General features: G+C 46.3%; 10 protein-coding genes and 3 long non-coding RNA genes across 18 annotated transcripts; 8 read left to right on the top strand and 5 right to left on the bottom strand.

Moving 5' to 3' along the window:
- Positions 1-28,760: 28,760 nt before the first annotated feature.
- LOC144729715 (REST corepressor 3-like) lies at positions 28,761-48,585 on the top strand. Its single transcript, XM_078610154.1, is given in 14 exon segments — positions 28,761-29,174; positions 29,341-29,397; positions 36,164-36,259; positions 36,685-36,737; positions 37,354-37,515; positions 37,847-37,971; positions 38,138-38,215; positions 38,896-38,938; positions 39,299-39,517; positions 39,663-39,740; positions 41,028-41,085; positions 42,201-42,478; positions 44,158-44,274; positions 44,276-48,585. Coding segments are annotated over 14 exon segments (1,761 nt in total). The 5' UTR covers positions 28,761-29,014; the 3' UTR covers positions 44,513-48,585.
- A 2,112-nt stretch (positions 48,586-50,697) lies between these two features.
- Positions 50,698-52,737, bottom strand: LOC144729718 (uncharacterized). Its single transcript, XR_013587746.1, has 2 exons — positions 52,516-52,737; positions 50,698-51,248 (listed from the first exon to the last, which is right to left on the bottom strand). It is a non-coding gene; the product is annotated as an uncharacterized LOC144729718 (long non-coding RNA).
- Positions 52,738-52,773: 36 nt separating this feature from the next.
- LOC144729714 (TNF receptor-associated factor 3-like) lies at positions 52,774-71,344 on the top strand. Of its 2 annotated transcripts, XM_078610153.1 has the most exons (11): positions 52,774-53,130; positions 60,939-61,212; positions 62,422-62,473; positions 64,552-64,656; positions 65,544-65,705; positions 66,139-66,219; positions 66,914-66,988; positions 67,116-67,208; positions 67,575-67,715; positions 68,674-68,910; positions 69,906-71,344. In XM_078610153.1, the coding sequence occupies exons 2-11, from the start codon at positions 60,968-60,970 to the stop codon at positions 70,389-70,391; spliced, it is 1,677 nt and encodes a 558-aa protein (XP_078466279.1). In that variant the 5' UTR covers positions 52,774-53,130; positions 60,939-60,967; the 3' UTR covers positions 70,392-71,344. The 2 variants fall into 2 exon arrangements, with proteins under 2 accessions (XP_078466279.1, XP_078466278.1); XM_078610152.1 differs by lacking the exons at positions 52,774-53,130; positions 60,939-61,212; positions 62,422-62,473 and having other exon boundaries at positions 62,482-64,656.
- LOC144729719 (uncharacterized) lies at positions 70,925-74,518 on the bottom strand. Its single transcript, XR_013587747.1, has 2 exons — positions 73,569-74,518; positions 70,925-71,926 (listed from the first exon to the last, which is right to left on the bottom strand). It is a non-coding gene; the product is annotated as an uncharacterized LOC144729719 (long non-coding RNA).
- B4GAT1 (beta-1,4-glucuronyltransferase 1) lies at positions 74,318-80,081 on the top strand. Of its 4 annotated transcripts, none has more exons than XM_078610157.1 (3): positions 74,318-74,960; positions 76,352-77,616; positions 78,006-80,081. In XM_078610157.1, the coding sequence occupies exons 2-3, from the start codon at positions 76,420-76,422 to the stop codon at positions 78,195-78,197; spliced, it is 1,389 nt and encodes a 462-aa protein (XP_078466283.1). In that variant the 5' UTR covers positions 74,318-74,960; positions 76,352-76,419; the 3' UTR covers positions 78,198-80,081. The 4 variants fall into 4 exon arrangements, with proteins under 4 accessions (XP_078466283.1, XP_078466284.1, XP_078466282.1 ...); XM_078610158.1 differs by lacking the exon at positions 74,318-74,960 and adding an exon at positions 74,967-75,250; XM_078610156.1 differs by lacking the exon at positions 74,318-74,960 and adding an exon at positions 74,967-75,250 and having other exon boundaries at positions 75,898-77,616.
- Positions 80,082-82,377: 2,296 nt separating this feature from the next.
- Positions 82,378-90,078, top strand: CCDC177 (coiled-coil domain containing 177). The gene has a single exon (XM_078610354.1). The coding sequence runs from the start codon at positions 83,187-83,189 to the stop codon at positions 85,269-85,271; it is 2,085 nt and encodes a 694-aa protein (XP_078466480.1). The 5' UTR covers positions 82,378-83,186; the 3' UTR covers positions 85,272-90,078.
- Positions 90,079-99,459: 9,381 nt separating this feature from the next.
- On the bottom strand, positions 99,460-112,730 carry DNAL1 (dynein axonemal light chain 1). Its single transcript, XM_078610151.1, has 8 exons — positions 112,674-112,730; positions 108,664-108,702; positions 106,036-106,145; positions 104,151-104,206; positions 103,707-103,762; positions 101,521-101,647; positions 100,626-100,766; positions 99,460-99,738 (listed from the first exon to the last, which is right to left on the bottom strand). The coding sequence occupies exons 1-8, from the start codon at positions 112,674-112,676 to the stop codon at positions 99,689-99,691; spliced, it is 582 nt and encodes a 193-aa protein (XP_078466277.1). The 5' UTR covers positions 112,677-112,730; the 3' UTR covers positions 99,460-99,688.
- Positions 112,731-116,101: 3,371 nt separating this feature from the next.
- Positions 116,102-121,837, top strand: SAMD15 (sterile alpha motif domain containing 15). Its single transcript, XM_078610150.1, has 3 exons — positions 116,102-117,510; positions 118,467-118,565; positions 119,544-121,837. The coding sequence occupies exons 1-3, from the start codon at positions 116,275-116,277 to the stop codon at positions 119,727-119,729; spliced, it is 1,521 nt and encodes a 506-aa protein (XP_078466276.1). The 5' UTR covers positions 116,102-116,274; the 3' UTR covers positions 119,730-121,837.
- A 5,184-nt stretch (positions 121,838-127,021) lies between these two features.
- LOC144729837 (uncharacterized) lies at positions 127,022-128,024 on the top strand (the record flags this gene model as incomplete). The annotated part of the gene is made up of 2 exons (XM_078610353.1): positions 127,022-127,069; positions 127,355-128,024. Coding segments are annotated over 2 exons (474 nt in total), but the record flags the coding sequence as incomplete, so codon positions are not given.
- A 129-nt stretch (positions 128,025-128,153) lies between these two features.
- Positions 128,154-142,334, top strand: TMED8 (transmembrane p24 trafficking protein family member 8). Its single transcript, XM_078610149.1, has 7 exons — positions 128,154-128,383; positions 133,875-134,118; positions 136,469-136,514; positions 137,178-137,232; positions 137,780-137,957; positions 138,999-139,150; positions 139,545-142,334. The coding sequence occupies exons 1-7, from the start codon at positions 128,176-128,178 to the stop codon at positions 139,769-139,771; spliced, it is 1,110 nt and encodes a 369-aa protein (XP_078466275.1). The 5' UTR covers positions 128,154-128,175; the 3' UTR covers positions 139,772-142,334.
- A 3,066-nt stretch (positions 142,335-145,400) lies between these two features.
- VPS39 (VPS39 subunit of HOPS complex) lies at positions 145,401-170,890 on the bottom strand. Its single transcript, XM_078610147.1, has 25 exons — positions 170,638-170,890; positions 169,140-169,205; positions 168,138-168,202; positions 167,969-168,011; positions 167,020-167,114; positions 166,336-166,425; positions 165,577-165,669; positions 163,954-164,134; positions 163,609-163,729; positions 162,272-162,392; positions 160,997-161,126; positions 160,275-160,417; positions 158,675-158,815; positions 158,170-158,311; positions 157,088-157,174; positions 155,856-155,929; positions 154,265-154,363; positions 153,282-153,399; positions 152,630-152,761; positions 152,018-152,120; positions 150,598-150,643; positions 149,999-150,148; positions 149,121-149,255; positions 147,917-148,008; positions 145,401-147,041 (listed from the first exon to the last, which is right to left on the bottom strand). Exons 1-25 carry the CDS (start codon positions 170,708-170,710, stop codon positions 146,960-146,962), a joined length of 2,622 nt encoding a protein of 873 aa, XP_078466273.1. The 5' UTR covers positions 170,711-170,890; the 3' UTR covers positions 145,401-146,959.
- A 2,183-nt stretch (positions 170,891-173,073) lies between these two features.
- Positions 173,074-192,145, bottom strand: DISC1 (DISC1 scaffold protein). Of its 2 annotated transcripts, XM_078610146.1 has the most exons (12): positions 191,887-192,145; positions 187,628-188,805; positions 184,053-184,122; positions 183,307-183,445; positions 182,596-182,659; positions 181,596-181,822; positions 181,436-181,490; positions 181,023-181,125; positions 180,670-180,885; positions 179,553-179,613; positions 178,206-178,467; positions 173,074-177,533 (listed from the first exon to the last, which is right to left on the bottom strand). In XM_078610146.1, the coding sequence occupies exons 2-12, from the start codon at positions 188,741-188,743 to the stop codon at positions 177,324-177,326; spliced, it is 2,523 nt and encodes an 840-aa protein (XP_078466272.1). In that variant the 5' UTR covers positions 188,744-188,805; positions 191,887-192,145; the 3' UTR covers positions 173,074-177,323. The 2 variants fall into 2 exon arrangements, with proteins under 2 accessions (XP_078466272.1, XP_078466271.1); XM_078610145.1 differs by lacking the exon at positions 191,887-192,145 and having other exon boundaries at positions 187,628-188,983.
- LOC144729709 (uncharacterized) lies at positions 176,632-190,345 on the top strand. The gene is made up of 3 exons (XR_013587745.1): positions 176,632-176,917; positions 177,417-180,937; positions 187,634-190,345. It is a non-coding gene; the product is annotated as an uncharacterized LOC144729709 (long non-coding RNA).
- Positions 192,146-201,995: the final 9,850 nt, after the last annotated feature.

Below are 201,995 nucleotides of genomic sequence, written 5' to 3'. Positions count from 1 at the left end.
ACGGCCTACCCGTACCCGGCCGCACCAGGATCGCAAACGGGTACCCGTACCCGGCCGGGTATCGGGTAGGGTACGGGTATCGGGTACCCGGTTGCGACCTCTGGTACGTGCGTAGCCGGGACAGGACACTTGTGGACGCAGTCACACAGCTGGGTTTACCGTTGCCGACATGCGCCCAGGGCCAGATTAACACGGAGGCCACAGAGGCTGCAGCCCGAGGCTCTGGATTTTGAGCCCCCTGCCCTGAAAAAAACATGCGGGCTTCATATTGCTTGAAACAATACTGGAGCACAGTGGTACATCATATAGGTGCAGTAATTTAGTTATTAAAGACACAGCATTTCCTTGTGTGTTACTGCCAGTTTTGAAATTTGGATATCAAATTAAAAATTACAATGGAGTGTTTTGGGTGGTGATAAAACAGTAAAAGGGAAGGCATTTAATATACAGAGCCCCCCAAACTGAAACAACCCCAGACTCCCATACAACTCAAACCGAGCCCTGAAACAAGTATACTTTACTGGGTTTAGACTTGTTCGACTGTTGTGAAAAGAGTGTGGAACCTTTCTCTTACTGAGGGCTAAAATGGACTTTGAAATACTTTTGGTGGGTAACCACATTAACAGGGACCTCTATAATTTACGTCGCCCTTGCAGTGATAGAAGTGATTGGGCACACTGAATTTATAAACAGTTTTTGGCATTTTGGAAAAGATTTCCCTTCTCGTAACCGATTAGTGTGGCTAAAATGCTTGCAGTAGTGATGGATGAATATGATTTATATTGTTTAAATATTGTTTGCTGGCCGTTTTAAAGGGGTAGGTCTCATGCAGCCACGGGATGTGTGAAACAAAGTCGTGGGCCTCATCGGATGTAAGTTCCCTATTCCTGGATATGATTTGTTGTCAGGCGGTAGTGGGTAGTGCTTAGAGGTGGGATACAATGATAGTTTTGAGACTTTGTTCATGCTTTCTTAGGTAAATAAAGCATTGCAGGATGTTACTACGGTACTTTTTCTTATTCCGTACGGCTGATGTAGATGCAGAGCAACAAGTACAATTTCACATGTAGGTGGTCAAGCCACATAACTACAGCACTAATAATATAATTCACTGTGTAAGAAAAAAAATTGTTCCTGGAGAGTAAGTGTTATATTCAAATTGCTTATGCTTCAAAGTACAGATAATGGCTATTATTATTCCCCACGAACTTTTCTTTTGTGACCAGGACACAAAAGCAAAGTTAATAATCCACTCCAGTAATAACACTGTGTAACAAATGTATTTATTTTTTGTTCCTTGGTAGTAAGTGTTATTTCCTAATTGCTTATGCCTCAAAAGTACAGATATTCCCCACAAACTTTGCTTTTGTGACAGAGGTCGCAACCGGGTACCCGATACCCGTACCCGTACCCAGCCGGGTACGGGTACGGGTACCCGTTTGCGACCCTGGTGCGGCCGGGTACGGGTACGGGTAGGCCGTGAGTCACTGGTGAGTCACCGTTTGTCACTCATTTCCCAACGTCTTGCCTCTTCTCACAATTGAAGTTCCTAGAATCAACCCACCCGCGCCTGCAGCATGGCTTCATCCCAGAGGTCGGGTACGGGTAGGGTATGTGTACGGCTGGGTACGGGTACAGGTACCCGTTTGCGACCCTGGTGCGGCCGGGTACGGGTACGGGTAAGGAATCAAAACCCGTTTGCGACCTCTGTTTTGTGACCAGGACAGTGATATTTTGAAATTTACCATTTTCAATGAGAAAACGTGGTGTGCATTTGTGTCATTCCTTCACATAAAGTCCTGGTCACAAAAGCAAAGTTTGTGGGGAATAATAGCCATTTTCTATACTTTTGAGGCATAAGCAATTAGAAAATAACACTTACTACCCAGGAACAAAAATCGTGTTACATCGTGTATTGATCCGGTTGTGGGTTGACTAAAAGGGCTGTGTATGTAGTCATCATGTCTATATATACCAATGAACATCACTAGTGAGTGGTGGTGGCTCCATACATGGGCGTTCTTGAATGGCAGAGGAGCATTTGATCCACCGCTTTTGCTCCACTGCTGGCTGAGTCTCGGGGAAGGGTTCCTCTTCAGCCTCCTCCTCTTCCCCCTCCTCATCCTCAACCTCCTCCTCGTCATCTTCAGCAGAGAGTACCTCCTCAGGAGGCCAACGCAGCTCCCCGCTTTCGACCTGCTCCCCGGCAAATGGTGGGAGAGAATCGGATGGAGTCAACTCTGGATTATCCGGGGAGGGAATGTGGGGAGGGGTAGCGCGGATAAAACCTGAACATGGAATATTGAAAAACATCTGCAAAAAAGTGCTTCATAGCTCATCAGATTCCTCCAGTATGAAGATATTCTGATTCTGAAGTCTAGATTATAGGCAATGAATCCGTTTTTGTAGTTTAGCTACATACGATGGAAGTGGACATGTAAATGTTGTCGTCTGTTTCTTTAAGTAATAATTTTCCACGTTGGATCCTGAGTCGGTGACCCTTGGCGAGTGAGTAGAAGCAGATGGTAAACCAGCATGCGTAAAGGGTATTAGACCCACAATGCACAGTGAGGAAGTAATACATTCTGTACAATTTTTACATTTGGCTGGGGCTGGCCTCGGGAGAAGTCTTTTCTTGGATTTTCTGTTTGCACTTAGTCACATAGTCACTTTAAGATGTTTTTTGTTCATGTTTTTGTTTTTTGTTTGTTGCGGTTGCACCCGATTCAAGAGCCGAATGGCTCACAGGGCTATACCTAATAAATTAACTTGAACTTGAACAAGGCCCCAGCCCATATTTTTAGTCGCGGCCCGGCTCAGCTCAGTCTTGAGCAGCGTGAGTTGCTACTTAGGGGCCGTCCATAAATGACGTCACGCGATTTGACGATTTTTTACCTCCCCCCCCCCCTCTCGTCACACGGCGTCACAAAAAGTAAGACCTCAAATATGACGTCACAAAGCTCTGCCACCCCCCCCCCCAAACCATATTTCCATTTTGAAAATAAAACATGCTTAAAATCGCTTTAAACTATTGTCATTGTAGTGCGTATTTAATGTGGCGCTGCACTCTGATGTTGTAGGCGAAAACATGTATTAAAAAGTCTATTTAATTAAGTAGAACGTGTTGTCTATATTTATTTAAATTTGCGCATTTTGATGTGACGTCACATTTCTCAAACCCCCTCCCCCTCGTCACAAATGTCTGACCCCCCCCCCCCCAGGTGCGTGACGTCATTTATGGACGGCCCCTTAGCTCACCTCTCGGACACGAGTTCATGGAAATCCCGAGCGTGGCTGGGTCCACGCTCAGAGCCGGCTTACTTGAGCCGGATTCAACTCTGTGACTTCAGAATGCAGGCCGAGCTAGGGGGTTCTCACACCTCATTCCCGTCCGTGGGTTCCACCACGATGGACGGGAGCCGCTGCTTATTCGCCCTGAAAGCGGCAGCCGCACTTGCAGAGCCACTGCTGCTGATGATGTTGCTGCTGCTGCTGATGGTGCTGCTGCTGCTGCTGATGTTGCTGCTGCTGATGCTGCTGAAGCCACCGGCTTGCACGCTGTCGCGCGGGTCTGGAAAAATCTGCGAGCACACGTTGAGTCGACCACACACCTGTCAACCCCTTTTCAGTGCCCTACCTTATTACAGTCCAATTCAGACATTTTTGGTGCCCTTATACATTTCAACGTTCATCCTATAAAGTCCCATCACAAGGGAGAAACAAAACGACAAAAAAACTAAAATATTGCCCGTATTGAAACGTCTGTACGCCGTATGGAGCTGACAACTCAATTTCCCAGTACAAGAATACGGGGTAAACCGTATGGGTTGACAGGTATAAAACCACGTGGGTGTACAGGTATGCGGTCACGTGAGTGGCGCTGTGAACGACAGAACTGAAACGGCGAACAAAAAGTGACGGTGGGCGATGGCGCAGTGCAGAGGTGGGGTCAACAGGCAGGGCTGGTACTAGTGGCTGGTTGGTAGGGGATGGAGGTAGGGCTGGTACTAGTGGCTGGTTGGTAAAGGGCCGTCCATAAATGACGTCACGCACCTGGGGGGGGGCGGTCAGATATTTGTGACGATGTGTGACGAGGGGGGATTTGAGAAATGTGACATCACATCAAAATGCGCAACTTCAAATAAATATAGACAACACGTTCTACTTAATTAAATAGACTTTTTAATACATGTTTTTTCCTACAACATCAGAGTGCAACGGCATATTAAATACGCACTACAATGACAATAGTTTAAAGCGATTTGAAACATGTTTTATTTTTTTTGGGGGGGAGGCAGAGCTTTATGACGTCATATTTGAGGGGGGGGGTCTGACTTTTTGTGACGTCGTGTGACGATGGGGGGGGGGGGGTAAAAAATAGTCCAAAATCGCGTGACGTCATTTATGGACGGCCCCTAAGGATTAGAGGCAGGGCGAGTACTGGTGGCAGGTCGGCGAATTGATTAGGGCAAACCCACTCAGACACCTACCACCCAACACACACAGGCAGAGATCCCAAGCCAAGCTTCAACAGACTTCTGGGGGCCAGTGCTAGTAGCGAACACCTATTAACGCTTGCCACAGAACACACACGACAAAGACGCCCCGTATAGCCTTCACAGACTTGTTGGGGCAGGTGCTACACACCGCGTGTTGGTGGGTGGGAGTTCTCACCTGGAAGGCGCCGCTCTCCCGCGTGGCTGCGTGAGCCGGCCCCGCGTTCTCCATAGCCCAGTGGGGTCTGCGAAGCGGTGGGTCTCACCCGGAGTCGTTTGCTCGGGATCCTCCCCAGCTCTGCGGCAACAGTGGCAACAGCAACAACAACAGCAGCAGCAGTGCAAGGGAGACCTGAGTCTGGAACTAACATTCAGTGGGTGGGGTGGACGTGCAGTGGTGTCAACGTGGAGTGTGCAGGCGGTGCAATTGCGTCGGGGAGCCAGGAATTCGTGATGTCAAATCCCTGGCAATATTCAAGTCCAGGCTCAGTCAGTTGTCCTTACCCCCCGCACCTCCGATAAGAAACGATTGGCTTCGTACGGTGCGAAAGATGTTCGACGTACATATGTAATGTAGCTCTCAGAGACACCGTCTTGTCTTCCTGTATATTTATGTGGAATAAAGTCCACCGACAACAACCTCAACGAGTAACCGCGAGTGGCAATGTACACTTGGGTAGTTAGACGACTCTATTCTGAGACAACGTATAGCTTCTAGTCTCAAGACATCTCGAAGACGACCCGTTCCAAAGCGACGATGACAGGTGGTTTAATATAGGCGTAGAGGGCAGTCCAGAAAATCACATTGTTGTATTCTACTATGCTCCCCGCATTTAGAAACAAGGAATGACCAGATAATCCCCCACGAACCCGCACTGCATGGGGAGGCCTTCATCCAGCAGTGGATTGACAAAAGAGCTGTACATGTGCACATACGCATGTGCACTGTACTGTAGCACTATTACTGTACTGTATGATACATGCTTAGCTGAAATTATCATATGTCTGTGACAGGAATCCAACCATCACACCCATTTAAAACATTTGCTGAGTGACTAACAACACCCCAGGTCATGTTGTGTCATCATGTCTTAATAACTTCTCACTCAAACGAGTGTGGAGCAGTGATCATCTCCCGTTTACACCCCTGAGTCAGTGGTGGAAATTCCACGTTACTATGCCGGAGGGGATGTCCAACTATAGAAAAACGGAATGTTATTACATTCAGAATGACATTGAATCGCATTGAGAGCCAGAAAGGGGAACACACGGATTCTAGAAGACGAACACATGTTAGAGAGTCGTAATTTTGACTTCTGTATGACGACAAGCGTGGCTTGGGCAGGACACACGTCGCTTGAAGGGAGGGATGACGGGCGGCCGGGCGGGTGAGGCTAACGACGCAGCCAAAGGAGGCAAGCGAGCCCAAGAGGACGTCCGCCGTGGAGATGAAGCGGTGAGCTCAGCTCGTGTGCCAGGTGCTCGGTGGACCTACTGGGGACATCCGTGACCCACTGGACATCTGTGGGACTGGATCTTTATAGCTCATCGGATTCACCCAGGAAAAAAAATCCATATTCTGATTCCGATTGTTGCATCGCGAGACTGCGCGCGAGTGATGGCGACGACTTTTGGTGTGTCCTTCATCCAGCGGTGGATTTGATCATGGCTGTCTTATGATGATGATGATGACTTTGATTGCAGGAAGGAACCTGCAATGTCTACGTGCGAATTATCATTTTAATAAATGTTACATTAAGTAATGGAATTAAATGCTTAGTGTCCTCTGCTTCGTTCGGTCGGGTCGCTAATGGCCGGGGATGGGTTTCGTTGGACTCGAATATAAATTAAGGGCGCTCCTAATGGGTGCAGAGAGGTTTTGCCATTATGATGCCATTATTCCGGGCGTGCGCGTCCCTCCCATCAAGACGAGATCCCTGTCCCAACACAACCCCGCCGCCCACGCCAATACTACCCCACGGGAGGCAGCACAGCACGTATGATGCTCACGATCGATCTGCACGTATCTAACGCACGGTCATGTCTGGATTCAAATTAACGACGGCCGTTTCGCCGCGTTGACAGTCTTCAGGTAACGTGAAAATGAGGGACCGTATAATGAAAGTGGATTTTTGTAGTGTGCTTACGTTAAATCTGGTTTTCATAGGTGTATGTATGTATGTTGAACTTCTTTCGCACAGTACGTAGCCAACCGTGCTAATCGGAGGTGCGGGGGAAGGATAACAAACACTCAACGCAAAAATAAGTTCTCAAGAAATTAGTTTTCAATCTCGATTTAAAAGTGCATACGCTCCAGTGGCGTCCTAATATCGAAAGTAGTCACCGACACGCTCCAGACACAGACATTGGAAGAGCATTCCAGTGCCCAGAACTCGGGGGACTTGGCTAATGCATCATATTTTCATTTGAGAACTGCATGAATAACCACTGTATTCTGCGCGCCTTCAATGGGTCGAGGTGTGACAAAACTACACTGACTCTCTCTCTCTCTCTCTTCCTGAAGCCGTCTTGTCGTGGCTAGCAGACCTCTATTTTGGCATCTGGCTCCTGAGCGTATCGCTGCCATACGCAAGAAGAAGACTATCTGTAGCAGTGGTTCTTAATCTGGGGTGCACGCATCCCCTGGAGGTGCGAGATGCCCTTTCTGGGGGTACGAGCAGGGGTGGTTTCTTCATTAGGGCGATTGGGCGACGCACCACCAATGTCATTCAACCACAGAGTCACGCTAGCCGTCACTGTCAGCCTCTGGATATAGTCCAATCAGCGTCATGTCACGTTCTGTGGAGTACCGCCTCTTTTTGGGCGATTTCACTCCGGCTGAGAATCGCCCCGAGTGGCCCCATAGACTTACATTCAAAGATGCTTTTTTTCGAACGGGGGCGCTGCAATGCATTCTCTATGGCTTCCGGGAGGGCTCGCACTAACGTGCTTACGTCATCATACGTGCTAACGTCATCATACGTAAGCACGTTTCATCCAACAATATAATTTGTCGCCACCTAGTGGAATCTTTAATAAAAGAAACTTGAGTGGTTTGTTTTAATAGTGAGTATATAAACAAACAAGATGTATTGTAAGAGTCACTTTATTTTTCATTAATATTAAAGAAGTGAAGTTGCCTTTACATGCTTAAGCTGTTAATTTATTCATTGCATGGGTGGACCTTATCCTTATCAATCATCCAGACATTTGCCCCCCCTGAGAGATTTTGCAGGAGCCGCCACTGGGTACGAGACATACCAGATTTTTTTAGAAACACAAATTAAGCACGAGCACGTGAGTACAGCTACTTTGTTTCATCAAACATATGTGCTTATTAACATTACAATTTAGTTTTTTTAAATTGCAGTAAAGGTTAAGAACTACTGATTTATAGCATGGATACCAAACAAACACAACACATTCGTCAGTAACACTTCTTTAAAAGGGAAACTATATATGAGGTGACGTTTCGGGCGATGACCCTTTTTCACAGCACACATAAATGATGTGGAAAAAATTAACCCGTAAAAACAAAGTTTTTCACTATAAATCCTTTATATGCGTGGCGGCTAGAGTCCTCTCGTCCTCTGGCTTGAGATGGCTGCCACCTATGGGTCAGATGATTGCCTGCCACCATTAAGCAATTGGTAATTAAATATATATTTTTTTTTTTCCTAAAAAGTGTAACATTTTGGGAAAAATTTTTCTCGAAAATAAATTGTCACGCACAACGAGTCTGTGTGCAAAATGTCAGCTAGATTGGATCACGGGAAGTGGGTTAAAAAACGACCGAAAGATTTGCACAGTCGTAAGCGCTCAAGCAAGCAAGCAAGTGAACTTAATATAAAGGATTTAAAAAGGGCCATTGCCCTGAAATGTCCGCTATTATATCTGTTTTACTTTCAAGGCAACACACATTGCTATTGACAAATGTGTTGCGTGTTGTTATGTCTGCTGCTGCTGTTGTTATTTGTACGCTGTGCATCACTGCCGGCGCAGCAGCAGCAGCAGCAGCACCACCACCCGACAATAATTATAATCAATCGCATTGGGGAATTTACACTTGAGTAATTTTTATTTCATTCTGTTTCTCAAATATCTGATGTTTATTCGAGTGAAATGGTTTTGAGGGGAAGATATTGATTGGATGGTTAAAATACAAACGCCTTCTTTAAACGTTTAACCCACTCTAAACCAGTAGTAGCAGGCTGCATGATAGAAGTTAAAGTAAACGCCATATAAACCTCAAATGCACACCGATTTTAGCTGTAAGCAGGAATCCAACTGTGGTCGCCAATTTTATAGCTAATTTAACACGTAGGCTTTCGCGACCAATATTATCCATAATATAGATTTGTTTTTGGGTTCGATCGCGTATATATAAATGAGTCGTTAAACCCACCACTGCCAATTAGTATGATTTGTCACTACTAGTTCAGCACACCGGTGTGTTGGAGAGTAAACCCACAACATGTACACAATGTGGAGCCTACGCTCCACAATTAACATATTCTCCTGCACAGTTGTTATAATTCCCTTTATAGAGGGCCTCTCCACGCCACGTCGGCCATGAAGGGTTGTTTGACCATACTTCACCACGCTGGTCATTGCGGTCTGATGAATGGTGTGTGGGCCAGAATCTGTTGAGATGCTACTCGCCTGCCACGTTAGCCATGGCCAGAAATCAAACTCAGGAGGCGGGTATTTGAAAGCGCCAGTGCGTTAACTGACGTGCCAATAAATAACACTGCTGAATAGTGATCCAAGAAAGCCTTACTACGGAGTCTCAAGCATCGTTTAAAGCGCGGCCTTGCTACCGTTTGGATGTTTGACTAATTCCACGATTGGGTGTTTGGGCGAATACCAAGGATGGCTGCTTGTTGGTGACACTCGGAGCTCGACACAGATAAGTAACAATATCGATAAGCGGACAATATCTCCCTTGTATATCTGTCCCTCCATTTAACACAAGTAGATTTGACACTGCCCATCAACCAACAAGGCCTCCTGGGAGTGCATAATTCCACACAGATGCAAAGAGTAGTGGCGCAGTAGGTTATCGCACTGAGCAAAGAGCTCGATTCCAAGCCACGGCTAACATCAGTGGCGAGCGAAATCTGAACCGGTACTGCGCAACCATCCATCCCTTCACTCGCACTGACCCGGCGTGGTGAAGTATAATCATCGATTCAATATAACCGACAGGACGTGGGGAACGACTGACCCAAGGCCTGCACAATTTATATACACTCTTCACATTTATAATAATCAACGTGCGTTTAGAGTATTTAGCTGCTATTAATTCCCACACGATGCCACTTCGTTGAGCTATTATTCGTGTAGCCAGGTAGCTTCTGAAAAATGAGCTGTATAGCTCAGTGGGCTTTACCTGCTAAAATAAATAGTTTGACATTTTTTTTTGGTGGATGGACAGATATTGGAAGAATGCGAATTGCCTGCTTATTGTCACCCACCCCAGTTCAGCTTTCCAAGTTTGTCGATTTACTTGAAGAACTATATTAAGCTGCTCACAGACCGTGGAGCGACATGTCGGGACATCGCTCCGAACGGAGCGACGACGCGACACCGGAGGAGGCACACAGCACAACCGCAAAAAACCAAACGTTGCAAATAAATAAAAGCGCAGCCCTGTAATGACTCGCTCACGCCACTGCTGACAGAAAGGGACCTCCGATATAGGGAGCAATTACTCTCCTTCCACCCGCTAGTCATACGCCCCTCTGATTAGCACGGGTGGGCTACGTACGGTGCGAAAGAAGTTCAACATACATACCAAAAAAAATATGAAAATCCCCCGTGTAGCCTGAACAGACTGTTGGGAGTAAGTGCTGTTAGCGAGCACCTATGAAGGCCGGCACGGTACACGAGAGGGTGGGTGGCCAGCACCACGCCCGACCGCCTTTGTCTTCCCAGTGGCGATGTTTTTACACACCGCACCAGGTACTCATTTGAAGCTGAGTCGACCGAGGGGGGAAGCCCAGGATCGGTTCAGATAATCGCCACTGGTGTTGGCCATGATCAGGAATCGAACTCGAGTTACCAGGTTCGTAGCCCAGCGCGCTAACCGCTACACTACCGCTCCCCACAACATTCATACACATACAGGGTGCTGCAAAAATGTTTGAACACTTATATGGGACTATCGTTTTTAATGGATAAATAACGGATAATACACTGCAACATGATAACAAATGTATGTTAATAGCTTAAAAAAGTCAAAGAGGCTCTACTTGTTCGCCATCATTGTCAACACATGCCTGGAATCTTCTCCAGGTGGTCTCCAGAGCCCGGAGGCACATTTCTCGTGGTATTGTTACAAATTCTCAGAAATTTCGATTTAAAGCTTTCGTGACTGCAGGTTTCATATTCTTGGTTCTTTCGGTAAAGTCCGGTAGAAGGGAAATAATAAAATAATATAAATAAAACTATTAAATTCTCACGACGTTTCGATTTCAACACAAGCCATCATCATCAGGTGTGAAAAACCACAGCAAGAAATTTTTGAAAAAAGTGGCGTTTTTTTCTCAGAAGTGTTAACATTTTTTTTTGTAAGCACCCCCGTACATACGCACGTCTTGGAAGAGCGCCCCAAATCGCAACGTCAACAAATGCACGGAGATTGCGGCAAGCAAGGAGTGCCCTTACCATGTGCAGCGTTGTCACGGCGCCGTGTTGCTCGCGTGACCAGCTCAGTCAACCCGGACCGTCAGCACGTGGGGAAGGTCATGAGGAACCACCACGGCGTCCGTGACGGAGAGAGGAGCTGAGAGGGGGTGCACGAAACAAGGGGGACGATGAGGTGGAGGGAAGCCCAGTGGCTGACGATGGTGCTGATGATGATGACGGTGTCGGTGTCGCTGGCTGATAATTGTGCTGATGGTGCTGATGGTGCCGCAGATGCTTGTTGGTGTTGATGGTAATGCCGTAGTTGCCACTGATGATGATGACACCACCACTTGCTGCTGCTGAAGATGATACAACTCCTTGAGGACACTGCCGCTTCTGCTGATGATGCTGTTGCTGCCAATAACGTTTATGGCACTATTGCTTGCTGCTGATGATGATTGCTGTTTGCTGCAACTGATGATGATAATGATTTTGCTGCTGATGGGACTGCTACTTGCTGCTTGCAGCTGATGATGAAATTGATTCCTGCTGCTCGCTGATGATAATGATGATTATGTTAATGATGATATCACCCTACCGCTGCTGCTGCGTGAATGTTCGCACCGATCCAACGAGCGCTCTCTGGAATAAATCCCGACGGGTACCGTGTAACAGAATGACCTCTCTCCTCCTGTCCCCTCCCCTCCTCCCCTACCCTCTCCGCTCTCCTCTCCGCTCCCCTCCTCTCTCCTCCTCTGCGTGTCTCGGGACACCCTGTCCTCCTCCTCCTCTCTTTGTTCGCTCTTGAGATCAGTGGGGACAATTAGAGAGGTGAATCCAAGATAGCCGGCAGCAAAGAGGGACGAACGCAAAGGCAAATATCCCCCGTGTGCTCCGATATATTCTACCGGGCCCCGGTTGTGCTGTCAGAAAGCGCCGATTACGTTCGAAGCGACACAACGAGGTGCCGGTGTGATCAACAGCGCAGCCGGCAAGAGTGTTTCCCCGGTGCTGATCTTTAGCACACCGCGCCAAAGGAACGCATTTAAGGCTGAGTCGATCTATACGAGGGGGTGGGCAGGACAAGTTGTAACGGCACATCGACAGTGATGTTAGCCGTGGCCGGGTATCGAATTGGGGTTGCAGTTAATTGGCTCCTCTTTCGACTCCTGAAGTCTGCTCGATAGGGTGACGCCGTTAAGGACTCCCAACTCATCAGCCACACGCACCCCAACCAACACCGGGCCACTCCTGTCACCACTGCGCTCCGCACATCACGATTATAGACTGTCAGCGAAAAAAACCGATCATAAGCACAACTGTGGACAACCTATTGAATATATGTTTTATTATGTTTGTTGAATAATTAAGTAATCACTAATATTACAGTCCGTGCCTTTACAATCGCACGGGGCTGAATTTTTTTCTTTCAAATTTTAATGATTTTAGAAAAATGTGTGCCTGCCTGCCTGCCTCTCTTACCCCTCTCCCTCTGTGTGTGTCTGTCTCTCTTCTCTGTAGCTCTCCCTAGCTCTCGCCAGCTCTCTCTGCCGCCACTGATCTATATAAGATGCTGTGGTCGCTTGGATACGGGTGACGCAAAAAAAATTCGACATTGGTGGGGTGGTTATAGGTGGATGAGAGGGAGAGGCAGGAGGGATGAGACGAAGGGGTGAGGCGTGAGATGAGACGCGGAGGTCGCTGGGTTATTGAGAGGGCGGCGGTGGTGGTGGTGGTAGCAGTGCTGAGTCGGTTGTGGTTGAAGTGTTGAGAGTGGGTGGTGGTGGTGGTGCACTTGTAGAGAGTGAGTGATGGTATTGGTGGTGATTGTAGTGGTGAGTGGGTGGTGGGAGCGGTGGTGGTCGACGTGCTGGGAGTGGGTGGTGGTAGTGTTGATTGTGGGTGGTGATGGTGATTGCAATGTTGAGAGTGAGTGGTGGTGGTGGTTTAAGTGTTTGGAGTGCGTGGTGGTGTGTTAAGTGTTGATTGGGCGGTGGTGGCGAGTGACTTATCGAGTGGGTAGTGGTAGTATTGAGAGTGGGTTGTGGTTATGGTGTTTAAAGTGTTTGATGTGCCTGATTAAGTTGGTGATGTCAGCATTAGCATTTGGCCATTAGAAGTGGTGCTGCTGATGCCGCTAATGATGTAATTGCAATGGTACCGCTGCTGATCGTGATAATGACCGCTGCTGATGATTATGATCCATTGTTGGCACTCGACATTGAGTGGTGCTGCTACTGTTGTTCACAATAATTGGACAGCTGATTCTGCTGACGCTGATGGCTATGATGCAAATGTTCCTGCTCGCTAGTGCTGATCATGCTGGTTGCACTGCTGCTGATGATAATAACGATAACGATGGGCCAATATAACGCTGCGTGTGGTATTTATATATTTCTGCTTCATTCTCTCTCTCTCTGCCTGCCCCTCTCCTCTCTGTATCTTCTATCTCTCTCTCTCTCTGCCTCATGCTCTCTCACGGCTGATGGGATTTGAAAATCCGCGTGAACAGTGTGGATGCCACGGGGAGTCCGTGCAGCGTCAGGCGCAGGGGAGGTTCTTAATGTATCTCGAGTACAATGGGGGGCACAGGTTCGCCCTATTAAAATACTGGCAGCGTTTCTCTTTTTGTTCGTCAAATGTACAGTTCCCCTCGCCGGCCATCCGTGCTATCGTCTCCTCGCCCCTGTTCAAATCCAAAGGGGGTGCCACCGTGAGAGCAGAAGGGAAACATTTTCCGTAGCTCAGCCCCGAAGAGCTCCGGCTGAAATGGAGTCCTGCTGTCTACATCATTATCTCTGCCCTAGAATATACACGGTATAAGCACAGTGTATATATGTATATCTTACCGTCAATATCGGGGGTTGGGTGTGGCCAGAACCACGCCCGGTCGCCTTTGTCTTTCCGGTGCGGATGTTTCCACACCGCATCAGTTAACACGGTTGGCTACGTACGGTGCGAAAGAAGTTCAACATACATTTTAAGGCTGAGTCGACCCAGAGGAGTTCCGGGATCGGTTCAGATATGACGTCCAACCCCATTGATGTTGGACGTCGTGGTCGACTGTCCCCTCGGGAGCATTGCAGCAGACTTTGTTGAATTCCATGGTGATATTCTGGTGATTGACTCTACTCAACAGCTCCTAATAGCTAACTATTCATTTGGGAATTTTAAAAAAACAGTTCACCAAAAAACATGTTTGAATAATTAATTCTTATCCGCCCCATGGGGTAAAGTGAAGTATCCAATTCTCATCCACTTTATCTCTTTACGTAGTGATATGAAAAAGAGCCAGCGTCTGACACGTCATCTATTATACGTATTGTTTTTTTTCATTTGAAGGTAGTGTTAATTGACATCATGATGTTCATTTTAAAGGAGGAATGGTTTTACCATGCAAGCGCATCCCCCGTTAGCCACCTCGGTGATGTGCGCACGCCATGAGGGTAGCCAGCTGAATGGGTGGCATCAGCACCTTCCTCAGTGACATTACCTGCATCAGCACAGTGGCTAACGGGGGCGCTACACAAGGAGATGCGGCTTGTTTTGACATAATTTACCATCTGAGTATTACACACAGCTAAAGCAAACAATGATAGTTTTTATTTTATCAGGTAAGGCCCACTGAGCTACATATATTTTTTGTTTCAGAAGCGACCTGGCCACAAATGATAGCTCAAGGCAGTGACATTTATAGCAGCCAGATACTCTAAACGCACGCTTTTCGACGTGGAGGTAAACACCGGAGGACCCGGAGAAAAATCGACGCGACCACGGAGAGAACATGAAAACTGCAAATATACAGCAGCAGGCGTCAAGGTCGGGATCGAACCCACGACCTCCTGTATGCCAGGCGAGTTATTTAACATCTCACCACCGTGTCTACCTATGGTCAACATGTCTTGTGACCCACATTTAATTCTCTAAAACGTATGGTTTTTCAAGTCAGGTTCATTTAAAATTGAAATTAATATTCAAAGGAACAAATATTTAGTGGACAATTAATTGGGGGTCACATGACATCTGTACCACCCTGTACACACGCACACGTGTACAGACGTAAGTGCACATACACACACGTGTAGACACGTGCACACATGCACTACACACACACGTACACACACACACGTGTACCGTGAAAAAGGACGGACCCAGGGGAGTTCGCGCTCTTCAGAGTAAATAATTCACTTGGCTGGCCTGGCGATGGAGAGGAGGCAGACATTTCAGAGTTACCAATTAGGGGACTGTGTCTCCCTCCGGCTAATTAGCGAGAGACCCAGGTGCGCGCGTGTGTTTGTGTGTTCTCGTGTTTGTTGTGCTCTGCGTGTGCATATATATGCACGTGTGTGAGTGAGTGCCTTTGTGTGTCTATGCGTGCCGGGCGTGGTGTTGTTCCACCCACCCGCTCGTGTGCCGCCGTGTCGGCTTTCATAGGTGCTCGCTAACATCACTTGCCCCAACAGTCTGTTAAGGTTATACGGGGGACATTTGTCTTTGTGTCTATGTGTACACATGTAAGTGTCCACCTGTGCATGTATTTGTGTAGTGTGGTGGTGAGCGCGCTGCGTTACCGAACTCGGTCATCCGAGTTCGATTCCCGCTCTAAGGCCAACACCAGTGACGATTATCTGAACCGGTGCTGGTCCTCCCCTAGGTCGACTCGGCCTCAAATGAGTACCTGGTGGAGCGTGTAATCATTGTAACTGGGGAGACAAAGGCGGCCGGGCGTGGTGCTGGCCACCCACCCTCTCGTGTGCCGTGGCCGGCCTTCATAGGTGCTACTTGTTAACAGCAGTGCCCCAAACAGCCTCTTACAAGCTATACGGGAGATCTTTGTCTTTGTTTGTATGTATCCCTGTGTATTTTTGTGTGTGTATATGTTTGTGTACGTGTCGGTTTGTGTACGTTTTTGTGTCTGTATGGGATGGAAGGTTTGTGTAGCACGGTTTAATGATCACTGTTTCATTGCTTTCATGGCTTTATTTTGGTGATTTCGAAAAGTTTTTTGGTTTGGCCATGTTTGTTGTAGTACGGAATAAGACTGATGGCCTTAATCTAAGTTGTCTTGTGGTTGTTGTTGTTGTTTGACTTGCATCCCACTGGGATTTTTGCACACAGCGTTGGTGTACGGTGCTTTTTTGCAATATTTTGCTGTCTTTTCTTGGATTTTTTGTTTGCACTTATAGTCACATATTCACTTTAATGTTTTCTTGTTCATGTTTTTGTTTTTTGTTTGTTGCGGTTGCACCCGAATCAAGAGCCGAATGGCTCACAGGGCTATACCTAATAAATGAACTTGAACTAATACAAGACAGCATTTGATACATTTCACGTTGTGAGAATGATCCATCTTGATTTGAAGCTTTCGTGACTGCAGGAATCCATCCTCTTTGATTCTTTCGGTAAAGTCACGATTTAATTTAATTAAAATTTTCTACCTACGTGACTTTACCCAAAAAACCAAAGAGTAAGAATGATCCATATTCACTGCCAATGTTTATGTTATTCATTATGGATACGATTTGTGGTGATTGAAGATAGCCGATGATGATGACAGTGGATTTATGACGGACATTAATAGTGTTATACAGTTTTAATGAGGGTAATCAGTAACTCGGGTGTGAGCGGTGGCGCAGTGGTTAGCACACTGCGCTGCTAACCCGGCAACCCGAGTTCTACTTACGGCCAACATTAAGTGGTGAATTATATTATAAATAACCGGTCCTGGGCCTCCCCTAAGTCGGCTCAGCCATAAATAAGTACCCAGTACAGCGTGGAAACGTCAGAACAGTGGAGACAAAAGCGGACCACGCGTGGTTTGGCGGTCTTCATAGGTGCTCTTTAACAGCACTTGCTCCAACAGCCTATGTAGGCTATGTGTGTCTATATATATCTCTGGGCAGATTATTTCATGATGTTGCAGGAGATCTCTGCAGATTTGCCCCCCTCTCCGTGACGGAGAAGCGAGTTCTGAGTAAATTGAGTGTCTTTTGGACGCGCTCTGCAATCGAGTAGAAATCTGCGGAAGCCCCACGACTGACTAAAAATCTGCGGAAGCTCCAGACACGTTTTCAACATTGTGCGCGTGGCACGCCGTATGGATTGTTTGCAAGGCAGACACCTGATAGAGATCTGTGGCAGCTCCACAACGGGTCTTCTTCATCCCCCTTCATCTGCATGGCATATCAAATGCATTGTATCAGGTCTGATAGAAATCTGCGGAAGTTTCAGACAAGTGTGTGTGTGTGGCCCACTGTCAAATGTATTTAAAATCACGGCTCTCACTTAGGAAAAGGTTCCACACCCCCATGTTATCATGTCTTTTGGTCTGGGACGTTCAATTAACAATGTGAGCAAACGTTATTATATGCATTCATGCCGCTTCATCTGCATGGCATATCAAATGCATTGTTTCAATGTGCAGGTCTGATAGAAATCTGCGGAAGTTCCAGAGAGGCTCTATCCTACTTAGTCTCATTGTTACACCGCGTGCAAGTCTAACATAAATCTGCAAGAATTACGTAGATCTATCTGCATGATGTATTACCTACTATAATCACCCAGGGAATGTCTGTCCGTCCCGCGCGTGACGTCACTCCACATGCGCCCCACCCCCGCGTGACGTCACTCCACATGAGGCCCACCCCCCCCCCCCTCATTAATATTCATGAGTGGGTGTATTTTTACGCTAACGCAGAGGAAGGTCGAGCTGAATTAAATAATTTATTATGGAAAGTTGCTTCAAATATGGCGTTTCTTTACAGAAAATGACGGCAAAAAATGAATCTAAGCAGCACAGTGCTACATCCGTGCGTGACGTCACTGCCAAAGAGGCCACCCCCCCTTCATTAATATTCATGCCCGCGTGGAAATTTACACTAACGCACAAGAAGGTCGCGCACTCCACATGCCGCACCCCTCCCCTCATTAATAATCATGAGCGGGTGACGTCACTCCACATGCCGCACCCCTCCCCAATAACCATGAGGGGTGACGTCATTCCATATGCCGCACCCCTCCCCTCAATAATAATCATGAGCAGGTGACGTCACTCCACATGCCGCACCCCTCTCCAATAACCATTAACGGGTGACGTGACTCCACATGCCGCACCCCTCCCCAATAACTATGAGCGGGTGACGTCACTCCACATGAGCTGAACAATTTTTTTATTGAATATTTCGGATTTACTGCAATATACACCCGTCCTTGGACGGGAAAACAATCTGGTTATATATATTTTTTATGACAGTGGGCGTTGGAGTAGAAATCCGAGGACTGATATCATTGCCATTGCTACAGCCGGGGCAGGGAACTTGCGGCACACGGTCCGTGTACCAACCAGCACGCAACTTCATCTCATACGGTTCCGCGGCAATATGAGACCGAACCACTTGGAAAAGATCCACAAACAATGACCGTCACTGCACGCAACGTAGCCGCACTAATCGGATACGTGAGGGTATTTGCGATGTGTCAACGCTTGTTTCTCATTTTATTACGCCCAATAATTTGTCAGTTGAAAGGGCCTCTTGTAATAGCACGAGACTAAGGTGCGTGTGTGTGTGTGGCCCATCGTCAGATGTATTTAAAATCACGGCCCTCACTTAGGACAAGGTTCCACACCCCCATGTGATCATGTCTTTTGATCTGGGCCATTCAATGAACAATGTGAGCAAACATTATTATATGCATGTATTCGTGTTGAATTATCATAATAATTATTATAATACTGTAGACGTAATTTGCAACGTCAAATGGGTATCTTCGAAATTGTGTTTTTTATATTGAAATTCGCAAATGACGTCACAACTACCGTGTCATTCACATTGTATTACGCACGCCAAACACATGGGCCAGGTCTCGAGTCCATAAGGCTACACAAATCTGGTCCCACGTGTACCAAATTACAAGATGCACCACTCAACTCTTGGTCTAAAATACAGGGGGAAATAAATGTCTTATAATTCAGGGAATACGGTGAATCTAAATTAACTTTCAGTGGTTTCCGTATCCAAATTAAGGGCACGTGTCTAGAACTCTATATGCAGTACATTGGAAGGAGTGTTCGTTGAATGTCAATCAAGCCAATAAGTGTAATTCAAAGACGTGACATTTTTTGGCAAATGTAGCGAAAATCTTATTTTTTTAAATCTGGAGTACTGTAATTGGTGACCGACTGAGACATTCAACTCATTACATTGTCATTATGGGGGGAACGGGGGAGGATGGCTGAAACTTTGATTTAAGCCAAGATTCTCAGAGGTGCCCGGTGCAGGTTTATTGACATGGCCATTATAATCCTCCATGAGCCAAACCACATTGACTCTTCTAGTAGAAATCTGCGGAAGCGTTTAAATGCCACACCTCCTAACCCGCACCTAACGCCTTGTACCTGCACAAGATTATTACTGTAATTATGCACGACAAATCAGTGATATGTTCTCTGCTAATTACAGGCAAATTTTTTTTTAAAGTGGCAGGTCGGACTTTGAATGTGGGTGGAACGTACTTCACAGAAATAGATAAGTATCTGATGGGCACATTCACTCGCGTGTATAGTTACGTATTATTAAAACCAGGCCACAGTGTTCCCTTGTTACTATACACACTCCGTTATTAGATGGCGCAACCGTAGAAACGAATGTAAAACGGATTCATCCGATGAAGATTCCAGTGTTAACGTGTCTACATCATTTGTCAGCTCGTTTTATTTTGTCCGATCCATATGCACGTCGTAATGGGGTTTGTTTACAGTGAAGGAAAACTTTATTGCGTCCAATGCTCTCCGAGCCGAATTGCCCGGTTGCACGCACAATACCTCGCTGATCTCCTCCAGAAGCATAAATCATGAAGCGAACTCCGGTCATCCTCGCAGGTGGTTTTTTTGCAAGCCATCGAGCAAAGACGGTCTCACTGCATCGAGCCCTTTCAGATGCGTTTCTGCGGCCGTCTGGAACGCTCTTCCTTCCGATAATAGGAAGCCACTGGAGCTATGCACTTTTAAATCTATGTTGAAAAATGAAAACTAATTTCCTTGTCACGGTTGGCTACGTACTTTGCGAAAGAAATTAAACATACATACAAACATGATAGAGACAACACGGTATGGACGTGTGTGTATGTCGTGCAAATAAGCGTGGATAGGTGCGTGCTGAGAATCACACTGAGAAGGATTAGAGCGCGTGGAGCAGAGCACAAATGCAGATTTAGAGACATATCAACCGGTAAGGCAAATAGACTTCGGCAGGACACATCTCTAGAAGCGATGATGATGATGGCCCACCGAGATAGGGCTGGTGACAGATTGGCAGCCAAAGGAGAAAATACGCCTGAATGGACAACACCGCAGAAAATGGAGCAATGAGATAATCTCATGTGCAAGAGTGAGATGGATTGTGGCATCACAGAATCATGATGGCAACCGTGTGGGGAGGCCTTCATCCAGACACACACAGAGAAACACAAAACATAGACACAGAGACCCAATGCTTCTGTGTCGAGGCCTTAAATAGAGAGAGAGGTGGGGGGGGCAGAGAGAGGCGGGGGGGGGCACATAAAGCAAATCATTGAGAAAAAAAAACCCAAAACGAAATGATGAACGAAGCAAAGTGCCGACTACACCGAGCATCCTCTTGTTTCCTCTGATCGCAAGAAAAAAGAGAGCGGTGGGTCTGCTGCAGCAGCTACTGGAGCAGATAAATTAGCATGTCAATGAGAGAGCAGTGTGGAAATCTACCCCGAAGCGACTGAGGGAGAGAAAGAGCGAATGGACCTATGGGAGCCTGGTACATTTTAGAGAGATAAAAAGGCAGTTTGAGAGAACAAACTTAGCATTTTTTTTGGAAATGTAATGCAATGCAACACAGAGAGTCGGCTAACACAGTTAACTGATAGCTTGATTGATTACGTTCTCCAAAGATTGCTAAATTAGAAGGTAAGTGTGAAATTTGACAAACAGAGACACAGAGCGAGAGAGAAAACAAACTTACATCCTACTCTCTGTGTGTCTATGGTTTGTGTCTCTCTGTGTGTGTCTCTGTGTTGTCTCTCTCTGCTTGTGTGTCTGTCTGTGTGTCTCCGTGTCTGTATTTTGTCTCTCTCTCAAATTTAGTTCTACCTGATGACGATTGCTTGTGTTGCAATCGAAACGTCGTATTCTATTATGTAATTTATTTTCTTTCTACGTGACTTTACCGAAAGAACCAAGAGTACTATCTTTAACGGTATCTTGACAGTTACACTCAAACGTGATATTTATCCAAATTGTATTGTTTTTCATCATCATCATTAGCAGCCTTGATCCACTCCTGGAAGGCCAGGAAGTGGATCAAGGGCTCTTGTCAAACAAACACAAATAAATAATACCAGCGTCAAATATAACTACTGTATTAATATATCATTCAATTATCAACAATCAATTCACACATGTTTAAAATCTAACAGTCATTTAACGAACTTAATTAGTACAGTATTAACTTTATACAGCTAGGGTCTGTCCTTTCAGATTTTGTAACTTTTAATTTGCATATGGACATTTGCCATCTTTTTCATTCATTTTCCTGGAGGTAATTTCAACTGGTTGTTATAACAATGACAGTCAATCAGTCAATCTGCGATGGTTCATGTTTTTTTGCTTTACTTGCGCAATCCAATTTTAGGAAAACATCTTCCAATGTAGCGGTGAATCACTTTAGCAGCACTCGCTAGCGTCTCTCGGACGCTGCGAGCGGCTGGGCGTCGGACCGGGCGGCTGAACGGCTGGAGGAGAACTCCTTAATACTCCTTAAGGTTTTTTCGGCAAAGTCACGTAGGTAAAAAATTAATAAAAGTAAAGTAAAAAGTAAAGTATCAAATTAATAAAAGTAAAATACTTTACACTTGATGCAGCTAATTCGGCTGTGACGGTCCCACCTGATGACGGAGACTTGTGTTGCCTCCGAAACGTCGTGATTTTTGTTTTTATTTTATTTTCATTAATTTTGATGTTTTACCTACGTGACTTTACCGAAAAAACCTAAGAATATGATTCCTTGCAGTCACGAAAGCTTCAAATCTAGAACTCCCTAATGTTAAACCGCTCCCTCCTTTTATGCCCTCCGAATCCAAAGATCCAGGGTCACGTGGTGTTATCCTGCACGGCCAATCGGGCGCCTACCTTTCGATTTTAAACCGATGCTCCGCCCCTACCTGGAGCGTTGCTTCCCATTACGCCTCGATCCATTGTCTACGCACCCGTCCTCCCCACCTCGGACTCAACCGGTTTGATCTGGGTGGCCGTCCCGCGGAATACACATCTGCAGTGGGTCCAGGAATTTCCCTCCCACCTCCTCATCTGCCCTTCCCCGTGCTGTGAGTGTCTCATTGTGGTTAGCCCGGTGAGCTTCGTCGCGCCCATACAATTTTAAGCCAATCCACGGGGGCCGCAATGCAATTTGGCCTGGGGGGTCGGCCAATCTCCTGGCACTGGGAAACCTTGGGACATCCCCACTAGGGGCCCCTCGGGTAAAAACCCATGGTACCAGGTGACCCCCCCACGAGACCCTACGTGGGTGCGTGTGTGTGTTCAGTGGGGATGTGTGTGTGTGTTTAGTGTGTGTGTCTGTTTAGTGGGGGTGTGCGTGCGTTCGTGTGGAGGGGTGCGAGGGGATGGCGGCGCCGGCGGAGTTGCTCAGTTGCTGTGGCACCACACTTCTACTCCCCCAGGGGTTTCGGAACCTACAGCCCACCACTTATTTTCATCCGAACCACAATCCACATGAGGCCGACCACGTCAGAACGGGCAACAAACGATATTCATCCATCACTGCAATCGTCTTAGCCGCACTAATCGGGTACTGGAGGGGAATATTTTTGACGTGGCAACACTGTGTTTCTAATTTTGTGGCGTTCAGTCACTTGTCACTGACAGAACCGACTTAAGTCTGTGCTAATGTGTGGCCTGACAAAGGTATTTAAAAGTTATGTGCGGCCCTCGGGAAGAGATTCTGCACACCTGCTCTCCTCAGATAAATTACAGAAGATTGACAGTCTCTTTGGAGCCAGAAAGACCGTCGCAATATAGGTTGTTATTGTGAAGTCGACCATAGACTTGCCAGTGCCGAGTATGTTTGTAAAGTTTGTATTGTATGAGAAAGAATGTCTTGTACAGTACCAACATTTCTTTGACACTAAGGGGATGCCACCTACACGCAGTGCTTAATTTAGTTCGGAACAGTCTATAAATGCTGCTCCGGGAAATTATTTTGACACGCCGCATCCATCTCACATTATTTCCCTCAAATTTGTATAAACCCATTCATGGGATTATAGGAATACATATATGGTAAAATAATATAGGATTGTTATGGATAGTCGTACCTACTACTCTCGCGGTAGTGCCTTACGTTGATAATCAATACTCCAAACCAGCCTACCAGTGTATCGCAAAATACTGGTCAACAAAAAAAAAACATTTTTTTCTGGCCTGGACTTTTGCAGCTGTTTTAGACTAATTTCAGGGTGCTGATTCCAAATCTGATCTCAGATTTGCTCACATCTCATTTTATGCTATCGGCATGCCCCATTTTCATTGATTTTACCCAAAATTAACTCTGTCACTTATGATTGCAAATTGTTGCGAGTCAGTGACTGCTTTAGTGTTAAAATATGGTGCTGTATTTTTAGAATAGTGTGTTTATAATATAATTTTATGTAGATATCCACATTTATTTAATATTTTTCTTCTGCAGTTTTTATTGAAAATGCAATATTTGATATCTCAAAAACCTGATGTGATAGACAAAAACTGATACCAGATTTGGAATCAGCACCCCAAAATTACCTTAAACCCGTTGGAATACCTTATGCCAGAAAAAGTGTGTTGACCAGTGATATCGAGTGAGAAATCCTTTTTCTATGGCTGATGTACATGCAGAGCAACAACTACAATTTCACATTCAGGCAGTCAAACCAGACAACCACGTCAGGAGCAGCGGAGGGTTATCGCTGTGATGTCTCCTTCGTATTTGTGGATCGGGGCATTGCGTCGTTACACGTTGTACGGTCTGTTCTGGGTGACCACAGTCGCACACTACTGGAGAGTTTTTTTTTTATTTTTCCATCTGTGCATCGGGTATTCGCATCTGCCATGGTTTGTGAGGATGCGGTTTAGGGTGGACCACGAGCTTCGTGGAAGGTCAAACCCAGGGATTTTGTGCGTTGGGTCTTTCACGAGGTGTTTGTGAGTTTTTTTTGAACTCCATGCAGCTCTCCAAGCTTCATCAGGGTTGATCTCGCATTGTTCAATAAAGCCCTCTTTGGTGTAACCCAAGGCCGTAATTATAATAAATATGCTCAAAATGCCCCCCCCCCCCCCAATATATTGCTATAAAAAAGATTTCTGTTTATATGATTGTCGTTATGGTTGTACGTCATTAATCCCTAATCTCTGCCATTACATACAATGAAACAAGAAAAGGTAAAAAAGAAAAAACAGAGCAATGTAATACAATACACTATTTGACATTATTGTAAAAGATAAATGAAAAGTCCATCCTATGTGTTAGTGATTTTTTTTTATATTTTAGCCTGGAAGATTTGGTCCCCCCCAATGTTGACGCCCTGGCTACGGCCTTGGTGTAACCAAACAACTTGCCTGGGAGGGATCCATGTCTCGTGTCTGTCTAGCAGAGGTCGCAACCGGGTACCCGATACCCTTACCCTACCCGATACCCGGCTACCTGTACCCGGCCAGGTACGGGTACGGGTACCCGTTTACGACCCTGGTGCGGCCGGGTACGGGTAGGCCGTGAGTCACTGGTGAGTCACCGTTTGTCACTCATTTCGGGTAGGGTACGGGTAGGGAACGGGTACCCGTACCCGCTACCCGTACCCGGCCAGGTACGGGTACCCATTTGCGACCCTGGTGCGGCCGGATACGGGTAAGGAATCAAAACCCGTTTGCGACCTCTGCTGTCTGGCGCGTGCACTCGGCGCAACCACGTGGGCGCAATGGGAACTGCACGTGGGAGAGGAGATGGAGAGGCAGGGGGATGAAACAGCTTAGGGAGAGGATCAGCTTGATGGTTATTGAGTGTTCGCGACCTTGGCACACGAGTTCAAATCCCGGTCAGGACATAATCGTGAACTTTCGTTATTTAATTTCATTGATGCACTCATCCGTCACCCGTCATGCTAATTTGTACTGCCACTTTTTTTTACCCAGGACGGGCTCGCTGAGTCTGAAGGCTCCTTTTAAAGAGAGTCCTGCTACACTGGGATGTTTGGGTCAATGCCATTAGTGAGTATGTCGCTTCGTTGGGGAGAGAAACCCGAGTACACGGAGAAAACCCCCCACGCACACGAGGAGTTTGCATTCAAAAACAACAACGTCCAGATGGATTCAAGATTCCAATCCTGTACTGCCACTTCATGACCACCTCGCATAATTCACAAATCACTACGTGATCCACCAACCCTTACCTCCACAGCGCTAGATCACAGATGCACCACCACCCTCGGGAAATCATCATTATGCAGCCCAGTGTATTCAACACGTATCTGGTCTCAATGCAAAATTATAGTTTGTGAACATCGTCGTCAATTCATCTTCATAATGATCACTTTTACATCACGCCACAACCCTTTTGTCCATCCACTGCCGGATAAGGGCCGCGGCACGGCATGCGGGGTCAAGGGGGTAATTTGACCATACTTCACCACGCAGGTCAAGTTCAGGTTGGTGAAGGATAGGAGAGCAGAGAGACACAGAGAACGAACTCCGGTGGAGATTTACCGACACTGCCCTCTGCTGATCATCACACGGTCCAGCTACAACCTGGTGTACCGTGGTGGTGGTGATCGCCAACGCGATCTTATCCAGGCTCGAACCTGCTTGGCTTCTGAGATTGGACCAAATCTGTCCCCATTCATGGTACTTTGCTCATAGGCCCTTTGATGACGATAACCATAGAATGACGATGATTTAAGGCCTCGACACAGAAGCGTTGTTTCTCTGTGTGTCTATGTGTGTGTCTCTCTCTGTGTCTCTGTGTGTGTCTCTCTCTCTGCTTGTGTGTCTGTCTGTGTGTCTCCGTGTCTGTGTCTTGTCTTTCTCTCAAATTTAGAAATCTTTGGAAGAATGTAATCAACCAGGTAGGGTGTTCATGGTTGTGTTAGCCGACTTTCTGTGTTGTATCGCATTATATGTCTAAGCTTACTAGGTTTGTTTTCTCATTCATTCTTACCTGATGACGGTTGCTTGTGTTGCAATCGAAACGTCGTATTATATTATTATTGAATTTATTTTCTTTCCACGTGACTTTACCGAAATTATCAAAGAGTAATTATTGCAGTGACGAAAGCTTCAAATCTAGTTTGTTATACATCCCATTGTCAATCCATGCCCGGATTAAAGGCCCCCCAACCTACCCCCGTGTCGACGTTTGACCATACTTCACCACCAGGACGCAGCCCGGGTCCGTGAGCCCAGTGGCCCTAACCACAGCGCCACCAATCCACCACCTCTGGTCACTAGCGCAGCTGTTTCCATCAATGAAGAGTGGTATACAGCGCTATAATTCCAGCCATCAATCAATTTCCATCATCATCACGACCACCATCAGCCCTCCCGCAAATCATAGATCATATATCACACCGGTCGTCATCACCATCACTGTCATTGAGGAATGCATCCATAATATATACCGTACTGTATCACCAATTAGCATCAAATATTGATCAATTACTGCGCGAGGAACGTGTTACTTGTCCTATCCGTATTAAAGTGCAACACAAACCTCCAAATATATGTTTCATAGATTGTCACGTGAGTTGTAACGCAAGTGGTAAGTCAGGTAGTACAGCGACAGCCCTTCGTCAATCCAATGCTGGATAAACGCTTCGCTGAGGCTTATCGGTAATTTTTTTTTTGGGGGGGGGGGTATGTTTGACCATACTTCACCATGCTGGTTGGCATTTCGGGGGTCTGTGAAACGAGCTGGGAGGTTGGGGAGGTCATCACTTAGAGCCAGGGATGTGATAGCCGTGGCCGGGAATCCAACTCGTGTGGCCGAGTGCTTAGCGCAGGCACTCTCTCACCACTTTGCCATGTCAATGTATAACACGTCTAGTGTCGGCGTGTTGTGATATCAACAACAACAACTGAGTTGCTGGGGGTGGTTGGGGGGGGGTCTGTGATCATGGGAGCGGTGGCGCAGCGGTTAGCGCACTGCGCTCGGGAACCCCGGCGACCCGAGTTCGATTTCCGCTCACGGCCAACGTCAGAGAGGAGATATTTAAAACCAGACCTGGGCCTCCTCTAGGTCTACTCGGCCTCAAACGAGTACCTGGTGCGGTGTGTATACATTAGCACTAGGGAGACAAAGACGGCCGGGCGTGGTGCTGGATCCCCTCCCCCCCCTCCCTCCCTCGTGTGCCATCCCGGGCTTCATAGGTGCTCGCAAACAGCACTTGCCCCGACAGTCCGTGGAAGGCTACACGGGGGACCTTGATCTTTGTCTTTGTGTTCACGGCCGGGGGAGTGATACGGCAAAATGGAGGCGGGGTTGGTGGATCAGGATGGGATTAGCGCCACCATTTGACCAATGCACTCTCTTGCAGCGGTGCTTGTACTGTAACACGAGACAGTACAGCAAGCAGGCTGCATGGCAGGCTCGTGTATGCGACCGTGTCTTCTTGTTTCTCTCTTGCCCTCGTTGGTATCGCTTTTTTGTAAGTGAATCAAGAGGAGTTTTAAAATACCATTGGGACAAATCATTGTAAATTAGTGTACTCAGCCAAGGCTTTTGCGGGGCAAGATAGATCCCAATTGAACACATCTTAACTAGTACTGACCAAGCCTTGGTGGTGTTTAGTAATTTACGTAGTTCAAATTACACAATGCGCCAGTCTCGTCATCATATACAGGGAAAGCTAAGCAGCTTTGTGTCTGGTTATTGCACGGATGGGAAACTGCCCAAGGTTAGCCAAGTGTCGCGTAGGCTTTCGGCTGCGATGTGACCAAGACACGGGTTTATTGTATCCATCTGTGTGGGGCTTTAATGAGCATTATACCCCCTCGTGTGAGTGTGGTAGAGGGCATCTCTAGGGGGGGGGGGGTGGGCACCCCCACATTAAACTCTCAATCACCACCGTCGCCGGCGCGATACGAGCCAATTCTTAAAGGCAGCGGCAGGGGCTTTTTCCTCCCCCCCCAACCCCCCAACGTTATTATTATTATTATCGTACGATAATACTCGACGTCAATGAATTTATTGTGCTCGTCAACTAAAAATTAATTGCCGCTAACTCATTAACGATATACCACGCAGTGCCCACTGACCACGCTACCGTAATGACGCGACACGACGCGCACTCGTGACAGACGACGGTAACCGCTTCACCGCGCGGCCGCATGTTGGGCAACGTCCGCGCGCATCAAATAGTGCGCGACGGCCCGTCTCCAATCTAAAATCTAAAATAAACCCGTCACCTCCCTCGAACCTTAACATTCGCCTCCACCACCACTTCAGCCCTCGTTAACAGACGGCGATTTGTTAATTCCTCCTTGGTGAACTTTAAGGGAGGCTACGGACAACACCCCCACCTGCCCCCACCGCAAGCGAGACTTGGAAGTCGGCAGTTATTTATTTATTTCACACTTGCGGCGGAGGGATCTCGCGCGAGTCGTTGTGTGGCCGCGCGGTGAGAAGCAGCAGCAGCAGGAGGCGGCGGCGGCGTTGGAGTGCGAGAGGCGAGCGAGGCTTGGTGGTAGTAGTAGTAGGGGGGGTGGTTTGGCTTTACCTTTGGCTTAGAGCTTTAAAAGACTTTGAGCTTTTTCTAAAATTATTATAAGAAATTTCAACGTTAATATTCTCCAACGACGATTAATCCCGACGCTTCTTGGGATGCCCATCATGATGGAGCGAGGCTCCGAGAGCGCTCGGGGAGGGGGTCGTGCGAGTGGCACCAAGAGCCCGTCCGGTGCGGCGGCGGCGGCGGCAGCGGCGGCGGCTGCGAACGGCCACCACTCGGAAGAGAGCAGCTCCAGTGAGGACGAACGCGCGGGTGTGTAGCCTCGAACACCACCGAAAGGCTACTACTCTTCATTAACAGTTCATCTTTACGTTTTAAAAAAAATCATTGCTGGTGGTTGTTGGAGGTGGTGTTGTGATTTGGGGCGCACGTGTTTAATGGGGTTTTTTGTGTTTTTAAACGAAAAAATGTTTTTCAGGAGGTGGCATTCGGGTGGGTTCGAGCTACCAGGTCGTCATTCCTCCATTCAACCCGGGTAAGGCGCGTGGCAGCCCGCAGAGCAGGGAGGGCTGGCCGGTGGTGTAGCCTCGGTTTACTTGACATCCATAACCCACCACACACACACTATGATAAACCCATGTTTTACATATTTTTTTTATTAATTGTGTTCATTCAATATCGTTATATTTTCGTCTTTGGAAGTTTTTAGATTCGTGTGTTATCTACTTTGGCGTTATTTATGCCTTTGTAATTGTGTTTTACAGTCCTATGATACCATCGACTTTGTGTCGTTTGGAGTGTACTTGGTTACTTTAGTCAGATTCAAACGCTTGTTAAATTAGTTAATTTATGCTACGATCTCTATATATTTTACCGAACGTTTGTATTATAAACTTGTACGTTTATTTAAATAGTAATATAGTTTTTTTTAACAAGGAAAAGAAAATGTAATCTGATCACAACCATCCCTCCTAACGTGGCACGGCCTTTGTTCCTGGTGACTTAGGAACATTTGGTCGAGAGTTGTCTAATACTGTAACATTGTTTATATATAATGTACTGCTTAGTCCATTGTCAATCCACTGCTGGATGAAGGCCTCGCCGACCCTTGTCGGTCATGGGGGGGGGGGGGGTTGTGTGGCCATACTTCACCACGCTGGTTAATCCGAGTTTTAAGCGAATTAACGATGGTCCTGAAATCGCCACGATGGCAACAAAAGACGTTTACATATTTACAGCGGTTTTTGTTGTTGTTCACGCAAATTATAACTTTAGTCGCGTGACGTGGCAGTGAAGGTAACTTGCCTTTTAAAAAATATATAATGCAGGATTGTAGGGCTGAAGTTATTTAAAAGTAACAACGTTCAATATCTTTGTAGGTCATTTACATTGGTCTTGAACGTCAATGTGTTGGGGATGTGATATTATTATTCTTGTGTTGAGGTTTTTATTTGGCTTTCCTGTTTACTCGTGTTGATGATTCGCCAACGAGAGTCGATTATTTCTCGTCACTTTTCACGTTCAAGAGTCAGAAGATGCTCTCTAAAAACACATTTGGTTCATTTAGCGGCCTCTAGCGGCTGCATGGGTCTCATTAATCATTAATATCAACGTATACAACATGTACGAATCTGGGGTAACAAGACTTGATTTAACACGCGATTATTTGCATGTATCGTGAGCACCCACTGCTGGATCAGGGCCCCACGCGATGTGGTCGTGAAGGTTGTTTGATCACACTGGTCAGTGCGGTTTGGCGAAGATGATACAGTGGTCATTCATGAATCGCCGCTGCGTCGTTACGCCCCTCCTGTTCTCTACCTTTCCACACTCACCCCCCCCCCAGCCATGAGTATGGTAAGTGGCGTCGGCCATGATGAGCCTGGCTGGCAGTGCTCGACCCATCATCATCATCCCAGTGATCCTGTCGCACAGAGACAAATGTCGTCGTCCCCCCAGTGCAGCCTTTATAATAAACTCTTGGAGGAGGTGGTGTTAGCGAGCACCTATTAAGGCCAACACGGCACACTAGGGGGTGGTGTGGTCAACAACACGCTCGGCCACCTTTGTCTCTCCAGTGATAGTGTTTACATAATTTAAGGCTGAGTCGACCAAGGAGATGCAAAGGTCCCTCCGTCCAACCTTTAGAAACTCTTGGAGGAGGTGGGATTAGCGAGCACCTATTAAGACCGACACGGCACACTATGGGAGGGATGTGGTCAACAACACGTTCGGCCATCTTTGTCTCCCCAGTGATGCAGAATTTACATAATTTAAGGCTGAGTCGACCAAGGGGATGTCCAGTACCGGTTCAGATATATGTGTTAGCCGTGGTTATCGGACCAAGCTGCGAATCGAACCGAGGTTGCTGGGTTAGAACCACTATACCACCACCGTGCATCCACACAAGCCGGCCTCGTAGCGGGTATTGGCAGCACATCAAGTAAGTGCAGGACGCCTTGCACTTCCCATATCCCTGAGGGATAGAGAGGGAGGAAGCAGGAAGATGATGGGCGAGTGAACGAATGAGTGAGCGACCCCGTCTGTTAAGGTAAACAACGAGTTGATTGAAAATAATAACTGGGTTTTTTGTTTTTTTTTCACTGGGTTTTCATTAAGAAGTAGAGGAAGTAACTCCTACTTGAATCGTGTCTACCGTGCAGTGACTGGGATAAGGGAGAGAGTGGCTAGATAGCATTGGCCAGGCGTGGTGGCATTAATAGCTTGGGGCCATGGTGACATCTTTACTTTAGTCAAAACGTGTTTTTGTGTACGTTGTTGACAAGCATGCTATTTTGAATTGATTCTCTTTAATGGCCAACACTGAATGTTGTGGTTTATGCGTTGTTTTTAATAGATATCCATGTCAATTAAACAATAATAAAACATTACCAGAGTACACTCTTATTCAAATTAGTTGTGCGAGTGAAAAAATATATTCTAAAAGTCGGTGGAATGGATACATACTTACATTTTGCCCATGGCACACCATGGGAAGCGGAGTAGAGCCAAGCATATAATTGTAATGTATGAAAAAAGACAAAGGAACGCAAAAGGAAGAGGAAGAATGGAAAGTAAGAGGAAAAGAATAGAAAAAGAACATGAAAACGGGACCAAAGGGTCAGAAAAGTTGAGGATAGGGAGGAAGAGGCGCTACATAAGGTCACATCGAAGTAACATTATTTATGGGAGGCTGGAGCTGATTTAGATGTGTTATCGCCTTTCAATATGTTACTTATTGTTACTTATTAAATACAAATTCTGATTCTTTCACTCGTGACGAGGATGTAACTTTTTCACTTTTAATATATTTCTGCGTGGAGGGCAAATTATAAAGGATGTGGATGTAAATCTATACTTCATAAACAATTTCATGTGGGACAACGTGAATGAGAAAAGAGGATAAAGCTATCCATGGTGACTGTCGTGCAATCACAGCTCTACTCATGTCTACTCTGAAAATGACACACATCACAGAACACCAATGCTCGGAGGTAGATAATGGAAAAAAATGGCTTTTGTGAAACTGAAACTGGAAGTTGGTAATGAAAATTAAAAATTATATTTGATTCGATTAGGTTGAGTTATTTTTCATGAGAATGAATGGAAACCCATTTCACAAAAAGGAAGATCTCGGCATTTTAGCTGTGACATACCTTCAGGAAATATTACATGGGTATGATCAGCGTCATTGCCCATGTCCATCCCACCTTCTTTCCAGTAATTTACCCTAGCCGTAAACCCTAATATATCCAGAAGAAGCTTCATCAGCAAAAACGTAGAGATTTTTTTCAGTGACTGTAAAAATACCCTGATCTTTTTATGTATCCCTTGAATTAAAGTGGAGGTGCAGTGTGTTCATTGAACACACCTTGCTTTAGATCCTGGCGACCTGAGTGTGATCCCAGGTTCCTGGAATGATAGCCTAGTTTTGTGCTAATGTAAGTGTTGACACCCAAGCTTGCAGATTTACAAGATGACAAAGAGTTGGCAATATAGCAGGAAGGCTATTTACCCATCCATATAGCATGATTAATTTTAGTTTCCCTAAAATTCGTCTGGTTTATTCTGGCATTCTGAATTCCACACTAAATAATAATTAATTGATCAAACATCACAATGCAAGACTGTCCTGAATAATATAGTAGTCCCGATACTCATAAGGCTTTTCCAGATAAATAAAGGACATTCATCAGCGGTGGGGAGGTAAAGGCAGCCGGGCGTGTATCTTGCTGACTGCCTGTTTAGCACGCCATACTGTCCTTAATAGGTGCTGCTTAGCACTACTTCACGTATATGTATATAATATACCTAATAACATACAGCTTTTAGTCAATCCACTGCTAGATTAAAGGTTCCCCATGCCGTGTAGGTCATTGGGGTTGTTTGACCGTACTTTACATCAGTCATTGCACATTATTGAAGGGGAGGTCTAGGACCAGTTCAGATATAATTCACCACAAACTCCAGTCACCTGGTTCATGGTGCAGTGTGCTAACCATTGTATCACCGCCCCCCACCTTATTGAGACAAAAATCTGTTTTTCAAAGCAAACTTTGACCACAAATGAAGAATTGTACAGTACAACAATATTGTTTTTCCATAAAATTATAAACAGAATCACAAAAATTAACACTAGATGAGTAATATATGAAACAACCATCAATTTATATTATTTGGGTCTTTCGGTAAAGTCATGTAGATAGGTTCAAATTAATAAAAATAAACATAAAACTACGACGTTTCGATCACAACACAAGCGTTCGTCATCAGGAGGAAAACAGGGGAAAAGCTGCTTAAAGCAGACTGTTTTAAAGGTGTAAAATGGGTGTAGCCCAAGGGTCATAAACGAAGTGGGCGGGGCTAATGATGTTAATGTGAGAGATTAGCATGTTACTGTAAGAGCGGAGAGCGGCCTCCACAGCGAGCGCACTGAGGTGGCTATGTTAATGTGAAAGATTAGCATGTTACTGTAAGAGTGGAGAGCCGCCGTCGCGTCGAGGTCGGAGTGCGGAGGTGGCTGTGTTTGTGTGAGAAATTTTACCTGTTAATGTAAAATCGGAAAATAACAACTAATATCGGAAGGTGGCAGGATGGGAACATCACAGCCAGTTATGACTTAAACTGGTTGATAAAGTCCTTCCAATGATTGCTAAGTTTGTGCCCATCTTCTCGGTTGAAATTGTGTCTGTATATATGTGTAAGGACAGTACGGGGTGATGTAGGGACAGTACGGGGAGGTCATGCGAGGGGAAGCAGGGGACCTAATGGTTGTAAATGCGGTGAGAGAGGGTTCGGGAATAGGGGTGTGGCCGGGTCGTGAGGGGGATAAGAGCTGGCACGAACCTGGCCGGCTGGGCTGCTGTTGTGGGGGAATTGCTGTCGCCGTCGTCACCTCGGAGCGGGTCGTCTTCATCATCCTGGAGTGGGCACCTTGCAGTCTTGGAAGGCTAGAGTTATGTTGTCTCAGAATAGAGCTATCTAAGTTACCCAAGTGTATAGAGTCACTTGCGGTTACTCGTTAAGTTATCAGAGAGTCGGCGGACTTTATTCATAATAAATATACATATAACCAGACAAGACGGTGTCTCTGAGAGCTACATTACATATGGATGGCTTCATGAACGAATCTTTGTTGAGCCAACTGCATTAAAACAATGATCAGCCACGGCCGACGTGTTGGTCCTACCGTGTTTCAAATCTGCCTTGTGCTCACGAACATGAAACGAGACATGTCGCTTACTTTCCCCAATGTAACTACTGCTGCATATATACATCTTAGTTTGTAGACACCAGGGTATGGCATATCGGGGATCCTATCTTTCACAGATGGGATCAGATCACACATTTTATGTGCTGTGTTAAATCGAACCTGGATCTTGTGTTTGTTCATGATTTTGGAAATCTTTTTGGTGACCAACTGCTATGTATGGCAAGGTGATGGTTTTGATTGGGGCCTCAGATGGTTCTTTCCCAACGGTTGGGGGTGATAGCTTTATGGATTGTGTGGTCCGAATATCCATTCATCTTAGAGCTTTGTGCACGCGTTTCAGTTCACTGGCTAGGTGATGGTTGGAGATACATCGAGCTCTATGGTGTAGAGTTTTGATGAGGGAATTCTTCTGGGATGGATGGTGGTGGGAGTCAGGTTTTAGGTAGGCATCTGTAAAGAGTTGCTTTCCTGTAGACAGTGTCCCATTGAGCCATCTGGTCTCTTTTCGATTAGAACAACCAAAAATGTTAGCTTGCCATCCTTTTCCACCTTCATGGTGAATTTGATGGCTGGGTGTATGGCATTAATGTGGTTGAGGAATTGGTTCAGAGCTGGTCGGCCATGTGGCCAGATGACGAACGAGGACGGACGTAGAGTGGATGCCTGGATGGCGTCTGTCTCAAAATTTTCCATGAAAACATTGGCTACAACCGGAGATAAGGGAGAAACCCATTGGGGTGCCTTCAACTTGTTTGTAAAATGTTCCATTCCAGGTGAAGTATGTATTTGGTGAGGCAGTGTCTAACCAGGGCCGGTACATCAGCATTCAATCCTTGGACTAAATCTTCAATGGTGTCGGGCACAGGAACTTTGGTGAACAAAGAAACTACATCGAAACTAACACTAGCCCTGCCCACTTCGTTTATGACACTTGGGCTACACCCATTTTAACCTTTAAAACAGTCTGCTTTTAGCAGCTTTCCCCCTCTGTTTTCCTCCTGACGACGATCACTTGTGTTGTGATCGAAACGTCGTAGTTTTTTGTTTATTTTATTTTTATTAATTTAAACCTAAGTGACTTTACCAAAAGACCCAAAGAATATGAATTCCTGCAGTCTCAAAACCTTTAAGTCAACAATCGATAAGTAAAACAATACCAAAGCTAAAAATGTTACAGATAATATAATTGGTAAAGTTAATTATATTGATACACCGTTAGCACCCAGATCCATCTGACCACCTTCAACAATAAGTCAGCATTTACTCAGGCTGAAATAGAAATCTGGGATGCAGTTGTGCAGCAGTTCACACACTATGGGGTGATCCGGATGACCTGGGTTTGATTCTTGGCCATTATGGCATGTGGTGTGTGTGTGAACCTTTCCTTGGCTTTTAGTACCTTATCATTTGTGGACATAAACAATGGGTGACCCAAATGCTGCTGTGTGTGGAGATGGTCACACCACACCTTTGTGTTCTCTGCTGGCTTTAATACAGTTTTGCTCGCAACATATGCTCCTGTAAACCACTGTAAGGCTTAATTGGGCGATTGTTGTGTTTGGGTGTGCGTCGTGTGGTGGTGGTGCAGGTGCAATGCAATGCGAGGCGGCGGAGCGCGAGAGGGAGCGAGAGCACGCCGGGATGCTTGTGTGGTCGCCCAACCATAACATCCCTGAGCCAAGACGTGAGGCAATGCAAAAAAACACTGGGATATGGGTCGGGGACCGAATTATAGTCAGGGTTGTGGTGTAATGGAAAGTTTTGGGGTCAGGATTATGTTTGGTATCTGGGTTAGGGTCAAGGCTAAGTAAGGTGGTTTAGGATCAGGACTGGGAATGGTTATGTTATGGTCAGGGTTGAGGCCAGGGTTAAGGTCGGTGCTACGTGCAGAATCTCAGTCTGGGTCAGAGTTTTATTTTGAGGTATTTTGGTTAGAATTAAGTTTAAGGTTCGACTTTTAGTCTGGGTTAAGGTCAGTGTTAGGTTGTCAGGGGTTGATTAGGGTTATGGTCAGATGATCAGGTTTGCCAGGCATTCCCTTGCAGCTGAATGGTTTAAAAAAAATGGAAACAATAATTTAAATTTTAACTAATCTTGCTGTCTTTTTAGTGGATGAATACATCGCCATTGCCAAGGAGAAGTATGGATACAACATGGAGCAGGTGAGTTACTAGATGTTTTTTTCAGTTTATGAATATTAAAGTAATTTATTCCATTCACCCAGTTAATGTGGAGCTTTTCTCCTGTGTTTGACCAATAAAGACTTAAGTGCTGGTTCTACACAGCCAAACAAGACTAATCTTGGTTCTCATCGTAACCAATCACTATTGAGCTTTGCTTTTTTCCATTAGCACAGTTCCGCACCTCTGATTAACACGGTTGGCTACACACTTTGCAAAGAAGTTTGACATGCATACAGCCAACCATGGCAAGGGGTGATCATAATGTCACTTATTCATGAATGCTTATCTGATTGAAGACACTTTCTCATTTGAATGTCTGCTGTGAAACTTGTGTATTCAATTTATTTGGGGGTTTATTAATTGGTTGGATGAGCATTTGGGCACTTGTTTGGAATATTGATATTCTCCACAATCTGTAGCCATTTCTGTTCATGTGCTAAAGTTTGAAATTGAGGGCTCTGGCTTTGCTGAACAGTGATTTGCTTGATTTTAGACAATGGCTCAGTAGCTTTGTGGTGATTGAAACACATGGTCGGTGCCAGCTGTTGTTGTGCAAGCTGACATTTGGTTACGTTGTGCGTGTTTCGTGCGGCAGGCTCTGGGGATGCTGTTCTGGCACAAGCACAACATCGAGAAGTCGCTCGCGGACCTGCCCAACTTCACGCCCTTCCCGGACGAGTGGACGGTGGAGGACAAGGTGCTGTTTGAGCAGGCGTTCAGTTTCCACGGGAAGAGCTTCCACCGCATCCAGCAGATGGTAGGAGCAAGAGTGAGCGAACAGTCGTGCGAGTGTGTGGGCATGCGCAGCACTATCGTTGTTTGCAACACACTCATGTTCAGGCTGTTTATTAATAGGGTCGCATTCCTTACCCCAGGGACACCCCAGAAGCAGTCTTCTTTGAAGGAACAAAGTATTTACACCGCTGAAAACTCAAAGCATGACTTTCCCAACTCACTGCAGCTGATTGCAATACGATTTCTGCAGAAGTTTTAGGAGTGGTGATGATACAAATACGAATCTCTTTCCACGCTCTCTGCCCCTTACGACGCCTGCCTTTTCGGCTCTCCCCTGTTACTTTACATCTCAGCTGCCTGATAAGTCGATCGGCAGCCTGGTGCGGTACTACTACGCGTGGAAAAAGACGCGCACGCGCACCAGTGTAATGGACCGCCAGGCACGCAAGCTGGCCGGCAAGCGTGAGCACGACGAGAGGTGAGTGGAGTAATTTTACTGTACTTCACCATGTTGGTCATTGCCGGTTGGGGAAGGTGGAGAAATAGCGGACGTCCCCGTGGTTTGATGAGGCGGCACCGCATGGGATTGGAACGCCCGGGGTCGTGACGTATGACATGTAACCTGCAACGTTGTCTTCACGCAGTGACGAGTCCGATGATGGGAATCGTGCCGAGGGGCGCGAGGGAGACGCGGAGGCGAAGAAAGAGCCTAAGAAGGAGGTAATGAGGGGGAGCTGTAAAACATGTTTTACCTGCAGTGCTCGATAATTGTAAAAGACTACAGTTTTGTGTGAGTGGTTGGCTGCAATTCACTGCTTGCTGGATGAGAGTTTCCCATGGCATGCGGATCGTGGGGATTGTTGGACACAGAGACCACGGTGGTCTGTGTGTTTTTGAGACTGGGAAGCCCATTGGCCTTTGCTGTCCACAACTCCCGATGAACACCTGTTTTATGCATAGTCATAGCTCATCCGAGCACTCTTCAGGTTCAGCCAGTCTGGGGTGATTTGGTTGTAAAGGATAGTCATGATTGCAATGATGACATGTATATACATTGTCCTTTTATATGAACAAGCAGTTTACATTTGAGGTAATCATTAAAAAATTCTGGGTATTTGCAGTTACGCATGGACACGTGTTTCATTTATTTAGTTTTGTTATTTTTCAACTTTTTTTCAAGTCCTGATATTAATGCTGACAGACCACAAAGTAAAAATAACAATGCTCCCAGCTCGGTGCAAGTGGTGTGCAGGAATTGACAGTTCGAATTTATCAACAGGTTTTGTATTATAAACGCTTTCGGCTAATGTGTTGGAAAATCAGTGTTGTGTGTATTTTAACACTGTGTGTGTGTGCGCATGGTTTTTTGCCACCCCCCCCCCTTCTGTTCTCTGGCGCTGGTTGTACAGGTGGACGGGCGAGTTGTCGGTCAGCCGCCCCCCAAGGTACGTGATCTCACGTTGCCACCATGGGGCCACTTGCGCTCGTATAATTCTGTGATGGTTGTGACTGTTGATAATGATGCATTTTATGGAGAGGGTGTTGACGTTGGCAAAAATATTTTATAAAATTGTAGTGATTTGATGACAATGATGGTGACTGTGGTGATGGTGAGGACAATGAGTGGTGTCGGTGATTATAATCACAATGGTGAAGGTGGTGGCGGTGATGACAATGATGGCAATAGTCCCAATGGCAGTGATGTGGAAGAAAACTGTGGTGATGAATTGCCATGATGGTGATAACAATGATGCCGGTGACCTCGATGATGAAGGTTTTGGTAACAAATGTGCTCGCGCGTGCAGCCGATGGAGCCTCCGGTGCAGCAACCGAGCCGGGCGGGCCCCATCCGCCGTGAGGGTCAGGGCCCTCAGCACCGGCACCACATGCTGCGCAACAAACGCCGGCCCCCTCGCGGGATGTTCCTCAGCTGGGACGACCTGGTGGTGGTATCGGCCTGCCCAACGGCCGCCAGCACTGTCCTGCGGCAGCTTGATATGGAGATTGTCTCCCTCAAGAGACAGGTGACGCGCAATCACCTGCACAGCTGTTTACTCGCCTGCTCGCGCGTCTGCCTGTTCGCCCCCTCTGCCTGTTCGCCCTCCTGCTTCTCAGTGTGCAAGCACCTGTTGGTCTTGATGACGGTAGTTGTGGCGTCTTGTCCTGCAGGTGCAGAGCGCGAAGCAGCAGAGTGGATCTCTGAAGCAGATGCTGGATGGGGGGATCTCAGCTTTTCGACCGACTGAGGTGAGCCTCAACATAGCATTTAACCCCCTGACAAACCAAACCCCTAACCCACAGAGGTGAGGTTTGTTTCTCTTGCTTTAATCCACAGAGATGAGCACTGACCCGAACCTATAGGGGTAAGCCTCGACCCTTACCATTGTTACACAAAGGTTAGCCTCCATGTAACAATAACCCACAAACCGAGAATTGAAGCAATCCCTAATGCAGCAAGAAACCTCAACCCCAGCTCAAGCCCAACTCAAACCACTATCGTGAGCCATGTTTGTGACCCTGTCTCCCAGGGCATAGTTCCACGTTTACAGTCACCTGTGTGGCAGGAGGCTTCAAGCTGGAGGAGGGGAGTTTGTGAACTCCTCCCTCAACTTATTAGGGTTGTATTGTTGGGTGAGCCCATTCCCAGTGTTAAACATTACAAATAGAAACGTTTTAAGTGTGTCAAAAAAACTTCGTAAACTATGTCCATCAATTCTAGATTTGAAGCTTTCGTGACTGCAAGGAATCATCTTCTTAGGTTTTTTCGGTAAAGTCACGTAGAAAGTAAAATAAAATAAAAAAAACAAAAATCACGACGTTTCGGAGGCAACACAAGTCTCCGTCATCAGGTGGGACCGTCACAGCCAGATTGATACAGCTAATCTGGCTGTGACGGTCCCACCTGATGACGGAGACTTGTGTTGCCTCCGAAACGTCGTGATTTTTGTTTTTATTTTATTTTACTTTCTATGTCCATCAACTTGACAAAAGTCATGATGGCTAAAAGTTCAACATTAATTTATTAGGTATAGCCCTGTGAGCCATTCGGCTCTTGAATCGGGTGCAACCGCAACAAACAAAAAACATGAACAAGAAAACATTTTAAAGTGACTATGTGCAAACAGAAAATCCAAGAAAAGACAGCAAAATATTGCAGAAAAAATCACCGTACACCAACCCTGTGGAAATATCCCAGTGGGATGCAAGTCAAACAACAACAACCACAAGACAACTTAGATTAAGGCCATCAGTCTAACTCTGTATTACAACAAACAAACATGGCCAAACCAAAAAACTTTTCGAAAATCACCAAAATAAAGCCATAAAAGCAATGAAATAGTGGTCATAGGAACTAACAGTGGTCATAGAAAAGAAGTGTCTTAAAAAAATATGCGATCCCAGCAGCAATGCACATTGGTAGCACGCCATGTTTTAAGTGCCTTGTGCTTAGCTCTGCGTTGGTAATCGTTGCTGTACTGTCACGTGATGCGCAGTGCTTTGACATCACAAGTGTTGCTGTGCTGTTTTGCGCAGAGTAATCCACGAGTGAGCGTCCGTTGGTCAACTGAGGAGCAGCTCCTGGCTGTGCAGGGTGAGTAACTGGACAAATAAACAAGGGGGAGCCTTAATGGATGGCTTGGGACACTTTTCAAACTGATCATAGGAATCTTTGGTATCTTAGTTGTTTTTGCTTGGATGTTCAGGGTCTTTAACATTTGAACAGGTTCTTGGTAAAATGTGCATTTCCATTTGCGCATCTTTGGAACTTGCATTTAAAAAAATAAATCTTATAATTGTAGATAATGTGTGGATGAAGTGTGTGACAAGAACCTTTAAACCATTGAAATCGTTAAGGAGCAAACATCTGCCTCTTACAGTTAGACAGGGGTGGGGATCCTATTGGGCCGTAGGCAATATTTAGCCCAGGCCATCATTACTGCATGCATCTTAGCCACATTAATTGTGTACTAGAGGGGATTTTTTCTACCTGGCCACACTATTTCGAATTTTAGCTGTTGCTTTTGACAATTTTTGGCACTCTTAATGACATTTGAAAGTCCTATTCAACCCTCCGTAAGGAAACTGTCCCCCGCCCCTGCCCTTGAAGGAACTGCATTTCTTTGCTTACATTTCTTTTGGAGTTGGTTACATGTTTTATTTCGGAGAGAACAAGGTTAATTTCAGGACTTGCATATATTTTGCCACCAATTGACATCACGATTCAATTGATAATTACTGGGATTGTAGTCCAGTGGGCTTATTTGAACCACATGGATTTTACATTAATGACTGCATTATCATGATCATCATTTTCTATCCATTGCGAGCTGAAGGACTCCGCTAAGCTATCGCCATTTCACATGGTCCTGCGATGCCACAATTCATCTCACTTCATGTGTGATGATCTCATCACTCCCATATTAAACATGGACTACCTCCTTTGGCAGATATTACCATACCAGTAGGATCGATCAGCCATCTTACCCAAGCCCACCTTATGCCAATATGGTGTATTTGATTTGCAAATGTTCCATGATTTAACTGTTCCTTTTTCAGTCATTCCATTTAGTTCTGGGTTTGTGTCTTTCCCAGCTTCTTTGCGCCCATGTATATGTTTGCATATGTAGCTGGCAGTATGCACTCGCTAAATGTTTCACTTTTAACATGTGAAAACTACACACTCCCACAACAAAACAACCTCCGTAGGCATTCGCCGCTACGGCCGGGATTTCCAAGCGATTGCGGACGTGCTGGGCACCAAGACCGTGGCACAGATCCGCAACTTCTTCGTCAGCTACCGTCGCCGCTTTAACCTGGAGGAGGTGCTGCAGGAGTGGGAGGCAGAGCAGGGAGTCACGGGCGGGGGAGCGGGTGTTGGCGGGACCAGCGGTGGCGGTGTAGCCTCGGGCGATGGCGACAGCAGCTGCAAGAGCTCCTCCAACGCATCGTCCGGCAAAAACTCTGATGATGAGGAGAATGACGAGGTGAGGCCTGGTGATAGTAGACCCGTAGTAACCCACGCTGACGTTGCTGTGCATGCTATTTACACTACACATTGCTACACTGTTAACATTGCTATCAACCTTGCCATTAATACTTCATACCCGAGGCGACACCGAAGGACTAGCGTACCTGTGGCCCATCGATGGCCTACCTCTCCTATTAACAACATTCCAGTCTTAACATTACTACAATGAACATTACTATTAATAATACGATTAATGTATATATATCTCTAAGTGTACTGCTCTTTTTATCATTCTGCTGCTGGATGAGGATCTCCTCAAGCCGTGTCGGCCTCGGTGATTATTTGACCGTACTTCACCGTGCGGTCCGTGCGAGTTGTTGAAGGTGGACACCATTATTTAGGAACATAGAAGGACTGTACAGCAATGGATTTAACTGCACTACCTTCAGGTGTGCACCAAGTAGGCCTGCACCCTATGACAATTTGTTTGTGCATGGTGGTCACCCACTTCAGTTGGGCGCGTTCTGGGTGATTTGGTTGTAGGCACTTCTTCATACTATTGCACTGTTAACGGTACTATGCTGTAAACAATAACATTCTTGTATTGTTAACGTATTACTCAATTGGCAAACAGCATTGCCCCCTTATATTAAATTTAGCAGGAACCTCCTTGAAAATGAGTTTAGAAACTGAAATGAAACGAAGCTGTTCCAAGTAGGGTTTGTCAAGTAAATAACCAACAAATCTTATCCTCTGTCCCCATATGTAAAACAAAAGTTTAAAACTTCGTTCATGGGAAAAAATACTTAAACAAATCGCAAGTGTAAGGAATATTGACGTCACTCCCATATGTTTTAATACAACATCATTGGAGTAGGCTATGATAGGAAGATCTATTATGAGATTGTCTTTATTTTTTCTCATTAACAAAGCTTTCTTTTTTTCGGGTAGTCCAGAATACACAGCCTCGGCAAATAATGACAAGAAAAGTATTTTTTTTATTGCGTATTTGAGTACTTCAGAATATGAGAATAGGTTTTCCCCTTTTTTCTGGCAACAAAACAGGTGTTAAGATGTTAATACACCAAACTGAAATCTTTTACAAGGAATCATGTCTGAATTAACCACAATACTTGTGGTCAGAATGCAAACAAAAACCCACTGATAATATATGCATTGTCTTTGAAACTGATTGGTCCACACCAGAGACAACTTTCTTTTTAGCCTAGTCTTAAAACGGTGTTAGACCAGAAGACGCCAAAAGGCGTACACCAATCCGTACCCCAATCCGTTTCAAAGACAATGCATATATTATCAGAGTATGTTTTTTGTTTGCATTCTGACCACAAGTATTGTGGTTAATTCAGACATGATTCATTGTAAAAGGTTTCAGTTTGGTGTATTAACATCTTAACACCTGTTTTGTTGCCAGAAACAAGGGGAAAACCTTTTCTCATATTTTGGTACTGGCAAAGGAGATCCCATGATGTACTTAAGAACACTTAAGAATCTGGTTTCACCTTGTGTGGGTGACGATCTGGATTTCGAACCCAGAGATTCAATATTGCTCTGAGGACCTCGATACTCAGCCTTTTGTAAGCTCTCCAAGCCACACACCCCAGTAAAGAAGAGTTTGTAGTGCACAGAGGAGAGAGCAGTGGTGAATGGATGCCCATGCCGTTGTCTCGCGCACAGGTGCAGCCCATGGACGTGAGCCACGCAGCTGCGGCGGTGACGACAGAGCACCCGGGCTCGGGCTCCCTGTTGCACCCGCCACCCCCACTCCTGCGGCCACCGCTGCCCTCTTCCGCGCCCCCCGCTGCACCGCCAGCCGCCCCCGCTGCAGCCCCAGCGCCCCGGCCCCGGCGCCGTGCTGGCACGTCCGGCCACGCAACCGCCCCCGTTGATCCGGCCCGCGCCAGGTGCTCCCCCGCGTCTCAACCCACGACCACCGGGCTCGGCGCTTGCGCAGCTCCCGTCGCTCGTGCAGGGCGGTGGCGGTGTTGGTGGCGGCAGCACCAGCGACGCAGGGACCCCATCCTCGCATTGAAGAATGGCGCTTACTACCCCCCCCCCCCCCCGTCTTCCTACTCGCCAACTCTTTCCTGTTGTCCACCACTTTTTATTTTTCTAACGCCACCACAAGTACTCGCCCGCTTCCTGATACGGGTGCACCACAGGGAAACAAACGGCAGTGGGTTAATCGCTGCGTTTCGCTTGGCCAGGTTTTTCTCAATAAGATGACGCTAAAGATGCGTGACCACCTGCTTTAGACGGTGGCACTCATCCGCAGTCGGCATGCGCTAGTTTACATCTTGTTGGTCATTGGCAGTCGAGCTTGCAGCTGTGCTGTAATCTGCCCGCATGTGCGTGCGCGTTAAGATCGGAGAAGAGCCCTTTGCGTTTATTTCAAAGAATGGGAAAACAAATGGCAGTGCAGTAAATGCGAGCGTCGGTACGTGATAATTGTACCATCCTCACCCCTTTGATCCGGCCACCACCCCACAGCCATGTCAAACAAGAGCCAAAAAGTTCCAACCGTTTCCAAAGAAATAGCCAATCGTGTAACCTTTGATCCGAGGTGTTGCCCTGCGACTCGTTGCGCCTTGACTTTGTGACGAGACGAGTGTCAGTCGGCAGATACCGTGTCCTCCCCCTTGCTTCCAACATTTGTGGTGTCGCTCGGTGCATTTGCTGTGCTTGCTTACGGTCTGGTGCTACTCTTGAAAATAGAAAAAAAAATTCGAACAAAGAGATTATTATAGACACACTAAAACGTGCGTGTGGTATCTATGGTCATAATGCATTATGACTCCCCCATTTGCATGTGCACTGGACCTGCGCACATTGTTTCCTTTAATTCTCAATGATAGCATGTGCAGTGAAGAAGAGTTGACACTTTTTTTTCTCCATGTATAGTGATGGAATGGCATTAACAGAGTTTTGCTGGAGCTGGTTTTTAGTTGTACAGGATACAAAAAGCTTGTTTTTAGGCTCCGAAAGACTGAACTGGGCCGAAGTTTGGGTTTTCCTTGGGTGACGTCCGCTAACCCTGAGCCTGGCAGTCCATGGGCCAGTTGCAGAAATTAGTGGCACTTGAAGTGGGGAAACCCTTAATCTATTCTAAACTTGGGGCAGAGCATTACAAACTGTTGTATGATACGTTGAACTTCTTTTGCACCGTACGTAGCCAACCGTGCTGATCGGAGGTTGTAGAGTTTGACCCACGGAGAGAATTTCTTTTGAGAATCCTTCAGCAAACGTTTTTGTTTATCCACGAGAGTGTGCACGTTAAAATGCTCGATTGCAGAGAAATGTTCAGTCATGTGGCAGTCGAAATAAGCTCAGTTGAAACCACTTCACTACCTTGGTCCCAATATATTTTTATGGCTGTAAAAAAAAAAGATTTTAAATTTTCACGGATTTTAAAAAAATCTTTAGTACTAAATGCTGGTACTGACAAGTCAAATACTTGGTCTGGGCCCTTGAACACCAGACCAGGATTGGCTGCCCAAAACAGGATTGAGGACAAATGTAGAATGAGGTGGTCCTGTGAATACCAAACCAAGCGTCACTGAGTCATGGTCAATTGGAGGAAAGCTTCAGTGGCAACATCATGCACTCTGCCTGCAACGTGTTGGAACATAATTTTTTTTGCCCATGCTAAAGTTTATGAACTGGTGAAATGAAGTCTGGAAGCGAGACACATTTAAAATCATTAATGAAATATTGGGAAGTTAACGCAGGTTAACAATTGGAATGAAATCAATGATCGTGCATTTAAATTGGTCATTGGAGACGGTGTTGTCTGCTATGTGTTCAGTATGAGCATGTTTACATGCACAAAGTTTATCTGACCTCATTGGTTTTGGTGTGGGTAACACGTAAAACACAGAGCAGACTGCCTGCATTATCTTTTGGCAAGAGTGGATGGTTAGTGGCAGGTAGGTGGTCTTATGTAAATACAGTAAGAATAATGTTAAAATAGTTTAATGGACTATAACACGAGAACAGATATTTGGATGAAGTTCCTACAACGTTTACATTGCGTAGTGACCATTTAATTTGGATTTGACTTGTTCTATAGGCTTCCAATGTTCTTTTTCTGTATTTGACGAAACATGTATGCATATGACTTGTAGTTATGTTTCCAGTGTGGGCTGTTAAGGTCGTGATTTTTTTAAAGTTTATATCTGTGTACAGTACTGAGGGGTTGTCGAATGATTTAAGCAGACACTATCCATTTATTGAGCCCCCACGTGGTTCGATAATTTGTCATAAAATCAGCGTCGCTTTTGGCTCCCAACATTTTTTTACATTTTTATAATTGTAGTGCCTCTAGTGTCTGTGGCGGTCATGAAATTATTACAGCATCCATAATACAGTTTTTTTTAGGTTAGAGCGCTTAAATATAAATGTATCGTTAAACCGGCCACCACCCGACACAGCCAATTAGTAAGGTTTGTCACGCCAACAGAACATGCCATTTCGTTACGAGTACATTTGTAACGAATTGGCATGTTTTGTTGGCGTGACAAACCTTACTAAATGGTTGTCGGGTGGTGGCCGGTTTAACGACATTTATATTTACGCGATCTAACCCAAGAAAACCCTGAAATGGATATTGGTCGCGAAAGCCGATGTGTTAAACTTATTACAGCATAAATAAAATGACGGGATTTTCACATGCACAATTTTTTTTCTTGAGCATAATCTACAATTAAACATCTTGAAGCCAGCAGAGGCTTTCTGGTAGTTGTGGTGATAGATGTGGCATAGTGCAAATGAAAAAGTACCAATTTGCTGGTATTTACGTAATTAACACCCACATTGAATTAAAACAGCATTACTTGGAACTAATCACGAAACCGTTTTAAATTTTAAGATTTTACAGTTTGAAGCAAGAGCTAGAAGTCTAAAGGGTTGTAAATGTAAACCCTCTTGCAATATGTACTGTCCAGTATATAGAAAGTCTCTACATTTACAATAATGTTCTAATATTCACAGTACATTCATTAGTCAAATAAATACCCAGAAAATATATTTAACAATGTATACAGTCTTATAGCAAACAGTACTGTAATTGCCATAATTAACTAAATATATGCTGGCTTATCCTAAATTATTGCCTATTCCCGTCTGGGTTTGAGAGGTTTTTCTCTACAGTACTTTAATGTGTCGTTACATGCCTAATGTTAAAGTTACACATGACCAAATCTTTGGCATTTTCATAGTTTTAAGCAAAACCAATGTCCAAATAAAAATATCCCCATAAAAAATGATGAACCATTATTGATCTCCATTGGTGATCCTGGGCCAGTGTTGGAAATTCACCGTTCTTATGACAGGGGCCATGTCACGGTATGGGAGAATCCCTTTTATTTCCACGCGTTCAGTGGTGGAGCTTCACAGAAAAGGTGGTACTACGTCTCTGGAAGAAAAGCGACAACTATGATGGTAGTTGAGCCGAGTAGTTGACTCAAGCCAGGATTTGAAATCGTGCGGTAATGTTTGAGTGACTTGAGTGCATCAGTTGAGTTGTAGCCAGGCCTTTTGACTTTACCATTTAAGTATACCTTAATATCTCGGCAACTGTGAAGTGACTTGAAAACAAATGAAGCTAGATCTGTCTATCCTTTGCTGTTTACAACACGTACGTCATTGACAGCCCTCAATAGTATTGTTTGACATCCGCTATATATATACACCCACATACATTAATTTTAAATCTTATGTAATGTTTGATATCTTGAGGTTTTGTGTAACTGTTTTGTGCATGCTGGCGGTGTGTTAACACCATATTACCACGCTCGTTATTTAGACTATAATTGGAATAACTGTGTAGGGAGCACACACTATTGTGATATTAAATTAGCGCAGTGTGGAGTGGCTTTAGTTGAAGGGGTTATAATTAGCATTAGATTTATAACAAATATATATTAGGATTTTATGTCACCCATTGAGCCGTGGCCTATAAGTTGGGATGTTTTGACTTATATCAATGCTGGTAGGAAGAATATACTTAACAGGTAGCAATGATGTGATGCTAATGTAGACAATGATTTACACTGGGGTGTCTTTTATATGGAATTGCATAATCTTAATTAAACGCCCTTTTTTGAATTTTGTGTGCTTTGGTTGCGTGTGTTCGCTGTACTGAGAAGCTGTTTCCCCAGTCATCAATCAACACGTGGCGAGTGTTGAGACCACAACGTGTTTCAAGGGAGCCGTGGATTAAAACAACGGTGCACAAAGGCATAGAACAGCGATCCGGTAATGTTGAGGGTCTTCACGATTCACCTTCTCCAGCGATGCAATCAAACTCGATTCAGTGTCGCTTATTGACATCAGGATTTTATTTTCGTAGCGGTGAATAGTAGCGCCTCTACTGGCTGCAGGGATCCTGTGAACCAGTTTACAACAAATCTAACAACACTTGTTTCGTACGCAAAACTGAGCACATTCGTCATTAACACTGGTCAACAAAAAAAACGTTTTTTTCTGGCCTGGACTTTTGCAGCTGTTTTAGACTAATTTCAGGGTGCTGATTCCAAATCTGATCTCAGATTTGCACTTATCACATCTCATTTTTATGCTATCGGCATAGCCCATTTTCCTTGATTTTACCCGAAATTAACTCCGTCACTTATGATTGCAAGTTGTTGCGAGTCAGTGACTGCTTTAGTGTTAAAATATGGTGCTGTATTTTCAGGATAGTGGGTTTATAATATAATTTTATGTAGATATCCACATTTATTTAATATTTTTCTTCTGCAGTTTTTATTGAAAAGGCAATATTTGATATCTCAAAAACCTGATGTGATAGACAAAAACTGATGCCAGATTTGGAATCAGCACCCCAAAATTACCTTTACCTTATGCCAGTAAAAGTGTGTTGACCAGTGTAATTATATCAGGTGGCGCTTTAGGCAATGGTTCTTCATAGCAACACACGAACTGCTGGCCCATGCTATCAAGGACCGTTGCTGGAGTCGCCTATATTTTTCCTTTCAAGGCAGTGTTATTGACGAAACGATTTGGGGTTCGATATGTGCTCGTGCAACCACTGTCTGGGCATTATCACCAAACGGATTCTTAAATAAGTGATTGGATGCACGTGTCTTTAGGAATTGATGCATTCGTCCACCCCTATACTATATACCACGCTTACCAAATCTCCATAGGCTGTCGTCGTAGGGATAACATCAGCAGCAGCAGCTTGGTTACAGTGTTGGGGTTACACGTGGGGGCATTTCGGGTTATGCCGTACTGAGAAAAGTTGGTGGCCTTGGGGGCAAGCTCGACATTTGAGATGCTTCCGTTGCTGTCAAAACCACGTTGCCTTGTGGGAGGTGTGGGGGGGGTCTAAAGAAGCAGACAAACGAGTCGTTTCGTCTTCATTGTCACCGAGAGTCATGCTCAGTCCACTGCCGGATGAAGACCTGCCTCTGTCATTGCCAATCACGGGTGTCAATGCATCTCGCTTCTGCGTGCAAGCTCATCTCATCGTTCATAATATAGGTTTTTGGGTCAGATCGCGTTATTTATAAATGTGTCGTAACCCTCCACCACCTGACACGGCCAAACAGTAAAACGTGTTACGTTTTTCAAAGGACAAAATAATTCACTTCTTTAGCCCACCGGTGTGTTGTCGAGAGAATCAACAGAATTTTAAAATTTGAGTACGACGTTTCGCTGATAATTACAATCGGCTTCATCGGGCAAGAATGGTGAAGCTCTCCTGTTGCTTCCGGTCTTAAATCATCGTTCCATCTCCGCGGCGGTCGTCCTCTTGGTTTTTTTTATTCTTCTTTTGTTTGCCATTCCGTCACCAGTCACATCCGTGGGTCATCATCCCTTTTAGGAACACGCCTTGCCCAAGCCTACATTTCTGAAGTCAATACGATGTATCATTTGTGTATTTTCAGTGATACTTGTGCTCATCTCTCTCAATCTGATTTTCTGTACGCACCTGCAGGTTTCCCGGTGCGTGTTGAAGATTTTGCGCCATTTGCCTTCGCAGTTTCCATGTTGCCTCTCCACATTTCACAGCAGGAAACATGCACTGATCGAAAACACCATAGCAAGGCACACCGGTGTGTTGCATTTGATCAAATAACATTTTCCAAAAAGCACTTCCATGTAGTCTGGCTGTCCTACGCATGGTGTACGTACGCACGTGTTTCCCAGCGGCGACCTCGAAACACACCGTCAAATGTTCAGCAAACTTGAACGTTCGTTTTTACCACATTTATCTTGATATACTGGAAATTTAAAACACGATTGCTCAGCACACACCCAAGACGCCAAGGGGCCAGAAACAAACTGCACAAATGAAAGTTGTGGTCAGAGGTGATGTGATGCCACGACTATACAGCCGCCAGTGAAGATACCAATACTCACTATTCACCCTGACAGGTCACGGGACACCCAGCAGGTGCCATGGGTTGGATGACCGAGATGACTGGCAGATGCTACTACCAGCTGTACCTCCTTGCTGTGCCAACTTGCTGTATTTTTTGGCAGCCCGGCGCTGTCGCTGGTTGTTGTGAGCGTCGCTCCTCTGTCCTCCGTTGTTGCCGGAGGGCGACTGCCTCAAACTGCCCGGTAAGAGCGTCCTTCACGAGCATCCTCCAATAGAGGTCGATCTTGCAACACCGATGGTACCAGTGGAGATGCTCCCCTCTCCATCACACACACACACTTCGGACACCCACTACACTCAGCCGACATCAGACCTCTCCGCTCGAGGTTTTTTGGGGCCGTCCATAAATGACGTCACGCACCTAGGTGGGGGGGGGGTCAGACATTTGTGACGATGTGTGACGAGGGGGGGAGGTGAGAAATGTGACATCACATCAAAATGCGCAACTTTAAATAAATATTGACAACACGTTCTACTTAATTAAATATACTTTTTAATCTTCTTGGTTCTTTCGGTAAAATCACGTAGAAGGGAAATAAAAAAAATGAATTAATATAATTAAATACTATATTAATATATTATTTCCCTTCTACGTGACTTTACCGAAAGAACCAAGAAGATGAATCCCTGCAGTCACGAACGCTTTAAATCGAAATTATACTTTTTAATGTTTTCTCCTACAACATCAAAAGTTCAGCGCCACATTAAATACGCACTACAATGACAATAGTTTAAAGCGATTTGAAGCATGTTTTTTTTTTAATGGAAATATGGTTTGGGGGGGGGGGGCAGAGCTTTGTAACGTCATTTGAGGGGGGGTCTGACTTTTTGTGACGCCGTGTGACGAGGGGGGGGGTCAAAATAGCCCAAAACCGCGTGACGTCATTTATGGACGGCTCCTTTCTCGGAGTGGGATGATTGGCACAGTCTGATGACGTACAGCGGTGACGAGGTGTGAGGTGCGGCCAGCCCCTGTGACAAACGTTGAATGATCCCCTTGGGGGGCCGAGCCGCTACGTGTAATGCAGTGGACAGACAGCGTGGTTCAGGTAACACCGCCCCCACGTGGTTCTAAATGAGAGGGCCCCCACGTGGTTCAGGTAACACCGCCCCCACGTGGTTCTAAATGAGAGGGCCCCCACGTGGTTCAGGTAACACCGCCCCCACGTGGTTCACGTAGGAGCAGAGGTCGCAACCGGGTACCCGATACCCGTACCCTACCCGATATCCGGGTACGGGTACCCGTTTGCGACCCTGGTGCGGCCGGGTACGGGTAGGCCATGAGTCACTGGTGAGTCACCGTTTGTCACTCATTTCCCAACGTCTTGTCTCTTCTCACAATTAAAGTGCCTAGAATCAACCCACCCGCGCCTGCAACATGGCTTCATCCCAGAGGTCGCAATCGGGTACCCGTACCCGGCCGGGTATCGGGTAGGGTACGGGTACCCGTTTGCGAACCTGGTGCGGTACGAGTAAGGAATCAAAACCCGTTTGCGACCTCTGCCCACGACCCTCTGTATTCCAGGCGAGGTAGTTAACATCTCGCCACTGTGGCGCCCAGTCACCGTCGACGAGGCCGATTCTGCCACCAGAGAGATGTTCACCACCGCGCACGGTAAAACACTCACTATGGGGCACAGGCAGGTCCTGGCCAAGGATGCCACGGTAACCGGACGGAAGTCAAGGATTTTGGGATACATGTCCAGGGGAGACAGCGTCTGCACAGGAAAGGAAGAGAAGACATTTAAAAGAAAAATACAAAATCGTGATTTTTGGAACAAATAAAACGATACAATTCGGATATAAATGGGGTTTATATTCTGCGACCGGGTGAGCAAGTGGGGGGGGGGGGGGGGGTCGCAATCAGGTACCCGATACCCGTACCCGGCCGGGTAGGGTACGGGTACGGCCGGGTACGGGTACCCGTTTGCGACCCTGGTGCGGCCGGGTACGGGTAAGGAATCAAAACCCGTTTGCGACCTCTGCGTAAGAGCGCCTCCACGTGGTTCAGGGGAGAGCGCCCACAGGATGTTGAGGTAAGAGCGCCCCCGCGTGGTGCACGTTGAAGTTAGTTTCACTTTCGGATGCTCAACCTTTAGCGCGGCCCACAAGGGAGTGTTTCAGGCCAGGCAACAGGAAGCAGAGACACACACAGGGTTGACCACAGCGACGAGCAGACAGGCCGAGAGTGAGGCACGCAAGGAGTTGGACACGGATACAGCAACGCACGAAGACATCGACAGGTACACGCGAAGACGCACGCAGAACCGACACAGGGGCACAACGGATGCAGAGCTCGAGAGGACGTAGGCACAAACACACACTCACGCCGCAGAGACGGACGCAGACGTACACGTGAACGCGAGAGTCAGAGATACACAAACACACACGAGAGGCACACGGACAGAGACGGCGAAAGCGAGACAGGACGGAAGAATAGAAAAGTAGATTTAACGCAGCTCACGAGTCGAGCACTTACACCCAGCGCGCATCACCCACTGAACCCGTGGGTTCATCAGCCACGCATCTCAGGTGCAGTCAGCAAACGGCCTCCTAAATTAAAAACCCGACAGTATTGAAATTCACCGGGGCTTCCCGGCTTTCGTGGGCGAGTTATTGATCACTGTGGGTCCGACTGCAGTTTGCTTTGCGTCATGTGGGTGAGCACTCACACAAGAGCGAGCGGGTGAACTCATCCAGGCAACCCGATGCACAGATTTCTCACCTGCACCCTCTCACCTGCACGCTCTCTCTCTCACCTGCCACTCTCTCACCTGCACACCCTCTCTCACCTGCACTCCCTCACCTGCACGCTTTCTCACCTGCACTCTCTCACCTGCACGCCCTCTCACCTGCACCCTCTCACCTGCACCCTCTCACCTGCACTCTCTCACCTGCACGCTCTCTCACCTGCACCCTCTCACCTGCACGCTCTCTCTCACCTGCACGCTTTCTCTCTTACCTGCACTCTCTCATCTGCACGCTCTCTCACCTGCACGCTCTCGCTCACCTGCACCCTCTCACCTGCACCCTCTCACCTGCACTCTCTCACCTGCACACTCTCTCTCTCACCTGCCCTCCCTCACCTGCACGCTTTCCCTCTCACCTGCACTCTCTCACCTGCACCCTCTCTCACTGCACGCCCTCTCACTGCACGCCCTCTCACCTGCACGCTTTCTCTCTCACCTGCACTCTCTCACCCGCACGCTCTCTCGCTCACCTGCACCCTCTCACCTGCACGCTTTCTCTCTCACCTGCACTCTCTCACCTGCACTCTCTCACCCGCACGCTCTCTCGCTCACCTGCACGCTCTCACCTGCAGCCTGGGAACGCCGCTCACCTGTACTGACCAGTCGAGGTGAGTTTGCGTTACCGTTGAGATTCAGTGGTGGATGGATGGGTTATTAGAAATGATAGTATCCCCTCTCTCCCCTTCGCCCTGCAACGTATAAGAGCCTTGTAATGTGACAGAAAATATATATACAGGGTGCTTGAAGAAAATCTTAACACTTCTGAGAATTTTCAAAAAATAAAACGAGAAATGTGCCTCCGGGCTCTGGAGAGGAATCCAGGCGTGTGTTGACGACGATGGCGAACAATTGGAGACTCTGACTTTTTGAAACTATCGACATTACATTTGTTATCATGTTACGGTGTATTATCCGTTGTTTTTTAAAATTAAAAACCATAATCCCATATAAGTGTAAAACATTCACAAACCGTACCTCTCCATAACAAAGGCTCAGTCTTTTGTTATGCAGTCTATTCTTAGTCTTAAGCCTCACCTTACCATATTAATAAAAAGTGTTCCGTACTTGGCCCTTCCCCTCTTCAACCATTATATATACGGAGTGGTAGCTCTTGTAATCTCTAATTTACTTGATACAGCTGTCGTGGCTGTGACGGTTCCACCTGAAGACGGAAGCTTGTGTTGCCTCCAAAACGTGATTTTTATTTTATTTTACTTTTATTAATTTTATTTTTTTACCTACGTGACTTTACCGGAAAAAACCTAAGAATGTGAATCCTTGCAGTCACGAAAGCTTCAAATCTAGAATTAAGTGTAAAACATTTTTTCAAGCACCCTGAATATTTACGCGATCTAACCCAAAAAAAACCTATATTATGGGTGATATTAGTCGCGAAAGCCTACGTGTTAAGCAGAAAATATATCGACAAGATATATAGGTGTGGTGATATCAGATAAAAAAAATCCGATTAGCACGGTTGGCTACGTACGGTGAGAAAGAAGTCCAACATACGGTACAAATATTCGAAGGCGAATCTATTCAGACTGGAAGAATCCGATGAGCTGTGAAGCTCTTTATCATGTACGTCCAGCATGTGGGGGGAGGGGGGGGTCAGCAAGACGAATGTGGGCAAACGTCGAGAGAGAGAGATGTTGCTGCAAGTGAGATGAGAGAAGAGATGACCGGCGAGACGGAGATGAGGGTGAGACCAATTGGGCCCCTTAAACATGTAAATTGTGAGATATTTGATGAACCCCGAGAGTTTGTTTCGTTACGCAGCCTCCTCCTCCCCCCCCCCCCCCCCCTTTGAGCTAATTGGAACCCTGGACGTCGCCTTGTTCGTCCTTGTGCCGACGATAACAACATCGCCACTTCCGTCATTTACACAAATCTGGACGCGGAAGGTTGCCACTCCAAGCCCTCCCACAACCCCAGCCCAAACCTTGCACAGAACTCCCCTTTGGCATCACCACCACCACAGTGTCTCTGTACAGTCGACATTGCTCTACTATTGTACAACCACACACTACGCCACGACGGCCCTCTGTCAATGCGCCGCTGGACGAAGCAGCGTGGCTCGTGCATGGCGGTGCGCCGCTCTGATCATCCCATCGAGGATTGCGCCGTCCCATCGAGACGGATCTCCGAAATGGATGGAGGTGTCATGGAGGGGGATGGGATGCAGATGTCAGAGAGGGGGATGAGATGGAGGGGGATGGGAAGGAGGTGTCAGGGAGGAGGATGGAGGTGTCAGGGAGGGGGATGGGATGGAGGGGGGTGGGATGGAGGTGTCAGGGAGGGGGGGGGATGGAGATGTCAGGGAGGGGGATGGGATGGAGGGGGGTGGGATGGAGGTGTCAGGGAGGGGGATGAGATGGAGGGGGATGGGAATGGTGTCAGGGAGGAGGATGGAGGTGTCAGGGAGGGGGATGGGATGGAGATGTCAGGGAGGGGGATGGGATGGAGGGGGGTGGGATGGAGGTGTCAGGGAGGGGGGGGGATGGAGATGTCAGGGAGGGGGGTGGGATGGAGGGGGGTGGGATGGAGGTGTCAGGGAGGGGGGGGGGATGGAGATGTCAGGGAGGGGGATGGGATGGAGGGGGTGGGATGGAGGTGTCAGGGAGGGGGGGGGGGATGGAGATGTCAGGGAGGGGGATGGGATGGAGGTGTCAGGGAGGGGGGGGGGGATGGAGGTGTCAGGGAGGGGGATGGGATGGAGGTGTCAGGGAGGGGGGGGGATGGAGGTGTTAGGGAGGGGGATGGGATGGAGGTGTCAGGGAGGGGGGGGGGATGGAGGTGTCAGGGAGGGGGGTGGGATGGAGGTGTCAGGGAGGGGGGTGGGATGGAGGTGTCAGGGAGGGGGATGGGATGGAGGTGTCAGGGAGGAGGGGGGATGGAGGTGTCAGGGAGGGGGGGGGATGGAGATGTCAGGGAGGGGGGGGGATGGAGGTGTCAGGGAGGGGGGGGATGGAAGTGTCAGGGAGGAGGGGGGGCCTCACTGGCTTGTCCGGCGAGGAGGGGGCTTCGTTGAATTCCATCCCGTGCGGGGAGATTGTGCGCGGGGTTAACGCCCTTCTTTGCCTGTCCGCCTGCCTGGGATTTCCCCTGGCAGGCTGCTGCGGTTTCCTCCCTCCAACACCGATGACGACCATCCCACAACAACGCAACGCAACGCGCAACCCACCCACGGTCTCACGGAATTTGTGCCAAAAACATCTCCGCGTGATGTGTGAGCCAGGCAGCAGGCAGCAAGCAGCAAGTGAAGAGCTCTGCTCTAAGGACAACTTTGTTCTGTTGCTGCATTTGTGAGGTTCTCTCTCTCTCTCCTCTATCTCTCGTTCTCGCTTGGTGACTGTTTTGTTGAGTAATGTATAGAAGTGTAAATCGTACACAGTGCTGTATATACGCGGACCAGACTGCTACTTGTTGTAAATGTAAATATAACAAATATAAAAACGGGACACAGGCCAAGCCACGCTTTCTCAGTTCCTTAAAATAATAATAATAATAATGAATGAATTGCGAATGTTTCGGAATGCTGATGATGTGACGTCAACGTGTGAAACAAACCTTGAACGTGTCCATGCATGTTGTATTGCGTAACAAATAATAATCACCGCTGGGGAGACAAATGCGGCCGGGCCCCTCGTGCCGGTCTTCACTAACAGCACTTGCCCCAACAGTCTGTTACAGGCGACACGGGGGATCTTTGTCTTTGTGTTGTACAATGACCGCGTGGAATGTGAACTGAACGTCCACGTGGATCATGCAAATCATGTGCAATATTTAAAAAACAACGCGTAATCTATGCTATTATTATCTGTTTAGGTCAGTTAACACCTTATGTCATGTTTTCATGGCATTGTTTCACATAATACAGCGTGAGCCAGTCCTTAAATCTTATTCTTCTTTCGTATGGCTGATGTGGATGAAGAGCAACGGCTACAATATCAAATTCAGTCCATATAGTTAAACAATATTCATCGCTTAACTATACTCTTTGGTTCTTTGGGTAAAGTCACGTAGGTATAAAATAAAATCAATCACGACGTTTCGGGCGCAACACAAGCGTCTGTCATCAGGTGGGAAAGCGCGGTCTGCTGCTGATGCAGACTGTTTTAAAAGGTTTGAAATGGATGTAGTTCAAGGGTCGTAAAGAAGTGACCGGGGCAAGTGATGTTAATGTAAGAAATCAGCATATAACTGTGAGATAGGAGGACAGCCTCCTGGACGAGGGCACGGAAGTGGCTATGCTAATGTGAGAGATTAGCATGATTTTAATGTGAGAGATTAGAGGGCACGGAAGTGGCTATGTTAATGTGAGAGATTAGCATGATGCTAATGTGAGAGATTAGCATGTAACTGTTGAAAAGGAGGAGAGCTGCCTCCTTGACGAGGGATTGTTACTCAACAGGTGCAATCCAAAGGACATGAGAGCATGAGAGTGCAATCCAAAGGCATGAGAGTGCAATGCAAAGGACATGTGAGCATGGGAGATCTAAGATGCATAGAGAGAGACACAGAGAGTCGGAAATAACAGCTGACATAGGCAGGTAGGATGGAAACATCACAGTCAGTTAAGACTTTACCTGGTTAATAACGTCCTTCCGATGATTGCTCAGTTACACTGAGCTCCCATTCCCCATTCCAAGGTTACGTATCATCCTTGCCATTCATCACATCAACACCAAGGACTCACACGTGACGTAATGACGTCACAGCTCCTGCAATATTGGTGACGACACATGCCTGGTAATCGTGGCGGTGATGATGAAACATTCTTGACCAACCCAGGAGTTTCCAATTAAAATACAAACAATGTGGGCATACTCTATGCTATTTGAGAAACATATCTTCTTCCATCGTATGGCCAGGTGGAATTTGCAATATTTGTACGTGTATTTCGAAGTTATTAAGTCATTTAATAGCCTCTGTGAAGGCTAAATAGGTGTTGAATCCCAATACAGAGCCTGATGTGATGCTGCCCCGTTGCCGATCTGTTTTTGTTCTTATTTCCAATGTTAATTAGCAAATTCCTGCTTCATAATTCACTTTACTATGGTGACCACACCAAAGCAAAGACTCGCCATGTAACCTCCAACAGACTGTTGGGGCAGGCGCTGTGAGTTAGCACCTATGAAGGCCGGCACGGCACACGAGGGGGTGGGTGGCCAGCACCACGCCCGGCCGCCTCTTTCTCCCAAGTAGTGACGTTTACACACCATTCTTGGTACTCATTTGAGGCTGAGTCGACCTAGGGGAGGCCCAGAACCGGTTCCGATAATTGTAACTTGGGGTTGGCCGTGAGCGGTAATCATAATCGGGTCGCCGGGTTCGCAGCGCGCTAGCCGCGACAGTCCAGCTCGCCACGACGCACCACCACCATCATCATCCCTTATGAGACAGAGTTCCTGTTTCGCCATCGAGTTTGCATATCTTCTCTGCCCACATATCTCAGAACTCTGCACGATCTCATATCTCCATGTGTCTTAAAGTTCTCATCCACTATTAATGAACCCAAACTGCCGCTGATGATACCCCCCCCCCCCATCACATCCTGACTCTACGATTGAGACTCTCTCCTATTCCATGGCCTCCCAAAATATCTCCTTCTCCAAACTCAGATGATCCAAAATGTTGCCAACAGACTTATTACCCACAAACGTAAATGAGACCGCATCATTCCAATACTCCCAATTTCTCCACATGGAAAGCTCTTTAAGCTCTCAATGTGATTGCCCCTATCTGACCTCTACACTTTCACCTCCATCTACTCCCCTTCCACGCACTCTCCTACCTTTCCCCTCTCATCTCACTCTACTCCTTTCCACTCGCAGGTCAAGTAAGCAAATGCTTTTTTTCTGTCGAAGCCCTCCAGTCAATCATAACTCGGTGGGAGGTCGCTCATTCTCTTTTCCTGCCTCAAAGCCAGTAACTCCACTTCCCCAAGTCATCCACACTGTCAAACTGCCTGTGCCTGTTCAGCCACAACACCTTTCTGTGGCTGTGACTGGCTGCCTCTTGTCTATAAATAAAGTTCCCACTGTTTCTATACAGTGTCTTGTACACACTATAAATCAAACGTGTTGTCAAATATTAATGGAATTGGCTGAATAGCCCCATTGCAAGACCCTCTTGAAAAAGATGGTCTACATTCATTGTGGCTTTACTAAGCATTTAAATGGGATTATTATTATTGGGAGGGAGCGGTGATGCAATCGTTCATACACTGTGCTATTAACTTGGTGAGTTTGATTCTGAGCCATGGCTAACATCAGCGGCGAGTGATATCTTAACCGGAACTGGGGTTTCTCCTTCACCAAACCCGCGCTGGCTATTGTGGAAAAGTATGGGCCAACAACCTCCATGACCCTCACAGCGTGGGAAAGTCTTCCAGCGGCAGTGATTGACAATGGGCTTTAAATTGAAGCACATTTCTTAAAAACTGCTTTTTGTGTTTAGTTTGTTGATCTTCCCCTGCACCTCCGATTAGGACGGTTGGCTACGTACGGTGCGAAAGAAATTCAGCATATGTACATTATAAAAATGAGACTGGTCCTTGCCACAAGAACATGGATTTTTTATTACTGGCGGAGGGCTCACCAGCCTTGTAGCATTGGGGGGGAGGTTGGAGGGGTGTTGCTGGAGGGAGTTGAGCCCCCCAACTAAAGGCTCGGCCCCTCTTATACACTATCGGTCAAGTCGTTCTAAATATAAACTGTCCGCAGTAGTTGGTGGGAGCTGGACAACATGTAACATTTTTCACAATTAAGAAATGGGCGTTGCAGCCTTTCCTCATACGCACAGGGAGTGAGAGCCAGATCACATCATTCGTCATTCTGCTTCGCGTTTAGCAGTTCACGGTTTTCAGTACAGATAGTCCCCGAGTTACGATGGTCCGACTTGCGATATTTCGATCTTACGATGGCGATACGTTCAATGCATGTTAAAAGTTTTTTATAGCAGGTAGGATTGATTCCTGAAAAAACTTTCTATGAAATTGCAGTTCATATAGGTAGGCTAAGAATTTACCTTGTTTTTTTTACTTTACATTTTACTGTGCAATACAGTATTGTAATTAATAAATACATACAGTATATAGTTTATACAGTACGCTACTGTAAATTGCTCTGTTTTGCTAAATTATCACCATTCTTTAAGACTCCTGGGTAGGCTAGGCCATCTTCGACTTACGATTTTTTCGACTTACGACGATGGGGTCGTCGTAACGCATCTCCATCGTAAGTAGAGGACTACCTGTATTGATGGTGAGTGTTTGTGTGTCCGCCTTTCTAACCAAGGTCACAGCGTTGGGGCCCGCCTGCCCGCCATGGCCCAGGGCCCCACAACGCTGTGCTCTTTCCCGCCGGCGCCGGGCCCCGTGAGCCGTGGCGCAGAGTGCGCCATCCCGTCCGAATCGGCCGTGGAGCCGCTGGTGGGCGGCTACACCTGCGACTTCACGAGCCCACCCGAGCCGCGCTACCTGTGCGGCTCGTGCCACCTGGCGCTGCGCGACCCCCACCAGACGGGCTGCGGGCACCGCCTGTGCCTCACCTGCGCCAAAGTCATCCTCAGGTGGCGAGGGGATAAGGGGACAGAACTGGCGCGCGGGCGAACGTTTACCGGGAGTGTTAGTGCCGTCCAGCTCTGTAACGTCAGAGAGGCTGAGCTGCCCCCCACCCCCCCCCGCCCCTTCAAGTCAAGCCTAACGATGGCTTGGCAGCCAAGGGAGGGAACGTGTCCAAGAGAATATCTACCGCGTAGGTGGAGTGATGAAACGTGCTCGTGTGTACGTGATGGGTGGATTGTTACATCACAGGGCCATGAGAGATGGTGGAGCAGTGGATTGATCGTGATGGATAATGATGAATGAGGATTGGACCATGTCCACTTTTGATCAGTTTGTCCCCATCCCAAAACGGATCTGCAATGCCACAATCTGTCCCACTCCTGCACATGAACTGATGAACCCCATCCTGCTGCTGCGTCTTCACAGTGGTCCTACTCTTGGTTGCGTTTTATCATTTTGCTACTGTTTACGCACCGGTGTCATTCCTCCACCCTCACCCATCGAGTGAATGGAGTTAGTGACAAGATACGACCGTAGCACTCGGCACAGTCTAAATATTACCAGTGATACACGTGGCTTAGAGAACATTCCAGTCAAACTGCTTTTAGCTATGTTGATTCGGAGGGTGCGGGTTATGCATGAAATTATGAATAATAAGTTGAAGTATGACTTTTTTTACTTGCAAAAAAAAGTGTGGATAATATTAATTCAGCACTTTCAGGGTCTCACTTCTGGGGAACCCTGCTGAATGTAAATGTAAATAATAGGATGCATGTGCTATGTGGCAACACTTAACCATGAATAATCAGCAGAATTTCTGCAGATCATTTAAGTCAGAGGTGGGAATCCTATGGCCCACACGCTGTAGTCAGCCCACAACTTATTTTTAACATGGTCCCGCAGTCACATGAGGCCTACCACTTGAAAATGGCCTGCATATGACACACATCTGTAACTCTCACGCCAAGCATATTCGTCTCAATAATTGGGTGTTAGAGGGGAATATTTATAACCTGGCAACGATGCTGCGTTCTCAATTTTAGCACGCTTGGGTCACTTCTGTCACTGCTAGAGCCTCTTGCAGTGACAAAAACGATTGAGGTTTTGCCTTGCCTGAGCTAGAGGGGCTGTGAATAACTAGAAGAGGGGGGCAATAGCATCGCAAAAGAGGGAAGTTTCACCGTGGCCTTCGTTTCTTGTTGTGTTTTTTTCAGTGCCCCAAGCCCGGCGTGCCCCGAGTGCGCCTCCCCCCTCGCCGAGCACGAGGTGAGATCACGACAGGTTCCCCACTGGCAAATGTGTAAGTGGCTACGGCTCGCTGATGAGCTATCGGAACACGAAGCTGCCCACGTCTCTTGCATTTTAGAATTAACGGTGAATGTTATTAACCCTAAAGAAGTTCCTTATGGCAGACAATTACCAGTGTCGTTTGTTTATGATACTATATTAAAATAAAAAAATGCTGCCTTCCTAGAAGGGATGAATGGGCGGATGGTCACGTCCAAAGGACATGCGGGTTGCAAGTTCAAAAGAAAAATTATGAAATGGTTTAGTTTTAAACGGTGTAGTCGTTGATGCCAATTGCATGTCACATTTACGAAGGAACCGCAGACAAGCTGGGAAGGCAGACAAGTGGTGAGCCGGCATCAACAATTGCCCAAGCTCTGCAGTTCTACATTAACAGTTCTACATTATACATTAACATGTTTTCAGCCAATGTGTGTATACAGAAAAGGCTCAGCAAGTCTTAAGATTCATATTCAGGAAGGTTCTTTCTTGGGATGTTTTACCAGTTACATTTTAAGGAGTGTTTTGCAATACATTCTAATTTAATATACAATATACTGCAACTATATACTACAATGTTATTCATGTTTAGCGAGTGGAGAGCGTGAGTCCAAGGGATGCATTAACAAACACGCAAACATGCGTTCACCATCCACGCGTCAAACATTTAGGCAATGATGATATGGGGGGTGCAGAATGAATCGAGAGGAAGTGATGAAGGAACTTATTTTTTTGGTTCTTTGTTTGACCTTCCCGCTACAGTTTCCCTATTTTTGTCACTCGACGCTGCGGGCTGGAAATGGCCACACACATTACCGTAACGTTTTCTTGGTTTTTATTTATCGAGCATTTTGTTGAAAAACTTCCAAGCATGAGGAGCTTCTTGAGTTTCGTCGCGAGGCCCTTGATGCAAAAATACCACGAGAAACGTGGTATTTCAACCGCATAGCTGAACATTCCTGCTCTGAACCTGCTGCCTGGGTCCTCCCCCAGCCCCCAGCCCCCATCCTCCAGCCCTTGTGTGCTCCGTCCCTTTCCCGTCCACCCGCCCTTTTGCCCTCATTCCTTTGGCCGTTGCAATTTGCCCTTTCACCTCCCGATTAGCACGGTTGGCTACGTATGGTGCGAAAGAAGTTCAACATACATACAGCATGCACACGTACGAAAGCAGTGACTCAATACGCACGGTTTAATTATGGACGTCTCATACCCGGACTCAAACCCGGGTCTCCGAGTTGGTGACTCCACGACTCTGACTCAGTATCATCTCCCTGAGCCGCCTGGCTCTGCCAATGTCCCCTATTCTCTCACTCTACTGTCTTTGACACTCCACGATGTGCATCCCGTGTCTCCCTGTCCCTTTCCATGTCTCCTCTTGTCTGCCCATGTGTCCTCGTGTTTCCCCCTTCCCTGTCCCTCCACGTGTCCTCCGTGTCTCCCCATTCCTCCCCATGTCTCTCCGTGCTTCCCCGCATGTCCCCATCTCTCCCCATGTCTCTCCGTGTCCCCGCATGTCTCCCCGTGTGTCCTCGTGTGTCCTCCGTGTCTCCCCATTCCTCCCCATGTCTCTCCGTCTCTCTCCGTGCCTCCCCGCGTGTCCCCTTCTCTCGCCATGTCTCCCCGTGTCCCCCCATTTTTCCCCGTGTGTCTCCGTGTGTCCTCCGTGTCTCCCCATTCCTCCCCATGTCTCTCCGTCTCTCTCTGTGCCTCCCCGCGTGTCCCCTTCTCTCGCCATGTCTCCCCGTGTCCCCCCATTTTTCCCCGTGTGTCTCCGTGTGTCCTCCGTGTCTCCCCATTCCTCCCCATGTCTCTCCGTCTCTCTCTGTGCCTCCCCGCGTGTCCCCTTCTCTCGCCATGTCTCCCCGTGTCCCCCCATTTTTCCCCGTGTGTCTCCGTGTGTCCTCCGTGTCTCCCCATTCCTCCCCATGTCTCTCCGTCTCTCTCCGTGCCTCCCCGCGTGTCCCCATCTCTCCCCATGTCTCCCCGTGTCCCCCCATGTCTCCCCGTGTGTCCTCTCGTGTCTCCCCGCATCTCCGCGTCGTCTGTGGGAGGAGCAGCTGTACAGAGACGCGTGCTGTACCCGGGAGGTGCTGGGGCTTCTCGTGTTCTGCTCGAACCGCACAGCTGGCTGTGAGGACACGGTGGCGCTGCGCCATCTCGAGGTGAGCACCACACTGCGTCCTCATGCACCGCATCCCCCATGCGTGTGAGGATGTGTGTGAGAGAGAGAATGGGGAGTGGTAGTGCAGCGGTTCGTGCACTGCGCTACGCATTTGGCGACTCGGGTTCAATTCCCCGCTCACAGTCAACACCAGTAATGATTATCTGAACCGGTCCTAGGCCTCCCCTTGGTCGACTCCGCCTACAAAAATAAGTACCTGGTGCATTGTGTAAACATCGCCACTAGGGAAACAAAGGTGGTCGGGTGTGGTGCTGGCCACCCACCCCCTCGTGTGCTGTGCCGGCCTTAATGGATGTTTGCTGACAACACTTCCTCCTATAGTCTGTTAAGGCTACGGTGGGGGGAGGGTCTTTGTTTGTGTCATATGCGGTGTGCGTAGAAGCTCACTGCATGCTTCGTGGTGTTTGTGTCGTGTATTTTGTGTGGTGTGTGTGTGTTCTTAATGTATATTGTGTGCGGTTTATACTCACTGAGGGTGGGGTGTATGGTCGTTGTGTGTGGTGTTTGGTGTGTGTGTGGTATATGCCCACTGTGTATGATGTTGTGGTGTTTGGCGTTTGTTGTGTATGGTGTTGTGGATGCTCACTGTGTGTGGTTCGTGCGGTGTATGCACGCACACTGTGTGTGGTGTGCGGTGTGTTATGAATGTTCACTGTGTGGTGTTATTGTGTACGCAGTACGTGTGGTGTGTGTAGAGTGCGGTGTGTGTGATGTATGCGCACTGTGTGTGGTGTGTGTGGTATATGATCACTGTGGTGTGTGTAGAGTGTGGTGCGCGCGTAGTGTATGCTCACTGTGTGGTGTGTGGTCCATGCTCACTTTGTGTGGTGTGTCGTGTGTGGCCTATGCTCACCGTGTGTGTTACAGACTCACCGTGCGAAGTGCCCGTATGAGCGCGTGCTGTGCGACTTCCCGCGCTGTGGCACCTCCGTTCAGCGCACACAGCTCGCCACACACCGTACCTCCTGCCCTCACCGCGCCGAGTTCTGCAAGTATTGCAGTGCAGCCGTGACCTGCTCCCTCCTTGAGGTGCCAGCATCACCATCATCATCTTCAGCATCGTCGTCGTCATCATCATCACCAACGTCATCACCGTCACCACTGTCATCACGATCATCATCATTGTCATCATCGTAACCATTTTCATAATCACAATCATCACTTTACTAGAATGTTTACAATCATCATCATCATCATTACTCTCTTCATCATAATCATCACCTTCATCATTATGATTTTAACTGTGATAATAACTATCATCGTTAACATAATAATACTAGTTATCCATTGTCTGCATTTTTGTCATCATCATGATAGTTAGAGTTGGGCTTTGAACCTGGGTTAGGGTCAGGGTAAGGATACTTAGTGTCAGAATTAGTGCCAGGGTTAGTGTTGTATCAGAGTTTGGACCGGTCTGTGCATCGCTCACGGCTCCCCTTGCCTGCCCCCTGGCTGCCCCCAGAGGCACCACAAGGAGGAGTGTGCGCAGTACCCGCTGCCCTGCCCCAACAACTGCGAAGAGCATGGCATCCCACGCGCAGAGGTGAGAGGGCAGTGGGGTAGCTGTCGAGTGTGCAGGCGGTGCAACTGCACCGGGGCCCACGGGCTGATGGTGTTGGGGCACAGACACTGGGTTACAATATGGAGAGGTAAAGGTTGATAGGGGTTCCCAATGCATTCTCTGCACCAGGGTCCATGACAACCACACCACACTACACCACTGTGAAACGGCATGTTGATACAGGAGATGATGATATGTGGCGTGTGATGATGATACAATCTGATGATGATGATGGGGGTGGTGGTGGTTTTGTGTGAAGGTAATAACATTTATATTTAGATGTGTGAATGTAAGAATCATTAATTTTGTATTCACATACATTATACGATATAGATTGTATAGATTCATACCACTCATAGAATCTGCATTCACAATGGAAAATTGGAATCGATGTGTTCATGTGTGTGGGGAGCGATAGTGTAGCGGTTAGCGCGCTGGACTATGAACCTGGCGTCCCGAGTTCGATTCCCGCTCACGGCCAACACCAGAGATGTTTTCCTGCACCAGTATTGGTACGGTGTATAAACCTCGCCACTGGGGAGACAAAGGCGGCCGGGCCTGGTACTGGCCACCCACCTCCTTGTGTTGCCGTTCCAGCCTTCATAGGTGCTACACGCTAACAGGAGCTACCTCGACAGTCTATTAAGGCTACGCGGTGGATCTTTGTCTTTGACAGCTCTCTCAGCACATGTCAGCCTGTGCGATGTCCACCAAGCTCTGTGGGTTCCACATGCTGGGGTGCACCTTTAAGGTAAGAGGCCTCTGTGCATGTGTTTATGTTTGTTGTGTTTGTGTGTACCCGTATGTGTGTGTGTGCCGTTGTACCGGTGTAGGTATGTATGTGCCTATTTGAATGTACGTGCTTGCGTGCGATGCAGGGCACGAGCGAGTCGGTGCGTGAGCACGAGGAAGCTGCCGTGCGGAGCCACTTCACTCTGGTGATCAGCAGGAATTCCGAGCTGGAGCTGCAGGTGACAGAGACTGCCGTGTATCTGTGTCTCGTGCGTGCATCCATTTCTGTCTGCGTGCCTGTCCGTGGTTCCACTCTTTCTTTCTTGTGCGCGTATCTGTGTATTTCTGTCAAGTTTGTCCGTTCTTGTCTGCCTGTAGGGCTGTCTGTGTTTGCCCATTCCTGCATGTTTATCTCGGTGTCCGTCTATGTCTGTCGATCTGTCCGTGTGTCCACCCCTTTTTTCCCTCTAACCCTAACATCCATTCTAATCCTGACGTCAACTCTGTACGTGTGTATCTGAAACTTCTTTCACACAGCACGTAGCCATCTCAACCCTAACCGTGAACGTTTACTCTAACCCTTAACCCCCCTCCCTTGGCTGCAGTGTGCGCGACTGCAGTGCTCGATCGAGGATCACACCAACATGTCCGAGATGCTGACTCAGCGCGTGGCTCAGCTGGAGCAGGACCTGTCTCACTGGAGCACGCTCACTGGCTCCAACAACACGCGCCTGGGCTCCACGCTGGTGCGTGCTTGGCCACACCTGCAGCACTCGCCCATCGCACATCTTTGACCTGACCCTCAAGAATGTATCGCTGTATCGGGCGGTGACACGGCCTAGCGGCGGTAGCGCGCTTGTTGGAGAGGTTCGTGTTTCGACCCCTTATGCTTTGCAGAAGACGTTAAAGATGCCTTGATGTAATTCGTAGTGAGTAGGCCATTAAATTGGGATGGCACATGGCAAACGTCACTTCCTACTGGCAGACGAGTGCTGTTTGCATGCCCAGTGCTGAGTCACTTTCTGTCCAGTCACAGCTGCCACTGGGGATATGCTGCCAAACGTTTGAGATGAGATTTGATGTAAAGCGCTCTTTAGACACCTCTGCGTAAAAGATGCTATGTGAAGTAAAAATCGTGATCATTGTTACATTTTTACTTAAAACTTTCGTGGCTGCTGGAATTCGTTTTCTTTGGTTCTTTCGGTAAAGTCATGTCGATATTTTTTTTTTCTACCTACGTGACTTTACCGAAAGAACCAAAGAACATGATAATTATTACTGACATTTGCTGGCCATCCTACAACCCGTTTCTTTGAAAAGCCTCTACATGTCTCCCTCCAATGCTAACACACTTATTAAATAATTTTACACTCGTGATACCCTTCGTCCAACACACGGTGCTATTTGGTTTGCTTACAACATTCAATGACATGTAAGATGAGAGCATTGCTATCTTGCAGTTTGGTCATGTACACACACACGGCCTCTGATGTTTCCCCACAATAAACAATCCTGTGGGGTGATGTAAGACAAACGCAAGCCATGCACTTGTTCCAGCCAGGCCATTCCAACACACAGATGCCTCTGGAAACCAATTAGGTAATGCACGAAAACCAGGTTAATTTTTTACAAATCAATGGACGATCTAGAAAAAACGTTTATGTAACCCGCGCGTCGTTTGTCCTGACCGTTGTTTCGCGACAGGAGATGCTCACGCAACACAACGAGCAGCTGCAGAGTCTGCACATGGCTCAGCGCGCGCCCCAGCGCGACGCTGACACGGCGGCGCTGCGCAGGGACATGGCGACGCTGCGCGAGCGCCTGCGTGCCCTGGAGGGGGCACTGGGCAACCCGAGCCCCTGCGAGGAGCGGTGCCACACGCACGAGCAGCGACTCACGATGCACGACTCTCTCCTCGACACCGCCGAGCGGCGTTTGCAGGTCACCGAAATCAATTAATCACTCGCCCAAGTAGGGTATGACCGGCCATTCTAGATTTGAAGCTTTCGTGACTGCAAGGATTCATATTCTTGGGTTTTTTTCGGTAAAGTCACGTAGGTAAAAAATTAAAATTAATAAAAGTAAAATAACAAAAAATCACGACGTTTCGGAGGCAACACAAGCTTCCGTCTTCAGGTGGAACCGTCACAGCACGCTTGCTGTATCAAGTAAGAGAAATTCCAAGAGATCCTACCCCGTATATATACTGGTTGAGGGGGGAGGAGCCAGGACAGGCCCCCTTTTTATTATTATGGTAAAGTTGGTGCGGCTGAAACTACGGCTAGTCTACATAACAAAAGACTGAGCCTTTGTTATGTAGACTGGCTGAGAGGGGGGGGGGGTGCCAGAGTTGTAAAGTGCAACTGCTGCTAATGGGACCGAGCCCCTGCCATGTAGATGGTAAAAGCAAAAAAGCAGATCAGGAAGAAACAGCCTCCTGTAATGTTGCTTTTTTACCTACGTGATTTGACCGGCCAGTTAACTTGACCGCTTAACGATAGACTGCACGACTTGAAGAGTTAACGTTCGGCCAGGTAAATCAATTACTTAACGATCCACTAAGTGACTCTATGACCGACCACTTGAGTTGACTACTTAACAGCTGAGCGCATGACTTATTTATTTTACGCGTGATAAATTAAGGAATGGCTGAACTACTTATTGACTCGCCAAGTAACTTAATGACAAACCAAGTGACTTAATGACGTCATGACTAGTTGATTGACCGGGTGACGTAACACTCAACAACCCACTAAGCGACATAATGACCAGCTTTATTATTACTTGCCACGTGACTTAATGACTTAACGACCAAGCTGCTTAACGAGTAATCTCACGAGGGATTCATGAATTACAGGGAGTCTCGGGTAACACCAACCACTGAGCTTCACTGCAAGCTGCCAACGTCCCCTTTTCTCGCGCGTCTATGCATGCAGGTTCTGGAGACGGCAGGCTACAGCGGCAAGCTGGTGTGGAAGATCCGTGACTACGCGCGGCGCAAGCAGGAGGCCGCCAGCGGCCGCACGCTCTCGCTGTACAGCCAGCCCTTCTACACGTCGCCCTTCGGCTACAAGATGTGCGCGCGCGCCTACCTCAACGGGGACGGCGTCGGCCGTAACACGCACCTGTCGCTCTTCTTCGTGGTGATGCGCGGCGAGTACGACGCGCTGCTCGAGTGGCCCTTCCGCCGTCGCGTCACGCTGTCGCTGCTCGACCAGGGCGCGGCGCGGCGCCACCTGTCCGACACGTTCACGCCGGACCCGGCGAGCGGCAGCTTTCGCCGGCCCGATGGCGACATGAACGTGGCGTCGGGGTGCCCGCTGTTCGTGTCGCACGTCGCCCTCGAGGGATCGTCGTACCTCGTGGACGACACGGTGTTCGTGCGCGTCGTCGTCGACCCGGGCGGAGCGAGCGACCCCTGAACTTTTGGCTCCCCCCCCTGACCCCCGAAGCGGCGGTCGTCCCCCCGTGGAAGGAGGATGAAGCCTCTGTAAAAAGTGTAAGGGTGTCTTCGGGTCACAACCAGAAGCGCTGTGTTAAAATGAGCTGTGAAATGACAAAACGCAATGGCCTAAGTGTCACGGTATTCAAATGGTGCCTATTTTCCATTGGCGGTTATACAAAGCGAGTGGTGGAAACTCCACATGCCTGTGGTATGAATCGTCCCTCCAAACAACTAATGTACATTTTACCGACACTGGAGAGATCACGATGATGATTGTATTAAATTGCAAATAAATCAACATCTATACACATGCATGTGTTGTATAAGCCTGAAATGCTATTCTGCCATTTTAATAATGTAATAATAATAATACTGCCCTTTTTCAATCCACTGCTGGATGAAAGCCTCGCCACGCCGTGTCGGTCATGGGATTGTTTAATCAAACTTCATGCTCGTCAGAGCGGGTCGGTGAATATGGTGGCCCATGACCAGTTCAGATATAACTCGTCACTGATGTTAGCCGTGGCCGGGAATCAAACTCAGGTCACCGGGTTCATAGTTCAGTGTGCTAACCACCATTGCACCACTGCTTTCTCCCAATAATAGAAATTACGTAATCCAAAAATATGCTGAAATTAACATTTTTAATATAAAATAATAACTCACATGTGGTGATTTGTGTGGTCATATACAATGAAGCTTGCCTTTTTGCTTTGGCTGCCAGGTAACTTGCATACGCCATGATATCGCATTTAGAAATAACCACTGTTACTTTTCTCGTGTCGGTGTTCATAACTATTTAATTGATATTTTTGGTACGATAATTAAGAATTAAATATTTTACGTGTCCGCTGGGTTCTACGGTCATTGTGTTGCCGACACGTTGATGTGGCTCTGTGCATTCTACTGCGATAAACGCCGAGATCTTAAGAGGACATCGCCCTCGTGTTTTTTTTCCACGGTGATCTCAAGATCATTTCTTCCCCTCCTTAAAGTAATTCATCGTCCCACGGCTGTCAATCCATACAGTTTACCCGTATTCTTGTACAGATACATTTTGCAATTTTTTTTGTCTATTTGTGTTTCTCCCTTGTGATGGGACTTTTAGATTTATAAGGGCACGGGGTGACTAATAAGAGTCTGAATTGGTCAGTAATAAGATAGAGAGAGCACTGATAAGGGGTTCACAGGTTTGTCATCCTAGGTAGGCCTCGGCAAGGTAAGGTAAATTACCTTTATTACCGGGTTAAAGGGTAAAGGTTTCGACATGCCAAGGGGTAAGGTAAAGAGTAGGGTAAAGGTAGCTCAGAAGAATTACCCGGTAGGGTAAGGGTAGGGCGAATAATTACCCGGTAAATACAGTACCTTGTTTACCGCTAAAAGTTCCGTGGCGCAGTGACGCAGTCCGTGGCCTCCATTTTATCGTGATGGCGGAGCACATGGAGACGGTCCACGTTCTTGAGGTCAAGGTACTAGAGGACGAGGATGCCAGCAACGGCTTTTTTGGGGTTGCTGCGAACAGCAATCGAAAGAGGCAGAGAAAATTAGCATATCAATGAGCTAATTTTCACTGCCCCCTCCCTCTCTCCGTCCCCGCCCCCCCTCCCTATATTTAAGGGACCGTCACAGAAACGACCCCTCTCTCTGTGCCGATATGTGTCCTCTCTCTGTGTGTCCTTGTGATGTCTGTCTGCTTGTATGTCTGTCTATAGTTTTCTAGTTAGATTTTTGTTGCTATTTCTCTTATGCCTGATGATGATTGCTTGTGTTGCAATCGAAACGTCGCTATTATTTTAATTTATTATTTTATCTTTAGACGTGACTTAACCGAAAGCACCAAAGAATAATTCCTGCAGTCACGAAAGCTCCAAAAATTAAGATTCCACTCTACATCCTGGCACCAGACAAACTCCACTCTACATCCTGGCACCAGACAAACTCCACTCTACATCCTGGCACCAGACAAACTCCACTCTACATCCTGGCACCAGACAACCTCCACTCTACATCCTTCACTATACAATTACGATACTATATATTACTTTGTACATTGTATTAAGCATTTAAATTTTATACTATTTGTTATTATACACTGTACCATATACAGCAGTGTGATATACATTAGGGTGGGTAGAATAATACATAGTGTAATATTACAATGTATAAGGTGGTTTATAGCAATACAGTATATAATTTAATGTTGGGTTTGTCTATGGCAGTATATAGTACGGTGTAGAACTCGTATGATGTAAGAGAATAAAGTTTAGATGGAAGCATATTATATTTTTTACGACGTAGAATTGTAATGTATTACTTACTGTTAGTAACTCGGCTTATTGTAGAGTATATTTAGTATACTGATGATACTATGTAGTTTATACTTTAGTTGTTTACGTGGTGGTTTTAGTTACTGCAGCTACATACTATTAACACTCCTTCCCTTTATTAATGCTACCCCTATCCCCTCCCTTTGATGCTGCTAATCCTGCATAATGCACGGGCATAAGTAGTACTAATCACATACCTGCATTTCCCATATCCCTTCCCTTTGATGCTGCTAATCCTGCACAATGCACCGGCATAACTGGTACTAATCACATACCTGCATTTTCCATAAATATGCAAAATCCCTCTTGATATGCACATTATTTTGTCAAGGCGCCCTTTCCCCCCCTTCCAACCCAGATTAAATATATGCTCCAAGCGTGGTGCTGTTTCATTCAGACGCTGTCTCCCCGACAGACCTGGTCTTCACCTGAGGACGGCTGCTTGCGTTGTGGCCGAAACGTCGTGAGATTTATTTTATTATGTTTCATTTTTATTATTTTATTACTTCCATTCTACGTGACTTTACCGAAAGAACCAAGAAGATGAATCCCTGCAGTCACGAAAGCTTTAAATCTAAAAATGAATAAAGTGCTCTAACTTTGCATTTATCGTTTAAAAAAATGTCCATGTTTTATACCCCAGTAATTACCCTGTAATCGCGAAATTTATTAGGATAAGGGTAAAAGGTAAGCTAAAGGTTCTTTTTTACCTTCTTTTACCTTACCTGCTGAAGGGTAAAAGGTAGGGTAGCGCGATTGTAATGTGGTAAGGTAAAAGGTAGGGTAAAGTTTCTCTTGTTTTTTTTACCGTTTAACTTTTATCTTACCTTGCCGAGGCCTAATCCTAGGGCTGTGACAATTCAGCCCTCACGATTCATGGTCATAGATCCGATTCAAGAATCTTTTATTTTATAAGCGCGTCCCAACATTGTGGTGGAGACTGCACATTGGGAGTGGTTCCCAGATGTAGACTTCGCAGCAGTGAACATTGGTGGCCACACCGATGAGTCACAATAACAACGAAACCGGTCTACAATTTCGATTTAAAGCTTTCTGACAGACCTGTTCTTCATCTGCTTGCGTTGTGGCCGAAACGTCGTGAGAATTGTATTTGATGTTTTATTTTTATTATTTTATTATTTCCCTTCTACGTGACTTTACCGAAAGAATCAAGAAGACGGTCTACAATTGTCCATCTCTGTCACTGCTGCAGTCAGTAGGTCACATTTGCGCAAATTTATTTTGGTGACACGAAGTCAAAAATAGAGGACCATACTGCAGTTCTTCAGGAACTTTATGGGTTTTATTGCTTATTTTTATTTCCCTTCTACGTGACTTTACCGAAAGAACCAAGAATATGAATCCCTGCAGTCACGAAAGCTTTAAATCGAAATGTTGATGGGTTGTTGCATACCGCAAGAAATGCGGAAGTTATTTTGTGCACGTTTATCTGTTGCTTGAAACATTACCGTCTTTTTTATCATGGGAATTTTATCGCGTAAAGATAGTCGAATGTGAATTGGTTTACAAATGCAGCTGGCATACATATACAGACTGCCACGGGCCGCGTATTGTATGTTATTGACTCTGTCGGTTCACCACAGTCCCTATGCGTGTGCAGCCTCCAAGTTTGCCGTGGTTCCTTATACAGTTCGGTACTGTAATGTTGATCCTATGTTTACCGCGGTGTCTTACAATGTTCCTGTCGGTGTTTATCCAGGGGGTGTTTACCGCGGTCCCTTACAGTGTTCATCAAGTGGATGTTTATCCAGTGGGTGTTAATATTGGTCCCTTACAGTGTTCATCCAGTGGGTGTTTATCGCGGTCCCTTAGAATGTTGATCCAGTGGATGTTTACCGCGGTCCCTTTACAATGTTGCTCCACTGGGTGTTTATCCAGTGGGTGTTTACCGCGGTCCCTTTACAATGTTGCTCCAGTGGGTGTTTACCGCGGTCCCTTTACAATGTTGCGCCAGTGGGTGTTTACCGCGGTCCCTTTACAATATTGCTCCTGTTTACCGCGGTCCCTTTACAATGTTGCTCCAGTGGGTGTTTACCGCGGTCCCTTTACAATGTTGCTCCACTGGGTGTTTATCCAGTGGGTGTTTACCGCGGTCCCTTTACAATGTTGCTCCAGTGGGTGTTTACCGCGGTCCCTTTAAAATGTTGCTTCACTGTGTGTTGACTGCAGACCCCGCAGTGGTTGCCGCGCGGGGCCCGGTCAGTGACAGCTGTTTGCGTCTCGGTTCACCCCAAACTCTGTCCGCGTGTCTCGCACGTGTCGTGCGTGGCGATCGCATCACCACGTGGGACTCGTGCTCAGCAGACGTGGCCACATCACGAGAGATGCGCCAAGTCTCGTCTTCAGAGCTCAGCAGGGGATGGGTTATCGCCACGCGTGGCACGTCCAAACAGGCTTCAGGGCTGCCACGTTAAACACACATTGTTGTAGAGTACTGTGCTTGCACGTCTATGCACCCGGCCTTCAACAACCCGCACTGAACAACGAGGTGAAGTGCGTTCAGATAACCCCCAGGACCCAGCACGGGCTGGGTGCAGCAGGCCCTCATCTAGCAGTGGATTCACACACTGGTGGCCGTGCTTTGTAGGGTTTTTGATTTGGGCCTTGGTTTGGGGTAAGCTTCGAGCAAGTGGCGGCTCTTCTTCTTAACCTGGGAGTGTGAGATGCCCTTTCTGGGGGTGCGAGACGTGGCCCGATTTTTTTAGAAGGTAAATAATCTAAAACACAAATTTGGCAAGACCACGTGAGTCCAAGTTACTCTGTTTCGTGAACCCCGTGTATTCATTAACGTTGTCATGTTTGTTTGCGATTGAGAACCAACGTCTTGCGTGCAAGGCTGCAGTGACAGTGTTATAATCCACCGAATCGAAATGCATTGCCATACAGACAGTAATGTGATATTGTGCTCTTAAGGACCGTTACCCGAAAGGTCGCCTAGTATAAATTGCTTATTTTGAGGCCACTGTTATCACCATTGGAACCTCCTTTGCCAGTAGAAAAATATGATAATTGGTTTTTTACCCTTTTATCTGGCAACAAAACTGACACCTTTTTACTGTTTTTACTGCCACTGTTATCGACAAATGTTGAGTTTTTTTGTGAATAGTATTTGACATTTGTGTTTTATACGTCCAGATTGGTGAAACGCCCACCACGTCCGTTGGGCAGCGAAAATGGACAGGGGTGGCAGTACAGCAACTAGGTTTTGAGCCTGGCTTTGCGGACCTTTGAGTGTAACCCCCTCTTGTTTATGCGTGGTGGGTTTTCTCCGGTTTCCTCGCCGTCACCTCACCCCGTGTGATCGAGAGTTGACTGTGTAGCCAAGTCAAAGAGCCCCCTAGGGGTGAGATCATTCTTACCAGCGCTGAGTCGGCAATTGATGGTTGTTACGTTCACGATACACGCGTTTATTCTTGCACTATTTTTTATTTACTCCTAATAATGACGATGAATCCTTGACCAAGCTTATAGCTTTAATTGCTACTATATTGCCCAATAATAATAATTTCCTTCATGTGCCTGGGGAAGCCTCGCTGTGTCTTCAAGACATTTGATTACAAGTTTGCTTTGTCTCTACCGATTCCAACAGATGAGAGCGAGTGCTCCGCTCAGACGCACTGACGCAGCCTGCTCGAGCCACTCTGATCACCGGTGACCATGCGGTTCAAGCTGCGGGCGCGGCTGCGCTGCACGCCCTTCAACATCCTCATCTTCCTGCTGCTCGTCGTCATGCTCGCGCTGCAGCTCACCTACCTCGTGCTGCTGCTGCGCATGGACGGCCACGGCGACGGCTCTTCGCCCCTGCCGCTGGCGGCCGCTTTCCTCGGCGCTATCGTGCGGCGCTCGTCTGAACCGCTGATCGTGGCCAACGGGAGCCTCGCCGGGGACCCCCAAGGGGCAGCGAATGCGTTGAGGGCGGCGCTGGTCGCTGCCGGCGGCGCCCCCACGCTCGATGCCAGCGGTCGCTTTGCCATCTTCAGCCGGCTCCTCGCGCCGGAACCGGCAACGGACGGCGCCGGCGACACGCGGCATGAGCTGAGTCTGGCCACCCACACGTCCGTCAATGGGCTGCACCACCTGGAGGTGCTGCTGGAGCGATGGGAAGGGCCCGTGTCGGTTGCCGTCTTTGCCTGCGCCAACGACACGTGGCTGGCGCTCGCCGCCATCGCGGCGGTGCGGGGTTGCTCGCAGGAGGCGCGCGACAACGTCGCCTTTCACCTCGTGGCGTCGGCCAACGCGGGTTTCTCGTCCGCGGCGTGGGCCGATGCTGGACAAGGGAACCGCTGGGCGGCGCCAAAGGTCGGCGCCGGCTGCAGCGAGGTGTTCGCGTGGCTCGGCAGCGAGGCGGTGCAGGGCGCACGCAGGAACTACGCGCTTGACGGCGGCGTGCCCTACCCCAACAACCTCCTGCGCAACGTGGCACGAGCCGGTGCACGCAGCCGGCACGTGCTCGTGGTGGACGTGGACATGGTGCCCAGTGTCAACCTCCACCGGGACTTCTTGTCCATGTTACGACGGGAAGATGGAGGCGGTGGCGGTGGCCGTGACCGATCGATCGTGTTCGTAGTGCCGTCGTTTGAGATACGCCACTCGCGCCGCGTGCCAGACAGCAAGGCGGAGCTCCTGCGCCTCCTCGGGGCACTGGAGTTGCGGCCGTTCTACGACGAGCTGTGCCGCAAGTGCCAGGCGCCCACCGACTATGCACGCTGGGCGGCGCTGCTTCCCGCGCCAGGACTGGCGCCAGCGTACGAGCTGGAGTGGCGCGACCCTTGGGAGCCGTTTTACGTCGGCCCGAGCACCGTGCCGCCGTTTGACGAGCGCTTTCAGCAGTACGGCTTCAACCGCATCAGCCAGGTGCGGCGTGCGGTGTTGATGATGCTAGCCACCTCAGGGTTGTTAAAAAATCATTTCGCTTGTCGTGAAATGTTTACTTGGTTTGGTCATACCTAGAATTAACAAACGAGCGGAGCGTGTTGGTGCGCACCTGTGATCTGGTCCTTTGGAGGCATATGTCGGTGGGACGTGAGGTTTTTGTTACCACAATTAGCATCGCATAAGCCGTGGGCAATCCACTCCTGGACAAAGGTCTTCCCAAGTTATCGCCATATCTCATGATTCTGTGGTGTTTCAATCCACCGAGAAACCTGCAGACAAGTTTATTCCATATGTAACGTGGTTTGTTAATCAAGTAAATGGATTTGGCTCGTGTGTTTGTGTGCGCACGTGCGTGCGTGCATACTCAGACATGCGAGCTGCACGTCGCTGGATACCGCTTCGCCGTGCTGGACAATGCCTTCCTGGTCCACCGTGGCTTCAAGCTGCCGGGAGACTTCCATGCTGGCAAGGAGGCCGAGCAAGAACGCAACCGCATCCTCTTCCGCCGCTTCAAGCAGGAACTGAAGTTGCGCTACGCCGACTCCCCCCGCCGCTGCTGAGCGACCGTCATCCTTCACCAACATCGGCATCATCTGGGGAAGGGGTGGGGGGCGGGCAGCACCACTTTACAATTTTGCTGACGGCCATGGCGAAGTGGGGAGCATGAGGGTTGAGGCGATGCTGCTGATGTTAAATAATGAACACAGTCCACAGTCATCGTGGAGGTGCTGCAGCTGAGGGGTAGGACACCTGGCGGCCGAGTTTAACACGTGAAAGGACACGGCTCAAATCCCTGCTTCGGACTACAGAGCACACAGTACAGCGTTTTCACCGAGCCATACTGAAAATGTATGAGTGCTATTTAGTTTATCTTAAAAATCACAAGTAGTTTAAAAGTAATTATATTGTTTACCATTAAAATGACATCAGTTAGCTTATACTGCTCCTGACCACGTGGGTTTTTAGTGGGGGGCTCCATGCCCCCTCCCCCACAATCATGCTGCCTGTTATCACCACTGCCAGTCTCGCAGTGATGCCGTGATGACACGACTGCCAAAAACACAAACACCTGTTGGTTGATTAAAATGGATATTATTCGATCTTAGAGCTCTAAAAAAGCAATGGGTATGTCCAATGGCAGTTATTTAAGTAACTAGATGTGGTGACACATGCTTTTAATAGTTATTTTAGAAGCACCGGTTGATAGTTGTGAACAGTGTGAGGTGGTCAAGAGGTAGCATCCTAGAAAGTGGGTTTAAGATCCTGTCCTTATGGCACTGTGTTAAGTTCCCACACCTCCGCTTAACAACGTACGGCGTGAAAGTTGTTCAACATACATCCACTCAACTGAAAAGTCAACACATTTGGCAACGTTATGAACTGGATTGGCCAAACATCCCAATACAGCAGGACCCTCAAGGTATTATGTATGAATGATAACAATACAAATATACTAATTATAAGCTTTGTATCATGGTATTACAGTGCTATTTTTATATTTTAATGACCTTAACACAATAGTAATTCAGTCGTCACCCTGACAAACCCACAAGACCCCCACTTGCCGTCCTTCGTTGGTGCAAATGGACACAAACCAATCCTCAACATTACATGATGTTCGACAGAAAAGTATGGTGATATAATATATGATGGTAGACCTAAACCTTTAATCAAGATTGCACATTTGCTCTCCATAAATCACCTTTTGCATGGACTGTACTATCATGTGTCAACATACACAGCAGCGAGCTTCCTGGCCTCTGGCCTGTAAAACATTGTAAATGTGAATTCAGTTTTATCATAAATGGCACCTGTGACCAGATCACCTGAAATGTATCTCATGTAATCGGATCTGAAAAGCTAAGCAGGTTTTAACGTGAATAATAGTTGGATAAGTGACCACCGTGCACACCAGATTGTCAGGCTGAAGTGGATTCGTGCTTTGTTGTGGGCAGTGCAGCAAAATCTGTTGTATTGAACTGTGCTTCCACGTCTCTGATACCCCACCTTCGATCTACACTTATCATTGTGGTAAAGTATGGTTACATAACGCACCTTATCCATCATAGTGGAGGCCCTCGCCCAGCAGTGTAATGACTATGGGGCTGTACGTGTCTGTAATAGATGGTAACACCACAAGTATCCGTAATCCTAGCTTGACTTTAAATTACTGATCGAAGATTGTTGATGTACGTCATGTGCTGTCGGACACCAACATCCAAACCTGCTCTCCAACTCCCTAGAAACACTGCCATATAAAGCAATGTGTTTTCATTGATGTAAAAAGGATAGTTTTTTTGGTATGACGTGTGATGCACTGTTTTTCCCTCGATTTGCCGATGACGTTTCAGGTGCCGTGATGTATGGCTGTTTGTATTTTAGTTTATGGAATAACCCTGCGGTTTTCCCCAATAACTATTTAATAAATTATTTTGTCAACAAAACTTTGTAATTCTATGCACTACCTTCAAAAAGAACAATGGTGTCAATTGGTGCTGTGAGCTCGTGAGAAATTAGACCACATGAAAAAGTCACCTCCACGAAAATCACTCAATTCCCGATCCGACCAGATCTTAGTGGGATTGATCTCGTTAGTCTTGGGATGGGACACTCTCCGGGAACTCCAGGCGATGCAGGCTGTGAGGTGTGTGCGGAGTCTTGTCATCTCATACATGCTCTGGTTTCTCTCACTTAGACTAAACACTCAGTCATGGAATTGGACAAATATCCTGATGCAATACCCACCTCAAAAAAGTGTCTTGGGGAAAAATGGTGGAAGTTACAGCATGAGGCCACATTTTAATATGCAATGTTTTAAAAAATCTGGATGTTAAATTTGACCTCTGCTCGATTTTCATAAACTGGATATTTTTTGGACTCATTCCAAAATCAGGATCGCATCCCGAATACGTATCCTGTTGTTTACATTTCCGACATGATTATTTGATCAATAAAGGAAATTGTGCATAGAGTACAGTACAGTATTTACATTTGTAATGCATTTGGCGATTGCTGCAAGGTTGGTGTCGTCATGTGATCAATCAACCACGATGACTCAATCCACTGCTGGATGCAGGCCACCACCCCCTCCCCCCAGGTCATCACTTGTGAATATTACTCAGAATTTCACGATAGCACACGGTTGCAAGTGCGTTGTGGATTGGATATTTCAGTCGTACGACACCAGAGGGCGTCTGGTGCCTCTAGTTTGGGTTCCGTGGCTGGTGGCGATGGGTAATGGAACGATTCTCATCCCTGGCGATATCCCCCTCCCCACCTTTGCATTCAAGCCTTGAATCGTTTTAACATCGTGGACACATTTGGCGGCCTCTTTACGACCGCAGGTAACTTCCAACCCATATCACTTCCAACACGATTGCGTGCCCGGATCTTGTCGGATCTCGGAAGCTTCGCATTTGTTGAGGCTGCATAGTGCATGGAGAGGCGGCCACCGTGCAACACTCATCATTTAAAATTGAATCGACCAAAAATGTAGCAGGACCCTCCTGATAACTATTCTTGAGACTCATTGATGCTCTGCTGCATAGATGGGATTACAGCATAATCACTATCGCAAATTACACAAGTGGTTAATGTACATTATACAACTAGCACAATGAATAAGCAGACACTACTCAATCATATCTGATCGTCCAGGAAAACAAAAAATAAGTATTAAAATAAGTATTTTTTGCAACACTTTTCAACAGCGTCGGTTTCAATACTTACGGTCGCAAAACAAGTTAAACGTAAATTTACAGAATGAGTACCAAGTAAAATGTATCTTAAAGCAGATGTTTATAAATAATAAGAAAAATATATATTCTCCGATTATAGGGCGTATTTAACGCCCCCCCCCCCCCCCCGTAACTTAAAGCAAGTTTGGGGTGCGTCTTATTGTTCGCACCATCTGATAATCCGGAGAGCACCGTAGTTTTATTGGCTTACTCCAACGAATTATATTAATATTACTTTACAATATGCGAGCGTTAACAACAACAAAAACACAAACGCACACAAGTGAGACACGAAACAAACCCAGCAATACAGCGAAAAATAAACACGTGACAAAAACGGAACTTTGTTGTAGGAAATTCCAGCAAGCTTTCGCAAAATAATATATCAACGAAATAACAAAGTACAGACGTTGAACAGTGAAAGCCTCTTCCAACACACACACACACACGTACACACATGAACACATATGAACACACACGTACGTGCGTACACACATGAACACACATGAACACACATGAACACACATGAACACACGTGCGTCCACACGTGGGCCCCCATTCATTCACTCCGCTCCCCACCGTTGTTTGGGAGCTTTGGGGGCTTCGACCGCGGCACCGCTGGAATTTATAGTTCGGTTGCGCGCGCTCGCCGCTCCTGATTGGTCGGCGCCGGGCACGCGCCGCGCCCTTCGGGCCAATGGGAGCGCGCCGGACGCGTCGGGGGGGGGGGCTGTGGGGGATCTGACAGCGCGAAACGACTCGAGGGCGCGGGGACAGCGGCGGTGGCGGCGGCGGTGGACGAGGACGAGGGGAGACGGAGAGAGCGGAGAGAGACGAGGTGAGGGGGGGGGGAGAGACGAGGTGAGGACGAGGTGAGGGGAGGTGAGGGGTGGGGGGTAGAGAGACGAGGTGAGGACGAGGTGAGGGGAGGGGGGTAGAGAGACGAGGTGAGGGGGGAGAGAGACTAGGTGAGGGGAGGTGAAGATATCGGGGGATACGTTACAGAGGTGACGAGGTCGGGGTTAGCAAGGAGAGGTGACGAGGAGAAGGGAGGGTGAGGAAGAGGGAAACGGAGACTGTAGGAGGTTGACGAGGTGAGGACGGGGTTAGGTGGACGAGGTCTGGAGGGAACGCGAAATTGGGTCAGGAGGAAGAGGACAGAGGAGGAGGAAGAGGTGGACAAGGTGAGGAAGATAAATACGAATTTGGAGGCAGTAGATAACAGGGTCCAGAGGACAACGCGAAGAGGTGGAGGGCGAGGTGAGGAGGGCGAGGTGAGGAGGGGGAGGCATTTGAGACGGTGGGCTGCTGTAAAGAGGAGAAGTGCAGGGTTAGGAGAAGAGGGAGGTGGATGAGGTGAGCAGGAGGACAACATAACCTGCACTAGGTAGGGGTGTGGAAGAGCAGGGGAAGGTGAATCACTAAGACTGGTGGAGGAGGAGGGGGAGGACCAAGAGGACGAGGTTTGAGAAGGAATTAGAGGAGAAAGTGGACGGGGTTAGGGGTCTGCAGGAGGGAGGAGCACCTCCGGTTGAGCGGTGTTGCCTACCCACGGTGCGAAAGAATTTCAACGTAAATACATCGTTTGGAGGGCGAATTTGAAGTAGTCGGTTGAGCTGGAGGACAGAGGGTCGGGAAGGAAAGAAGAAGTGACCGGAGGGAAAGGTTTGGGAGAATACTGGGTCGGGAGGAGGACAACAGAAGGAGTTAGAAATAGGACACGAGCCAGAGGACGGTGCTGGAAGGAGCGCAGCGTGAGTGGAGGACCGCGAGGGCCATCGCTGGAGGCATCTTCCACCTTCCCCCTCAGCCATGGTGGACGTTCTCAGCCCTTCCACCACGCGCAAGCCGAGCGGCGTCTCCACCCACTTCCCTGGGGTCTCCAATGGCCCTGGTGATGCTTACTGCCGTCCCGCTGCAGCCCGACCCCAGGAGAAGGCTGAAGGTGCAGTGGAGGATAACGAGGAGGAGGCGGCTCCGAGGGTACCAGGGGGGCCGAGGTTTTCGGGGCCCCGCTCGGGCTCCATGGAGTCGGGCTCCGTGGAGTCGGGCTCTTCCCCGCTGCTGCACATCGACCTCTACAACTTCGATTCGCCCCGCGCCGAGGGGTCGCGCTACGTGCTCACGAGTCCGCGCTCGCTCGAGTCGTGTGCGCGCTGCGGGATACGGCCCGTCGAGCTGCTGTCACGGCCCCTCGCCGACTTTGCGGCACCCGGCCCCGCTGACTCGCCTCCCGGTGCTGCCAGCAGTGACCGGGAATCCAACTCGACCACGGATCTCGGTGGCCTCGGCCGTGACAGCGAGGAGGCGCGTGCGGCTCACGCCGCGTTCGAGCGGGAGAGGAGGCGCAAGCTGCGCCGCTGCCGTGATGAGAGGGAGCGGATTGTGCTGGAGGAGCGCGAAAAACGCAGGGAAGCGCAACAGCAAAATCATCAGCAGAAGCGAGGAGGAAGCGTGGACCCCTTGCCATCCAGGCTGGCGGGCACCGGGCTACGACCCTTGGGGATTCCTCACCAGAGCCGCTCCCTGGAGACGGTGCGTGCTTCGCTGCCCCTGCCCGGTCATCGGACCCCGGTCGCACTCAGCGATGGCTGCAGCCTGGATGACAGCAGCGGGAGCCACGACACGGTGAGCGACCCCCTGGGAAAGACGCGGCCCCGGCAACGCCCGCAGCTGCTGGGCGCCGCTTCCCGGCCACCGCTCCCACGCCGGGCCCACGACGATCTCCCGTGCCCCGGAGGCCGCACCTCGGGCCCGCGCTGCACATTTACGGGCAAGAGCCTGAGCCTGGGGGACTTGAGCCAGGACCCCGGCACCGCGGCGCAGCTGCAGCAGCTGACGCGCGCGGCGGGAGCCGCGGGAGCCGGCGCCGGGACGGGCCCCAGGAAGCGGGCGCGGGCGGCCGAGCGCGGCTTGGAGCTGCCGAGCCGGGACCTGAAGATCGCGGCTCTGATGTTGGCGCGGCATCGCGAGGAGACGCTCACGGCCGAGCAACGGCGCGACGCGCACCTGCGCTGGGCGGACGCGCGGCGCGCGGAGGAGGAGCGCCGCGTGCTGGACGAGCGCGAGCGCGGCCGCGCCCTGGCGCGGCGCTTGCGGGAACGGGAGCCTCCGCCGTCGGAGCCGCCGCCGCTGCCGCCCCCCCGAGCCGGCGCCGCGGCCGACGCCGCCACGGCGGCGGACGGGCGGGACCCGGAGCGCCAGCAGCAGAATCTGCGCGAGCGTCTGTCGCTGGCCGAGCGCAAGCGGCTGGAGGCCAAGGAGCAGCGGCGCGGCGAGAGGCGGCTCTCCAATGAGCGGGAGCGCGAGCGGCACCTGCGCACGCAGCGGGAGCTCGCGCGGGAGGAGGACGCGGGCGAGGCTCGGCTGCGCGAGGCGCTCGACGCGAGGCTGCGCGCGTCGCAGCGGCGGCGCGACGAGGAGGAGACGCGGCGCCTGCGGGAGCTGCAGCTGCGGGCGGACCGGGACGGGCAGCGGCTGCGGCGGGCGCGCGCCGCGGCCGAGCGCCTCGACGAGGACATGCGCTCCCGGCGGGAGGCCCTGGCCGCCGAGGCCGAGCGGCGGCTGCGGCAGGCGGCGCTGGCGGCCGGGGAGGGCGCCCAGCGGCGCGCGGAGAGGGCGGCGCGGGAGCGGGCGGAGAAGGAGCGGGCGCACGGAGAGGCGACGAGGCGCGCCGTGCTCGAGGAGGAGAACCGCCGGCGGGAGAGGCTGGCGCGCCTCCGCGAGAAGGAGGAGAGGGGAGAGCGAGCGGCGCGGCGGCGCGACGCCAGGCTGGAGGAGTCGCGCTCCGTGGCGAGGGCCTCGTTCGAGGTGCGGGAGAAAGTGCGGGAGGCGACGCAGACGCGATCCTTTGACAAGATGGTGCGGGAGGCTGAGCTCCAGCTGCGCCTGCTCTAGGTGGCGCGGGGTTAGGGCTGAGGGTCGTCGTGTTGGTCAGTTACTTCGTCCTTGCTGGACGATTTGATATCGGTCAGTGTTGGGCCGATGATTGCCCTCGGCGTCACTATATTGTGTGGACCATTAGTTCATTCTGTTCTTCATGCAGTATGCGTCCTATAGTGGACATGCATTCAGTTGTGCCCCATTGGACATGTTGCATGGGGGTCAAGTTTTGGACACTGATAGAACAACACTGACTTAATGACTAACCTTGGCTCAATGCAATGTTTATATCCTGTTAATAATAATACTAATCATTCGATAATGCAGTCCATTGTCTAACCAGATGTGTGCAATCCGGTTGACACAACAAACCTTTCTTTACCTGGGGAAAAAACAATTTACAAAATAACACATACCTGTCAACCGTACGGTTTATCCGTATTCGTTTCAATACGGGAAAATGTTTGTCTATTTGTTTGTGTTTCCCCCTTGTGATGGGACTTTGTAGGATGAACGCTGAGATTTATAAGGGTATGAGGTGACCAATAAGGTCTGAATTGGTCTGTAATAAGGTCGGCACTGATAAGGGGTCGACAGGTATGAATTAACAAGGCATAGGTCCAAATGGAATATGAATATACAATATATGTTATTACAACCGTTAACAGGTGACAATTATATTATAGCACGTTAATGTCTCAGCATTTAAAAAATGCAACAAAAATTTTCAACATTAAGAAAAGCACTTGATGAACATAAACAACTCACGACAATAAGCATGTGCATATGGACACAAATGCAGGACTGTTTTCACTGTAATAAAACTTAGATTTAGCCGCATGCTTTCCAGGTCAGGAATTCTGAATTGCAATAGGTCAGCATGACAGATTTGGAACGAGCTGCACCCATCTTAGCGCTCAGCAGCGTACCCTAGCCATGTGTACGCACAGTGCATATGGGATCTTCAAGACAGATGAGGATGACAATAAGGGATTCATTTCAGCCGGGTCTGCCTGTACCAGCGACCAGGAAAATATTTCCGCAACCCAGAGCGCCTTATCCAGTATATTCTCTTCGCTATAGCTGTGGCTGTTGGTCACGTGCCTGTCTGCCAGTGACATAGAAAACAGTCAGAAATTAAGCCCTGACTAAAAGCCTCCGCACATGTTACTCGACACCCTTGTCAAAGACCCATTCCGTCACGCGAGACAAAATCCCATAAAGCTCACATTTAGCCCTTGGCTTAATGGCTGTGATTGAGGGATTTACGATTTTTGGTGTCGTGTTGTCCTAATAGCTCAGGAGTAGGTAATCCGTGTTCTTGATGATGCTGTGTGGATTGGTAGGGAAGCTTAACCATGCAAAAGCACGCGGATTGTACATTGTATTTATTCACAACAAAATACAGGTATGCATATTCCTCAGGCCGCATTTATATCCACCGTACGTTGCTTTGCTTTGGATGGAAAACAAATTCTGGAGCTGATTTTATTATTTATGGTCTGACTGATCAATTCCTGTCTGAATTCGCTAATATTCACGTACAACCCTGTTGGCAAGTCGCTTGGATAAGGGCTTCTCCACGCCATGTGAATCGTGGGGGGTGGGGGGGTTATTTGACTCTGCTTCACCATGCTGGTCAGTGCGGGTTGGTGAAGCAGAGCAGACATGGAGCATTGTACAGGGTGGTCCAAATGTGTTCTGACACCCACATTAATTTACCACTGAAATGTTTTTCTTATGCGTGTTTATTTCTGTTTTAAATAAAGTCTTACTTAAAAATATGACGTTTTACATAATGAAATGTGGATGACGAGACATCTGGACCACCATGTGTACAGTACTCTGACGGATTTTGATGCACTTGCCCGCCTCTGAAAACAAATTCACTTAAAACCTTCAACATTAAAATATATATCTTTTAGAACTGAGACATTTTATATTGTGTTACGCAATTTAGAATTTTAGTGAAGTTATCGATTATGTGGTATGCAAAACAAATGTTCACCAATACCTTGTATGCAGGATGGACACACCCCATCATCGCAAACTACAAATCCAGATCCAAAGTTACAAATACATTCATCTGGGGGGGACATTGCGTTTTCTTGAATCCTAAAGTTCGAGCAAAACACTTGGCCAGCGCCGTCACGTTTTGAATCGTTTTTGCCTTTTGTCTCCTTTTGCCGTAAATTCTCAAGCACATTTCACCAGCATTCCAACAGGCAATAGAAAGCAGCCGTGTCGGGTCTCTACGCAACACACTGCTCCCCATAAAACCGGCGTTGCCATGGTATTTTCAAACAAAACTTTAAAACGGTTGGCAGTGGTGTGCAGTGAGAGTATACTTTCGTGTGTGTGTGTAATTGTGCGTACGTGTGCATATGTCGCATACAGTTGTTTAGTCTCGAACGACTAATCTTAGACTGTCAGCAACTAAAGGTCAACAGCAGTTGATAGCGGATCGACGATTGATCGCTAACTCGGTGTGTTGTGTATTGAAAACAATAATTCCATGCAATCAAATCTCTTCATTAAAAGTAGCCAAATTTAAGGAGGAAATGTTAACGCTTCATTCTACTATCCATAAATGTGAAATTACAAAAATGTGTAAAGGAATTGGCTTAACATTCCAAGAAGGACCCTCCTGAGGTTTTCCTGTTTAAACATCTCAAATTATTTTCTGTACGTAATAACAAGTTGGTAGTCTTTTAACTGGAAGCTACAGCACAGATGCAGTTTTATATTGAACCTAAACGGTTATTGAATATTTAACGTGTGTGCATTGTTAAATGCTGTGGTGTGGTTTTACATTGTGTATTCGTGCACATAGCAGTGGGCAACCAAAAGGTTTGGAGATCTTAAAAACGTAAAACCACACGGACCGAATATTAGCAGGTTTTTTTAATGCTCTAACTTGTGTTTAACAGTCAAAATGTAAATGAAACGACTGAAACCAGTGGTTTAGTTGTATTTTTGGTAGCTACACCACTGGCTGAAACGCATCACCTTGCCGATTTGACCTGTTGGTGATAAAGACATTGGTGCGTTTTCTCTACTAATTTGACAAAGTAACTTTGTGATTACGAACAAGTCACAAAGTGTCAATTATTGGGAAGTGCTTATTTGCAATGGTGGACAAATATATATGGTGGAAATTTAACATTCCAATGGCAGGGACCAGTCTCGCCTAGGATGACCCCTGTTTTCTTTAAATTATCCGTTGTAAATTTGTATGCAGGTTGAATTTATTTCACACCATCAGTAGTCAACCGTTTGGAGGAAAGACAAGAAACGGAACACAAAAAGCAGTTTTAAATAAATTAGTTTTCAATTTAGATGTAAAATTGCATAGCTCCAGTGAAGAGCATTCCAGACGGCCGCAGAAGTGCATCTGAAATCACGCAACCAATGGTGTAATTTTAATTTATATAGCATCTAGAGTCTACAACAGCTTCTCCAGAACACTGTACATAGCAACTGTACAACAAACATGAAACTCAAACAAATATTGAAAAAAAGTTAAATAAATATCACTAAAAAAACACGAGTTGGCAAATTGAGCATCGCCAAGACAGACCGTGCACAGGCCGCCTGAACCACCACAACCTCGTACACCAATGGGCATTGTAACGATGGGTGGATGCAACAACATTTCAAATTGTTATGCAAATTGGGTGGACATAAAACAGGGGGGAAAGGAAACAGTGGCGATGATGAAGAGGAAGGTCTTCGTCGAGCAATCCACTGCTACGTGTGAAGGCTTGCCACACCATGTCGGTCATAGAGGTTTTTTTTACCATATTTCAACAAGCTGGTCATTGTGGGTTGGTGAAGTGGATGACCAAGTGGTAGGACCAGTTAAATTCAAAGTCAGATTGGGTTCACAGTGCAGGGCACTAACAACTGGGGTGCCACTTCACCAATCATATAATGTTAGACATATATTATTTATTGTCTCTAAACCTTTTGAGCGCCCTGCTAAAATAACGAAGTATCGACGAGATCTTTTTTATGGAGTTTGTTGAATATAAAGTTTGCCAAATAGGTATGTCAACGCTTAAACCACTTATATGTTCTTTTCAAAATGAAGTTTTTTTTGGTGAAAATATCCACACACTGTATATTGTACCCTCTTCAAAGTTGAGGTATGCTCAGGACTTTTTTTTGTTTCGCTTGTGGTTTGTGCAATGATGATACGCTTTTCACACTTGTGTCGTAGTGGCAGAAAGCCCCACGGAGTAGAAATCTACGGTATCGACCGTGTGTAGATGTTGTTTTCTGAAATAAATCCAACTACGTCCAAATTACCCGTAATGTGCTGGATCTCGTCACAATTCGTGAAGCTCAACCTGGTTCGTAGTTGGATGGGTGACCAACATCAGGGCATGGCGGGTGTTGTAGGGTGGGGATGCGAGGTGTGGCCAGTAATGACTGCGCTGAGTTTCACCCCCTCGTATGTATGGTGAGTTTCCGCTCACATGAAGCCAATCACATTAATGGAATGAGACAAACATCCCAATATAGCGGGACCTTTTTTTAAGAGTCTTGGGAATCGGTAAGGCTATTCTTGTTAAGTAGCATTTTATCACTGTTACTTTACACGTTGGACACATTGTGAACCAGTTTAATCAAATTTGTGTTATGGTTATATACACTTGCAGGTTATTTTTAAAATAAATTGTGTGCAATGCATGGTGTTTGGTGGATCAGTGTGGCATGTAGTGTTCTATTGGTCATCGCATTTCAGTTTCCACCCTTTCAAACAGTATTTGTTTTAAATAAAAAACACTGAATAAATAGAGTTATTACACTGACAAAAGTGACGAGTTTTATTTTGCTGGAATGGCATTAACAGAGGAGATGGAGCATTGAAATCAGTTCATGTGCACGTGCAATGAGGATTGCTACATTGCAGGATTTGGGAGAGATGGCGTTGGATTGTAGAGACCTCCATCCAGGAGTGGATTGGCTACGAGTGATCATGATATAGAGAATGGGAAAATATACTGAAGTTGGCAATGATGGTGGTGGTGTCGATCATTATGATGGCAATGATAGTGATGATGGTGGCGCTGGTGGTGGTATTGTTGATGGTGATGATAAGGATGATAGTGATGATACTGGTGGTGATGGTGGTGATACTTGTGTCAGTATATGGTGATGAGCACACCCTGGCATTGATTGCTGTACACATTGGCGGAAACAACTGTATTCTACCAATTGTCAGAAGAAAACCAAACCAGCAAAAAACAGCATCTGCTTGCCAATTTTTTTTCTTCCAAAAACGTCAGCGTTACCTCTGTCACCATCACACAAATCAGGCCAGCAATCTATCATCTGTACCCTCGTGTGTCATCGCTGTGTGGATTGTGTATATGTCCTCTCTTGAGTGTGCTTGCCGTTCAATGTTTATTTTTTCCTCTCGCGAGTTCTTAAGAGGCCGCCCCCCCCCCTATTCTCACCGTAGCTCAACTTCGTCATTCTCTGGGGGCCCTGGGAGACAAGTCGCCACTTGCCTGGACAGTCACGAGTGCCCCTCGGTGGCCTGTGGATCGCGGTGAAATTTGGGAACATTTGGATGTACCCCTTGCGTGATTTTCAGTAGGCAGCGTAAACCCTTGCTGCATTCTGCAACTGTTTACGTGGCTTTTGTGCGGCAACAAGGCTGAGAATGAATTGGTTAAACACACCAACAAGTTGGGCCCTCCTTGGAAATACTATTGAGTGATATCACACACATTTGTTGCGGGTTTTTTCAAAACTAGAGACACCTTGTTTGAGGTCAGGCAAATTTTATTGGATTTTTTTGTAGATATATGAACAATCACCTTCCTGAATAAACAACTTCATCGTTTATTAAGTTGCATTTAGAAATATATTATTTATCCGGAAAATTCCAGTATTAATATTCATTTACCGGAGGGTCCCGAAATTGGGATGTTCGGCCAAAATTGTGGCTATTGATGGCTTTACTTTATGATGATTCCTAACAATAATGAATCCGGAATACATTGATCTCATTTTCCTGCTGTTGTCTAATACAGCTACAATTTTTTACACTTTTCAGTTTGCACCTAAAACAAGGTTGCGTGCATTATACACCCAATGTGCCGATAGCGCGTAACATGCAAGGCATGGTGGGAGAACCGATCCAGTGGTCACAATCACGCCTTGTACTCTGGAGAAATTGACGCTATTGCATTGAGAAACACGCATCGTGCTGCAACGGCAGGCAGGTTGGGCATCGTGCGTCCCAGTCTTCAAAACTTTTCTTGTTCAATGTCGCAGGGTCCGCCAAGACGCTCTCCCGCACCCTTTGAGCTGTGCAGTGTTTGCGGTCGCCCATCACGGTTCTCTACACTGGCGCTCGCAAACAATGCGTGTGATTATAATGTCAAGTGTTCGTGTGTTGAAGCCCCAAACACTGTTTATGGGTGACGGTGGCTTGCGAGTCGTAGCAAGTTCATTGGGCCGGCATTCCAGATAAGCCGGGATTTACTGCCGGGCGTGACTGCAGTGGCAATTGATTTGGTGTCCAATCCAAGTGTGGGCCTCGCATACAGTAGCTGGTTCTACGGTATGATCACCAATGGTGCTTATTAGTTTAATTGATTTACAGCACTTTGCCAATCCATAGCTGGATGAAGGTTATCCCCATGCTGTGTCGGTCGAGGGCATGGGGGGGATTGTTTGACCATACTTCATGAACCGTGTTGCCTAGGGATCGGTTCAGGTGTCACTCGCCACTGATATTATCCGTGGCCGGAAATCAAACGCAGACCGTTTTGAAGTGGCACGTCTCGTAACAACCAATGTTTATTTGTCGCACGGAAAATCCTGTTTAGCCAGTTACCCAGCTAGTTTGCAAGGAAGATCCGCGGTGCATCAGCAGCACAGAACAAAAGCAACAACGTCAAAGTGATCCGTACGGAGGAACAGGAGAGCATCGGAACAACGCATCGAAGGTACAAGTAACCAATTATTATATAACAAACAAAAACTATTAGCGATGCTGTAATAACACATTTATATTAGCAATTTAAACATGCATATTGCACCAAAAGAAAGGGCGAGGGAGGTAATGAAGGGTGGGGGAGAGGAGGTGACCGCGAGGTGAAGCGAACACGATCGGGCTTAATAATCCAACACCATCACGGGAACGCGACGAGTGAAACAGCAAGCGGGTTGCCTTCGGGTGAATCGGTCGATCCGTGTGCATTGTGAGCCAGGCTAGGAGTGAGTTTAAATGGTGGAGGCGGGAGGGAGCCGAGTATCAGCTGAAAAGGCGAGGGCATTCCAATAACGTGGGGACGCATGCAAAAAAAACACTTAAGTCGTGGCCACGTCTCGAATGAAGTCATGGGCATAGGTTCCGCAGCCATGCACTCAAATCGACTCGGCGACGCTCGTCTGAGTTTATAGAGGACATTGTCACACATTGGTTTATTGACTCTGCGTTGTGCCCACACAGAACAAGGTCGTTTTCTTCCAAAACGTGGATATATTGGGTACAGCAGATGCCTCCAACTTGTATAAATACCTTACCTTGGTTGTGAACTTGGAGTTAATTTAGATTTTTTTTCAAATCGCCTTGAACATAGCTTTGTATATCGGTGTGATTTCGGGAGCTAAGCGGTGTTGGTCCCGGTTAGTACGTGGATGGGAACATGCCTGGGAAATTCCACGTTTCGTCGGTTTGAGCCGCAAAGTCGGCCAGCAGGTAGCAGTACAGCAACTCTGATGAAGGTATCTGCGTGGAATTGAGGTCTCTCTCGAGACTCCCTTTGAAAAATGAAAAATAGGTCGACCTGAATCGGCTATCGTGTTTAAATAACGGGTTATCAGTCATTCAATTGGCCATGCGTCTGATGTATCTGTGCGGTGGCTTTTCTCGGGCTATCTCCGATTTCGATTTAAAGCTTTCGTGACTGCAGGGATTCATATTCTTGGATCTTTCGGTAAAGTCACGTAGAAGGGAAATGATAAAATAATAAAAATAAAACAATACAATTCTCACGACGTTTTGGCCAAGCTAAGCCGTGTTCATTAGGACGCTGTCTTTCCGACAGCTCTGTTCTTCACCTGAGGACGGCTGCTTGTGTTGTGGCCGAAATGTTAAAATTGTATTATGTTTTATTTTATTATTTTGTCATTTCCCTTCTACGTGACTTTACCGAAAGATCCAAGAATATCTCCAATTTCCTTTCACACGAAGCCACACTCACTGATGGAATTGACCAAACATCCCAAAGCAGAGCCCTCCCAAAAAAAGAGTCGGTGTTGCTTTCCTGGTACACGTTTATTTAAGCTGTTTGAACCCAGAACACCCTGTAACGTGGAAACCATGTCGAAATGTAAGTTTTTGAAAAAGGCACAGCAGTTTTCCTGCCGCTGGCAATATCAATAATTGTAGCAATGCAGTGTATGGTAGATTAACACGTCGGCTTTCGCGACAGATATCAAAAACAAATGGTATTTTTTGGGATTAGATCGCGTAAATATGAATGCGTCGATGAAGCTGGTTGCAATCACCCGTGAAATGTTGCGGGTTTACTCTCCAACACACCGGTGTGGTGAATAAGTAAATAATTGGCACGTTTTAATGACGTGACAACCCTTATTAATTGGCTGTGTCGGGTGGTGGCGGTTTTTTTAATGTTTACGCGATCTAACTAAAAAAACCTTTATTATGTACAGTACGATAGATTATTTTGACATGATGGTGAATATGTAGCGCCTTTAGTGGCTGTTGGGGTGACGTGAGCTCATTGAAAACCATCGTTAATTTAAACATTCGTCATTTATAAACTACAACCACCATTAATCATCCAGGCCATCATCATCATCTATAAATCACAACCACCATATACACTCCAGCATTCTAAATTGTTGCGTGGTTGTGGTGGCGTGACGTGGTCTAAATTCATGTTCGTTGTATCGCACGCTACTGAATCAGAATATTTATTTATACTGGAGAAATCCGATGAGCGACAAAGCTCTTTTGCAGACTTCCAGTAGCTTCCACAGATGTCCAGTGGAGCCTCAGGTGAACCCGGCAATAAAGTAGCAGGCGAAGGCGGTGGAACACGACACACGCACACAGACCGTCTTGCCCACACAACACAAAACACGGAGCTTTAACTCAAAAGTAGCTGTGGGGAAGGAACCATTCGAAGAGGACTTTCAAATTCAGTACCACACATTACAAGAAGACAACGATTCCCCTGGATAGCATTGAACAGGGGGCAAGTGCTGTTAGCGATCGCCTATGAAGGTCGGCACGGCACACGAGGAGGTGGAGTGCCAGCACCACGCCCGGCCGCCTTTGTCTCTCTAGTAGCGATGTGTATATGCTGCGCCGGGTACTGATTTGAGACCGGGTCAACCACAGATTAACACACCTCAGGAAGAAGTCCATGCAGTCCGGCAGTGGATGGAACATGACTCATCCAGCAGTAGATACATGTCTCATCCAGCAGTAGATACCACATGTCTCATCCAGCAGTAGATATAACATGGCTCGTGATGATTATTTATTTCAGCCAGTACAGTCCTGAGCGCTGTTCCGTAGATTATTGTGGCATCCAGCCATATAAACTTCGCCTTGTTGTCCTCGGGATACTTTGATGTGTGCTGCTGTGTGCATATAGGATACAGGAATATTGGGTACAGTGATACAGGAATACTACAGGTAGGCGTACCTTGTTCTATCGTGGTAGTTACCTTACACCGGTAATCCTTACTCCAAAGCCAGCCTAGCAAGGTTCCGTGAAATATCGAGTGAGAAATGAAGCCCTGCTAATGTGGACACGCCAATTGTGGTCCAGTCTATGACAGTGGTCTTCATTGCAAGGCCCGCGGGCCCCTGGTGGCCTTTAGTTCAAGTTCATTGATTAGGTATAGCCTTGTGGAGCCATTCAGCTCTTGAATCGGGTGCAACTGCAACAAACAATACAAAAACATGAACAAGAATACATCTTATAGTGACTATGTGCAAACAGAAAATCCCAGAAAAGACAGAAAAATATGACAGAAAAATCACCATACACCAACACTGTGCAAAAATCCCAGTGGAATGCAAGTCAAACAACAACAACAACCACAAGACAACTTAGATTAGGCCATCAGTCTATCTCTGTACTACAACACACAAACATGGCCAAACCAAAAAACTTTTCGAAAATCACCAAATATAAAGCCATAAAAGCAATGAAACGGTGGTCAGAGTTCAAAGCGGCTTCTTCTGAACGTTCAACTTCATCCAGCGGTTGTTTTTGTAGGACGCCTCCTCCAGCACCTTTGAAGTTGCTTACTCAAGAACCGTGGCCTTTAAAATGCATTGTATGGTGAAGCTCAATGGATCTCAATAGACGCGCTACTGGGGGGGGTCTGGCTGCGTGAGATTTCTTGAATATGGTTAGGAAGTTTTGTGATCGGTATATACTGGAGTTCAAACGAATACTGGTGTGTCCTGGTACTCATTTAATGCTGAGTCGACCTAGGGTTGAACTGGTGTTTATGGTACGACTAGGGATAGAGACTACTGCATACGCTAGACTGGGGTTGGCGGATCACGCGAGGAAGGGAGTATGGGATCATCCATTAAGGACACCGTGATTATGATGAGCAACGAGTTTGATGCCTCTGAGGGGCAGTAAAGAAAGTAGGATTCTGAATTATTGCTGTGGGTGAGGTTCTTTATACAACCAGAAAAGCCTCCGAGTCAATACTCATTCAGGAGGATCCTGCTCCAATGAGATAGTTTTGATAAATAGCACGAGGATATTTTCGTGGGGCATGGGAGGAAATCATAGCACCAGGAAAACCAACACGCATACGAGGGGGGAACATTCAAATTATCCATACAGATAACCTGTTGATGATGATATGTTCGTAACCATACGATAATTCATGAGCATCACCATAATGATGATGCAGTTTATGATGATGAATCTGTTGACGATGATAATGTAGATTGTGATGTAGCAGCTGCTGCTGATAACGACGAAGACTTAAATGTAGCCGACGCAGCTTTGCGATGCAGATGATTTCTGTCTTGTGATTACCCAGTGTGGGATGTGGATGATCAATCAAGACGCAGTTTGGCATGATGACGTTTATTGGCATACAGCTGATGCAGCTTGCGATGACGATAACGATGCAGCTGATGAAGATAAGAGGGAACGTGGGGAGTGTATGAGAGGGTGAGGTTACTGTTTAAACACCAAAGTGAACTCACGCCGTCCCAACAATGACATCGGCGTCATTCGCAACCTAAATCAACCAACGGCGCGTGACTGTTTCTCTTTGTGTGTTTCATGCGTAAACATCGCCGCTAGGGAGACAAATGAGGCCGGGCGTGGTGCTGGCCACCCGACCCCCTCGTGTGCCGTGCCGGCTTTCATATGCGCTTACTCTTAGGTTTTTCCGGTAAAGTCACGTAGATAAAAAATAAATAATAAAAATAATAAAAAATACTAATATAACTAAAATAATAAATCACTACCAAAAAAACCTAAGAGTATGAATCTTTGCAGTCACGAAAGCTTCAAATCTAGAATTCATAGGTGCTACTCGCTAACAGCACGTGTCCCAAAGGCTAAACGGCGGCGGGTGTCTTTGGTCATATAGGGGAGCAGTGGTGTATGTAGTGGTTAGAGCTCGATTCCCACTCACGGCCAGTATCGATGACGAATGTGAACCGGTCCTGGGCATCCCCTAGGGCGACTCAGCCTTAAACGTCTACGTGGTGCGGTGTGTAAACGTTACCACTTGGGGAGACACCATTTCCCCATGCGCCGTGGTGGCATTAACAGATGCGAACAGCTTTTTCCCCGACAGTATAATGCGGCTATCGAGAAATCCTCGTTCTGTTTATGCACCGGAGTGTTTGAATGTGTGTAGGCATGCATGCACACACTCTCTTATAATAAAACAGTAACCCACACACTCTGGTCACTGCTTCTCACCGGTCGTGTGGACTGCGACGAGAGATGTGGGGAGCGGACAAGATTGCCTTGGGCTGCACTGCCCCCTGCCGCCACACAGCGGAGCACAGTCGATAACGCACCCCGGGCGTGCGAAACGGGCCACTCATCCGAGCACTATCCAGGCTCAACGCATGTTTAGCTTCAGAGATCTGACAGATTCTTCGGTTTCCTCCCACAGCAAATCCCCCCCCCTCCCCACCGCAATCTAACGGTGATTAGCCAAACCATCCCAATGCTGACAAATTACATGTGCATTACTCAATTGGCACTTGGCAAACATCACCTCCCAACTGAGAAAACATGGCAAGATCCCTCCTGAAAGAGCTCGACGATTTGGTGAAAGGTGTACTAAAGGTATGTGCAGAATAAAATCAAGTGGGGAGAAATCATGTATTGGCATTATGTTCACGATTTCCAAAGTGCGTCTGTCTTAAGGAGTGTTTAAATTAGAGAAGTCTGTCCTCTGATGTAGGTCAATCAGTTTCAAAGACAATGCACATATCAGAGCATGATTTGTTTGCATGTTCACCACAAGTACGTGTGGTGAATGCAGACTTGATTCCTTGCAAAATGTATCTATTTGGTGTTTGAACATCTTAACACGACTGTTTTATTGCCAGAAAAGGGTAAAACCTATTCTCATTTTTAAATCCTTTATATTAAGTTCGCTTGCTTGCTTGCGCGCTTACGACCGTGCAAATCTTTCGGTCGTTTTTTAACCCACTTCCCGTGATCCAATCGAGCTGACATTTTCCACACAGACTCGCTGTGCGTGACAATTAATTTTCGTGAAAAAAAAATTGCAAAATTTTACACTTTTTAGGAATTTTTTTTTATATTTACCAATTTCTTAATGCTGCCAGGCAATCATCTGACCCATAGGTGGCACCCATCTCAAGCCAGAGGACGAGAGGACTCTAGCCGCCACGCATATAAAGGATTTATAGTGAAAAACTTTGTTTTTACGGGTTAATATTTTCATACTTTGATACTGGGAAAAAAAGGTCCCATGATAGTGTTTAAATTATCCGTCAACGCAAAACCTTGGTTGCACATTTGCAAACATGTTTCTTTGTCCAGGTTGTAAGAATTGTTATTCCAACTCGGGCTCCTTGTGGAGTTGGTATGTTCTCTCCCTTTAAAGAATGGGTTGCATAAAAAAAAACATACGATGTAACATCCCAATTCTGAAAAATTACCTGAAAATTACTCAGTTGGGATTAAACTTATCAGCGTCGCCACCTCCTGCAAAAACCTTTGGTAGGACCCTCCTGAAAAATAATCCTGAGACTCAGTGAAGCTTTCCTGGGTAAAAAAGCATACCAATAATAAAGTATACAATTGGAAAAACATTGAATCTTAAACCGATGCGCACACATTGTCGGCTTTTTAATTATAGCATCTGGAATGTTCTTTCATTAATATTGAGATTGAATATGAATAAATGAATCGATTCATCGTTAAAGCCAAAATTACTGAACATGAAACAAATTTAGCAAATTACTTTTTTTGTATGTATAAAAAAGTCAGTACATGAACTCGTGTAGTAACAGTTTGGCCAAAATATGCGATATGGATAGATTTGTTTTGATTATAAAACTATATATTAGGCAATGTTTTGGAACATGGTTTACATCATTTTTAAAGTGGTTATAAACAATGAGACATTCACAATTTTCCAAATGTTAATGTTGATGAAAATGTCAAAATATTTATCGTGGCATGTTACATTATAACAAATTGAGCAGACATGTAGAGTGCAACGTCGCATATCTGGCAATCTCACAGCCGCTTCAATGTTTATTTACTGTACTTTGTACAAAAGTTTCTGAACGAAATTGTAATTGCACCCTTCCCAATAAATATTACAGAGAACAACGAAACATCCAGCGTGTCTTTTGGCCCTGGTATTTTGGCAGAGGTGGGAGCACGCGCACTCTACCCCATCGCATGCGGTGAGCTGTCGATCGACTTGTAGTGAACCCATTTATACTGCTAGGTGGGCAGCGGCTGTGGGGGGGGGGATGGGTGGAGAAACGTGCATCGTCGTTTTAAATGCCGCATAGGGAGATTGAACTGGCGAGCTCTCGATTGCGAGTCCATTGTTGCTGACTGCTAAGCTTGACACCACAGGCATCTCAGTGTTAATGCCGTATTGATTTCTTCTCCGAACAAATGAAAGGGAAGAACTTACAAATGATCACATGCAATTGTATTTTTTTTTTATTTAACAGAAAATAACGTTAGATCTCTTGGCTCCATTCCTCATACCTGTACACAAATCCAGGATTTCGTTTTTTTAATTGTCCATCAGGAACTTGGTGTGTCGGTGAATATTGGCAAACGTGTAACAGTTTCTAATGGGGTGGAGGACAAGAGGCCTGTGACGGGACATGGAAGCCATTAGACGAGTCCGTCCTCCTCTGCACGTCACTCTCTTCAACTCTCTGGCTCGGCCTCCTCCTCGTCTTGCCTGATGACTGGAGAGCCTTCATGGGGGGGGGGGGGTCGAGGACAGCGCGATGGTTACAATGACGTCATGATGATTTGACGTTGGCTGATGGACGCCCATCACCCTAAATGACCCAAATCTTGTCAGATCACGCAAGCTACGTAAATTGAGCTTGGACAGTGCTTGGACGGGTGACCATGCACACAGGTATTTATAGGGCTGCAGGACTACGTGGTGGGCAGTAGAGGGCAGCACAGTAAAATCCATTCTGTACACAGATGCTTCCACGTCGACCCTTTACCATAACAAACCCGCACTGACAATCATGGCGAAGCATGGTCAAATAGCCTCCACCACCCAAGCAGTGTGAGGAGGCCCTCGTCCAGGAATGGATTGATAAGGGGGGGTCTCACAATGTACGTTTATATTTTGTCAAATCCACCTACGAGGATGTGAGATGTGGCATTGCATGCGTGAGAGGTGCGGGGAAGTGCTCCGTGATGGCGGTGGTGCTTGGGGAAAGTGAACATGAGGGATGTAGTTGGTGAATGATGCGTGGGATGAGATAGGACCCTGTGTGGTGCAGTAGGACCACGGGTTTGAGCCGTGGTCCTACTGTAATGGTTGGCATGGGCCCTGGTGCAAGGAATTAAATGTGGCCCCCTGTCCAATTCCCCCCTTTAAGCCAGGTGCTTGAGCCACTCATCTGCTGGGGGCTGAGAAACCCAGGATGCATGTTTCTGGGGGTGGGTGAGCTGAGCCATGGGGCAGCAACCATCTCGGTTTGTGGCCCTGAAGCTGCGCTGAAAATTCCACATTCCACCAGCGAGGGCCAGTCTAACTGCTGAACGATCGCCGTTGACTTTTCACAAAGCGGTAGATATTTTACCAACCCCTTGAGGGATGATGGACCAAGTTCCTCACCGTCGAGTTTTTTGAGCCGAGGCAGGCGCCGAGTTGCCTCCTCCATCCAGTTCCCCTCGCCCGAGTGTTTATCCTCCAGGGGGTTGCCCACAAACACCAGGTCGGCCAGCGCAGGCAGGTCGGCCAGCCGCACAAACTCGCCTAGGCCACACCGACACCACCCAGTAAAACAACACGGCGATGTCACACCTAGGTTTTCACAGCCACTCGTATTTCAACCGCGGCCTTCCGGATTAGACTGCATATCACGTGTTTCTTCTCTCAAGCTTTCTCCCGCTTAACTCCTGCACGCATCTCCAGGAGTTGAAGTGGGTCGCCGGAGGTTTGAAAGAAGAAATTAGAAGAAATGCTCAACATGCAGCCTAACCCGGAAGGCCCAACTTGGAAAACACGTCGCATTGAGGTGGCCGGGTAGCTCAGAGGTCAGAGCATACTGCGGGTACCCGTGGGAACCCAAACTAATGCAGGACTCTGCACTGAGCTGACATTGACCATTAAAACATACGGACCACTTAACAGTGACAGGCATTCACAGTGCGTTCACGTGAACAGATATGCTAATTGTGTATTGGGATAAGGTGATAATAATTTATGAGACTGAATAAATTAAAGTGTTAATTTGGATTCTTCCTGTGCAGTGCTTTGAATTTATGTTTTCACAGTTTTCTTAATGAAATAAATGTTGTACCTATAAACTCACTTTGAGAGTTTTGTGGTTTATTGAATCCAGGTGATCACAATGTAATTTTATCCAGGCCTGTACCAAGGTTCCCAATCACCTGGGATGGCTTTGCACACCACTCACCTCTCATTCACTCTTCGCTCACCCCACCACTCACTTTTCGCTCACCCACCCACTCGCTCTCCATCCTCCCAAATTCACCCCGCTACTCACTCCACTCCTTGACAAGGTTGTTGGACATGTAGAGCACACGCAGCTTCTTCAGCACGTGGATGCCCTTCAGCTTTTCGATGTTGTTGTAGGAGATCCACAGCTCCTCCAGCGTATCACCCACAGCCTCCTGCCACCACAAATACAAAGATCCCCCATGTGGTCGTTAACCCCATTCCGAGACATCTCTAAGTTGCAGGGTGGGTCACATTCACCGCTGAATCACGAAACGCACAATCGGTTAGCATTAATATTATTTAGACAGGCATAGTACTGTTGTTGTAAAATACATTGCACTCACCGCAGAGAACCGTAGCGAAACGACCGCACGCTATAATAGCGTATGTGTACATCATCGGAATGGGAAAGGGTTAATAGACTTGGAGTAAGTGTTATTAGTGAGCACCTGGCAAGAGGATGGTGTAGCCAGCTATATGCCCGGCCACTTATGTCTCCTCGGTGCTGATGTATACATATATATACACTGATGTATACATATACACTGAACCAGGTCCTCATTTCAGGCTGTCCACCTAGCAGAGGCTCGGAACTGGTTCAGAACTCACTTTTGTAACTGTCGTTAGGCGTGGTCAGGAATAAAACTCCTGTTGCTGGGATTTCAATATGGTGGGCTAACAACTGCGACACCGCTCCCGACATCACAAAGACAAAGATCCCCCATATAGCCTTAACAGAATGGAGCAAGTGCTGTTCGCGAGCACCTATGAAGGCCGGGATGGTACACGAGGGGGTGGGTGGCCAACACCACGCTCGACACTCTTTGTCTCCCTAATGGTGATGTTTACACACCACACCAGGTACTCATTTGAGGCTAAGTTTATCTAGGAGAGGCCCAGTACCGGCTCAAATAATCGTCACTGATGTGGGCCGTGAGTGGAAATTAAACTCGGTTCACCGAGTTTCTAGTGCAGCGCGCTAACCGCTACAAACCGCTCCCCAGACGTGTGTGTGATCACAAACACATGTACACACACATACACTCGGTCAGAGAAAAGTGAAGCAGCAAAGATACATGTCTGCAATGCAAAGCCTTGGAAGTTGGGTTGGTGAATCACACAGAGATGGAATTGTGATGTGCAAGAGACACTCGTGCATCAGTAGGGCAATGGGGCGGTTAGCCATAGGTGGGAGTCCAGAAAGTGGGTTGCTGATTTATCTGCATGGAATTTTCCGTGTGATCTCCTCATGAAAATGGTTGTCTACGGGTACTCCCGTTTTTTTATGCGTGCAAAATATACTCGGACAGGAGCGTTTCCCAACATCTTGAAATAGGATCCTTCTGAAAAGGGATATTTGATACTCGATGAGACTTTTCTCTATAAATTACCCTTATTAGTACTTATCAATATTATAATAAACTGGAAATATATATTTGGATATAAGTTCAAAGCTTATGACCAAATCACCTGGATTGTGCCCAATCTCGTCAGATCTCAGAAGCTAAGCAGTTTGGGCATGGATTGTGCTTGGATGGGTGACCACAATCCATGCTAGGTTGTCATAGGCATATGTGAGGTGGCATATGCGAGGTGGCAAAGAGGCAGTTCAGCAAAATCTACTGTTGCACTGTGCTTTGATTCTTCTACGTCTATGCTCCCCACTTCCACTAATCCGCACTGACCAGCATGGTGAACTACAGTATTGCCTCGTTAATCACGAACTTGCTATCCGCGATCTTGGCTATCCGCAAATCGCATCTGGAACTCTACACGACTGCATCCAGAGAGAGCGAGAGAAAGAAAGAAAGTGATGAGAGAGAATGTGATGTGGGAAAGTGATGAGTTAAAGTGATGAGGTGAAGTTCATTTTTGTAAGTTTCCTGTTATGATCATTTACATATATTTAATTGCTTATTTACGTATTTATTTAAATAGGTCAATATCATTATCCGCAAAATTTTCTATTCAAGAGCATCTCTGAAACGTATCCTCATCTGTGAAAAGATCTTCATAGATCATCGGATTCTTCCAGTATAAGTAAAAAATATTCGGAATAACGAGGGAATACTGTATCGTTAAAATGACCCCCACAATCTGCAAGGTATGGGGAGGCCTTCATCCAGATGTAGATTGTACATTAATCATTTTATATACGTTTTATATAATGCCACACCATTTCACGTGTTTTGGTTCTAACCAGGAAATGTTGTGTCAGTCGTGACGACTCACCAGACCACTGAGGTTTTTGATGTTGTTACGTCCAAGTGACAAAATCTTGATGAATTCTGCAAGTGGCGATAAAAAACAAAAATAAGAGAGGCCACCATTACACGGCGCCTCACATTTAAAGGCCCAAACACACCAAGGTGTGTCACAATGCCCGACGTGCACACCACACAGCACGATTCACGCTCTGTTAAAACACTAATCGCGCAAATGAGTCCCAATAACGCATTCAAGACAAAAACAGGCACCCAGCTCACAAATCAGTGTTCAAGATAATACACTTTAAAATAAAAACAAAAAAAGACGCGTTTTGCTAAAAAGAGACATTTAAAGGCCAGACTAAAAACCAGACTGCTTCACAACGAGCTCAATCCCAAAAGCAATCTGAAATCTCGTTGCGAGCACACAGCTCTTAGTAAATCAGCAGAACAAAAATCGGTCTCTTACTGAGTCCATTGAGATTGGCAATCTTCTCGATGCAATTTGTGGACAAGGACAGCTTCCTGTGTGACAGAGGAGAGAGAAAAAAAACAGGGATACTGCACCAAAACAAGGATGAGTTGTTTTTGCCAAGATTAAAAAGGAACTCTCTAACCTCGAAACCTTGATACAAATTCATCAATTACAGTGCTTGCCGACAAAGGCTGAGCAGATATGGCCACGTGTGCTTCCATGCGTGCACAAACATCCACATGCGCGCAAACACGTACACAAGCGCACAAACACACGCCCACACACCGCCCCATACTCGCACAAACACACGTCCACGTACCACCGTGAAAAAAAACACAACTCCAAAAATACCCAAGGTAAATAAATGGCAAGCAACCAGGACACGTAGACCCTTTCAAGTCGAACCACATTTAAAAAATATACCTCCATGCAATCTAACTGCATGTAAAACATAATTTCAGTGCATGGAATGTGTATGATTGCAAATGCATGTGTTAGAATAATTAAAATGTTCTCTTGGTCACATCTTTGTTTGTCTTCATGAACATATTATTTTTTTCCCGAGATTTTATTTTCTACTGTACAATGATGGAGTGACACATAAAATGGAACACTTCTGAGAGCACCTTCTCCGAGGAGAGATGGAGTGATGAAGTCAGCTCATATGCAGATGCTAGATAATTACATTGAAGGATCGTGAGAGATGACCAGGGCTTCTGTCATGTAGTGATTTGACTATGGCTGACAATGATGGCATTGTTTTGCACCCCAGGCTTTTCTTTGCAAAAAAATACCTTAGTCACTCAAAGGGCTCTCACCGAGTTTAGACGTTCACAGCTCTCAATCTCATCTTGAGAAAATGTTGGATTTAAATCGTTTTGCTGATTCACCACAATTGTTGCCAATCAGGGACATTGTCAAATTTTTACATAAAACATCTGACAAAGGCAAACAGTCGTCACAATGGGAATCTGGGCCTATGTGTATAACATGACATTTTTCACAGTGGTAGGATTGTATCCAAGCAATCAGATTTCACAGGGTGAGCTTTAACATGAAGTCAAATTCCATGTATTTAAGTGTAACATGGTACCTGGTTCTACAAACCTAGGTTTATCTTTAAATAGGTAACCCAGTGCAGTGGTTAGCACATTGCATAATTAACCTGGTGACCTGAATTAGTCGTGAGTGACATCTGAACCAGTTCTGGGCCCCCACATTCACGAACCTGTACTGACTGGCATGGTGAAGTATGGTCACATCATCCCCAAACACCACCACAGCATGGGGAGGCCGTTATATAGCAGTGAGTTGATAAAGGGCTGCACGCTATTTACATCAATGTAGCTTTAACGTGGACTATGATTTCACATAATTATGTTTAATATGGAAGTGAATTCCATATTAAACATAATATGGAAGTGAATTCCATATTAAACATAATATGGAAGTGAATTCCATATTAAACATAACTGCATTGATTTAGATGCACTGGGTTTAACAGTGCATCTAAATCAGATATAGACTGAGGTTTGAAGTAAGACCTTGATTCTATACTGCTGGATTTAGAGCATGGCATCTGGTCCTCCAGTATCATGTCTATTTATGCTGCCCTATATTGCGCCATGACTGTAACTTCAAATAAACAGAAGCAACAGGAGCAGCAGTACAACTGTACCAACAATAATTGATGGTGATAATATAAACATGCACGTACGTTGCCACGCGCACGCTTTGCACGACGCCACTGTAACGTCTACCGGAGCTGTCATCCCGTCCCCCCAGGGAGCTGGGAACTGGGCGAGGGTCTCGGCTTCGACAGCAGCGCAATTAGGGGCGCAAACGACGAGCGGGAACGGGGGGCGGACACGACACGCACTCGCAGTTGGCGAGCAGCGACAGGGATGCGTCCATCTTCTCGATGGGTGGGTATTGCGCGTACAGCTTCACGATCTTCGCCTCACCCGCCTTCTCGCCTGCCTTCTCCTCCTGGAGACACAGAGAGAGAGTAAAAAAAATTACGATCGTATGCACGGCTCAATTCATCACTCAATATTTTGCGGATTGCTGGCACGTGGCTCGTAAGTCGCAGGTAGACCGAATGCGGTGTGCTGGCGGCGAAAATATTTTCCATGTCCTGATTGTATAGGCACACCTCATACATTCGCACATCTCTCTTTCGATTTCACATTAATCTGCACAAGGGCAGGTGCATGGCTCGCGTTCTCTCCATCACATCCAATCTCGGCACCCTCCCTCTTCACCTGGCAACAGCACTCTGCACATTCTGGTGACGTAGTGTGGCCGGCATGGGTCCTGGCGCAGGGGATGAAATGGGGCCCCCTGTCAAATTCCTCTTACCCCCCCCTCTTTACAGCACGGCACCTGGGCCCCTCTGGCCTGTGGACCACTTTCTGCTGTCTTGATGGCTATGCCACGACTGGAGTATTCGAGTGTTCTTGAGCCAGAAGTGGAAATATTATTTAGAGGGGGGTTTCCCATTTCTGTCCTCAGCGGTGTTTTTTTTTTGATGAAACATCACAAGATGCCATCTAACTTCACACCCAGGACAAATTAGCACATTAACTGTTCACAAATTCAATTACTGTACACTAAAGTCTTCACAAAATGTGTTATGCACTGTCGTGATGGATTGTAGCTCATTAAATTATAAATAAACAAAGGGTTTGTTTCCATAATGTACACATTTTATTAAATATAATATTTGGTTCACCAGTCTGCTGGCCATTTTAGACGACTCTGGAGTTTACCTTCTTGAACAAACGTAGACGAACATTGGTTTACAAGGTTCACAGGTATATATCAGACATTTATTTAAAATCAAGGGTGTATGCCCATTGTCCCCAGATTCATAGCGCAGTGCATTAACCACCGCACCTCCCCGTATATTATATACACGTGTAGAAATCTAAAATGATTTAGTATCTGTCGATACATACCCTCCGCAATTTGCGCGTCTCTCATATTTACAATGAAATGAAGGTTTTGTTTTTGTGAAGTACATTCATCATTAGTGTTGCCCGATTATAATTTATTTTAAGTTACAGTCATAACGTCGTTTGTCTATACTCTATACCCACGCAATGAGTCTTAAAGCCTCCCGAAAAAACAAGTTTCAACTCTTCTTAAAAGGGGTCATCTCTCTACTGTTCACAAAGGTGGCATGGCTGCATATAGAAGACATTTGTCCATATTAGAGAACTAAGATGTAAAGAACTAAGATGATGAAATGAATGCCAGACAGAATGTATGATTTTGGTCATGTTACAAAATGTTAACTATTTCGTGTTTTTATTCCCAAACACAAGCGAATTATAGGACAAGTGGTTCCACCAATATTTTAATCAAACCTTTGTTGTTTTCAGGGGCTGGCAAGTGATTTTTTTAAACGAATTAATGAATTGTCATTTAGGGGCTCAGGAACCCATTACTGTGTTTATTTATACATTAACGTCGTGTTACCAACTTATCCAGAATGTCAAATAACGTATCTGCTTTTATTGGAATTACACAGTGTTCTTCTCATTTACAATTCCAATATTACTGGTGCGGATTCCACACTCCTGTTACAAGGTCCTGGGTGTCCTTAATTAAACGGTAACCACAAACATCACTTCATTGGAAGGGGGGAGGGGAACACAGGCTGAGGAATTTAAGTACTGTACCCTATAAACATCCTGACATCCCTGTTAATGTTATGGACGACAAAAGTCAATGCGGATGATGCTGATGATGCGGGAATGGTGCCTTTGATGTCCAATCAATTGGGCCATAACTCCTGGCAAATTGCTGCACAATTACTCAGTATGTAATGATGCATCGATTAATTGATTAAAACTAAACATGACAAGAAAACAATGATATATCGTACGTTATAAGATCCACAATTTTCGTAAACTCCGTTTTCAAAATATCATCATATCGTGATTATCGTTGCTTGTTAAAAATTTCTTAAATATTAAACTTATTGTGAACTAACAATGATTAACAGTCACAACAACTCTTATTTAAAGAGTTTAAAAAAGAAGATAGCTAATACTCACGAAACATGTGCCTTATAAACGTTTTCTGACGTCATGAACTGCATGATGGTTATGTGATGTAAGCACACACGTGGTTCATTTGCTTAATTAGTTCTTGTGTAACTGACAATACATGCATTATAAACGTAAATGCTCTTCGAATTGATTATAATTTGCTGATAATGTTGGAATTGGTTGACGTGAAATGTGTAATCACTCTGGGGCCCGACATTCACCACAATGCAAAAATAACCCCGAATCGATAATTATTTGATCGAATTGTGACAATTAAAATAAAAGTTGAAAAGCGAAGAGGGCGGGGAGGGGGAGTAAATACAAAGATTCCCCGTATAGATTTAACAGACGTTTGGGGCAAGTACTATTCTTGAGCATCTATTAATCAATACATTCCTAATAATTCGCATATAAAAAAAAGGAATCATTCGGTGTGTGTTAATGCGTACCCATTTCGCTATTGCTTCTTTTATCGAGGTTGCCTTTGCCTGTAAATAAACACAAATACACAAAACCATCCGTTTGTTTAGGCACATATTGAAGTGAAGAGTGTTTCAGAGTCTGGGGGTCCCAGGTCCCCCCCCCCCTCCTAGTGAACAGTCGTGGTTGGGCCCACCACCTGTATACATTCTTATAGTCGAGTAAACAATAAACAGTTGGTGCAATCTTCTTGGTTCTTTCGGTAAAGTCACGTAGAATCTACGTGAAGATGAATCCCTGCAGTCACGAAAGCTTTAAATCGAAAGTTGGTGCAATATTTAACACCAGTGGTGGGAATTCACCCTGAATCATTTACATCATATGTGCACGATTGTTGGGGCTTGGACAAAAATCTAAACTTAGTGCATTGAAATCTCCAGCAGAATGCATGATAGACAAAAGCAGGTCCCATATTTACTCCTATTACTCAGCGTTTAACATCAGTGGCCAAGACTGCCTTGCGTATTGAGCCAGAGGGCCGCCGTCCACGCGGGCGTCCGAAGAAGCGATGGATGGACCGAATAAAGGAAGACATGAAGACGGTCAACGCATCCCCTGAAGATGCCCTGGACCGAGCCAAATGGAGAAGACAATGCCGAAAAGCGGACCCTGCGCCACAGCGGGAACAACGCTAGGAAGAAGAAGACTCAGCGTTTAACATTTGCTTAGGGTCTGTTTAACATTGACCGTGTCGTGCCCCTCCCGTGCGTTTCTGCATTGCGTTGCTAGTCGCCCTACCTCACCCTGTGTGCCTCCCATTCAGAGGTAACTACTCGGGATGGATGAGGTGGTGAGGGTGAGGGGGGGGGTGCAAACAGATTCAAGGTCAAGAATGTCTTTGATGCCATCCTCACCCTCGGTTCGCTTCTGAAAAATAAGTGAATGTCTCAGTGGGCTTGGTAAGATTAAAAAAAAAGTTTATGATAATTGTTTTTTTACCCTTCTATCTGGCAACAAAACTGACACCTTTTTTTACAAGGAGTCATGTTTGCAGGTATTGTGGTCTATGCAAACATGACTCCTTGTAAAAAAAAGGTGTCAGTTTTGTTGCCAGATAGAAGGGTAAAAAACCAATTATCATATTTTTTACTGGCAAATGAGGTTCCAATGGTGTAAAAAAAACTTTAGTTGTATACATATATTTTTAAGTGATGTGTTTATATTTTTTTATACTGTGTACTCCTGTAGTGTTTTTGTATCATGATTGTTTTTTACCCTTTTATCTGGCAACAAAACTGACACCTTTTTTACAAGGAGTCATGTTTGCATAGATCACAATATCTGCAGTCGGAATGCAAACAAAAACACACAACTCTGATAATGTATGCACTGTCCTTGAAATTGATTGGTCCACACCCGAGACAGCTTTTCTTAGAGCCTAGTCTCACATGGTGTTGGACCAGATGACGCCAAAAGGCGCACTCATGACTCCTTGTAAAAAAGGTGTCAGTTTTGTTGCCAGATAAAATGGTAAAAACACAATCATCATATTTTACTACTGGCAAAGGAGGTTCCAATGGTGTTTTTGTATCATTTGTTGTTGTCACGTTCTGACCCGCCCCTACTGGAAATCTGTGAAAAAAAGAGCTTTATAGTTAATCTAATTCGTCCAGTATCAATCAATCTTTGCCATCACCCGGCGGTGGTGGGTATGCACGCCCGTAACCCAGCACTGTGGATGTGGCGAGGCTTGGAGGATCGGAACAAACTGCTCGAATGTCGCGCGCGACACTCCCTTGCAGTGATCATCCACGTGTCATACCCCTGGCTTGCCAGCAGAATGCACAACAGCAAAGTGTGAACTTGATTGCGTCTATAATAGAGGGGGGTTTTTTTTGGTTAGATCGCGTTAAGTATAAACGTGTCGTAACCCTCCACCACCCGACACAGGAAACAAAACGCGGCAATTAGTTTCAGGCTATGTCGGGTGGTGGAGGGATACGACACATTTAGACTAATGCGATCTCACCCTAAAACCTTTATTATGAGCATGAACTTCATACAACTGATCAACAGATAGGGTATTAAAAAAAATCGATTCCTTCTGCCAGATCCTACAGCATTTGCAACAGGTGACATTTTCCCTTACCTCCAAGGTGTGCTCTCAGAAGCAGAATATTTATTTATACTGGAGGAATCCGATTAGCTATAAAGCTATTTTTTTACAGATGTCCAGTAGGGGCGAGTCAGACCGTTACAACACTGAACAATAAAAAAAAACTAAAGGAGTGCAAAGTATAACAAAGGTAATCAAACCAAAAACCGCCACTTTTTTCAAAATATTCTTGCTGTGGATTTCACACGTGATGATGATTGCTTGTGTTGCAGTCGAAACGTCGTGAGAATTGAATTGTTTGATATTTTCATTAATTAATTATTTCCCACTTAAAAATATACACATACAATGAAACAATTTACAAAATATATATATGTAAAAATATATAGAATAAAATGTATAATATAAAATAAAACTATTTTGTATTAAATCTCACCCACACGCGTGGAGTTGTAGTGTTCGGATGTGAGTGTCCCTTAAACAAAAGTAAGCCCCCACTTTTTCTTACTGCCCACATAGAACCAAAAAGCCGTAAATAGTTTGCGAGCACCTCTTAAGGTCCGTACGGCTGCCACAGCAATAGTTACTTAAGCATTAAGTGGGGCCACGTCACCAAAGACAAAGATCCCCCGTGTAGCCTTCATAGACTGTTGGGGCAAGTGCTGTTAGCGAGCACCTATAAAGGGCCGCCACGGCACACGAGGGGGGTGGTGGGGTGGCCAGCACCACACACGGCCGCCTTTGTCTCCCCCAGCGGCGATATTTACACAATTACTACACTACCGCTCCCCATGTCACCGCACACACAGCCAAAGACGATCTTTGTCACCATCCCCAGTTCATAAACCCACTCTGACCCCACTGCTCAGAGCTGTATCAGTGCCGGATTATATCCCAGTAGCACAAGTAGCTACTACGTATGCTGTGGACCCCACACTTTCAAGGGCCCCACGCTATATGTTTTCAAGCTGTCAATTCCGATTCAGTGATTCTGCACTTGCTCTATTACTATAGTACTATACCGCCTTTAACTTTTATGAACGACCGGGTGTTTAAGTTGTGCGATTTGTCGTATTATCTGGCTGTAAAGCAAATGAAAACATACAATTACTTTACTATGCAAGTAAAAAAAATTGTGTTTTAATATTTTTATTTATTTAGGGCCCCTTTATAACATATGCTACAGGCCCCGCACTAGCTTAATCGGGCACTGTACTGTACTCACTTTTGGCGGAGTCGACTTAGCGGAGGTCCAGACGGGTTAATTTTTGCCCCTTCGAAGATTCACTGCTGGCTGAGGGGTCGTGAGGGTTTATTTGACCATACTTCACCACTCTGGTTACCGAACTTATCCACTGACAGAAGAGTGTTAATCCCCACTCAGCCCTGAGCCGGCGGTGTGCCAACTCCACATTCTGACGGAGGTGCAAATAAATCCACGGCGCAACTACAGCTGACTTCCAACAAAATTATACCATATTTTAGCGGCCCGCAACAGATTAATGGCTGGGTCACCGCCTCCTACCACTGCTAGGCCACTGCTAAGAGCACCCTCACAAACGCACGTGTTAAACCACAAGTGTGCTCGATGTGTGAGCAATCACGATCATTGCACACAACAACAACAAGCGAAGTTTCTGAACACAGGCCTGAAGGCCCCAGACACGTGTCAAGCGCCCAGCAACAAACACCATTAACATTGTCAACAACTAAAACGTGTCTCGAATTGAGTCAGTTTATCGCATAAGCGAGCTTGTTTGTTGTGGAGGCGGGTTGTGAGTGTGATTTTTTTTTGCTTTTTACAATATAAACAATTCCTTAAATTGTTGCTGGGTTTTTATTTTATGTACAGTGTTCACCTTTAGCCCTCTCTTTAGCAAAAATGTACAAAATAACGCGAGCGCCGGGCCGCGTTGCACTCACCATGGCGTGGCGCTTTAACCATCGTCGCTAGGCAACGCAACAACACAGGCGCCTGGTCGTCAAGGCAACGGGACAGCATCGACTAACGATGGGGGGGGGGGGTCACGTGCTCGTGTTTGATTGTCACAGAAGGAGGGGGGGGGGGTCACGTGCTAGTGTTTGATTGTCACAGAAGGAGGGGGGAGGGTCACGTGCTCGTGTTTGATTGTCACAGAAGGAGGGGGGAGGGTCACGTGCTCGTGTTTGATTGTCACAGAAGGAGGGGGGGGGGTCACGTGCTCGTGTTTGATTGTCACAGGAGGAAGGGGGGGGGGGGTCACGTGCTCGTGTTTGATTGTCACAGAAGGAGGGGGGGGTCATGTGCTCGTGTTTGATTGTCACAGAAGGAGGGGGGGGGGGGCACGTGCTCGTGTTTGATTGTCACAGAAGGAGGGGGGGGGCACGTGCTCGTGTTTGATTGTCACAGAAGGAAGGGGGGGGTCACGTGCTCGTGTTTTATTGTCACAGAAGGAGGGGGGAGGGTCACGTGCTCGTGTTTGATTGTCACAGAAGGAGGGGGGGGGGGGGGTCACGTGCTCGTGTTTGATTGTCACAGAAGGAGGGGGGAGGGTCACGTGCTCGTGTTTGATTGTCACAGAAGGAGGGGGGGGGGGGTCACGTGCTCGTGTTTGATTGTTACAGAAGGAGGGGGGTGCACGTGCTCGTGTTTGATTGTCACAGAAGGAAGGGGGGGGGGGGACGTGCTCGTGTTTGATTGTCACAGGAGGGGGGGGGGGGGTCACGTGCTCGTGTTTGATTGTCACAGAAGGAAGAGAGGGGGGACACCACGTGCTCGTTTTGATTGTCAAAGAAGGAAGGGGGGGGGGCTCCACGTGCTCGTTTTTTATTGTCATAGAACGAAGGGGGGGGGGGGCTCCTCCTTCAGCTCTCTTCTCATCTTCCAGAAGATCCCGCGTGGGTGCTGCGATTTTTTGTGTACGGGGAGTAATATAATAATAGGTTTTTTTACCATTTTTTCTGGCAACAAAACTGACACCTTTTTTGTGTGTTTTGTTGCCAGAAAAAGGGTAAAAAACTATTATTATATTTTGCTACTGGCAAAGGAGGCCTCATGATACTGGGAGTATGTTACTGTACGGTAACATTTATGTACGTGCCGTGATTACTGCGGGCATCTGTGAAAAAGAGCTTTGTGACTCATCGGATTCCTTCAGTCGAAATTAATATTCAGATTCTGGTTCCAAGAGTCAATGGAGCGCAGCGCCAGACCACTGCTCCACTCGTCCGTCCCATCAGCTGTTACACGACTTTAGCGGTGCCAATTGTTGTTGTGGTGGCTAAATCATGTTCCCGTCTTTGGCTTCCGTTCTGTAACAGTCTCGCTCATTGGCGATTCTTCTAGCCATGATGTGTCCTAATCAAGCCCACTCACTTTTATTGACAGTCAATATGATACCTATAATTTGTGTTTGTTCCTTCATGCACATGTTTTGCTTTTCACGCTTTTTTCCATACGGTACTTTTTTACGTCTCTTGTTACATTTGTTTTGTCAGTGTCCATGTTTCTGAAACTTTTGTCAGCGCTGGCAACGTGCACTGATTGAAAAACGTCTTCCTCAGGCACACATTAATATTTTTAAAATACATGTCAATAACCCTGGTGTTGAGTGGAACATGTTTTTCAAGAATATATTATTTATAAGCCTATACATTTTCAGTCTTGTTTGATGTTTCCAACATGTTTTATAACAACTAAAAATAACTTATTGTATGTATAAAAATGTTTTTAAGCTGCCTTGTTATATCAGAGACTCTGGCAGGGCCATGTAATTAACATCCCTACTCACCTTACTACCCGCAGGCACCTTTCAACTTGGACTTGCCTAGGTAAATAAGGCACACCATTATGACAGACTGTCCTATGTACAAACATTATACATACCCACACAAACCCGGCGTAACCATGTCTCCCTTCAAAGATGCTTCCACCCAATTGGCCACTTTATTTAACCTTGTTATTATAAGATTCAAATAAAATTTTAAATGTAACCTTGTTAAACAAGGTTGTGGGGTAGAGTCATGGCGTAGTGGTTCATGCACTGTGTTTTAAACCCGGTGAGCTGGGTTCGATTCTCGGCCATGGCTATAACATCAGCGGAGAGCGATATTTGAATCCGCACTTGCCAGTTTGGGGAAGTATGGTCAAACTGTCGGTCATGTTTTTGGTGATCCAGGTCGCGCTCGCAAATCAGCGTGTTCTCGTCTCTCTTTTTGCTCTCATCCGATTAAAATAAACTTAACTCCATCCAGCAGTGGATTGACAACCGTTCTGGACCCCATATGCACATCTCAAATTTTAAAAAAGGTGAAGCCATTTTGCTGCATTAATAATAAAAAAAACTCGATTATAAGATTCAAATACATAATTAGCTATTTTGATAGTCGTAATATATTTTTCTATGTTTTAAAGGTCAAACTCACGGATATGTGTTTGAGCAGGATCTCAAGCTATAGTGCTTATACATATTCAGCCTTTTTTTGGATGAGTGACTTTCCACACCGTGCGAATCGTGGGGGGTGATTTCACCGTACGTCACCGCTCTGGTCGGTATGGGTTGCTGAGACTGTAGTGCTCCTTTTGATGTAAGCACGGAGTGTACGAGTCTTAAATTACCTGGTTTGGAGCGGTAAATGCCAAAGACCAGCCAGCTGGTTCAACAGCAGATTTCATGATCATGAGAGTCGCAGTTAAAACCCTTACCAGGGGGCAGAGTCGACACGGCCCTCTCATCATCATCATCATTATTCAATCATCATTATCATCTATAATAATCTTAACAAATAATAATTAATTACATGAATATACATTTAGCAATGATAGTAGTCATCAATATATAAGAATTCAATCATAATTTCCTGTTATTCCAAGAATAATAGTAATAATACATTTTAAAAACATCACATGACAATCATAATCATCATCAATAATTGCTCATTCTTCGTTAGCAAAACCTGGTGAGACTGCACGTTATTACACCGCACTCGCCCATAGGAACGTGGAATTTACACCACTGGCTCAGGACTTAGCCATGGGCGCTGGATAGGCAAATTGGCCATGTGCCATGAGAAATAGAATGAGACCCACACAAAGATATAGCAAAATATACAATTGCACAGACAATTAGACTAAATGTATCTATGACAAGGGAATAGACACCAACACAGACACATTCTGACAAAGACAAAAGAAAGATCTTCCGTTAAGCTGTTGGAGCAAGTGCTGTTAGCCAGCACACATCAATACAGACACACAGCTCCACCGACACACACAGAGCCCCAGTTCTACCTCTTGCCCTGAGCAAACATCCACTCCGTTGCTGCTTTGGGGCAACAACCTAAGCCTGGTCGCTATGGTCGCAGCCGCGTCCCGGGAGACCAACCAGGCAGGCAGGGAGGGATGGATGGAGACACGGTCCGTGGGGTGAGGTGAGGGCAATTTATGGTGAGGTCTGGGCAATGGGTAGGGTAAGGTATGGGTTGGGAGTTTGTGGTGAGGGGTATAGAAGAGAATTGCTCAATGCTCCGCAGATTCACGTGAGCCATGGCCGAGCGAGAGGAGGATGTGGATGTAGCCGAGGTAGAGGAGGCATTGCTCATGGAGACACAGGCGAACACTTTTAACGTGGAGACACAAGATGGTGACTCATTCGTGGAGACGCAGCGTGATACACAATTGGGGACGCAAGAAGATACTCGCGCGGAGACGCAAGGTGACACCAACTCGGAGACACAACATGACAAGGACACGGTGACGTGCAACGACGCGTTGGAGACTCCTGGAGACCCACACGTGGAGACGCACGCGATCCTAATTGCGGAGACAAGAGATGGCACACACTTGGGGACACGCCGTGACCAAAATATGGAAATACGCGGAGAAAAGCAGTTGGGCGCATCGGGTACGTATGTGGAGACACCTGACGACACGAAGACGAAACACGAAGACGATCACGTGGAGACGCACGAAGACACACACGTGGAGACAGATGAAGACAATCACCTGGAGATACACGAACAAACACACGTGGAGACACATGAAGACACCCACGCGGAGAATACAATTCTGGAGACACGAGACGAGGCAAGCTTGGAGAAACTGGAGAACACTCTCCTGAAAATGACACGTGTGGAGACACGTGAAGACACACGCGTGGAGACAGATGAAGACAATCACATCGAGACACGTCAACACACACACGTGGAGTCACGTGAAGGCACCCACGTGGAGAATGATGAAGACAATCACCTGGAGATACGCGAACACACACACGTGGAGACACATGAAGATACCCACGCGGACAACGCAATCCCAGAGACACGAAGCGACCCAAGCTTGGAGAAACGGGAGAACCCTCCCCTGAATAACACACGTGTGGAGACACGTGAAGACACACGCGTGGAGACACGAGGTGTCCAAAACATGGAGGCCCGTGGAGGCAAGCAAACAGAGACACATGGTACCTACGTGGAGACACATGAGGACACACTTTCGGAGACAGATGAGAACACGCACGTGGAGACACACGGAGACAGATATATAGAAGCATATGAGGACACACACGTGGAGACAAATGAAGACAATCGCGTGGAGACACACGGATACACGCACTTGGAGATAAAGGGAGATGCCCAAGCGGCCACAGAGGAGGAGCATGATGATGATCGTCGTGATGAAGAAGATTATGGGAAGGCTACGTCCTTCAACCCCGACTGCCTTCATTGGGGATGCGAGGAGGTGGCTGATTGGGTCAGCAGCCTTGGCTTCTCACAGTATCGGGTACTTAGTGAGTGGCTGTCTTGCCTATTGAGTGACTGATAAACTGGCCGATTTGCTCAATGACTTCTTGCCTGAATAATTCCCTGTCTACACGTGCCATTAAATGCCCACCTGTGTGTCTATCTGAAATGTAATTTCTCGCATGACTACCTTTCTGACTCACCATAACAGTCTCACTATTATGCTGGCTGTCTTATTAACTGCCAAAATGGTCGATTAAGAGCCTTCCTACCTGATTAACTTCCTAACTGGATGCTTGACTGTCTTAATGATTGATTTACTAAGTGTATGCCTCTGTGATTAACTACCTGATTAATTACCCGCCTTTCTTCCGGTAGCGCGTTCATTATTTGTTGTAAAAGTTGCCGGTTCGAATCAACCACCCGAGTTATTAATGCCACAGTAGACATCTGTGCATCGGCACTATGGGCAAAATTTGGTCAAAAATTCAAAATTTCAAGTAACTGAATTGCGATTATACACATCGCAATCATTGTTCCAAACTGCGAAAACTTGGCAACACCCTCCTGGCGCCACGGTGGCGAGATGTTAACTACCTCGCCTGGTATACAGGAGGGCATAGGTTCGATCCCGATCCTGACGTCTGCTGTATATATGGAGTTCGCATGTTCTCCCTGTGGTAGCGTGGATTTTCCACCGAGTGCACCCGTTTTCCCCTCCAATTTTAGAAACATGCATTTAGAGCATTTGGCCGTTATACATGTTCACATAAGCCACTTCGTTGAGCTATCATTTGTGGACAGGTCGCTTCTAAAAAAGAGATATATAGCTCAGTGTGTCTTACCTGGTAAAAGAAACGTTTTTTATAGTTTAGTTTAGAATAAGAATCATGAGACTCAGTGATGTTTTCCTGGGTAAACCAGCGTAAGAATAAAAACTACCCACCAGATTACCTGATTAACCAACTGCCTGGTGCCCTGCCGGCCTGTCACAAGGAGTGCTTCATGAGTAACCACGTGGATGGCAGGAGGCTCATCCTCATCAACTGCTCCTCGCTGCCGCGCCTCGGGGTCACCGACTTCAACCACATGAACGTGAGTGCGAGCGGGTAGGGTCAGCATGTTGAGGTTACAATTCAGCAAAAGAGTCGGGCTAGGATTGAGGTGAGTGTTGGGATCCGTGTTCAAGTTAAGTTGGTCGGATGGGCGGGTGTGTGGATCGGTGTGTAAATAAATTGATGGGTAGATGGATAGGAGGGTGGGAGTGTGAATGGATGGATCGGAGGGTGGGTGTATAGATAGGAGGGTGGGTGTGGAGATAGGAGAGTGGGTGTGTGGATGGATGGAAAGGTGGGTCTGTGGATGATGTATGGGAAGGTTGATGAGTGGGGCCATGAAAAAAGTATCTTAAATTTATCATTATTTTGTAGCCCAGTGGGTTGGTTAAAGTACTGCGTAAATATAGCCAGAGATTTTATCTCGGCTACAGCAATGTTCCCTCAAATATTGTGCTGATTATTCTCCTTTTCAATGTGTCCACGCACGAGGTAGCTCCAGCCACCATCCTCATGTTCCCTCTCTGCGGAATAAGTGAGCATCTCACCCACAAAATTACTCTGCTTCCCCCTCCCAAGTTGACTCGTGAATGTCTCCACGGGTTAATTTCTCACTCGAGTATTTTCCCGATCGCTGATAGACTGGCTCGCAGTAAACATTATCGGCGCAAGGCACTGCCGTGAGAATAAAAAGTCAAAAGACAAAAATTATTTCCTGCTCAAATAAGCGTTGGGGTGGTGCTTCTCTCTTGTTTCCAACCCTGAGCCACTGGTGGAAATTACACATTCGAGTCTCCCCATAGTGACCCCCCAGAAAGATGACGGGCCCACAAGTTACGCAGACCCACGATAATTCTATATTATTCGGTATCATTCTTAATGTGATTATTGCTGTACCCGATACACACACACACATACTCACACCACCACTTCAGTATCCCAAGGACAAAATAAGGCGAGATGGATGTGGCGCTCTGGACTATCTCCAGGTGAAATGAAGCACGGCATATTTGTGTAGGAACTGTGTCGTGGCGTGCGGGCCCTGCTGGGGGTGCGGGAGCCCCCCTTCACCCGCAGCATCTACGAGCCTCGACGGGAGCCGTGGGGGCTCTACCTGGAGGCGAGGGCTCGCTCGGGGGCCCAGGCCGACTCGCTCACCTTCGAGCAGTTCGTGCAGGGGCAGCTGTACGCCAAGATGGAGTAGACGATGCCAGAGTAATCATAGAGTAGGGCTCTGGAACGTTTTACTTGGCGATGGTCGAATCGGAACGTTCTCAAAGCTTAGACGGCACAGCCACACATACACACACCTTGGTTATTGTCGCATTAAAGGTAAAGGTGCGGACCTGCAATTACCTGTTCAGGCCACTGCTGGCGGAAGGGTCTTCACGCCGGCCAGACGTCTTGGAAGAGGTAGGAGTAACCCACACTCTGCCCCACCACACACGATCTGGAGAGTATACGTTTAGACTATTCGGTGGGCAGAATTGAGAGTATGCAGGGACGGGATTGAATAAACTTGCACCATTTTTTCAACTACCGCGCGGGAAATCGAACTAGCAACGTATGTATGTTGTTGAGCTTCTGTCGCACCGTACGTAGCCAACCGTGCCAATTACAAGTCCAGTGCTGCTAACCATTATACCACGGGGGCATCCCTGTTTTCTTCTTATAATGAGAAAAAAATGAGTGCTCGCCTCCTCTGAGTGACCTACATTTATGCAGAAAAAAACGCCCCCCCCCCGACATATTTGAGTAAAAACATGTATTCACTAGAACTCTTATGTGTGCACCCACGTATGTTTTTGAATGACCTGACAATTATCGTGAACCCCCGTCATTCTGCTGAACCGAGGACACGTAATATCTTGTTTTTGTACAGATTTCCAAAGAAGGCCGTGATGGTAAAGTTAACAAAAATATATTAAAAAATTAGTCTTCAATTTCGATTTAAAGTTTTCATGACTGCAAGGATTCATCTTCTTGGTTCTTTCGGTAAAGTCACGTAGAAGGGAAGTAATAAAATAAGTAAAAAAATATATAACATAATGAAATAATATAATATGTTTTATTTTTATTATTTTATTACTTCCCTTCAACGTGACTTTACAGAAAGAACCAAGAAGATGAATTGCAGTCTTCTCAGGTCGATTTGTGCGGCTAAGATGCAGTGACGGATACATATCGTGTGCGGACCGTTGATGTGGTGGCGGGCCGTATGAAATGAAGTCGCGGGTCATATCTGACCTGTGGACAGCAAGGTCCCTATAGCCCCCTGTCGGAGATGCTTAGCTGGGTAGCAAGGAGTCAGCTGTGATGGAGAGTCTTTGGGCCGTGTCGATGACAACGAGCTGGCATCGCGGATGACGTCTGGGGTTGAGTCTGGGTTTCAAACAGCCGAGATTAAACCGGGTTTTCTGGTGTTGTGCTTTCAAGATCTCAGCTCGAATATCGACGACTGCTCACTCTAAACATCACATGACGTTTATTTTGGCTTATTCCAGCGCGGAGAACTCAAATGTGGCTGTTCGACTGACATTCTGTGCACGGCATAGGTATATCTTTAATGTGGACAAGGAGCCTACTCAGTGAAATGCACTGCTCACTGCGTATGTAATTTAAGGAAATTTCTTCGTCACGTGTTATGATCCCGATATCACTATTTGAAAAGGAAAATAATTGGAAGCAAATTAATGAAGAACCCAGGAAAGCATTGAAGTAGTAGTAATTTAGTAATTGCCTTCATTATGATTGCACTACGGGCTCCGTTGTAATAGTTAAAGTTGATTCACTTCATGCATTGACCTCCCAGGGTTGGCTGAACCAATGTCAGTGTAGAAATACAACAAGAACAAGCACGTTTGCTGCTCATAAAGACATGCCCTCTGCATGCACGTTGCATGTAGAATGCTTTCTCAGCCGTGTCCAAACTACCAGCTCATAAGAGCTGAATGTGGCTCGTATTACTGTTTAGGCCACCAACTCATATAGTTGAAGACACGGGGGCTGTTGCGCATCTATGCGTGTCGTTATTTCTGCGTTGCACACCTGTACGCATTTCCTGTTGTGGTGTGGTTATCTAATGACTGTATATGCACAAAGTGTTGACTTTAAATCAATATCAAGTGAGCATCCTGTACTGTGACCTTTTCACAGTCATTGAGGCTGCAATGAAAGCACACTCATCAATTGTGCCCTTACAGATCTGTATCAGTGCAGGCAGTCAGACATGCACTTACAAACACTACACATTTCCCGTTTAGAAAAATATATTTTTAGCTAATAAAATAAATAAAAAAAACATGATCACCATATTGTCACGGACGTTTGGTGTTTGCCAAAAAGCTCGTGTGAACGTGTTTGCTGCAGATCGTGACGTTAGTTTTATTTTAGTTTAACCAGGTGAGATCTCAAGAGACCAGAATCGGTCTAATTTGCAAGAGTGACGACCTCTTTAATTTGCCGGTAGGGGACGATGTCATTTTCGAATATACAATGGCCTCCTATTGCGTATGACGTCGGGGAATCTTGAACGTCTAACTGTGAAGCAGACGGCGCGTTTTGATTATGGTTTTTAAACCCGCGGTATTAATCAGGGTGGCCACTCGATTCGAACCGTGAAGCTCCACAACAAGTGGCGAACATACCACCGCTAGGTGATATAGGCCTACACATATAATCCTCCACTCATTTTGTGATTCTATCGTGCGCTCTGGTCCAAATATTCGTTGGCGGTAATTACCAGAAGATGGCAAAATCTGACGTGAAATCAGGATCGCTATGGGCAAAGCAGCAATCATCCACATCATCAGCAGTCATGGTCAATCAACCGCTGGATGAAGACTTTCCCAAGGCGAAGCCATCTCTCACGGTTCTGCAATGTGGCAATTGAATAACAAAAACCAGAGGGCCGGCAGACAAGTAAGCGTCTCCTCGGTGGCTTGAGCAATGTAGAGAAGCTACGGGGAAACAAAACAGCAAGCACAGGGTCGTGCTTGGGCCAGGAACCTGTTTTAGGCAAAGAACACTGTATTGTTATTACGCTGCACTGTATATGATTATACAAATTGTATGCACGCGTTAACTTGTAGGCTAAACACTCAACGAGATGAGACATACCATCATTGCATCGTGTTGGTGAATAACGAGATTCCTGAATAGGTATAGTGATTGTTATGTAATCCAACTCAGGCATGGTAGGCCAAGTCGACTCCATTTGAATGCGTCATTGTATCTCAGTCGCCACCCGAACTCGTCGCATCTCGGAAGCTAAGCAGGTCTTAAGCCTGGCTTAGAACTGACTTGAATGGATGTCTGCCGGTGGCTTGCCTGATGCTGCAGGTTGTGTACTTGTGGGGATGCGAAAGTGTGGCCAGGAGATGGCAGTGGAGTCACCCCCCTCGTATACAGCGTATGCCGCTTTTTTATTTTAATTCACTCTGTCTGTTGTTGTCGTTGTTGTCGTATCCTCAAATCTTGTAACTCAATTTTAACCCACTTTCCAATGTGGTATCGACTGCAAACTTCGTATAGTTATGTCTTACTGATGACAATACTATATTATATCATAAAAATGAAAAAATATAATAAAACAATCTTTTTACACGCTTTCTATTAACTCACAGTCTGTTCTTGTTGTGTCCTCAAATCTTGTAACTCAATTTTAACCCACTTCCCAATGTGGTATCGACTGCAAACTTGGTATACTTATGTCTTACTGATGACAATACTATATTCTATCACTAAAAAATAAAACATTTTAAACCATCTTTTTATATGTTATGTTTCGGCTTAGGTCTAATTGTCCACGCTCAACTTATGTTGGCTGTAAATCACCACGCTTATGGCAAGCCTCGGGGCCACTTCCTGGAGTCGTGGAGTTCTGCCATTACCAGAACGGTACATTTCATTAAAGGTGTTTTAAAAAAAAGTATTTTTAAATATTACTTATTTTTTACCCCGGGATCTCCGGTTTTCCTCCAACGGGTATAAACTCGCGTTCATCGAGTTGGCCAGAACATTCCACCAATAATAGCCCCAAGGCAGCAACCACCGTGATTCGCGAATGCCTTCCCGCTTGCTCTGTGGTTTCCCACGCCTGTGAGTGAAATCTGTGCGCGTTATCCATGATACGATTGTGCCACGCATCTCGCATGCGAACATCATCCACGTCACTTGGCAAAAAATATTATCGAGCGAGCAATTTCATCTCGACGTCATGGAAGAAGAAATTTATTAAATAAAATCCCGCAGGCAACGAACGGACAGCTCCCATCACGACACCACCCACGGTGGGGTGGAGGGAAATGTCGGTTGTTGACACCGAATTTGTGTGACAAACCACCAACTGGGATCGAACTCGGATGGGTTAAGGTCAAAGGCCCGGGATTCCAAAGGTTGTGAATCGATCCGAGCCAGCGGACCTCAAAGGGTGCGAGGTGTGTGGGTCTGTGTGTGTAGGGGGTGGATGAGTGGGGTAATTGATGCGATGGTTGGGTGAGCGAGTGTAAGTGGATATCTAATTGTGTGGGTGGTAATAAAACGTGAGTTACATCACATGAATGTAAATGTGTCGTACATCCACTTCCACCCGACACAGCCAGCATTATCAAGTTTTGTCACGTGAACAAAAAGGGGCCAATTTGTTCCACAACTTTAGCACAACCGGTTGTCTGTTGTAGAGTAAACCCACAAAATATGTACAAGCGAGGACTTCATCAGGAATAATATTGGTCGCAAAAGCCTACGTGTTGCCGTAATCGTTTAAGTTGGAGTGTCGGGTGGGAGGTGTGTGATGTAAAAGCGGACGGGTGAGAACATGAACATGCGGTGTGGAATTGTTTGTCTTGCTAAGATGAGTGACTGAGCGATTGTCACTTCGGGTAGCCGGTTGAGTGAGTGAACACATCATTGTTGCGACGGGTGAGCGAGTGATTGCGTAATTGTTTGGATTGTGCATCATTCGGTGATTGAGTTGTGTGAGAGGCATTGGGGGAGAAAGTGGGGAACACAAACACATTCCTGCGGAGGGAGCTGGTAGGAACGTTGGGTTGCTCGGTCAATGGCCAGGGTCAACGGCGGCGTGGTGTATTCCGCAAATATGCCCGACTGTGAGGGCGGGCACAAACCGGCGTGAGTAGGTTAAACGTTGAGTTTTATAAGGGCACCACGGGGTGACCAGCCCCTCCCCACCCAGCCCCTTCCCACCCAGCCCCTTCCCACCCAGCCCCTCCCCACCCAGCCCCCCCCACCTAGCCCCTCCCTCCACGACGGACGGACGGACACAATTATCCCCAGTGGGCTGGTGTAACCAGGAGGTTCCTACCAGTAAAATGTGTTTTTTATTTCTTTAATGAGCTTGAGTTATGAGTGTGTGTGTGTATATATGTGATTGGTGAACGATTCGGTGAGTGGCTGGTTGGCTGATTTCCGAGGTGTTTGTATATCAGGTCTTGGTGAGGGAGTAGGTGAGTATGGGTAAGATTGTATCATAGACGTCAAACCTCTACCTTATTACAGACCAATTAAGACCTTATTGGTCACCCCGTGTCCTGACATTTTTTTAACGTCCCATCACAAGGGAGAAACACAAATAGACAAATAGAATGTTGCCCGTATTGAAACCTAAAAACCTCAATTTCCCTGTACAAGAAGACGAATGTGTTGACATATATGGTGGAAACCTTTTGAACTTCTTTCGCACCGTATGTAGCCAACCCTGCTAACAGGAGGCTGGGTGAGTGAATGAGCAAGTGTGAGTTGGTGTGAATGTTATGCATTGCGCATTACACTAAGGAACCAAACACGTTCCCAGAGAAAGCTCCCACTCATGAATAACCCCCTTAAAGCACCCCTTATAATCATCGGCCATGGTCAATCCACTGCTGGATGATGCAACAATCCACCGAGCACCATCACACGATGCTGATTTCACGGCTCCATCTCTGTGGGTGGACGCGTCCTCTTCGTACGCAGATTAATTCCATTTCTTGGCAAATGCCATTCAAGACATTCATATTTACCATGGGGGGGGGCCCTCATCATCCCCTTGGGGCCTAAACACCCTTTATATATTTTACAGTTCGAGTCTAATCGGCGTGCTCCTCTTTACGACTCACGGTGGAACCCCGAGGATGCATCACCAACACCACCACCATCACCACCACCATCATCACCACCACCACCACCATCATCACCACCACCACCACCATCCCCACCACCATCACCATCATCACCACCATCATCACCACCACCACCACCATCATCGTCATCATCACCACCACCATCATCATCATCACCACCACCATCATCACCACCACCATCACCACCACCATCATCACCACCACCACCATCACCAGCACCATCATCACCCCCATCATCATCACCACCACCACCACCACCATCATCATCATCACCACCATCACCACCACCATCATCATCACCACCACCACCATCACCACCACCATCATCATCACCATCATCATCACCACCACCATCATCACCACCACCATCATCACCACCATCATCACCACCTTCATCATCACCACCACCATCATCACCTCCACCACCATCATCATCACCACCACCATCATCATCATCACCACCATCACCACCACCACCATCACCACAACCATCATCACCACCACCACCATCACCACCACCATCATCATCACCATCATCATCATCACCACCACCATCATCACCACCACCATCATCACCACCATCATCATCACCACCACCATCATCACCTCCACCACCATCATCATCACCACCACCATCATCATCACCACCATCACCTCCACCATCATCATCACCACCATCATCACCACCATCACCACCACCATCATCATCACCACCACCATCATCACCACCATCACCACCATCATCACCACCACCACCATCATCACCACCACCACCTTCATCATCTCTCCGCGCGCTTCTTTGAGTGAGCACTTGTTGTTCCGTTAAAAAAAAGTCTTAGGGCCGGGTCCTCGTTGGCTCACGAGACCCCCCCCCCCTCCTCGCCCCCTCCCCCCCCTCCTCGCCCCCTCCCCCCCCTCCTCGCCCCCTCCCCCCCCTCCTCGCCCCCTCCCCCCCCTCCTCGCCCCCTCCCCCCCCTCCTCGCCCCCTCCCCCCCCTCCTCGCCCCCTCCCCCCCCTCCTCGCCCCCTCCCCCCCCTCCCCGCCCCCTCCCCCCCCTCCTCGCCCCCTCCCCCCCCTCCTCGCCCCCTCCCCCCCCTCCTCGCCCCCTCCCCCCCCTCCTCGCCCCCTCCCCCCCCTCCTCGCCCCCTCCCCCCCCGCCCCCTCCCCCCCCTCCCCCCCCGCCCCCTCCCCCCTCGCCCCCCCCCCCTCGCCCCCCCCCCCCTCGCCCCCCCTCCTCGCCCCCCCCCTCGCCCCCCCCCCCCCCCCCCCCCCTCGCCCCCCCCCCCCCCTCGCCCCCCCCCCCTCCTCGCCCCCCCCCCCCCTCCTCGCCCCCCCCCCCTCGCCCCCCCCCCCCTCCTCGCCTCCCCCCCTCCTCGCCCCCCCCCCCCTCCTCGCCCCCCCCCCCTCCTCGCCCCCCCCCTCCTCGCCCCCCCCCCTCCTCCCCCCCCCCCTCCCCTCCTCGCCCCCCCCCCCCTCCTCGCCCCCCCCCCCTCCTCGCCCCCCCCCCCCTCCTCGCCCCCCCCCCCTCCTCGCCCCCCCCCCCCTCCTCGCCCCCCCCCCCTCCTCGCCCCCCCCTCCTCGCCCCCCCCCCCTCCTCGCCCCCCCCCCTCCTCGCCCTCCCTCCTCGCCCCCCCTCCTCGCCCCCCCTCCTCGCCCCCAGCCACCCCCACCGAGACGGGCAGACTGAGCGAGGGAGTCACCGCGCTGCCTCCATCACTTCCCCCTCCCGCCTCCCGCCGCCACTCCCGCCTCCCTCTCAAGAGGCAGCAGCGTTCACGCCCCACAACGCACCACCGCCATCCTCCTCCTCCCACCACCAACATCATCATCAACCATCCTCCTCCCTCTTACCACCACCACCATCATCAACCATCCTCCTGCCGGCACCGGTCACGTCACCAAAGCAGGGGGAGACACCGAGAAGGCGACACGGGGAAGAGAGAGAGAGAGACAGAGAGAGAGACACACAGAGAGACACACACAGAGAGACAGACACAGAGAAAGACAGAGAGACAGACACAGAGAGACAGAGAGACAGACACAGAGAGACAGAGAGAGAGACACACACAGAGAGAGACAAAGGCGGACGCGCGGCGCCTGGTGGTACACGTAGGCGAAGACGTCGTAAGAGAGGAATATTACGCGGACAGGGGAGCGGTGGGTCGTGGTGAGTGGTGTGGTGTGTGTGGTGAGGTGTGAGTGTGTGGGGGGGTTTGTAACAAGGGGACACGCGCAGATGCATGCGTGAGAGAGGGACAAGCCTTGGGAAGAAGTGGTGGGGGGGAGAGAAACAAAGACGGAGGGGCAGGGCGTGGAGAGAGAGACCGGGGAGGGAGCTTGAGACACACGGAGACAGACAGAGACAGAGAGGCAGGCAGGATTCGGGAGGGCAACATCGAGGCGGATCTAGGACAGGAAGGAAGGAGACCCACTGTACAGCCCGGGCGACAAGGCACACAGAGAGAGGGCGACTGGGACACAGACGCGGGGAGACAAACACGGGACACGATGGCCACGGAGGGCGCCATGCAGATGCTGGAGGCCGCCACCGCCTCCCTAACGGTGCAGAGCACGGACGTACAAGGCCCCGGCCATGGTAACGCTGCGCCCGACGGCCTGCCGACTCTGGCCGCACGCAGCGAGGGTGCCGCCCTTGAAGAGCGCTGGGGCATCCCTCGGAGGGAGCTCTTCGTCCTCGCCCTGCGGTTTTACAAAGGTGAGCAGAGAGGGCCTCTTCCTCCACCCCCCCCCTCTCTAATTGATTATTAGTTAATTGCGTGTGGCGAGTGGTGGTTGATTAGTGGTGTCGGTGTGAGCGTGTGATCGATTCTATTGGGGGGTGGTTTTGGAGACTGGTTTAATTCCTGTCCATGGTTCGTGGTCATGGTCATCTTCATCATCCGTAATAAACACAATACTCCACATCATAACTACAATCGTTAGTATGGTCGTCATGAACAACGTTTACATACTAAACATCAGCAGCAGCAACAGCAGCAATATAACTATCGACATCTTCAACATCCATACAATCGTAAACATCAACACGATCGTCATATCCATCATCATAAACAACAAAATAATCGTACAGATAAATAACAACATGGTAATAATCATCGACAACAATATCAACAGCAGCAATATCAGCAGCAGCATCATCATCACCACCACCATCATAGTGAACATCATCAAAACCTGTTGATTTTTTTTGGTATGCGAATTTGTCCCTGGGTCTCTCAACTGGGTTGATGGAGGGACGGATGACACCTCGGCCCTTAAATGATTATAATACACGGTAATGGTTTAGTAAAACATCAACCATCAAAGGTTTTCAAAAACGGGTGGACGTGGTGCTGATTACAGCCACGCCCTGGTGTAGTTGTACCGTTACAGGCCCTTAATAGGTGCTCGCAAACTGCACGTGTCCTGTCCCCCCACCCAACAGAGTGGTATAGCTACACACAGTGATCTCTTTGTCTTCGATGGCAGTGAGCTTCCATTCCTGGCTTAAAATTAACATCATAAACATCATCATCATCCACTCAAAATGGACAAATAGTATCCAAACTGAGTGGACATTACCCAGGTTGGCTTGGCATAGGGGTATGCGCCTGTAGGGTTTTCATAAACATTAGCACTGTGCATATCGTTGTGTCAATCCACTGCTGGATCAGGGCTTCCCCACGTCCGTGCGGGTTATTTGACCATACTTGACAACGGTGGCCATCTATGGGTTGGACATGAAGGTGGTTGTTGTGTGTGTGTTGTTATGGCCTCACGAATACCACCGTCAAACACCACCTCTAACATTACCCCACCTGTGCAGCACTGTGGCCTTAATAGGTGCTCGCAGACCGGGACCGGACTCAACGGCGTGTACGGCCAACATTGTGGGAGATGACGTGAGATTGGAACCGTGTCACAGCGGTTTGTTCATTTCGCTTACAATGACGACCACACTTTGAGTTCGATTCCTGGTCGCACTGCATGCACGTGATCACATTTAGCCGTGAGCAAATCCACTGCTGGATGAAGGCCTTCCACGCTGCCGCCATCTCTCTCGTATGTATGGAGGTTGAACTTATTTTACAGGTAGGAACAACAGGTTCCACAACTGCCCACCAGGGATTATTTGTCTGTCGTGCACGAATGCGCTGTCCGACCAAGTTCCTACCTGCCCACTCCGAAGGAACGTGTTGCGCACTTTCACGTAGCCAACTGTTCTAATCAGAGGTGGGGGTAACGATTCTGCGATGTACCTGCCACACGAATAGATGCCAATGCTCCATCGCTGCGTTGGAAGTCCTCTTGGACGCCTTCTTCTTAACCTGGGCCCTCCACGAGGTAGATTCAGTCTAAGAATGTGTTGGTAATATGGGCATCATATCACCATCGTCCTCAACAGTGTGAGACCAATACGGTCAGATTAGGCGTGTGTGTGTGATCTACAAAAACATATTAATCAACCACTTGCTGATGTATCAAACTCAATAGGGTGCTCTCAAACGGCGTGGCACAGGCATATGTGTAGCAATGAAGCTCAAATGGTGAGAGATGAACGGTCTTTGAGTGGAAAATGCAAAAAAAGTCTGCTTGTATATTGACCACAAAAGGCGAACAAGTGGAGTAACATCTCGTACCCAGTGATTCTAAGCGTGGAGCAGATGGGAACAAGCAGCGTACACTGCGTATGTGGACACGAATGGGGGGCGAGAGGCGTGTGCGTGTATACAGTGGAAGTAGTGTCTCTACCATGCCACTGTCGAGGGTGGTGTGTGAATTTGCAATCTGGTTGTTAAAATTGTTTGTTTTTGCGTGACTGGTAACCGCATGGAGAAAAAAATCCCCAGTAAAAAAAAACACTTGCCAGTTTGACGCATATATATAAAGTCTCGAGATAGCATAAATGTATTTTTTGAAAACCTTTATTCTTACCAGCACAAATGTAGGATTTATATGAAATGAGGGTGGTGATGATTGCAGTGATATGATTGTGATGGCATATGGCGATGGTAGTATTCATGGCATTGATGATGAATTTGTGGGAGATGGTGATCATGATGGTAATGATTATGATGATGGTCATTGTAACAATGATTATAATCATGGTAATCCACGCCAACCGATGTTTGAAACAAGCCTTGCACTTTACGTGAGCCAACGGGTGTAGGGGGACCTCTGCTCTGAGATCCCACTCTGGGACACGGCAATCATGAGTTATTTTCAGAAAGCGTTTGCCACAGGGAACTCGCACCATTGCACAAGACAAAGATCCCCCGTATAGCCTTTAACTGGCTGTTGTGGAAAGTGCTGTGAAGGCCAGTGTGGAACACCAAGGGGGTGAGTTGCCAGCATCACGCCCGGCCGCATTTGTCTCCCAAATGACGATATTTACACAACGGCAGCATGTACTCGTTTGAGGCGGAGTCGAATTAGGGGAGGCTCAGGACTGGTTCAAATAATCGTCAATGGTGTTGGTCATGGGCTGGAATCGAATTTGGGCTGCCGGGTTCGTAGCGCAAAGCGCTAAACGCTACGCCACCACTCCCCCACACAGTGGGACAAAAGACAAAGTTCCCCTGAATTTTCTTAACAGACTGTTGGGGCAAATTTTATTAGCGAGCACCTATGAAGGCCAGCACGGTACACGAGCGGATGGATGGCCAGCACCACGCCCGACCGCCTTTGTCTCCTGAGTGGCGATGTTTACACAACGGCACCAGGTACTCGTTTGAGACTGAGTCGACCTAGGGAAGACCTAGAACCGCGGTTCAGATAGTCGTCACTGGTGTTGGCCTTGAGCGGGAATCGAACTCGGGTCACCGCTTCCGCACACATTTGCGCACACACTGTGGCACGCACCGTGGTATATACTCGCCGTGGCACCCACACATCGTGACACGTACGCCTTGGGAAATAGTATCCCTGGCAATGGCCCCTCTGTCAGAGCAGAGAGGACAGTCCAGAATGTTTGACTCATAGCAACAACAGACTGAAATTTCTTAAAACGTGCAGCCGCGAAAAGATGAAGGCGCAGATTTCTCAGTTGATGCTTCCTTCATTCTGCCAGATTCCACAGTAGTTGCGAGGATCGGTTGTACACTTTCATCACCACCACCACTATAATCGGGCTTGAGGTATTTCACACCCCCCCTACACCCGCTTAGTCTGTAACCTCTGGGTGCCACACCATCGCCTGTCGCTGTACCCTGAATGTATGTCCCAGCCATGGCAAAGTGCCTTGTGCATGGCAGTTGGTTTGTAGTATAGTTTTACGAGTTGTTTATGGTTCGCAAATCAATTTTCGTAAACAAAGTATGGTATGGTGCACGTTATGTACCCACTTCTCTGGGCTGCTTAATCAATAAGCGTTATTCATACGTTGGTGACAGCTTATATCAAGGCAGCAGTTGCCTTCTGCCAGGGTCACTTAGGGTTAAATGTTGGCTTCTCTTCATGGACTATGAAGTGTTGAGGTTTGAAAACATACTTAACTTATAAAGCGTTCTTTAAATGTTAAAAAGCAATCTTTTTTTAAAGCAAACCTGACTGCTGATGCAATACTGCATGTTCAAACCGGTCCAGAGTTTGCTTGTACTGGATCAATGCTTCTAAAATTATTCACGCACAGAACGCCATGGGGCTAGTTTTTGTAAAAGAGGAAGACATTGTGAGCTTTTCTCTTTTTTTTCAAAGTGCATACGCAGAGACAATGCTCAAACTCAGCCTCTGAGAAACTTACTTGCTGTGTTATATACACGCGCAAAGCTCTGTTACACCTTATTACAAATACATCCGCTTGTTGTCCTTCCAGTCCAAGGGTTTTACAGCAGCATTTAGTTAATCAGGCAAACTGTGGACCATTATTGATCGTCTGGGTCTCCACCAGTAGTGTCAGATCTGTTGATTAAATACTGCTCCGTTTCCAAATATTATTGGCAAAAAGCACTCCACTTAAAACTATGGGGCCCATCAACATAAAGTAGCATCGTTGTATAAAACCCAATAGCCTCGTTTATTTAACAGGCCACACTCTGCTGATGAGACTCGGAGAAGGCAAAACCAGATTGATCCAGGATAAAATGTAATATTTTTTTTATTTACTCGGGGAAATTGACTTTTTGTCTGTTTTATATGACAACTGTGATCCTATATGTTGCCACATGGTAATTTTTAAATGCTTATTGCTGTATTTCCACCTCCTACAGACAAGCCCACCTCATCTCCCGAGCGGGTGTGCTTTGTGTCAAACGCTCAATTGCGCCTTCTCTTTCCTTGATCCACCAACCTTGCTTCCAAGGCGCTGGCTTAGAGACGCGATGTCATAATGGGCTGCGTGGTCATGGCCGGCCACAACCACCCTGGCCACAACCACCCCATCTCGGGGTTTTTCCCCCTACTGCTTCACTGCTGTGTTAATTAGCAGGATGGTTTCTCTGGCCCGGTGCTCACCCCCTCACTCCCTCACTCCCGCCAACCCACCCTCCACTCACTGAAGAATGGTTCGTTCCACAATCAATTGTCATCTGCTACGTGACCATAACCATGGAGTTCTGAGGTCATGGAAGTTTATGGAATTGACTGCGACAAGCGCCGTTATTTTAGCTGGAAGGGTGCTTCGACATGACGTATCATTACCCTCCCCCCCACCTTGCTGCTGCGACTGGGCACGTGTGTTTTTTTATGGTTTAAACACAATTCGGTAATATACGACTTGTTTACGAAATGTGAGGCGAAGTGAAGGCGTAGGGAATGAAATGGTGATGTTTACATGCAGCATCAGGAACTCATTTAAAGCCGAGAGCCACCACGTAGTCATACCAGACTGTTGGGGCAAGTGCTCTTCGCGAGCCTCTATGAAGGCCGGAATGGCACAAGAGGGGGTGGGTGGCCAACACTACGCCCGGCCGCCTTTGTCTCCCCAGTGGTGATGTTTACACACTGCACCAGGTACTGTTGAGTCTGAGTCGACCTAGGGGAGCCCCAGGACTGGTTCAGATAATTGTCACTGGTGTTGGCCATGAGCGGGATTCGAACCTCGGCTGCTGGGTTGATAGCGCAGTGCGCTAACTGCGATACTACCGCTCCCACACTCATACAATCACACATACAGTGTCACATCCTCACCGCACCCTGGTCTCTCCCTCTTCTCTCCCCTGCTCTCTCCTGCTCTCTCTCTCCCTCCCTGTCCGTGCTCTCTCCCGCAGACAACGTGGGCGAGGGTTTCCCTGCGAGTACCCAGGACCGCGCTCGGCTGCAGGCGGCGTGTGAACGAGCCGAGGCCGAGGAGGAGGTGCCCGGCTCCCAGGTCGAGTCGTCGGGGTCGCGGCCGGGGGACGCGGGCGACTCGGCCCCTTCGGACGATGCTCGCGCCCACTTCACGCAGCTGCTTATCGCCCACTGCCCGCTCTTCGTGTCCTACATGCTCGCCCAGCGGAGCGAAGGCCGCAGGTTCGAGCCCGATCCCAGCCTCTCCCGTGCTCTCGTAACGGCGGTCGTAGTGGTCGCTGGACGCAGGGTCAACGATAAAAGTTTATGATGATTGTTATCATTGTGAGAGTACATTTCTGGCGGATATTGTGGCTGCAGTTTTAATTACTATGGTGGGTCAGCGGTAGAGCGAGATGATTGCAATCGGAAGGTAGCGAGTTAAGTTTATTAAGTTTATGGATGAGGATTGCAATCGGAAGGTAGCGAGTTAACCCTTTCCCGTTCCGAGACATCTGCAAGTTGTAAGGTGTGTCCCGTTCCCTGCTGAATCTTGGATTGCGCAAGCAGTTAGCATTAATTTTATATTAGAGAGGCTTAGTGCTGTTGTTTTTAAATACATTGTACTCGCCGCAGAGAACTGTAGTGACACAACCACACTCTTTGATAGCTGGTGCCAAACTGCCACACTCCTTCCCACATGGCCTTGTGGGAGCCTCGGTACGGCTTCCTTATTTAGTTTATCTTCTGATTCCGTTCTGATGACGTACACGTACATACGTGTACATCATAGGAACAAAATCCGAAGAAAAACTGATGACAGTCATCGTTCTTCCGCGGTTGATAAAACAAAAGTGGTTGTCCTATGGATCAAGTCGTTCCTGCTATAGCAATGTTGAATGTCAGTCCAATCCTAGTTAACTACAACAATAATTATCATATAAAGTTTATATTTTTGTTTCATTAGGCTTTAAAAGCTAATGTTTTTGGTTTGACTGCCACATGATAACATCTCCATAGCAGGGGAGGTAGAAAGTGCGGCACCTCCAGTATGGCTAAAGAGAGGTTACAAGAAGTCAGAAGGGACCTCGGAGGTACATCTGTGATATCTGCTTCTGCGGGCTGTTCTCTAACATGGGATGACGCACTGCTCTACGAGACTTCTCAATGGATGCTTCGTCCCTTGGCTTGACAGCAATAGCGCAGTTGGAATAAAGTGTTTGGAAATAAGTCCAAAAAGTCACATTGTCTGTCACCCCATGACCTATTTAACAATAATATTAATAACTGTTATAATATTAAGACTCAAAATATCAATGTGTTTCCACACCTTGTTAATTACTATAATATTGTATTGTTTAAATAGTTATAGTATTTCCATGCTCTATTAATAACTCTGTAAATGTCAACAATTTCAGGCTGCGTTTACCTCGCAAACGAATAATTTCACTTTCTCCTTTCTCAACCGAGTATTGCACGGTGCTCATATTCTTGTGATCGACTGGTGGAAATTCTACATTCTCATGGAAAAGGCAGAATCTCCCCCCTGCCCTCCATTGATCAATGAATTGTCACAATTCGGGGTGACAATTCGATTCAAACATCGATTGTTTTATTTTTACAATCTCATTTGTGTTTTTGTTGGCCCTGTCTCATTCATACAGTTTTGTAAGTTAACACAAGCCTAAATGTAACATCGGCGTGTAATTTACATAAAGTGTAGATAATTCCTCACGCGCATGAACCGTGAATGCAAGAAGTGAGATATATCCAACAAAATATCGATGCATATCCACATGCCCTCATAACTGTTCATATTCCAATTTAGTTATGTCGTCGTTGAGCGATCACCAATCTCACTGTCAGATAACTGTGTGCGCTGTTTAACGCGTGGGTGAGTGGCTGATTGCATTAAACCGTGATGTGCCCAGGCACGAAGCAATCGAGACTCACTCGGCGCGTTAATCATTAACCACTACGGCTGTGAAAGGCTGTGAAAACGTCACCTGTGGGCCCCCCCTCACCCATCAGCTGTTCACACTAGCCCCTTTTAATCATCGGCACCCCTGTGTGTGTGCGCGTGTGTGTGCGCGCGTGTGTGTATGTATGCCGGCCTTCATAGGTGCTCGCTAACATCACTTGCCCCAACAGTCTATTAAGCCTATACAGGGGATCTTTGTATTTGTATGTGTGCGGAGCACCTCGTCTAGCACAAGCGCCGTGGTGACATCACCGGCACGTCGTGGCGAATGGCTGTTGTTGTAGGGAGCGGCAGCGGTTAGCGCGCTGCGCTATGAATGCGGTAACCCGAGTTCGATTCCCGCTCACGGCCACCACCAGTGACGATTATCTGAACCGGGCCTGGGCCTCCCCAAGGTCGACTGCCTCAAATGAGTACCTGGTATGGCGTGTAAACATCGCCACTGGGTAGACAAAGGTGGTTGGGCGTGGTGCTGGCCACCCACCCCCTCGTGTGCCATGCCGGCCTTCAAAGGTTCTACTCGCTATATGGGGGAACTTTGTCTTTGGTAATGTTAACGGATGTGTGCGTACATGTGAGTCTTTTTGTCTGTCCGCACGTGTGCGTGTTCAGCCTAGGTGAGCTGCATGGACAGGTGGATGGATTGGGCAAATCTCAGGTGAGCTCAGCATGCATCACACTCACCAGACACTTGCCAATCAGTTACTAGCTCGACCCCTAACCCCACTATACAATCAGACACTAGCTTTGGCCATAACCCGAAGCACACTAGCCAATTACACTTCCTTCCTGACCGCTTCAGTGGTATCCCAAAATACTTGTGGGGGGTTTCTCCGGGTTTTTACATTTTCTTCCCACTTGCCAAGTGCTCATGAATTGAATGGGCCAAGCACCTCGGTGCATAGCCTGTGTGTGGTAACAATGTGTGTGGGGGGTAGGGTCTGGTTAACGTGAGTGTGTGTGTGGAGCGGGTTAGTGCACCGCGCTACGAACCCGGCAACCCGAGTTCGCTTCCCGCTCGCGGCCAACGCCAGTGACTATTATTTGAACTGGTCCTGGGCCTCCGCTAGGTGAACTCGGTCTCAAATGAGTACCTTCTGCGGTGCGTAATCGTCGTCACTGGGGAGACGAAGGCAGCTGGGCGTGGTGCTGGCCACCCATCCCCTCGTGTGCCGTGCCGGCCTTCATAGGTGCTACTCACTAACAGCACTTGCCCCAACAGTCTGTTAAGGCTACACAGGGGATCTTTGTCTTTGGGGGACGGTGTCCGATTAACGCAAGTGCGGTGGTGGAATCTGTGAATCTTGCGTCTCGAATGCAGAGTGAGGTAGCGAAGGTGTTGGGCCCTGATGGAACCCTCATGCCCCTGAAAAAAGGTACATCGACGCTAATATATAATCATTAATCGTAACAATATCATTGTAATAATTTTCATCATCATCACCATTTTTAAATATAATCATTGTCCAATGGTATCAAAATGGTGATCATGTTCAGCATCATTATCGTGCTGATTAACATTTTCATAAATATCTTCATAATTTTTAACAATCTTATCATCAATCATCATAATCTCCAGGAGTAATATCATCAATATCATCATCAATAAATATTTACACATGAATGAACCTGATAGAGCGGCGGTTGCAAACGCCTATGTCTGAACCCAAACCCGTTTCCTCCTCCTGCCTGGCTTTGCCACAAGAAGGTCACCCGGACACGCGGTCACGTGGGTGTTAAAGTGACGACGAGCCACGGCAGATCGTGTTTAACTTGTACATCAAATAAATTTACATTAAGCTCGGACTCATAACGACATCTATCACTGCCACTTCTGCCGCTGGTGCTCGTGATGAGAATGAAAAATCCTCACCGAGCCGCTTCTGTCTCCCCTTCTCTGACCTCCGACCTCCCGCCGAGCAGAAAAACCTGCGATGGTGCCACCCGTGCTATGGACGAGCAGCGAACTGCGGCAGTTCAAGACGCGCGTGGCGCAGGAGCCGCACGGAGTGCTGCGCATTGGGTGCGGCGAGGTGGGCACCGTGCGGGTCCCCACCCGCCCCGGGGCCTCGCACCTCTGCTGGGAATTCGCCACGGACAGGTGCGGCCCATTGTCATCGTCATCATTGACTTGTCATCATCATCATTGGTTTGTCATCGATCCGCTGCTGGATGAAGGCCGTCGGCATCTTGCACGGTCCTGCGGTGCAGAAATCCGTCTAGCTAGCACCAGGGAATTCACTGCACGCTCTCCACGAAGGATGTACCTTCGTGCGTGTTCCCTGCTTTGGATGCTGCTCCGTGTTTAGTCTCAGCCGCTGGCGATTATTGCCCACTTACATTTGTTAACGATCAGTGTGGCGTCTCTAACTTTAGTATATCCTCGAAGCCACGTGCTCCTCTTGTCGACTCGCTGTGTAATTCCAAGCATCCATCTCTTTATGCTCGTGCATGTCATTCCATCTTTTTTTATTCAGTTTCCATATGTCACAGATTATGATGTCCCAATCTCCCACCCTTACACTCAGCCAGCCAGCCAGTCGCCCACTAAACTAGGCAGTTACTGAGTCATACAACCAGTTATACAACCATCCAGCTTCCCAACCATCCAGTCGTCTACCCAGTCGTTAAGCCAACGAGTCACCCAGCCCGTTGCCACACGTCGTGTCATGCTCTATAATGCGTGCGTAACACATGTTGATTTTATGTTTTGCACGTGCATTGCGTGTCTTGGGTGTGTGAGCATGTGGTCAATTTGAGTATATTGTTTTTTCTATCTATGTGACTTTACCGAAAGAACCAAAGAATACAAAGAATATGTAACGAGTATGTCGTGTGGTCACCATCATTATTCAGAGGACAAAGCTGACCAGACTTGTGCGCTGCTGGGCACAGCACGTCTTCGTGTGCCTTTGCCGGTTTTAATAAACGCTCGGGCAATAACTAGGGGGTGGGGGCGGCAATGGTTACGCGCAGCACGTTTACTGTGGGCAAGTCAAGGCAACTTGGTCGGGAAGTGGCATAGATTGGGCGATGTCCATTCCACGTGTTTCCATGAGAAGTGTGTTTTGTGAACAGCGGTCGGTCCGGAGAGAATTGTAGCCACTAGTTCTGCTAAGCCGTTCCCTCGTTGGCCTCACAGCTACGACCTGGCATTCGGCCTCTACTTCGAGTGGAACGAGGAGCCGGGTTGCGACGTCACGGTGAGCGTGAGCGAGTCCAGCGACGAGGAGGACGAGGACGATGACGAGGGCGTGCAGGGGAGCGGCGAGGATGGAGCCGGCCCCGTCAGAGGTGGGTTTGCGCCGGGGTAAATGTTGGTCAGGGATTAGGCTTGGAGTTAGGAATTCGGCTTCGGCTTAGAGTAAGGGTTAGGAATTAGGGTTATGATCGGTGTTAGGAATAAGGTTTAGGGTCAGGGTTATGAATAAGGCTTATGGTTAGGATCAGGGTTAGGCATTAAGGTTAGGGGTCAAGGTTGGAGTCAGGATTAGGGGTCAGGGCCATGGTTATGGTCAGGATTGAACTTGAGAGTTACAGATTATGATCCAGGTTAGGATTAGGTTTAAGAATCAGGGCTAGGGGTCAGGGTTAGGCCATTGCGGTTGGGCTCCACGCAATATCCCGCCGTCATGCCCACTCCCCGACCCCCGCGTGTGTGCCCCCCCCCCACCCGTGTGCGTCACAGCCGCAGCCACAGCAGACGGCGGCGTGAGTGACGTGGAGCGGGGCAGCAGCCGCCCCTCGGAGCCGCCCCTCGACGAGGTGGAGCCCCTGTGCCGTCGCAACTGCCACGAGCTGGTGCAGTGTGGCACGCACTGCTACCCGGGCGTCGGCCTCTACCACCTCAAGTTCGACAACTCCTATTCGCTGTGGCGCTCCAAGACCCTTTACTACCGCGTGTACTACAACTGAGTTAAGGCCACGCTGCTCTCGGGCGATTATTAGGGCAATCGTTCAACCGGTTCTGGCAAACTTGTGGTAGTGCAGTGGCACAGTGATGGAGTTCTATCTGGCCAATGATTTGTGGAAAATTGTGACAGAACAATGATTGGTCCACAGACCACACCACATTGGGTCGTTGTGTGACCTTTGAATGATGATTGGTCTACTGAGTAAAAACCCCCCTTGGATTTTTATATGACCTCTGTCTCGGATATGATTGGAAAGTTGCCGTCACATTTGATCACTACGTGGAGCAGATTTGTCCACCTTTTAGGCAACAAAATTTTTCAAATAAGAAACGGAGCAACAATGATTGCTGATGATAATTGCCGGCAACAATTGCCCTACATTTTCCCTAGTGTCTCGTGCCCTTCAGGAATCGGAATTGAATGAGGTGGGAATTCTGGACAGAGGTTTGGTGTAGGCATGTAATAATTCACATCCCCACTGCGATTGGATGATTTGTTGTTATTGAGGGTCACGATTCGATTCAAGAACTTAGGTGTCATTAGTTTGCAGGATTTACAGGTTTTACATGAAACAAACACGTACAACGTGTTCACATCAACAGTCATAGATTCCTAAACATGTGTTTCAAAAATCGCAATTGTGAGCCTAAGAATAGATTTTGATTTATGAATCAATGCATCTTTACATCTTAAGTAACACTTCAATTTGCTATATTCTTATCCTTACGATACACGGCATGAAACAGCACGTATAAGAGTTGTATGGTTACAGCCCTGCAACCACTGTACGGTCCACTCGTTCCACCACACCGAGAGAAACGAACAGGGACCTCCAATCGTGGAAGGGGACGAATTGTTACATGGGTTTTTCTGATCAGGAAGGGGGCCTCGCCGCAGGGAGAGGCTATATGGGAGAGGGCGAGAAGCCCCACGCTGGGAGGGGTGGGGAGCTTAGGGGGAAGCAGTGAATTTGACTGCAAACAGGAAGGTCCACTGCGGGGTTTGCGACGAGACGGACAAGGCCGCGAGTGAGGTGGCGGTCGGTCTATTGCGAGCCTCTAGTGGGCGGGATGATTCGCTGTAGCCATGGAATCAACGGAGGGGGAGCAGCCTTTCCTGCGAGTCGACCAGTCCATCGGCTGTACAGATATTACTCGTTTTTAAAAGTCTCGAACGTGGGATACTCCATACGACCAGATCGCCGCGTTTGTCAGCGACAAAATGTGGCCATTCGTGTGCTTGCACGCACGGAAAGGGAGCGCCTCCCCTTTCGCAATTCCGAAAGTACTCACCGGTGAGGTAGTTGTGTAGTCATTGTTATGATTATTATTTTGTATTTACCATTCCTAAATTAACTGTGTACTAGTTTTACGAAAAGGCCCATGTGTAGCACCGTTTGTTGGACTCGGCATTTGCGACGACACGTTATCCGAAGGGCGTTTGTTACGAATTAACTTATATTGTTAAGACGAGTCTGTCAATGTTGTGTGTTCATATGCTTTAGAAGGTGGGGCGTGGGGGGGGGCAGATGTGTTGAAGTGCAACAAGGATTAGATGATAACGAATCAGTGTAGGATGTGCAGGGGGTCTAAGCTGGGGTTAGAGTTAGGCAGCGAACTGTGTTTACCCGTCTGGTTGGGAAGCGTTACACTTTGTACCGCACCTGCGTTTCTCAAGTTGTAGACCGAAGGTGTATCCGCCAAGCAGCGGACAATTGTCCGTGGCTCAACCTCACCAACTCTTGTAGCCATTATTAAGCCTCTTTGTAACATGTTTTTGTGATGATATTGCACATACCTTTTGCCATCGGGAGACCGATACCCCCCCCCCCCCCCCCATTGTTCAAGAGCACGCATTAAAAGATCGGGTCGCCCGTGGGAATGGAGTTACTGCTAACAGGGCCCACCTGCACATGCTGTCACCAACCCAGAGCAATCTCTCTCCGTGGACTAGCGGCAAAATCAGAAAATATTTAGTGAGAAATGAAGCCCTCCCTGGCTTGCCATAATTTCACGACGGCCGAGTTGGTGGCAGCATCGACGAGGTGGAAACAATCGCCGCCTCCTATGGCGAGCGGAAATATTTTTGCAGAGTAAGACGACAAAGTGGCGTTTTGTCGAGGTTTTCCCGTGGCCTGGACGCCGCCGCCGCGATTGGGTTGCACTGAGCAGAAGCCAGAAAATCTGAAGAAACGACCTCAGCTCAGGCAGGCCGAGGGCTCTGGAACTAACGAACACAAGTGCCAGGTTCAACAGAGATTGTCGCTTTATCGTGTTAGTTACTTGTTTAAAAACAGCGGACATGCAAATTATACCTGCTCATAAAGTACACGAATTGAATTTAAAGTTTCACCAAATATGCTGCCATTTTCGTAAAAAAAAGTTCATCCCGTCCAGGCACAAGGGAGGACATTACAGTCCCCAAATGGCGAACTTGTGACTGCTAATTCGTATTTATTCCACCACGTGTGTGCACAAACACATTTCGCAAAGTGAACTTGTACATTTTGTCCTCCATTCACCTCAATGCTCTTGGCAAATAAAATTACTTTGCTAAATGTAAAAGCCATGTTTTTTTTCTTCCAAGAAGCATGTGTTTCTATCCTATTAAAGTTTACTAGAATAAAACCACACACTCATTGGCCCACTTTACAGTGTCATGTCTACTAGCCAGTGCTCAAATGAGTTTTTTTGGGTTCCAGTGACCTCATCCCCACCGTGGTCACTGACTTTTCACACTCCACAGTGGCCTTCAAATAAGTGAAGCAATAACTCTAGACCAGGGGTGGGGAAGTCCGGCCCACGGGCCGTATAAGGCCCGCAAAATCATTTGGTCTGGCCCTGCCAAGGCAACTGCAGGCAGGACTCGAAATTCAATAAATCTAGAAGTAAACCTGGAAAAGCAGTTGCGAGTAGCAACATCATCAATACCAGCTAACATCACACACCTCACCAAAGAGGAGTTCCAGCCATTACATTAGGGGTGAGTTAATTAAATGTTTGACCAAATATAACAGGCTTATTTTTAGGTTGATAATTTGGTCTGGCCCGCGAATGATGTTATACATATCCAAATGGCCCTTGGCAGAAAACAGGTTCCCCACCCCTGCTCTAGACGATCATTGAACGCGCCCCGCTGATCAGTAAATAAGGGCGTCCTGGTACTGTTAATGTGGGCCCGAAGTCTGGAATTTGAGACGCCTCCGCTAACGCTGATAGCTGGCAGCGGATGCTTAGAGTTTACCTTATTAGTAATTTTTACAATTCACTCTGGTCACAATTATTAGAACGTTTAAAAAAAAAACATCGCAATTACAGCCAACATGGACAAGAAAAAATATCTACATTGTATTACATTTTCCAATACATTTAATACAATGAATCTGAGATGATACAAATAAACGAACACATCTGGGCGTTCATGTGGGGGCGTTGTGGTGAGATGTTATCTCCCTCACCTGGTCTGCAGGTTCGATCCCAGATCCTGAAAATGCCTGTTGTATATTTGAATAGTGCATGTTCTCCCTGTGGTTTTGTGGATTGTTCTCCGGGTTCTGTTTTTTTTGCCTCCACATTTAGATTATTTGCCTCCTGCGATACATTTCCACATATGGTAATGGTAAGTCATTATGATGAGCTTCATCATGTGTGGCCAGGTCACTTCTGAAAAAAAGCGATAGAGCTCAGTGGGCTTAATGACTTTGAGTTGCTCAAAATAACAATTCTCATCGAGTGCAGTAAAATAAAAAGATGACGTGAGAGGAAGGGTGCTGTGGGGGGGATGATGAACTTCTGGGGAGTGGCAGGTACCCAGTGGGGAGACGCCCGGCTCACGTCACAAACGCTTCCTCTGGAATCTGTCCCCGCAGTCTGCCAACGGGGAAGCGACCATCGTTTGAAGGAAACCCGAGACGGAGCTGCAGCAGGAAAGCCAAGCAAGCGATAGGGGGGAAGGCTTCAAAAAGGGTTAGGGTTAGTGTCTTGAGACTAAGGGATTATTTCACCCGATACAGGACTACAATTCGTTGTAGTCAAGGGTGAATAGTTAGTGATCTGGTTAGTGGTGTATAGGGTTTTGTTTGTATTAAAGCTTGCGTCATAAGGTTGATTAAGAGGAATTGGCCACCACAGAGCCATAAAGGAAAAACGAGGTTCTGTATGTTGAACTTCAATTGCACCCGTATGTAGTCAACCGTGCTAATCGTAATTGTGGAAATAGCTCGAATGTCAAATTCGTCCCGCAAACCGTGTTGTCGATGGACAAGGTCGAGCACTTAATGTTTTTCTATTTAAGTCAACATGATGAAGCGTCTCCGGCCCGACAAGTCCACGTGGTGCATGAAGGCCTCATCTCTACAGTACTGCTCGTTTGCAGGAGGAAGTCACTGGGGGCTTCTGCTGGCAGGGAAACATTATTTATAGTCGTTTCCATTTTCCTCGGAGTGCTTTTTCTTTTATCCGCCCCCCCCCCCCCCCCGGGGAGTGCATTGGGAGTTGGGAATGAGGCTTGCACACCATCGGTGTGCGCGGTGATACTGGTGATGTGTCATGTGTAAAGCGTGTTGAGGTGTGGATGCAAACTTCTTTTGCACTTTACGTAGCCAACCGTGCTAATTGGTAAACAAAAAGCAGTGTGTGCACGTATGAGATGTGTGAAAAAGGGGTGTTGCAACCTGTGACAGGGATGCCTTTTGAAGTGAGAGATGTGTGAGATGTGTGTGGTGAGCACATGGGTGGGTGAGATGCGTGTCCGGTCCGACCTACTGAAAAATGTCAACGTTCATCCGCAAATTTTCCACTGGTAAACGGAGTTCCAAGTGTTAAATAGATCCAACGGTTAACCTTTTAACAATTCACTTGTGGGTGAATGTAAACATTTTGGATTTGGTTTCTAACACCAGCACAGCCGACTGTTTCAAGCATCGACTCCACAACTAGATGGGGTGCTTTTGTAAAAAAAAAAAAAATCTATGCATGCAGGTGGTTGATCCATTGATCCAAACCGATGGGAGTTCATCCACATTAAACGTAACCACCGAAAAAATTGAAAGTTTAAAATACCGACTCCACGTTCCACTGATCGGCACACAAGTGGAGCGGTATGGAGTGTGGTGGCATAGAACGCAGTGTTATACTGGTAGGAACCTCTTGGTTACACCAGCCCACGGGATTATTGTGTCCGTCCGTCCGTCATGCAGGGAGGGGCTGGGTGGGGAGGGGGCTGGGTGGGGGGGGGCTGGGTGGGGAGGGGCTGGTCACCCCGTGGTGCCCTTATAAAACTCAACGTTTAACCTACTCACGCCGGCTTGTGCCCGCCCTTACAGTCGGGCATATTTGCGGAATACACCACGCCGCCGTTGACCCTGGCCATTGACCGAGCAACCCAACGTTCCTACCAGCTCCCTCCGCAGGAATGTGTTTTCAAATCGTGTTTGGGTGTCACTTGACAGAACTGTCTTTGAAAATTTCAATCAGTGCTTAGTTTACTTGTAACAAGAGAAGTTCAGAATTATAAGTGATGATAGAGATGGGCTAATAGTTAAAATATCAAATATTAGATCCTTCTGAAAATTGTCTTCAGACTGTGAACCTTCACATTTAATGACACAAAAGCAACACTATACACATGTGCAGTGCTCGCCAAAGATTCATGTTTTTTTATTCATTTCAACACAGCGTATGCGTGTAGTTGTGACCCACGCGCCAACCTAAGTGTTGTCAGCAGCATGACTCAAGCCATGGTGTTACTATTGTACAAGGGCTAAAACACATCCATTTTTCAACACAAAGGTTAAAACATGTAAACAGGAAGCAAACTCCCTCACGGGACAAAAAAACAAGATAAATTGAAGAAATATCTTAGTACCATTTATATATTTGTAATCTATGTACATGATGCTCATTATAGTCTTAAAAGGTAAACTGATTTATTTTGAAATGGCAACTGAGATATATTAATATCTTTGAGGCATTTTAATTGTCAACCCTTAAAAGACTTACACTTGAATATTATCATAAATCTTTACATTTGATTTATTTGTTTTTCCTTTCAGGGAGGCAGGGTGCTTACATAAAGATAAAACCCAGAAAAACATAGCTCTTTGTAGATTCATGCCTAGTTAGGGTCATGTCCGAGACGGATCAACACAAATTGTAAGCTTTAATGAGTCACGATTTATACGGATTCGTAAATAGTTTCTTCTCGGTTAGAGTGTGTAATGTCAAAGTCATGGTCAAGAAATTAAACACATCACCACATGAGTTTCAGAGAAACTAAAGACCAAAAAATGGCTACAGGAGGAAGATGGTGTTTCAATGTAGTTTTTTTGTTCCTGCAATGGACATGGATTGATAAAGTTTTGCCAATGGGAAAAATAGAAACTAATTTTGTTTTTATTCAACTTAATTTTCTATCTTTTTGAGTCCCTTGGCCAACAATTTGAAATTAGTCCAATTTACTTGCATTTCCTTTTACAAAGAACATGATAGTGTTAGCAGTTGTAGTTGTTAAAGACTATTATATCAGCTTTAAAGGTTTTTTGTTTGTTAATAATTTTACAAGCAATTCCTCTCTGCTTTCCGCATTCAAATATACACATTTTTACATGTATTTTAATTCCAGAGCACACGATTGGGGCATTTTTAAGGGTAACAGACTGTAAACTGCAATAGTATTACAGAATAATTTTCACATTTTTATCAAATTATAAACTTTGCCATGGTTAGTAGGCCACGGTTTAAAACCTTCATCCGCCGTGTGGGTAAAAGCATTTATTTGTGTAGGGGTGCTGCACAGCACAAACGCTACACATTCATCTCTTGTTGATAAATTAATCAAACAGCAAAAGACCGTTCAACGAAAAAATAAGAATAAACATTTGGCAATAATTGACGAGAGGCCCAGACCTACCCTCCTTCGCTACCACCGCATTGACGCTAACAGAGCCTTCTTTGCATCAGTAAGACCAAGTGGCCTTCGGGATTGAGGGGTTTGTGCAATCAATACACTTCTCAAACAATAATAATAATAACCACATGTTGCTCCCTGACGTGGGAGACTGAAAAAGGAAGTGTTAGGATACCTGATGTCGTCATACCCTCCCGCTAAAGTGACCAACCTCTGAGCTCACCCACAGAGAACGACCGCAGTGACTGTGCGACGGAGTTTTGACCGTTGGGCAGGGTAAATCTCATGAGTCGAATGGGCATTCCATGGGGTTCTTGCAGCAGAAGTAATGCACCAGCACGCCAGACGGGTACCGGGCAAAAGCACTGAGGTAGCAAAAAAAAAGTAATGCATGGGTTACAAAACATTTATGACATACGTTTGTCTGCAGAAATGCTGAATTATCAGTACACAAGCCACCGGGGGTGAAAAAAATTAACCCGTAAAAACAAAGTTTTTCACTATAAATCCTTTATATGTATATGTGTGACGGCTAGAGTCCTCTGGCTTGAGATGGCTGCCACCTATGGGTCAGATGATTGCCTGCCACCATTAAGCAATTGGTAATTAAATATAATTTATTTTTTCCTAAAAAGTGTAAAATTTAGGGAAAATTTTTCATGAAAATAAAGTGTCACGCACAACGAGTCTGTGTGCAAAATGTCAGCTCGATTGAATCACGGGAAGTGGGTTAAAAAACGACCGAAAGATTTGCACGGTCGTAAGCGCGCAAGCAAGCAAGCGAACTTAATATAAAGGATTAAAAAAAAAACACATTTGCAAATACTGCAGTCATTTATGCTCTGGTTTATGTCTTGGAGTTTTGGCGGATTTTCAATAAAGCACAGTTGGGTTCACAATAGATCATATTTGCGAGACTTATGCCCTCCTCCTACCGATCCCCCATTATGAACGGACAGCGCTAATGCATACATGCTTTTAATCTTCATGGGAGAGCGTTAGAAATTAGCAAAGAATCAGATGTATGAAATCATCAAGTATGTTCAGCTTATAAATAAACACACTGCTGGTTTGTATCGCTGGCATGTTTTACACATTTATTTAATGATTAACTGACAAATGTTTATTACAAAGTTGTGTGTTTTATGTGCAACAGACAAACAACACACACAGCAAACGCACAAATAAACAAAGCAATGGATAATAGCATAAACAGCAGCAATAGGAATTTTACAGTTACCTGCTCCCGATCTTTTTTTTGCAAACGCGGCATAACTTCTCCTCGGTGATGACGCACTTAACGCTCTCGTAAAAGATCCTTTGCTCCTGAACCTGCGCAATCGATGTATGGAAATGGAGAGTTACGTGTCAACAGCGATTCCAACATGGGCCGGCACAATCGGTCAACATCGAACCGAATTCACCATCACCGCATTAGCACTTTGTAGCGCCCCCTCTGTTGAACGCCCTCCTGCCCAACCGTATCCATGACGAGTCGATGTTTTTTTTAAGTTGCGACTGAAAACTCACTTCGACGTCGCTTGTGCAGCACTAGACCAATGACTCTATGCGATCTATTCATCCCAATTGTATTGTCTTGCATAACACTTTTTTTGTTGAAAAGCTAGCACTGGCCGCGCGCCTTTGCACCGGATACATGGCCGGGATGAAGGGTAGGTGTGGGGTGTGACGTCAGCGCGACGCACGAACCTGGCCCGATGTTGTGGGACGTGGGTGATGTCATCATGCAGATGTGCACGGTGATGTCACCACTGTGCACGTGCCGATTCCGGACTGGGCACTAGCCAAACAGCCAGCCAGCCAGCCAGCCAAACTTTTGTTCTAATCTATATTGGTTGCCCTGATATTTTGTATTCAGTGTTGAAATAAACACACGTACAACGCTGTGTGTGATATCTCGATGAAAGACATTGTGTAGAAATATAAACTATTATTTATTATTAGTGCTTGACAATGCAGAAAAAAACATTGCTGTGCTGTACTGTATTATGCTCCGGCAATGCTCTCCGCTTCACCAACCCACACTGGCCAGCGGCGTGAAGTAGGCCAAATAACTCCTCGTATGTATGCATTTTTTATTTCTTCCGCACCGTACGTAGCCAACAGTGCTAAATCGGAGGTGCAAGGGAAGGACAACACTAAACGCGAAAAGCAGTTCTAATGAACGGAGTTTTCAATCTAGATTTTAAAGTGCATAGCTCCAGTGGCTTCCTAATATTGGAAGGAAAAGCGTTCCAGACAGCCGCATCTGATCCGTACGAACAGCGTGGCCAGGCCTTCTTTGAGCAGTTAATTGCTAAAAGGGGTGTATAACACGTACAACCCAATTTGAACCTTGTGTAAACCGTTCTTGCGGCACTGGGTTCGAGTGCAGAACGAATAAATTTGGCCGCCAGGTCTGGGATGTGGCCGGGCAAGCTCACCCGCAGGTGTTCCGACAGCTGGAGGCTCTTGAGGATCTGGTACGAGCGGCGGCTCTCCGCCTTCTCCTCCAGGACCCGCAGCAGGAACTCCTGCACCTGGCAGATCTGCACGTTGGCTGGCAGCAGGTTCAGTGCCTGCGCACGGATTGATGGGAGCAAGAGGCAAGCGCACGTGTACACACACACACACAATAAAAAAAAAATTATGAAAACTCTTCCAAGCGCATGGATTTAATTAGCAGCATGGAAGCCTATGGGTATTTGTCAGGGAGAAATGCAATTATCCCTACCCTTGGCTCAATATGTACTGCATACAGGCGTGTACAACCACGTGTATCATGCGATTTAGCAAATGTGAGCTTTTTTTTTCGAATCAGAAACGGTTTTAATCGCCATGTAAGTTTGCACAAACAAGGAATTCACTATGGCGGGACGGTGCTTACAGCAATGTGATGATAGTCTGCTCATGGGGTGACGGTGCTATCTGTTCCACAATTTTTTTCACTAATAATGTCAGGAATGGTTAACGGAGGTTGTAAAATAATGTATATTACTTTTCTGCGAAAACCTCATTGAGCCTTAAGACTCATTACTAAGACAGTCCTCGACTGGGATTCTGGGTAAATTCACTTAATGCATTACATGGGAGGAAACCCATACATTGAAGGAGACAACTCAAACCTCCACATTTAGAGTCACCCAATTGTTATATTGTCATCTGCTCATTGTGTAGCAAAAGCCTACAACATCTGCTATTCTCGGGCAGTCCACCACCCAAGTGATAATCCATCTCAACTTTGCTTGGTGTCCGAAATCCGATGGGACCGAGAACATTCTGGATAATTTGCCGGCAAGGGGCGCACGGGCAGGCTACGTGCCTGTGTGGTGTCCACGCGGCTGTAGTGCTGCTCTAGGAGAAGCAGGGCAGCTGGCAGATTGGGCTTGGGCTTAGGAAGCCCGAGGGTCAGGGGTCCCAACTCGCGGATGTCCGGCGGAGAAAGGTAAAGGCGTAGCAGCATAAGGTACACCTGGGAGCAAAGCAAATGTTTAACCTTTGTTTAGAACAAGCAGGCAGGTGAATATGGGCGCTTAAGCCGTAAGTACAATTTTTCAGACTTTGTTAAAAGTAAAGGTTTCACTGCATAAATGAGATCTTATTTATCAATGGCTGAGAGCAACTGGTAGAAATTCCACATTCCTTATAGAACACAGGTGGGGAACCGCTTCATAACTGAGGGCCAAATGAAGCTTAAACGTTCGAATACTTCTATTCATAGAGTATACTGACAAACAAGTCTCTTATCTATAAACAGGGGAGAACTCATTGAGACCAAAAGTCTTCTTTTCAAGTCGCATGACCTTGTCACATAGTGGTCCATGCTGGCAAAAAAGTGGGTTTACACTAAAAAAACACCATTTCGAATGTGTTTGCAATTGAGGAAGTGGTACTATTAAGTTCACCGAGTCACACACTTACATCTTTGTTGCCTTCTTTGGTTCGGTCATAGTACTTCCTGCAGTGCCTAGATTTACAAAAAAACAAGGAGTTTACTAAATATTCCAAGAACATTAAATATTAAAGCAAATGCCAAAGCAACATCAGTGTCATGCAGAATATCACATTATACTAAATAAAAGTAAACACTAATTTGTTTTGATTTATATAACCAAATCTCTGATGTTAGAAAATGTATGACATTTTGTTAAATCCAGTTACTTTTGCAGACAAATGTCCTGTCTCTAGTCCTACTTGCGCTTCTTTACCATGTGTCTGCCACATAGTTGAGTTGCCAGTTTGCCACATGAAGTTCACTGTAAAACACTGATTGTGTCAGTGTATGTCGGGAGTGGTGGCACCATGGTTCACGCACCGATTTCTAATCCAGATGACTCCAGGCTTCATAAATGCCAGCCCATGCCAACCTTCATCAATTGCTATCTGAGCCTGACAAGGATATCACTATTACCTGGTAGGTTTTGCTACAATATCAAGGTATTGTTATTCGAGGTGGAACAATTCACCAGCCTGGGATTCGACAAACTGGCGGGGAGTTTGAGGGTTGCAATTTGATTCAATAACTCATCCTTAAATATTTCAGTGAACAGTAGCGCCTCTAGTGGCTGACGGAGGACCACAAATGCATCGCTCACATTCACAATTGGAAAAACACCAATTCCTACAAACATAAATTTGACCTTGAGAACAAACATTAAACTGATGAATCGATGCATCGTTCCACTTCGACTTGTCACCAAATGTCACTAGTGTGACAAGCCATGTCTGAACTGGCCCTGGGCTTCCCCGAGGCCGACTCGGCCTAAGATGAGCAAACAAGTGCCTGGCGCTGCATGTGACGAACTGCACTGTGGATAATAAAATAAAATATTGAAAAATACTTATTTTTTAAAAACACGCTTTAATGAAATGTACCGTACTCGCAATGGCAGAACTCCACGACTCCAGGAAGTGGCCCCGCAGCTTGCCACAGCGTAAGGGGACCGTGGTGATTTACAGGCAACATAAGTTGAGCGTGGACAATTAGACCCGTAAAAAAGATTGTTTAAATATATTATTTTAATTTTTAATGATAGAATATAGTATTGTCATCAGTATCACATACCTATACCAAGTTTGCAGTCGATACGACATTGGGAAGACGATTGAAATTGAGTTACAAGATTTTTTTAAGGATACGACAACAGACGGAGTGAGTTAAATAAACGCGTGTAAATAAAAAAAGAGCCAGGTGTGCATGGCCAGCACCCCATCGTGTAACCTTGTCAAGTACTCACTGACAGGCGTTGCTCTCAGTCTACATGGCTAAGCTGGGGGGGATCACGGTGTTTGTTGCGCGCGTATACGCGTGCGTGACAATGGTGCTCAGCCACACACGTACTCTTCCGCGGCGGGATAGTTGCGCAGCACGTGCACGTAGATCTGCAGAGCTTGCTCGTGACTGCCCATGCGACCCAGAAGCAGGGCCCTCTCCTCTAAAAGACCTGTTAACGACAGCAACCAGGGTGGGGGGGGGGGTATGGCCACAAGGGAAAATGCAGGGCAGTGGCCACGGGGTTGAAATAGGGACGTGAAGATTGTGCACATTTACTCAGACGAGTGTAGTCAATGCATTGCTGGGTGAAGGCCTCCAAACACTGTGTTGGTTATGAGGGTTGTTTGACAATACTTCACCACACTGGTCCCTGCAGGTTGGTAAAGGGGGTCTACAAACAGATCATGTCATCAAACACGTAAAACAATCTCTCTTGTACAAGGCAGCATTGTCCACAGCCACAGGTAACAAAATAAACACACGTAGCGTGAGCAAGCTGGAGTTCCATGATGCCTCCAGTGGTCTAACGTGATAGGTATTGGCCCTGGTGTAAGCAAGGGCCCTATGTTCAATTTCCCCCATCTCTGCGGTCCAGAGCCTTAGCTCCTCCGGTCCATGGGCTATGGGTACAATTGCACTGCTTGCACGCTTGATAGCTATGCCACTGGATGAACATACCATCAAGGGGGAAGTCGGTGATAAGCTGCCCCGGTTGGTATGAAATCGAGATCTCCAGGAAGCTCAGCAGCTTGTTGCGGTACTCGCCCAGCTTTCCGGGCTCCGAGCCGGGCGCCACTGTCTGGCGCAATCCTGGCACCAAGCACACAGCAGCAGCAGCAACACCGACAGACTCCATCACACAATCACAATTGACAAAACTCATCAACGTATTCAAATCCAGAAAGGAACCATCTACCTGCTGAAACGAGTGTGGGCAGCGCTCATCTTCCATAGTTGTACTGAACCCCAGTGTAGGAAACTACACATTTTTATGGCAAGGATCGACCTCACAACGGAGATACTCATTGTGGATTTCCCACAAAGTGGTACGAGTTTTATCGAACCTGGCGAAACGTTGGGCAGTCAACCCTCAATCGGGATATGAACTCACAATATTCTTATTATAAGTCAAGCGCTCTAACCACAACACCGTGCCTGGCAATATCTATTTAGTAATGCATCATACTTTTTTACTTAATGGTGATAGGATTTATTTAATCTAGGGGGTTAATCAGGCTGCTTATAATTCGCCAAATATGATTAGGCATGTTGTGGTAAAGCACGTTAAGCTAAATCCACGCTGTCACGTCAACTGATGCTGCTTGCGCACCTGCTGGCAGGCTCTGCAGGTAATCCTTCATCATCTCCTGGATCTTCTCACGGTACAACTCAATCAAACGATTGTGGAAGAGAGGCCCTTTCTCCATGTAGTCGTAGATAATGTACTCCTGTATGTGTAAACGCAATCATTAGAGAAAGCATGACAAATCCACATACACAGGGCCTAACACTTCAAGCTCGGCTCTCACCCAAGGGTATACAGAACAAAAAAAAAACACTAACAAGGGAATATTAAAGGAATGTTACAGTTAATCCTCGATTATCTATGTGCATATCCTAATTGAAGTTTAACAATGCTTGCACAAAACTGAATATAAATAGATGGGAAATTCTCATTCTCTTGTTCCTGTTTAAGTGCAGCCTTTGGTAACCAAGATAAGAAAATATACCTGTCACACTTGACATCTGTTTTACCACGCACGGCTTAAACCTGGATTCAAACCCACTATCTCAGTGATTTGTGCCAAACAAAGTCTGCCACTGTATGTCGATCTCTTTAGCCTGCCTGCTGCCCGTCTGTCATCACTGCATCCACTGTGTTCAAACGTGCCACGCCAGGATGTATCAGCAGAGTTATGGTGGACGACCCTATGACCCGCCAGCCTGGGTTTGATCCTCGGTGCCATAACCGTGTGCCCTGCGCAACAGGTTCTGAACCGGCCGAGGATTCATGCATGAAGCAAGCCTGCACAGGTGTGGGGCTTCATGACAACTCAGAACTGTATCCTGTAGTACAAGACAATGATGCACATCGTTGAAGACGGTGTCCACTAAGCTGAGCGGCGGTCCAAGGACATAGCCTTCTGCAAATGATGAAGCTTCTGCCTGGTTTATCATATAGCACGCGCTAAACAAATAACATAAATCTCAGTGACGTCCAGCCAGTCCTCTGACATGGCATTCAACAACCAGGCCATCTTTATAGTAATATTCACTGGTGTGTGCGTGTGTGTTATATGCACGTGTGCTCACGAGATACGGTATGGCGAGGTCCTTTGAGTTTGACTCCAGAAACTGCAAAACTTCATTTCTTGGTTGCCCTTCAACCTCTGGCAGGTCCTCCGTGAAAATCTTAAGAGAAACCAGAGGTGATGTCACCAGTAGCAATCAATCCATGAAATAACCATGCAGTCTTGGCAGAATTTGGATGATAAAATCATCAAGAAATAAATTAAAAGAGACAAGGGTACGTTCCATCACCAACAATATAAAATACAATTGAGGTTTCACAAGTCATGCCCTGGTGATGTAGTCTCAGAAAGGCAAAATTAGTCCAGTGTTTGCCTACTTTAATGTTGCTCGAAAACACTGCTCCTTTTGGCCGAAAGAGAAAATTTTAAATGGATTCATTATTAATGAAACAAAGCCTTGTCTGATAATTGATAATTGGTTTTTTTACCCTTCTATCTGGCAACAAAACTGACACCTTTTTTTTACAAGGAGTCATGTTTGCATAGACCACAATACCTGCAGCCATAATGCAAACAAAAAACATAACTCTGATAATATGCACTGTCCTTGAAGTTGATTGGTCCACACCCGAGACAGCTTTCCTTCGAGCCTAGTCTCACATGGGTTGGACCAGATGACGCCAAAAGGCGCACAACTCAAAGACAATGCACCATCAGAGTATGAGAGCTCGGAGTAAGCATTTACACCATTGGAACCTCATTTGGCAGTAAAAAATATGATAATTGGTTTTTACCCTTTTATCTGGCAACAAAACTGACACCTTTTTTTACAAGGAGTTTTTTGTTTGCATTATGGCTGCAGGTATTGTGGTCTATGCAAACATGACTCCTTGTAAAAAAAAGGTGTCAGTTTTGTTGCCAGATAGAAGGGTAAAAAACCAATTATCATATTTTTTACTGGCAAATGAGGTTCCAATGGTGTAAAGCCTTGTCTCTTCATTTATTATTTTTTGGTCATCGAGCTAATGTTGGCCTCAGGCCTCTTAGGCAACGGTCTCGCCATTAACACAGCACAATGGAGATGTCCACGTGGTGTGGGCTGAGAGTGTGATCAGCATCCTCAGCGGCTCGTGCTGCATAACTACAATGCTGCCAGCACTTCAGTGCTAAAAATGCAGTTCGATCTTACAGGCAATTCAGTGTTGTTGATAACTATTACGATTCTTTATTTACCAGATAAGACCCACGGAGCTAAAAAGCTCTTTTCAGAAGAGACCTTGCCACCAATGACAACTCAAAGAAGTAGCTTATCATTTGTAAATTTAAAACAGGCAAATACTCTAAAAACATGTTTCTAAATGTAGAGGGAAAAACCTGAAGACCGGGAGAAAAATCCACATGACCATGGGGAGAATGTGCAAACTCCGAATATACAGGCATCAGGGTCAGGATCGAACCCACGACGTCATGTATACAAAGCGAGGTAGTTAACATTTCGCCACCGTGGCGCCCATAACAAATTGAGATGTCGGATTTTGGTCATTCTAAAAGACGTACACACATTGACACAACAAAAGACAGATTGAAAAGTGAAGGAACAAAAACAACGTCGCTGTAATATCAAAATAATATTGTATTCATGTCTCTTTTACCTTTAATCCATCCTCAGGGTTGACTTTCATGACCCAGACCGAGAACTCAAATATAAGCTTCATGTTTTCTTTTCCTAAAGCAAAAAAAAACATATAGAGTAAACTTACATTGCAAATGATCCATACATTTCACAAAGTTAATAGTTTAACGCTGGGTGGCTAGGCGAGGTGATAAAACTGACTGGAAGATTTACAGACCCAATTAGCCACCAATGGTTGCACATGTGAATTGTAAATTGGAAAGAGAATAATGGAAAAGTTTGAGGCCGCAAGCAGAGTTTAGAAAAGGCTTTTAATACCATCGACCAAATTCGATCAGATTCTGGAAAGACTAATAAACATCAAATGCCATCGCAAACGATGGAAATTCACTTGAGTCAGTGGAAATTGATGTGGTAATCCAAACTCAAAGCAACCAAATTATGTCTTATGTAGGCTTTGCTTGCCAGATAGTTTGATGTGTGTAGATACTAAATGGATTGATGCATTGCAAGACCGAGAGATGGCAATGGATTAGGGAAGCCTCCATCCAGCAGTGGACGATGATGAAGATGAAATAGTCAAAATGTATCCACATATATTCAGGAGATAGGCACGTGAAGAAAAGTTTCTATAACCCAGGAAGTTGTTCAACACAGGTTTACATAGGTACTATTGTGTTATGTCCTTTTGTGTATGAGCATGCAGGTATAAGCGTTGCATTTTCATGCATTACGATTCGATCCCAGTGACGTGTGGTGGCTGGGTCTCTCCCATGCTGGCAACAACCATGAGCAGGTGCCTAGTGCATTGCGTCAAAACATCAGCACTGGGAAGAGAAAAGTGGCTAGGCATGATCCTGGCCGCAGTACTTCCTTGTGTGCAGTGTTCACTTTAGCAGGTGCTCACGAACAGTGCTTACTCCGTATAGAATGAGAATCTTTATTTATACTGGAGGATTCTGATACGCTACAAAGCTCTTTTTCACAGATGTCCAGTAGGCGCGTGTCAAAGTTACAACAAACAAAACCAAAACATGACAGGAGTGCAAAGTAAGAGGAAATGTAAGCGAATCACTAATATATATCTATGTTAATTTTACCAGGTAAAGCCCACTGAACTATTAGCTTCCTTTTCAGAAGTGACCTGATCACAAATGATAGATCAATGAAGTCTATAGGGCTACAGCAAGAGCTTGTGTAGAAAATTGCAGTGTAATTGGGTTGAATGTTAGTGCTTTCAGTGGGACTTACCTAACCTCTGCAAGTACTGCACTGTGCGTTCATGCCCCTTGAGAGGAGAGTTGGCCTTCTGGGACTGCTGAAGAAGCACATTGAGTGCTGTTACAAAAAAAAAAAACACATGTTCACATGACAATCAGAAAATTAACATATTACCACTCAATTCCGCTGCATGCTAATTTGTATTACAGCTGTTAACCCTTTATACACTTTGCTATACTGAGAGGAAATGCACATAGGCACATTCCAGTATCGATGCAGTTTTTTCACACAAAGCCATTGGTGAATGTTTAAGTTCTCAGTGCATTACAAGTGGAGGATATTGTTAACATTAGAACAAGTTAAACGTAAACCCAGAGGGGAAATACTACATGTGCTTTTGTCACTTCGAGCCGCCAACATAAATTAACTAGAATAAGACCAAGTCAAAATATAACCCTATGTGTGGGCTTGATTCCCATGGGCAGATACAAATTTGCATAACCAGGTTCACGAAAGCCCATTGAGGCTACAAGTCTCCCAGGTTACAAAGGCAAATACTAAAAACCAGGCACCACAAACAGCACAGTTGCAATACACTCGAATGTCACAATTCAGCCATGTGTGGAAACTATATTAAAAGATCAATAATATAAACACTATAACAACCAATCGAGGTATAAGGCATTATATTCACAGGGACGTCAACATTAGCGACGTTTTCTTGGTTCTTTCGGTAAAGTCACGTAGAAGGGAAATAATAAAAATAAAACATAATAAAATAATTCTCACGACGTTTCGGACACAACACAAGCAGCCATCCTCAGGTGAAGACCAGGTCTGTCTCCAAGCGTGGTGGTGTTTCATTCAGACGCTGTCTCCCCCACAGACCTGGTCTTCACCTGAGGACGGCTGCTTGCGTTGTGGCCGAAACGTCGTGAGAATTATTTTATTATGTTTAAATTTTATTATTTTATTATTTCCCTTCTACGTGACTTTACCCAAAGAACCAAGAAGATGAATCCCTGCAGTCACGAAAGCTTTAAATCGAAAATTAGCGACGTTGCCCACGGACGACGGAGGCCATCTCGGAGCAGGGCAGCACACGCGGCTACCTTTCTCGTGCATGCCCTTGCGCTCGTATAAGATGATGAGCTCGCTGTACTTCTGCGCCTTCTTCAGCACTCTTTCACTCTCCTCCACGTGGCAGTTATTGTTCTCCAGCCTCAGCAGGGGGGCGACGAGTGCCACGTTGGTCTGGTCGTGGCACGGACACAACGAGGACACGCGCATTCCTTTATTGGTGAACACCCCTGGTCCTCTCAACGCACACGTGTTATTTCTGTTAATGCTTTTCAACAATGGTTGACTACGTTCATGCATTAGCTCTCTCTGTCTGTAATGGGGAGGGGGGCGGACACCTGAGAATTGTGTCGTCATTCCCCTATTGATCAAAAGGTTGCTCAAAACTTGAGACACAAACCAGAGCAAAAAGCAGTATTTACAAATTTGCAAATGCATTTTACCGCGACAGCTACATATCGGCTTGCATGCTGCAAATTAAATACCTCCAAAAACAATGTGATGGAAACACTTCACATAATTCTTCAAAAGCTGCACCTGCAAGTAGCACTTGAGCAGAGTCGTGTCGATGATCTGCAGCAGCTTCTTCCTGGACTTTATAGTCTGGACGCCGTTCATGATGGGGGCAACGACTCCTCCATCTGCATCGTTCAAGTGTTTCACCAGGTGGTTTCGTTTCTGTGCAGCGGGATGGGATTGCAGTGTGAGAAGCAGGCTGCAACGTACGTATTGTACCATATGAATAACCCAACCGGCAATGGATACCCATTGTCATTTATATGTATTCATTAATTCCCCCCCCCCCCTTCACACAAGAAGGGCTCACAAATCACATCATCACATCTATCCCTCTATTTAAGGAACGAAACAGGAGGATTTCTCCACAAATCTGGCTGTCGCCTGATGAAGCGAGTTGTAATTATTGGCGAAACGTCGTACTTGGATTGTAAATGTTGTGGATTTGCTCTCCAACACACCGGTGTGCTGTACTAGTAACGAATTGGCATGTTCTGTTTACGTGACAAACCTTACTAATTGGCTGTTTTGGGTGTTGGCGGGTTTAACGACAGATTTATATTTATGCGATCTCACCCAAAAAACCTGTATTATGGATACATATAGTAAGTGTCAAATCGGTCAATGAAGACAAGCACTTCAAAGATGTTTATTTGGGTTGGCCGGGTGGCTCAGATGTCAGGGCAATGGAGCTGGCACCCATTGATGTCCTAGGTTTGAATGGAGGCAGCTTCCTGTGGTTAAAGGTGGTTCTCAAGTGTAGTGAGTCGATGGCTTCAAATAGCTGCACAAAAATAAACCCCATCACAATACATTTGATTTTTGCACTTGAGCTGCATTTCATTATCGGCTTGATTGTCATGCGACAAAACACTCTCAAAGCATAGTGTGGAAAAGTGTGCACGCTTACTGGGTGCAAGGTCAAGGATTTTTTACGATAAATCCAGTGAAAAATATCTTCAACTGCACTGCGAAATTTCTGAATGGATTATTTGTTTAGTGGCATGGTGCTGAGAGCAATGTTGGAATACATTTGTGCAGAAAAAGGACCAAAATACATTAGTGTGCCACTGAATAAGCATGTGGAAAGGTGACGCTTTAGTTTCCTGGGATTAGCCTCCTATCTATTTGTTACCGGGGTGTACAAGTCCAACAGCTGAGAAAATCTTTAGAATCTGTTCATATTTAAAGGTTGCTCAGAATCCGCTCCTCATGTTCCCTATTTCTCTACCATCTTGATTGCCCTCTCATCTGTAAAGTCAGTCTTGTATGCACCGTGTTGTTTTGTACTGCCTGTTTTGCTCATTCTGATCTTCAGGAAAATATTAAAAGTTGCATAGAATTAACAGTAATCAATTTAAATAAAATTATTGTGTTCATGATACGTCCATCACATCTTGCATGAGAATCAATTATTAACATATTATGCAACTTGTATGCTATTACACCTACGATTAGCACGGTTGGCTACGTACGGTGCGAAATAAGTTTAATATATGTAGATACAATCTTGTACAAACATGGAAAAAAAGATTAAAACCGAACCAAAAAAAAAAATCGATTCTCAAATTGCAACATGACTGAATCACTCCACGCTTCATGCCCACTGTGTGCCCCCCACCTGTGTGAGGTAATCGATGAGAGCCATAACGCCCTTCTCCAGCTCCACCCCTGACAGCTGTGGAGGTTCCGAGGGGTAAAGCAGCTGCTTCTTGTAGTCAGCCGGAAGTAGATCTGGGTACAGCCCGATCACGTGTGAAGGATCTTGGTGGATGGGGGGGGAAGGGGAGGGGAGAGTGGGGAGGCACAACATGGAGGCATTTTCACCCACCATCATAAATACATGTCACCCTTAACCATCTGTGAAAGAGTGGGATTCCTTAGTTTGCATCTGGAGTTGGCTATGGCACGAATGTAAAAATAAAATAATCTTCCACAGTCACTTGCGGTGCGCACTGCAACAAAGTGGAACAACATGAACTCATGTCCACTATGAGCCTCCGAGTCTCTCTGTGTGAATCCATAGGTCTCTGTGTGAACTCGCGTATATCAATATTTGTAATCGCAAGTATGGCTATATTGCCCATGTTCCTACAAAAAAGCCACTTTTTTATCAGAACACACTTCGCAGCAAAATACGCTTGGCTACATCATCGAACATCAATGGTGACATCAGATCGGGATGCCGACAGTGACATTCAGAACAGAGCACACACCTCAGACCATGAACACGTCTCAAGTGAAAAAAAATCATCCTAGTTTCTGGAAACCAAAATTCAAGCCTGTTCTAAATGAAGAGGAAATCTAATAAGAGGACGACCGTCCTCACAGATTAACGCTCACCTGTTCCCAGGGTAGAGAACTTGGCCATGGAGTCGTCAAACTGGTGCTGGCAGAAGAGGTGGAAGGCGTGCAGGTTCTGAATGTGGTGGATTCTTTGCTGCTTCTCTGAGTCAGAGTCATTGGTCATTTGCTGCAAGGTCAGAGGGAGAGAGCTGGGTCAGAGTTTTAAGTGTTTAATTCAGACTAATTTTAGAATACTCAAATTTTAAGTTCAATTGTCTCAATGCTCAAATGCGCATTGATCACCACTGAACTCTGATAATAGCCCTGAGCAAGGAGTGAAAAATCATCTGACATTTCTATGACACGGTAACAATGGTTAACGCTTTTCAAAAAATGTCATAAGAACTTAAGACTTTATCCGTCCGCACATAAGCGGTGAGCATTATGATTCTCGTAAACATGATCCAATATGAATTCAACTGCAATGTGAAGTTGTGTTGCTATTAGAGAATCATCCTACTGAATACTGTCCAAATTAACCAAAAAGTCGGCCAAAACTTGGAGACACAAACCAGATTAAAAATAACTATTTGAAAAAAAAAACGCAATTTGCGTTCGTAACCTGTGTCCAAGCTTGTATGTGTCCATCAATCGACTGGAAAAAACATTTGTTGTGCAGCTGATTCACTTATGGCATGCAGCCTGTCGCCATCGATTAGAAACGTAAAGCTTCATTTTCTGGCGTTTTAATAAACTGTTGCACTTTATGGCTGTGATTTAATCCAAAAACTTATATTTATGTGAACACACTTGTGAATGTAACAGCTATCACAGGAAGCAAAGGTCATGTGAACCCATTGCCGTAATATATAAATACTTGGCCCTTTGCTAATCCACTGCTGGATGAAGGCCTCCTCATGCTATGTCAATATTATGGGACTTGTTTGACCATACTTCACAATGCTGGACATGTGCCGATTGGCGACTGGTTAAGATGTCACCACGAATGTTAGTAATGGCCAGAAATCACACACCGGGCTCATTCTGTAGTACACCATCCACCGTGCCACCGTTCTGTCCTTCATTATAATACAACTGCATTATGTTAAATGGTCTCAAGCCAAACCGCCCTGGACAATGGATTTACTGCCAAAGAGGTTGCGTTTTGAAGAGATTTTGGCCAGAGTTGTGCGAACCAATGCGGAGTCACTCCCCACTTAACTTTCCGGAATCAGAAAAACTTTTGATTCTCACACATGCAAATCAATAGTTTAAGAGCTGGCACGTCATCGTAACATCTCTAATGCACATGGTACGAGTGCGCCATCTCACCGCCAACTGCAGCGCCAGGTCAAACTGCTTCTCCTTCAGCAGCTGCTCGATCTGCGTTGCGATGGGCACGGGCGCCAGGCGCCAAACGAAGTGGCTGCTTGCCACGTACACAATGTTGGGCCTGGAATATCCACGCACACATGGAGGAGAGATGACTTGACTGCCATTAATCTGTTTTTCACCAGAATAGAAATTGGTAGGCTCCGAATAAGACTGGGTAGTTCAAGGAGCTTAGAAAAGCTAAGCCAGCACCTCTGAAAATATGGGCACATGTATACATACAAACAACCTAAAGTAAGTACATACGGATTACCTATCCACTGCTAGATGAAGGAATCCCGAAGTTTATGCCATGCCATCTCTCAGCATCTCATGATATAACAATCTATTTTGCGCTTGTACAGGAGCCGATATCATCGCTCTTCATCCTGTGTTGGACTTCCTCTCAGGTGAGCTCCCACCTTTGGCTGCCAAGCAGCCATAAATGTCAACCATCAGCTACCATGCGTTCTTGCAACATGTTCTGCACAAGCCTACTTTCTTGAGCGGTTCTGAATAACAGTATTCGAAACCACTCAAGGTGATGCTCTTGCACTCTTAAGTTCTGTGGTATCAGCATGGACACAAAAAGTTGCCCAAAAGTGCCTTTGCATTTCATATGCTCACAACCATCTATGAAGAAAGGTATATACATAAGGAATAAATATGAAGTAGCAACATATATAATGCAATAGCACTGTCAAGAGGTAGGCACAATGATCCAATTTAGAAGTAGAAAAGTCACTTTAAATGCCTTTTCAATGTTGTCCATAATGTGCATTTTTTTATCCATAAAAGCCTCCGACTCAAGACTTTTTCACAAGGGTCCACACTGGGATGTTTGACCACTTCCAATACAGTAATGAGCACTTGAATTTTTAGAGAAAACCCGAGAACATAGCCAAAACCAAAGAACACAGACAAAACCAGAGAATACAAGACAAAACCAGAGGACACAGACAAAACCCAGCACACATACAACCCCCTATTTCCCATTGGCCCTGTACTTTACCAAGTACCCATTGCTGTTCCGCAATCTACTGGTGACCTTGTTAGCCGTTAACAGGAAGTGGATTTGCTGCCTTACAGTACACAGGGGTTCCAAAGTAAGAGAAAAGAATTTAAACTCAACAGGCGATACAAAAATAAATCCAAGAAAAGTACGAAAATGCCAGAAGATCTACGTGACACAATACATACGCGCACGCAAAACCAAGTGAGTGGCCGGCAGAGATTTAAGCACCACACGCACAGGGATATAGGTGGCACATGAGTGTCGATGCAAGTGGTGGGCCTACCCTCCAGCGGCGATGAATCGAGGCTTCTGCAGCTCAATGCTCTGCACGAGCAGCATGGGCTCGAATGTCCGCAACTCCAGGTAGCGCGGCAGCACTGCGATGATGTAGGGCGGCTGGTGCTCTGCCACGGCGCCCAAGTGGACAGCAATCAATATTAGAACTCACGGCTTGTCAATAGATCTTACGTATTATCAGAGCGCTAAGTTGGCAATGCTGAGAACCTGGGTTAGAATTCGGTAAAGATGATGATCAAAGTTATGGTCAAGCACCGTCATTATGGCACTCTACTGAAAATCAGCGGTGTGATCTCACTGCAATGTTTTGTGCTGCAGGACTGACTCCTACCCATGGCGATGGGGACGTCGGTCCAGCGCAGTGCGTGCTTCTGAGTCGTGCCCTCCTCATCGATGAAGATGGTCATGTCGTCGCGCCCCACCGCCAGCTTGCGGTCGGCCAGAGGAACGACCAGTGGCTCCAGCTGTTTCCCCGTTGGGAAGAGCTCCTTGTACGAGCCGCGCCCGTCCACCTGTAACCCGTGCACAGTCAGAGGAACCCCCATTCTGGATGTGTACTAAAGATAATAACATAGCTTTATTTTGAAGGAGAGTGGATGGATGTGAACATTTTTTAAACTGTTAAGTGGCACCGACCGCCTATTATTGTATGTACATTACACGAGGTGCCAAATAAGAGTGAAGTACAGGCGGTCTCCGGTTTACAACGATCCAAATTTAAGACATTGATATAATGCTACCATGGATCGATTTATGACGCAGAAACTTGATTAACGATGCATCGTCCGACATGACTCCAAACATCTGAACAGCCAGTCTGGTTTCCAACGTGACTTGGAGTGAAAGATTTAGTCATTCAAGTGTTTTTGTGGATATTTACCTATTAAACCCCGTTAAATATGGCTGATGAAAGAAAAAAAATACATCGACAAGTGATGTTTCTACTGTTTTTACCGTGTATGGGAATAGGGTCCGATTTACGACGGAGGTTTCCAGGAACACATGCATCGTGAAAGTGGGGACACGCCTGTACTTAAAATTAAACAAGCAGTCCACGTACTTGAATGAAAACTCCAGCTCAAATCTAGTGTTTAAAATAAGTACGTGTAACACAGCACCTCTAAGAACACAAAATACACCCAAACAATTTAATACAGTTTACAAAATGGTACAGCATGGCATGCATTGCACGGTAAGCATAGATATGTACAGAGTAACAAATGAGCAGAACACAACAAGAATATGCCTAAATTTCGATTTAAAGCTTTCGTGACTGCAGGGATTCATCTTCTTGGTTCTTTCGGTAAAGTCACGTAGAAGGGAAATAATAAAAATAAAACATAATAAAATACAATTCTCACGACGTTTCGACCACAACGCAAGCAGCCGTCCTCAGGTGAACAATATGCCTGCGCACACCCAAGCCAGCCACTGCGCACCTCCCCACCACTCTGGAGTCCATTTTTATTTTCCTCGTTTGCGTTGTCTGTCTCGTTTGTTTTGTCTCGTTCATACCATTAGTCTAAAGGTAAGACTTACATGTTAATGTCATATCCAGGCTTTCATGTACAATATGATATGTGTATCATGAGTGTGCATGTCAACCCACCCACTACTCCCTGTGCCATACGGGTTGTGGCTGTTATACGATCACATTTCAATGTGTTGTTTCATTTTGGGCTGTTGACGACAGGCAGCACAGACATGGAAGCTTAGTAGAGTACAACAATAGATTGTGCTGCAATGCCACGCAGCTCAGCAGCTGCCCATTACAACCTGCTGAGCATGGTGGTCACTCATTCAAGCACAATCCAAGTCTCAACCCTGCATAGCATCCGAGATCGGACGATATCGGTCTCATTCCAAGTGATTGGGTCAAACTCTGTAATGACAGTGAGAATTGTTTTTCATTTTATGGGCCATTTAAATGTCACACAGCGAGGGCAATGCACACCTTGACAATGTAATAGTCCCTCTTGAATCCCACGCAGATGGAGTCCACGCACCAGGCCATGGACTTGGGGAAGTCTGGCAGGCTGAGATCGGGCTGAAAAATGAGATGAAAGAGGAGATTTAAAAAAATAATCCACACGGAAATGTTCATGTGCAATTTCCTAGCTGCAGAACGACTGGGCAGACCGAGCATACTTGCTCCATTAGCAAAATGGAGTGCACACACTCTACAAAAAGTAACTATTACTTTTCATAGGCAAATTGTAATATCTTTGTAACAATAAAAAAAGATTGTTAAATTCATTTGTGGCATAAAATCAAACATATTCAATCCATATGATGGCTACATTTTTAGGAGCGAGTTTAAATGCGCGGTCAGGAGTTGACTCAGCCGATCCTTTCTGTGGTATTGATGACACCATTATCGATTTTTGGTTGTCCTTTACTTTAAATGGCCTGTGCCATGGGAATATGGACTTTCTAACAGTGGTTTGGGCCTGCAACTTAGATGAGCACCACCTCAGTGCTCATTTCATTATATGTATGTGTATTAATTTTATCTCTCGCTAAGTAGGGTAAGGCCTGTATAGCACTTAAATGAGAGACTGCCACGTAGTACCTGGTGTTGTAGGATTCATGTGTGGTAGCCAGAATATGGCAAGAGAGAAATGAATTCAACAATGGAAATGGCTATCCATCACTGTGCAAGATCATCCATAAAAAAGTCTCTTAATATCAGTCTCTTCTGCGGCAAAATCACCTGCAGTTCGATGAAGTCGCGATTTTTCCAAGTGAAAAGTTGAAGCTTTTTACGGACGCCCACACACAGGCGCAGCTCCCTCGTTGGCGACTACAGATACAGAGTGTGGTTGGGTTAAACAACATACATGACAGATTAACCACTGCATGGGGACCTTTTGCTGTCACAATCAGCCAGTGTGGGTGTTCCAATTTGCCCTCTCTGGTACTGACAGTTTAAGGTAGATATTTCACTTTTAAAAGGATCAACTGTTAAAAACACATCACCAGATACATTTTGTGAGTGCAACAGAAGCTGGATATAAGAACACATCAACACATTCTTACATTAAAGGCAAAACGTAAAGTTCTAAAACAAGCACCTATGGAAATAAGCCCATCTGGACTTGCTCTATTCAGATAAGCAAAGTATAATTCAGCTTAATGGTTACATTGGAAACTAAAAACAATTTGAGAATATATGTACTTCAATGATCAAACACTGATTGTCAAATCTGTAAATTACGATAAAACCCCATCATGACTGCAGCAGGGACACAGTGATAGTTGGTCACCTTTGCTCAAACAAGTGTTGATGGTGAATGAAGTCAAGAGGACCACAATGCATTTCTTCAGGAAACGATAGCCTTTTGGCATCATGCACACTGGATGAGTGATTTTTACACGTGTTTTGTGAAACCATTACCTGAACATCACAGCTGAACAGTGTCGCCCCTTTAGTTTTGTTGACTGTTGTGATGGTTTGAAATGTTGTGAGGTCATGCACGCAAACCACATTATCTGTAAAAAGTGAAATGGACATGTAATTTACTTGATAAATGCTTCAGCAGAAAGATCCAAGCACTGATATTTCAAAATCAAGTCGACAAAGGAATCAGAGCACAGATACATAGAGCATAAACAACTTCAGGAATTTGGTTGACAGAATCGATAGTCTAACATTGTATTGCTGGAGTGTGGGACAGTCCAGGACTCAATACAGAAATTATATTCCGATGTCAACATGGGAATAAGTTGTGATTGCATTCAATTAATTGCGTGGATTTGATGAATAAACATTTACTTGTAAAGTCCAATATAAAAGTCTATAACTATTTCCACTACAACTATTATACAGTATTCCACGTAAAAAAATGCATGGAGTTAAACTAACATTCAATTTATTCACTTCACTAAACATAAATTAGATGTCCTTAATGGAAGTTATTGTAACCAAAAAAGTGTTAAAGTTAATAGTCATAAATCCAGCAGCTCGAATATGTGCTCGCATTCATAATATATACATTAATGCATACATGTGAAAATAAATCATTTTCATGAATGAAAATATACCAAATAGACTGTTGGTCAAAAAAATTAAAAGTAAAGAGGAGAACCAGATGAACAGCAAACAAGACTCGAGATGCGATCGCACAAAGAAGACTAAACATGATCCTGAACTGTGGCAATTCACTAAACTGCAGAGTTGGTGGGAGGGGGTGAATCATTATATGGCCCACATGGTAGTCTTGATAAATAAAATTGAAGTACTCTATAATAAAGATATATATTTTAAATACCACTCTTAACTTGGCACATTGATCGGATTTAAATGGCATTAACTCAAATCCTAGCACTTGTGAAAGTCAACTCACCGGAGAGGCTGATGAGAATTTTCAACTGTGCCACCACCCAGAGCTGAAGAGGAAAAAAAGTGTTATAAAAGTAATAACCGCTAAATTCATTATTAAAAACAGGATTTTCATTAAATGCTTTGCAGCAAAGCTTAATCTGAAAACTCCACATAATACAGAGCCATAATACCTGCTGGATTTTCTTGGCAAAGTTCTTACTCGACTTTTCCAGCGTGACTTCAAATCGGGAACTTCCTATTTCCGTAAAAAACAAAGTGGTTAGAGTTGGAGTTCCTGTAATGCATTTTAATGTCTGGCAGTGAAGATAAAAGAGCCATGACTAGAACACATCTGCTCAGTGTCTTAGCACATCAACCTTCTTACAGGGTAAGTATAAGGGAGCTAAAATTCCAATTGGAGGTGGACGTAAGCGTGTGAGCTGACTGTACAAATAGAACCAGGCTCTTATCTAATCAGTACCATGTTACCTTTCACAGACTAAGACGTTTATGTATGAGGATAAATTTAAATAGACCTCATATTGTGCAGAATATGAGCAGTCCTATTATATACATATAGGTTATAGGCTTTATTGATGTGTTCGCCATTTAGAAGGCACCTTTGGGTGACAAGACAGATTGGAATGTATACCTACTTAAAAAGTAAATATAACATGCAGTGTGCTTGAACTGTTTCTTAATTGCCCAATTATTAGCAGCTCTGTCGAGAAGATAAGCGAGTGGGCTTGCTGTGTGATACATACTGTGGCTTGCTGGATAATTTAGGCAATATGAAGCTGTCGCAGGGAGCACTAAAACACATCATGAAGATACCTTGAAAAAGAATGTCAGAAAATGACCTCTATGCGAGATATACTATTATGCCAGCAGGTTTAACAATTCCCAATTTGCTCATGCTAATTCACGGGTGAAATCTTACTTATATACATCTATACTCGATCCCCAAATACATATAGATTTCACAATAAACATTGCATGCATCTAACAAGCGGTACATATGTAATTGTAAATTATGGGAACGTCGAAATTCACTGTCTTTTTGGTGAAATGTTGATTTAAAAGAGATTTACGCAGGATAACGTGCCGATTACTTTAAGATATCACCAATGTGGTGCCTAAAGAACACAAAAATGTGACTTTCGACAACTTTTGAGGAAGTGAAATGTACATACCCGCATCTCCCTTGATCCTGTAGAGAAGCAGATGACCTGGTTTGGTTCCCACTAAAAGCATTTCCTCTAAGGGTAACAACAATTAAAAAGTGGGGAAGAAATGTGACAGTAAATATAAAGCCAAGCGTCAGTGGAACATAACCGAGTTGAGTTGCATCCCATGATTTTTTTCTCCCAGTGTGCATACATGGGTGTGACCAGTGCTATTGGTTCCAGCTCTATTACATTCATACGTTAGTTACCAAATTCGCACAAAACAGATTCTGAGTGAAACATGGGTTTGCTTGTTCGGCTAACCAAAGTTTGTTGCTGAAACTTTCTGACCCTGCCCTATTGGACATCTGTAAAAGCGAGCTTCCTATAGCCCATCGGAATTCTCGATGATAAGTAAAAATTCCGATTCTGATAAAGTCAACGTATCTATGTATATAATCACTGTCATACAATAAAAAGGGGGACGCCGCATTCGTGGTCGCAGGCCGTGACAGATTTAAGATAATTGTTCCAGCAACAGGACAGCACTGTATTGTCGCACTATATCTGTAAACGAGCACACGCTTTCTAAGCAGCATGTAGGTCACCATGCATGTCAATGAGTAATACTTTTATTTGTATATATTTTTTAATTAATGCACTGCTTATTTACATACATACTGCACATTAAGTAAAAGTGTATTGATACTCAAACGAGAGGCTGATTAATCTCCATCAGCGGACCGGAGCCAGTGGTGGACATTCCACATTTCTGTGGTGGGAACCAGTATATCCGCAGGATAAACACAGATTATTTCTCACAAGTGCTACTCGTTTTATCGCATGTAAAAGGATCACGCGATTCTTGGTCGCCATTTCCTATGAGTTGATCAACACCCGGCCAAACAACAGAAAGGGTATGAGGTCTAAAAACCGAATTTGACGCCTGGCATGTATCCCAAGCCGGCACCACTCCCCATGGACATGAATAGTACACACATACAGCACAGTAGCACACACAGCACAGTATAGCCGCCACAGGCTTTTGGGGGGGGGGGGGGGGGGCAGGTGCAGTAAACGAGCACCACGCTCGGCCGCCTTTGTCTTCCCATTACCAATGTTTACACACAATCGTCAAGCCCACACACTGTATTGTAACACGGCCAGCCACACACACACGGATAAAAGTATGTCCAACAGCATACATAATCCCCCCGTATTGCCTACGAAGACTGCTGGGGCAAGTGCTGTTCGCGAGCACCTATGAGGTCGGCACGGCGTATCGGCCGTGGTGTGGCCATCACAAACAACCGCCCTTCGCAACTTAAGTGGCGGCGACGTCACCCGGGCAATTGTGCCAGACTAGGTGCACATAGCAACACAGAAAGAGAGTTTTACTATGCTATTGAGCCCGGACGTATATATATACTTTAAATCTTCCTCCGCCACCGCGACCGCACTAGGCCGCAGACGTGGTCCCCTCATCCTAGGCTCTCGCCTAGAATCCCTGCCGGGAAGGTCTCACCCCAGCAGGCGACGCTCTCGATCTGCAGCGGCAGCTTCTCCAGGATGGGCACCGCCTCGTACGCGTCGTGCATTGTCGGCGCTGTTCATCGGGGCCTACCCCCTCACCCGGGCTGCTATCTATCGATGGACTTATTTACAGCGGCCCGACGTTGTTGCGCCGAACCATTCAAGAGAAACAATAAATGAAAGGGATCGATCGCTTCGCCCGTGTTTACGCCTCCATCCGCCTCGAGATCACGAGGGCGCGCGTTGGATTTGGTAGCTCGCTTAAGCGCGTGGCTACCCAGCCACCGCCGCTCATTGGCTAGACCCGCGAGGTGGAGGGGGCACGTTGCTTATCCGCAGTGGGAAATATAATGTCTATGTCAGCTGTGGCTTGTCGAGGCAGATTGGGTCAGGTTTGAATAATAATTTTTTGGGTTCAAAGAGCCCCGAATGTTACAAAAAGTTCTGGCTTTCTCGTGTGAAATAATGCGGTTAATACGTTTGACAAATGGTTATAAATTGAAAACTTAATTTTTTAAATTGTAAAACTCATCTTCTAAATTGAAAATGTATTCTAAATTGAAAACGAATTTGTTTAGAACTGCTTTTTGTATTTAGATTGTCCTTTATATCCCGCACCTCCGATTAGCACGATTGGCTACGTACGGTGCTAAAAACGTTCAACAATACATGTAAAATGCCTCAATGGTGTGGAAAAAAATGGTATGTAATTTTTTCATTTTAATCACAAGTATTGTACTGTATTTTAGATTCTTATTTAAAGCTTTCGTGACTGTAGGAATTAATATTCTTGGTTCTTTCGGTAAAGTCACGTAGAAGGGAAACAATAAAATCAGAAAAATATTAAACAATATTATAAAATTTAAAACAATATTGTTTTATATTTTAAAAATACAAACAATATTAAACAATTATTTTATATTTTTGTAATTTTATTGTTTTCCTTCTACGTGACTTTACCGAAAGAACCAAGAATATGTATTTTAGATGTATATTTTTATTACCTGTATTTACATCACCTCGTGAACAAGTGCTTGGCGAAGTTTCGCATTGGAGGATCTTAAGTCACGACACCGACTTGGTAAGTAGATTCGTCATGGATGATGATGATGATTGAACGTTTATTGGATGATTCCAAGAGACATTAGGAAGTTCCAATTTAAATTAACAATATTTGACAAACGAGTCATTCACAGCCTATCAATTTTGCTCAGTGTAGTATTGTAAATTCGATCACTTGAAGCTGTTTACTTGATGTAAATGCTGGTTAAATTGGAATCTGCAATCAAGAAGAAAGTATTTATTGTATATTTTTTAATGTTTAACAAAAATGGTGAATTGTAAATGAGCTGGCATTTGTGTTTGTCAATGTTCTGTGAATTATGATTTGGCCTTCGATCAAATCCCCCGTCGTGGAAGGTAAGCAGATTTAAAACTCGTTAGAAGTCAGAAGTGTAATACCCGACTAAAGCCCATTGAGCCAATGGAGCCGTTTTTAAAGGGAAACTCAGCGGTTTGAAGCTTCCGTGACTGCAAGGATTCAGATTCTTGGGTTTTTTCGGTAAAGTCACGTAGGTAAAAAAAATAAAATTAATAAAAGTAAAATAAAAATCACGACGTTTCGGAGGCAACACAAGCTTCCGTCTTCAGGTGGAACCGTCACAGCTCACGACAGCTGTATCAAGTGAGAGAAATTCCAAGAAAACAGTCCTTGTATATATACTGGTTGAGGGTGGGAGGAGCCAAGGTAGGCCCTGAATATTATTTTTGTGAGGTTCGGTGCTGCTGAACTCAGCGGGTAAACAAATGTTAGTACCGCGAAATGACCAGGGGAGGGCAGTGCGAAGCGTCAGCCCATTGTACCGTACGGTATGAGTGTGTGGATGCGAAAAATGAGAATACGTTTTACCCTTTCTGGCAATAAAACAGGTGCTAAAATGTTCAAACACCAAATAGATACCTTTTTCAAGGAATCAAGTCTGCACTAACCACACGTACTTGTGGTGAACATTCAAGGAAATTCTAGATTTGAAACTTTCGTGACTGCAAGGATTCATATTCTTAGGTTTTTTTCGGTAAAGTCACGTACTTTTATAAATTTTATTTTTTTACCTACGTGACTTTACCGAAAAAACCTAAGAACATTCAAGGAAACTCTGCGCATTACAATATATGCATTGTCTTTGAAACTGATTGGCCAACACCAGATATCGTCTTCTTCATGCCCCGAGTCTCATCAGCGTCAGAGTGTGTGTGGATTTTATGTAAGTTCTCAACACGGAGACAAACACTCAACAATGTAAATGGCCAAACATCCCAATGCCCAGGACCCTTCTAAACAAGTCCCGAGTCTCAGCGAGGCAGGTTTTGCGGGGAAAATAATTGCCAAAAATTAACCCGTAAAAACAAAGTTTTTCACTATAAATCCTTTATATGCGTGGCATCGGTTTTATTTTATTATTCATTTCTGTTTTTCTTGAGTAAGAGTTTCATTTTTATCACATTGGTATTTTAAATAAAATATGAAAAAATGTTTTTCCTAAAAAGTGGAAAATTTTGGAAAAACATTTTCACGAACATTAATTGTCACGCACAACGAGTCTGTGTGTAAAATGTCAGCTCGATTGGATCACGGGAAGTGGGTTAAAAAACGACCGAAAGATTTGCACGGTCCTAAGCAAGCAAGCGAACTTAATATAAAGGATTAAAAAATTGGCATTACTATACAGTACTTAAAGTTTTTCCTTCAAAACCTTTCCCAACTCCTCAACCTGGATCATTACAGGCACGAACCACCACCATGCATGGTGAATACAGGACAGTGATTTTCATAAGAGTACATTATTTAGAGACCTACGCATTTAATATATTGTCACAATGCACATAAGTATTACAAAACATTGAGTGGTTTCATTTTTGAGTTGTAAAAAAGTACAAGTACAGTAATGCAACAAATAGAGTAAAGTACAGTTAGTAAAAATGCTTTTCGTAATAAAATTCTCGTTAAAACAGTGCTTCATGTTATAGCTCGTTACACTTGAGGCAGATTGTCACAAGCAATACGAACGAAACGTTTGCAAAAATAAGGTCTCCACTGTTAATTTATCTAGCGTTGCTATTACGTCGTTCAGGGATTAATACAGTATTGTAATTCTTCAGGGAAGACATGCGACCAATAACATACCGACTTCTCAATGCCATGCGTTTTCTTTTGTAGCGCAATGAGCAACACCACAATTTCACTCATTAGGTTTAAGCACTGAGCCAGGCCCACGAAAATCCTCGGTTTTAATCAGAGATCGTCATCCGTGATTACACCGTGTTTCTCAAGTGTCGTGAACTGATAAGACTCAGCCGCGTTACCATTGAGGGCACAATAAAAGAAAACATTCACATTAAATGTGTTTTCTCAATGTGGCTATATATTGTGTTTTCTCAATGTGGCTCAATTATTAGTTTTGAAAATTGCGAAAGAACAATTTATTGGCAAGCGTGCCGACTATAATATGTGAACAATACGGTCACATGAAGGGATTTCAGAAGTAGTTTTGTGGTGTCTATCACCTTCCGTGCGTGGGCCGTTCTCTGACATGATGTTGATGCTGTGCTGTGAGAGTTCAGAATGAACACTTTCTCTAGCAGCACAAGTGGAATTAAATTCGGAAAAATACAAAAAGGCGTATGTGCTTATAGCATTGGCCTCTATAATGGAGACGTTGGCTCGGCGTAACCTTTATCGCAGCGAGTTACAGAGTGTAAACTTATTAAATAAAGTGAATTTGGCTTTATATACAGAAACAAATATGCTCGAAAATGACTGCAATTTATCCGATCCAATAACTGCAACAGAGTTGGTATTACTTCACATGGAAATATTGCAAAATTACCTGAACGTTTTCACATTCAATTGCTATGACTATAATTTATTCTCAAGTAGTATGCTTCCAATCTAAAAAAAACGACACACGTCCACGTGCCTTTTATGCACATTTAAAATGTAATACAAAATACCTGTTCATATGCATTCATTTCAAGCAGCTATTAAGTTTGTTTCATTGCAGATGAAAGGCCTATTCAGCCTATTCTAGTCCATTTTGCAGTACATACCAATCCTGCAAAGTAGATGCAAATGTAGTGGGAGGCCTCTCTTTCTCCTTTGCTGCCCTCAATCTCTGAAACTCCCTTCCCCCAGCAATCCGTGCTCTTCACTTCCTGTCGCCATCTATGATCAGGCTCAAGACCTTTCACTTCTCCTCTGCCTATGACTAACGGTCTCCGTTTTCTTAACAAAATACGCTTCCTTGATCCAGTAATCCCAGGTTACACACTTTTGTACAACATCTAGAGTTGCGGTTGCATTTGGTTTGCTATATAAATACAAGTTTGTGCCCACAAATTATAATCTTAATACTGTAATTGCACAGTGGGCAAGGCTTGTCAAGTACCCCCGACTGGAATTCAGCCAACTAATGCATCAATCATTACACGGTCTTATCCTTTGTGATAAAGCAATTGGTCCAACGTTAATACCGTTTGCGTTAACCGCAATTACAATGGAACAATGACGGCTGAAGTTTAATATCCACCGCACTGATAAAAAAAAACCCCATTTAGGATATGTATCTCGGAGGTGGTGTGGCACAGCAGTCCGAGTGCAGAGTTCCAGCCACAACTAACGTCAGCGGTGATATCTGAAACGGTCATCCTTTCACCAACCCGCACCGATCAGCTTGGTGAAGTATGGGAAAACACCCCAGGAACCAACAGTGTGGGGAGGCCTTCATCCAGCACAGGACTGTTTTATACGTTTAACTTCTTTCCCACCGTGCGTAGCCAATCGTGCTAATCGGAGGTGCGGATTGACAAAGGGCAGTAAATAAATACATTATCCTGATGTGCACGAATTTGCATTGCTCACGGGTGTTACTAATCATTTCAAAAATAACTGAAAAGTCAAATCATCACATAATTCAAGTGTCCCCCATGCTCAAAGCAGCATTGGGCAATGCTCATCTCCACTCCAGTCAGTCATAGAAATGAAATGTTTTTGTGTGACAGGGGCCAGTCAGTTCATGAGACTACAACGGTGGACAGTCTGACCGTGTTATACAAAATGTCGAATCTGGTATTTCAACCGTACAGTTACCAGCATATCACTACACTGTGTAGCAATGGGCCCATAGCCTGCACAAGCAGGCAAGTACCCTTTTTGATAAAAGTATAAAAAAACAAGGACACTTCAGGTGATATTATTGAGATTACAGCATGGTATACCAAGCTCCAGTTTTTGTAACCCACAAATGTCCGCCTTTCCGTGCTTGCCAATTCTTTCTCTGTTAATATGTTGCCGACATGTTTTTATCTGTGTGTGCAGATGATTGGCCATGGACTATACAGTTAACGTGGGCTTGTAGATTGTGTGTAAACATTGGCACTGAAAGACAAAGGCGGCCGAGCGGTGTGCTACCACACAGAGAAAACTGGTAAACGTGGAAATGTGTTACGTTTTGCGTCGGGAGTTCTGGTCGGGAGTTGTGGAGTTTCGACAAAAGTCGGGAACCATTTGTGTGTACTGTAAATTATTGGAGACAGTTAAACTGCGTGCGCAATGAGATTGGACACACATCTCGATCAGTTTCACAGAGGATGCTTAAACATTCCTCAATGTGTCCACATTGATCTTATCACACTCAGCTCGTATTCTTAATAAAATAACTATATAGCATAGCTTCATTGCTATGAAGAAGGGCTATTGACGTAACATGTTATCCTGCTATGTATTATTTCACTTTTGGAGCAGTATTATTGACGATTCTGTTGAGTTTTTGTTTACTGTGCGGCTGCACCACAGCTGACGAAGTATCATACATTGTTTATATCTTGATTTGAAGCTTTCGTGACTGCAGGAATCCATACTCTTTGATTATTTCGTGACTTTACCGAATGAACCAAAGAGTATGTTGTTTATATACTATATGGTTCCAAAATCGCTCTGGTTCATGACTGTGTCCATTCAGAATACATTTGGCATAGGCTTAGCCTTCTTGATCAGTTGTATGTGTATGTTGCCGTTCCCAGGATGAACTCTACACTCTGTCCTGCTCACTCCCAATCTGTCCACTCTTCCTGCTCCGCTTCATCCTCTGGCTCCTCCTCCTCCTCCAGGAGACTCAGCATGCTCTGGAGGGTCCCCTTCACCTCTGTTATCTCCTCCTGCAAGCGCTGTGAGGGCACTGTCAAGGAGAATTGCAGTAGCAATCGACAGGATAAAGGTGACCAAGAGACTAGCGATGAGTTTTTGATGACATATCTTTAGATATCATATTTTTTTATTTTTAGGCCCAAATTCGGATTTTCACTCACTTTTTTGGGATTCCTATGTACGTATTACATTTTCATAAATGTAATCATGTTAGTAATTATATATATGAAGTATTGATTTTGTATTGTGAGCAAAGATTCATCAGTAAACGTTTAAATGGAACCATTTTAATATTTTAATAATCATAATCAGAATATTTATTTAGAGTGGAGAAATCCAATGAGCTATGACGCTCTTTTTCACAGATGTTCAGTACGAGCAGGTCAATTATAAAGTTACGTCATATCCTTAAAGTGACATCATGTACTGACAATTCTCTGTGGGAAAAGCACGGAAAAGACACCATGAAAGTGACGTCACGTTTCATTTCTGTAGTATGTGCATTGAAGCAGCCACGCAAGTAGGATATGAGCCAGCCTCTGATCCCTTGTGTCCAATGCATGCTGCAGTTGCTCCTCCAGGCATAGAAGCCGATTGCTGATGGACTCGCACTGCTCCTGAATGACATCATCGCTTAGCTGCCTTGGGAGGGCATTGGGATGATCGCTGACAACCTCACATGGATTCTGAAAAAAGCAACACAGTACGTACGTAACTAGAGTACTCGCTGTCATATGTTGCACGATAAGATGACCGAATCCATGCTTTTCAGATAAAATACTATATTTGACATTTTCTCAGGAAAAATGTTGGCAGTAAAAGTTATGCATAATGAGCGATAATAACGTTATGTTTTAAGCCATGCAATGAGATGACAAAACACGGCGTGTGATGTGTGGCGTCGCGAGATGAGGTTACACGTAATGGAGTAATTAGGAAGCGAGGCATGCACATGACGTGCGCCATCTCGAGATGAAGTCACATATCATGGTGTGATTAGCAGGAAATGAGGCAGCATGCAAATCCTTTTCGCACTGGTTTTGCATCGAAGTTTTTTGGCACATCTTTGATCAATTTGGCCATTTTTCTTGGGAGCAAGTTTATGATAGCGACACAACTTTGATACTAAAGTTGAATTCACATTGGATCACATTCACGAGAGTTATCATGCCCCCACCATTCTAGACAGACCGATAGAGCTAACACAATAACGCTTTCAAACTAGGGTTGGAAAGCATGAAAAAGATAAAGATCCATAGTTTAGTCTGATAAACTGCAGGGTGAAAAGTGATGATTGCTGTTCACAAGCACCTTTTGATGTCAGCACTTAGGTGAAAAACAAACACAACCCTACTCACCACTGGGAGGCCATTTTCTGTGAAGCACAAAGTCTCCTTTGCCATCTCACGGTCGAGCCACACAGACTCAGGCTGGGAGATTTTTTCAGCCGGTACTTCTGTTTCTTCCACTGTCACTTTTGTTCCATCGGCGCCTTTGGCAGTCACGCCACCCTGGCCCATATCATCTTCCCCGTCGTGATCGATTGCCAGACTCTGCAGGATGACGCTGCAGGCCTGGAGATCAGCCTCCCAGACTCGTGTCACAAATGGGTTCCTGCACCTGGTGCGAGCGTCATGGGTTAGGGTCAGGGTCAGTGGCGTAGGTATTGAGTAACTACTATTTTTATTTTACCAGGTAAGACCCACTGAGTTATATATCCCTCTTTTTCAGAAGCGACCTGGCCGCAAATTATAACTGAACGAAGTGGCTTACCATGTAAAAATGTACAACAGCCAAATACTCTAAATCCATGTTGATTCTAAATATGGAGGTAAAAACCGGAGGACCCAGAGAAAAATCCACATGATCACGGGGAGAACATGCAAACTCCAAATATACAGGTATCAGGGTCGGGATGTAACCCACAATCTTCTGTATTGCAGGCGAGGTAGTTAACATCTCGCTACCGTGGTGCAGGCAGTGCAACTGAACCGGGGGTCAAGGCCCGGAGGAACCCAGACACCAGGCTATGAAAAACCGGCGCTGCCAGGGCTGAGGGCACTGGCAGTAATGAGTGATGGTGGTGGATTTTTGGGACTTAGGAGGGGTGGCAATGGCATATTCTCCAATCGGGTGGATGTGATTGATAGGTGTGTAAAGAAACCCCCATTGCTGTGCTGTACTGCTATGCTCCCACGCCTATGATCCATGCCTACTCACCAACATGGTGAAGTATGGCCCAATTACCCCATTGATATATACAGTGCGCAGAGCCCTCATCTGGCAGTGAATTGTCACGTATGTATTAACATAATTTATGACAGAGTTCAGAGATGGCTTTCTATTTTGATACAATTGAAAATCAAACTGTAGTCTATACGTGTATGTGTGTTCCTGAACTACAATTTTATATGCAGTGAAAATAAACTATGACATATAAATTGATGTGATGCAGTCCAGTATATATATTGAGTAGGGCAGTGGCGTAGTGGTTAGAATACTACACTATGAACCCAATCAGATGGGTTCGATTCCTTGCCAAAGCCAACATCAGTGCTTCGTGATATCTGAACTGATCCCGGGGGCCCTCCTTCAATGACCGGCACTGACCAGCATGGTGACATATAGACAAACAACAAAGGCCAGACAATTATGTCTGTTCATTATAACCAGGTGAGAGAGAGCATGTGATTAGCATCACCTACCTATTCATGAAATCCTGCAGCACTTTAGAATGTGCCATAGCCTGGCCCCTTAGCTTTTGTTCTGTAGAAACACAAAAGTAAAAATATTAACAAATGATGATGTAAAACAAACTTCAAATAGGCTTTGATCATGTCTATTAGCATGGTTGGATACGTACGGTGCGAAAGAAGTTCAACATACATACATGTGCATTCAAAAGATTGCCAACGTTCAATTATAGACATTCAGTAAAAATACATTCCAAAAAGAGTGATAAAGAATATGTAATGAAACACAACCTTGATTTACAATTGCGCTGATATTGGAATTGTCATCGGAGAGCTTTTAATGTTTTCTCTTACACCCACCATAACATATTTACTTGAATACATCACCAATGGTGACGTCACTGACATCAACATGATGTTATAGTGGTGCCGTCACCATTGATGTGATCATAACATCACTTTATACTCTGATGTCATCTGTGTGGTATCACACTAACTGCTATGGGTAAAAAAAAGACCCATACTCGATGTGTGTCACAAAAGAAAAACATGCTAGGTCATTAAGAAAAGTGGCCTTGGGCAGGACATGCCAGAAGAAAGGATGATGGCTGGTGGTCAAGACTAACCACAGAGGGGCAGCCAAAGGAGGTGACATGACCAATAGGACGTCCAGCAAGGAGATACAGCGATGCAGTCTCACTGGCGCCAGATATGTTGCTACATCGTAGGAATGTGACAGATGGTAACGGTTTGGAGAGGCCTTCAGTCAGCAGTAAGTTTACGATGACTGAAGATGATTATCAAGGAGTGAAACACAGGCAGTCAACATGTATTCAAAGATGATTCAGAATAAACTTCAGCACACCTATAAATTACTCAACAGGGGTGTATATATATTTTGTATATGAGAGTACTTACTATTTTGTGTTTGTGTTTACGCGTGCAGGCATCACTGTTGCGGTGATTCACGCAATAATCTGAAAACATCAGCTTACGTACCGTTGTTATATGGATCGATGTATTGCAAGAACATGAGAGATGGCAACAGATAGGGGGGATGTCTTTATCTAGCAATTCATGGCTGTTTATGATGATGATGATGCTGGCGATGTCCTGTACTGCGCTGTACCGTGCTGCGCCGTGAGAGTCTCTAGGCCGGCCCGTGCCTCGCGATGCTGCTGCCGAAACCGCTCCAGCTCGTTGTGCGAGGCTCCTCCCGTGGCCCGGGTCCCAGTGGTGCCACGAGGGCCCTGCAGTGCCTGAAGCCGCCACCTCGCCATGTCCCCTTCCTCTGCCAACCTCCGCCCCTCCTCCACCAGCCGCCTGGCCAATGCAAAGTCCCGCTCTGTCGTGACACAAAGTAACAAAATGCAGAGGACGTCAAAGTGAAATATTTTGTAAGTTTATTATTATTATGTTTGTTTATGCTTTTCTACTTCGAATAATAATTTCGGTTTTACACGTAGTGCACAAGGTAGGTACCAGCGACGGCTGCTGCTTTGTTTTCCGTGAGTACTCGAAGCTGCATCTCGGCGTCGCTGATTTTCTGTCTGAGTGCGGTGACTTCCAGCTGACATGCGGCAACCTCAAAAGACAAATACATGGAAGAACTAGTTATATTAGACGAGCTGTGGCTCTAGCTAGCACTAAACCACAATTCTTCTTAAGTGCCATCCAGCCATAATCAAAATATACAAATCAATCCTTTTCTTTTACAAGTTTACTGTACATCTTATTTAAAAAATGTGCAGTCAATTATTTTTGTTAGGATGAGGTCACTGCCCATTAAGCCTTAAGTCTCTTCAACAAGGAAAACAGGGCTCAATTAAAGTAAAATAAAAAGTGAGACAGTCAAGATATAAACACGCGTACAAATGTTTTGCCTTTAAGTGTACCTTTGTGGATAATTCTTTAACGGACAACGCAAGGGCCTTCTCTTGCTCTCGAAGACTGCAATGAAACAATACGCATAGACGTGAGGTGTTTTAAAAGGACAACCGAGAGAGAAACCTGTATGGGCCTTCATGAACTCGTTAAAAAAAAAAAGAGACTCACCGCTCGACTTCTCCCGGGGTGGCTAAGCTGGCGAGCAACCACCTCAGCGAGTCCTCAAGCGTGTCGAGCAAGTCTGGCGTGAGAGGGCTTCCTCGGCCACAGCGATCGTCGGCAGCGGCGACGGCGGCGACGACACCGTTGCGGTCTCTCTCTTCGAGAGCCACGCCGACTCGTCGCTCCTCCTCCTCCAGTTCGGACAGGCTTCGTCGAAGCTCCGAGATTCGCTCCTGAATGCGGCAAACGTCGCTGTTAGCGCGTGGATAGCGCCGATGCAATGATATACCTTCGTAAACGCAATTTGAACTCATGGCAGAAAGATAAATGAACAAAAAAATAACAGAGAATTATGGCTTTTGGACAGCTTTGTACCAGTACACGCATTTTAGCGTTATCTAATAAAATAATGTGCAGATAAATCGAGTATTGAGTATAAAAAGGTCCTTGCTGTGACAGAAGTGACTGAATGCACTGCAATTAAAAACAATGTTGCCATCCATAATACAGTTTTTTTTTGGTTTAGATCGCGTAAAATATAAATGTGTCGTTAAACCCGCCACCACCTGACACAGCCAATTAGTAAGGTTTGTCACATAAACAGAACATGCCAATTTGTTACTAGTACAGCACACCGGTGTGTTGGAGAACAAAGCCACAACATTTACAATCTGAGTACGACGTTTCGCCAGTAATTACAACTAGCTTCATCAGGCGACAGCCAGATTTGTGGAGAAATCCTGCTGTTTCGTTCCTTAAATAGAGGGGTAGATGTGATGAAAATACTTGTGAGCCCTTTTTGAGCGAATCGGGCAGGGATTAATTATTGCTTTTAAATTACAATGAGTATACATTGCCGGTTGGGTTATTTATATGGTAATCAATGTATATCATGCATTGTTGCAGTGACAGATGAAATCGTTTCCAAGCGGTAGGCCTCTTGTGGCCAGTGGCCGATCTGAAATTCAGTTCCGTGACCATATCCGCTCCACAGGCCATAGGGTACCTGTAACGCTTTCTTTTTCTGCTGAATCTTAAAACATGGGTCCCTCCAAAGTTCATCTTGACTCCTGTTGGGAATTTCACAAAATGAGCACACATCACAAATCAAATGGCCAAAAATTATAAAGGAATTAGTCAAACATGCCAACCGGGACTATTGGGAAAATTAGTCTTGAGACTGTGGGGAGATGAGTAATGAATGGGAATTTAAATGTTTGTGCTATGAAACAAAAATGCTATATTTTTCTAATTATGCTTTTTTTACGAGAATTATTTCGGCAATACAGTACTACATGTTCTGGAAATCATTTAATTGGAGCTTTGGAAAACCCATATCTAGAAAACATGGAGAAAGGCCCGCTGAGCTATATAGCTCTTATTTGAGAAGCGACCTGGCCACAAATGATAACTCAACGAAGTAGATTATCATGTGGACATTGATAGCAGCTAAATACTCTAAACAAACGTTTCTATATGTAGAGGGAAAAACCGGAGTACCCAAAGAAAAATCTACGCGACCATGGGGAGAACATGCAAACTCTACATATACAGGCGTGAGGGTTGGGATGGAACCCACGACCTGCACACCAGGCAAGGGGAGTTAACATCTCGGGTGACTGGTGTTGAATTCTGGACTGTAATAGGCACGAGAACTGGGATTTGGGACTGCAAACCGTACCCTTAACTGTACAGGACCCGCGATGAAGCCACTCACTTGCCGGCAGATACGCAGGACGTGCTGAATACGACGGAACGCAGTGCTGCTGCCAATTCCACATTCCCAGACGGGATTTGGAAACGCAGCAGGGCCAACTGAGCTTGGGTCTCCTCCAGCTGCTTGCTCACCTGCTCCGCTGTGTGGCACAAACGTTCCATAAATTATTACCCCATCAATTTACCATATAGCTTATTTTTAAATGTGTTCACTGAAATTGTAGCTCTAATTTAAACATTATTGCTTCAGTTTTTTTTTATTGCTTATTGTATTTAAAAAAATCATTCCATACATTTTTCTATAATGCTTAACATTTCAAATATGTGATATTCATTTCACTTTTTATCACATCCACAGTGTTGCTTTTGTGATCCAGGCCTAGCTTGAGACCTGGGTCTCAAAATCAATACAAGTTAAGAAGAATCACACATACGCATGGGTTATATAACTGTTTTCAGAGTGGAAGTCAATGGGCAGCTGTAGTTGTTCTGCTCTGGCTTGTGTCTCCAAGATTCCAGCAAATCCTCAAAGTATTTGTCCACTTTTACACTGGGTAAGTCCGAACATAGCAACGCAACTTATACTACAGTTTGGTTCATATTGGATCATCTTTACGAGAGTTATTGTGACCCCCTCTCTAATTCAGGACTTCAGGACTGAGCTAATGCATAAATGCATTCAACCTTAGCTAGGAAATAAAAAAATAAGAACTGTAAATGTGGGAAGTGGTGAGCATCACGGGTTACCTGCTTCAAAGTCGTCCTGTCCAGCAGCCACCATCTGCTGTCGTTTGAGTTCACTCACGCGCATGATCAGCTGGGACGAATGAAACAAACGTATCTCGATTAAGACGTGAACGAATACGTACAATGCCGACAACATTGCATGGGCACCACGGACAACGGGCTTGACTCACAGCAGCTCGGATGAAATGAAGCGTAGGCACCACAGGTCGCGAACGGGTTTTGATTCCTTACCCGTACTCGTACCCGGCTGCACCAGGGTGGCAAACGGGTACCCGTACCCGGCCGTACCCATACCCTACCCGTAATCAGGTACCCGATATCCGTATCCTACCCGTTGGGAAATGAGTGACAAACAGTTACTCACTAGTGACTCACGGTCTACCTGTACCCGTACCCGGCCGCACCAGGGTCGCAAACGGGTACCCGTACCCGGCCGGGTACGGGTAGCCGGGTATCGGGTAGGGTACGGGTACCGGGTACCCAGTTGCGACCTCTGGTAGGCGCAGAAAAAGCAACGTCTTATCCGCAAAAGTGCATTTGATGGATTTTGGCATCGGCAGAGGGCATCGTACAACTGTGCAAGTTGTTCACGTTTGTGCGATATATCTTGATAATTATATAGCGTCAATAACAAGCAACACCCGCACCAGCCATCGGCGCTATATATCTGAGAGAGAAAGTGAGCCGCTCATTTCAGTTCCTGAAGAAGCGCATGGAGCGAATCATTAGGACACAATGCCAAACAATACACAGTACAAAGCCGAAAACACATCGGAAAGCCAGAGTACATTGTCCACAGCAAAGGGTGGGGAAGCCGCAAATGATACTTATCCATCACTGCAAGCATCTTAGCCACGCTACTCGAGTACTAGAGGGGAATATTGTCAACGGGTTTACGCTGAGTTTCTAATTAGCACACTCGGTCACTTCCGTCACTGCAAGGTATGGAGGTCTGTGTTAATGTGTGGCCCGCCAAAGGTATTTGAAAGTCCTATTCGGACCTCCGTAAGGAAAATGTTCTCTAATCTTGGTGTATAGTGTTATGCATGATGCTAAGTGCATGTGTAAGGTTAAAGAAGTGTTTGAGTTTAGGCAAGTGCGCTCTGCCATGTGCCTTACAAACTGCATTTTATTCTTTGCCATACACAACACCAGTGGTAATTGACTTCTCTACCTAGCCTTGGCCTTCCCCAGGTCAAGCTCAGCCTAAACAATGTTGCACCTTTAGCTGTGTGTCTACATCAACACTCAGGAGGCTCAGGAAACTGTAACGCAGGCCGCAGCGCTGCGTTAAGTGCCACTCATATTCCGCGACAGTAAAGTTAGAAATGCACTTGCCCCGACAGTTTGTATGACTGAAGCGGAAATCTCTGTTCCTTTTTGTGCGTTTGATGTTGCAGCCAGACTTTTATGTCGCATGAGCGACTTTTTGGGAACTGAGGTATAGGCAAACATGTGAATAGGACAGATATGGGAATATCTATTTTTAAAAAATGGCAGTTACACCATGCACGAACACTGCACTGGGTGTGGGCAGTTCATTGGTCAGAGCAGATATGTGATTACTGGATATGCGATGTTGCACATGTATATTGATTTCAAAACAACTTAATATATCTTAAGAATCCAGTATGATCTAGTGCTCCCAGTACAAACCAGGTTAATTTCATTCAGCTCCCAAGAAGCATATAATGAAAAAATGATAAACAGTCGTAATCTATCACGCATGAGTGCACATTACACGTTTGAAATCGCCAGTTTAAAATTACTGCCATCTCAAAACACATCAACCCCTTTGTCTAAACTGTTACATGCCCCATCGCACTCATCATAGGCCATCGGGTACCCAAAGACAACACGCTGCATAATTTATCACCATCGACGGATTTTGGACGAGCGCCTTCAACTGTGCAGGCGTCGTGCGCTATAAGTAGCGCCGCTTAAGTAACGCAATCGATTGCGGTTGCACTAACCGTCCTTCTGTCATGGAATAGGATTTCCTTTTTGTAAGCGATGCACGCTATAATCACGCAAATCGTGAAGCTTTTGGGCCTGCGTTGGGGCGAGTCTGCCAAAGCCCCCTAATTGACCACCTCCCCCCCTCTGGTGTCTATTACGTCGAACGGTCGTGGGACAGCATCTGCCCGGTGTTTTATCGCAGCGTTCGTTCGCATGTGGCTGCAAAAATGACAAAGCTCCCCCGCTCTAACCTAAAGCGAGTTCTTTAATGATAAGAAATTTGTGCAGTAAAACTAAATATTCGTAAAAGAGAGTTTAACTGAAATGAACTACCCATTGACAATCCGCTAATGTGAGGTGCGCTTCTGCGGCCGTCTGTAACGCTCTTCCTTCCAATATTAGGAAGTCACTTGAGATATGCAATTTAAATGTAGACTGAAAACGAATCTCTTCAGAACAGCTTCTTTGTGCGAAGCCGTCCTTCTCCGCACCTCCGATCAGCACAGTTGGCTACGTACGGTGCGAAAGAAGCTCAACATACATACACTGCTGGATTAAGGCCTCCCCATGTCGTGTCAATCATGGGGGTTGTTGGGACCATAATTGACCGTGCTGGTCAGTGCAGGGGGGCACAGGGCTGGTTTAATTATTGTTCGCCGCTGAGGCTAGCCTTGGCTGCGAATAGAACAACAGCAGCTTGCACATCAAAAGAGATAAGAGGAATTTCCTATGGATTTCTTTTTTTCATATCTGGCCAGGTAACACTGTGGAAGAGCGGCAGCTTCTCACAATCATAATATTACAAAGTTTAAATCCTGATTGGGGGATCCACTCAGAACTGTGACCCGTGCAGGGTTCATCAAATTTCTACGGTACCATTTTGTGGTAAGTCAACTGTGCCTGTAATATGGAGATAATAGCTCGCGCCACAGAAATGTGGAATTTCAAATACTACCGCTGACTCCACACTGGACATGAGCACCGACTAACGTTTTTGTAACGGGGAGACTCTGTGTCCACGTGTAGGGTGTGTGCACATGCACATGGACGGCCCGCTTGTCCAACTACAGCTGGATTAGGGCCTCCTCATTCTGTGCAGGTTGTGGGGGTTGGTGAAGGTGGAGGTCATGGACGTTGGATCATGGCAAAGTACAGTACAACAATGGATATTGCTGCACTGCACTCTGCTGACGATGCAGCCCCGTAGGATCCTAGAGCACCTGTTGTAAGTATGGTAGTCATCCAACGAAGCACAATCCAAGTCTACTTAGCATTCATAATCAACGTTTTTGGGTTTAGATCGCGTTATTTATAAATGTGTCGTAACCCTCCACCACCCGACACGGCCAATCAGTAAAAAAAAGTGGCACGTTGACAAAAGACAAATAGTTCACTTTAGTGAACTTTTTACTGATTGGCCGTGTCGGGTGGTGGAGGGTTACGACACATTTATAAATAACGCGATCTAAACCCAAAAACGTTGATTATGAATATTGGTCGCGAAAGCCTCTACTTAGCGTCTCAGATCTTACAAGATTAGGTGCACTGCGGGTGATATCATAACTTATATTTGTAAAAAGTGTGTATGCTCAGAGGAATGGGTGCTGTTGTTGCACCTGTAGGCGACTGCTATTAGTCTCTGCACACTGCTGCAGGACGTGCTTGTGGGTTTCCAAGAGAAGTTCCCAGCGTGATGTCGGCTCAAACGACGATGGTGACGACGACGATGGAGACGACGGCGATGACGACAGCGCGGTGAGGGAGCCGGCATCCGAGGAACCCGCCGAGCCGAGCCCCGTGTCCGTGTCTCGCCGTCCACATGGCGCGCCGTCCGGCTCGCTCTCGGACGCGCCGCCGTCAGACAAAACGCTGGAGACGTCACACGAGGACGCGGACGAGACGCTCTGGCTGCGGTGCGGCGTGCTGCGGCAAGACGGCTCCGGTCCGCCTGTGCATCGCCCCTCCGTGCGACGTGGTGGCCGTTCGCCTGCCATGAGGCCACAAATGGCACCCTTCCCCGCGATCAGATCACCTCTGCCAGTTGCAGGCTGCGGCACCCTCAACGATTCTCTGATGAAACTAAAGCTGGACACGAAAGTATCGTCCGGTTCTGATGGATCAGCCGTCGCCTGACCCACCACGGCATCAACCGACAAATTGTTTGTAGGGCCAGAACGTTGCACCTGCGAGCACTGGGTTGCAGCACCGATTGCTTTGGTGAGAACGACTGAAGGCAGTTTTGTTTTGGAGTTTGCCAATAAGCTCCTGCTCGTTTCACCAGCTCTCGCGTTGGCCCAGGGAAAATGCACGCTGCTTTTGTTATTGTTATTGTCGTCGTTGCGACGGCTCTCTCCCGGATTCATGCCAAGTTGGGCCGTCACGCGACCGTTGGAAGTCCACACGCACGGCTCATGGTTGCGCTGGCGGCTGAGGGCGTTCGCGACGGGCCCCCGAAACGGGACCGATACTTCGGAGCGGCGCCCGTGCGAGCCGGCGCAGGGGGAACGGCAGCTGCAGCGCGGTGCCGGGGGAGGCGAAGACGAAGGGGACAACGAAGACCACGACGACAGCGAAGAGGACGTGGAGGTGCAGGAGACGGACCGGATGAATTGGTCGCGTCGAGCGTGGTTCTTGAAAGACGCCTCTTTGGACGCTGGGGAAGGTTTCGGCGGAGGTGCTGCGCCCGATCCGCACTCCAACAGCGGCTCCATCGCCGAATCTCTGCGGTGCATCTCGGAGCAGGAAGCGACCTCCGCCCAGCGCTCAGGAAACCCGGTGTTTTCTGCGCACCTCCCTGCGACAACGACATGTATGTTTTCACGAAGCATGTACACATTCCTCACCCCCAAGTGATTTGATGAATCCTCGCGATCGTCATTAGATTTAAGAATTAACACGTAGGCTTTCACCGTAGCTTTTGCTACGGTGAAATGGTCAGCACACTGGACTGAGGTCGCCGGTTCAATCTCCTGGTGCCGCAGGTGAAACAATGGTGCAGGTTTCTTAAATTCCCCTCCCTCTCTCCCTGCCTGCGTCCACTCAAAAGTATAAATGGGTTGACCACAATTCGTTGATCGGTAGGTGGTATGTGCTGGGGTAAAGTGTGGATAAATCCGACCTCCCGCCATGTCAATTTTTCGAGAGTGGGACAGGTACCCTTTACAGGGGTTCTCTGAACACTCCCTCTCGTGGAAGCCCTGGGATGGGTGCTGCGGTGGCGAGATGTTAACTCCCTCGCTTGGTATGCAAGGAGGTCGTGGGTTTAATCTCGAACCTGACGCCTGTATATTTGGAGTTTGCATGTTTTCCCCCTGGTCACATGGATTTTTCTCCGGGTCCTCTGTTTTTTCCCTCCACATTTAGAAACGCGTGTTCAGAATATTTGGAGCTATCTAGCTCAGTGGGCCTTACCTGGTCAACTAAATAAAAAGTAATAGTTAAAGGATGAGCAACAAATTGCATTGCTTTACATTTACCGCTTTAATTTTACTTTGTACTTGAACAACCCACACTCCTTGCTAGTCCCCGTTTGTTTAGTGACCCATTGCCATGAGCAGTGTTACTTGCCCTGATCGTGTGTGATTGTATAAAATTAATGCGGTGCCCTTGCTTGTGCACTGAATATCAGTTCATATCACATTGCAGAACCAATTTTTGTTTACAGGCGAGTATGAATGTACTGCAGAACATGTTTTTATTGCCTGGTTTTGACCATCTCGTGAATGTTTTCTCTCTCCTTTGTAACAATAGTAAATTAACTCAAATCCAATTTGCATAGTTGTAAAGAAATAATGATGACATGCCACATTCAATGCGTGTAAAGTCAAGGCAACAATCGATATTAATCGATGATACACATCGCTACATGCTGAGCTCTGACTGCTTAATGGCACTCAGTTGCACGTCTCTGGTCACATTAATGAACACGAGGACAAGGCAGTTAACGTGACTCATTAATAATTCATTTAATAATAATTTCTAAATGCATGGAAGTTATCCTATTAGGTCATTCTGACACGTGATAACGCACACCTCTTAATCGAGCATTTCTGAGTCAAGGGATGGTGGGTCATGGATATTTGTGTCCTCTCAAACTCGCTGGATTCCACGTCATGGCAGTAGAGCAAGTGGCAATGCGAACTTATCCCTATGGTCTGTTGAGTGATGTAACCTCATATATTTGGGTTTTATCCGGGGTCTCTGGTTTCTCTCGTATGAAGAGCACTCCAAAGAAATAATTTGGTAAAATATCCCAATGCAACACCTTTAAAGAAATACATCTTGAGACTCCGTGCCTCTCTGAGATGAACAGCATCATTATTGTCATTAATAAACAAGCGAAACAAGTCGCGGGATAAATGTTTAAGTGATTTACCCCCACACTACATTTCCTGCTTCAACTGAACGACCTCTTCCCACACAACACGCACGCCTGCCCGCATATTTCCAGTAACAAGGCATTGTTTGTTAATGACGACAGTGGGGTTTAAGTATTTTCAACGGCGCGAGCAATTAAGTACTGTATTTATCGACGGTGCTGTGTCATTTCGGTTGAATGGGCTGGCAGAGGAAGCTAATAAGGCAGGGCAAGAGAGAAAGCACTGTTGAAAAGCTGTGCCCTGAAGTCGTAGGGCATTCAGCCCCCAGTGTCAGCTGCCTAATGTATTATTCAGGCTCCGATTACAAACGGCGCGTAAACCCCATTGTAGTGCACTTTAACCTACCCACCCAATAGTACAGTGGAAGCTGGATATAAGCACATGTTATATAAAACAAAGTTCGTATATAAGCATACAATGATATAATCACAGCTGGACTTGCTCCCAATTGACTGGATTTAATACACATCGCGAATATGGTACGTACATGTATACAATTATCATACAAACATAAAATGCACGTATAATGTGCAATGAACACGTTGATAGATTGTTTAAACAATGCACGTAAGTTGAACTCCTCTCGCGCCGTACATAGCCAACCGTGCTAATCGGAGGTTCGGTGGAAGGGCAACAAACACTAGAATTGACGGTGTATACGATGCAGCCATGATCAATCCACTGCTGGATGAAAGCCTCCCTCCCCAAGCTACCACCACACCTCCCAAGATCCCGTGATGCAATAATACGTAGGAGGAATACACGCGTACACACACACGCATACACTGGAGCATAACATACACATGGGCCAGAAAGACAAAAATCCCACACCCGCGTCTAGCCTCTTAACAGACTCTTGGTACAAGTATTGTTAGCGGGCACTTATGAACGTGAATTGGTGGCCAACACCACGGCCGGCCGACCGCCTTTGTCTCCCCAGTGGCGATGGTTTAACACACCGCACCAGCTACTAATTTGTGGCTGAGTCGACTTAGGGGGGGCAGGACCGGTACACATGATCGTCACTTGTGTCGGGCCGTGAGCGGGAATCTAACTCTGGGCCGCCGGGTTCGCAGCGCTAACCGCTGCGCCACCGCTCCCCCCCACACACAGTGACAACAAAGACAAAGCTCCCCTACCACAGCCCCGTTATAGACACAACAGCACTGTTGGGGCAAGTGCTGTTGGCGAGCACCGCTCCCCCTCGCCCAGTGACACGCACGCATCGCGATGTCAGCCGCGCGTGTGAACCGTTAGACACGCCGTGAGCCACCCGTGAAGACGAAACGTCCAAACTCCATCCACCCCCATCTCATCCACCCCCATCTCATCCACGCCCATCTCAGCCACCCCCATGTCCATCCACCCCCATCTCCATCTACCCCCATTTCATCCACCACATCTCCATCCACCCCCATCTCGCCACCACCACAACAACCACAACAGCAACAGAAGCAGCAGCACCCCCACGGCAAAGCATCGGCCACCAAACTCACCTTCCCCGCTACGTGGCCTCGCGTGTGCTGCCAGGCTTGACTAAACAACAAAAAACTAACTTGCAACAGTTAGCAGCTGGACATTGCCAAGTTGTTCCGTCGTTTTCCCCTCGCTCCAGGCTAACGAACAAAGGAATGATTGCGTCCTTCAAAACTCCATCATCATCGTCCGCAGCAGCGGCCGGCGGTCACTAAAAGGGAGGAGGCTTTCTGAGACTTAAAACTTCGAACCGTTGGTGGGTTGGTGGTTGTGACGCATTCTGACACTCCTATTCACTTCAGTTGTGACCCCCATCCCCTCCTCCTCCACCCACCCCCAAGGATGTGATGTCATTTGCCCTCAAGTGCCAGGGGCTTACAATAGATTGGGGGTTCTTCTCTCTCTCTCTTTCGCTTTTTTCCCACGAATCGCTTGCAGCGTCCCCCCCTACCCCCCCCCCACACACAATAACCTATGAAGGCCGGCACTGTGGCACACGAGGGGGCTGGGTGGCCAACACCACGCCCGGCCGCCTTTGTCTTCCCAGTGGCGATGTTTACGCACCAGCGCACACACACACAAACCCCGAGGCTAACAAATGGAGACGAATACGCAAAGATCCCTCGTACTAGTAGCTTTAAACAAGAGCGTTGGGGAAAGTGCTGTTCTCGAACACTTATTAAGTCCGGAATGGCACACGAGGGTGTGTGGGCATCCAACACCACGTCCGGCCGCCTTCGTCTCTCCATTGCTGACGTGTGCACACAGCGCCAGGAAGGAGCTCGCTTAAGGCTGAGTCGACCTAGGGCAGGGGTCGGCAACCAAAATAACAAGAAGAGCCATTTCTTTCCAATTCGGTACAAAATTCAGTATTTCAAGAGCCGCAATGCATCTGAGTACATACTGTACATACGTACATATTGTCAAGAAGCAGCCCGTAAAGAGCCGCATGCGGCTCCGGAGCCGTAGGTTGCCGACCCCTGACCTAGGGGGTGGAGGCCCAGGACCGGTTCAGATGATCGTCACCGGTGTTGGCCCTGAGCGAGAATCGAACTCGGGGGGTCGCCGGGTTCGTAGCGCAGCGCGCGAACCGTTACGCGCGTGCACAAAAAAACAAAGACAAAGATCCCCCGTATAGACTCAACCGACTGTTGGGGCAAGTGCTGTTAGCGAGCACCTATGAAGGCCGGCACTGTGGCACACGAGGGGGTCGGGTGGTCAACACCACGCCCGGCCGCCTTTGTCTCCCCCAGTGGCGATGTTTTTACACACCGCACCAGGTACTCATTTGAGGCTGAGTCGACCTAGGGGAGGCCCAGGACCGGTTTAGATGATCGTCACCGGTGTTGGTCCCTGAGCGGGAATGGAACTCGGGATCGCCGTGTTCGGAGCGCAGCGCGCGAACCGTTACGCGCGTGCACGCACGCACGCGCATGGCAAGTGAATAATGAATAAATTCCATGTGGTGCGGAAACACACGTGTTTACACGCCAACGCGTGAACAACGTGGCACAATGTGTGCTGCGGTGAGATAACATGTCAAGCTTTGTTGGGGGGTGGGGGGGATTAAGATTTGGGGGGCTTATACACACTGATTCGTTATCATTATCATTCTTGATTTTTGTTCATTACAAATCCATCCTAATTATTATAATTCAGTAGAAGCAGCAGAAGCTTCACTTTTAACATATCGTCATCGTCCTCCCCATAATCCATTAATCAATGTTAAATTAATCAGCAAAATCATCAGAAGCAAAAATTGATGATTGTCCATCGGGAGTACTGTACGGTTCTTGTAAACTGTCGTCATCGTTATCATCATCCATTTTACAAATATGTATTCATTGTCATCATCATTATCAGCAGGAGTAAGCGTTGCTTGGGCTTAGCGGTAGCGCGTTCGCCCCTTGTTGCAAATTGTCACGGGTTTAGCCCAGCGACTGCCCTGGTTAATACTGCGGGTACAGAAACCATAGTAATTCAGTAGTTACTCCACGTCGCCTGCTTCACAGTGGGTATTGAAGATAGCCGGCGTCAGGTTCAAAATATGCAAAAATTTGAAAATTACTCAGTTGCGATTATCATCGCCCAATACTGGCAGGTCACACTTGCAAATGAGGCCACTTACAATTTATACTTTAAAGTTCATAATAAAGGTTTTTAGGTTAGATCGCATAAGTATAAATGTGTCGTAACCCTCCACCACCCGACACAGCCAATTAGTAAGGGATTTGTCACCTAAACAAAACGCCAATAAGTTACTACTTCAGCCCACCGGTGTGTTTGAGAGTAAATCCACAACATTTACAATTTGAATACTGACGTTTCGATGGTAGTTACATCCAGCATCATCGGGCGATTTTCCAGAAGAGTGAAGCCATCCACCTGCTTCCGGTCTTAAATAGAGCAGCAGGACTACGTTGTCGCTGAACCTATCAGCTGTAGAAATCAGAGGCGGGGGAGGTGGGGGGTGTTATTGTAACAAAATTATTGATTAGTAATGCATAATATAAGTTTTTGGGTTAGATCACGTAAATATATAAATGTGTTATTAAAACCCGCCACCAGCCGACACAACCACATTGTGCAAGAGCGTAGAAGCGTGGTCATCACATCTACGCCTCCATATATAAGGAACAAAACAGCAAGACTTCTCCACAAATCTGGCTGTCGCCTGATGAAGCTAGTTGTAATTACTGGCGAAATGTCGTACTCAGTTTGTAAATGTTGAGGCTTGGCTCTCCAACACATCGTTGTGCTGTACTAGTGACGAATTGGTCACGTTCTGTTTACGTGACAACCCTTACTAGTTGGTTGTCGGGTGGTCGCGGGTTTAACGACACAACATTTATATATTCACGCGACTTAACCCAAACACCTCTTATGGATGATATTGGTCGCGAAAGCCTACGTGTTAAACTGATTAGTAACGATTTAATTCGTATGTGTTACTTACGCGATCTAACCCAAAAACCTTTAGTATGATTAATATTGGTCGCGAAAGCCTACGTGTTAAACTAGCCTCTAACGTCTGATCATAATTGCAATTCGCCCATTGTTTATTGTGTTGGCTACATGCAATTGCGGTACTAAGAAATGCACTCATGGGAGGTTGTTTGTCCATGCTTCACCACGCTGGTCAGCAGAGGTGGGACAAAGTCATTGTTATGCAAGTCCAAGTCGAGTCGCAAGTCATCAAATTCATGACTCGAGTCTGACTCGAGTCCAAGTCACATGACTCGAGTCCACATCTCATAGGTGGGACAAAGTCATTGTTATGCAAGTCCAAGTCGAGTCGCAAGTCATCAAATTCATGACTCGAGTCTGACTCGAGTCCAAGTCACATGACTCGAGTCCACACCTCTGCTGGTCAGTGTGAACATAGATCGCAGCATCGTGCTATGGATTTTACACTACCCTCTGCTGTCCCAACACGTGGTTCCTTAAGCCTCTTATTTTTTATTATTATTTTCTTTGAACCTATCTACGTGATTTTACCGAAAGACCCAAGAATATGAATTCCTTAAGCCTGTGACTATCCAAGCGACGTATCCAGGCTCACAACTGCTTAGCTTCGGGTGCATGCCGGGTTAAATTAAGTACGTAAACATTATATTGTGGTTAATAGTTTTTTTTGTGACAAGACACTGATTTTAGAATTTAATGCTTTCGCACATTTTTGCAGCCCCACGTTATATACACAGCGGTCTCTAAGAGCAGCTATTTTTATATCTACCCATAGATGTCGCTCTTGGAGCAGACGTGACCGCATTGAATGAATGATAATATAATTATTGAAACCGGTGTGCTTCATTGCTAGGCACGCGGGTCACTGGCGGCCCCTGGTGGCCTTCAGCGCGGCCTCTGACGTGCGGCCCCCGACAATTGACAACACGTGGGAACAGGGCCCATCCATTTAGCACGTGCGCATGGAGGGGGGAGGGGGGTTAACCCAAATGCGTACGCTTGCATTTGGGGGGGGGGCTCTACTGACATTGTACGTACGCATAGGAAACGGGGGGGGGGGGGGAGGATGAAGCCTCGATAATAATTCGTCTACATTGGCCATCAAATGAGCCACAGTTCAGTTTCTTCAGCTGTCAAACAACTACTACCGGGAGAAGTGGGACTGTGGGAGAGGTGCCACTTCGTGTGCCACCGTGCCCCTGACTGCAGCTGTCACGCAGCTCAGCAAAATAAGTGGCCAAGATACACAACTTAATTATTTAATGCAGCCGGCGGTGGACTATCTGTTTGCTCAAACACGTTAATATTATTCATCCTTTATCGTGTCTGCGTGGATTAAATATCGGCCGTTTTATAGGATTCGGGGGGCGGGGGGTACGTCAGGCGAAAGTACGCAGGTTGGGGGGGGTGTAAAAAGTACGCGTGTGTACAGGGAGGGGGGGAGGGGTCAAGTTTTGACAGATTTTTGCGTACCTACTCAATGGATGGGCCCACATCACCCCATCACCATCGTGCTGTGCTGTCAGACCCCAATGGTTTCAAATGTGTGGCGGCCCTCACACCGATGATGTCTTATCGGCGAAAGTAGTCCCCTCTGAGTAGTTAGTGAACAACACTGATTTAAAGGAATGCACGTCATTAATGACCGTCTTCTCCATAGCATAAAACGAAAAGTTGGGAGGTGCGTTTTATGATCCTGTAGGTGTGTGTGTGAGATTTTATTTTACTTTATTAACACCGGGCACGATTTTGGGGTGCATCTTACTTTATCCGGGGCATCTTATAATCGGGAGAATACTTAATTTGGATTTCGCAGGAGCCTCCTCAAAATGGGTCTTGAGACTCAGTGAGGACTCCCCGGGAAAATAATGAGGATCATTATAATAAAGGGGTCTACGTTGTAGATAGCAGGGGGCAATACAGCAAAATCATTTGTAGTACAAATACGGTAGTTCAATCTAGATTTGAAGTTTTCGTGACTGCAGGGATCCATATTCTTTGGTTCTTTCGGTAAAGTCACGTAGGTATAAAATACATGAAATCACGGCGTTTCGATTGCAACACAAGCAATCATCATCAGGTGGGAAAACCACAGCAAGAAAATGTTTTTGCTGAAGTGGGAGAGAGATGTCGTGGTTGACTGCTTGTGTTGCAATCAAAACGCCGTGATTTAATTTATTTTATTTTATACCTACGTGACTTTACGGAAAGAACCAAAGAGTACTTTAGTTCTAGGCATTAATCCACTGTTGAACGAGAGTCTCCCAAAAGCGTGGAGGGAGGTCTGCGCATGGAAGATTCCTTCATGACAATGCGTTGTCGGTCACATTTCATCTGAAAGCATTTAGTTGTTTTCTGTGGCAGTGCCTGGAGAAAAAACACGCCGAAGAGAGAGAACTTTCAAATAGATCATCATCAGCAGCCATGATCGATCTACTGCTGAATGAAGGCGTCCCAAAGCCTTCGCCATATCTCACGGTCTTGCGACAATGTGATGTGTCAAGTTATGTGGCACGTGCAAGCACGAATTAGATTTCATCGCTCCATCTCCGCGGGGGGGATGTGCTTTGTCGGGACATTCCTTTGTTGGGCTGCAACTCCGACGTTCGTCTCGACAACTGACCACCATCCCTGAAAGAGACCGTGTCCCGCCAAAGCGACTCAAGGGTTAGTCAACATGATGTCCAGATTGGGACGCTTACTGGCTGCGCTAACTGCGTACGATCGCGACGGCATGTAGGTCGATGTAGAGTGCGATATTCACGACCCCATCTTTGAGTGATCCACCAACACCACCTCCAAGTAACAGGCGTGCATCTCCACCACAGCTGATATGGCTTATTCCTAATTTCTATTGCACTCATTTCTAAAGGTTGGACATGCAAGGTTACGTTAAAAAAATGAAAACTAAAGGGTTAATTGGGGCTTGATTTCCGGAGCTCAGCCCCTGGACAGTTCCAGCTGAAATTTTAAAAACTGCACGAGACAATCATAATCAGAATATTTATACTGGATGAATCCCAGGAGCTACCCAGCTCTTTTCCCACAGATGTCGAGTAAAATCAAGTCCCCGGGTCTCAGTTCCCCACGTTAGCATCTCTTCTTCACATTGCGTCTCTCCCTCCCATGCCTGCCCTCCCCTTCCCCTCCTTCTCCCCACCGCCCCCTCCGCCACCACCCCGCACGCTGCCGCTTCAGTCGTCACAAGGACCTGGCGTGCACTTGTGAACGCCTCTGTTGGTGCAATCACGGCCGGAGACCTCTTTAACTCTCCCTGAGCAATGATGTGCACGCACTCTCCTCGCCACCGACCACTCGGCAGCGATGCACCACCGCGTCCATAGGATGGTGGCACAGACGACAGTGAGCGCGTAACGCGCCTCGCTGGGATAATATATACAAGGAACCCGACTTATAGAGGCAGTTGTTTAGACAGTAATATTATCAGCAGGAACAGGAGCAATAATAAGAGCGCAATCGCCAACAGCTGCCACCAGCACTAGCAGCAAGCTGAGAGCGTATTGAACATTAACATCAGCAGCGGTATCAACAGAAACACCAACATCTTCAGTAGCGGCGGCAGCAGCAGCAAGAGCATCAGTAGCAGCAGGAGCATCAGTAGCAGCAGTATTAGCAAGGGCATAAACATCAGTGGCAGCAGCATAAGTAATAGCATCAACAGTAGCACCACCATAATCATTATTAGCAGCACCAGCATGCAGTATCTTAAACATCATCAGCAGTAGCAGCTGCGTCAGTAACAGCATCATCATCATAATAAACAGCAATAACACCAACAACAAAAGCAACGGCAAGCAGCAGCGTTCAACAGCGTAACACTTGGGTGAACAGTGGATAAGGCTCAGTATGCATCAAACACACATCGGCAACTGAAAGGATGCGTCGTGTCGTATGGATTCCTTTCCTATGCCGTTCCTGCAGCTGACCTTCACCCGGAGCGACTCGGAAGCATCAGGAATATAGACCGGACGGATTTAATTATAAAATACAATCCTCCGTGCAAAACTTCCAGTGTACGCAAGAGCCGGCGTACGGAGCAGGGGTGCCGATCATCAGCCACAGCAGGTGAGAGTGCCAATCATTTATCTGTTTTATTTTGCTTGCACAGCTCTTTGTTAATCCACCGCTGGATGGAATTCCCCCAAATCTCGGGAATTGTTTGAGCATACTTCACCCCGCTGGTCGTCAGCGTGGCTTGGTGAAATGGGAGGGGACGGTCCCTGCTTATTGGTACGGCTCGGAATCGAACTCAGATCGCCGAGTTCATAGCGCGGTGCACCCCTGTTCCACGATATAATAGGTTAATTTCAGTTCTGTGGCAGTGCTTCGTTGTTGATGAGTTAGGGACATCTGATGTATGCAGAGGCGCAGCCCTGCAATTGCCGGCACAAGCTACTGCCTGCGGAAGGGCTTATAATACATGTGATGGCGCTATGAGTGGCAGATTTGTGCCAGAAAGACGGCAAATATTTAATTTAGAAAAAAAAATTGACTTGACACTCGAGAGGATTTCGCCTACTCTTTCACGCTAACGAGACGACTATGAAGAGGCCGGGGGAGGGGTTACCCACATTTTACCTCTCCATGCGCGATCTTCCAAGCAACTAACCGACGAACATCGCTGAGAGGAGAGAGGCGGAGGGATTTAAGAAACATGCGCCAAGGTTTCAAATGTCACGCCGAGAAATCAAACCTCTGGATCGCAAGTATAGTGCACCACAACAACATTCATTGGTGTGTGTTTGTGTGTGTGTTTTATTACGATACTTATAGTGCACTGCGTAAAACCGACCTTGCTTAAAACGGAATTTTTCAACAAATCTAATTCGGCTAAAGTGGTATTTCATTCTGTTTTCACGATCAACCTTAATCAGATTAGGCTCATTTTTTCTAAAATTAGGACCCTATATCAAAAAGGTAATATGTGTATATACAGGGTGATTCATGCATATATGACCCATTGAAAAAACTGAAATAATAGAGAACATGTTTATTTCACAACATCTCTACATGTCTCCCACCAACCTGAACACACACTAACATATCTTAGTGCTCTCCTCTCTAAGATGTGGAGTCGTAGATTTCATACATTTCAATCAGCTCTTCAGAAGAATTAAGGCCGTATGGCTGATGGGATGTGTGCAAAATACTTTTATATTTTTTGTGGTCAGATAAGTGGAGGCATTTTGTCTGCTTAGAGGGTACTGTAGTAGTAGTAAGAGGATCATAAATCAATGATGTATCTATAAATGGATCCCCCCCTTTAAAAAAACAATCGATAATTGGAAACAGATTAAACTCTGTTGTGAACCTAGGGTGGGAAAATGCAACGAATCAGATTAAAGCACATTCCCCAGCTCACGATAACGTGCATACTGTGTACGGATATTGAACTTCTTTCGCACCGTACGTAAACAACCGTGCTAATCGCGTGAGTCAGGAATCCTGGCCCGCAATTCGTGTACCGTACAGTGATGTCGTGTGTTAAAGGTTACCCTTTTGGACGCGCTACCGTCAGAAAAGGAATAAATGACGATTCGTTCAAGTCAGAATATTTCAAAATCAGAATATTTATTTATACTGGAGGAATCAGATGAGCTACAGAGCTCTTTTTCACAGATGTCGAGCCGGATCGTCGTGGGATTCGAGTACGGGATAGCGAATATTTCCACCTCTAACAGTCGATCATTTTAGTAAGAGGTGCTCAAAGGTTTAACATGGACAGGACATGGGATAGTCTGGCTCCCTCCATCGGAATATGGAGTGCTACCGCCAATACACAGCGCTTGTTTGAGCCAGGGAGACATTTTGAAATTATGGCTTTGAATCATAAAGCGTGATTCTAAATTTCGGAGTGTTCACAACTGTTTCTTAAATTACAGGATGTAAATATAAATAAACTGCAAGAAATAACTTCTGCAATACCCTAATTGATGTTTGTAAACATTTCCATCAAGAAATCGCATCCCGAGTCACAAAATAATTCGCAAAACGTCACCCGGCTGAAATGGTGATTTCTATCCACAGGTAATGGTCATGTAACTTATTTCAAAATAAATATGATAATCTAAATAATTTACAACCCTGTGTCAATCCACTGCTCGATGATGATGATGGCCTCCCCATGCCGTGCCTGTCATGGGGGATGTTTGACCATACATCACGCTGTTCAGGGGCGGATTGGTGAAGGAGCTGGGGAGTGGGGGCGGGGAGGTCACTGATGGTAGCAGTGGCCAGGAATCGAACTCAGGTCGCCGGTTTAAGTTTTTATTTCAAATTGAATATCACCCCCTACTCAAGCGAATATTAGAACATTGAGTCGAACTGATTCGAATCATTAACAGGTAGGACCTGTTGGATGACAATGGAGTGGTCACTACATGATTGAATTGACTCAAAGTGTGTAGTTTTTTCTTTCCCAAATTGCATTTGCAGTGTATGAATATATAACGACGTTGACAATATGAAAGTTATGTTATTGACTTGGTAGTGCCTTCATCCAGTAGTGGATATATCTTGGCTGCTGATGATGAAGGCGGTGTTATTGTAAAATGTATTTTTTTGTTTTTATCTGTGATTGCACACAACTGAAAAGGGCAGGCCCTCCACTTGTTCACTCATTTGTGGTGGGGGGGGGGACGACCCCATAATTGGAGTAACCTTCTAATGTGATGTGTTTGTTTTAAAGAGTACATAATTTATGGAATGCTTTTTAAAAGTGAATGACATAACCAGTTGGACACCTTTATGAATCATTCAGTTTGTATTATTGCACGTGTCTGATATGATTTGGAAGTCAACGGGCCAAGGTTATGCTACAAAATAGACGGGCGATTTTGATTTTCTGTTGGGGGCAACCTAAGATGACGATGTGCAGAGAGGCAAAGACAATCTACACGGTGGCCCAAAAGCCAGGACGCACAGGATTATTATATTTATTTAAACAAATCAGAGTTATTTAATTGAATTGAACAAATGTTCAATTCATGCGTGCAAATTAATTGAGGACTTTTTTTGTTTCAAATTACAGGTGGAATCTCTGAACATTCATCAATTATGTTTTGTCAATCTTATTTCAATTTCTAAATGTCATTTAAAATGGATGAATATTTTTATTTATTAATAATCATAACACAAAATA

This window comes from Lampetra planeri, chromosome 33, assembly GCF_965212315.1.
Source record: "Lampetra planeri chromosome 33, kcLamPlan1.2.h2, whole genome shotgun sequence".
In the NCBI taxonomy this organism is placed as follows: Eukaryota; Metazoa; Chordata; class Hyperoartia; order Petromyzontiformes; family Petromyzontidae; genus Lampetra; species Lampetra planeri.
The sequence above is the reverse complement of the archived record's forward strand: the minus strand, read 5'-3'. Positions and strand labels throughout refer to the sequence as shown.

Coding starts and splice junctions, on each gene's coding strand:
- LOC144729714 (XM_078610152.1), top strand. CDS start 63,829: ATGTGCATCCCGTGTCTCCCTGTCCCTTTCCATGTCTCCTCTTGTCTG. Junction 65,706..66,138: donor TGACCTGCTCCCTCCTTGAG/GTGCCAGCATCA, acceptor GGCTGCCCCCAG/AGGCACCACAAGGAGGAGTG. Junction 67,209..67,574: donor ATTCCGAGCTGGAGCTGCAG/GTGACAGAGACT, acceptor CCTTGGCTGCAG/TGTGCGCGACTGCAGTGCTC.
- B4GAT1 (XM_078610157.1), top strand. CDS start 76,420: ATGCGGTTCAAGCTGCGGGCGCGGCTGCGCTGCACGCCCTTCAACATC. Junction 77,617..78,005: donor GCTTCAACCGCATCAGCCAG/GTGCGGCGTGCG, acceptor GTGCATACTCAG/ACATGCGAGCTGCACGTCGC.
- CCDC177 (XM_078610354.1), top strand. CDS start 83,187: ATGGTGGACGTTCTCAGCCCTTCCACCACGCGCAAGCCGAGCGGCGTC.
- DNAL1 (XM_078610151.1), bottom strand. Junction 103,763..104,150: donor TGCCAATCTCAATGGACTCA/GTAAGAGACCGA, acceptor CGCCACTTGCAG/AATTCATCAAGATTTTGTCA. Junction 101,648..103,706: donor TCAAAAACCTCAGTGGTCTG/GTGAGTCGTCAC, acceptor TTGTGGTGGCAG/GAGGCTGTGGGTGATACGCT.
- SAMD15 (XM_078610150.1), top strand. CDS start 116,275: ATGGCCGAGCGAGAGGAGGATGTGGATGTAGCCGAGGTAGAGGAGGCA. Junction 117,511..118,466: donor TTGGCTTCTCACAGTATCGG/GTACTTAGTGAG, acceptor GCCTGTCACAAG/GAGTGCTTCATGAGTAACCA. Junction 118,566..119,543: donor CCGACTTCAACCACATGAAC/GTGAGTGCGAGC, acceptor ATATTTGTGTAG/GAACTGTGTCGTGGCGTGCG.
- TMED8 (XM_078610149.1), top strand. CDS start 128,176: ATGGCCACGGAGGGCGCCATGCAGATGCTGGAGGCCGCCACCGCCTCC. Junction 137,958..138,998: donor TGGGAATTCGCCACGGACAG/GTGCGGCCCATT, acceptor TTGGCCTCACAG/CTACGACCTGGCATTCGGCC. Junction 139,151..139,544: donor TGGAGCCGGCCCCGTCAGAG/GTGGGTTTGCGC, acceptor TGTGCGTCACAG/CCGCAGCCACAGCAGACGGC.
- VPS39 (XM_078610147.1), bottom strand. CDS start 170,710: ATGCACGACGCGTACGAGGCGGTGCCCATCCTGGAGAAGCTGCCGCTG. Junction 163,730..163,953: donor CGACGTCCCCATCGCCATGG/GTAGGAGTCAGT, acceptor GCGCCGTGGCAG/AGCACCAGCCGCCCTACATC. Junction 149,256..149,998: donor GCCGCGTGGACACCACACAG/GCACGTAGCCTG, acceptor ATCCGTGCGCAG/GCACTGAACCTGCTGCCAGC.
- DISC1 (XM_078610145.1), bottom strand. CDS start 188,839: ATGCTTCGTGAAAACATACATGTCGTTGTCGCAGGGAGGTGCGCAGAA. Junction 184,123..187,627: donor CTAATAGCAGTCGCCTACAG/GTGCAACAACAG, acceptor CATTCGTCCCAG/CTGATCATGCGCGTGAGTGA. Junction 181,823..182,595: donor AGAAAAAGAAAGCGTTACAG/GTACCCTATGGC, acceptor TGCCGCATTCAG/GAGCGAATCTCGGAGCTTCG.